This window comes from Mirounga angustirostris, unplaced genomic scaffold (genome assembly GCF_029215605.1).
Source record: "Mirounga angustirostris isolate CCGP_5_RB_7025 unplaced genomic scaffold, mMirAng1.0.hap1 SCAF_14, whole genome shotgun sequence".
NCBI classification, from domain to species: Eukaryota; Metazoa; Chordata; class Mammalia; order Carnivora; family Phocidae; genus Mirounga; species Mirounga angustirostris.
In genome coordinates, this window is record NW_026991722.1 from 77,468,140 (window position 1) to 77,754,024 (window position 285,885).

The 285,885-nt window shown below is 52.8% G+C and overlaps 1 protein-coding gene and 1 long non-coding RNA gene across 5 annotated transcripts; both read right to left on the reverse strand.

The window, feature by feature from the left end:
• Positions 1-46,310: 46,310 nt before the first annotated feature.
• On the reverse strand, positions 46,311-53,313 carry LOC135362567 (uncharacterized). The gene is made up of 2 exons (XR_010407418.1): positions 51,785-53,313; positions 46,311-50,643 (listed from the first exon to the last, which is right to left on the reverse strand). It is a non-coding gene; the product is annotated as an uncharacterized LOC135362567 (long non-coding RNA).
• A 9,433-nt stretch (positions 53,314-62,746) lies between these two features.
• On the reverse strand, positions 62,747-196,496 carry RBM19 (RNA binding motif protein 19). Of its 4 annotated transcripts, XM_064578425.1 has the most exons (26): positions 196,339-196,496; positions 192,678-192,860; positions 190,830-190,955; positions 190,638-190,676; positions 190,154-190,346; positions 188,718-188,986; positions 187,008-187,088; positions 182,038-182,116; positions 179,836-179,907; positions 178,972-179,175; positions 177,589-177,719; positions 176,681-176,802; positions 176,157-176,253; positions 174,501-174,611; positions 172,761-172,961; positions 171,320-171,449; positions 164,308-164,474; positions 161,955-162,015; positions 159,868-159,947; positions 157,043-157,098; positions 153,992-154,108; positions 110,646-110,751; positions 97,333-97,453; positions 78,370-78,482; positions 70,503-77,747; positions 62,747-63,378 (listed from the first exon to the last, which is right to left on the reverse strand). In XM_064578425.1, the coding sequence occupies exons 1-25, from the start codon at positions 196,372-196,374 to the stop codon at positions 77,739-77,741; spliced, it is 2,904 nt and encodes a 967-aa protein (XP_064434495.1). In that variant the 5' UTR covers positions 196,375-196,496; the 3' UTR covers positions 62,747-63,378; positions 70,503-77,738. The 4 variants fall into 4 exon arrangements, with proteins under 4 accessions (XP_064434495.1, XP_045743531.2, XP_064434496.1 ...); XM_045887575.3 differs by lacking the exon at positions 70,503-77,747; XM_064578426.1 differs by lacking the exons at positions 62,747-63,378; positions 70,503-77,747; positions 78,370-78,482; positions 97,333-97,453 and adding an exon at positions 102,190-102,222.
• Between the last annotated feature and the right edge of the window lie 89,389 nt (positions 196,497-285,885).

Genomic DNA, 285,885 nt, shown 5'->3' on the forward strand with positions numbered 1-285,885 from the left:
ACCCTTCTCTAACCCCCTGAATTATAATCCATCTTTAATGTGGCTGGAGGAAGGAGCTTTGAACAGGAACCAGCTCCGGCCGCTCCCGCTGTCCAACGGCCAATCCTTGCCTTTCAAAGGCGTGACGAGGCTGCCAAATCCGCCCCAGGGACCTAATGCGATTGTCTCGCTTCTGCAACTCTGCTGGGAAGCCTGAGCTTGGGGCTTCCGGCTGGGGCTTCCTGAGGCCCCCAGAGCAGGGGGAGGCCCAAGGCGGGGGGGCGATTGGGGGTAGACCAGCAGGCCAAGGATCTGAGCCTGGAAGGAGCAGAGGCTGGCTGGGGGAGGCCATGAACTGAGCAACTACTATATGCGGGCAAGACTCCATCCACGGAGAGGCCTTTTCTCCGTGTCAGTGGGTCACATGGACATAGCCACCTGTGATGACAAGAATACAGAGCAGGGGGTCCTGATACCTGAGTTCAATCCTGCACTGGGTTAGTGCCCTTAGGACTGACACACTCTAGGTCTCTGTTTTTCCCGTCTCCAAACTGTGCGTCTCTTGTATAAGGCAGTGGGGCTGGTGTTGAAGCGCTGAAGCCCTGGATCCAGACTGCCTGGATTCCAAGTCATTTAATGTCCGCGTGACCTTGGGCTGGCCGCCTAGCCTCTCTCTGCTTCAGGCTCTGAGACTATATAACACTATTATAATAATAATGCCTTGCTCTGTTGCCTACCACCTGGATGCCCCGAGGCAGGTTGACTCAGTTCTCTGAGCCTCAGTGTCCTCATTGTGAATGAGGACCGGTGAGAACGCCTACTTCATAGGGTTGTTGCAAGCCTTAAATGAGATGATCCACGCAGACTGCCTCAAACTGCACCTGGCATGGAGTAATCACGTCAGCGTTGGTGAACGCCTGCTCTTGTCCTTTCCTTCTCTCCTTCCTGGTTTCTCCCTCGCCTGCCTGCTCCTACCTGACTTCCACAATCCTCTATTGGACACCTGCCGTGAACCAGGCACTTTTCTAGGCACTGGCCACCTCCAGAACTATTTTAAGAATCGCATGTCCCAAATGGGAAAGCACTTTGGCTTTATCGGGGCTGATCTGTCATGGAGGAGGAGAGGTGATAAATTCACACTGTGGCTTGTGGTGACTCCTCTTTCAGCTTCCTCTCATCTAGGGTCATTAATTTAGAGCCTTGACTGGGATTTCTATCATCTGTGGCTGTAGTGACATTAATTTGATATTCACTAACCTCAGTTACTTGCATATGATCATCATAATGACTATTATTGGCCGTAGCCACATACCACATACAACTATGCTTTTTTTGATATTGTGCTCTGAATCACTCATTTCTTTAAATGTAGATTTAACCTTAACCTAAGCAATACTATCGTGAAACCAAAAGTTAGACTGGCACACAGTAAACACTTAGCTAGTAAGTGGAATAAAAAAATGTCCCCCCCTCCCTCGCCCCAAATCCCCCTCTTTGGTGCCATATCCCGACAATGGGCTGCTCTGCCAGGCATCATCCTCTCGCCATCCAGCTAAATAGAAACCTTTGATTCATTGGTTCATATTTATCAACTCCTATCTTCCTTTCCTGAGCTGAGGACTCGCTGTGACATGTGGTTGTAATAGCATTAATTGGGTAGCGCTAACTGCAGTTACTTGTGTATCACATCATCATCATCATCATTCCTTCTTTCCATAGCCACATGCCAAATACAAGTATTACTCAACATTTTGTTTGGGGTTCCATTTATTTTTTTAACTTAAATTTAGCTTCAACATAAGCAACGATGTCTTTGCAATCATGAGTTCAGTGGGCTGGTTACGTATTTCTTTCTAGCATACATCAAAGTGAACACTTAGCTATTAAGTAAAATAAAATATTTGGTCATCGGCCACGCAAGAGCATCTTCACGTGTGTCATATTCTGATAGGGGACTGCTGTCGCAAGCGTCACCCTATAACCATTCAGCTGGTTAGGGAAGTTTTCCAATTTAGGGCTCCATATTTACTGAGCATTAGCCCACTTTTTCCGAGTCTTGAGGTCCATAAAGGCAAAGGGAGGTCAAAGCTCTTGTTTGGAGTGACACGGTAAACCCAGAAGCCAGAAGTCCTGGTCCTTGGAGTCCTCCCTGAGGCCGTGGGATACCTAGCCTTATTCTGACCTGTCTTTTGGCTCATTAAAAACACTTATTCAGTTCCTTTGCTTTTCCATCCTTATCTGTCTCCTCCCTGGCACTCAAAGACACAAAAAGGGTTAACATCCATCTCCCACTCTTCTTGACACATCCCACCCTGGGTTCCCGTGGATAATCACCAGCTTCCCTTGAGCAATGACCTTGCCCCCCACCATGGGGGCTATCAAGAGACAGATATAAACACCTCAAAGTTCCCAGCGAGTCCCCTTAATTGGCACCTTTCTGTTCTGCTTTAAATTAATCAAAGCCAGTCCGATATTAATACTGTAGGGGGAATTAAAATCATGCAACGCATTAAAGATGTAATTTAAAATTAATAACTCATAATTATTTATCATGGCGTATCAGTGGAGCTATGAATTTTCCCTTCTAACCCAGCGCACATTCTCTTGCCTTTGCTTTTAATAGCATCTGGACCATTACCGCGCCCAACCTCGGTTCCTGCAGATACCCAACCTAAGAGACGTAATTCATTTAATTTAATTTTGGGGGGCTTAATTGTGGTAAATCACTACTTAAGAAAAGACATCTATTTGAAAGGACAAATTGGGATAATTTAATAAAAGCTGGAGTGAAGAAGCCCAAGGACTTAATGATGCGCTGTAGGTTTTGATCAGAAAAGCCCCTTATTCTTTGACTCGTTTATTGAGAGGTGCGAGGTTCAGTTTCAAAGACTTTAAAACAATGGCACCATCTAAAAGGTTTAGTGAACGAACAATGGAAAGAGCCCACAAGTCCATCAATATGGGACTGAGCAAATAAACGCTGGTCTATCCGTCCAGTGGAATATTATGCAGTCGTAGAAAAGAATAAGGATGGATTTTTATGTATTGGTGTGGAAGAGCACCAAGATAGTTTTAAAAAATGTGAGAACGTGCTCTCATGACAAAAAGAAAAATATATACATAATTATGTAGATAGTGTAGAATATCCCTGAAAAGGGAATATAAGAAACTGGTACGCAGGTTGCCTCCAGGGACAAGATCGGGTAGCTGGGGGATGGAAGGAAGAAGGAGAGTTTTCATTTTTTATACACCATTGTAGCTTTTGAATTTCGCACCATATGCAAGTATTACCGATTCAAACAGATCCAAAATTAAAATAGTAAGAGTGGGAAAGATTTGCCAACTTGGGTCTTGAATACCTCGCACACTCTCACGGTCCTTTCCAAACGCTGCCCTGTGCTCTGTGCACCATCTTTGCTTACTGTGGTGATTGTTCCTATGTGTGGTGTGTCCTCTCTGGACTGGTCACCATGCAGACTGCATCCCACTTGGTCCTTACATCAACCTTGTGAGGCAGGTCTTGTTAAGCCCTGTACCTCCAATTTTTTATCACGGAAAGTTTCAAACATAAAGGTGAAAGAATTTTTCAGTGAACTCTCTGTATATTCACCACCTAAATTCTAACTTAAAAAAAAAAAGACGTATTTATTTTTTTGAGAGAGAGAACACGAGAAGGAGGGGCAGAGAGAGAGGGAGAGAGAATCTCCAGCAGACTCCCCTCTGAGCGTGGAGCCCTATGCGGGGCTCCACTTGGGGTTCGATCTCACGACCCTGAGATCATGACTTGAGTCAAAACCAAGAGTCCGACGCTTAACCAATCGCACCATCCAGGTGTCCCTAAATTCTACCTTTAACATTTTTCTATATTTGCTTTATCACAGACTGCTTCATTTATCTGTCTTCCCATCAACCAGTGCATCTCATTTTTTAAGCACAATTCGAGTAAAACTGCAGACTTCTATATAGCCCCCCCATGTCTATAATTAAATGGAATGTAATATTTGGTTAGGTATCTTTTTAAAAAAATAAAACTGACAAACAGGGAAGAACGCTAATCTGAAATATATTATTTTCTGAGTTTTGACGAATAGCTACATTTGGGTATCACAAGCCCTGTAACTTTAGAGAACATTTTCATCCACCCAGAAAATGCCCTAATTCCCCTTCCCGATTAATTCAAAGCTTTGAGAAGCAATAATCATTCCAGGTTTTTTTTCCTACCACAGATTCGTTTGTTTACAACAGAACTTCATATAAACGCAATCCCACAGCGTGTACTCTGGCTGGTATACAGCTTCTTTCATTCAGCATAAATTTTGGAGATCTATCCATGTCGTTATGTCTATCGGTAGTTTGTCCCTTTTTATTGCTGTGCGGTATTCCATTGCTTGGACACACCACAAGGTATTTATCTGTTCACCTGTCGGCGGGCATTTGAGCTGTTTCTGGTTGGGGGCTATTATGAAGAAAGCTGCCATGAATATTTTGTACAAATACTTTTGTGGACATGTGTTTTTATTTATCTTGGATAAATACCTAAGAGTGGGATTGTTGGATCATGTAATAATTATAGGTTTAGTATTTTTGTTCTTTTTTTTTTTTTTAAAGATTTATTCACCCACTTTAGAGAGAGAGAGCACGCACGAGCTGGGGGAGGGGCAGAAAGAGATAGGGAGAGAAGCTGACTCCCCGATGAGTGCAGAGCCCCCATGCGGGTCTCAATATCACACACGACCCTGAGATCATGACCTGAGCGGAAGTGAAGAGTCAGACGTCCAAATGACTGAGCCACCCAGGCGCCCCTATAGGTTTAGTTTTATGAGAAACTGCCACACATACCTCCAAATACCACTCTACATTCCCACCAGCCTTGAGGGGTGACTAAAGAAGAATTATACATCGCTGTGTGGTCCAATCACTGAACGGCGAATCGTTTGGTTGCTCCATTTTCTTGCCCAACATTTGATAATGTCAGTCTCTATTTTAGTCAGTCTAGCACACATGAATTTTAGTCAGTCTCGTGCTATTTTAACTTGTATTTTCCCTCATGCCTAGTGTCATTTTCTAAATCCATTGTAAAGATAAAAAAAAAATATGGAGGCTCAGAGAGGTTAAATAATCTGCTCAAGCCTGCACAGTTTGAGGAGTGAGGGTTCAAACCCACTTCTCTTGACTTTAAAACGCCAGCTTCCAACTACAAAACTGTGCTGGATTGGCCTCCCAGTGGATTCCCCATGGAACCTCTAACCACAGGGCACCCTCCCGGTGCTCTTCTATCTTCCTTATGCTGATACACATTCCCAACTCATTCCAAAAAGAGTTTAAGGGCATTTGCAACATGATAGTTAGAATTAAGAAAAAAAAAAAAAAGTTAAACGGAATCAGAACCAAGGCAAAAAAAAAAAAAAAAAACCCACAAAAAACACCAAAAAGCAGAACAAAAACCACACAGGCATCCAGACCCACAGAGTAGCTTAACTAAGTGTAAATTTTAGGTTCTGAGCTCCCTGGCAGCCAGGATATCAACCACTGACAGACATTGGAAAAAAAAGAAAAAAAAAAAGAAGAAAGAAAAAAAGAAAGAATTCTGCAAGCAGCAGAAGGCTTGGATTGGATGGAGCCACTAATTCTCCATAGCATTTTTATAGCAAATATAGAAGTGGATTTTGTTATCAAAAACCAGGTTCCACGAGGACAATTGCACCTGATGTTTCTGAGCCACATCTGTCCAGGATTGATGCATGTGATTTAGGGATTGTCTTCAGCCCCACTTGGGAGGCAGGAGGATGGGTCCAAGGACCTCTTGAGCCCCTCTTGGCAGGGATGGGGTGGTATTTTGCCAGATGCTGCTGACTTTGCAGGATTCAGATCACCCTTCGCTGCTAAGCATCGCCTTGCTATTGTTTTTGGGTCATTTTCATGAGTTCAGACTTGGCAGGGGTCCAGGTGGCCTTGGGGCTGATGGCTGAGACAAACATTGGAAAGCTTTATGTTTATGGTCCAGACTTTGTTTGCAAACAACCAGAACTGTGCTTCCAAGTGTTTTTGCCCTTGACCGTGTTTTGTGAGCTCTCAGGTTCTGACTTGGGAAAAGGAGTGATTGCAGAAGCTAAGTGGGGTAGTTTGGGCTGTCCCCGTAGACTCTCCACTGGGCAGAGGTGGTCTGAAGCCCACCACTCCCGCTCCTCTCATAGCTCCCCCAGCCCATCTTCCTTTGAGGGAACTCGTGTGTCTCCGGCAGAGATGCCCCTCTACCCTCGGCTCCAGGGGTAAGCCTGGGAACAGTCCCAGCCAATCAGAGCACATCATACCTCTGCCCGGAATGCCTGGCTAACGGATGCGCACCTAACCCAAGTGGGCCAATGAGATTCCATTCTGGTAGCTTTGTGGGCAAAGAGGTGGTCTCTTCCTCTTGGGTCGCTAAGCTGGAAGGCTGTCAGCCTGAGGTGTTTGGTGGCTGTTCTCACCTGGTGGCAGGTGAGCCTGGCCGAGAGTAAGGCCACCAACTGAGCAAAGCACAGCCCAAAGGTAGAGAGAAACAGATTTCAAATGAGAGCAATCGGGCTCCTGGATCTAGTTGTGCCTGAAGCAGGAATTTTTCACTTTTGTCATGCAATCAGTTCCCTTAGGTACTTATACCCATCTGATGTGGGTTCCTGTCACTTGCAACTAAAACGGGTTCTGGCTTATCAGCCTAGGTGGTGGCGGGATGGGGTGGGGGGTGGTGGAAGGGAGGAAGGATAAGAAAGCCAGAAAACCTCAACTCTATCTTTAAAATCTCAGGGCAGGGAGGGAGCTTAGAGGTTACTGTGGGGTCATCTGGTTGGAGGACTTGCACCTTCCTGGAATATTGTCTGCTTCATCCCTCAGTGCATCAGGCTCTGTGTGGGTCCTTCCAGTGCTGGGAACTCCATCTCTCGGCAGGCAGCCTATTTCATGGTGGGACAGTTCTGATGGCTAGGAAGTAAGGCAGAATATTAAGCAATAAGGGAGTGGAATGAACCACATGTAGTCTTGCTTCCTTCTGCTCCTTTTTCAATCTGTTCTCCATACAGCAGCCACAATGCACCTGCTACAGGTCAGGTCAGATCCTGTGGCTTCCTGCTCAGAATCCTCCAGTGCCTTCCACCTCATTGTGGAGGAAAAGCCAACTTTCTCACCAAGACATGGAAGGCCCTATAGGATTTTTCCCCTGGAGCTCAGTCTTTGCACCTGCCATTTCCTGGCATGGACTGTCTTCTCTCCGATTGCCAGTGACTACCTCCCTCACCTCCTCCAGGCAGCCCCCCAGTCCCTCACCCCCTCCAACACTGTGCTCAATGCTTATCTGTGCTTCAGATGTGACCCTGATGCCCCACTTGAAATTGTAGCCCTTCCCACCTCAACATTCACTACCCCCCTCAGCCTACATTGTTTTCCCTTAGCGTTTGTCACCATCCGACATAGAGAGGTTTTTTTTCTGTTTTCTCCCCCCTTGTCTCTCGCTCTACAAGGAGAGGGAATTTTCATCCCTGTTGCTCAAAGCTGTATCCCAGCACCTAGAAGAGTGCCCGGCACATAGTAGGTGCTCACCAAATATTAGTTCAATGACTCACGCGGTGATTCCGCCTTAGGAATGGGGCCCAGCACACACGAGGCTCCCAGACACCGCTTAGGGCATAAATGACCAACCCTGGGTGGGTGCCGGTTTGTTCCTCTCCGGAACCCTAGTGGTGCCCGCGCCAGCGCGCCAGGGTCCCTGCAGCCCAATGTGGCAGCCAGAGGCTGTGCGGGCCCCTCGGGGCTGAGGATCTGAAGTAAAACCAACGTGTTCAGCCTCTCCCAACGCCCAGTGCCTGCACCTGCAGGTGGAGGTGGAGAAATCAATATATAGATTGGCTTTGGAGGACAGGAAAAGAAGAAAGGGCCTTCTCTACTTCATTGAAGAGGCAGCCACCGAGAAGACAGGTGGCAGGGCTGACTGCGTGCAATGCACACGGACCTCTGCCTCCGCGCTCCCTGAGCCTTCGGCGTAGATCTGCCTTCTGGGGCCTCGTTCACAGAGATGCTCGGCTCTGGATGCCCTGAAAGTGCCTCCCAGGCCACATGTTCTCTGCTCAGAGTTTGGGTATTTATCGTAGGCAAGAAGGGGCCATGTCATCCCATAGGATGTCAGCCAGTGGCTGACATCAGGGTGTGGGTGCTGGGGACACAGTGATGAACAAGACAAACAAAAATCCCCGCCTTCGTGGAACCGACACTCTAGGGAGGGAGATGGATAAGGAACGAGACAAATAAGTAGAATGTGTAGGGGGTTTGGTGGTTGCCAAGTGCCAAGGGGGAAAACGCTTCAGGAACAGGGTAAGAGAGGTTGGGTGTGAGATTGCAATGTTATACTTTGACACTTGGCAAAGGAGGAAGCCATGTGGTTGCCTGGAGAAGGAGGGTGGCCGGGAAGCTGGAACAGCCAGTGCAAAAGCCCTGAGGTAGAAACATGCTCAGAGAGCTGGAGCATGGCAAAGGGGCTGGCCTTGTTGGAGTGAGTGAGCCAGGGGAAATTAGCAGGAGATGGGGTCAGAGAGGTCATCTGGGGTGTGTGTGTGTGTGTGTGTGTGCGTGTAGGAACCATTATGACTGGTGACATTTTCTGATTGAGATGGGAATCACACAGTGCCTTCCATGCTGGTGGGTGAAGAACATGGCAAGGGCAGAAGCAGGGAGGCCGGTTAGGAGGTGGCTTGGACCAGGGTCACAGCGGTGCATGGTGTTGACACTCATTCATTAATTCATTCCAAACTCTCACTTAGAAATCGTTCAGTTTGCTGCAAACATCTTTTTTTTTTTTTTTTAAAGATTTTATTTATTTGAGAGAGAGAGAGCACACGATCAGAGGGGCAGAAGGAGAGGGAGAAGCAGACTCTCCACTGAGCAGGGAGCCTGACATGGGGCTCGATCCCAGGACCCCGGGATCATGACCTGAACTGAAGGCAGGCGCTTAACCGACTGAGCCCCTCCAGGTACCCCTGCTGCAAACATCTTCCAAAAAGAAACATAATAAGCTTGTGGCTGGAAAACTCCAAGGGGGACCTCCTATCCCACTTTCTTTGGCAACCTTAACTTCATCTTCTTTAGAACTTGTGACTGTTTGCACGGCTCCCCGTCCAGGCCACCCACATCTCTCCAGCCAAGCAACAATTTCTCATGCTTGGTCCTTGATTCTCAGACTTGCATCCCACCCTGTTAATGTCCAGTGATTCCACCGAGGGCCTAGAGGCCCCAGCCTGGCCCCTGGGGAGCAGGAGATTTAGAGGCTGGATGGGTTGGGAGCTTTTCTTTTCCACAGGAAGGCTGCATGATGTGGTGGCCAAGCACTCTGGGTTCGGATCCCCACCCTGCCTCTTCCAAGCTGTGTGCCCTCAGGCACCTGAAGGACCTTCTCTGGGCCCCAAAGCTCTCCTCTGTAGAAAGGGCAAAATAAGACTCATTCCTTCTTAGGTGGATCCAGGTTTGGAGGGCCTGGAACTTATATAATTTTGGAAGATGTCATTAAGAAAAAAATATGTCTAATTATGAAAAAACATTAGATACAGAAGTGAATATTTATTTAAAAGGGGCCCATGCAAACGAGAAGCCCTGAAGCCTATGCTTCCAGAAGCCTACTGGTGAACCCCCCGCCCATCTCTGCCCCCTAACCATGTGTCCTGAGGCTCAAATGAGGTGACACTCATAAATTCTTCAGCGCAGCGCTGGGTACACAGTTCTCCACAAGCAGTGGGACATGCCGAGGAGGGGAAAATCCTAGCACTGACAGCCATAATGACCATGAGCGTGGGCTTTGGGTCATTGTCTGAGACGTGGACCTCTGGCTGTGGACTCTGGGTTCCCTCACTCTCTCTGGGCTCTTCTCTGGTCCTGTCTGTAGGGGGACAGAGCCAGGACAGGAAAGACTCCCAGTCCCTCCCCTCCAGCCTTCCCAGCCCCATTCCAGTACCGGGGAGGAGGAGGGGAGAGGCAGGAGGGGAGGGGAGCGGAGCCTGGGGTTCTGTCCCCACGCTGCTGGTGGTGCCTCCTCTGGGTTACTGGAAGGAAGTGGATTAAGGGCTTTGCTGGGAAACGTTTTGCCAGGGTAATAATGAGTGCAGCTCAGAGATGCCAAGGTCTTCGGGCACATACTGCAGTGGGGGGCACCAGGCAGAGATGGAGTCAGGGCAGCGGGGGGAGACGGTGAGGAAGGAGAGGGGAAGGGGGGAGATCAGGTGGAAAGGAGAGCATTTCCCTTGGTGGAGGAAGCCTGTCAGCGGCAAATGTTGGGTTTCCAAAGTGGACCTGCGTCCAGGAAGGATGGACGATGTGCAATGCGCACACGCAGACACGATCATATTAATGTCAAGCAACAAACTTCCCGCACCATCCATGGCCCAGCAACACCGAGCTAGAAACCACAGATGTAACCCCCAGCTCCATTTTACAGATGTACAGACTGAGGACAAAGACTGGGGAAGCATTAAGTCCATATTCTTAGGATAGAATTCTGGTTATGGTCACTGAGCCCTTACGACACGCCAGGCCTTGAGCTTGATGCTTTATTTTCAGAAATAGCACCTCTTGGTGGACAGTCTTCTATCTATTTAGGTCTGGTCCTATTCACCTACATTGATTTATTTCTAGTCTCTTGCGTTTCTCGCAGGTCCAGGGCACGTGGATGTGCCCCTTTATCTGCTGGGGAAGCTCATGCTGGCATGTGCGTCCACCAGAGTAGCCCTGCAGCCTCCTACCCGTGTTATCTCAGGAAATCCAACAGATAACCTGTAATAGTAACAATGTCTGGCCCATATTTCACTCCTGCTGCCCACCTGGCATTGGGCGAGGTGCGTTCACACCAGGGACTTCGTTTAATCCTTACAGTAAGTCCCCGAGGTAGCAGGGAGCTTTGCCCTTCCTCATTTTGCAGAGGAGAACATTGAGGCTGGGGCATGAACTAACTTGCCCAAGGCTACCCACCCAGCAAGTGGCAGAGTCAGGACTGGAACCCAGGTGTGTCTGGCTCCCGTGCTCGAGGTGAGGTCTTGAATGTCAAGTGTCCTGTCCAGATTTGGTGGTGGGTGGGGGGACTGTATAGGTTCCCACCGAGAACAAGGGGCAACAACTGCAGCATGTGGGATTTAGGTCAGCTCTAGGGAAGACTTCCCAACAATCTCATGGGCCCTGAGGAGAGTTTCAGTGGTGTCCCTGAAAGAATCAGGCTGTCCTCTCTGCTCCTGCTTGGAGGTGGGGGAATGGCTCCCATGGCCTCTTGAGGTCATTTCCAGCTGGACTGAACTTTCCAGGCTCGTGTTTCTGCCTTTGCCTCTCAGAGCTTGTATGAGTTTGCAGGGCTGCTGTAACCGAGCATCACAAACAGAGGGTGGGGGGTGGGGGTGTGCTTAAAACAACAAAAATGTACTGTCTCACAGTCCGCAGGCTGCACGTCCGAGGTCAAGGTGTCGGCAGGGCTGGTCCCTTCTTCCGTGTCATCCTCTCCAAATGGAAAGTTTGTTCCTTGTTTCTCCCCTAGCCTCTGGGGGTTTGCTGGCGATCTCTGGCATTCCCGGCTCCCAGGCACATCACCTGGATCTCTGTGTTCACGTGGTGCCCCCCTCCTTGTGTGCACAGCTATGCCCTGATTTCCCCTTTTTGTAAGGATACCAGCCATATTGGACTAGGGCCCACCCTGGTGACATCATCTTGACTAGTTAACATCTACAACAACCCTATTTCCAAAGAAGATTACACTCTGAGGTTCTGGGTGTCAGGAGTCCAACAAATGAATTTTGTGGGGGACACAGTTCAGGCCAAAATAGAGCTCGGTTAGGGTCCTGCTTCCCTCCCAGCCCCAGGCTCCAAGCTGGCCTCTCCCCTCCCTGCTGCCCTTCCCTGAGACCACTACTCTTCTTTCTGTGCCCATCCAAGCCAGCACAGGTCACTCCCTTCTGTGCCCCTCTCCCACCTCCCTCTCCCAGGACCCTGCCCACCCCACGCTTCAGAACATTTCCTGATGCCCAAGCCAAGGCCTGGCTCAGAGAAGGTGCTCAAGAAAAAAATTTTTAAAGAAATGAATGAAATCAGCTTTAGATGGTCCCTTAGATATCCATTTATTTGACCAACCAATATTTACTGAGCACCTACTGTGTACCAGACTGTCCTGGGTGCTGGGATACGGCAGTGAACACACCAGACAAAAATATCCACCCTCATGGAGCTCACATGCTCATGGGGGGAATGTAGAGAGCAAATAGTGAGTAAATTCTGTAGTATGTTAGGAAATAAGAGTTTTGTAGGGGGATGGAGCAGGATAAGGGGCCAGGGAGTGCCACGAGAAGGTTGGGATGCACTTTTGTGTAAGGTGGTCGGGGCAGCCTCAGAGAGAGAATAGGATTTCAGCCTAGACCTGAAAAAGGTGAGAGAGGGTTTGCTGTGAGGATGTCCAGGGAAAGAGTATTCTGGGGAGAGGGAAACTGTCAGTGCAAAGGCCCTGAGGCAGGATCTAGGAGCAGAAGCAGCTGGGGGCTAGAGTGGAGTGAGGGAGGGAAGTTAGTGGTGGGTAGTAGGGGAGGCCAGAGTTGCCAAAGGCAGGTCACACATCCCCCTGTGGGCCATGGGGAGGACTCTGGATGCTTCTCTGAGTGAGATGAGAGCTGTGGGAGAGTTTTGAGCAGAGGAGGGACATGGTCTGACTTACTAAGTTTAAGAGGATACCTCTGGTGGCAGCAGGGAGAATGGACTGTAGGGAGGCAGGGTGGAAACTGGGAGACCAGAGAAGAGGCTACTGCACTAGTCCAAGCATGAGATGACAGTGGCTTGGACCAAGGGGGTCACCGTGGAGGGCAGTGGGCGGGACTGGATCTGTTCTGAATGTTTCCCTCCCACACTCATTCATTCCATTATCCATCCTATCAGTATTGAGAACCTCCTCTGTGCCAGACACTGGGGGTACTAAACACCAAGCAAAACAGACTCCACACCTGCCCAGATGGGAGTGGAAGTTCAGTGGAGAGACAGATTATTAATCCAATAAGCACAAAATAAACATATCGTTACACACTGAAATAAGTCACAGGAAGGAGCCGAGCAGGACCCTAGGAGGGAGACTGTCACGGCTGCATGCCCCAGCCTGGGGCCCTGCTCCTTCCAGCTCCTCATCATGTGCCGGGAGAAACTGAGGCACGCAGACAGGCTGGGACTGGTTCAAGGTCACCCAGCAAGTCCTCCCTCCCCAGTAGAGCTGGAAAGAGCCCAGTGCCCATGCCTCCCCCTGCCTGGGGGCTCCCAGAAGGTGGCCGTGGGCACCCCACCCCTGCTCCCCGAGCCCGGGCCGCCCCGGGCCGCAGCCACCCGTGGTTTATGAGTCCCGAAGCCCCTCGTTGGTGGCTGGTGAGTGCGGCCCTGGGGCGGCGGGAGGCGGCCTCGCCCCTGCTCAGCCGGCAGCCGCGGATCGATTGTGCGTGGGCCGCCCTGATACTTCATCTCATTAGGGCTTCTTTCCATCTCCTGGCTTCCTGGCAGCCTTCAAATTATCCCATAAAATTTATTTACTATTTCATGAATACATAAGCAGCAGGCAGGCACAAGCTTTTTATATATTTACACTGTATATATTTCACGGGAGACTTATAGCTGTCTCTAAGGCAGAGAGGGGGAGAGGGAGAGCGAGCGAGCAGACGGAGCCGGCAGCTGGTGGCAGAGGGAGGGAGGCAGGGGGAGGCGCGCCGAGGCTGGGCGCAGACGAGGCTCCCATAGCGCCCACGGCCACGCCGGGCGGAGGGAGCCAGGGCGCCTCCACTTTAGGACGTCGTCCTGGGGAAGTGGAGGCAGGCAGGGGTCTGAGGGGTGGGGCTGAGATCGAGGCTCAGATCAGCGGTTCGGGGTGTGGGGCTCCAGGCTTGGAACAGTCTAGCAAGTGGCTACTGAGGGGTCACAGGGGAGTTCTGACCCTGGTCAAGGGCTGGAGCCTCATCCTCGCCCCAAACTCAGCCCTGCCTCTTGCTCTAGACCGCTGCCTGACTCTGGTTGTAACCTGAGCCCGGATCCCAGTTTCAGACTGAGTCCTGATCCTAGCTGGGACCTTGATCCCAGACTCACACTGAGCCCCGACTCAGTCACAACCTGAATCCTGACCCCAGTCACAGATTGAGCCCCGACCTTAATCCCAGGCTAACCCCCAACTCTGGTCATGGATGGAGCCCTAACACTGGTTTCAGTCTGAACCCTGATCCCAACCGTGAGCCGAGCCCCAGCCCCTGCCTTGTATGGCTCCTCCCCCCCGGCCTCACGAAGTTTCTGTCGGGTACACGGGCAGCAAGTGGACAGCTCACGGTCCCAGCCACAGGCCCCTACTCCCTGCAGGTCTGTGCAGTGACCGTTTGTGGGGGTCGCTGAGATTCTGATGCACTTCCTCTGGCCACATGGCAGGACTGCCTTCCCTACCCCCTTCACGTTAGGCGTGGGCAGGTGCCTTGCTTTGGCCAGTGAAATGTGAGCAGGTCCAAGGGGATCACTGCCACGTGGGATCTCCGAAAACAGGACTGTGTGGTTCTGCACCTTCTTGTCCCCCCGCCAGAGCAACTGACGATATTCCATTTGGGGCAGTCTCCACGGCAGCCTGGGACCCGAGGGAGGGCGGCGCGGGGTCTAGCCCTCAGCAGCACGCATGGGACAGGCAGCATGTGAAAGACGAGCCTCTGACCCGTTGTTCTGAGGCACTGAGATTTGAGAGCTGCTTGTTACCGTAGCATGGACCTGAACGATACAGCCAGACGCCGCTTGTCCTCTGCAGGTCTTCCCTCTGGGTTCCGTCCCGTCCTTATCACCACCAATTTGCCCTACAAGAAGGTCTCAGGGTCCAGAAATCAGATGGAAGGTGAACAGAACATTGATCAGCAGGTCAGAACCACTCCTGCCCCCTAAAATAGGACTGGACACATAGAGGCACTCAATAATCACTTGTGGGTTTTTTTGGGGGGGGGTTGAGAGAGAGAGAGAGAGAGAGCACGAGCATGGGGAGGGGCAGAGGGAGAGAGAGAATCTCAAGCAGACTCCACACTCAGCGCAGAGCCTGACACGGGGCTTGATCTCAGACCCTGAGATCATGACCTGAGCTGAAATCAAGAGTTGGATGCTTAACTGACTGAGTCACCAGGTATCCCAATAATTGCTGAAAAATAGGAATTTTTCCCAGTACTTCTGCCTCAGCCCGCGAGAACAGTCTCGTCATGCTGATATAATCAGATGCCAGGTCAGGGCCCCAGAGGACAGAGCTGTGCCCAGGGGCTTGTCCTGGCATTGAATCCTGTCTCTGGTATCAGCAGTTTGACCCTGGAGGGTCTCTCCACTCTTGGGGCCTCACATTACCCCATCTGTGGAATGGGCAGAGGGAGAAATCTGAGTCCCTGTACACAGGTCTCACTTCCTGGCTTCTCGAGGGATCTGGCTGGTCAGGTCCTCCAAATGTGAACCCCCTGGTCCCATCCACGGGCATTGGTGTATGGACACGCTTAGCCACTCTGCCCACTCTCATCACCACCACGTCGTGGTCATCACTGCTAATGTTTATTGAGCAAGTACTGTGTGCCCAGCCTGCTGCCTGTACCCATTTTAGTCTTCATAGTCTGAGGCCAGTTCTCGCTGTGTCGTCTGTCAGTGAGCTTACTGACTCTCCATCTAATGACCCCCTTCCCTCTTCCCTCCCCTGACCTCTTCCCCCTCCGTCCCTCCTCCCTCCCCAGCTTCCCTCCTCCCCTCTCCTTTCCCTCCTCCCTCATTCATTCAAGAGACAGTCCAGTGCAGTGGTTCGGAGCAAGGGCCAGACTAGGTCTAAATTCTTGCCGGATCCCTTACCCAACTCAATGACCTCAGGCAAGTTACGTAATCTCTCTGGCCTGGCTTCCGCATCCGTTAAATGGAACAATAGCAGTCCTTCCCCCCAAGAATTGGTGCAAAGATGAACTAGTTCGTGGACGCACGTAGATGCTTGGGCCAGCCCTTGGCAAGAGTGAGCTGTTGGTAAACGCCGGCTGTGATGATTCATAGAGCCACTGATTTAACCCACACGTACCAAGTGCCTTCTCGGTGCCGGACTCCAGGCTTTCCGGGATGAGCAAGACACAGGAAGGTAAATCACAACAAAGAACATGGGGATGGCCACCGTGTGCAAGACGCTTTACACTTGTAATCTCAGAAGGCCCATGAGAGGAGCACTAGTGCTATCACATGTCACAAATGAGTGAACAGAGAGGTTAAGTGACTTGTCTGAGGACACACAGCTCACCAGTGGTGGAAGCTTAGATCAGAACCCAGACCGTCAGGCAGTTGAGCCCGGGTGCCTGGCCATCAGGCAACACCACCCCTTTGCCATCACGGGCATTCGAGGTGAGCGGCGCTCTCTGAGAGGACGTGCAGAGGACTATAGATGGGGGAATGAGCAATGAGCTCTGCCCGGGGCCAGGTGGGTGTGAAATCCACAGAGCTGGACCATCCGACAGAATCTTCTAGAGTCACCTCATCAACAGCCTTCAGGGATCTCTTCGGGCCTCCATCCCACCCCAGAAATACCTGTGTTCCTTATGGACCCCCAGCTCTCTCTCACCCACCCGGGGAGGCCTTGAACAGGCAGGCAGGGGCAGAGCCATCAGAACAGCCCCCGCCCGGCCTCCTCGGTGCAGAGAGGTGCTCTGTAATGGCGCAGGACTAAGACCGAGGCACACTGGGCCAGCTCGCCAACACACCCAGGCCTGGGCTCCGAGGCAGGTGCCTACTCCATCACGGCTTTCTTGTCCAAATCGTGTAGCATTTATTATTAATGGTCATCATAATTATAGTTGCTTATTGATCTCCCCGATGCACCCGGCACTCTACCCAGCACTGAATTCGGGTCACTGCCCAGCAGACTCACAAATCTATACCCTGTGCAATGCATCGCACGGCACTTCTGCTCAATACATAGCTAATAATGTGGCCAAGTCCACATGAACGGCCCCTGCCTGCTTCGGCCAGGAGCTTCCACATCAGCTACATGGAATCAGCCTTTGACCACTAGGCACTTGTTCCTTGCTTTATGCTCTTAGCATTTGCAACAGAGTAAGAAAATGCTCTCCTGGAACATAAGAAAAACAAAAGGAAGGCAACCTCCTGGTCCTCAACCATTATTTAGGACCTTGCTTGCAACCTTTAGCAGGCACATGGATGCCCTGGGGAGCTCCTTAAAATGCAGGTTCTGATTCTGTAGGTCTGGGGCCCCAAGACTCTGCATCTCTAACAAGCTCTAGATTCGATGCTGCTGGGCTGCACGCCATGCCCTGAGTATCGAGGATCTAGTTGAGGACTGGCGATATTCACCTGCGGAGTAAGCGAAGGTCAAGACAGGCCAGTGGGATAGGCAGGGAAGAACACGGGTTCTGGAGCCCAATGGTCGGTCACTTACTAGCCGTGTGACAGTGGGTAAGTAACTGCACCTTTCTGAGCCTTGGTTTCTTTGGCTTTACAAAATCATGGATGATGTTACCTATTGCGTGCATTCCTTGTGATGGTTTTAATGAGATAATGGATATAAAAGCATCATGTGCACGGGAGGTACTTAATAATATCTATCCCTCCCTCCCCTCCTTCCTCTGCCCCTCTCTCCCTGTGGCTTTGTTCAGCACATGTAATCTAAAGCCATCAGAAGAATTCAAATCATTGCCTCTCTTTAAAGGGAAGACGGAGAAGGCCAGGGTGGATGGAGAAGAGGCCTGTGGGCGGGGCTGGTTTTGAAGGACAGCTGGGCTCAGCTCACCTGCAGTGGTGGCCGTGGACATTCCGTGAGCTGTCAGCTGCCAGGAACACGCCCAGCACCCACGATTCCCTGCTCTGCTGCCCGTGTGCTCTCTCCTAGGCACCCAGGGCAGCTGGGACGTGCTGGAGTCTAATAGCTCCAGGGCCAACCGTCCACCGATGAAGGACGGCAGCTGGTGGAGAAAGACCCCAGCTTCTGTGTCCCTCGGTGGCTCAGTACAGAGGCGGGTGCTACCTGGCTCCTGCGAGGTCGTCCGTGGGACCCTCAGTTGCTCACAGCAGGACCCTGCTCTTGAGCACAGATGTCTCTGTTTTTCTCACTTCTCTGTCCCATTCCCCCATTTCCTCCTACTTCCAAATAAACCACCTGCATCCAAGTCTTGGTCTGCAGGCTGCTTTGGGGGGACTCCAAATTGAGGCGGGTGGCACTCTTCCTGAGGGCGGATCGTCACCCTTTCAGAGCTCAGGGAGCAGAGCATCCCCAGGCTTCTCTGGGCCTCGGCTTGGTTTCCTTGGTGCTTATTAACATGGAGGTTTTCTCTCTCTCGCTCTCTCTCTCACACACACACACACACGCACACATTGCTCTGTACCTTCCATCCTTCCATTTCTGATGTCATTTTGTGTTTAGACTTCTTACGCCCTGCTTTACCTTGTCCTCAGAAGGACGGCTGTTTGCTGAATTGCCTCAAAGGATAGCGGGTAAGGCAGGGATGATCATCCTTCCCATTTCACAGAGGAGAACACTGAGGATATAAAGGTTTCACTACATCCAACAAGCATATACTGGGTGCCTGTTCTGCTCTAGGCATTGGGTTAGGATTGCCATGGACAGAGGCCCCGGGACTAAGTGTTCCTTAGCCATCTCGGAGCATCAAGATCCTTCAGAGAGCTTGTTAAAAGGCAGATTCCTGGGCCCTGCTCCCAGAGATGGTGATTCAGTGGGTGTGGTTTGGGAGAGGGCTGGGCATCTGCATATCGAAAAAACCTGCAGGTGATTCTGGGACAAAGAGTCCTCCCTGCAAAGATTTTGAGAAACACCAATTCAGAGGAGGAGGCAGACTCGGGCCAGGACAGAGGATGCACCAGACCCAGGGATGAGGCTGAGCTGCACTCCAGTGTGAGGGCTGGAGCTTAGCAGCCCTTGGCTCCTAGGCCCTGGAGCCTTTCCCAGCCCTTCTGGGCACCCGGTCTCCCCTTGTCATTGGTCTCTGTACTCCAGCCTCTGAGTTATCCACACCACCCCAAAGGGAGGCTTTTTAGGTGACTTGGGCCAGGCAGGGACTGGAGCTAGTAGATTTAAATATGATCATGTACCTTCCAATTTGTAAAGCCCTCTACAGTTTATAAAGTACTTGCCCACGTTCTGAAGCACTTCCCAGTTTGTAGAGGACTTTCCAGAACGTTCATCACCTTTCATCCCCACAGCTGCTCTCCAAGGGGACTTCTCATCTGCATTCAGCAGTCGAGACAGAGTTTAAAGTACCCAGCCCCAGGGCCCCAGTGAGTTTGCTGAGACCAGAGCACACGTGCTCTTCAACCGAATTCCGGATTCCCAGCTCCGTCCCGTCAGGGGACAGTGGAGGATGACACACTGCCCAAAGGCGCTTCCAGCCTCAGATGACCAGCCCCGCTGCCCATGGATGGGAAAATGCCCCAGCCCCAAGGGCCCATCTGCTCATCTCACTGTGCCTCCCTCTCTCCTGGAATTCTCTGGGTCCCAGTACCTGTGGCCACACGTGTCCTGGTTACTGGATGAGGCCAGTTGCCTGCCCTCACCCCAACTAACCTCTCCCTCCACTTTTCAAAACCCTCTGGTCAGGATATCAGCCCCGGGCTTTTCCATCTCATTCTCACAGCCCTGCAACATGGCATCCTTATACCTGTTTTACAGAAGAAGAAACAGAGGTTCCAGGAGGTCATGTTGCTTGCCTGAACTCACATCTACTAAACAGATGTGGCAGATATGAATCCACATACATAACTGCTATGCCACAAACATAGCAGTTATGTTTGTGCTCCTCACTGATGGCTCGCAGGTTCTGCCCTGTCCCTGAAGGCCTGGATCCTGGTCACAGTCCTTAGAACGACCCTCAGGTGAGCAGGGATGCCCACCGGTCCTTCCACCCGCACCTGTCTCCAGTGCAGAGGGAAGGGGGCTGCATCTTATCATTCAGACTGCCACCTGGTGGAGCCCACATCACGGGGACTTTGGGGTGTTGTTATAGCAATTCATCGTGGAGGAAGACAGACTGGAGGGAGCAGCGGGGAGAGGGGAGGAGGGGCAGAGAAGCTTCTGGGCCAAGAGAGAGCCCTTTGCAAGCTTCCTCTGTTGGCAGCATGGGAGACTAAGAACAGACTCCCGCCAGCCTGCTGGGCTTATGATCTGGAAACAGCCAAAGCATTACCTAAGGAGATCAGGGACTTGTGACCCGTGACAAGGCCACAGGCCACAGAGCCTCTGAGACTGAAACAGACAAATCCTGGGGGGTCCGACACGCAGAGTTGGGCAGATTGGTCCCCATGCAAAGGGCCCAGTCGAGGAGATGCCCAGGGGTCTCGTGGCCCCAAGGCCATGCCCACCTGGAAGAAGGTCTGCCTTTTCCTCATTCTCACAAAGGTGCCATATGGGCCAGCGAGTTCAGAGGCAGAGAACCTAATGATGGTCAGCCAGGGAGCTGCCCCCAAGCCATCAAGAATCTAGAAGGAGAAGGCTCCATTTCAGCCCCACTGAATTACAGGGGAGAGAAACAAAGAACAAGGAAAGGGGAGGGGGGTGATGACCATTTTGTTTTGGCTTTCTAAATATCCTCATCTGCCTAAAGATGAGATCTATTGTTGCCAGGTAAATGCTCTCTCTCTCTTCTTTAATTTTCTTCTTTCATAAGGAACCCTAACTTCCTTCAGTTCTGATGGGCATGATGTTTTAAAGTGGAGACTTTCCTTTGACGCCTCATGCTGTAGAACAGGAAAGCAAGCCCTTTTCAAACCCTCCGGCTGTCTACAATCCACCGGGGCTATCCATCCATCTATCCATCCTTCCACCACTCGCCCACCCGTCCATCTAAGCAATGCACACACTCATTCATTCACTGACTTAACAAATGGCTAGTAGGCACCTGCCGTGTGCCAGGCCCTCTGCAGACAATGGGGATCCAGGGTTGAACTATGCAGACAGGATCCCTTATGGGGCTGACATGCCGGCAGGGAAAAAGGTCATAAACAAGTCAACAGATAAGCGAGATCATCTTAACCAATGGTAAGTGCCACACTTAGAATGAGGGCCTGTCAATGTGCTGGCAAGGGTCCAGGAAGGCCCCAGGGGGTGACACGGATAGGAGGCCCGGATGGGAAGCAGAAAGCTCTTCCGTGCAGTCACCCAATATTTGATCATTACCATACGGTGCATCGACAACCTCAACAGGAAACCCTCCGGAACTTGTTTTGAACCCCAATATATTCGCAGCCAGGCCTATAAGGGTCCACAAGGTCAGTCTCTCAAAGTGACAGGAAAAACACACCGGGGCTTTGGTAACCATCTTGAGCTGACATCAAAACCCAAGTATTGATTATCCCTGGTGACAATGACATCTGTCATTGGAGGGGTGGAGTACAGTGCAGTGCGGTGGGAGGGTGACGGGGCTGAGTCCCCATCTCTTCTTCCGTTGCAGCTGCTTCTAATCTCCTCGTTTCAAGCTGCTGACAGCAGGGCCCTCAGAGATCTGAGCTGTCATTCTGGCTCCGTCAGCGACAAGCTGTGTGACCTTGGACAAGTAACTTTGCCTCTCTGAGCCTCCATTTCCTCAGCTGAAATGGAAACCTCCCTGTGTCCTTGATTCTAAACGTTTGTTTCCACCCATATTCAAATGATCCGAAATCAAGATAGGTTTTGCAATGTGCACACATCGCCTGCGGATCCTTTTAAACCACAGATCCTGATTCAGTAGGTCTCGGTGGGACTGGCATTTCTACCAAGTTCTCTGTGGCAGTGGGTGCTGCTCACCCTCCGACCACCTTCTGAGTAGCCAGGAAGCAGTTGACTGATACATTTCATGTGCTTGTGATTACATGGAGAGGACAAAGCTACAGTTGATGGCATTTTCAATTTCAGAGGATGCATTAACCCCATGTTTCATTTTATCTGCCCCTCCCCTTGGGTCACCCCATAAAAATGTTTGTAAAGCACCCAGCCACACAGCCTGGCATGTTGAAAACACGAATAGATGTTAGTTCACTCCCTTGCACATCTCCAGTGCTGGTGTGGGATGTGAAGGTGGGTGCTGGACTTGGAGGTCCATCTATAATTGGATGTGATCCCCAGGAGGCCCCAATGCAGAAGGGGTGGGATGCTGGCAGGCTCTGTAGAGAAACGCGTGAATTCCTCTCGCCATCTCCCATCCCATCCCCCATCCTCCATCCCCCAGCCCGTCCTCCTATACCCCAGCCCATCCCCCATCCCCCAGCCCATCCCCCCAGCCCACAGCTCATCCCCCATCCCCCATCCCCCAGCCCATCCCCGAATCTTCCAGCCCATCCCCTTATCCCCCAGCCCATCCCACACCCCCCAGACCATCCCCCATCCCCCCATCCCCCAGCCCATCCCACATCCCCCAGGCCATCCCCCTGCATCCCCCAGCTCCTGGACATGTGTTTGGTCAGGCCTGCATCAAACACCGCATTTACAACAAGACAAAACCCAGCGCAGGGGACTGGAGCCTGTCTGAATCTCACTCAACACCCCCAGCAGCCCCGCATCCTGACCTCCTTCAGACACACAGGTGCAAATGCTTGTCTCAAGCCACTGTCAAGCACCTGGCCAGTTCTGTCTGCTATTAGAAACTCAGAGAGGAGGCACGGGGTGGAGCCAGAAGGGGGAAGCTGGGTTTTATTCAGGGACTGGGAACTTGGGAGCAGAGAAACGGAGAGGAAGAGGGTGAGCTGGGGAGTGGGGAACCAGGATGCTCTTTTATAATGCCCCCACTGCTCATTTAAGAATGATGCCATCTTGCAAACAGCATATTCAAGTTTGCACCTTCCAGTCCATCTCCACCCGATATGGGCAACAGCGCTAGAAAGAGGCAGTAAAGGGCTTTATTACCTTTTATTTTTCAGCTGAGGAAATTGCACCTTAGAGGTTTGGATATAATTAGCCACCAGCAAGTGGTGGACCGGATTCAGTGGATGCAGGAGGGCCAAGGCGGGGCCTGAGACTCTGCATTTCGAAGAGGCTCCCAGGGAACGTCAATGGGATTGGTCCATAGACCACACCTGGAGTAGCAAAGATATGTTGACTTATACATTGAAGAGACACAAACCAAGAGATTAATCGGCTGCCACCTCAAAACTGTGTCATTTATTCTGTGCATATGTATTGGGTATTTCTCATCTCCCAGGCATTGCACTGAGATAGAAGATTGGCCTGCTCCCTGGCCTGGTAGAATTTAGACCCAAAGCAAATAAATTAAGCATCTACAAATTGTAAAAAGTGTGGTTATGTTTATAGCACCCAGAAGAACATTCTATTTAGCGGAAGTAAGTATTGTGCAGAGCGGCACCTACAGAGCCCCCAGTCAGTGTGTCAGAGCCAGGACGCTTGCACGTGCCAGAACCTCACTCCTCCTGGGTGTCTCTGAGTGCCTCGTGCCTTGATGTACCCATAAAAATGGTGAGAAAATCAACCCAAACCACAGTGTGGCTGTTAAAACCCCAGCCCTTGGTTTACTGTGCATAAGAGTTAGTCTTCAGATTTTTCTGGTTGGAAAGGACATCATCCACCCCAGAGCTTCCCTATCTCACTAGGTAGCAGAATCCTCTGGGTATATAGTTAGGAGATTTAGCAAATAAAAATGCAAGATAATCAATTAAATTAGAATTTCAGATAGACAACAACAACAACATTTTTTTTTTTTTGGTATAAGTATGCTGAATTTACGTTTACATGTCCTTAATGACAGATAATTTAATGTGCGGTAAGAGCATGCAATGCACAGGGTCTGGAGGGTGTCTTGATTTCCAATTCCTGCCATCTGGGCCTTTAGCTTTGTCCTCTGAGTCATCCTTCCTATTTTTTTTTTTTAAATGAAAGGTGGCACACATTTTCAACTGAGTAACTTTATCAGCCTATTTCCTCCTGTAGAATTTTGAGAGTCTGACAGCTTCCTTTCATTTTGTCCTCTCTATCCTGTTCAGTCCAAGCTGGTAGGGTTTCTATTGATATAACATCTCAAAAACCATGTGGGTTTCCCATGTATGTCACAGGGATTCACTCCATTTGACAAGAGGCTTCTCTGCAGGTCCTTCCCATGCAATCTTATCTCTCTCACTGGCTTCTGCCCAAATGACCAAAGGGATCAACAAGTCACATGTCTAATCCCTTGAAACAACTCTCTGTGTGATTGCTTTCTGTGACCCTTTGTTCCTTCTAAAGCACTAGCAAAACACTGATCAGCTACACCTTTGGTTTTCTCTCTGAAGTATGCTTTCCCCACAGTGCATCTCCTGATGTTTGCATTGTTTGCAATCTGGATAGGCTGAGAATGTCCCGAATCATTACATCCTCGTTCCTTTTTGCTTAACAGTGCTGCCCGAATGTATCTCTTTCCTCTCAGACTTTACTATGACAGCAACAAGAAACGGTGTTGCATTTTCAACACCCTGAGTAGGCAGCTTCATATCCAAGTTTGTCACCGACAAGCTTTATTTTCACATGACCATAGGACACAATTCAGCTAAACTTTCTGCCACTGTATAACAAGGATCGCCTCTCCTCCACTTTCTAAAAATGTTCCTGATTTCCTTCTGAGCCCCCAGAAGCACATTTCATTTATTTCTACTGATAGTCTGTTTAAGGACATCTAGGCTTTTTCTATCATGCACCTCGAAATTCTCCCAGCCTCTATGCACCCCCCATTTTAAAGTTACTTCCACATTATTTAGGTATCTTTTTTACAGCAGTATCCCACTTCTGGTACCAAAATCTATATGAGTTCCCTATTATTGCTACAAAAAAGTACCACAAATGATATGACTGAAAACAACAGAATTTTATTCTCCTATAGTCTGGAAGTCAGAAGTCTAAAATCAGACCCATGGGGCTGAAATCAAGGTGTCAGCAAGGCTGGCCCCTCTGGAGGCTGCACAAGGGTCTATTTGTTGTCTCTTCCAGCTTTAGAGGCTGCCTCGACATTTGCTGATGCATAGCTGCATTATCCAAATCTCTCCTTATATCCTTACATTGCCTTCTCCCCTAATTCTGACCCTCCTGTTTCTCTCTCAGAATGACCCTTGTGATTACATCTGGTCAACCCAGATAATTCAAAATAATCTTCTCAAATCAAGGCCCTTAACTTCAGCACACCTGCAAGTTCCTTTTGCCATATAAGGGAATATGGGTTTCGCGAGGTTGTCTTTTGGGGACCAGTATGCAGCTTCCCATTGAAGGATACACAGCAGATTATGAACTGGGAATGGGAGGCAGGCAAAAGGCAGAAAGGAAGGGAGGAGAGAGGGAGAAAGGGAGGAAGGAAGGAAAACACCCTTCATTATAAGAAAAAAATTGCCCATGTTAAAACCTGCATGCATGATATGAGCCTATATGTTTAAAATCAGATATATGTGTGTGAGTTTACACACAAAGTGATGCGTAAAGGGATGGTCACCAAACTGATCGGCTAACACTCAGGATGATGGGATTCCAGAGCATTTTTATTGCCTTCTTTCTATTTTTAATGTACTACTAAACTTTTTTTTCAATCAGCATGTATTATTCACACAATTTTAAAATAATAATGCTATTTTATGCAACAGATTACGTTTAAAAAATTAAAAATGAAAACAATTAGATACTGTATTCCAAACTCACGTGACAGTATCTGATTGGTGCACTTTGGGTCAGGTGGTCACCTTTGGTCCAATCAGCAAGGAAGGCAGAGTCATGTGACACAAACATGGCTGCTAAGGGCTTTCCTCTTACAGGATAAGGGAATGAATGAGTGGTTCTCAGAAAAGAAGGGTGTTTACTGGGCAGACATCTCAAAAATATAGACTACTCCAGGTTAGGTATTTTATTACAGAAGAAATTATGTGTGGGTGATGATCAAAGTATTATAATCTTGCATTTGCTATTTTTATTTCGGACTGACTCTGAGTTAAGAGCCACCATCTTGGTGGAAAGCTCGGCTGTAATTCTTGGCCCTTTGCTGAGCACTGATGTGATCTCAGGCCCTCTCGACTGGTGGAAGACCATGGCTAAGATGACTGGTGGTTTCTGGCATGTTTCTGCTTCGGTACTGTCTTGCCCGGATGCCCTTCTGGTAGGTCAGAGGGAAAACGGGAATAGTGCACTTCTCCATGTGCATCTACACTCTCTCACTGAAACATTTCATGAGTCCTGGTTTCATAGGGTTACCCATTTCAGAAAGGAACTTTTAATTTCTGAACATTCTGGAATGCCTACAGGCCATTTTGGTTTCTAAGAATGAGACTTTTCTGTTTTTTTTTTTTTTTTTATGAATGTTGGTTTAGGGTGGAAGTTTCTTTGCTGATAGACATGATTGCCCATAATGGGGGTAGGGGGCATCGCCTTTCCATCTGCGGGGGGAGACGTCCCTGAAAAGACCAGGGAGGGTTGCAGACAGGCCACAGATGGAGGAGGGGCAGAAGACTGGTGATGAAGAGGAAAACAGAGAGAAGGAAGATGAAAGGGATTGGGAGGTAAGAGAGAAAACATGCAGAGAGATTTTCAGAACCAGGGAGAGAAAAGGGGAGAGATAATAGAGAAATCACACTGGGACTGACATGGCCAGGGAGGATTCTGAGGCCAGGATCCCAGGGAGAGGTGTTTCGTGGACCAGAGTCAGCTCGGAGTCTCCAGGCTCCCTCCGGTAGAAACTCAAGACAGGCAACGTTCAGAAAGACCTTGTTTCCAGCCCTGTTCCCTGTCTTACCAACTGGGTGACCTTGGCCAAGTCATGTAAGCTCCCTGAGCCTCAGTTTCCTTGTCTGCAAAGAGGGGCTAATAATATCAACTTCCCAGGGGTGCTCTGAGGACTTCTGGAGGTGATATACATAAAGCATCTAGTACAGTGGAAATGCTCAATACATTATTTTTATCACTGCCATGGTCATTACTATTAGCAGGCACGGACACGCTTGAATTCCAGGAAACCCCCACACGGGCATCCTGGGTCTAGACGGAAGCAGGCCCCGTCGGGACCCACAGGCAGTATCTGCTGTGGGAGACAGAGCTATGTAATATATGCAAATACAGCTGAAGAGCGTAGGGCAGTGTCTTGAACACCACCCATGCCTGGTAAATGCCACCCTAGTGCAAACCTGTACAGGAGGAGAGGCAGGCTGGGGGGAGGGGGGAAGAGGAAGAGGAAGAAAGGAAAAGGAAGGGAAGAGAGAGACAGACCAAGCTGAAGCAGAGACTAGAGAAGGAGGGGAAAGAGGAAGAGGCAGAGATAAGGAGGCAGAAAGAGGCAAGCAGAGACAGAGAGTAAGAGAGAAACTGTGTCCAGGGGATCTCTGGTCCTCTGCTTCCATCACTGCCCAAGCTGTTCCCACTGCTGTCTTCTTACCCACCTCCCCCCACCCATCTCTAGAAAGCCTCACCTTCCACCCATGGAGACCAGGCTGGCGGTCCCCTACCCACAGGCCCTCCATGATGAGGGCTGGCTGTCTCGGGAGGCATCTGTCTTCCACCCACCTAGATCCTATCGGCCGTAAGTACCATCAACTGCCTGGACCTGTCTCCTGCCCCCACCTCCCTCTGTCTGGCTCCCTATCTGCCCAGCAGAACTATAAATGTCCTGTTGTCACCTGTCTGCCCACCGCCCCTCCAGCTTGGGTCCGGGACAGCTGGGGCCCACGAGGAGGCTTGCACAATCAGGTCCCATCCCTAAGCAGCAGTCACCCCCCCTACCCTGCATCCACCTGTCAAGGGGGTAACCAGGGGCAGGGGGCGCCACCATAGCCCTCACCCTGGGGCAGCCGGCGGGGGGGGGGGGCGGGTGGCGGCCAGCAACGCTGATGGACGAGCAGGCACCTGCCCTCCCTGACGGCCCCTGTGTGGGTCGCCCTCCCTGTCCCAGCTTGGCCCGTCTGCCTGGAGGGGCCCTTGTGCATTTGGTTCTGCCTCTGAGTGTCCTTGGCTCGCTTGCCTTCTCTGCCAGAGGGGGCTCCCTGGGACGAGGAGAAGCTGGGACCACAGGCTTTGTGGCTTTGGACAAGACCCTTATCTTAGCTCCTTTTTATCTCTTAAGGGAGCCAGGCCACGGCTTTCCCCTGCTGGAGACTGCCAGTAGCATCCCATCAAGGTCAGAGTCACCGCCAAAGTCCTCCCTGAAGACCCCGGTCCTCACTGCTTTCCTGCTCCAGCCGCTCCAGCCGCCCCCAGCGTGTCCCCCCATTCTGGGCCTTCCTGTGTGCCGTTACCTCCGCCCGGGACGCTGTCCTCCTGCCTCCTCCAGGGGCCCATGTCTTCTCATCCTGAGGGGTCCGTCTCACTGTCGCTGCCCCCCATCACCCTGTTATTCCCCCCGTGCTCACCCCTGCCCCGCATTACCTCATAGCCCTGTTGGTTAATCTCAAGCACTCACCCTGCTGGAAACCATGTATTCACTGTCCGTTGTCCACTGCCATCCCCCCTTTCTAGAACGTACATTCTGTGCCACGTGTCTTGTCTTCCTTGTCTCCTTCACATTTCTATCCCCGTCCTGAGACCCGTGGCGGACACGGTAAAGCTCTCAGTGAGTCTGCTGGTGGCTGACAGCCTCATGCTGCAGCTGGGAAACGGGCTCAGTAAAGCCAAGCGATTTGCTCAAAGTCTGGCAGATCGGGTTTGCCGACACCAAAATTCTTATCTTTTCCTGTGGGCTCCCTTTCACCCTTATCTGGAAAATGGGGACAAGGATGGCTCCTGGCTATTCCGAATGAGAAAGTCACAGAACCTGGAGATGCATCGACCATATGGGAGCTTGAATCAGAATGATGGGAGCCGGGTTTTTTTTCCATTTTCAAGCAGAGCCTTTGTTATTATTATTTTTTAAGATTTATTTATTTATTTGAGAGAGTCAGAGAGTGAGAGAGAAAGCGAGCGGGTTGGGGGGAGGGGAGAAGCAGAGGGAGAGGGAGAATCTCAAGCAGACTCCATGCCCAGTACAGAACCTGGGGCAGGGCTCGATCCCAGGTCCCTGAGACCATGACCTGAGCCGAAATCAAGAGTCGACGCTTAACCGACTGAGCCACCCAGGCGTCCCTTCAAGCGATGCCTTTACAACCCGCTGCCAACAGGCCCAGAGGAGGCGGTGAGCCCTGCGGCCACATGGGTTAGGGCACCCATTCAAATTCACCCCCAGTCAAATCGGGTTTCTCCCAAATCATAAACCCTGGACTGTCAGAGCTGCCAGGGGCCTGGGGGCTCGTTTAGCCTGGAGGCTCCCAGAGCTGCTTGAGCAAATGGGCTGACCTGGGGAATAAGGTAGAAACTCGCATTTCTGGGCCCCACCCTGACCTCCATGCCCCTTGGCCCTTTGGGGAAACAGAGGCTGAGAGGCAGGAGGGCAGAGGTATCCCGGGGAGAAGAGGGAGCAAGCAGGACTGGGCAGCAGGTGGAGACAGACCACCGAGTCCTGAGGTGGGTGGAAATGACCTCACCCTCGTGCCACCACCGAGCTCACTGCCCCGGGGCCGCCCTAAGCAGAGCGTGCCCCCCACTTGCGCTGCCTGGCCCAGCCACTGGCCGGGGGACTAGCCTGGGAAAGCCTGACCTTCCGGGAAACAAGCAGCTAGAGGCCCCCACTGGCCACGGCCCTGGCAGCCTGCCAAGGAAGCTCTTCTTGAAGGGAGGCAGCGCACCACCCAATTCTGTGCCCCCTGGAGGATCTGAGACCCTGTGCGTTAGGAAGTTCTCTGAGTGGGTCAGCCTGGCAGCCGAGACTCTGCTGCCTCTCTTTCCAGGACTCTTGTCCCCCAGACCAGCTCGCCTGAGGGGAGCATCCGTCCCATATGGAGAGGCCATATTTCAGGAGGGCTGGGAAGACACCAGTGGCCCAGGCTGCCCTGTCAGACGGCGGCTGAAAGACATGGTTTAGGCCACTGGTTCTCAGTGCAGTCATGCCCCCCCCGCCCAGGACATTGGGCCATGCCTGGAGATAGTTTGGTTGTCCCAATTGGGGCAGGAGGTGCTCCTGGCATCTAGCGGGTAGAGGCCGGGGCTACTGCTCAACACCGTCCAATGTACAGGACTGCACCCCCAGCAAAGAATTATCTGGCCCCAGATGTCAATAGTTGACAATAATCATGGTTGAAAAACCTTGGTCCATGACCCTCCTGAAATTGGATTGAAATTAGTGAAATTGTTCATTTTTCTGATCTTGGGTCAGTCAGTCCAACTTTGGCTGGGACCCAGACAAGGCTCAGACCTGCTACCCTCTGAGCTTTCCTGCCCAAACATGCCACCCGGGTACCAGTCCCCCCAGCCCCCGCCCAGCCTCTGCCCCTGCTGTTCCCCTGCCCAGAACGCTCTTCCCTACCCACTCCCTTCCTCATCACCGACGCCCTGAGCCGTCGTTTGCTCTGTGTCAGGCACTGCGCGCAGTCCTTTCCCAATTTTCTCATCTCATCCCCTGAAGGAGGTGAAGTTTTCATCCCTGATTTAGAGATGAGGGTACGAAGCACAAAAGGGCTGAGTACGTTGCCCAGAGTCACACAGTTAGGGAGTGATAGGGCCAGGATCCCCACTCAGGCAGGCTCAGGAGCCCGGGGTGCCAGCCTCGGTCCTGTCCCGCCTCTTCACCAGCCGTGCATCCTTGTCAGGTTGGGAGTGCAGGGGCTTTGTGGCCAGCGTGGCCCCTGGTGCAGGGGTGGCGCTCTGGGTAATATTTGGTGAGGGAACGAAGCCCTGGCACTAAGGCCCCAGTTCCCAATTCCACGTTAGAAGGTTCCTGATGCCCCCATCGAGTCACGATGGAGCATTCGGGCTCCTGCTTCTCACCGGAGGGTGATGGGAGATGTGCCCATCGGAAGGTGGCTCCTGTAGGTTTGGCAGGAGCCACGGACACGTGTGCCTAGTATGTGATTCGGTGTCCTTCTGCAAAGGGTCTCAGGACAGGGCCCTGTTCCCAGAATAGAGCTGGGTTTTGAAATATCACCTCTGTAAGGCTTTTCTCCTGCAAGCCCGGTGGAAAAGCGGTGTAGCTGTGGGCCGACGCTGCAGACCTGGTCCCCCATGGAACCAGGTAAGAAGATCACCCTGGGCCACGAGGCCCCTCGGTCCTCAGCCACCAGAGAGAGGGAGGGTCCAGGGGCCACGGCCGTTCCTGAGCTCCTTCTCTCACTCACTTAGTCTCTCATCTACACAAAGCATATTTACTGAGCAGCTGCTATGAGCCAATGCCAGGCACTGTCCCAGGCGCCTCAGCAGAGCCGTAAGCGAGACGGAAAAGGCACGCCTGCCCTGGGGGAGGACATTCTATTGGAGGCGGCAGATGGCACATAGAGAAATAGATTGGCACACAGCAGAAGGTCGGCGGGGGGTGGCGGGCACGAGGTGATGTCAAACGGAGGAAGGGACGAGACACGATCAAGAAGGTCGCTATCTTCGACCTAGTGGACCAAGAAAGGTGCCCCCGCAGAGGGACATCTGAGAAAGAAGCAGAATGGACGAAGGGGCATCTGGAGGTGGGGTGTCCCAGGCTGGGGACCGGTGGCGTTGGCGGGGAGGGCCGCGCAAGGGCGGGAAGTCAGAGGGGTCACAGGGCAGGGTCTGCTAGGGACTTGGACCTGAATGTGCTGATCTCAGAGGGGCATTAAGGGGGTGACAAGAGGTGGTGTCATGGGAGCACCTAGCACAGTACCTGCCCTCAGCAGGTTTCAGTAAATGCTCACTAACCCACCGCCCCGCGGTGGATTGCAGAAATGGCCGCAACATTTAGCCGTTTTGCCCACCCGAGGGTGCAGTCTGTTCCCCGCCCCCAACACATTTGAATCTGGCCCGGCTTTGTGGCCTGTTTGTCTCCCAGGGGGTGGCGGCATTCACGTCGTGCCTGCTCTGAGTCTAAGCCCTAAGCAGCCGTGCAGCTTTGGAACGCTGATGCCCACACCTGAAGAAGCGTACGCCAGCCCGGGGCATGACGAGAGCCGCAGGCTGTCACCCCCACATCACCCAACCGCCCCCCCGGTTGGCAGGCCCAGCCAAGGTCAGCGGAGCCCCCCAAACTACAAGACTTACACGGCCAGCTCAGAGTCATGAACAAAACCAATGGCTGTGGTTGGGAGCCATCAAATTTGGGGTGGCGTGTTCTGCAGGAAAAGCTAACTGACCCCCAAACCCCCTCGTTATGTATCTTCCCTGTTATCTGGGCTCGGTATATGGGGCAAGCAGACTAATGGCTCCCCCAAAATGTCCACCTCCTCCTAATCCCGGGAACCTGTGAATTGATCATCTGACATGGTCAAAGGGGCTTCGCAGATGGGATTCAATTACAGATCTTGAGACGAGGGGACTGTCCTGGGTTATTCAGGCGGTGAGCCCAACATCATAACCTCAAGGGTCCCTGAGGAGGGAGGCAGGAGCCTCAGTTACAGAGAAGGAGGTGTGGTGGCAGAAGCAGAGAAACTGAAGACGCTATGATGTTGGTCGTGAGGCTGGAGGAAGGGCCACGCGCCAAGGACCATGTGGGGCTTCTAGAATTTAGAAGACGCAAGGAAATGCACTCTCCTCTAGAGCCCCGGGAAGGAACGCAGACCTGCCACCACCTTGCTCTTAGGAATCCTGACCTCCAGCGCTGTAAGAGAACAAATGCGTACTGTTTCAAGCCCCCGGTTTGTGGTCATTTGTTACAGCAGCAAGAAGAGACTAACACAGCATCGGAGGCCTCTACCTGCTGCCTTTCCCACCCTCTGGTTCCAGAGCAAGTCAGGAACTCATTTTCCTTGTGACAGGTGACCGTGACAGTTGACAAGTAATAATGACACTCCTAAGAATAACAGTTAATATTTCCTGAGCCCCGATCGGGTGTCAAGCACATCAGGCTAATGGCTTCGTATGTACCGTTTCATGTAATCTTCACGAAAGCCACGGGAGGAGGGACTGGTATTATCATCCCCATCTCACAGATGGGAACATTGAGCTCAGAGAGGTTATAAAACATGCCAGGGAAGTGGCAAGACCGGGATTCACATCTGGATCCATGTGGTCCGCAACCACCAGTTGAACTTACATGGACTCTGCTCACCCCTGCAGGAAAGGTCCCCCCTCCGCCTCCCTCCCTGCCCTGCTGGCCTCTTCCCTGGGGATGGGTGGTGGGGGGCTTCCCGTGCACTTCCCTTGGCCCCTCCCCATCTCTGGTCTCCCCAAGCCTCCACAAAAGGCGCGTGTTCTTTTCCACGCCGTTTCATACCCACAGACAGGCTGGCAGTTCTGAGAGGGACCTTTATTCCCTGGCTTTCCCTCAGCTCTGAAAGGAAGAAAATAGAAATTGCAAAAATATAGACACATTCTCAGACTGCAGATCTCTGATCCTGAGAATCCCCTCCAGCCAGGATGGCTTGGTACCACTGACTGGCACCATGCCTGGCTTCACCCTTCCTCCCAGCTCCAGACCCCCACCCGCTGGGCAGCATCTTGTCTCCCATCCTCGGGAGAGGTTTACCTAAAATTAACACTACGTGATGATCTTACTTGTAGAGGACATCTGTGCTCTTTTCTTTGTTCCTCATGATGTCAAAGGCACCCCAGTTTTCTTAGGGGAACCACAGCTTACAGCCTCTCAGGCCAGGTGGCCTTGATGGGGCTGACCCTACCCCCCAGGTTCAGGGATAGGCAAGTGATCCCAGGCAGGCCAAGGAGAGTACCACATCCCCTCTCCCCATAGGGATTGGTTCAGGCATAGACATATGACCCAAGATGAACCAATCAGAGCAAAGGAACAAAGATACCTGCCATTCGCTGGCCATGTCAGGTACAAGTCACTCTCATTTGTGCTGGGGTTGATGCCCAGAGCAGCTAGGGACCATCTTTGTCGGTGTTTGAGGAAAAGCTGCCTGAGGATGAAGCCAACTCAGAGGAAAGCACAACTTTCACATTGAACAAGAGAGACAAATTCTTTATGACATTATTTGAGGACCTGGATCCAGCTGTGCCTGAAGTCCAAGACGTAACTATGAACATTTCAGACAATGAGAAAATAAATCGGTTTTGCTTAAGCTGCTTTGAGCTGAGTGTGTATCACCCCCCCGGCGCAACCAATGCAATAGCTAACATTCATTGAGCAGTGTCTCAGTTTGGGTTCCCCTGAGAGCAGAGCTTGAGAGGTAGACTAGGGTGCAGGCTATTTGGCAGGTGATCTCTGGAAGCAGGAATAAGGGGAAAGGGAGAGTGATTCAGGGAAGCCGGAGAGTCAATAGAAAGTCATTGCTGAGGTTGCTCCTGTGGACAACAGGGACTCAGTTTCTCCAGGCCTCCTGAGGAATGTAGAGAAAGCCTTCCAGAATTATCTATGCATTACCAGGAGGCTGGCAGATTATCCCTTGGCTGCTGTCCTCTAATGTGAGAAGGACTGTCCCTGGGGTGAAGTGGAAGCCAGAATAGCCCCCTAAAGCTGTCCATGTCCTAATCCCCAGAACTTGTGAATAGGTTAGGTTAACTGGCAAAGAGGAATGAAGGTTGCAGATGGAATTAAGGTTGCTAATCAGATGACCGTAAAGTAGGGAGATTGTCCTGGCTCATCTGGGTGGACCTACTATAATCAAAGAATCCTTCGAAGTGGAAGAGGAGGCAAAAGAGGGACAACCAGGGAGCTGGCAGCGGGAGAAAGACTCAGCCCAAAGTTGCTGACTTTGTAGATGGAGGAAGGGGTCATGAGCCAAGGCATATGGTGGCTTCTGGAAGCTAGAGAAAGCAAGGAGGTGATTCTCCTCTAGCACCTCGAAAAGGAACACAGCCCTTGATGTCAGGTAAGACCCATGTTGGACTCCCGACCTCTGGAAAAGTGAGATAATAAATCCAAGTGGTTTCAAGCCACTAACTTGGTAGAAATTGGATCTAATAGCTGCGGGAAAGTAATGCAAGCCAGAATCCCAGGCTGTGCTGTGTACAGTTGAGTGGGTTCCCATGGCACCAGACAGGGCTCGGGCCAGAAGAAGGAATGGCACACAGCTCGTGCTTGAGGTAGGATGCCGTCACGACGACGTGCATCTCAGCTTGCTTGCACAGAACATGCATGGGGGTCCAGGTGGGCCGAAGAACCAGAGGCAGCTCCCACGAGCAGTCCCCACGTGCCAGGCACTGTGCTAAGTGTGCTACGTGCAATATCTTGTCTCTACCTCCACGCAAATCATAAGAGCTTCTCTCCTTTCCTTATACAAGCCCTCTCGGGCTCCCCACCAAGGACCCCTCACCTTATGGGAGGTCCAGTCTGAGGGACCCTGCTGGTGTGCAGCTCACTGGCATCACCAATGTGGAATATCCCACCAACTCTCACCAATGATCAAGTGACCCCCTTCTACCTCCCGCTCCCAGGCTGTCAGCTCTGCCTGCCTCTTTGGCTTTTCCAGAAGTCACCCTTCAGGTGTGGCACAGGTAGTCACAGTCCAACCTTCCACCAGAAAGGAAATGGAAGAGGATCATTCCTTCCTCTGCACCTGGAAACATCCCAACCAGGACAGCTGCCCTGCCCCTGGCAGACATTACTAATCGATCACAACATTCTTGCTCACTAAGTCCAGACATGCTCTGTTGGGAACATGTTTTTCTCAACACAGTGCTCTAGACGGCCCTACCAAATAATTGTAGTTGGAAGGGTCAAGAGCTTCTGTGGTTCCTGTTGGTTACCTCTCTTATATGAATCCGCCATCTCCTTCAATAATGAAACTTCAAACTCCTCCTAATATCGAGAGGGGAAAATGCTCTTGGGCAAACAGCTTTGTCCAAGGGAAGTGTTGCCTAAGGGGTTCTAAATTCTTCCCTATGTTCCCATCACTCCTAAGTTTTTCTTCTTTCCTTCATTCTTCTTAGCAGTAGTATCTGCAACAAGAATTGCTTCCATTTATTGAGCACCTACTATGTGTCAGATGCTTCTGTAGAACATTTCTGAGCATTCCCATGATGAAGGTATTAGCTCTACTTTGTAGGTGAGGAAATTGAAGCTGAGAGATGTTCAGTGCCTCTTACTTGCCCAGGGTCACACATCACCATCCAGCTCTTATAAGGGGAGTGCCCCCCTCCATGTGCAAATTAAGATCAAATTGCTTGGATTTCATAATACAAATACGGTATGAGGACAGGGCTCATACAGTCTCACATACCCAGTGGAAAAATAGGAGCAGGAAGGAGCATGTGAGAAAGGGGGTCTCATTCCTTCATTTACTCATCAAGAACTGTCTGAGCACCTGCCATATACAGCTGCACTGCTTGCAGAAGCTGTAGTCTCCATCCGTGTGGAATTCACAGTCTTCTGGAGGACGGCAGACCAAGCACGCATACACATAAACGGACAACAAACATACAGCATGATGAGCATGCTGAAGGGCGTGAGGAAGGGGTCGAGACGAGGAGTTGCAATGTTGCCTTTTCACAAGCCTGTTTCCCTCCCATCCACCTCCTGGGCTGTGCCTGAGGAGATCATTTTATCCGTAATGCCCACTTGCGCCAGGTCCATTTTCTCAGATACTGCCCGTGTCTACCATGCCATCCGCATCCCTGATGCAGTCTCCCTAGTCATTAGCTGAATTTCAGCTCTTCCTTCCTGCCTTCACGAAATAGTAATTGAGCTCCTACCACGTTATGTGGATGGCTGCGTAGGGTACTCTCATCCTGTGGGTGCCCCTGAGCTCTCTTGTCCTGGGTGCGAAAGCTGTAGATGCCTAGAGCCATTAGGATCCTGGAGGTTATTTGCAGCCCACAGTAGCTAGGCAGGAACCATGAACAAGTGAAATGTGGCTGGGTACAAGACAAAAGGGGGCGGGGAGGACTGTGGCAAACTAGAAACTCCAGGTCGGCCTAAAAGGGGTGACTGCCACTCCTCTCCAGCAGGTGGCCGCCATGCAGAAGCGCAGGTCCAGCATGGAGAGATTTTCCGATTTTTTTTTTTTTAAGGACCCAGAAATCCAAATATTCATATGAAGTCTTGCAATTTTTTTTTTAAAGATTTTATTTATTTATTTGAGACAGAGAGAATGAGAGAGAGCACATGAGAGGGGGGAGGGTCAGAGGGAGAAGCAGACTCCCTGCCGAGCAGGGAGCCCAATGCGGGACTCGATCCAGGGACTCCAGGATCATGACCTGAGCCGAAGGCAGTCGCTTAACCAACTGAGCCACCCAGGCGCCCCTGAAGTTTTGCAATTTTTAAATGTTGGTGACCAGTGCAACTCCAAAGAAGTGAATGGGGCAGACGGAACTCATTGCCCTCGGCTGATCTGACGTAGACTTCTCATGTTACAATTGGGGAAGCTGAGGCTCAGAATGGTTTGCCCAAAATGTCACAGGGAGGGCCATTTTCCTTAGAACCAGAAGCCCGTGCTGCCTTGTGTCCGGCCCCAGGAAATCCACATGTGGGGGAAACCAGAGTGGGAGGTGGAGGCTGAGTGTTTCCTAAGTGCAGGGCTCATCTGGGGCCTCCCTCCAGATGCATTTTTCAGAGGCTGGATGGTGACTGCAAGTGTGGGGATCCAGCATGCTCTGTTCCACTGTGGTCTCTGTCTCTGCCTCTCTGTGCATCTGCCTGTCTCTCTTTTAGCAACAGATGCTCTGGCTTTGGCCACCCTGTCTCCCTGTGTGTCTCTTATTCTTCACTTCTTGGTCTGCTTCTCTTCCTTTCCTTTCTGGCAGCCTCTCTTCCTCTCCCTCTGTACTTCCTTTCCGTGCCTCTCAGACTATTTCTTGGTTTGTATGCTTTCTCTCTCTCTCTCTCTCTCTCTCTCTCTCTCTCTCGCAATCTCCGCCCCTCTGTGTGTGTCTCTCTGTCCCTCTCTGCCTGTCTCTCTCCCCATCTCTCTCTCTCTCTGCTGTCTCCATCTCTCCCTGGCTCGGCTACTCTCCCGCACTACCCTCCACGCCCCCCGACCCCCCAGGCCTCTCTGCTCCTGCCCTCCCGGTCCCTCTGGCCACCTCCGAAAGGTTACTGTAAACGGGAATGAAGCTGAGGGCAAAAGTAATCAACCCCCTGGCTGACCTCCGATCCCGCTGGTGGAGACGGAGCCCGAGCCCAGGTCCCTGGTGGCGCCCCCTCCCCCGCCCGGCCCCGGCCCCCTCCCTCCCCACCCCCGGGTCCCCTTGCTGACAAAAGGCCTATCTTCTCTCTGCCTAAATGATTTAAATTCTAATCAAACATCATTTATAGTACATCTCAGAGCCGTCTCCTGGGAGCTGCTCCCACATGAGACGTTGCCATGGCAACCGGGGGGTCTTGTTTCAGAAATGTCAGATTGTATTATTGTCTTCACACTTCTCTGATAACCTAGTGTCTCTCTCTCTCTCTCCCTCACTCACACCACCATCCTCGGGATTTTCTTCCTCCTCTCTCTCCCTCTCTCACCGCCTCCATTCAACCCCCCAGGCTCTTCCCAGGACCCCCAGCCTTCCGCTGACCCGGGAGAAAATGGCCTGATCGATCTCATCCCCTCACCAGCCAACGCCCCCTCCCGTCTTCCTGGCCCTGGGGCCTCCCCTCTTTGGGAAAGGTGTCTCCCCACCTCACCCTTCATCTTCCGCAGACACGCTCCCCCCTCTAGGGGTTTGCTGGAGTGTTCTGGTGTCATTTTATTTTGCTAGATATGAAAATGAGACATAGATTTTTCCTGGCGATGCGTGTGTGAAGTTCTAATCTGGTTTTTCAGAAATTTTTTTTTTCTTTTGGGGGGAGGGGGTGAGTGGTGGAAGCAACCCAGCTCCCAGTAGGGTCCAAACGGATGGGTAGAGCACAGGGCAAAAGGTGCGCCGTGGCGTGTGCATGCAAGCATGTGTGTGCCTGCGTGTGTGTGCAAAGCACATGTTGTGTGTGCATGTGTGTGTTTGTGATGTAGAGGGTGCCTTCCCCAGCCCGGCCGAGGCAGCTGACAGACATCTCCAAGGGCCTGGGCACCTTCCTCTGTTTTCACCCAGTCCTTCCAGAACATAAGTGGGCACGTTTTGCCAAGACTTTCACATCCAGGTCAAATTCTTCACCCCCGTCTGCTACTGAGAGAGAGAGAGAGAGAGAGAGAGAGAGAGAGGCATTCGCCCTGCAAATGGCCCAGAGGGATGTTCTAAACCCAACGATCTCCCCATTCCACAGATGGGTAAACTGAGGCCCCAGGAAGAACAAAGGCCTGCTCAAGGGTTGAGGTCACAGTAGGGCCAGAGGTGGCGCTTGGGGCTCAATTCTCCCCCTGCCAGGCCACTGGGAAGCTGGCAAAGCGTAAGGGGGAACCGGGACTCCAGCACCCTTTGGAGAGATGGCGCTCTGCCGGGGACAAGGCTGGCAATATCTGGGGTGGCCCCACTGGTCCCGCAGCGATGGCACGATCACTGTGTCGGGCACTGCTGAGCCCTTTGCAAGAATTATGTCATTTAATCCTTGTCACAACAAGAAGGAGGTTCTGTCCTTATCCCCATTTTGCAGATGGGCAAACTGAGGCTCAGGGAGGGTCAGCAACTTGCAGGAGGTCACACAGCTTGTAAAGGGCAGAGGTGGCCCTCCGCCCAATCTCAGTGACTCTGGCCATTTCTACTGTGGGGTTAGGAGCCAGAGGACTAGGGTCAAATCCCAGCTCTGGCCCTTCACTGGCCATGTGACCCTGGGCTTATTACCTGACCTCCTGGGCCCTCCGTTTCCCCATTGTAAAATGGAGGTCCGATGATATCCACCTGACGTGATGGAGGTGGGGATCCCTTGAGCTAACGCTGGGCAGTGCTTCTTGTGATGCTGGGCACACGGTCCACGGTGTGGTTGGGGCCCTGCAGACAGGCGCAGCCCTGCTCGGACTCATGCCTTTACCCGATGCTTCCTTTCTTTGTAATGAGGACCAGCAGCCCCCGGGGAGTTCCAGAAACCGGGAGCCCCTGCCCCTGAGCTTTTGAGGGAAGTCTCCCCAGTGAAGTGGGGGCCGGGAACAGCACTGAGTGGGGGCGGCACGGGCTTTCCCCACACCCCCACACCTGGCCCCTCTGCCCCCTGGGCCCAGTCACACTGAGAGCTGTTGACAGAAACCACGGCGGGCCCCTGCGCCATCACACAGGGTGTCTCGAAATTCTTGGTGAACAAGGGACCCACATTTTCATTTCTATGTCTCTCTGGGTCTCTGGGTCCCTGGGTCCTGGGTCTCTGGCTCTCTGTCTCTCTGGGTCTCTGGGTCTCTGGCTCTCTATCTCTCTGGCTCTCTGTCTCTCTGGGCTCTGGGTCTCTGGCTCTCTAGCTCTCTGTCTCTCTGGGTCTCTGGGTCTCTGTCTCTCTGTCTCTCTGTCTCTCTGGGCTCTGGGTCTCTGGGTCTCTGTCTCTCTGGGCTCTGGGTCTCTGGCTCTCTCTCTATCTGGGTCTCTGTCTCTCTGGGTCTCTGGCTCTCTGTCTCTCTGGCTCTCTGGGTCTCTGTCTCTCTGTTTCTCTGGGTCTCTGGCTCTCTGGCTCTCTGGGTCTCAGTCTCTGTCTCTCTGGGTCTCTGGGTCTCTGTGTCTCTCTCTCTGGCTCTCTGTCTCTCTGGGCTCTGGGTCTCTGGGTCTCTGGGTCTCTGGCTCTCTGGCTCTCTGGGTCTCTGTCTCTCTGTCTCTCTGTCTCTCTGGGCTCTGGGTCTCTGGCTTTCTGGGTCTCTGGGTCTCTGTGTCTCTATCTCTCTGGCTCTCTGGCTCTCTGGGCTCTGGGTCTCTGGGTCTCTGGGTCTCTGGCTCTCTGTCTCTCTGGGTCTCTGGCTCTCTGTCTCTCTGTCTCTCTGTCTCTCTGGGCTCTGGGTCTCTGGGTCTCTGGCTCTCTGTCTCTCTGGGTCTCAGTCTCTGTCTCTCTGTCTCTCTGGGTCTCTGGGTCTCTGGGTCTCTGGCTCTCTGTCTCTCTGTCTCTCTGTCTCTCTAGCTCTCTGGCTCTCTGGCTCTCTGACTCTCTGGGTCTCTGGCTCTCTGGGCTCTGTCTCTCTGTCTCTCTGGGCTCTGTCTCTATGGGTCTCTGTCTCTCTGGCTCTCTGGTTCTCAGTCTCTGGCTCTCTGTCTCTCTGGCTCTCTGGGTCACTGGGTCTCTGGCTCTCTGGCTCTCTGTCTCTCTGGGCTCTGGGTCTCTGGGTCTCTGGCTCTCTGTCTCTCTGGGCTCTGTCTCTATGGGTCTCTGTCTCTCTGGCTCTCTGGGTCTCAGTCTCTGGCTCTCTGTCTCTCTGTCTCTCTGGGTCTCTGGCTCTCTGGTTCTCTGTCTCTCTGTCTCTCTGGCTCTCTGGGTCTCTGGCTCTCTGTCTCTCTGTCTCTCTGGCTCTCTGGCTCTCTGGCTCCCTGTCTCTCAGGGCTCTGGGTCTCTGGGTCTCTGTCTCTCTGGCTTTCTGGCTTTCTGGGTCTCTGGGTCTCTGGGTCTCTGTCTCTCTGTCTCTCTGGGTCTCTGTCTCTCTGGCTCCCTGTCTCTCTGGGCTCTGGGTCTCTGGGTCTCTGGTTCTCTGGGTCTCTGGCTCTCTGGCTCTCTGTCTCTCTGGGTCTCTGGGTCTCTGGCTCTCTGTCTCTCTCTCTGGGTCTCTGGCTCTCTGTCTCTCTCTCTGGGTCTCTGGGTCTCTGGCTCCCTGTCTCTCTGGGCTCTGGGTCTCTGGGTCTCTGGGTCTCTGGGTCTCTGGCTCTCTGTCTCTCTGTCTCTCTGTCTCTCTGGGCTCTGGGTCTCTGGGTCTCTGGCTCTCTGTCTCTCTGTTTCTCTGTCTCTCTGGGTCTCTGGCTCTCTGTCTCTCTGGGCTCTGGGTCTCTGAGTCTCTCTCTATCTGGGTCTTTGTCTCTCTAGGTCTCTGGCTCTCTGTCTCTCTGGGTCTCTGGCTCTCTGTCTCTCTGTCTCTCTGGCTCTCTGTCTCTCTGTCTCTCTGGGTCTCTGTCTCTCTGGGTCTCTGTCTCTCTGGGTCTCTGTCTCTCTGGCTCTCTGGCTCTCTGGGTCTCTGTCTCTCTGTCTCTCTGGCTCTCTGGCTCTCTGGCTCTCTGGGTCTCAGTCTCTGGCTCTCTGTCTCTCTGTCTCTCTGGCTCTCTGTCTCTCTGGCTCTCTGGCTCTCTGTCTCCCTGGGCTCTGGGTTTCTGGGTCTCTGGCTCTCTGTCTCTCTGTTTCTCTGTCTCTCTGGGTCTCTGGCTCTCTGGCTCTCTGGGTCTCTGTCTCTCTGGGCTCTGGGTCTCTGGCTCTCTCTCTATCTGGGTCTCTGTCTCTCTGGGTCTCTGGCTCTCTGTCTCTCTGGCTCTCTGGGTCTCTGTCTCTCTGTTTCTCTGGGTCTCTGGCTCTCTGGCTCTCTGGGTCTCAGTCTCTGTCTCTCTGTCTCTCTGGGTCTCTGGGTCTCTGGCTCTCTGGCTCTCTGGGCTCTGGGTCTCTGTCTCTCTGGGTCTCTGGCTCTCTGGGCTCTGGGTCTCTGGCTCTCTGTCTCTCTGGGTCTCTGGCTCTCTGTCTCTCTGGGTCTCTGGCTCTCTGTCTCTCTGGCTCTCTGTCTCTCTTTCTCTCTGGGTCTCTGGCTCTCTGTCTCTCTGGCTCTCTGTCTCTCTTTCTCTCTGGGTCTCTGGCTCTCTGTCTCTCTGTCTCTCTGTCTCTCTTTCTCTCTGGGTCTCTGGCTCTCTGGTTCTCTGGCTCTCTGGGTCTCTGGCTCTCTGGCTCTCTGGCTCTCTGGGTCTCTGGGTCTCTGGCTCTCTGGCTCTCTGGGCTCTGGGTCTCTGTCTCTCTGGGTCTCTGGGTCTCTGGCTCTCTGGGCTCTAGGTCTCTGGGTCTCTGGGTCTCTGGCTCTCTGTCTCTCTGGGTCTCTGGCTCTCTGTCTCTCTGGCTCTCTGTCTCTCTTTCTCTCTGGGTCTCTGGCTCTCTGGTTCTCTGGCTCTCTGTCTCTCTTTCTCTCTGGGTCTCTGGCTCTCTGGTTCTCTGTCTCTCTGGGTCTCTGGGTCTCTGGCTCTCTGGCTCTCTGGGTCTCTGTCTCTCTGTCTCTCTGGCTCTCTGGGTCTCTGGCTCTCTGTCTCTCTCTAGGTCTCTGGGTCTCTGGCTCCCTGCGGCCTCTCCATCTCTGATCTCTGTCCGGGGCGGAGAGAGCCTGCGCAGGTGGCAGAGAAGACACGGGGAATGGGTGGCAGGAGGAGGGTGCGAGCGTGTTTGTCCAGGGCGAGGTGCATTGATCCTCCGCCCGCGCCGCCATCGGGTAAATCCCGGCCGCGGTAATGAACCTCCCCACACAGCGCTCTCAAAGCACACACCAGCCCTGGCCCCAGCGGTTAATATTTAACTGAATAAGGGCCATAAATATGGAAAATGGGACTTTTAATTAAATAAGCAGCTTTTAAAAGGGCCCTTGGGCGGGAGAGGCTTTTGTTTAAATATGATTGATTTGACATGTCCTTTCGCTCCCACACTCTCCCGGCTCTCCTCCGACGGTAACTCTTGGCCCCAGCCCCGGAAGCAAGGAGGCCGTGGCCAGACCCTGTCCTGCTGGAAGGAGGGGAGCTCCCAGCTGGAGGAAGAGGTGGGAGGGAGGTGCCCACGGGGGCTGGGATTTGCAATCTGGGGGCCGTGGCTGCCCACATTTGGGTTAAACCACATCAGAGGCTGCCTGCATTGGGGGGAATGTGCCTTTCATCTTCCCGAAGGAGTGAGCTAGTGGGGTGAGGTGCCTCCAGATCCTGGGCTGTAGGTCCCCATCACCTGCATTTTAGCCACCACCCAGCTGCGTGCCCTTAGGTGGTCCAGCTCGGGGGCCTTCCCTCTGCGTCTCAGTATCCCCATCTGTAATATGGGGATACGAATATTACCCACTTCACAGGGCTGTGTTCAGATTACATTCATTCCAGTCCATGGCAGGGCCCACAAGGTGTCTGTTTTCTTTCCTGGTGTTCACCAGGATCATGGCTGGGGGCTGTGTGACCGCTCAAAGGGCACATTCCTTCCGCCAGGGCCGGCCTTGTGGCTGTGAGCCCTGTCCTGTGACAGTCTCTGGTGCTTGATTCCACGCTCTGCTGTTGCCATCTTAACATTCTTAATACTTTGGAACAAGGGACCTCCCCCCATTTTCATTTTGCACTGGGCCCTGCAAAGAACATAGCCCGTTCTGCCTCCACCCATTAATAGGCCCCCAGTCTTGGTGGCTTGGGAGGTAGTAACTCATTTGGGGAGCTCGGAATTCTCCAATTCCATGACTGGAAGGAGAATCCAAGTCAGGGAGCTCTGTCTCCTGCCTCCAAGCCGGTGGCCTTTGACTTTCAAAACTTCTGCAGAAAAAGAAATCAAGTCCTATTTATTACAAATTTAAGATTTATGAAGCACGTCTGACCTGCCGGATTCTGTGCATGCCTGGCCTCAGAGACCCTGTTGCTCTCCCAATTCCTGGGTCCGGGATCTGAGGCGCAGAGAGGCTAAGCAAGCAGGTGGGGCTACCTAGCTAAGGAGCGAGCAGCGCCAGAATCTGAGCCTGGGGCTCTCTGCATATGTCAATTCGGCCATCGGCCTCTCCCTCCTCGGCATTGGCATGTGCCTCCTGCGTGGGCTCTCTGGCCGGAAATCTGCCTGCACTCATCTACGTGCTATCCAGAAGCCAGAGGCCCAAGGCTTCCACCTGCTCTGCCTCGACATCTCCCTTCTCCAAGCAGCAAATGCTGGCCCAGGAAGGCTTCCCACCCCTTGGTCCAGGCTGCATCCGTGCTGTGGGCGGTGTGATGCCAGCCCCCGGGAATGCTGGGAATCAGGGAGACGGGACCAAAGGTAAGCGCGAGGCCATGTCCTTTCGGTGTCAAAGAAGATTAGGAGTCCAGCTCTCAGAGCTGAGGACTGGGGCTGAAATCAGCCTGTGATCCCAAGTGAGGTGAGTTCAGAGGTCACCAGCTGGTTCCTTTGTGTGCCAATATTAACAGGAGAGTCACCTAATTGGGGTGGGTCAGCCAGTGGACAGAGCCAGGACGCACAGCAGGGGAGGGAAAGGGACCCATGGCCCCCCAGGCACTGTGTTGGTGCTTGATACGAGGTGGCTCATTCATTATATTCATATTCTTACTAATATTACAAATACAGAAGGAGCAGAAGAAGAGCAGTGGCCCCATAGATTGAGAGCCTGTTAAATTCAGGCTTGGTTCCTGATAATTAATTAAACTGTCTCAGCCTTGCAACCTCCCCGTGAATTAGGTTCCATTCTACCTCATTCTACAACCAAGAAGACCGAGGCATGAAATGGGTGAGGCAGGGGCCCAGGGTCATAGAGCTTTAATGAAGGACAGGGACTTGGATGCTTCTGGGAGGGAGAGATGACCATCTCTATTTTCCCAAGGAAGAAAGTGAGGCTCAGAGAGGGATCACGCATGTCCAAAACCACACAGCTAGGTGGTGGCAGAGCTGAGTTATAACCCTCCAGAGGTACATCCGCTCCAGAGCCCACAATAGCACAGCATCTCCCTATTTAAAAAAAATATATATTTTATTTATTTATTTGAGAGAGAGAGAACGAGTAGGGAGAGGGACAGAGGAAGAGGGAGAAGCAGGCTCTCTGCTGAGCAGGGAGCCCGACGTGGGGCTCGATCCCAGTACCCTGAGATCATGACCTGAGCCAAAGGCAGGTGCTTCACTGACTGAGCCAGCCAGGCACCCCTCATCTCCCTATTTTTTAAACTCAAAACTTCCACGATTCTTTGAAGACCCTTTCTTCTGTTGGCCACTGTTCCTGCCTTCCTGGTCCTAAGGGGACTGTGAACTTCAACTGGTTAATGGGTGCAGATCTGCTATCTACATGGCTCACACTGACCCTAGAGAAACCAACACACCTCTCCCTTGGTTTCAGGTCAAACGAATGCATATGGACACTTGCTGGAATCATGGCAGCCTGACACCTGTCAGACACTCAATTTACGTAGGCTGAGGGCACCGAAGCACCACTTGCCTCGAATGTGCTGACTGGAAACTGGGTTGGACAGCAGTTGATACAACAGACATGTCTGGAGGGTCCGCTAATGCCGGGCGGTGGACACACAGTGGTCAACGGCACCTGACACTTCCCTGCTCACCTGCAACTTACATGCTGGCGGAGGAGGGGGACGTTAATCAGATGATCGTGCTGCAATGACACCTCGAATCTGTGCCAAGTGATGCTGAGCTGAGGACAATTTCACTGGAGCAGCCAGACTTGGCCAGCAAGGTTAGGAGAGGTAGCCCTGGCAAGAAGACCTTTGCACTGAGAATCTGAAAGACGAGCAGATGCCAAGTCAGCAAAGAGGGAAAGGAAGGGCATCCTGGCTGGAACAGCACAGGCAAAGATTTAACATCCATTTTCCCATTCAATCTGCACTGGGAGGGGAGTATTAATATCCCCATTTTATAGATAAAGTAACAGGGATGGGAGCCCTGTCTTTGTGCGGGACCTTGATCTTGATCCAAGTGTGTCTGATGCCAAATCTGATGCTCTCCCTGCACTTCCACACTGTTGCTTAGAAGTGACATCATGTGGGGATACAAGGAAATCTTCCCCTGGGAAAAAAATAATGCAAACGGGCCTGATATTTGTGTCAGACAGAGCTTTTTAGACTGCAATGGTAGAAAGCTAAACCCACTGACTTAAGCAAAAGAGGAAATTTCTTGTCTCATGGAACAAAAATCCAGGACTAGATATATGGCTTCAGGCTCAGCTAGATCCAGGGGCTCAAACAATGTCATCAGAGCCTGGTGTGTGTCTCTGTCCCTGATCCTGCTTCCTGGGTGTTGGCATCATTCATGATAGTCCCTGGAAGTCCCTTACTCACCTCCTCACTGTTAGCAGTCTAGGAATAATGAGAGACTCTAGAAAAATACCCCTGGATTAGCTCCAACTGGACCAACTTGGTCATGTGCCCATCCCTGAACCAATCAGTATGGCTAGGGGGCTGTAATGTCCTGATTGGCCAAATCTGGGCCACAGGCTCAGCCTGGGCCAATCAGTGGGACCAGGGGCCTGAAATGTCCTGATTGGCCAAATCTGGGCCACAGGCTCAGCCTGGGCCAATCAGTGGGACCAGGGGCCTGAAATGTCCTGATTGGCCAAATCTAGGCCACAGGCTCATCCTGGACCAATCAGTGGGGCCAGGGGGATGGACTACTTTGGCACTGAGTTAGGTGATCACTTTTGGACCTGAAGGTGAATCAGCCTTACCCAAGCTCTATGGACCTGGAGGGGTGGGATGTGATGCATTTACCAGAGAAGAAGGGATGTGGGAAAGGTATAAATCAGAGCTGGATCCCCAAAAAGAAAATAGAAAATAGGAAAAATAAGATAGAAAAGATCTTCATCTCCTTGGATTTTCCTTCACACAGGGCACACCCATTTCGCAGACACATAAACTGAGGCTGAGAAAGGCCACACAATGGGCTTCAGGCCACAGAGTGGGTAGTGGAACCACACACGCCCAGATGGGGTCCCCAAAGCCCATGCTTTGTCATCACACCTCTGGCGGGGGTACTGATTCTATGGCATTTGTTGTGGTCGTCCTTTTAGCTGCTTGGGCCAGTTCATGGAAGGGGGTGTGTTATGCACACCTCATTTCATCATGATTTTGATCCAAAGATCCTTGAGACATTGATTCGGCTGCCCATTGGTAAGCAGAGGGAAAGTACACATCATTAAAAACTGATCATTGATTCTACTATGCAGTACGTGGCAAGCAGAATCAACAGGTGCAGTGGAGATCTGGGAACGAGACATTCCACCTCTGGCATCTCCAAAAACTGCTCTAAGTACTTCCAAAGGTTATCACAATGGCTACTCTTTCCTGAGCATGTACTCTGTGCGAAGTACATGAACACAACCTCATCAGATCCTCCCACAGTGCTCTGAGGGAGGTATTATCATGCACATGTTAGAGCAGAGAGAACCCAGGTTCAGAGAGGTGTGGTGACTTACCCAAAGTCACAGTCAATGATGCAACAGAGTCAGGATTTGAACTCCGTCCGGGTCAAGAATCCATTTCACAACCATGACCTTCCACCCCGTTTTGGGATGTCCCGTGACCTAAATAGCTCGTTCTTGATTTGATCACTGTAACTGGTTTCCAGTTTTTTAGCGGCACTGGGCATCTGCACAACTCTAAGTGTGAGCACCTACAGTTTATGTCCTAGGCTCCTCACTTGCCCTGCCCTAGTCCTGGTCCTGTTTTTTTTTTTTTTTTTATTTTTTTAAAATAACAGACAATATATTTATTGATTCAACATGTCTGATTGAACACCTATGATCTCAAGAGACAACACCCTTTCTAGGGGATTCACAGGGAGTGTTTTCTTGCAGGAGGATAGGCAGGAGACACCATCGAGAGGGGAGGGAACCCGGGGGGACAGCAGAGGAAGAAGCTGGACAAAGGTGTGGTTTGCACTAGAGTCTGGCTGCAGCCCGATCCCCCAGGAAGCTCTGCAGCATGAAAGGTGCCACAGAGTTGCCCCCTGCTCTCGAAGCAAAGGGCTGACTTTCTTACCCTTGTATCAACCAGTAATTGGCTGTGGGCTGCCCTGGAAAAACCCCCACTCAGGGGCCAGCTCCCATTGGCAGAGGTCATGCCTCTGGAGTTGGAAGGAGCCGAGAGCCTTGAGCAGCCAGCCCAACGGTGGGGGTCAGGTGGTGGGGTTGCGCACTGGTCAAAGGTGATTTGGGTAGGGTGCTGGTCGCATCTGCTACACCTGCTGCTTTGGGGGCACTATTTGCCCTCGTGGCACCTACTTCACAGAGAGTGGCTACCCTGTGCCTGATATTCTAGACCCATGATCAAATCTAATTCCCCCTGGAGCAGATATAACCCATTTCACAGATGTCAAAGATGAGGCTCCGTCGGTACCGGAGCTGAGCAGAATGTGAAGCCCCCCCCGCGTCGCCCAGGCCTGTCTTCGGGCCTGGGCAGCCTCCTGCTGTGCTGTCTGTGGTCTTTGAGAAGGTCAGCAGTGAGGTGCAGGCCCAGCCAGTGGTGGGCGGGAGCTGGAGCAGAGGACACCTTAATGGCCCTGGCATTGCCTGACATTTGGGTTTTACTTTCTGTGGGAAGTGCGCTAATTACTCCTGTTCACTCAGAAGTCCGCCGTAACTGCCACTTGGATTTTATGGAGTTCTTTGGGGTTGTCATTTCTGCGCGACTTCTGGAGACCACGGGGGCAAAGCAGACTTGCCTCTCACCATGTGCCCGGCCGGCACCTCCTGTGGACGCGGGCCTGGTGGCTGGCCACGGGCTGGCACACACACACACACACACACACACACACACACACACAGCTCTGCCGTGGCCCCAGGCAGCCCAGGCGGTCGGCGCAACGCGTCACCCCCGTTTGGCAGATGAGCCAGGAGAAGTTGCCAGAGGGTGACCGGCTGTCCCCCTCCCCCAGCTGGGAAGCCTGATGCCACAGCCTGGGCCTTCCCACTTTGCTCACGGCCCCGGCACCCCCCTCAACTGCTCTCAGCATCCAGAGGAGCCCCACACTTCTCTCAACCCCCTGGTTGGGTCTGTAGGGAGGGTCGTGAAAGGCCCACTTGACAGGTGGAGAAACTGAGGCAAGAGGTCATTCAGCAAACAGGTTGAAAAGCACGGGCCGTTTTGTAGTTGGGCTCTCTGGGCTGGTGGCCCGGCTCCCCACGAACCCTCTGGGGGCACCTCTCTGGGCCTCGGTTTCCTCCTCTGTAAGCCGGGGGTAATCACAGGACCCGCCTCTTAGGCTGGCCAGGAGGATGAATCTGTAAGCATTCCGGACAGCGTATGGCTCACACACTGGTGATTACTCTAAAGGTGACTCCAGGGTCAGTTTGGGGCCCAGTTGTACATCCCTCTGCCCCAGGCTCTGCCTCTCCGTCCCCCGCTGCACCCCGGGGGCTCGCTCCTCTCCCCCGCGGCTACTGCTCTTAAACAACGCCCCCACCCCGGCAAGTGTCCTGGTCCTCGTGACTGGGGACTGCCAGGGCTTCTGCCTTCAGGAGGACTGTCAGGCATCAGATAAGAACATCACTTTCAGAGAAAAGGGGGGGGCTTTTCTCAGTCTCCCCCAAACCATTGCATGTAGAGCAAGAAGGAGTCATCTTGTCATCCCCCTCCAATGTCTGCTTTATGGGCGGGGAAATGTCTGCTTCTGCTCCACAAATATTTGTGCAGGAATGAATGAAGGAATGTATGCATGAATGAGTCACGGGTGAATGAGGAGGGAAACACCGGCTAGGCCCCAGGCGAGGGGCGGGGATTCAGCAGTGAGCAGAGCTGCCTGCACTCTGCACACCTCCAGGGGGCGCTAATCATGAGCCCTGAGGTGGGAGGTGCCCCTGGACCGGGCGGGGGGGGGTGGCCGTATGTCTAAGACACAGTCTTTACTCCCAAGGGGCCCATGGCTGGGCAGGGGAGGCAGAAGATAATCCCTCCTTGTGGTAAGTGTGATCATAGTCATATGAGGAAGGCTCCGTAGCAGCATTTTCCGAGATCCCGCGACTCTCGGTGTTCCACTGCATCTTCTCACCAGTCCCGGAGGATGGACACCGCCACCTCCATTGTGCAGAGGAAGAAGTGAAGCTCAGGGAAATGAAAGAAGCTGCCCCCAGCCACGCAGGAAAGGGTTGGTAACGGATCCCAGCCCACGCTGGTCTGGTCCAGAACCGTGTGTCCAGGATGAGGGGGTGCCCACCTCTTCAGAAGAGGCGGGAATGTGGGGCTGGAGGGCTCCCCTCTGGAATGCAGCACCCCGGATGGGTAGTGGCCCAAGCAAAGGCCATCTGAGCCCGAAGCTTCTTAGCCAATTCCCTCCTCCTCCTCGTCTCCTCCTGGGATGGGATTGAAACTGAGTTTAGCTCCTTTGTGTCCCATCTGGAAAGCAGAGGTCCTGCCCCCTTGGGGGCTCTGCTTCTGCCCCACCCCCTGCCTGTCCCCACATTCCAGTGGCTTTCAGCGCCCCACCAGGCCCTCCAGACAGTGGACATTTTACATTGCCCCTGTGGTCAGCTTTGGGCAGTGATAACAGGATTAGCCCCATGGAGGCAGATCACTTAATTAAACTTTGGGAGGAAGAACACCGTCTTCTCTCCTCATTGCGGCTCCAGGAAGGGGGAGTGGGGGCTCCTAATCAGTCAGGGATCTCACCGCCCATCCCTCTGCCTGTTGTTAATTCTGGCTCAGACAAAGGCGGAGAACATCCATCCATCATCCCTCCACCTATACGTCAGTTCCACAAGTATGGGCTGAGGTCCTCCCCTGTGCCCGGCAGGGAGGGATAATGGTGGATGGAACCGGCTTCCAGACTTGGTTTGGCCGATAGAAGGTTGCAGAAGTCATGCTGTGCCAAGCTCTGAGCCTAGACCTCAAGACACTTTGCAGCTTCTGCTCTCCCTTGGAGCTCTGCCTCCACCTTGAGAATGAGCCTGGGCGAGCCTGCTGGGGGATGAGTGACCGCGTGGAGGAGAGCCGGCTCCTCCCCATGGAGGCCATTCTGGACCATCCGTCAGCTGGCTGACCCGCCAACACGTGAGAGAGGCCCACTTCGACTGCAGCCACTAGCTGATCCACAGCTGACCACTGATGCATGAGAGACCTCAGATGGAGCCCAAGCTGTGACTCACCATCGCCCAGAACAAAACTTCATCTCTGAGTGTTGGGGCGGTTTGTCTCGAAGCATTATTGTAGGCATAGCTGACTGATACAGATTTCCCTTGCCTCTGTATTAAATCCAACCCCCCTCCCCCGCCCCACGCCTCCCCTAGTCCCATGTGACCCCTCCCTCACTCCTCCCTTCACTTCCTTTACCCCAGCCAGGTTTGCCTTCTGGCATGTATGTCCTTGTAAGAGTCTTGCTTTTTTCCTGCTCCTAACCATTCAGGCTGCACCTAGTAGGTCCTCGGTCAACGTCTGTAGGATGAATGAAGGGAGCAATGAACAGACACAGCCCCTCCTTGCACCTGTGGGACTTACCGTCGAGTGCAGGAGGTGATGCTTCCAAATCCCAAACTCTGCAGGCTCCGAGGGAGATCGGGGTGGGAGAAGCAGGCTGTCAAGAAAGCCTTCCCTGAGGAAGGCAGGTCTGAGCTGGGATCTGAAGGATGAGTAGCTTCTTTTTAGGTGAAGAGGGCAAGGAAGGGCATTTCAGGTGGAAGGAACACCAGACCAAGACCCTGAGACAGGAGGGAGCCTGACATGCTCCAAGAAACGAAGTGGACCCTTCATCTCACTTTCATCTCAGACCTCAGGACCTCCCTGGCTCATAAGAGAAACTAGTGCTAGACCCGGACAAGGGATCAAACCACTGTATAGACCAACGGTGGTCCGTGAGTCAAAGCTGGCCTGCAGCTGGGCTTTGTCCATCGTGTTCCAGGGGTCCAGTTACACCATTTGTGTCCACTCATCTCTGCAGGAGTGGCAGAGGTGAGGGGGTGCAGCAGAGATCATCGGGCCTCCAGAGAGGACAAGATGCACCATCGAGCCCTTTCCAGGGAGAGTTGGCCGGCCCGTGCACTGGACAAGCCGAGCGCGTCGATGCCCTTCTACAGAGAAACAGTGCTCCACACCGGCAAGCCCAGAGACTCACTCTCAGCCGTCTGGAGGCCGCTGGCCCTTCCCACAGGCCTCCTTTCTCTGCTGGGACTCCGGGGACAGAAAGCGAGACCCTGCCTTCTGGGGAGTGGCTGTGTCCAAGCAGGGGAGAGGAGTGGGGATTTGATAGAGAACTGGCGCTTCTGGAGAACCCGTGATCATCCTGAGACCAGGCATGTCCCACTCGGTGTTTCTGAGCCTCCTGGCAACCCCGTGAGGGATCACAACCCGCTTTGGCAGATGGGGAAACTGAGGCCCGTGGAAGTAAAGTGACTTGCCCAGGGCCAAGCACGGTGTGGTAGAACTACGGCTCAAACCAGTCTGTCTGACCGGGTTCTGTGTTTTTCTACAATCTGCCCCCTTGAAAGCGTATAAGATATTTCTTCTCCACATGAGAAACGGAGACTCTGAGGTGTCCCCCATTGTTGATACGGGGGACTGTTGGGTCGTTTCCATGTACTTTTCTGTTTCTATTATTATTATAATTGCAATACGCCAGACACATCATATATAATTCTCGCTTTGTCCGCACAACGATGAGATAGGTCATGTTATCATCCCCAGTTTACAGGTGGGGAAACTGAGCTCCAGACAGGGCTGCCATGTGCCCAAGCTGTGGTCAGGACAGAGCTGGGACTTGAACCCATTCCCCACCCCCACCCCCACCGCCTGCAGGTTTTCTCTGCCTTTGGCCGACCTCAGCGTTGTCACCTCCCATGCCTCGGGCTTTCATGGTCCAGAGTCTCCAGAATGCTCCCATCTGTTATCTGCTGTGTGGGGGAGGGGTGCAGGTGGTGAGCGAGGAGGGAGTGATTATCCCTGTTTGCTCAATGGGGAAACTGAGGCCTGAGGCGGGGAGTGGGCCCATCCAGCTGGGACAGCGGCTCTGCAGCCTTCCCCCTCTGCCTGGCCCCTTGATCAGAGCCCAAAGCCCCCGTCCCTCCCTCCCGCCCTCCCCAGGTCGGGCCCCCCCAGGGAGAGCCGAGGAGGACAGTGATGGATCTGGGCCAGCCTTCATTTTCATTCCCTCTCTACTTTAGCTGCTGCAGAGCGATGACAAGTGAGAACGTCTCTGACCCGGAGAAATTATCTTCCCTTCTCTTTCACGGCATAATTTTCTGCCCTCTCGTCTGGACAAGCCTGGGTGATTTTTAGCTACAAAAAAAAAAAGGGGGAAATTATCATTCAGGGAAAAAAAATAGAAGGAGGCTTCTAGCTCTCCGACAGACAGGCTGTCTCCCGGGTGAAAATGAGAATGTCCCCTCCTGTGAGCCCCAGGGACTTCGAGGGGTCGGTTCACCCTCGCAGGATGACGGCGGGCATCCCAGAAGGCAGGGCCTGTGGCCACAGAGGTGTCCAGTGGCCTGGGGCACCTGTGGTTTTCCAGGGCGCACCCCAATGCCCACCCCCGTGGGGGTGCACACCTTGAGGACTTCAGGGGGAAACAGTTTGGGTATGGGTCACCTGTGAGTGCCCCACGTCATCTGACCATCCATCCTCATGGTGCCCAGGACCCGGGCAACTGTCCGCCCAGCGTGTGGCTTTCTGGAAGTTTCTCTCCCCCCCCCCCCCCACATGCGCACACACGGCCACATACTTGGGGCCTGCTCCACATGTCAGCAAGGAAAGTACTATTTATTGACTTTTCAAAAAAAATCTCTATTTTTTCTGATTTAAAATTTCAAACAAGTAAAAGTTTAGCAAGTACAGGTCTGTTTTCTCAACCTTGAAGGTAAAAACTGCTAATGCTTTGGTGTCCGTTTTTCCAGACTTCTCCTTTCAAACCCCATGATTATAAACACGCAGACACATGCACACACACACTCACACGCACACTCACGCACCCCCAGTTGTGAAGCCACTGGCACTGGGATCTAAGAGTGCAGTTGCCAGAGTGAGCTGGTCTAATTTTGGCTCTGCTGTGTGACCCTGGGGGAGTGACTTTGCCTCTCTGAGTCCCAGTTTCATCATCTATAAAATGGGGACAGTAACAGCGTCAAGGGCTCTTTCGAGGAGAAAGCGGGGTAATGTGTGTAAAGCAGATACAGAGTCTGGCCTGGCATAAAAACTCCCCAAGATAATAGCCACCATTCTCATTATTATTATTATCATTATTATTAGCCCTGACTGGATGGGAGGGGGCTGCGTTCTTGTTCCGGGCCTGGAAGCAATCATGGGGCTTTTCAGCAAAGCAACTGTTCTGGTACCTTCTCTTCAACCTATGGCTGTGACTCTGAGGTCAGAGATGAGCCTTGTGGGTTTGGTGTGGACCCTGAAATGATGCACATGTGTGCTCCGCAGTCACTAAAATCAGTGTTCCTTTCTGGCAAAGAACTTTCCCTTTTATCAGATACTCAAAGTGGTCACTAACCCATAGGAGTTAAGGCTTAACACAAACTCTCTGCTTCTTGTGAAGACAGGCTTTTCTACTATGGGGATGCCGGGATTTGAACCCCTCTCTCAGGCAGGCAGTGTTCTGAGGACACTCGGAGTCCCAGAGACCATTTCAGGGGGTCTGCAGGGCCTTCCTTTTCCACCTTGTACTTTGTGGGCTGTGATTTTCTTCCTGCCCCTCAACCAAAACAACAGATTGCATCAGATTGAGTGAGAAGCAGGTTGGAGGATGTAAAACCAGGCATTACAGATTTGCAAAAAGGTCAAACGAGGCCACCTCTCTCACTACATTTATTACAGTTTTTGGAAAATATTATGAGCTTTCCATGACATATGTTAATATGTGATTGAGTTTATTAGTATTAAGTGAATTAAGTATTTTTAAATGTCTCACTTTTAATTTCTAAACAGTAAGTGTCAGTGGTTAGCACCCACATAAATGACATCTCTTTGAGGTCCTCACTATTTTAAGAATGGAAAGGGGTTGTGAGACTCAAAAGTTTGAGAACTGCTGCACTACAAACTTCTCTGGTTGAGAGAGAAGGGGCCAAGAGGTATCTGACTCTAACCCCGGGGATGGTGGGGGCTTCGGCTAAGGAGCATCCTAGGAGGTGTGGCAGGCAAAGCAGGACGGGGCAGGAAAAAGAGGTATAAGGATCAGGCCAGCTGGACATTAGCCAGGGACAGCCATCCTTAAGGGTCATAAAATCGGCAATAGACATGTAATGATATGGAGACAGTGGTGTTTTCTGGAACTCTTGTTGGGGGAGACTTATATAGGTCTGGACACTGATAAGGCTCTTGGAATAGGGAGTGAGACCCCCCCCCCAAGGAGATTTTTTTCATGTAAGAAAGATGTTTGCTAAACTGCCTTCCTAGGACTAGGAACTGCTTTGCTAAAGAAGATATGCAAGTTTAGGGCCGGAGCAGAATTGCTGTGGTTCATGCAGGAGAGGCTGAGCTCTTCCACCAGGGGGCGCTCATTCTTGCCATCTTGTCAGGAAGCTCTCTGGGGCTCCTTCAAACAATGCTGAGCAAGACCTTTAGTGGCTCTCAGTGTGAAGGGGCACCAAATTATTAGTGATGCTGGGCAGAAAATTTGGGCTGACTGAAAGAGAGAAGAAAGGGAGAAGCAGGTGGAGTCAAGAAAGAGGCAGTTAAGGACTCTGGGGCAGAAAACAGCTCCCATGCCTGTCAGAGTGAGCCTGTGGTACTGCAAGACTCAGGGTCCAAAGGGCAGACATGGGCTCACCCATTAGGAAAAGACGCTTGCCGAGAAGCGTCCCCAGGAGCCACAGGTTAGGAGAAAACCCCAAGCAGGCCCTTGAAGGAAGCTGGTGATAGGAAAGTCCCTTGGCCAATGAGCATGGATCATGTAATATATGAAATCTGTGTCTTAAGGGAACATATTCAGAGAGATGTATTGTTGAGACACCACTGTTTTTGCAGGTCGGAGGCTGACAATCAGGGCGCCCACCAGCCTTGTAAAGAGGCTAAGTGGCTCTGTCCCCAGTCTTCTGAGAAAGGGGAGCACTTTCTGTGCACCTGAGGAAATGCTGAATGCTCTTGGGAAGCAAGACCTGCAAGTCCTGGGGTTCTAGGGAAGTGAGCCGTGAGAGGGACAAGCCATATCACCTCCAAGAGGGAGGGGTGGAGGTCTGGGGTGAGCAGGATCTGGGGGGTGACTCTCTACTCTCATACCTTGCTTCCAGAACGTTCCAGAACATTCCTGGGGTGTGCTGTGGGCTCAGACACTGAATCTCCATCAGTCAGGGTGGTGGTAGGCTGGAGGGTTTAATAGAGGTGGGGGCAAGGTTAAGAGGCATCACTAAGGTGGGGTGGGGGTGAAGTGCCTTGGGACTGGCAACAGTGGGGAATCACTGCAAGTCTGCCTGGAGGAGGCAGGGTGCCCCGAGAGCTCATGCTTTCCCAGTGGGGTCCATATCACCCCCAAAGAGGCAAAAATGGGTGCTTGGGGCATGAAACAAGCTTACCTTTTTATGTAGGAAGCATACAGCATCAATATGCATGCCTAAACAGATACCCAGCATGTCGGTGGTATTGCAATTTAAGTAGGGGGGAGAGTGATTAGGGAAAGAATGTCTAACAACTCCCTGTGGGGGGATGGTGACAAAATAAAGAACAAAGAATCTGTAGCTGATGGAGAGAGCTGCTGGTCAGACACTGGGGCTGTTGGTGGTGGCTGGGTGGCGGGGACCAGTCAGTCCAGGGGGGCCCACCAGCAGAGGGTCTAACAAATGAATAACCCAACCCCTCCCCGCTCCTGCCTCTCATCTTCTACCAGGGCCCTTCCCCCGGCCTAACACAACTTGACCCTGAAAGGGAGTCCACTGATGCCGTCCATCTGGGCACAGAGCAGGGCAGAGAACGGTGGAAACTAGATTCGGAGGGCAGGGTGCAAACGGATGATAACCAGCGGATTAATTTCTACCCCTTACAAGCTGAGTGACTTCAGGTAAGATCTGTTTGACACCATTTTCAGCCTGACTTCCCAGCTCTCTGTTAGGAACTATATTCCTCTCTCCCTCTCTGTGCAAGAAATAAGGTCAGAAGTTGGGTGGTTCAAAAGTGAGTATGTCAATCATGGTATTTGGGGAGCTTGTGGTTTAATAGGGAGTTAGACTTGCAGATGGGGCAGTTACTCTGCAGGGATGTACAGAGGTTATGTGAGGTGAGGAGGAGGCGGTGAAGCATCCAGGAGAGGACCCTGAAGAGATGGGCAGTGCGCTTCATGCTACTGAGGCTCGTCTGTCTCTGTGCCCCCGTTTGTGCCTTTCCACCCTGGAATGCTTATCCATGCCCTCTCCATCTGCTTAAGGTTGACCTGTCCAACTTGAGGTCTGTCTTATCCACAAAGCCTTTTCTTCTCTTGACACAAGGTCTATGCCAACTTCTTTCTTGAGATTTCTCGGAGCAGAGGCAATCCCAGCTTTTAATTATTTCTGGTATCTTGTCTCCTCTAATAGACCGTGAACACCTAGAGGGAGGAAGGCTAGGGCCACCCTTGAGACAGAAGTCCCAGGGCCCAGGGTTGTTGTTACCCATCCAAATTACCTGGTGACAGCTGCAGTGTCTTTACTTAAAAAACAAAACCCAAAAAACTAGCTGGAGCTTTGAAACCCCCACCAATGTCCCAGACGAGTCATTACAGAATCTCTGGGGGTGGGGTCAAGGCCTATGTTTTTCAAAAACTCCCCCGCTGACCCTCATGTACAGCCAGGTGCAGGATCAATCACAGAACAGGCTTTACAACTGGATTACATATGCACGTGGATATCTATAGTCTTATTTGAGGTCGAGCTTAGATGAAAGGCACATTTCCCCGAATTTCTACCTCTGTAAACACTTGCATAACCTCCCCCCACCCCAACCCCGCCCATCAAGACATGGGACACCAGCAGCCCGGCAGCAGGCTCCCCCCAAGGTCGACCACTGCTCTGACCTTTAGCACCATCCAACCGCTTTGCCTCTTCTTGACCTTCAGCCCGGTGGAGTCCCGCAGCGATTCTGTGTCTGGCTTCTTTCACTCGATGAACACTCTCTGTGAGATTCGTCCATGCTGTTGTGTATACCAGTCGTTCCTTTTTATCTGCGGAGTGGTAGTCACTCGTGTGGCCACGCCACGGTTTATTTACCCGTTCTACTGCTGAGAAGACATTTGGGGTGCTCCCAGGACCTAGCTCTTGCGAACAAAGCTGCCGCGAACATTCTCATACAGATCTTTTGGTGTCTGGGTCTTATTTGAATTACACTTTCTGTCTTTCTCCTTTTCCCTTATACCCCACAGCCAATTTTTTTTTAATAGTAAACAAGTCAACAGCAAGGCTTGCCTTGAGCCGGGAAAGAGAAGTCCGACCACGGGGCCGCATCCCTGCGACTGGGGTCCAGCGCGCTGCAGACCAGCACAGAACACAGAGCCAAGTGCAAGCTGGGGGGGTTTCTGCAACGTCTCTTAGCTTCTTCCTGCAAGTCCTTGTATTTTCAGTAACACCAAGGCCTTGGGAGGCTTCCTCTGGGATGCCGTACCCTTGAAGGGTTCCAGATGCTGCTTACCACTGAAAGCAGTGTGGTCTTTAGCATTTATGCCACACGTGGTGTTTTCCAGGCCTAGAACGGCCACGTCCCGGTGGAAAGGCAGCGAAAGCACATTCTCTAGCACAGACCGTGGCAGTTGGATGTTCTTGATTCTTAGTTCTGGGGCAGCTCCCCTAACATTCATTTTTATATTTCAGCATCCACCTTTGGTCTTGGATGATTCCTGCACTCGGGACGGTATGCACACAGTAGGTCTTCAACAAATGTTCGCTGATGGGATGTCAACACGCCACAAGCTTAGGCAGAGGGCTGTGGATTCAGGATCTACAGCATTGGCACCTTCCCCTTGGGCGTGATGGTTTCTCTTGGCCCAACTGGCCCTTGACCGCAGGTCAAGGGATTCGATTAAGGGGGCAGGACTGGGACTGGCCTGCTGCCGGATGCTCGGAACCAGGGCTCACATGTTCTTCCCCTCCGGTAGAACATCACTGATGTTCTCGATGCTAGGCGATCTGGAGTTAGTGGCCGCTGTATGATTTCTATTTCAATGCATACTTCTGCTTAAGAATTTATGTGGACCTCTTGAGAGAACAAAAAACACTGAACACATTTCTTTTTTTTTCCTTCTTCTAATACGTAAAGAATTTGCACGTTCTCATAATTTCTCTCTCCTATTGCACAGAACATTTATTGTCATAATGTGCCTCAAACTCTGGAGACCTGGCGGGGAGCACAAGGGCCTTGTCAGGGGTTCTGTAGCAGCATTTTCTCCCTTCTCTCCCTCTTGTTTTCCATCATCTCTGGCTCTTTCCCCACCTACATTCAAAGAACCCATGAACTAAACCCCAGAAAGCAGTCTTTTGTACATGGGGAGGCCTGCCCCTGCCCCCAGCTTGCTTTTGGGTGAAATAAGGGTCATCGGTAAAATGAGGACCTGTGTCTATCTCGATTCACTTCCTTTTAGCCCTTCCCAGTAAAGAGGGGACTTGAAGTAGGTCAGCATTTCATACAAATCACGAACATTCCATATTCAAGTAAACGGTAGGTTCATTTTACCGTCAAGGACGGTTCTTCCACATCTGGTGCTCTGTTTCAGAATCTCAAGGCTGTTGCTTTTGAACTCAGGCACACCCACTCACTTCTCTCCAGCCCCAATTCCTTACCCGATGTACCAGCCCAGGCATGCCTTTGAAAACAAAAAACAGAAAAACCAACTAACTATGTCTTAAATGAATGGGGCCATTCCTCCCACATACTGAAAAATCTGGAGGGAGGTACCTGGTGTGGAATTTAAATGGCTTGCCTGTCTTTGTGAGTCTCTTGGCCTTTCCCTCAAGGTTGCAAAATGGCTGCTGCAGCTCCGGGCATCACATCTGAGTTAAAAGCAATAAGAAGTGGGGAAGAGTGAGGGCCTGCAGTTTCACTACCCTTTTATCAGGAAAACAAAAACTTGGGCTGGAAAGCTTCTAACAGATTTCTGCTTGGGTCTGATTGGCTAGAATGGTGTCTCAGACACTTCCAGCTGCCATGGCAGGGGGTAAGCAGGTAGAAGGCAATGCAGGCAGAGGGAGTGGGAACCAGGTGTTATCCACAGTGTCCGCCACATCCCATTTTCACCCCATCTCCTGTGCTTCACTGTTGCATCCGTGATGTCTTTCCTGTCTGAATGAATGGTGAGCCTCTGTGTAGCTGCGAATCTGTCAACTTCATCCTTCCCTCATCCGCCGCGCTGCAGGAACCGGGCCAGCTTTCAGTCCTCCACCACACGGTCTGCCTGCCTCTGGACCTTGGGACTTGCTTGTTTCTGCCCGAGATGCTGCAGCCCACCTCCAATGTCCGCGAGCATGGGGTGGCTCCCTTTCTGGATTCGATTCTTGGCTGGAAAGTTGCTTTCTAGGGCGGGCTTCCCAGATTACCCCTCGGCTGAGCCTGCCCTTTCCCTAGCCGTCACCCCTACTTGCAATTGTACATTTCTTCATTCCTGGTTTATCGTCTGTTTTCCCACAAGACTTCAGCAGGTACGTTCCCGTGCAAGGCAAGAGTACCAGGCTCTCAATGAGTATTTGTTGAATGAATAAGGGAAAGGAAAAAAACATCGATAGTCTCAGAACTGTTGGCGGGTATTGGCAAGTGGGGGCTACGGCTCAAATTAGCCCAGGACTTGAACTGCTCCTAATAGCACTGTGGTTAGGAATAAAACGTGTGTGTGCACACGCATGCTCACACACCCACACATTCCAAAGTGAAACTGAACGAGGAGAAGAGAGCAGGGGAATCTGGAGGCGTAATAAAGATGCTTTCACGTGTCCCACTGGCCTTTTTGCTTCATTCCTGGACCACGAGGCTGAGGACGGCAGCATCAGTAGACAGATGACAGAATTAATCATTTGCAGTGGCTGGCTTATTTTTAGGCCCAAATGCATTTCTTTCCATGCGGGCCCCGTGTCGCAAGCTCGTGTTCATCGGGCCACGGCATGGAGGGACCGGGCTGTGTTTCACATGCAATGCACGTACGCACCTTTGTGTGGAGCCCACCCAGCCTTGGGTTGAGGGGTCTCAGTGCACGTGTGGACACTCGTGCCCCTTCTTCACCCCGGCGACCTCCCAACTCGAAGCTGCCTTCTAAGAGTCATCTCTGTGCAAAGGCCATTTCTGCCAAACGTTAACCTTCCCAGGCCAGGGCCCTGTCTCTCATCTTTACCACCCCAGTGCCCAGCACCCAGTGGGTGCTTACTAAACCCTTGTTGCTTTCTCTAAGTATTTTATTTATTTGACAGAGAGAGAGACAGAAGGAGAGAGAGCGAGAGCAAGCACAAGCAGGGGGAGGGGTAGAGAGAGAGGAAGCAGACTCCCCGCTGAGCAGGGAGCCCCACGCAGGACTCGATCTGAAGACCCCCGGGATCATGACCTGAGCCGAAGGCAGACGCTTAACCGCCTGAGCCACCCAGGCACCCCTAAATGCTTGTTGCTTTCATGCCAAACCTCACTTTCTTCCCATCTTCCAGAAGACTCCGTGCCTTGCACGTGAAGTTTATTCAATTCAATCTGGTCTTATTAACCCCACACCAGACTGGAAGCTCTCTTCAGCAGAGGGGCGTGGCCTGGCCCCTCGTGCCCCGCCCATTGCGGAGCTCTGTGCAAGTCCATCCGCTCCCCGGAGTTGAGGCCCTCTGGAAGAGGGGGGCCCCCCGCAGAGGGGGCCTTCCCAAGGCTGGTGCACTGACCCGGCTGCCGTGAACTCAGAGCAGTGTGAGCTGCCGCATTTTGTAAAAGGAGGCTGGAAAGAAGCTTGAGGACACCTTCCTCCTCCCCTACCTTGGGCCTCCGGAATATTCTGGATCTGAGAACACCAGTGACTCCTGGAGGGAGGCATCGGACAACCGAGTGGCTGGAGAGAGAAAACAGGCACGAACGGCTTCAAGCGGCCAGGCCATCCCCTCCCCCTGCACGGTGCCCAGTCCCCCACTGCTGGGGTCTCTCCATCTAGCCAAGGTGGCTTCCCTGAGACCTCTTCCCACCCCAGCGCAGCGCTGGCCCAGCTTTCGGAGGCGCCCAGGGCGGGTGAGCTCCCGCACTGAGCATCTGCAGCTGGGCCGTCTGGGTGGAGGATGCAGGATGGGGGCCGCCTGGGCAGCCCCCACTGGGGACCTGGGTAGCATCTCCTCTGTCCAGGACAGGAGGGCAGTCGCCTGGGCCTCGGCCAGAGCCCACAGCGGACGCTCAGGCCTCTTCTCTCCAGCGATGCCATTCTCAGAACCAGGAGAGGGAATCTGAATAAAGACGAGCCGGAGAGAGCCTCCCGGCCCCCACTGCCGTTTCCAGGCGACACACGGGGGCTGTCGCGGTCGCTGTCATACAAACCCTTTTCCCGTAAGACGGCAGGTCCCACGGGGAGAAGGGGTGAAGTGGAATATTTTATCAGCCATGTACATATGTAACCAGAAATGGGGCTGAAAAGCAAAACCTCGTTTGCCTGAATAGGGGGAAGGCAGGAGGGCTGGAGAGGGCGGGCGGAGGTGGCGGGACGGGGCTTATCTCTGCAAGGTCAACAGCCAGAACACGGCTGCGGCCACAGATCTCGCCCTCCGAGTTGTCAACGGGGAAAATGCCCACACAGGGGGCTGTTCTGGGGACGCAGTTTAAACGGCATCTTGTTTTTGCGTTTGGAAATAAGAACCCAATATACATATAAAAGGTGAAGAAAGAAAAGGAAAACAAGAAAGACGTGCAGGCACAGGAGCCAGATTTCTCGCCCATGGGCCACTTGTCACTCGTGGTTTGAAGATAGTTTTGTTCCCGGGGTGGGTCAGGTCCTAAGCGCTGGTTGCCTGGGGCTGACGTTCCAGATTCATTCCACGGCATGGGCAGGTCGCTGAGATGCTCCACAGAGAGAGGCCGGCTTCCTCCTGGGGTCCGAGGAGGCTGGAGGTTGTCCAGGGATGCAGAGTGGAAGGTGCAGGCTCTCCTCTGCTCCGAAAAAGGCAGCCGTCTCTCCCCGGCCCTGGTGAGCGCCATCAGCCAAGGATCTAAAGAATGAGATTAAAATAATAATAATAATAATAATAATAATAATAATAATAATAATAATAATAATATGAAACACTTGCTTTGCCCAAGACTGAGCCTGAAAGTAACCAACCTTGCAAACGGCCACCAGCCCTCCTGCCCAGGGAAAGCCACCCCTTGCCTCGCAAGGTGCCTCGTGAAGGAGGCTGTGGTGCTGCCTGGGCTGCTGGGCGGGGAGGTCTGGGGCGGGGGGAGGGAAGAAGGCAGACCCACTTGCCGCCTGGAGCCTGGCCTGGGTGCACATTTCCAAAGAACAGACCATGCAACCGGTCAGAGGGACACCCTCCAGCGGCTCCGCCCAGACGCGCAGGGTGGGACTCCTGCCTCAGCTCATCCAAAAGTTTGCGAGGTTATTATTAAAGTTAAAGCGAAGAGGGATGGAGACGGAGAGAGAGGGAGAGGAGAGGAAAGAGAGGGCGAGCGAGGGAAATGCAAGAACCCATCTGGGCAATGCATCACATTGAAATTGCCCCGCATTAAAAATTCACCAGCCAGTGAATTTTCAAGGGATTTGTAGTAATTAGATGACAAAATGCTGGCAAATCTCAGGCTTGCCAAAGATGTTACTCAGGGGTCAAAGACTCGACACTTTCGGCTGGGTAATTTGTAAGTGTCAATCACTTGTAGCCATCAGAGAGCAGCCAGGATCTACCGGCTGCATTCTAACTAAGGCGAGACGAGCCCTCAGCCGGCCGGCTGCCAGCAAAGCCCCAGACTCCCGGACCCCCGGCCCGCCGCCCCCCGGGCACACACAGCGCCTGCCGCCCCAAGCGTCCAGGGTCCTGTTTGATTTTACTCCCCTTTTCCCTTCTCCAAAGCAGCGGGCTTGCCAGGAGTTAGCTGGATGTCCCTCCTTCAAGGAGGAGAAAGTGTCCTGCGGCCAGAGCCACGAGGGCACAATGGGGGCTTTCTGTGCTGGGGCAGGGGGGCCCTCAGCGTTCTCCTCTGTGAAGGGGGGATGAGAAGGCTCGCCTCGAAGGGTCATTCTGACCGAAGGAGGGTGCTCTCTACTGAGCCGACATTGTTACTGGCTCTGGGTCGACCTGCCCCTTGCCCCCAGAGCTGTGCCGGGCTCTGAGGCCTCAGCAGTGACCAATAACACGTCTGCGCTCGTGGAACTTTCTAGCTGGGGGCGGCAGGAGGAACAGGCGATAAACACACTGATAGCAAGTACGTCAGAGTGTGGTAAATGCTCAGAAGAAAATGAAACAAGAGTCAGGGGGATGAAGTGTGTCGGGGACACTACTGTGTACGCAGTGGGAGGGTCCTGCCGGGTGAGGTCACGTCTGAGGAGAAAACAAGGGGCAGAGGATGTGCAACAGAGGATGATTCTGTTACGGGAATCATCACGAGGCTGGAGACGGAGGGACAAAAGTGGACAGGGGTATGGGGCGGGGGGCTTAGCTCCTGCAGCCTTGGACGCTTTGAGGCCCCGTGAGGCAGGACTCAGTGCAGCCCAGCCTGGCGGGCCTCTGGTCACATCTGCCCTGGAGTCGTCGCGGAAGAGGAAGCCCACGGAAGTGCTGTGTGCGGCCCCTGGACCTGCCTGTGGGGCCGGGCCTACACTTGCCCGACGGTCTCATTCCCCCTGCCCCGGGCTGAGTGTAAGTGAGCGGCCCGGCGGCCTAGTGACTGCCTGGAGCCCAGACTGGACATGTTCCCAAGAGGATGGGCACGGAGGGAACCGCTCTCTTTCTCTCTCTCTCTCTCTCTCTCTCTCTCTCTCTCTCGATGCCCCCATCCTTCAGGGTATTTTCTGTGGAGAGCACTGTCTTTGCAGTCAGACAGACTCTGGGCCCTAAAGCCTCACTCTGCTGTTTCCAGACTGTCACGGCGGGCAAGCCACCACACCTCTCTGGGCCTCAGCTTCTGCATCTGGAAAACGGGCACATGAACCCCACTCTCACGGTTATGGACGGGCTTTAGTCTCGAGAATCTGGCCCCAGGGAGGTCCTCCACGGAAGCCTTTCTAACTCACACAGCCCCTATAAATGAAAGATGATCATGCTCCGACGGGCCATGCAAGAGTATCCCAAAGAGCAAAAGCCTTCGGAGGCGGGCCCTCCCTTTAGGGGGATGAACTGAAGGCACATCTCTGCGTTCAAAGGTAAGGAGCTGCTGGAACAAGGTGTCTTCGGACAGTTTGCTGCCCAGTGTGCAAATGTCCAAAGCGAATCTAAATGCTGGGCATCGTTATGTATTTGGTGAAGACACACACTGGGTCTGCGGAGGGGCCGGCGCTAGTATTTATAAATCACCCTCTCCCTCGAGCTTTCTGGTTATTTGTTGGTGGTGGGGGAAGGGCGTGGTGTTGGGTGTACTCAGCCCCCTCACCCGCCTCCCTCCCTGGGCCTGGGTCTCCAGCCAGCGAGCCTTCGCTGCAGGTGAAACCGCTCAAGGGGAAAATGAGAAACTTGCCGTGTTTCACGGGCAGCGGCGGGATGTGCTGGCCAACACTCACCGCGCCCCGGGCGCACAGGGAGGCCGATGCCCTGGGACTGGGGGGCCAGCACCCGCGGCCCCCACTGCACCCACGCAGGGCCCCCCTACATCTTGGAGGCACGGCGGCCCATCTATTCCCCACGGCCCCTCGAGAACGTCGCCTGGCTCTGCAGTTCAGACGGGGGCGTGTGGCACTGACCCCGCATCTGCTGGAGAATCAATGAGACCACGACTAGCTCTGCAAGTAACAGTACCCACCACCACCGTGGCTGTTATTTGCTGAGCACTTACTACGCGCTAGGCGCCTCATGGAGGCCCCTGGCGAGCGCCGTCTCAGAACCCAGTGACCAGACCTGGTCAGTGGCACCCCCGAGCCCCCGGGAAGGCGCCCCCCTCCACGTCCAGGGCCCCTCACCTGGCTCCGAGTTCCAGCCCCTCTCTCTGCCTGACAGGATGTTACATATACGGTGTGGACGGAGGCAGGCTTGTTTGCGATGGAGGCAGGTGACCTCCTCACCTCCCTGGGTCACAGAGGCCATGGCTTTTAAACTACCCGTTTGTCATCAGAAAAAGAGCCGGTGTGGTGGGGACGGTGCCTGGAGGACACTGGGGATGGGTCCTGGCCACTGAGGGTGAGCAGAGGCAGCGGCTTGTGCCGGGCACATGGCCTTCTGAAGGCTACGCCAAGCTCCCAGCAACCAGGAGCCGCATATGCCCGCGGCCTCCGCATCCTTCCACGCGCACGACCATGCAGACACGTCCCCGCGTCCCCTCAGAGCCAGGAGCCTCCTCTGCTCCCAGGACAGACACCATGTCCGTCTTCTGTCTGCTCCCCGTCCGGCCCATGGGCTCTGCAGGGCAGGGGCTGGGTCTGCGCTCCTCCCCAGGGACCCCAGGGCCCCGGGAAGGTGCTAGTCACTGTTCCTCGGAAGGAACAAAAGCATGGGGCTCTCGCATGGGCCTCGGGGATCAGAGTCAGGGAGTCTGGGCAGAACACCATGACGGCCTCTTTCTTCAGAGCTGGGCGACTCTGGGGGGGGGGATCCCCAGCACAGTCCTGAGCCTCTGTTTCCTGAACTGCCAAAGTGGGGAGGGAAATAGTGCGCATGGGCCCCTGGCCTGAAGTGAGGATTCAGTAATTGATCCTTCGACTTCATCATATCATGGAATCCCCAGGGCCTAGAACTGAACTCTCAAAGAAAGATGGCCAAGCCATTAGGACTCCGAGCCCAGCCCCGAGAACCTGGCCAAGAGGTGTCTGCAAGCCTGCCAGGGCTTCTAAAGGGGGGGCCCACTCCAGGTCGACCACGGTCCCCGAGGGAACTGCCTTTGCCTCTGGAGACAGAACGGCCGCCCCTGCTGGGAGTCGGGGGCCTGGTGTTGCTCCCGCACCCACTGTGCGGATGGGCTGGGAAGGCGGACGCCGCTCGTCCTGGCCACGAGGGGCCGTGGCACGACAGCGGTGCCCTGGGAAAGGCAAGGATGCGGGGGGCAGACCCCCACCAGCTCCCCCTGGTGCGTGAGGGAAAGGGACGGGCTCTGGCGGCCAAGTGGGCCGAGTGGTACAGCCCGGAGTGCAGACCACACACCAGCCCCGACTCCACCCCAGAGCTGTGTGGTCTTGGGCAAGGCACCCAACCTCTCGGAGTTGCCGCTTCCTCACTGCAGGTCGGGATGGGGGAAACGGCGCCCATCTCCTGGGGTGGTGGGTTAACTGAGTCATCGGTGGTTAGGGCAGTGATGACAATGGTCACGTTATCAGGACGGTGGATAAAAGCAGGATGGGGGGGCCGAGGGAGGAAGGTGACCCTCACTCTATGCCCTCGGTGCGCCAGGGGCTTCATGCGTCCCTTTCAGCCCACGGATGCCCCCTGCAGGGGGGGCCGCAGCCCAGTGAATCCTCCAAGGTGGGTGTTCTCGTCCCACCTCGAGGAGACTGAAGCACAGACAGCCCAGGGGACTCGGTCCCGAGGCCGCAGGGCTTGTAAGAGCAGAGCTGGATCTCCCCCCGAGTCTGGCCTGTTCCCAGGGGGCTGTCCTTAATCCTGATCCCCTGACCTCAGGCTGTGGGGTGGACGGAGGAGCTCAGCACCCACGGCACCCACGGCGAGTGCTCAGAACAGGCCTGGGCTCTACCCTGGCCCCCCTGGGCGCGGCTCTCCGTGGATGTGGTCAGGAGTGCCGGGAGAGGGATGCCGCCCGGTCCCAGAGGGAAGGACAGGCACCTGCCGGGGATCCCCCCCGGACCCTCGATGCCGGCCAGATGCGGGTGGGCACCAGCATCCCCGAAAGGCGGCCTCGCCTCTCCCCACCTCTCCCCCTCCTTCCACTGCAGCCTTCCCCGGAGCCTGCTCCCCACTTCCCGGGAGGGTGCCGGCTCTCGCCCATGAGCCCTGCTCCCCACGCTGTCTGTGTTGGGCTTTGCAGTTCCAGTCACATCGTGCCCGCACTTGCCTGCCGCCGCACGCCACTGCCACTCTCCTTTCCTGGACCCAGTTTGGGGTGAAAGCCTTCCTTATTAGTCAATCTGGATCCCACTTACTGTGAATTACCAGGCCTGATTGATATTCATGAGTGGATCCATCTGAAACCTCAGACAGCTGTCACATGACTCTCTGCCTTGGGGGATGTGGGGACCGAAGCAGCCCTGACACGCCGCGGTGGCCCCCAGCTGGGGACAGCGGGGGGGGGGGCTGGGAGCCGCCTCTGGCTGACACTGGTCCACCCCCAGCGGTGGCCGGGACCGGAAGGTGCCAGTGGGACCTTCCAGTCTGGATGGGCGATGACAGACGCAGGTGCCAGGGGCTCGGATGGAAAGGGACCGGCAGCCAGACTCGGCTCCCAGGCCCCGGCGCTGCAGCTTTGCACGGGCCTGTACCCCCTCTCCGCTTCCCCTCTGCTTGGCCCCCTCCCTCTCCCCCTGCAGCTGGGACGTCACTTCTCAGAGCCGCCTTCCCAGCACCCCCATCTGCACAAGACCCCTGACACTGTTCTCACGGCCACCACACTGTCCCCGCACGCACGCTGCAGGGGACCACAGTCCACGATCTCATTTCTGGCGCTGGGGGCCCGGTGCAGGGCAGCATTCTGTAAGACTCAGTGGGATGAGCAGAAGTGCTCCCCACGGACCAGGCCCTGGGCTGTGGCTCAGCACCCACCTCCTGGGGGCCTCGGAAAGCCCCCAGGAGGGACGGCCTTTTCTCCTATTTTCAGAGGAAGCAGATGCAGAGATTCGAGACCCGGGAAGCAGAATCCAGGCTGGGTGATTCTCAAGCCTGCGCTTCTGGGCCCTTGACCTCTCACCCCCAAGGGCTTGGGTTTCTGGGAAGTACTCTCATCTGGAGGGTCTGGCGGCTTTCGTTCCCGAAGCCAAGGCTCCCAGGCAAGACATGGTAAAAGTAAATACTTGACGGGCAACTTGGAGAAAGTAAAAATGCTGACAGCACTCCTCCTCCATCATTCTGCAAACCGCTTTGCAGAGTGGCGGCTGCCTGGATGGACGCGGCCAGTGCTCCATGGACATCACCGCCTGGCTGAGCAGAGGAGAGAGCCCGGAGCTGGGATGGCTTTTTGCACACGAGAAAGTCCAAGCCTGGGCTCCTCCGAGCAAGACCAAGGGGGACCTGCTTTTCAGCAGCCCCCAGAACCGCGGCTGCACCAGCTGGGTGGAGAGGCGGGGCGGTGCTGTCATCCTGATCTGGGGCTACAGAGTCAGGGTGGGAGGCCCGGGGAGGACAGAGGAGCCAGCAGAATGCAGAGAAATGAGGCTAACTCCCAAACAGTTCCCAGAGAAAATGGGGTTTGGACAGAGTCTTGAGGGCCAGAATAGACCAGATCAGGCTCCCAAGGACCCCGGGGCATCTTTTGAAGGAAGGCTGAGAGCTGTTTCCAGGCCAAGCTGAGCAGGCCGAGCCAGGGGACACAGGCCCGCCGAGGGCGGGGAGGGCATCTGTGGGTCGCCCCCAGGCAGTTCCAGGGCCCACCTAGCTGTTATGATCCAGCAGGACAGACCAGACAGTGCAGGGAAGACAAAGTGCACAGAAACTCCCCATAGGAGGGAATTAACTCGATGGTCCACTCACACCCCGGGGCTTGGCGAGTGCCCTCTAGGTCCCTTGACAGCATGAACGCTCTTGAAGCGAGAAGGCAACTGGGGAAGCCTCTCTTGCCTGGCTAGGATTTCCCTGGTTTTGGCAATGAAGACTCTCTGTCCTGTTTCTCAAGAGGCCAGACCAGGGACGACCTGGATTCCTGCGAATACTTGGTGGCTGCCTCCCCTGGTGGGTAGGGCACAAGACCCGGGCCCTGCCCTCAAAGGGCTTGCAGTCGTGGGCAGTGCCGGAGCAGTGACAAGCCGGGGGAGGACCCGAGGAAGAGCACCCGAGTCTGAGGTGGCTGGCGGGGACAGGCGAGCAGGAGGTGGCCCGAGGGATGGGCTGGGGTGGGGGCACAAGGGAGAGGGAGGCCATCCCCCTAGTCTAGACTGCAGGTGGTGCCCAAGGAGGGGTTGGCTGCAAGGCACGTTTAAGAGGTGTGTGGGGGAGGGACTGCATCCAAGCCCTGATCCCCGCCCCCCCCACTGCACCTCTGCCTCTTGGCAGTCCCCTCCCTCCACGACCGCAGGCTCTGCCACGTGGCTTACTGTGGCCATTGGGGCAGCACTGAACATGTCTTCACGTGGAAGCCAGACCCACGGGTCTCCGGGGTTTTTCACCAGGTCTAAGATAGTAGGCTTTAAACTTTTCTTGGGTTAAGAATCCAGGGAGGCACATTCTGGACCTTTGAAGGGTGCTCCTGTGGGGTCAAGAACTCAAGTCAGCTCAGAGGGTGGAAATCAGGTGGAAAATGCCCCAGGAAGAGCCCAGACATCGGTGCCAGAGGCTGCTGGCTGGCCCCACCCTCCCTCTCTTGCCTCCCGAAACTGGAGAGGGTTGAGGGCTCTGGACCCAAGCCACAGCCCCAGGTCCTGTGCGAACCACGGACGGAAGCAGGGCTGTCTGTCGGCACTCAGCAGCTTCCGTCCTTCTCCCACGGGGCCCAGGGGAAGGAGGAGATGGTCCAGTCCACCCTGCAGTGGCATATGGCACACACCCACCTTTGTCTGGCACCTTCCGGACTACGCACTGCTTCACTTCCCCAAGCCTCGGTTTCCCACTTGTGCAACGAGAGTGACAGCCTCTGCCTTGGGGCTCAGCCGACATGCCACTGAGCTTGCGACTTCAAGTGCTTTGTCAACTGCAGGGTGACACGTGGACCTATGAGGCGGCAGCGGTATGATCGCCTGGAATCTTTCTGGGGACCAGGAGAGGGGAGGGCTCCTGACAGTTCCCAAGGATGGGGCGCTGAGGCCCCAGTGGATCGTTTTCATGAAAGCTGCAATTAAGGGGAAGTGGGGTTTATTAAGGAAGCTGGAGGGGACTCAGCCCTGGCTTCTGGCGATGCTCTAATTAGATTGCAGGGCCCCTTTTATTGGGCCGCTCAGCCAGAAGGCCCTGGGCTCGGGTCTTGTGCTGGAGCACTGGGTCTCCTGGGTGGCGGGTGATGGCGCAGACCTGGGGGACACATCTTTATGTTGCTCTACCAGCAGCGATGGCTTGTACGGTGTTCACCAAGTGGCGGGGCACGGGTTTCGCCCTCATTTAATCCTTAGAACTCTGGTGAGTTGGGACTGCTGATGCTCTCAGTTCATAGATGAGGCCACCGAGGCACAGAGAGGTCAAGGAGCTGGCTCAAGGTCATGCTGCGGGTAAGGGGCAGAGTCGGGATTTGAGCCCAGAGAGCCTGGCTCGGGCTATGCTCCGAATGGGGAGTTCTGTATGGTGTGACCTTGTAGAAACCACTGGCCCCGTCTGGGGCGAGCTTTCTGAGCTGTAAAATCACAGAGGCTTGCTTTAGATTGGGACTCTGCAAACTTGATGTGAAGGGTCAGATGGTAAGTATTAGAGGCTTGGCAGGCGGTACAGTCTCTCTTGCAATTATTCAAGTCTGCTGCCGTAGCAGGAAACCAGCAGGCACCGTATGTAAACCAGTGGGCGTGGCCGTGTGCCAATAAAACTTTACACAGACAGGCAGTGGCTGGATCTGGCCCCCGGGCTGCAGTTTGCCAACCCCTGGTTTAGAACATTCATGGCTCTTCTTCACCCCTTCCATTTTACTATATTCACGGTCTAATAATTTCCTTTACACTCATACACTGTTTTTTTTTTTTTTTACCTCCTCCGTAGGAGTTTGGTGACATCGTAGGTTTGATGAGCTAGCTGTGCATTCGTATTTGCAACATGCATGTGAAAATAAACTCATACATTACAAGTTTGCCCCTGGGCTAAAATCTTCTCGTGACCCCTGAAGCCTGCACACCATGCTTTGTGAGCAGTTTACATGTTACCTTGGGTCTTCAAACCTTGGGGTGTTGAGGTGGAGGATGAATATGTGGGGGGGCCAGGCCTCACACCCTGATTTTGAACAGAGCAGTTCTGTTGTTCTCTATGTTGGGGTTCTGCATAAAGCTTTTGTTTGGAAAAGGGGGTCCTGTGGCCAAGAGAGTTTGGAACTATCTAGGGGTGGCTTAAAAATGAACTTGAAAGTTCTGAGCTTTGAGCTACGATTTACTGGCTCTGCCTACGTGGCGCTCTGAGTCCCCCACATTGCTTCTTAGATTTCTTTTTTTTTTTTTTTTTGAAGATTCTATTTATTTATTTGACAGAGACAGAGAGGGAGCTCAAGCACAAGCAGGGGGAATGGGCAGAGGGAGAGGGAGAAGCAGACTCCCCGCTGAGCAGGGAGCCCGATGTGGGGCTCGATCCCAGGACCCCAGGATCATGACCTGAGACGAAGGCAGATGCTTCATCGACTGAGCCACCCAGGCGCCCTGCTTCTTAGATTTCTTACAGAAAAGCAGATGATTTCCCATTATGCCTTTGGCCCAGCCCTCTCTGGTGAACTTGAAGCTCTTCATCTCCACCTGACGGCTTATGGTCATCTCCAACACAATGCACATTTACACCCCAACTCCTGGCGTCCCCCAGGCCAGCTCCAGCACAGGCTCACTTCTTTCTTCCCATTGCACAAGCCCCAAACCATGGGGTCAACCCTGGCTTTGCAAACCTCAGAGCTGGAACTCCGTCCGTCCCATGGGCTCCACCTTCCACACGTCTAGGACCTGGCTGTGACACTCCTGGGAGTGTCTTATGAAGCAAGTATTCCATTAATCTTTTATTAACAATATTTCCGGAAAAAAAAAAAAAGCGCTACATAGTCTTAGGGAAGCTCTGCAAAAGAGAAGCGGGGAGGGGGGACCTTCCGCAGGAGGGGAGAATGTGCTCTATTTCTGCAAGGTGCATGCACCAAAGGGTTAAAGTCATTTTCATTAAAATTTAAATTTCAGCAGGCGTTCACTCTCCCTTCCCCATCCTTTGAACGTTTGACTGGCAACCATTTCATATTTCAATCTCGGCAGAACAAATTGAATTAGATGTTGAAACCAAACTCGGCTCTGTTCACCAAAGCTTGCATGCTCGGCTTGCACTAATCCTTTCCTAGATGCTGCAGAGCACAGACAGGGGCTGCGAGCCGGCCCGGCCACAAAAGACGAAAAAAGCAAGCCGAGGAGGCAGCAAAAGAGAAGGATGGAAAACAGGCGGGCGAGGGCCACTAGAAATTGTCTTGGCCGGCCATGTGGGTCTTCAAGCCCAGGACATGGACCCACATGTGGATCTAGTTTCGGGCCTCGAATCCCCCGGCGCCCTGCTAGTGTTTGATGAATGAATACATGGGCTGAGGATGAGTGGCTGGCCTTGCGGACGCCTCTTCCTGCTCCATGTGCTGATGGTGGTTGCTGCCTGTGGCCAGGGCCCCCGGCCGCCTGGGCGCCGGCAAGAGCCCTTCCTCACACAACGAAGTCTGGGGCCTGGTCTATAAGTGCTGACCCAGGGGCTGGAGCTCGGCTCTCAGAACAGACGATTCTACCATGACAGGGGCACCCCTGCCTGTGGGTGACCCCCCTGGACTGCAGTGTTGGGAAGAGACCCAGCCATACCAGGGCCTGGGGAAGGTCTCACTTGTTTCCCAAACGCTCCCTGGCAACTGTCAGCTCATCTTCGGTCTGGCTTTGTGCACGGAATGACCAGCTGAACGATGTCCCCGCTCAGCCTGCTTTGGGGCTTGTGGGCAGAGGGCACCCTCTCCAGGCCACCTTCCTGGATGCGGGGACTCCCCATCCTGCCCCATTTCTCTGAGGTGGGCCCAGCAGGCCTGCTGTGAGCATGCCGGGCTCTGACTTCCTGGGGCATCCGCGGGTGTAATGCCCCACGCTTTCCTCTTCGTTAAATGATGGCAACGATCATGACAGCCACGATTTAGTATCGCCTAGGCTTGCCATAGTCTGCTAAATGCTTCCCACCCATGATTTTTCATTTAATTTTCAAAAAAATCCTACCAGACTAAAATTCTTCTCATACCCATTTTAAAAATATGGAAATTGAGGCAGGAGACGCTGAGACCCTGGGTGCAGGTTGCACAAGCAGTGGTGGGTGGTGCGGCCGAGATTCCCACCCCCCCCAGGTCTTCCTGGAACCAGGGCCCGTGGGTTCTGCCCACCCCTCCAGCTGCAGTACACCCCACTCTCACTGAGCTCTGTGAGACCCCCTGACTAATCCCCCGTCCTCCACCTGCAGGCAGGAGCCAGGACCCTCCTCACCCTGGGCTGTCTGTACAGGACTTTCCCCCAGCCAGGCCCAGGGGCCTCGGTGGCCTCTCCTCCTTCCCTGAGGCCGGCCCCATGTCCTTCCTACCCTTCAGGGTTCCTCGGGACTCACGCCCATGGCTGCCCCCATAGACCGCCAAGCTTCTGCAGTTCCCCGGGGTCTCCGTCTGCTCAGCCTTCTAGAGCCCCGTGTGCACAGACCAACCAAACTCCTGGCCTCCCACCTTGCTTCCGTCCGGGCCTCCTCCCTGCCTCCCTGCAGGCAGGCCCCCGCAGCTCCCCCTCTCCTCACTGTGCCTGTCAGGCAGTTCCAGAGAGGGGATTTCAGGCAGAGCCGGAGGCCAGGGGGTGACGACGCCCCCCCAACTGGAGGCTCTCGGGGAGGCAGCGGTGTTACCAGAGTCCAGGGCTGGACCCTTGGTGGGGACCCGGCACGGGACCCAGGGAGGGGGAGGAATGCCCTGGCTTCTCTCCTCCACCAGCCCCCAGATGCCCGATAGTGCCCCGAGAATCAGAGCCGGCGTTCGTGTGTGTGTGTGTGTGTGTGTGTGTATGGCCGTAGGGCACACGGCGGGGCGGGGTTCCAGCTCCGGCCTCTGCAAACGGCCAGCCCCACAGCCTTGTCAGCTCAGGTGCCCCCTCTGGCCCTGCCGTCCCACCCCGGCCATGTCCAGCCGCCAGCACCTCTTCCTAGCTCCCCCTGACCAGCCGGGGCCCACAGATCCCTGTGAGAAATGGCTGAGTCTACACGTGCATGAGGATGCTCACCTAACCCCATGGTTTATTCCTCACAGTTCTTTCCTGGATCGACTTAAGTTCTAGTGTCACTTCCTTTTTTAAAGACTTTATTTTTTGCTAGAGAGAGAGAGAGAGAGAGAGCATGTGCGCACAAGTGAGCACAGTGGCGGGGGGAGGGTCAGAGGGAGAGGCAGATTCCCTGCTGAGCAGGGAGCCCGATGTGGGGCTCGATTCCAGGACTCTGAGATCATGACCTGAGCCGAACGAACGCAGATGCTTAAGGACTGAGCCCCCCAGGTGCCCCCTATTGTCACTTCTAACTCCTCCCCGCAAGCTCCCTTCTGCAGCTTCCAGGCAGCTCCCCTTCCTCCGGGGAGGAGAGGCGGAATCCCTCCTCTGCGCCGGTGTACTTTACCTAGCTTCACCTGACCATTAACCTAGCCGTGCTTTACCTCCTTCCAGAATCATCACAACAGTGGCGGTTCCTATATAGAATTACGATTGTGTGAGTACCTCCTGGTCATTCAAGGTGGCAGTCATTTTCAAAGGGGAAGGGACAGGGCTTGGGCCACTCCCTGCACTAAATGCTGTGACTGAAAGGAACAGGGGTAGGGACGTCTGAGACAGGGGTGTGGGCGCAGGTCTGGGCATGGGAGAGGAGCAGAATGTAGCTACTTCTGATAAAGTGGTAAGGGACTGTCTCTGGGTGAGGAACAAGAATTTAAACTAAGATCTCAAAGGGGAGATTAAAAAAAAAAGAGTCAGGAAAGATGTGGGGGAAGGGGGTCCCAGGCAGAGGGAAGAGCAAGTGCAAAGGCCCTGGGGTGGGAGTGCACTGGAAAGGCCAGCACAAAGTCAGGGAGGGACGAGTGGTAGGGCCTTCTTACTGGGTGAGGAGCGTGACTTAATTCCAAGTGTGTGGGGGACCCTGAAGGGTTTTAAGCTATGACTTCCATAATCTGGTGCACAGATCCAGCTGGATCCCTCTGGCTGCTTGTGGAGAATGCAGTGCTCCTTGGTTAGGGGAAGAGAGATGAGGGTGGCATACCCCATGGACGTCCTTGGTGGAATGAAGGGGGGGTGATGGGGCACCCTAAGATCTCCAGACAGTGAGCCCCCAGGGTGGGGGGCAGAGAGGCCAGGTGGGGCAGGAAGGAGGGAAGGGGACCCGGTCTCCCAGGCTGGAGAGCTTGTGCTTGGCACCCAATACCAGGCTGCAGGAGTTGGCGGATCCTGCCCTGGGAACGTTCTAGTACTATCGTCCGAGTCAGGTAAGTGGGTGCCAATGAGGCCCCCTTGTGTGCCAGGCTCACGAGTCTGATGACCTCCAGTGGGGTGACTATACCCCCACCATCGGCCTGGCTCTGGCGGGTGTGGCAATGTGGATACGGACTGCGTGTTCAACCAGAAAGACCCACGGGCCCCTGAAGAGGACGAGTGGTGGGGAAGAATGGGGTGGGGGGCCCCAGTCACCCCCAAGACCCACGGCAACTGGGGGACCTGGTCACCTGAGGGGCTGGCCGGGGTGAGGTTTGACACTGACCCCGCCGTATAGCCCCCACCTACACGCGGTGCTCACACCTGATGTCTGTGGGCACAGCCTGCAGAAGCCGGGGAGCGAGCCACTCTGGGTTTGGCCTTTTGCCTCTGCTCCTTCCCAGGGAGGAGGCAGGACTCACCAGGAAGCGCTTGCCCCATGGGAAGTGGGGAGTGTGCTGAGCCTCACACAGCTACCGGCGCCGTGGAACTTTGCTTGGGTTCCAGGCCACTCTGCAAACTGGAGGAAGACTGGAACCTCCTTCCTCCAAAACGCACAGACCAAGTTCTATGCAAAGTCAGAAGGTTCCCGGACTCTCACCTGGAGCCCCAGCCAGAGGTGCCAAATTAAGAAGTAAACAGAAGTGCTGATGGGCATTTCCTCTGGGCTGTACTTGGATTGACTGAGGTAGACACTCATCAGGAAGGCACAATACCACCCCCACTGGACAGGAAGAGGAGCTGAGGGTCAGAGCGGACCTCACTGGTCTGAGGCTGCACAGCTGGGAACGGTGAGGCTGGGATGCAGACCCAGGTCAGAGGATCGCGCGGCTCCTTCCTCCCCACCAGCCTGCCTCCTGGCCCTCCCCCTGGGGGAGGCTGTATTTGCAGGCTGGAGTAGGTGTGTGCACTCGGGCGCCCCAAGCGTGGGATAAGCCTTTCGATGGGGCTGGGATGCATTTCTCAGAGTCCTCCACCCGTGAGTAGGGGATACCCGCCATCAGAGACGCATCTTAGGCTCAACCGGCTGGCATCTGGGCTTCGTGAGCGGCTCGGCGGCTTCCCCAGCCCTGGGGTCAGCCCCTGGTGGTCAAACCAGGGCTCAAAGCCCCCTGGGGAAGGACAGAGGCCAGGTCCCCAGCTGTGAGCACTCCCGCAGATGGCCGTAGGTGGGAACTCCAGCTAGCAGCCCTGTAGGGGAGGGCAAGAACAGAAGCTTCTGAGCCGATCTTCCGCCGCAGCTGGGGTATTTCATGGATTAACGCCGCGTGTTTTTCTCACTAAAACCGTACGCGATGGGAACAGTTTGCGACACAGACACTGGGCCCAGGGAGATTAGGTAACTGGGCCGGGGCCCCCAGCCTGTGTGGGGTGGAGAGGGGGCTTCCTGCCCCGACAGCCCAGCTGTGCAGGAGCGAGCCCCCGAGTCCCTCTGTGCCCCGACCTGCCGACCAGCAAGGTGGGGCCCTGTCTCCTGTCTGGGAGCAGCGGACGGCCAGCCTGGGGGGGGACGCAGTTTGTTCTTGCGGCTTCCAGGTCCTGGTGTGGCCATGAGAGACTTCCTAACGTGGCTGAGTCTTGCCTGTCCCCTGGCCCTTGGGTGCCGGGCACAGAGCGGATGCGTGGGGACTGCTGGAACGTGTCACCTGGGACACTGTCCCCTCTGAACTCGGGCTGGGGCAGGGTGGGGGCGCCTGCACTCCCACCTGCACCCCAAAAACGGCGCTCCCCGCCCCCCCTTCCCAGCCCACATGGCGGGAGCGCAGAAGCCGGAGCGGCTGTCCCCAGTCCCCAGGGCCCTGGAGCCACGTACCCTCTCGGTGCCAGCTCGCAGCTGAAGGGCTTGCTCCTCACTGTCGTTTTCAATGTCTTCCAGATGCTGCAGGATCTCGTCCAACACCACAGGCCGCTTTTTCTTCGGGGGCTCTGTGGGAGCCCAGATGGCAAGAGAGGAGGAGAGAACAGCCGAGAGGGGTGGAGGCGGGAAGAGAGAAATGGCAGGAAGGGAGAGGGACCGGGATGAGCAAAATGGAGGGCGGGGAGGCGAGAGAGGAAACAAGGCGCCGGGAGGGAGGAGAGCGAGCCAGAGGAGGAGGCACGAGGGACCAGAAGCCACCGCGGAAGAGAAAACACGAGAGAGGAGAGAGAAACACGGACAGTCAGTCTCCAGCTTCACCAGGGGCTGCCTCTCCGGCTCGGCCTGCCACCCCCTCCCCGGCTTCCACCCGCAGAGGAAACGGCTCCGTTTAGGAAGGGAGTGGGGAAGGCCTCTCCCGGCAGCTCAGAGGTTGATGATCTCTGCCTGCCTTGCAGGGAGCGTAACACCTTCAGAGAGGATGGGTCAAGGGAGGGCAATCACTGGGGAAACAAGTAGAAGCTTCTGCGGCTTTCCTAGAGGTTGCAGACTCTTAATGGTATAGTAGGCGGCTGATACAGCGGGTGCTCAATAAATGTTGGGTGAAATCATGCTCCGAGATTCCAGGGGAGGCACGGAGGGAAGAACAATACGAGGTGGCTCTGGAGAGGAGGGGCTATTTGCCTTGGACTTTGAAGGATGCAGAGGAGATCTCTGTGAGGAGAGGGGAAGGGGGTGCAGACGCACAGCATAACCAGAACGCACATTGGGCTCAGCACACATAGTCCCTCTGGGCCCCAAACACTACTGAGGACCTACTATGTGCTACAGCCCTATTCCTCTCACCAATCCTGCAGGTATGTATGATGATTGCCTCTTACGGGGGAGGGAGCTGAGCCGCAAACAGCGTTAAGTCTAAGGTTACTTAGCTAGAAGTGCTGGAGGCAGGATTTAAACTGAAGCAACGCCAAAGCCACAGTCTCCCGTCTCATGGGAGTCTCCGGTGCTGGCTAGGGAGTGCCAGGGAGACAGAGGGGGGCAGGAGAAGGTGAACTGGTCCCCTTGGCCTTCCCGGGAGGGATGTGGCAGGGGGAGGCTGGGCACAGGCCTGGCCGTCCCAATCCTGTCCTCAAACACCTCCTCCATGAAGTCTTCCAGGGGGACAAACAGCCCTGTGATCCTTTGTCTCAACTCCCCACTAGGCCGGGGGCTCCCGAGGGCATGTGCCTCACGTGGGTCTCTCCAGAGCCCAGCCCGGCCCCTGGCCCAGACATGCAGAATCCTGGGCCTCTTGGAGAAGGTCCTGGGCTAGTGACTTGGCCTCTCTGAACCTGTTTCTTCACCAGGTTCCTCCCAAGGTGACCGGGGCACTGACTCTGTCTCATCTTCTGCATGGCTACCTGCCTGATCCAGGCACTTTCACCCGAATCCCTGTTCCTACCACCCCCACACAGCTGGGTCCAGTCTCCACACAGCAGCCTGAGCAAACCTAGAACAGGTGCTATCGCTTGGGGTCTCAAGCTCCTATGGCTTTGCAAGGCAGGGCGAGGGAACCCTGAGTCCTCTAGTGGCATGACTTGAGCTGGCCCCTCCAACTGTGAGACCTCTGCACCTACAGGGCCGATCCCCTGTGTTTGAGCCCCAGCTCCTGCGCCCCCTCCTCAGATGCCCCCCCCCCACCTGCTATCGTGGCACTTCTTCGTTTGGGAATGGAGCTGTCCCATTCACTGCCATGTCCCCTGCCTCCGCACACGGCCTGACACCTAATGGGTGCTCACTAATGTGTGCCCGATGAGGGGAGAAGTGAATGGAGCGGGAAGGCGGGGACGCAGAGAGGCTGGGGAAGCTGTGGGAGGCTGCCCGCTCCCCCCCCCCCCCCCGGAGCCTGCAGGCCTGTATCCATCATTGTTAGTCATGGAAAGGAAGAGGGGACAGGACGGGCTGGGGGGTAGGGGTGGTAGCCCCTGGCTCAGACACATGCCTCCTCTCCCCGCTGCCTCCTCAACGCTCTTGGTTTCCTTACAATTGCCAGGCTTTGGAGGTGCACAATGGCCTCTGGAAATTGAATTTGTGGGCAGGTAATGGGAGCCGGGAAATAGAAGAGCAGCAAAATAGGGCCCACGGATGCCCCCTCCTAGTTACTAACAACGGGGGTGCGAGCTCCTGGGCCAGGCGGTGGAGCCGTGGCCTTGACCTTCAGAGCGTCTCTCGTCTTCCCCGCTGCCTGACCGCTCTGAGGCACTGGCAGGGGGGCCGGTTTCTGCCTACACCTCCTGGGGCTCAAGCTCTCAGCCAGTTCTGCCCCCGCCCACCTCCGCCTCGGACCTCCACCCCAAGTCTGGGGTATTTCTGGCCTGCAGGACGGCGGAAGCCTACTCCGCCCTCCGTCCCAGAGTCCACTCTCAAGGGGCACCCAGGGGATCAGCACCTGTGGCTCCTTTTCTCTGCCTCCGTGGTGCTGTCTCACCTGGGGAGAAGCCGAAGCCGTCAGGACGGCCACCAGGCCACGTGGGGGGGTCCGTCACCTCTGAGCTTCCGGTTACACTCACCCCTGCAGGCATGCACGCACACGGACACGCATGCACACGGACACGCATGCACACAGACATGCATGCACACAGACACGCGTGCACGCAGCAACTACCACCCAGGGTCCTTTCCTGGTTGCTGGCCCCCACCTCTCCCACCTCCGGGCCTCGCATCTGCTGTTCCCTCTGCCTGGAGTGCTCCTTCCCCGGGAGCCACGCGGGGGCCTCACCTTTTCAGGGAGGTCTCCCTGATCTCCTTGTTTAAAACCACAAGGCCCCCCAGCGCCCCTGCCCTCCTTCCCTATCCGTGCTCCTCTGCAGCATCCACCCCTGTGTTTTACTGCGCGGCTTACTGTCGGCCTCCCCCACTGGGATGCCGGCTCCAGGAGGAAGGGGCGTCTGTCTGCACGGTCAAGGCCCGCACCCCCGAGGCCTAGAACAGCGCGCGGCACAGCAGATGCTCAGAGAGTACTTGTTGGCCGAATGGACGGATGGCAGGGACAGATGAGACTGAAGAGCTCAGGTTGCTGAAGGACACACAGAAGCAGGTGCCGGACCAAAAGCAGACTTTAACCACCTCCGTTCACGTTTTCGTCCGCTCACAGCAGAGACTGGGCAGTGCCTGCTCTGGGCCGGGCCTGGCAGTGAGCGGGACAGGCCAGTGAGGGGAGATGGAGAAGGAGCCAGAACCACAACCCAGGGCAGCATTAGCTCCATGTGGGCTGTCAGGGCGGCTTCCTGGGAGGAGGTGACAATGTAAACATGGCCACGACCCAGCTGACGCCCAGCTCGGGCCCTCTCACGCCGCTGTGCTCGTCTCACTGCTCGTCTCACTACCGGCAGGCGGCTGCGCTCATGGCTTCACGGCATCTCCCACCCTCTGAACCAGCGGGCACCTCTCAACTTGGCCCCGCGGCCGCCAGCCATGCTCAGTCTGCCTTGGAGCAGGCCTCGCTGTCCTAAAGACTTGTGAACCAGTTCGTCCCTGCCTGTGCCTGGGATGCCGGCCCTGTCCTCGGCTGCCCGCCCGCCTTTCCTCTGAGTCACTGGGTCCCAGACACTCCTCCTCTGCGGCCACTTGACAATCACTTAAGAGCCAAACATCCAGCGACACAGCGTGGCAGAACGAGAGAACCCATGCCACCCAGAGCTGGGCTCCAATCCTATGCTTCCCCTCCCCGGTGGCGGTGGGACCTCCGCCCCTCCGAGCCTCAGCTCCCCCTCCCGGGACAGGCAGTGGGGCCAATCCTACAGGAGGCCCTGGGGTAACGGACAGGTGGTGGGCTATTGCAATACAACAAACAGGGGCAGGGTTGGGAGGCACCCGATGGGTCATCTGGCTGGGGAAACTGAGGCCCAGAGGGAGGAGGATGCAGCCGGCAGAGGGACACACAGGCAGCGCCTCGGCTGAGTCTCAGGAACCCCCTGCAGGAACGGGTGTCATCACCCCCACTTCACAGCTGGGGAGATGGAGGTGCAGGGCGAAGCGCAGCCCCCCAAGGCCCCCAGCTACCACAAGGCCGCCCCGGGGTTCGGCCTCAGTTGTCCTGTTTGCAGGCCGCACATGCCGTCTGGGTTGTGCCGTGCGCCGTCTCTCAGGGGCCCCGACTCGGGGCGGAGGGCACGGCCAAGGCCGCACAGGAGCCTGACACTGAGATAGGTGCGCGGTCACCACGTCTGGCCTTAGGATCACACACACTTGGCTTTGGCACTTCCCCAGCTGCGCGCCCTCGGGCGGGGGGGTGGGGAGGCAGTGGGTGCCAACAGGGCGGGGACTGTCATAGGACGGCCAGTACATAGTAGGTGGTCAACGAATAGCTATTGGGTAAATGAATGAAAACGTTTGGTTTGTAAAGGCGGAAGAAGGTACGGTACCCATTCCCCACCCCAGGTTGGAAAACAGGGGGATCCACTGACCCCTGCGGGGCGAGTGGCGTAGGAAGCAGGTCAGCGACTGGCTAACTCCATGGTCTTGCAGGTCAGACAATCTGAGGTCCCAGCTCTGCCGCCTAATGGCTCAGTGACCTTGGACAAGTCACTTCAGCTCCCTGGGTGTCGGTCTCCTCGTCTGTACCTGGGAGATGAGACCAGGACCCGTCTCCCAGGGCAGCCGTGAGCATCAGCGAGTCTGTGCACGGAGCCCGGCAAGCTAAGGGCTCGGCACTCGGGAGCCGTGACTGCTCTCGTGGGCCTGGGGCATCTGGCTCGGGTCCGGCCCCCAACCCCCGCCCCCAGGGGACGCGTCGGGCCCGAGTGCCCACCGCACGACACCCAGCACCGCCCGCCGGCCCTGCCTGTGCGCGGAGCACCCTGCTTGCGGGAAGCAGCTGCTGAAATCCCACTTCTCCGACATCAAAAGCCTCAGTGGGTTTTCACCAAACAAACATAATGCAGAACCGGAGAAAGGTGTAAAATAAATAAACGAAACAAGCTGTGCATTTTCTTTCAGCATTACAGCTGCACCCGAAGATAAACAACAAGTGAATGTCACCAAACATCAATACCCGAGAAATTAACCTGACAAAAAACCCAGCCGTCCCCCAACAACCCCCCAGTCCTGCCCCCCTCCCCACCCCCCCCCTCCTCCAACCACCATTTTGCATTTCTGGAGTTCCCATCTAATGATTTTATTTTTCAATTAATTCCTTGACAGAATGCCAGCCCGCGTCTCTCTCCCGGCCCCGCCTGGCACTGTCGCCCCGTGTGGAAGGCACAGGCAGGCGGACGGAAAGGCGCGAGCGGTGGGTGGGGGGCCGCCAGGAGGGCGAGCAGAGCGGGGTACGAGGGAATCCTGAAAGGGCCCCGAGAGGGGCAGAGTGGGCAGCCAGGGGACGCTGGCGCCAGGCTGCCAGGATCGGGGCCCGCCGCTCGGGGCTGGGCCGCCTGGGGCAAGGAGCCTCGCGTCTCTGTGCTGCACCCCTGCACTTACTGAACGGTAGCCTGCTCGGACGGCACCTGGGGCTCCGGGAGGGTAAAGGTACTCCAGTCTTTCTAGCAGCACCAGGTGCGCAGTGAGCGCTCGGTGACGGACGCTGCTGCTGGATTCTGACCTGCGGGCAGGTCACCCCCTTCTTCACACTGGGGGCAGAAATAGCAGCCCTGGGCCGGTGCTGGAGCTACTGTGGGTGCCCCATCCTGGTGGCCGCCTGCATCACTAGCACGTGGCTCTGGACACGTCAGTGGCTGTCTCTGGCCACAGGGGTTTGCGTGGCCCTGGCCCGGGGCCGGCTGGAAGTGTTGGGGACGTGAGCCCCCGCGAAACCCTCCCCCAGGGAGGTGTGTTAATGGGGAGTTGGTGGACACACGTCCCAGCCCCCTCGACTCCCGGGGGACAGCTCTGAGGTGTGTGCCACACAGAGCTTGGAGGGCCCCGGTGGGCTGAGCACCAGCTGCCTACGGTGGGGCCTGCTCCCTGCGACCCCCGGCGGACTGGTCCCCTCGTTTCCTCCCCACTCCTCATGCGCTTCCTGGGCTCACCTCCTAGGTGATCTGCTTGGTAGCCAACTCCACGTCTTAGGGTCTGCCCCTGGGGAGCCCACACCAGGACACCATGGCTACAGGTGACCGAAGGAAGCCTCGCACGTGACAGGCCCGAGATAGAGCGTTTGAATTTGCCGACATGATTTAAGATTTAAAAAGCTAGTTACTAATATGCAAACAAAGGGGAGATGCTACACAAGAGTCTCTATTTCTAGTTTCTCCGGAAACTGGCTGACCGGCCACCATGGGCCCATGAGCACCTGCTACCTGCCAGGCCCGGGGTTGGGGCCACAGCCGTGGAAAAAACTCCGAAGGACGGGGCGCCTGGGTGGCTCAGTCGTTAAGCGTCTGCCTTCGGCTCAGGTCATGATCCCAGGGTCCTGGGATCGAGCCCCTCATTGGGCTCCCTGCTCAGCAGAGAGTCTGCTTTTCCCTCTTCCTCTGCCTCTCCCCCTGCTTGCGCTTGTATGCTCTCTCTCTCTCAAATAAATAAAAATCTTAAAAAAGGGGCGCCTGGGTGGCTCAGTCATTAAGCATCTGCCTTCGGCTCAGGTCACGATCCCAGGGTCCTGGGATCGAGCCCCACGTTGGGCTCCCTGCTCAGCGGGAAGCCTGCTTCTCCCTCTCCCACTCCCCCTGCTTGTGTTCCCACTCTGTCGAATAAATAAATAAAATCTTTAAAAAAAAACTCCGAAGGATATTCTGAACGGTCAGCCACGGTGGCCGTGTCGGGGCCCCAGGGTGGGCAGGGCCCAGGCAGCTGAGGGTGAGCTGAGAAGCAGAGGGGGACCGCTGTATTCCTTGGGCCTCCGTGTCCCAGGCACCTGCTGGCTCTGAGCGGCAGGCTGGGTGTGCACTGGGAGGAACCCCACAGGCTGCGGGTGAGCAGTGGCTCTAAGGAAGTCACCTGACCACACTTACCCAGTCCCACCGGTGATGCCCAGGGTCCCGTGGCTCAGTGGCCCGCTCTGCCGTGGAGGTACTAGCATGCCCCCCCCCCCCCCAGGAAAGAGCTCTCAACAGAAAAGGCATGAACAGAGCCCCCCCCCACCTACAGCGGCGGTCTTCATGCCCAGCTGCCCGAGAGAATAATCGAGAAACTACTGAGGCCGGGACTGCCCCCCAGAGGTTCTGATGTGAATGGCCTGGGGGTGGGCGCTGGCTCCCGAGACTGAGGATCACTGCCCTTAGGAGTCACCACAGTGCTAAGGGCTCCGCCTCGCCGGGAAGCAGGAGGCGGCATGCGGCCTTGAAGGTGGCCCTCGCTCTGTGTGTTCCATGCAGCTGGCCCAGAAGCTCCCCATCCACAGGGCCTGGATTATCGTGGATTTAGCCCGTCGCAGGGCTGTGGGGCCGGACTAAGCCCCGGGGCTTTCAGGCTCCGTCCTGCATGTGTTTGCATTAGTTACAGATGCTGGAGAGGCGGGTACAGGCTGGGGAGGACGAGGAGTGGCCAGGTGAAGGTGACTCACTGCAGTGGAACAAAGAAAGGAAAAGGAGGCAGAACAGCTGGACGGCATCTCCCATTCCCCTGCCTCGGGCCTGGAGGGATCTTTCCGTTTCTAGTAGTGGCTTGATGGGCACGAGCCTCCTGTCCCCCTCCTCTTGGTACAGCCCTGGGCTGGGAGTAGAGACTGGAAGGGAGGATGTGTCCTCGGGGGCCAAGCTGGAAGGAAGTCTGCACTGGATATGGACGTGTGTGGGCCTCAAGCGGCCAGGCAGGCACGGGAGGGGAGACGATAGGGTGGGCTGCGGACTGTGGCAACTCGGCCCAGATGCCCTATGGGCCCGTAGCACCAGGGTGGTCAGAACCGATTTCTCCAGAAGCCAGAATCTTGATTTTTCAGGTCAAATCTTCTGATAGCAAAATAGTGGCCATTCATTTAAAAAAAAAAAAATTTATAGGCAAAATAAAGATCTGCGGCTGAGCTCAGTTGATAGCTCACCTGCGCAGCCTCTGATTTATGGTCTCTCTCTTCTCTGTCTACAGAACCCCGCTAGTCTCACTCGTGGCCACGAAGCGGGAATAAAAACCTCCCCGTCTGTCTTGCTTTTCGTGGGTTTCTCTGGCCTGGGCCAACCAACAACTCAGAAGCAAAATCGCCTGCCCCCTGCCACCAGCCACAACCCTGGAGGGAAGCCCACCCTCCTCCCACCCCTCTTTCCAGCACTCTGGTCCCCAGGTCCCCGAAACCCCGTCCAATCCGGGCCCGGCCCCTTCCCCTCCCAAGTCGCTCTGAAATTCTCCTTCTGTCAGTTTAATTCTGTGATCGATGAGGAAGAGCAGGAGAAATGGCCCGGCACAGCTGGTTTCCCCGTTAGCCCTAGCAGGGATTCCTGGCCTCGCTGGTGACGGCTGAGTGAAATGTTTGCGGAACGCAGAGAACACAAGTCAATAACAATTTAGCTGGATTGGGAGCAAGTACCTTCCCCGCACGGACAGCCGCTCCCGGGGGAAAGGGAAGAGAGTGCAGGATATTGCTGAAGCGCCTGGAAATATTTCCAAAACACCACTCCGAGAGGCTCGGGGCGTGGGGCAGGAAGGAGGGAAGAGGAGGAGAGGAGGTGGCCTGGAGACACCTGCTCCCGCCGGCTCTGGGCCCCTCCAGCCTCCCCGGCACCTCGGCAGGGGGAAGCATTCGGCTGTCTGAACGTGGATCCCTCCCCACTGCCAGCCATTTGCACCCTTGCCAACAGCTGCTGCCCAGGAGCTGCCTGACCAAGACCATTCCCGCTTCTCCACGCGTCTTCGCTAGACTCTGCCTCCTCCAGCTGGGATGGCTGGGGGCGCTCGAGGAAAGAGCTGGTCTCCCGGCCAATTTCAACCTCTCTCCTGGTGCCCCCCTAGAAAGGACGAAACCCAGCACTCTGGCCAGGGAAGGCAGTGCCCTTCCGAGAGGGCAGGGGTAAGACGCCCCTCAGGCCCTGCAGTCCCCGTCCCCGCGGTGGCAGGTGGGACAGTCCCCCTCAGCTGCTTCCTGCTGGGGTGCTCGATGCCTCTGGAGCAAGGGCTGCCTGCCTCCGTGAAGCCTTGAGGAGGGAACAAGAGGCACCCAAATGGAGGAATAAAAATGCGGCAAGGGGAGCTTCCAGGAAACTTCTGTCTCTAGGGAGCTGGAAAGATCCACAGCATAGGGATATTCTGAATAATAAATTCTGTGACGTCACATACTTGCTTGAACTTTCCCGACTGTGATTTTTAAAGCCCAATGATTATGTTTTCATGGCCAAGATCAAGAAGGCATATTTGCAAGGGCTGGCGTGGGGATAACAGGCTCTCCTGGTCCCCGATCTTTTGAAAATGTGCCGTCCTAGGAATGATTAAGTTAGGGAAGGGGGGGGTTGGTGAACTGTTGCAGGCTTTAAATATCATCTGTATGCTGATGACTTCCAAATTTATATCTCAGCCCAGACTTCGCCCCTGAGCTCCGAACTCATAGATCTATCTGCTTGACATCTCACGGGGAGTCCTAATAAGGTGTCTCAAACCCCACGTGCCTCCCAACCCCCACCTGCTTTTCCCAGCTTCCTGGGCTTCATCACCACGAGGCACCACCATCCTTTGAGTGGCTCTGAACAGAAATCTCCACACTGGCCTTAATTTCCCTCATGCCTCCCAGGAGCAAATTAGGCTGGCTCTACCTTCACCACATAGGCCCAATCCACCACCTGCTTCTCTCCATCCCCCGGTCTTTGTCCCCAACCAGGCCACTGCCCCTGCTCGCTGGGAGGACCACGATGGGACTCCTACCTCCACTCTTGCCCCTCTACAATGCATGCACCATAGAACAGGGAGGAAGAGGTCTGACAGTGTAAATCCTCCCTTCTTAAATCTTTGAGGGACTTCCTGATTTATGTTGAATAAAAGCCAGGCTCCCTGCCAGGCCCCACAAGGAGCCCTGCTGGCCTCTCTCCAGCTTTGTTTCCTAGCATTCTCCACCCTGGAACTGTTCTCTAGCCACGGTGGCCTGTTATGACTATGCTCCTGCCCCAGGGCCTTTGCACCTGCGGGTCCCTGTGCCTGGAATGTTGTCTCTCCCCTCCCCGCCCCCCACCGCCGCCCCGATCTTGGGCTGGCTGGCTTTTTTCCTCCCATCAAAAAAACACTGACTCCTTGGAAAGACTTTTTCCAGGCCAGGGCTGCACCAAGAGGAGGGGAAATCTCTCCACTCCTCCCCACCCCTGAGGAGCATCTTGCTATCCTTTCTAATTTCCTCCATAGGGCTTGCTATCATCCTAACTTTGTTATTTACTTTTTCTTTTTGGCCATCTGTCTCTCCCCCTGAAATATCAGCTCCACGAGGGCAGGGGCCTTCTCTTTGGTTCACTGCTTGGTCCTCAGGGCTGAGTAAGGCTTGATCATGAGGTGGTCAATGCAAAGTTGAGTACATGAATCAATGAATGAATGAACGGAGTAAACGAGGGGCAGAACAATGGGGTCTCCTTCCCAGGGAAAGCTGGAGTTCTTAAGCAGAGACTTCAGTTGGGGGGTGGGGGGGCGTGAGGGTGTGGCCGTGGTGCTTCTAGAACTGTATACTCTCTGAGAAAGGAGAGGTCATGGTAGGGGGAATTAGCCATCCCCATGGCTTTTAGATAAAATAAGGGCAGCCATTTCTCGAGCCCCAGGGGCTGCATACTTTTTCTGTAAGTGGGGAGGCAGTAAATAGTTTCGGCTCTGCAGCCCACAGGATCTCTGCGGCAGCCCCTCTGCTCTTCCCTCACAGTAAGAGCACGCGGCCCGACTGACCACGGGAACAAACGGGCACGGCCATATGCCAAAAAAAACTTTTATTTATGAAAACAGGCTGCAGGCTGGATCTGGCTGTGGGCTCTGGTTTGCTCTACCTGCTCTACCTGGATTGGGAGGCCAGGTCCAATAAAGGGGGAGCGATTTGGGATTTGGGGGCTACTGCGGAATAGGGCGTGGTGAGATAGGGTTAGCTGTTCTGCAGTGTGCAAAGCTGTGTGCCCTCTGGCAACTGAGACCTCTCTGGGTCTCAGTGTGCAGCTCAGAAAGACGGGAACAGCACTTCTTTCCAGTGAGCTGGGAGGCTAAAATGGGATGCCGTCCCCAAACCCTTCGGCCGTGCACCCCGCGCAGAGCGGGTCCTCCACTCAGCCCTCTCCCCTCCTCTTCTCCTGCACCTGACTTGGTCTTTAATAAGAAGTCACGTGGCTGCCTCTTTCAGACTGGTGGTGTGTCCAGGCTCAAGGTGGGGGAACAGCTGGCTTCAGGCCGAGCAGGGCTCCAGGGCTGGCTGCACAGCTGACGGTCCAGCGTCCCTGCACCCCGGCTTCCCTCCAGTGAGCTGACAGTGAGGAGGGACCGAGCCGACTCCCGCACCGTGGCTGCTAGAGATGAGATGCTCGGTCAGAATGGGCCCTTCCGATGATCGTGTGTCCGGCCCAGACAGTTAAGGAGTGCCCACTCTGTCCTAGATGCGGGGCCACGCAGGGGATGCGGAGATGGGCCCTGTGCCCTGGAGGGCAGAGCCTCGTGGGGAGAAGAGACATCAGACAATCACACATGGGAACACAAAGTGGCAGGAGGACGGGGCGAGGGGCATGATGGGGGAACTGAGCAGACAAGGAGTACCAGGGAGAGGGCCAATCTCTGACACTCTGGCTGAGAGCTGCGGGCGAGGGGGGCCGGGGTCGGGCTGCCAGGACGAGGGCACCGGCAAGTCAGGCCCCTTCGCCAGCTGGTCCCCGACTGGGGGGTGGGCAGCGTGTGCTGGAGGCTGGTGACCCACCGGGACGGGCACCCGTCCACGCCTGGAGAGCGCAGATCTCCCGGCCCGGCCCGGGGCCGGCTCGGGCGGGTGGGGGAGGTGCCACTGCCATCTGCTTGCCATGCCGGTCATGTCTGCGCTCCCGGCTCCGGGGGTGAAAGGTGCAACCGCTAACCACAGCCCATCAGTCCTCCCAGCTGGAATAAGACAACGGCGGGAAGCAGAGCCGCGCTCCCGGCCCAATAAAAGCCTGTTTGCCCGGGCCTCCCTGGCTGTGCGGGCTCTGAAACAGAGGGTTCTGCGGGTGGATTGCTTCTCTACCATTATATTCTCTCGGTGCCACTCGCGGGTACCGCGGCCTGCCGAGGCCCTGAAAGCTTCTCGATGCCTCGACCCTGCTGGTTCGTAACACGCTCGGGAAGAAAAGGACACAGCCAGTGGCCGACTTTCCTCTTTCTTCCCTCCTTGCTCTCTCTTTTCACCCTCCCACACGCGAAACGCTGAAGAATAGCACTTCACCTAGCGGGGGCCGCGAGGTGCAGAGGGGAAAGCTGGTTCTGGGCCGGGAGGGGAGGCGGGGGTGGGACAGGGGCGAGGGGAGGACGACTCTGTGCAGGACGGCCCTCTTGCTATTCCCTCTCAAAGCGCCTCTGTCTGGTGTCAAGACCCAGGGCAACTTTGCCAATGTCATTCAGAGACCTGCTCTTTGCTGTTCAATGTGACGGGCGTATCGTAGGAAAACGTAATACCCTGCCATCTTATGGGGACAAGGGATAGGATGAAGGCTTCCAGAGGGTGGGGATGCCAGGGGGGTTTCAAACAAGCTTCTTTGGCTGCCACTACAGGAGCCTCGGTGAGCGGCGAGCACCAGGCTGGGCACGGAGCACATCTAGATCCCACACCTGCGTCGGAAGGCAGGGCATTACGAACGCCGTCTCCCCAGCGAGGAATCCTCCTCCCCCTCCTCCTCCTCACTGCTGTGTACTAAGCGTCTACTGTGTGCCAGGCACGGGGCTACAGGCTCAAGACACGGGAGACGAGCTGGCATCCAGAGTCAGATGCAAATGCACCGTCCTGGGTGCTGCCCACGCGCTGGGCACCTCCATTCCCTCACACACGCGGACACACACACACACACACACACACACACTCGGTTATCGCCCAGCCTTATAAAAACCAGGGCTCCTCTTTTGTCTCTCTTCCTTGTCCTGAGCACATCCTCCCTCAGCCTGGCTTGACCGGGCAGCCCCGAGAAGGAACAACTGGGGCAGGGACATGTGCCGCACGCTCACTCATGCCAGGAGCATTAGAAGCATCGTCTCCTTGAGCCCCATGGTTCCCCAGAGGAGGTGGGCACCCTCGTCCCGCCGTACAGATGACAGAGCTGAGGCCGAGTGCCACGCCCGAGGACAAAGAGAAGGTATGGGGACACACCCCCAGGGGTAAGCGGAAGGGGCATCGGTGCGCACCCTCTGATACAAAGACTCAGTCCAGCAGGATGGCCAAAAGCCCAGGTCTGACACCTGACTCAGCCGCTAGTAATCGGGTGCTCCTTTGGGCAGGGTATCTGTCCTCTCTGTGCCTCAGTTTACTCATCTGTGAAGCAGAAGCTCATGACGGTGTTTACGTCCTAGGACTCTGCAGGATTGGTACCTGCAACCTCGCCGATAACACCTGGCACGGAGTAAGGCTTAACAGATGAGAGTCGTTACAGCAGTACTGATGATAATTAGTCTTATCGAGCCTGACGTACACGGAGCCGTCCACCTTCACCTAGGCTCATCAGGGACCCATGGTTGGAGAGAGGTGCTGGCTGCAGGGGTGTGGAGCTCTGGGTTCGCCAGCTAGCTTCATGCCTGGGCCTGCTGATTGGTGGAGACGCCTGCCTGTCATTCCCCAGCCCACATTCCACGGGGAGCCCGGGGAGCCCTTTGTCGTGGCCTCGGGGCTTGGGCTGGGCAAACAGGGCTGGGGCCTCCACCTGAGATCTGAGTGCCTTCCTGGCAGAGCCTGGCGTGGAGGGAGGAAACTGGGCATGGGTCCCACCTGCCCTTGGAGTCTGCCAGGGCCCTGGAAACGCTGAACAATGCAGATTTCGACACAAATGAGCTGGGTATTTTTCGCCACGGGGAAGGGGCAGAGCGGGGAAAAGGGTCCAGCTAGGAGAGCAGGAGGCCAGCAGCCCTATTCTGAACATTCAGGGCTGCGGAGGCGCCCACCATTCCCCCCGAAGAGCTCAGACAATGGGGTGGGTGGGTAGGAGGGACTGCGGGCTCCAGAGCACCTGTTCTGGGCCGACTTGTCTACCCGCCCCCCACCCCCCAGGGTCCAGCTAATGTGGGAAGGACGGATGGAGCCATTGCCCTGAGTACAGGGTGCTTAAGCCGGACTGTAAAAGCTCAAACCTGGCTTCCACCATTCACGGCCTGCGTGACCCCAGGCAAGTGACTTCATAGCCTCCTTCCTTCATCTGTAAAATGGGAAGACACACATCTCTACCTCGGGAGTGCCCTGCGGTGGGGGGGGCGGGGGGGAGTGCCCTGTGGGCGAAAAAAACCAAAAAGGCAGCTCCTGATGATTTTGTTACTCACAGATCATCTTCAGGACAATTCTATAAGGCGGTGAGTGCCTTGGTTAGCCTCCCTGGTTGGTGAAACGGGAAACGGAAGCCCAGAGGGCGCACTGACGTCTCCCTGGACACTCAGCCAGGGAGCAACAGAAACCGGGTGTCCTTGATTACAAGGTCAACGCTCTTTCTCCTACAGCCAACCTCTTGGGGACCAGGAGCTTATGGGAAATCTGATGACAACAGATTCTCTTGCCAGAGACATACACACGCGCACACACACGTGCATGTGCATGTACACACGCACACCTCCCCCCCCCATGACATTTCTGGGTGTTCACAGCTCCTCTGAGGCCAGCCCTAGACTAGGATCCACAAAGACCAAGTTTCACAGATTCTAGGGTACAAATCCCTGTGTCTTATCTTGCTGTGTTCTGGAGAGAGCTTTCTTTTGTTTTCCGAGGATTATCACGTGTTTCTTTGAGAAATAGTGCTGGGAAACACGACCGGGAATGACTTTACTTTCAGGCTGTCGCCTCTTCCGGACCCAGACAGGTGAGGCCAGTGTGGAGGTTCGACACGCGGGCGGGCGCGCGTCTGAGAGACCCTTCCAGATGGGAGGCCTCCCCTCAGCAAAGCCGGCCGGCCCCCACCCCAGCCACACCCCTGCTGTTCGTGGGCACCACATGGGCTGGATATTCTCCGGTGCCCCCCGATCCATCCTCTGCCCTGCTGTCCCCTGGCAGGTGTCCCTAGGGGACCTGGCCCTCCGGCTTACAGATGCAATGGGCCAAGGGGAGACCCAGAGGGGAGCAGAGGTGGGAGGGGAGGGAGCTGCAGGCATTTTCCCCCAGCTCCCCCCCTGCTTTGGGGAGTTCTCCGGCACTGGCTGTGGCCCTCTATACTAGGGGACTGAGTAGGTGTCTGCAGGCCCTGCTCTCGATGGACCCCAGGGGCATCATTTCCTCCCCGTCTGTCCCTATAGGCCCTGGGGATGGGAGGACTGCTACTTGCTACTGCTCACCTCTGGCCCCTGCCCTCACCTTGGCATTACAGGCTCTTCCTGCCAACCCCTGGGGTAAATTCTGTTCCCTGGTGGGACCCTGCCCATCTTCCCTTGATGCGGGGAGGGTCTGTCTGGTAGCACTTACTTCTGCACACTCGGTTAGCTCAGAGCTCATGACCCCTTCCAGAACCTGAGAGGGCAATATTCCTCCAGGGGGACTCAAAGGGGGTCCAAACACAGAGCTGGGCTGACCCTCAAAACTGACCTCGGGGCTCTCCTCTCACCTTGCACTTGAGCTTTCCCGCCTATAAGCGGGGACACGGTAACGCGCACCCCACAGGGCCTTCTATGAGGACATGCTGAGTCAATTCCAGAGGGCCGCCTGACATTTTCCATCATGATCTGTTATTCATCCCCTCCATTTCTGGAAGGGACCCAGGAGAGTCTGGAAGGGACCCTGGATGAGTCAGGATGAGGGAAGCCATGCAGGAAATACTCATACACCCCAGATCAAATAAAGGCCCCAAATTTCCGGAAAATGGCATTTGCTAGTACCATGCAGAACAGGGCGGCGGGGTGGGGTGGGAGGCTCTAGAGCTGGCCTGGAGTTCACATCTGCCCCTTTCCAGCTGCGTGACCGTGGGCGTGCCTCAGTTTCTTTGTCTATAAAACGGAGACAGCAGCGCCTACAGCTGCTACTGATGTCGCGAGGCTAAGTGAGATGGGGCAGGTCATGTACTGGGGACGGGCCCTGGCGCAGAGTGAGTCCTTAATAAACAGTAGCTGTCACGTGTCACTCCAATGCTTGCTTGGCCTCAGTTTTCCCATCCGTAAAATGGGGCCAATCAAGGGCGCCTGGGTGGCTCAGGTCATGATCCCAGGGTCCCGATCCCTGGTGCTCCCTGCTCAGTGAGGAGTCTGCTTCTCCCTCTGCCCCTTCCCCTGCTCCTGCTCTCTTTCAAATACATCAGTAAAATCTTAAAATTAAAAAAAACAAAACAAAACACCGGGGCTCATCATGCCCATCTCGCAGGGCTGCTGGGGAATGCAGGGGCAGACGTGTGGAAGGAAGCTCCTGCCTCTATTCCTGCCGTGGCTGTACCTGGCCTGTCTGGGCCGTGGCCTTCAGCGGATACTCGGAGACAGCCGATCCCGCGGAAATGCTCCCGACCGAGTCTTTCCGCTGGGGTGAGGCAATAATGCTGTCTTTGGAACTCAATTTATTGAAGGGGGCTTCTCTCCGACGCAGGGCAGAACTGCTGAGCCTGCAGGCCGCCAGCCCCGGGGGTGGGAGGTGCAGAGGAGCAGGCGAGTCCCTTACACAAACATTTGCCGACGGGTGCATTTGGGCCTGTCAATGGCTGTCGATACGGATAGGTTCGTTCCCTTTCGGCACGTCAGGATTTGGGGACTTATTGAGTTGTAAGCTTGGGACTGTGTACTCAGTCCTGATTTCTCTGGTTGTTCGTGCGCCTTTGCTGGGATCTTCCCCAGCCTCAGATGGAGGGCAGGGCCTGGCCTATGCCGGACGCTGTGCCAGGCACGGGGGGCGCCCAGAGAGGAACCCGAGGACACAGTCTCCATGTGGGGAAAGGCATTAGTCCCGTGAGGATAAACCATAACGAAATAAATTATGACACGGCACGGAAGTATAGTAATGGAGCTGGGAGAGCAGAGGATGGAGCTGTTACTGATACGTAAGGAGGCGGGCAGAGAAAGGGAGGGCTTCTTGGGGGAGGTGTCATTTGAGCTGGGCCTTAATGGCTGCACAGGCACTGCCTGCTTAGTAAAAACTCGAGGGCCAAGCATTCTGAGCAGAGGGAAGAACATATGGGAAGACACAGAGCACCGCAGGGCGTTCGGGGAGGCTTGGTGGGACTGGGCTGGAAGAGGCCCCTGGAGTGGGTAGGGCAAGGGCGTATTCTGAAGGGTCTGGCAGGCTGAACTACAGCCAGAGGCTTTTGTCCCTGTCTCTGTGGTGTTCATAGCACACCTGAGGGGGATGCAGTCTTACATCCCTGAGACACTGCTGGGAAGCCCTGCTTGCTAGCCCGGAGCAAGACCGGCGAGGCCCAACTGGGGAACTGCCACCCCATACGGGCCGCCTCCTCTGCGGGTTCCCCTGAGCCGCTGCCCGACTGGGGAAACAGAGTGTCGCTGACTGGGACAGTAAATGATCACGTCCTGGCTCCAGGCTCCATCCCCACACGGGCTTTGTAGCCAACACCCCCAGGCTGCCCCAGGTGACACTGTTGGCTCCCCGCTGCCCAGTGGGGATGGGTGTGGGGAGCAATGGCAGGCGCCTGGGGTGACTGGCCCACCCAGGAAAGCCCCCGAGAGCCGTGAACCCTCCAGTTGTCCCTGGGACTCCTGGGTGGAGGAAGGCAGCCTGCCACCTAAGACCTCAGAGCAGCCGTGGCCGATGCCGTGGCTGAAACTACGGAGCCCCGTCACCAAGCCCGGCTTTCCCAGGCAGGTGGGAGGAAGAGACGCATTCCCGGCCGGGTGAGGCCACTTCCTGGGCAGCCGTCACTAAAGCCAATTGGATCCTAAGTGGGTGGGAGGCTAGCAGCTGCCCTTTACTGCCTGGCCGTGAACGCACTTCTGCGATGCGTGGGAGAGGTGTGGAGATGGGATTCAAGTTCAAAGGTCCCTTGATATCCCGAGTGTGGGGGTGCACCTGCCATGCCTTCCACATGCCCACTGTGGCCTGGTGTTCTCAGGACTTTCCCTCATTCCCTCCTGCTGATTCCCCAGCAACTTGCTGGATAGGACGAGGCCCCTTGTGAGCCAGCCCCCACTCTCTCCACTTTCTCTGTTTCAGCCACGCCGGCCTCCCTGCTTCTCCAGGTGCCAAGCTCAAGGTCCCCACTGCTCAGACAGCCCTTTCGTGGGCACAAATGTCACCTCTGCAGGGAGGCCTTTCTAGACCACCCACTCAAGTAATGTATCCGGCCTCTTCCATTCGAACCCGCCGCCCAGCTAGGTCACAGCCTCACCGCTGTGCCAGAGGAGAGCAGGTGCTGAGTATTTTCTGGGGATGGATTGAATAATCACCGAGGCCACGTGATGCCACCAAAGTGTGTAAGAGGTGGAGTCAGGTCCTGGGACCATCAGGCCCCCAGCAGCGAGTGGACGGTCCTCAAACGGAGTAACCGAGGAGGGTCCACCAAAGAGGTGGCAGAGGGCAGGGGTTTCAGTATGAGTGACCCCCTAGGCTGGCCACGGGGCCCTAGAGAGAAAGTGCCGGGTAGAGAGGGCAACCGGATGTGAGCTGTGGCCTTGGGTGTCAGCCAGCCAGCTGGCAGGATGGAAGGCGGGGGCCAGGAGGGTGGGATGGGGAAGGGATAAACCTCCTGACCCCAGTCTCCGCCTCTCCCCAATTTCCTGCCAGGCCTCCCAATGACCCGACCCAGCCGGAAGCTAAAGGGCATGGAGGCTACGGGGGCCGTCCACACAGATCAGCCTCTTGGTGTGAAGCAGGGAAAGAGGGGTGGGAGCAGATCTGGGGGGCACAGGGAGGACACGCAGCACGCGCAGGGAAGGAGACAGGGCATCTCGCCCGATGCAGCCCAAGGGCAGTCCTCTCGGGAGCCCCGGCGCACTTACCGTGGAAGTGCTCGGCCGTCTTCCGCCGCAGGGCCTGCAGGCTCACCTCCGAGTCAGCCCACTCCAGGACCAGTCTCCGGCCGTACAGGTGGGTGCTGTGACACAGCGCGTGGAAGGCTTTCTGGGGGAGCAAGGACAGGAAATGAAACTGCGAGTTAGCGGAGACCGACTGCAGACGCTGCATCCTGTCCCCCTCCCGCCTGCTGGCGCCTCCAGCTCAAAGGCCAGGTTCTAGCCCTTGTGACACCTGCTCTCTGGTGAGGGTGTGGGAGCTGTTGGGCACTTTATTCAATTAGCGGGTTACACTCCCAGGGAGACAGCTGCAAGTGACCATGCCATCAATATAACTGCCTATAACTGGTGCCCGGGCCCGCGGCCGGCTCCTTTCCCATGCTGTGTCCTGTCTGGGGAGGGCCACCCCATGAGCTGGTTCGCCTCCCACTGGGCCACCAGGGGCCACAGGCCCCTTGCTTTTGCCTGGTGGCTCTGTCCTTCGCTAGCCTCGAGGAGTCTGTCCCCCATCTCTCTCCACTGCCACAGGCCAGGCTGCCTTCAGCCTCTGGAAGGCCCTCACCCTCCCAGGCGCTGGCTCCTTCCCCTGGCTCAGCAGCTCCGTCCTCCTGCTCTTCACTTCTCCTGGCGTTCGAGTTCTGCCTACTCCCCTCTCTGGTGTTTGGGGCTGCTTTACTGAGATGTAACCCACACACCGTGCAAGTCACCCATCTGAAGTACGCAGTTCACTGGTTTTCAGGATATTCAGAGTTGTGCGGCCATCACCACGTGAAGTTCAGAACACTTCATCATCATCCTCCCGGAAGAAACCCCACACTCAGGAGTGGACACTCCACACCCTCCCCCTGGCCCCCGGCCAACACTAGTCTGCTTTCTGTCTCTTTGGATTTGCCTGTTCTGGACAATTCCAACGAATGGAACCATGCGGTCCTGGCGAGCTCCCTTGTAAACGTTGCTAGAGCCCAAGCTAAGTGGTACTGCCCAGGGGCTCGTCTTGCTGCTCTCCCGTGGTTCAGAGAGGCCACGCACCTAGACTCCGGAGCCACCGCGTCTGGGCAGGGCAGGTCCTGTACCTCCTCGCTTCGAGACCTTGGGCAAGTTAATGAATCTCTCTGGCCTCAGTTTCCTGGTCTATGGAATGGGAATGTTAATGGCACTCCAGTCTAAGGGTTCCGTGGGAGATGAGAAAGAGTTAACATGGAAGGCGCCTACAACAGCGTGGGGGCACACAGTAAGTGCTCAATAGATGCTAGCTCTCGTCCTGGTTGTGCTGTTACTACCAACTTATCACATCTGCAATTTCCTTCTCTTAGCAGAGAGGCCTCGGGTCAATGGTGGGTGTGGACAAGGCCAGCCCCGGGTGCCCGTCAGCACGGGAAGCAACAGTGGCTAAGGGTGGTGTCTTTGTCTGTGCTTCTGGGCTGCAGTCAGCACCCTGTGGTATGAGAAGAGGGGCCGTGGGGCTCATCCCTCTTGCTTCCTCCACGCTGCAAGGAGGCAGTGCGTGCCCAGGAGAGCTCCACACCGGAACCGATCCACCTCTGGCCCTCACCTTCAGCATGACTGTTACGGGCTGGACCGTGTTCCCCCCAAGAACGGATGCTGGAATCCAAGCCCCTGGTACCTCGGGTTCTGACCCGATTTGGAAATAGGTCCTTGCAAATGTAGTCCAGCGAAGGTGAGGGCATCCTAGAGAAGGCAGGCCCCCTAATCCACTACGACTGTGGCCATGTGAAGACAGATGCAGGGTGGGTGCCCCGTGGAGACGGGCTGAGGAATGCCGCTGTCACCAGAAGCTGGGGAAGAGGCGGGGAAAAGACTTCCCTTGAAAGGAACCCAACAACTCCTGCCCCTTTGATCTTGGACTCCTAGCCTTGAGAACTGTGACATAGTCAATTTCTGTTGGTTTCAGCCACCCAGCCTGTGGTACTTTGTTACGGTGGTCGAGGTGACCCTCGGTAAGGCCAGTACCCCACTGGGAGCCTCGGTCTCCTCATCTGTAAAATGGGCTAATTATGGGATGAACACGCAACAAGCCCAGGGGTTCGCCCGCAGCGGATATTCCACCAACAACCGAACCTGAAAAGCACTGGTGGGAGGCTGGGTGGGACACGCATCTTTTTAAAATGAGACATGTGGGGCGCGTGGGTGGCTCAGTTGGTTAAGCGACTGCCTTCGGCTCAGGTCACGATCCTGGAGTCCCGGGATCGAGTCCCGCGTCGGGCTCCCTGCTTGGCGGGGAGTCTGCTTCTCTCTCTGACTCTCCTCCCTCCCTCTCATGCTCTCTGTCTCTCATTCTCTCTCTCACAAATAAATAAAATCTTAAAAAATAATAAAAAAATAAAATAAAATGAGACGTGGTCAAAGCACAGAAACGCTTTGTTCTCAGCTGCGCTTTTCTGAGAAGGGCCAGGTGCAGGAAACTTTTTTTTTTTCCCCTTTCTTTTTGACTTTAATTTAAAAAACTCTTTCTGACTGCCAGCGGAGCCTCTGCATTTTTTCCATGCGGGTATAAAAATGCATCTGGACTCCGAGCCGAAATGGCCCATTCAGAGCTTTAAAACACACACGTTCTCAGCTGGCATGGCAGAGAAACAGCCTGACTGCGGGAGCTGGGGTTTTAAGATGGGGAGAGAAGTCAGTCGGGAGTCTGGCGTGGTGGGTATTCTTCCTGGCGCCCGGGTCCCCGAGGAGCTGCGGTCCCGGGGATGCAGGCGGGCGGGCGCGGCCACCAGGCTGCATCTGGTGGGAGCTCAGCCGCAGAGAGAAGCGAGGGAAGGGGGGTCTGGGAGGTGGGCTCGGGTGAAGCACCCCCACCCCGGCCTCCCTCTGCGTGCAGCCTTCAGACTGGTGTTTCCTTCCCACCCCTGGAGACCCGTTCTCCATTGCTGTGCCCCACCAAGGCTGCAGAGGGCTCGGCTCACTGTAGCAGTTGCTAGACACTCCCTTCTCCTCTCTTGCCTCTGATGGAAAGCCTTCCAAATTCTCATCCCCTCTTTGGAAGGGCTTTGCAAACTCCAGAGGTGAGGCAGCACAGCCATTAAGACTGGGGGCTCTGGGCCTGGGCTACTTTGGTTCAAATCCCCACTGCACCACTTACGAGCCGTGTGAGCTTGGGCAGGCTGCTTAACCTCTCTGGGACCTGTTTCTTTGAGTGGCGGCGCAGCAAATGGATAGGAGGAGCCCGTGAACTGTGAAGTCTAACATTTAGAGCACCATTGTTGTTATTATTATTATGGATGCCCCCTGCCCCCCTTACGCCACCAAAGAGCAGGAGCAATGTTCGGTGGGACACAAAAGCTCTCGTGCATTTGGCGTTGGAGCATAGCACGTGGTTCTCCCAAAACGGCAGGACTAAGCTTCCCTCGTCCCAGTCCCCTCCAGCTCACAGGAGGCCAGGCCGCTTTCCTGAGTGCCCGCGGCCTGGCTAGTTGCAACCCAGGGGCCTCAGACTGTTGCACGCTGCAGGGACGGCGACTCGAGGCTAAAAGCGGCCTTGGGCGATCCAGAGTAGTCGTATTTCATTAAAAGAGCCTAAGGGGAGCTTGTTGTATTTTGGGGATCCTAGAAGGCAGGGGGTGGGTGAGGAGGAGGACACAGCCCAGGCCTCAAGGGGCTTTCAGGCTAGTGCAGAAGACACGGAAGGTTGCAGGCACAGCACAGGGGAACGTGCAACCCTGGCCTCTCTGGCCTGGGGCCCACCAGCAGCTTCCTCCCCGGCCTCTGTGCCTACTGAGACCCACGCCACCTTCCTCCCGGGAGTTCTGAACCTCAGCTGCGGGCAGAGGACCCCTCTGCCAAATCAGCTCTCAGGGCCTCGTTCATCTGGGGGTGCCCAGGAGTCGGTGCAATGAGGGTGTCTCAGAAAAGGCGGGGAGTTAGACATTCCTGGCCTGGTGCTTCTCTCCAAATCCTGCTTCTGCTGCCTGTTTTCTTCCCTTGGAATGAAAGGGCCTTCTTCTTCCCCTGGCTTATGGATCTCCTGGGTTGGAACTCTAAGCTTATGATCCCAACCTACTCATGAGAACAGACATTATTCTCCCATTTCAATGAAAGGAAAACAGGCGCCGGCCAAGGTCCCTATGCACGTCAACTTCCTTCTCGCTTCTTTCAGACCCTGTACCTTCCATCCCTGGGCCTCTGTAACCCGCTCTGGCCGCGGAAGGGCTCCCTCGTCACAGCCAAACTGCTGGTGGCCCAGGGCACACCCTGTTCTCCTCACAGAGATGAAAGCCGGCTGCCCTGCCTGTGCCCTGCCCACGTGGCCTCCAGCCCAGCACCGGCCCCATGAACACCTGCCTGTGGGCCGGCCTCCTCGGCTCAGCCTTGAACCTGGGAGGGAAGGCCTCTCTCCTTGCTGCCCCTAGGAGTGCTCAGGACAGAGTGTGCCCAGGGAACATGGTCGCTCCCCTTATCTGTGGGGGATACGTTCAAGGACCCCAGTGGATGCCCAAACCCACAGGCGGTATGGAACCCACACATACTATATTTTCCCTATACGGACGTACCTATAGTAAAGTTTCGTTTATAAATTAACCACAGTAAGAGATTCGACAAAAATAACCACTAATAAACTAGAACAATTATAACAATAAACTGTGATAAAAGCTACGTGAATGTGGTCTCTCTCAAAATATGCTACTGTACTGAACTCCCCCTTCTTCGTGTGACAGTGTGAGAGGGTAACGTGCCTGGGTGATGAGATGGAGCGAGCGAGGTGCATGACATGGGCGTCTGATGTCGTGTGAGGCTACACCGACCTTCTCCGGAGGAGGGCCACCTGCTTCTCGACCATGGCTGACCGTGGGTAACAAACTGGTGGGAGGCTACCGTATTCACGGAGCCAACCGTGGAGCTCTTTCACCGAAGGTCTGCAGCCTGGAAGGGACGCTCAAATTGGTCCTGGCCAGAGACGGAGGGCTGGCTTAAACATCCTGCTGTGGTCCCTCCACACCCCTACGATACAGACCAAGAAAGACAGAGGAGCAAGGAGCTCGTGTCTTCAGCTGCCCATATGCATGGGATGCTCTGCCTTCCGATTAGGACATGACCTGGTGCATACACGGTCTTGTGTCTGGCAACGGAGAGGGGAAGATCTGCTCCCAACGGGTATGACTTTGGGACCTCAGGGGACAGGAACAGCCCATGCCACCAGGACTCGGGTACACACCACCTGCTCGGGTCACTGCAGAAGCCCGAAGATACAGAGTGGAACTCTAAGGGTGCATTATTTTGCCCAGGAGGAGACTGCCACGGAAAGGGAGAGCCTCTGCTCTCTGCAGCCACTTCCTCTCATCATCCGATGGCCAGTGCGGGCTATTCCTGCTTTCTGGAACATTCTCCTGGCTTTTGCAGCTGACTCCCATGGGCCATATAACTGGGCTCTCACACTCTGGTTTCTGTTTCGGGTGAGCAATCGGGAGGTGCCAGTAGTCCTGGAGGGAGGGAGGAAAGGAGGTGGGGGCATTTCTTTCCCTGCTCCCTCCCTCCCTCCAGGACCGGAGCACCTACCAGGCCCCTCTCAGACAGCTCCCACTGTCACTGGCCCCTGGGGGCGTCAGCATCCCTGGCAAGTCCCCGAGCCCTACTTACTCCTCCATAAATCCCTCTCGGATCATCAGGGAGGAGGCTGTTTGCTGACCCAGATGGCTGCCCCAAGTCCATCTTGCTGACCCGGGGCAGATGGACTTCTCCCTTCGGACAGCAGGTCTCGGGGCCTGGCCCCGCTCAGAGAATTGAGGCGTCCTGAGGCCAGCGTGGGCAGGTCTGGCTGGAGTGCAGGCTAGCTACCGCTGTCGTCTGCTTCCCTGGCTTGGCTGTCCCAGAATCACACCCCTTGGATCCCCTCTGACCTGAGCCACCAACTGTGGGCTCCGAGAGCCCTACCCCCCAGCTGCCTCTTCTGCAACACCCCCCTCCCCCACCCCGCAAGGAGATCTACCAGGGCTAGACGGTGACTGGGGCTGGCAGCCATCTTTCCGGAACAGGGAAGGCGCTGGAAGGCTGCCAGCACAGCACTTGCCTGACCTTTCTGCAGCGCTCCCTGGAGACAGACCTCCTCCTCCCGGCAACAAAAGTCCACTCGGTGCCCTTGGCCGGACTCCCGGCCCATGCGCCCGTGGCTCCTGGCCCGGGCCCGAGGACAGGACTCCTGTCTTTGCAAGTCCAGGCCCTTCTCGGCCCCTTCTGCTCTGTGTCTTGCAGAGTGGGAGGGCTGCCTCTCTCCGCAGACGTCAAATCCACCTGAGCATGGACAACGGCAACCTGAGCCCAGCCATCTGCCATCTGCGCCCCCGATGCCTGGAGCAAGTGTGACCTAAGACGGCCAAGAGCGACCCCCTGTGCCCAGGAGCCCGGGACTGAGTGACGGGAGCGGGAGCTCCGGGCCCTGGCAGGGACCGCTGGGGGCTTGGCTCCTTCTCTCTGCGGAGGTGGCTGAAGAACGTGGGGTTTGTGTTGCTGGGAGGAGGGTCTGCCAGGCCGGCATGCTCGGTGTCTCTCTGGGCAGTATCCTGAGCTCTGAGGGGCAGAACCTTCTCGTCCCTGCTTCTTGGTGCCCATAATCCCCAAAGCAAGCTCTTGGCACGTCCTGCCAGCAGGCGGGAGCTGGTCCCCGGGATGAGTGGAGCTCCTGGCATGGGACTGGGGGACCGGGGGACCCCACCCGGCACCTCGGTCCACTGCAAGTGAGGATACCGGGGAGCTGAGGACAAGTTTCTCAGAGAGACAGCCGGGGGGCCTTGGTTCCAGGCTTCGGCGACTCCGTCTCTCAAACAAATAGATGTGCCTCTTCCCCTTCCTGCGTTCATCTGCGCAGCTCTGTCCAATTCCACTCGACATCCCTGGAGCACCCACTGTGAGCCAACGCTATGGTGGGGGACACAAAGGTGAGCACCACCTCTGACCTCTGGAGAGATAAAGGAGCCCCCGGGAGAAGAGAACCAATGTCAGGTCACCAACGGTCAGAAGCGGCCAGGCAGAGGCAGTGCCGCCTGCTAACGGCCTTGGGCTCCAAGTGGGGCCCACAGTGTGGCCCAGCTGCCTTCCGGCTTGGTGACCTGAGGTGGCACCACTTTCTCTGCTGCCAAGTGGGGGCACTCTGACCTCCTGCAGCTGCAGGAAGAATAAATAAGATGGCAGCGATTCATTTACCCCAGTGCCTGGCACACGGTAAGGGCCTGAGTCCTGGTCCCCGCTGCTGCCCTTGGTAGTACCGCTTTTCCAGTTATGAGTAATGCTCCTGGAGGGGAGGAAGTCATCCAACTCCGCTGGGCTGGTCAGCTCTCCTGGGTAACGTAGACTGACTGCTTGATAAATCTGAATGAAAACTCTGGAAGCTGACCTTCCCCTGGGGGCAGAGGCCTGGAGGGAGGGACGGGGTGAGCAGAGGGGTACCTCACGGCACTGCTTATCCCCTGGAAATGAAGGATGCACCCCTGCTAGGCTGAGGAGAGGGGCTTGTCCTGACCTTGGCTTCTCAGCCCGTAAATGTGTTGGCTGAGCCTGAATCCCTGCCTTGAAATGCAAGGCTCAGGATTCCAACATGCTTTTACCCCTGAGCTCTAACGATGGGAATGAGGTAAAAACCCTGCGAATGAGCCACGGGCATGAGGGTCCGCACCTCACACACCTGCCTGAACAGGAAAGTGGGGACCAAACCCCCATCCCCAAGTGGGCTTGCAGTTAACGTGTCTGGAGACAGTATCTGAGAGCCAGGCAGCAGCCCCGACCCCGGGGGCCCGGCCCACTCCGCTGCTGCCCTTTCTGTGGTGCCCTGTCCCATGGCCTGGGCCTGGCCTTTCATCTTCACAGTTGCCTCGGGGGGCGGTATTATTCCCGACGTGCAGATGGATGAGTAACCTGGAGTGCGGGGATATGACGCCCCTTGTCTGCATCCATGGCCTCCTCATTTCCACGGGGTGATGTTCCCTTCGGACCCCGCCGCGCTCCCACAGGCCCCACGGAGACTGCGCTCTACTCCCTCCTTACACTCAATTAAGCAAACATGTGTTGAGCACACATCACTGATAACCTGATGGCGACCATCGCTTATAGGGCAGGCAAGACGGCGCAGGCCTGCGCGGGCCGCACCGGGCACCCGGTGCCGAGGCGGCCGTCCTGGCCTTGAGAGGCCCCGTCTGGCTCCCTCACGGTTGGCCCTGGGCACCACGGGGCTGGTTACCGACCGGGGCCTAATTCTCTCCTCTGCCAGCCGATGAATGGGCTGGTTGATGCTGGGGAAGGAGCACTGTGCTAGGAGCCGACATACCTGGGTTCGGGCCCCGGCCCCACCCAGAAACTCCCTCCTCATCGGCTGAGTCTGCAAGGTGACAGCATGGGTGCGGCCGGGCCCGATGGGGGCCCCCTACAAAACACTCAGCAGCACCCCAGCCCTGGGGCACGGGGGGGGGCATGTGTCCACTCCCCACCCCCCGCCCCCTCCCCCAGCAGGGTGCCGAAGCAAGAAACGGGCAGGGACACATTAACTGGTGCGACCCCACAATTAAAGCCACCGTTGTTGACCACGGCGAGAGCAGCTCTGCCTGCCAACACCAGCCGCCATCACGTCTCCCCGCTGCCGGCTCCCCCCAAGTGTTTATTTAAGCCAACACATTGCTCTGCTAATTGGATAACATTCCATGTGAAAATAGACCTTTTAAAACAACAGCAGTGGCGGCAAATAAAACCAGCTGCAACTGCAAAAGTACAAAGGCACGGCGGGCTCGGGAAGGGACAAATTAAAGGCGCATGCATGGGAAAAAAATTAATATTCTGGTTTCCGGGCCGCGAGTCTGTTCCTCGCATCCTTTCCCTTCCGGGCCGCCCTTCCCTTCCTCCTCCGGGACCAGCCTGCTCTGGGCAAAGAGAGGAGGTGGCGGCTGAGGAAAGAACCCCAGTAGTACTGGGGGCTCCTCCGAGGCCAGGCTGCTGTTGGGCCCGGGGGGCTGAAAGCTGACACGTGTGCTGGTGGGGCTGATCCTGGGGTGCTCACTCCTTCTCTGGGTGCGGGGGGCTCATTTCAGCCTGGGCGGGCTCCCAAGAGATGCTCTGCCCCCCCACCCCCACCGAAACGTCTCTAATTGGCAAGCCCCTCTCTCTGCTGGGTGCTGGAGAGAGGAGGGGCTGACGCTCGGTGTAGGTGAGCAAGTGACCGTGAGGGAGGGCCCTGGTCGCATGGCTTCGGCATCTGGTCGGCACGAGGGCCGGCTCTGCCCAGTCCTGGCTGCATGACCCCAGGGCCAGTGACTTCACCTCCTTGGAGCCTCAGTGTCCTCAGGTGTCCAATGTCACCCACCACTTACCTCCTGGAGTCCTGGGAGGAAGAAGAGTGACGAATGCAAATGCTTAGCACCCTCCCTGACAAAGACAGGCTTTGAGAAGTTGACAGTTTTCATCAATGCCCAGACACTGCCCTTCTAGAAACATCAGGGTCCAGAGAGCTATGTGGCGCCTGAGACAGGGAGAGAGCTGTGCACGTGAGCGCAGACCCAGGCCACCCAGGGAAGACCACTGCATCTGGGACGGTTCGAGTCCTTGACTTCCAGGCTTCCCTTGTCAGCCTCTGTCCTGCCCCCCTCCACCTCGAGGGGGGAGGTTCTTCGAGAAACATCAGCTCATCACCCCTGGAGTTTTAGGGAACTCTGGCACTTTCAGAGGGACTGGCACTTCCTGGCCTGGACATCAAGGGCCAACAAGCATCCTAGGATGGGGGAATGTGCCGGCTCACTGAGCCCGTGAGCCCGTGATGAGGGGAGACGGGTCTCCTCCAGCATAGCGCCTCGGCCCCGGAGCCAGGGCTGGGCTTTCTGCTGGTGCATGGGGATCAGTCCACAGGGATCGGTCCACGGGGCTCCGCAGTGGCTGCACAGACGGATGGAGCCTGGCGGCCGTGGGGAGCCACGGGGAGGGAGTGATGCAAATCTCCTGCCCAATTCCCGGGGCTGCTGCAGGTTGGGGTGAGACAATGCGCACATGATGTACATGTCACATACAAAGCCGGTGCGATCGGTCGCGGGAGCCTCTGGCTATTGTCATCAGTTGCCTGGTTACTCCGAGCTCTGCCACGACAGCCTCTGTGGAGCCTCGTGCCAGGAATCTCTTTCCAGTTTGGGGGTGTGTGCTTGACCCAGAGGAGCCTGACAGTTAACAAAGTCCCTGATCACGTGCGAGGTGGGACACGGTGTTGCGGAGAAGGGTCGGAGGACTCAGTGCATGGCGCAGGGGCAGTGCATGGGCACGTGTCGGGGCCCCAGCAGATGGCAGTGCCGAGGGGCTGCCTCTAGGGACTGACCGGGGCCTAATTCTCTCCTCTGCCAGCCGATGAATGGGCTGGTTGATGCTGGGGAAGGAGCACTGTGCTGGGAGCCGACATACCCGGGTTCAGGCCCCGGCCCCACCCAGAAACCGTTAGTTCTCCATTGCTTTCCAGACTCATCGCTGTGTAGTGCGCTGTTCATGACCCCCTCCCGCCTCTCTCCTCTCTCCTCTCCCTCACATCTGAGCACTGCCCAGGTCCCCGGGAATGGGGGGGAGGCTCCAACGCCAGGTTCAAGGGTTGCCGATGCCGAGAGTGACGACCTCCATCTCCATGAGGGCGTCCTGCCAGGCAACAGGAGTGAAGCCCCCGGTGAGGGATTCGCGTGGGTCAGGGAATCAGTCAAGCCCCAAAAAGGCTTCTAGAGGAGGTCTCCCTCCTCAAGGGCTTCCGAAGGGGGAGAGCCACACAGGGGAAGCCCGCCGTGGGAATGGGGATCAGGCACATTCCTCTAGCATTCCCACAAATTCCTCCTGTGGAAGTAAGCCGCGATCTTGGGGTGTTCTACTCGTGTCTCCCCACGGCCTTGCGCTCCCTCCTCAGACTCCCAGCCACCCTCGTGCTGGTTCGGCACGTACAGGAGTCAGAATTCTGTTCACCAGCATGCAGCGTGCATGGCTCTGGGTCAGCGGCGGGCGCTGCATGTGCCACTCGGAAGACAATAAAGTTCTTCAGACAGACACCGAGAAGGACAGGGAGAAGCAGCTTCCCCGGGAGGCGAAAAGAGCAAAGGGCTATGTGCAGGGAAGACACGCTCCCGGTGGGTTCACACTTTGGCGAGGGCCGGCTCATAGGGTGGAGGCACAGGGGAGAGCTGCTGCAGGGGTGCGGGGATGCCAGGGCCAGAAGTGGCCCCAGAGCCCGGCCGGCCGCCTGTCAGAGCTGAGGGGCAGGAGGGGCCAATCCCGGAGGGGCTGTGCGTTGAGTCCTCCCTGTCCTCGGCTGCCCTTTCTCCTCCCGGAGCCCAGAATGGAAGGCGGGGAAGGGGTGAAGCGAGAGGAGTGACCTGCATTAATCACCAGAGGGCTGTGCTGGCGGGCCTTCGGAAACATCCTCTGCAGCCTGGCTCTGGTGCCATGAGCTGCCCAGCCGGGCACTTGCTCCGCCCTGCCTACCCGAGGGGCCCCTTCCGTCCCAGGGATCCCGGAATACAACCGCCCCGACCGCGTCCCCACGATGTGGCACCTGGAGCTGGAGGCTGGGAGCCCATGACCTGGTCTGACCCTCCGGCACCAAGAGCCACGTCCGTTCGGACAGCAACCTCTGCCCCAGAGAGAGGCCGCCGTGTGGAAGACGGATGCCTTCCAGCTGCGGGGCTTGGGCGCCTCTTGGCTCTGCTCGGTCCCATCCCTCCTCCTCCTTAGATCAGCGCCCTTGGACCAGCGTCACCACCTTCTTCCTCATCACAGCGAACAGACGGAGCCCCAGGGCCAGCGCCATCCTAAGAACACCACCCCATCCCAACCCCACGACAGCCCGATGAGGAAAACCCTATCTCCGTCTCATAAAGGGGGAAACCGAGGCACACAGAAAGTAAGGCGCTTGCCCAAGGTCACACAGCAGGTAGTGGCAGGGCCAGGATTCCGACTCAGGCAGTCTAAGGAGCCCCTTCGGAAGAGGCAGCTCTTGGGGGCGGGGAGTGGCTCCCCGCTCCTGTTCTCCCCTGCTCACAATCTGGCGCAGGACCCCGATATCAAACAACGGCTCTGTACCCCTTGCTGTCTTACAGCTGAGGAACCTGAGGTGCAGGGCAGGGCTCGGGAGGCCAAGCGGCCGGCGGGAGGGCGGCTTCCCTCCGAGCCAACGCGGGTCCCCCAGAGGTGCCTGCCCCGCGGACGGGAACCGGGGCCAGGCAGGGCCTGTTGCGCGCAGGGGGTGCCGTCCCCTGCTGCCACGCACAGGAGGCAAAGGGAAAGACTGCCAGCCGAGAAGAAAGGGGAGCAGATGTCCGGACAAACGCGGCCACGTGTCAACAAAATAGGCACTTGAGTTCAAGACGCCGAGACAAAGGTGGCTGGCAAGGCTCCCCGAGGTCCCAGGAGTGCCCTCTGTGCCTGCGCGTGTTCCCAGGGCCCACAAAGGCTGCAGCTGTGTCCCTGAGATGTCACCTTCGGCTCCACCCACTGGGCCTCTGGCAACGGCAGCTCGCTAAAGGCCAACGGGTGTGATTCTAACAAACACCCCCTGCTCTGCCGAAGGCCGCCTCGTGCGACGTGGAGGGGATCCCGCCCGTCGCTTCACCGTACCCTTGAGGAAAGATGAGGCCAGCAGAGGGGAAACGCACAGGCTCATGATGGAGCCCCCAGACACAGCCGAACCCCCGACCACACCGCCTCAGCTCCCACATCTGCTGCCGGGCTGGGCCCTGCACCCACTGGACTGCCCCCCTTCCCCCTTATGCTGCACCGAGCCCAAATCCTGAGAGGCTTCCTTGCTTCCAAAATGAAAGGTGCTCTGTCTCCAAGGATCCTGGAAAATTCTGTAGCTGTGCTTATACACCTGCCTGGGCTGACCTCACCTATAACCAGCACAACTGAAAGGCCCCGGCCACGAGTGGGAAGATGAGGGGAAAGACGTGTGTGTCCCGGTGGCCATGTCTCCTTCCCGAAGTGCTGGCCCCCAGCCCCTGCCATGCTGCACAGCGTCTCCCATGCTGCCCGCCTCAGGGTGCTCATGACCGGGGAGCTCTGTCTGAGCTGGGGAGGCCTGGGAAACCCACTGGCCTCCCTACCTTGTAGCCCAGGTTCCTGCAGATGTCACATCGGGGTCGGGGGAGGAGGGCAGGGGACATGGAACTTCCCCTCCTCTAAACACAAAACCCAGGGCCTTTTCTTCCGAGGGAGTTGCACAAATTAGCAGGGTCAGGGAAAAAGCAGGAGAACCTCACAGGGCAGCGACATGCCCTCATCCATTAAGAGGTTTAGCTGCTTCTCCTACTAAGGGCCCAGAGGACAGATAGGGTAGGCGGGGGAGAGCTCGGTCTTACCTTTGCGTCCTGCTTCGTGAGGAAGTCCACGAAGCCGAACCCTCTGTGTGTGCCCGTCCCGGTCATCTTCTTCGGCAAGCGGACAGTCTTCAGCTCCCCGAAGGTGCTAGAAACAAAAGGCAAAACACGGCAGTTTAAAAAGAGAGGCCTGAAAAGGGGCTGGGGTACGTGTGTGGGAGGGCAGGACCAACTCTCACACATGAATCCTTTCTGGTTAGAAAAGAGAAGTACTTGCGGGGGCACGTGTTCGTGTAGACACACACACACACACAAGCACGCACACACCATACAATAGTGTCGCCTCCCCACCGGCTATCACATGCTCTGGGGCATGACTGGCCTTCTCTCCTTTCAGATCCCGGCCATCACGGTGGGTGGGGAGGGATGACCGGGGTTGGAGATGCTGATGGAGAGTTTTTGGTTCCTCTCTGACAGGCTGGCACACTCAGCCTCCCCTTGCCTGTGGGGCTATCTGGCAGGGGACACGCAGCCCTGCACACAAGTGGCCAGGGCACAGGGCTGCACATGTGCACAGGCCAGGGCTCCGGACTTGGAGTCAGCAGGGTCTCCTGACCTGAATCCGCCTGCACGGCTGAGCTGAGCACACAGCGAGTCTGCATGGAGCGAGCAGGATGAGCCTCTGCCCCCGGCCCCGGGCCCCGGGCTGTTTCTTCAGCGCTCAGTGCCAGAATGACACAAAACTACTCCCTCTAAACCCCACGTCCCCTACCTCCGGGCTTTAGTTTTGATACCTGCTAAGCCAAAGTCAGGCAAAGCTCTGGAGAAGAAAATGGCTTGGCTCCCCGTGACAGGGATCAAACAGGTAAACACAGCTTGGACCATCCCCTGCTCCCCCAACCCTCTCCTCCCAGATAAACGTTCGAGAAATTCCTGGACAAAAGGATCAGGCCTCTCTGGCTCTCCTGTCTCATTCCCCAACCCCAACTCTATCCCGATGGCCATTTATCAAATATATATGCACAAATTGCCACCGATAAATATTTAACGTGTACGGCATCTGAAGAGGTGTTATTTTATTTGAAAATCTACACACACTTGTGGTTGGCTGGGCACACGGCACATACACTCAACGGCCTAGGATGCTTCAGGGCCAAAGACCGATTGGGTAAAAACACAGTAAAGGCCATAAGCTCTCGTGAAATGATATAAGCTAAATCCGAGGCGTTAACCCGCAGCCCTGCCAGCATGACCAGGCATCTGCCAGCCCAATTTCTGAAGGCAGGATGGTGTGTAAATGCGGCATTATGAATCCTCAAAATGAATCCGCACGTCTCCTCTGAGCTCCCCTAGCAGCTCCCCCCAAGGCTGGCGACAAGGCCGGCCTCCCGGGGAGGGGAGGGGGTGGAGGGGGTAGGCCTCGAGCCCTGTCAGTCTTCCAGGCCTGGCTGAAGCTCTGGCTCATCCGGAGGGGGCTCGAGGGGGTGTGGTTGGGGCCCAGAGGCTGGGCAGGTGGGGACAAGCAGGAAGGTGAGGTGGGAGGGCCTGAGGAGTGGGGCCTGCAAACCCTGCTTTATTCTGCCACCTAAAGGCCGAAGCATCCCATGACAGGCATTGCCTCTCTTCCTGCGTGGGAGTCCCAGAGCCTCGGCCAGGGAGAGCAGTGGCCAGATGAGTTTTCTCGTAGGCTCATTCAGATAAACGGTCCTTTGGCTCCAAGTTCTTCAGAGAAATGTGGGGACTGCAGGGATGGCGCATCTGATGGCCATGAGGACCCGAGAGTGACAGAGGTCAGCCTCAGACTGGTAAAAGCAGGCCTTAGCCAGCACCTCCCACGTGCCCAGGCCATGCTGGGTGCTGTACGGACAAGGGTGCGGACGACCCTGCCCCAGGCTCCAGGCTCTTGCAGGCCTTGGCTTCACCACTGCTTCAACTCCAAGCAGCCTTTGCTCATCCCCCCCGGGCTGGGCTGAACGGCCCCCCGGCAGTCAGGGCTTCTCAACCAGGGCACTGTGATGTGGACACCTGGGCGCTCTCTGCCTTCCCCTGAGGCTGAAGCTCAGCTCTGCAACAGCAGAAACCACATCTATCTTGCTCGTCAGGGGATCTGCAGCAAGGAGCCCAGTGCCTGGCCCAGAGGGGACGTCTGGTGGCATTTTGGGAACAAGCACACGGTAGCCCCAGGCTGTAGACGTGACCACTGGCACCTTACCACTAACACCCAGAGGGCTGTGTGAGGAGGACGCGACACAGGCCGTGGGGTATGTACCAACAGCACAAATGTTCGTTAGTAGCCTTGCCACCCCCATTTCATGGATGGGGAGACTCAGCTCAGGGAGGCAGCGGTTCCGGATGTGAGTCTGGGCGGGTCTGATGCTAAGCGGGAGCTCTCTTTCCATGGCAATGTTTAATTGGTCCTTCAATTACCAGCATGGGGACTGGCCACTTTCGGGACTGGGGGTCTCTTTCGGAGGCAGGGCCCCATTGGGCGTGAAGCCAGAGCAGGGCGGCTGGGAATGGCCTGCTCGGACTCTGAGGGATCCAGTGACTTACCCAAGACCGCAGGGCAAGAGAGGGCGACTGAGTCCCAGTTCCCTGTGCTCCCGCCATGTATAAACTGCCCCCACCTCTGCTGGCACGGATTCCAGTCCTGTCCCTTGATGGTCCCACTGGCCTCTGCCCAGATTTCTTCATAGCCTTGTCTAATTTCTGGTGAGTTAGCCTATGTGAGTGTGTGCATGACAGAGAGAGGGGGAGAGAAATGGCTGAGGTTAATTCTTCCCTCTGCAGTGCACTGCAAGCTGCAGATGCCCTATGCATGGCAAGCAGCTAAGGGTCCGGAGAAAGGCAAGGAAAATAATTAAAAGGTGGAGAAAAAAGCTGATGAGGAGAGGCTGAAGGCGGTGTGCTGATGTGGCCCGGAGAAGTGGCATCTCCGAGCTCGGCAGGGGGGCCACGGCAGAGGGGTGTCCTGGACCCACGAGGGAATGCGTGCATGGATCAGGGGCTCCAGTCCCAGGCAGCTGGGGGGCCTTAGGGAGGTCGCAGCCCCCATCTATAAGGCACAGAACACTGGGTCCGAAGACTCTAGTGGCTTCAGAAATCCTGTTAGTCTTCAAGGGGACCAGGGAAATGGTACTGATGAGCATGTTTCCCCCTTTCTTCTGAGAACAGCACGAGAGAGAGCTGGGACTTAAGGAGCAGCTGCAAGATTAGGGTTAGATCTTAGAAGGAACTTCCCGATGTCTGGGAAGCCCTGAAATGAACAGTGAGGCTTCAGACACCGTGATTATTGCCGTGACCCCAGCCACCAAAGACTGGTTGCCTGTGAGGTGCTAGGCCTTTTTTAAATACAGTTTCCGGGTATAACAACTGTGGTGACAGGAGTGTGACTGCCTCTATTCTCCCAGGTGAGAAAACCGGAGGCCAGAGTGGCCAGGGGACCCAGCCATGTCCCCCGGCCACCACTTCTCCGGCCCAAGAACAATGCTGGGAAGGCAGCCGACCCCGGCTTGTGTGACTGTGCGGGATAATATAAGGCTGGTACTAATGATCTCAGAGCGATATCGAAAGAGAATTAAAAAGCAAAAAAAAAAAAGGCTGGGGGGGGAATCGATGAAGTACCTTTAGCTCCTTAGAGATAAGCGATATATAAATACCAGCCATTATTAAGGTTCTTATTGGACAGGAAGGTCCATGGAGCCATTTTTAAGAGTGGCTTTTGAAGGAAGTTCTGCATGTATCCTTGTCTCTGGGGGAGGCCCGGCAGGGCCGCCAGGGACCAGAGAGGGAAGGAAATCACGGGGCGCCCAGGCGCTCCCCCCACCCCCTCCCAGCCCAGACCCTGCTGCTCGGGGAAGGAGCCGCGTGCGCTCCCCACTGTGTAGATAATAGAAACCACAAAATAGCAATTACTGTATCAGAAGCTGTGAATAAAGAGGACATACCGGGCTTTTAAACATGGCCCTCCTTCCCTCCCCCACCACGCTCACACTTCATAACAAACTCACACCTCACTTTTCCAATTACTTCATTCACCTTGGGTTCACCAATTACTGCCCCACGCCACAGCCCCACCCCCTCGGCCGCACCCAGAGCACGTGACTGCCGGCAGACCGGTGGCTTTTCCACGCCTGGAGTTTGTGGTCACGTTTCTAATTCCTTCTGAGGTGTGTAGGGGTGGGAGGGAGAGAGGGGAGGGAGAGGTGGGGGCGGTGTGAGGTGTTGAGAGAGGCGAACCAATTATACCCAGCCCTCATAAACAGGTCTGGGCATGCAAATCATGTCTGCACACAGGCCTGAACGCAGACACAATGTGTGTGTGTGTGGTGTGCACGTGCACACACCGGGTGTACATGTGGGGATCTCCTCCCTCCGCACACGCTGCGTGCCCCCCAACCGGACTCCAGCCCTGGCTGGCGGCTGCTGGGGTTTGGGCTCTGCTCCTGAAAAGGGATGAATTCTCCTCTCTCTCCCTTCCTTGTTTGAAGCGATGGGATCAGGAGAAAGGAGTGAGAGGAGAGGTGAGGGCGAGGCACAGAGAACCCTCCAGAGATGCAGAACTTGACAGTTGTGCATCTCCTCTGATGCCTGGCTTCTGGGGCTTAATGAGCTGACTGGGAGGCTGGCCTGCCCCTCGGACCTGTACGCTGACACCAAGTGGGGGTCAGGCACACCTTGAAGAGCCTCAGCCCCTCTGCTCCCAGGACGTAAGTCCTTATCACTCTCCTATTTGGGTCTGCTGGAGAAGCCAGCGGCCCAGCAGAAGTGCCGAGTCACGTGGGGAAGTTTGTTGGCACGCCTTCTCTTCCACCTGCGCTCAATGCACTGCTGAGGGGGGAAAAAATCTCAGCTGTCACCCAAGGGACCCAGAGTCAGACAACAGTGTGGTCTCAACAAGATGAAGGGGTGGTCTGTGATAAGAATAAACCCCAGGCTTCTTTCTCTTCCTTCTGGAGGTAAGAAGAAAGGGCTAAATCTCTTGCCAAAAAAAAGCCTTTCAAATACACCCCCACCACCAGCACCAATTTTCCGACACAGCATATCCATCCGTCCCCCCGGGACTTCCAGGCTACGGGCCCCCCAGCATGTGGAGCATCTGCTGTACATGATCTCACAACAGTCTTAGGAGCTAGGCACTGCCATTCCCGTTTTGTCAGTGCGGAGAATGAGTCTCAGGGAAGTCATGTGATTTCTCCAAGGTTACTCAGCAAGTCCTTACTACCACGGGGGTGGGGTGTCCTGTCCGAGGTCCCACAGGTGGCAGTGAGCTGAGCGGGGCTCCAAGTGGGCAGCTTGTCCCCTTGTGCCTCTGATCACTCAGCATTTACAAGCCCTGTCTTGCGCAGCACCAACCAACCCAAGGTTCCCTGTGTACTAGGTGCTGGGAGGGAGGCAACGGTGGGTCAGATGGCGACACTCGCCTGGCGGGCAGGCATGGGGGCCCCCTCTGCCCTGCAGACACAAGAGGACTCTGCAATCAAACCTCTTAACTCAGCCGATCAGGGGCCACAGCTCAGGGCTCCTGATCTCTCCCCTCTGTGCCCACCGTCCTAAAGAAGGGTCTACCCGTGAACTCACGGACCCACCAGTCATTCCCACTGGGGAATGAACGTGGCAGGTGGGCAGCTGCTTTGCCTGGTGTCCCGTCTTGAGGCCTCCCTAACAGTCCCCATGTGGAGAAGGGCCCCAACTGAGGCAAGGAGAGACAGACGGGCCGACGAGACAAACCCATCCCACCATCTATGATAGGTGATTTCTGCAGTACAGAGAGGCCTGGGCGCAGGCCCCAACACCCCACTTCTGCAATGCGGTCAAACCAAAGCCTTCGATCAAGGCAGCCTTGTCCAAGCCTTCAACCTCACACAGGGAGAAGGAGGCTAATCCAACAACATTGGCTTTTCTCCTGCTCCCGAAACCACCAAACTTATGCCTGCCTCAGGGCCTTTGACCCTACTCTTCTCATGACCTGGACCTCTCCTTACCTAGATGTGCCCACAATCAACTCCTTCCTGTCATTTGATCTCGGCTCAGACGCCACCTTTCCGAAGAGGCCACTGTATTTAATGTGGTTCCCTACCGCACCAGCCACTCTGTCACATCTGAGCACTGTCGGAAATGGCTTGTTTACTTGTCTCTCCCCTCCCTGTTCTAGAAACAGAAAGAACACTCCACGACGGCCGGGTCCTTAGCCCCTGCTGCGTCCGCAGAGTGCAGGCCTATACCTAGCATGTACTCTCAATTCAGTCACGCGTTCGGCCTTCAGAGTCCTGCCTGAGTGCCAGGTCCCTATCCTGACCACCCATATGCTACTGGGGCCGCACGGTCACGTTTGGGGGGCAGAACACCCGGTTCTTCTGTCCTGAGGATGCGTCTTCATGTACCACAGGTGGTTACAGGAGTGTGTGGCCCCCGGGGAAGCTGCTCCCTCCGAGGCACCCACATCCATCCCTTCAACTGCAGTGCATACGTTGCAGCAAACAAACATGGGGCCCAGGATTTAGCAGGGGTCTAGGACCCAGACAATGAAGTTCAGAATTGAGCCCTGCTGGGTAAGAGAAGACGTGGTTCCCTCCAGACAGCCTCGGCCGAGGTGCGGACGCGGGCGGGGAGCCTGGCTCTGGTTGGCCTGCTGCAGCCAGTATGTGCTCCCCCAGAGGGAGTGCGTGTAGACTGCGGACTGGAGTCTATTCGGGCAGTGGCTCTCGGAGACGTTTAACTGAGACCAATTTGGGCATGCGATTTCTTCCTCTTTTGTTCTCTCTCGCTCTCTTTTTAAAGGGTGGCTTTTAGACTGAACTTTTCCAATTACTCACCACTCATCGCGGTGAGAGCCGGATGTAGAAAGGTTACCTTGTCTCCATCAGAGCAATCCTTCCTTTCACTTTGGCCTCTTGGAGGCTGAAAAATCGCCTGGTTTCCAAGAAAGTGAGAAAGGAAGCACAGAGGACAGCATTTAGCTTTTCTCAATAGCCTTTCTTGGGGTCCTTTCCAGGCAAGCGTGACCCTCTCGTTTTCTAGATGAGGACTCCTGGGGATGAGCAGTTACATGGTATCTCTGAATCAGAGTCAGGGGCCCGTGTTCCAGGCGGGGCCCACACTCTCTCTCCAGAGGCTTCCGCAAGGAGGGCACATGGCCCCAAGGGATGGGATCTTCTGGCCTGACTCTGCCCTCACCAGCTGGGTGACCCTGGCAGAGTCGTTTCCAGGCTGGACTGATGGGGGAGAGCAAGTGAGTGAGTGAGCACATGTGGGAACACGTGAGAGGAGTGGGAATCTGCTCTAGGTTCAGGACCCCGGCTCCACCAAAAGGGGTCATGGACGACTCAGCTCCATTCTGGATCGCCAGTGGGACGCCTGGGCCAAGGACTGGCACATCTTCTCTTTCTTCTAAACCGTCCCGCACTCCAGATGCTTTTGAGAAATGCAATTTCCAAATATCGGTAACACAGTCAAACATTCTGGACCCTGTGTCGCCAAATACAACAGACACAGCCTGTGGGCCGCCTGTCCATCACCTCCACATCCGAGTTCCCGTTCTGGTTTGGTTCCAAGAGATCAGAAGGGCTGCCCTACTTCCAAAGTGATGAAATTTCCTCACCTCCTTGTTAGCCAGGACTGGGTCTCTCCTGGCCGCCTGCAGCCCAGCGGGCCCCAGCGGGCTTGGGTTCACACAATGTGGCCTCTGTGGAATTCTAAGCTCCGTGAGACACAGAGGGTCTCGCCAGTGCATTTTGCTCTATGGCATCTACTCCAGGGGTGGACCACTTATGGCTACACATCCACCGAAGGAATCACTGCTCATCATCCTCCAGGACCCGGACCCGGATTTGAGGCAAGGAAGGAATCCAAACGTGCCTCGTCCTTCAGATACTACAAGTCCTTCATTCACTGGGCAACTATTTCCTGAATGTGTCCTGAGTGTAGACATTGGGCTCTGTGCTGGGAAAGAACAGCGGGCCAGGCGTGCTCTGCCCTCCACAGGGCACAGCCTTTTTCTCAATGACTGATAAGCCTGTGGTTTTCAATTTTTTTAATCCTGGGCTTGATGCACATTCTCAATAAAATAGTTATGAGCATTCATCCTGAATATACGTACACTTCTAATTTGTAAATGTACTTATTGACTACTGTTTCACTCTATACGTACGCCATAAAATATTTAAAAATTAGGCCATCTGAAAGGATAAGATAAAACAGAAACAGAAACAGGGGCGCCTGGGTGGCTCAGTTGGTTAAGCGACTACCTTCGGCTCAGGTCATGATCCTGGAGTCCCGGGATCGAGTCCCGCATCGGGCTCCCTGCTCGGCGGGGAGTCTGCTTCTCCTTCTGACCCTCCCCGCTCTCATGTGCTCTCTCTCTCTCATTCTCTCTCTCAAATAAATAAAATCTTTTAAAAAAATAAAAATAAAAATAAAATAAAATAAAATCTGGATCTCTTAAGAGATCAGGGCCGCCTGGGTGGCTCAGTCGGTTAAGCGACTGCCTTCGGCTCGGGTCATGATCCTGGAGTCCCGGGATCGAGTCCCGCGTTGGGCTCCCTGCTCAGCAGGGGGTCTGCTTCTCCCTCTGATTCTCTTCCCTCTCGTGCTGTCTCTCATTCTCTCTCTCTCAAATAAATAAATAAAATCTTTAAAAAAAATAAATAAATAAGACCCAGATCCTTGTCCGTAAAGTGGGGAATAAAACCGTCATCGTGGGCGCCTGGGTGGCTCAGGCGTTAAGCGTCTGCCTTCGGCTCAGGTCACGATCCTGGAGTCCCGGGATCGAGTCCCGCATCGGGCTCCCTGCTCGGCGGGGGGTCTGCTTCGTCCTCTGACCCTATCCCCTCTCATGTGTTCTCTCTCTCTCAAATAAATAAATAAAATCTTAAAAAAAAAAAAAAAAACCAACAGAAACAGAAATTCTAAGGTTTTTCTCCTGCTCCCCCAAATGACTGTCACAGGTCTGTTTTGGAGTCACATCCTTTGAAGGCACACAATGGGCCGGGCATTGAATGTAAGTATATCCCACGTACAACTTCATGCCATCCTCAGCAATCCTGTGAGGCAGGGGTTAAGGCTCAGGCTGCTTAAGGGACTTAACAGAAAACTCACAAGGCTGTATTAAATGGTAGAGCCAGGACCCAACCCTAGGCCTAAGGAAATTGTAAAGCCTGTGCCCTTAACTAGTGGGGGTCCATCTGTGCATGGCTGAAGGATTCAAGAAGCGACTGAAGGTTGAATACTGTCTGCTGAACCTGAACATAGTCCTTAGGCAGAAGATGCCATAAAAGTAGTTTTAAGGTCAAAGGTAACCCTTTAAAAACAGTAGTTTTCAAGTTTGTCCTGAAAGATGTTAATAGGTATTTTTGTATAAAAAGGCTTCTGGAATTAAATAAATTTGAGAGCTAGCTGGTTAAACAGAGTTCAGCAAGCTTCTCTGCTGCAGACCTTGTCAGTGCTTTTAAGGTCTTAGGTGCATGGAAGGTGGATCTGGAAGAGTGACAGAGAAGACATGGTATTTCTCAAACTCATCTGGCCACCGAACCCCTCCTACCCCCAAATAAGAAAACCTATTAGCATCTCTCAGGACACAGTTGCGGAATACAATTTGGGAGATGGAAAGGCAGGTGGTCATCAGGGAAGTCCGAAGCGCACACAGTGAGGTGAAGCCTCTAACTCGCAAGGGGCTCTGAAAGTGGGGAGCTGCTGCAGGGGTCTAGTTTTGAATGTGAGGGGCCAAGTCCCAGCATCACTGAAAGAACGGAAGTGTGGAGTCAGACGTGGGTTCAGATCCCAGCTCTACACATGACGTCACCTTTCTAAGGCTCAGCTCTGTCACCTGAAAAATGATCACCCCACCCTACAAGGCTGCTGGATCCAGGGTTCCTGGCATATGACGGGAATGAAGAAATGGAAGCTCTAGACAAGGATGCTCTCAACCATTAAAAGGATCTGCGCTGGTGCCAAGGAAGGGACAGCTTCCAAGCCCTTACGGGGTTTCAGGTTGAAGCGGAGAAGGAGAAGGCTGGGCCAGGCAGGCAGGCCCCTCCTGGTGGACCCCAGGGGCTTTCAGCCACGAGCTGAGAGCGTCAGATGTGATCTTGTGACTCTTGGTGCCCTGAAAAAAAGCAGCAGTTCTCCATCTTACCCACATGACCTACCAGTTTTATAAGATAATTGGAAGAAACTGTCCCCGGGGAGGCATCCTTCAGCCAGACCCAGGCACCCCTGTTTTCCCTCGGGCCGAGCTAGCCCATTCAAACAGCTTGTGTTCCTTCCTCCTTTCAGAAGGAGAGGATCAAGACACCACCCCTGGCCTGGGGCGCACATTCTGGTCAGTTCCACGCCTCTGCCGGGGTGAGTTAATGAAATCCACAGCAGACGCTCTCCCCCACTTTCTCCCCCTCTGGTCTTCAGCTGCCTCAAGTACAGCTAATCCCATTACAAGAAAATAAAGTGGATAATTCAGGCTAATGAAATCGTTACAAGAATGTGGCCAGCCAGAGGTGGACATTCAGAACCAATTTAACACCCTTTGGTGTCATTATCCTCAGAACAGGCAATGTTGGTGAGGAGGAGGAAAAAAAATTAAAAAGGAAAAAAAGAAAACCCAGCCTCTTTCTTGTTGGCTTAAATCTGGTTAAAAAATGGATCTGCCTCATCTCTCGCTCACTGTTATCACCTCTGCCAAGTCCGCTATATCCACGGTAACCCCAGGAAATATCAAAGTGGGTGGAGAAACTCGGGAAGCCACCTGCTGGGTTGAAACCCATGGACCCCTCCACACCTCTCGCTCTGCCCAAATCTGCTGCTGCCCCGGCGAGGACCACTGAGGGATGAACCCCCGGGTCCCAAGCCATCACCAAACTCAGAAGCCTCTGACACTGGATTAAACTGTCTGTCCCTGGGGTCTGAGTGAGGCAAGGAGAAGCCGGGGTGACCTCCCGTGCAAAACAGGGCGGGCAGCAGGACTCCCTGGATCAGGGAGGGCCTGGGGGGTGCTGAGCAGGGGGCTCCCCTTACCACTGGCCCACACCCCCTCATGCCACCTGCTGCCAGGTCATGGCCAGGCCTCCCGAGAAGGCTGAATTAAGGGTGGCCACTCAACTTCTGAACACCTGCTGCCCGCACTCAGTGCCCACCCCCGCCCCTGCCACGTCTCCACCACACTCAGAAAGGGCCCTGGCAATTGTATCTCTTCGGGATCTACCGCAGTGCTCAGAACCTTAAGGAGGACGGCCTCATATCCCGAATTCCCATTATGTCTGGTTGGTTCTCATCAGCCTGGAGGCGGCTTACCCCCACACGCGTCTTGGACTGTTCTAACCCCTCCAGCTAAGAGCAGGCTCTAGGTGCTCCTAACTGGGCAATGTGCATGGCAGGTGCACGAGGAGAAGAACACGAAGGGAAGAGAAGAGAGGACCCCACAAATGCGTGGAGAACTTTGGCCGAGCTTGGCGGGTCGGACTCATAGTCACTGGGGGGTTAGAAAACTGCCAGGGATGGTCCCCCCGTCAAGAGTGCCCAACAGCAGCCCTCAGGCACTGACACCCCCCCCCACTTACTCATCAAGAGTAAGGCATCTGGGGAGACTGAAGCCTGACAACCTAGCAGCTGCAGCTGTTGGGGTACACCAACGCATACGCCCCGTTCTTGACCCCCGGGCATCTCTTCTGACCCCACTGGGGGAGCAGCATCCACACACGCCTACGTGATGTCCCGACAGCATCTCCAGAACGCGGTGGGACGGTGGCAGGAGCCCCTGCAGGGGTTCAGTGAACCCATTCAGTTCCGTCTTGGGAGCATACACGGGATGGGAACCGAAGCCACTACTTAGGGGCCCAAGACAGAGACTCGGGGAGCCAGGGGCTCAGAGCGAAGCAGGCTGTGTGCTGTCGATGCCACGAAGCTCCTGCTGCCTGCACAGGAGATGCTCTCGCTCATCTAGAACCCAGAGAACCCGGGAGGAAGGTAAGAGCCCGCCATCCGACGACGAGGCCACAACACCCACACCTTACGCTACCGCCTGTCACCTATGGGAAAGCCCTTGACCCTGGCCCCTGCCCACCGAAATCTATCTTTTACTTTACAAACTTGTTTATCTAATTTCGCATCCCAGAGCAGCTGGGGAGGGCAAAGGGGTTAATAGTGGCAGGTGCCTAACAGGCCTCAACAAGTGATAACTGACAGCCATGGGTTAGGCCAGGGGCGGGCACGCTTCCTCTGCAGAGGGTCACACAGCAAATATTTTTGGCTTTGCAACGACTCAACTCTAGCGTGAGAGCAGCCACAGGCAATATGTAAATGAATGGATGCGGCTGTGTGCCAATAAAACTTTATTTACAAAAAAAGGGGGGAGCTGGCACCACTTGAACCTTATTTTGCCAACCCCCGAATTAGGCCCCCCCAAACCAAAATATGATATTTAAACGAAGTGGCACAACACAGCAGCCTGGGAATGTTAGCTGCAGGAGCAAACAGTGGGCACGCCGGGACGGCTCTGATCGCACCCGCGTGGCAGCTGGGCGCAGCGTCCCGCGTCCAGGTAGGGAAAGGCACTGTGTATTTTAGAAAGACGTCCACTGAGTGATCGACATTTTCAGAGAGGACTGATGGTCAAAGGCATTTACTGGGGAGCCCTCATTGCTGGCGGTGAGTGTCCGGCCCCCCTGCCTAGAGACCTGCTCAGCAGAGAAGCAAGTAGACAGACCTGTAAAGGTCATCTATTCCTCACTTTCCTGTCTCTGGTCACCCAGATCTTCGACGCCAGGCCCAACGGCCAGAGTGGGGAGCGGACCAGCGCTGGCTGATGCGTATCATGTTCTGACACCATGCCGGATGCTCTATGTTCAGGGGCCAGAGCTCCCAGGGCGCATGTGACACAGTGAGGGGACAGCTGTCTGAGAGCCGGTGCCCTCGTCTGTGGAGCTCCCTGACTTCCGGCTTTGCCACACTTTGCCCTTCTGGGCAGAGTAGCCCACTTCTGCCCTGGAGCTAAGTCCTCCGGGTCTAGCTGAAGCCCGCCAGCCACCGGGAAGCCATGTCAGGCAAATGATGGAGGAAGCACAAAAGAGGCCGAAAAGATGATGACAGATACAGAGGGCAGCTTCTAAAGAGCTCGGCATTCTAGAGGCTTCTGACACCTGCCATTAGGAGGAACACTCCAGACGACCAGCACATTAGAAAACCTGCTATGGACGCCCTCTACCACCTCCCTGAGAGTTCCAAGCATCCACCTGCTCTGGGAAGAGGCAGAGAATGTGGTCACCGTGTCTCCCCAGGAGGCCCCAGATGGACAAGTCCACGCTGGGAGGTGACCACTTCTCTGGTCCACTGCGGTTCGGACTGGGGTGTGCCTCCAATAACTGAGTCACCTCAGCACCTGATCTTCCGAGAAAGCCAGGCCGACAGCCGCAGGGGATTACGGCAAGGCAGCTCTGCAAGAAGGCCCAAGAGGCAAATCCACAGCGCCGGCCAATCGATGCAAGGTGCTGGAGGCCATCCCGGGGGCACGGCAGGAGACAGGGAGTGAGGACAGTGATTCATGCCCCTGAGCCTGCCAGTGCGGAGGGGGAGGAGAGGCACTCACCCTGGCTGGGACAAATATTATTTTTAAAAGTCTGGGAAAGGAAACAACAATAAAACACCCCAGGCTCAGGGTGGCTGGCGAGTTTTGAAATGCAGGGAGAGGAAGAAACGGATTTGTGAGCGGGCTCATTTGTTCGGGCCAAGCAAACCAATGCAGAAGTCCATTCAATCACAGAAGGGGAAGGGGAGGTTGGGAGTCGGGTGGTCACCAGAAGCTGAGAGTCACAGGGGTCTAACCGGGGCCATGCCCAGCCTGGAGTTGGGGACAGAGCCATGGGCTCTGGAGGGCAGGTTCACGTATGTGAACACGGGTCATGCCGCCAAGCATCCGAGTGTGTGGGGTGGGGAGGCTCTCCCCTGACACGATACCCTTTTAGGGCCAGACAAGAGTTGGGGTGTGGGACGACCAAAGAGCCGTAGGCACATGTGCAGGGAGAGGAGAACCAGAAGCCAGAGGGAAGGAGGCCCCCTCTGCAGCAACCACTGATCATCTCAGGACCCAGTTAAGGAGCATCATTTGCGAAGTTCATGAGGAGGGAGAGGTAAGTTAACGTGTCTCTGGCGACATACAAAGCCCCCCACGTGCTTTATTCCTGCTCCCTCGCAGCACTCAGGGGAGGGGCTGTCTGTGCGAATCTGGGCTGTGCCTCCCCGTCCTCGCCTCCCCTCCTCCGTCCATTGGATGATGAGGAAGTGTGGCTACAGCTTTTTCTGAGGCAGCAGGTAGGCAGTGACCTGGGTCTTGGGGTGGGCATGGGCTGGGCTGGGGAAGTGTAGGCGGAGAAAAACAATCAAAGGTTTTCGGCTCTTGTGGGGCAGAGTGGGAGGTAATTTAAACCAGACTCGGTTTCTCTGGTTGCACTCAGGCCCCCAGTAAAACAGAAATTCTGTCTGCATCAGATGTGATGTTTCCGACCCCCTGGCAGGGAGCTGTGCTTCCAACAGCAAGGATGAGTTTGCGCCCCCTGTTTGAGTGGCCCCCCTTCAAGCTGGGAGCTGTCAGGAATCCAGAAGCACAGACGGGGTGGAGGGCTGAATTGCACAGGCTGGGGGTCAAGCTGGCTCCTCTACTCTCTGCCTCTGCTTGCTCGTCTGTAAAATGGGGATAATTGCTCTGTTGAGTGGTGGTAAGGATTCAATGAGATAGTATGTCTGAGGCATTTCACATGGAGCTGGGCCTCTAGTGAGCACTCACTAAGAAGCAAAACGAACCAATGAAGGAGTGAATGACAGAATGAATGGGGGAAATCATGTGAGGTAGGTAAAGCTAACTGTGTTTTCTCCTGCCCTCCCAGCCAGTGGCGGGGGGGCTTCTGGGCCTAGACCAGAAACCCATCTTACAGATGAGGAAAGGGGAAGGCGCCCGCCCCGCCTACCTTCAAAAAGCCAAGCTGCAGAGGTGGGACCGGAAGCCCACAGACCAATGCCCCTCTCCCCCAGTGGGCTGTCCTTGTGGCCACAGGGATGCTCTGTCTGTCTCACCCTCCCCAGCTGGAAACAGGGAAGTGTGGTTTGCAAGCTGGGATTCTGGGGGACGATTTCACTTGAAACAAGGTTCCCCTTGTGGGGAGAAACCCCACACCCCACAAGGCATCACCCCGACTCCCCTGTGAGCAGAGAGGGGTTGGGGTACTTCTTCCCAGCGTCCTTCTCCTTTGGGGCCCCCTCTCCAACAGCAGCTCTGCACGCCGCGACACCGGTTCCCCTAGGCAGCCCCTCCTCCGTTCTCGACTGCTCTCTGGCTCCCCGCCTTGTCACTCTGGCCCCCAGGGCTGGGGGCTGCCAGATGAAACACAGGACACTCAGTTAAAATAAGATTTTCAGACCAAGAACAAGTAACTGTTTCGGATGACTATGTCCCAAATATCGCATGTAACATACTTACACTATAAAACAACAAAACCCAAACCAAATCTCCTCACCCCACTGTAGTTACAGCATTTTTAAAATCTGAAATTCACATTAAACTGGCATTTCGTATTTTTATTTGCTACATCTGACCCCCCGGTGGTGACAGATTTCTGCCGTTGGTCTCTGGGCGTCCGGGGTGCCGCCTCTCCCATCCTCCACTGGTCCCCTGTGGGCTCCACAGCCCTGCCCGCAGCTATCAGGCACCCATTCACCCAAGTATTTAAAGCAGTGGCATGAATTCTGCTTCCATTTGGCACCATGGCAGATACGAAGGCCCTTACTCTGCGAGCCTCGTCCTGACGAGGGTCCTCTTTCGATGAGCTTCAGGGCCTGAGCAGCTGGGGCGCCTGGAGCTCCGCCTGCCTCAGTCCCCGCACAGTCTGCTCAACAGCTCAGTCTCAGATCAGAGTCGTCCCTTTTAGGAAGCCTTCCCTGACCATCTGCCCCGAACGGCCAGGTACCGCAGAGCCCATCGCGCCATGACAAGTCGGCACCACGAGCATCACTCTCTGACATCACCTGTTCACGGGCCACCTCCCCACATGCACATCGGCTCTGCCAGGGCCCAGGGTAAAAATCAGGGCCACAGAAAGAGAGGGGCCTTCTCTGCCTGTCAACAAAAGCTCCTACGTCACATACTAAGCGCCCCCATGTCCCTAATTGGCTTCATTACGCGTGCAAAGCTTGCCCCAACGGGGGGCGGGGGGCGCTGCCCTGTGGGTCCGCAGAGACAGGCAGGTTCCGGGACACTTAGTGTCTTGGATTCTCTGCCCAGGCCTGATAATGACTTTTCTCGACCAAGTTTCTCGGTGGCTGCAGCTGCGGAAGAAAGTGCTAGAACGGGAGACAGGTTCAGTTGCCATGATACGGCCGTTGCAGTAATTTAGCCTCAGAGCTCCGGCTCCCCTGGAATAATTTAACGATCTGTCATGGGAAGGGAAGGAGGACAGTGGCGTGCGGCTTGATGTCCCTACCTCCAAAAAATAATCTAAGTTTCCGTAGCCAGAGAAGGCCCCCAGTTGGAGAGATGGAAGAGGGAGAACATTTTCTACCAGGACCCAGGTGGGAATGCCTTACCTATCTGCCTTCGTCGGAGGGGGAAACCGACAAGCGCATTAGAAAAACCATAGGGACATCTATTCCAGACTGTGTCTTCCTCTGGCCACCGCTTACTTCCTTTTATATCCAGAGCCCGGAGTGTCTTTCCTTAAAGCAGCCGCTCGTCAAAGCCTCTGACTGGCTTCCTCCCTCCTGCAGGGGCTCCCAGCATGGAGGAAGAGGGGAAGCTAGGAACAGGACAGGGTGTGGAGGAGAAATGGAGCCACTGCCCTGGCCCTGTGACCTCCTGTCTCCCTGACCCGGAGAGGAGGTGGCTCCCACAGACTGGAGGGAACCCTTCGTCCTACAAGCCACTGGTTACTGCCTGGCGCCACCAACTCTTGACATACCCAGAGGCAGGGAGCAGCTCCTTAGGAAGCCAGCCGCACCGTTGGTGTGCACCCACACTCCGCCCCCAAGGGGCGAGCCCACCTGCACGTTGCTGACTGTGCACCTGACCAGCACCCCGGACTGCCGAAGCCCAGGCCTCTCGGACTGGAATTTTCACCCCTGAGTCCCCACCCCAGCCCGGGGCCCTGCTGGTCGGGCAGAGTCCTGGGGGCTTCTGTTCTCCGGGCAGCAGGGCACGGACCTGTCTGCAGAAGCTGCGTGGACGAGACAGTGAATGGCAGTGGTACAGGAGGCGGCTGGGTACTGGGGTCTCCCGCTCGAGGTGAAAAGACGGAAGACCGCGTTCCTTCTGGAGCGGACAGATTCACAGCTGCCTCTAGCAGGGCATGGTTCTCTCTGTTTTAACCAGTCCTTTAGGGACAGCAGAGACCTGGCTCTTGGGGCTCTGCCACATTAAGCGAGTCACTGACCCGCGTGTGAACCAGCCTGAGCGGCCTGGGCACGGCCACGGGGGCTCTGGGAAGGGGTCCACGATCAGCAAAGCCTCATCCTGATTCACCCCAATTCCGCGTCCTGGCAACACTCTCCCTCAGATATAAGGAACGGGCACGTTTTATTTTAAAGGAGCTCTAAGGTCATGCTAAAAAGCGTCGCCAGACAAAACCTGCTTGGCACCAGAAGGAAGAGAGAAGGCACTGGAGCCTGGTGAGTTTCAAATGACAGCTCGGGGCAGCGGGAGACGTGGGTGCTGGGATGGCTGTAAGGCCGGGGGGACTGCAGCAAGACCAGGGCTGGCTCCTGGGGGGGGGGGGGACGGGGGCTCCTAGGACTTCCGTCGGTCCCCACGCCACCCACAGTCTAAGCAAAGGCACCTGCTTCGCTACTGTGCACGTGTGGCTGGGCCAGTCCCTGCAGAAAGCCCCAGCTCCCCCACTGGGGAGGTTCTGGAGCCGCCACAAAGACTCCGGAGACATGGGTTCACGACTCAGCTCTGAGCCTCGGCCTATGCTCCCTGGGTGGATGTGCGGTGATACCAAACCGCCCTCTTCCTCCCGGGACAGGGAGTCAGGTGTAATGTGGGGTCCTTGCGGTGCCCTGAAAGAAACAGAGAGCCTAAACATCTTTTTGAAAAAGGTAAAAGGAGAGACAGAGACATATGCTTTTGAGGAACAGGAAAGGCAAAAGGTAGACCATCTTCCCTAAGAACATTCTTCCCAGAGTTTTCAAGAAGGGGCCTGTGGCTGCCAAAGTGACCGTGCCAGTGGCAAGGTGGTGACAGACTGTAGGTCTGGACAGTCTGGGCCTAAGCTGCGGGAGGCTGGTCCCGGCAGGACAGCAGGCCAGGGGTTACTGTCCAGTGCAGACGGAGCCCCCTTTGATGGTGAGCCAGACGCGGGTCAAGGTCTCTGCTGAGATTAACCAGCTCAGCCGTCAGGAGAAGCAACAGAAAAGAAGGAGCTTATCCCACATTGGGAAAGAAATGGTCCCTCCCACGCAGTCCGTCTGCTCTGCTGCAGGAAGTTCCAATGGCACATTGCAAGCTAACAGGCTAGAGTGACTGACCAGCCCACACAGCCAGCCCAAGGCAGAGAGGGACAAGGCCTGGGGCCCAAAGAAGGAAAACCAAGCTACCAAGCCTCCTGCTTGGTTTTGCCCAAGGAAACTCTAGGATGAAAGGGCCAACGTTTCTAAGGGTTTGTGTGACCATCTGGGAGCTGCCTGACCTTGGGCAAGTGATGTGTCGATGCTGAGTCCATGTCCTTATCTGTAAAATGGGGATGAGGACTGGACTTTTTTGGGGGTCCCGTGGAAACAGCTCGGTCTGACGACAGGTCAGCAGAATTTTACCATTCAACTTTCGCAGCATACGTAGGGTGGTCAAGGAAGACATCTTGGGGGAGGTGACATCTGGGTGGATCGTGACCACTGTGAAGGGGCAGGGCGTGTGTTTATCTGGAACAGAGGGTTCCAAGCACAGGGAAGAGCAAAGTCAAAGGCACTGAGTGGGCTGGGAGGCCATTGTGGCTGGAGATGACGCTAATAATATGGGCAGGGAGGCCCACCACCATGTCCAAGGACAGAGGTGTCTGGCCGGGTGAATCGGTATGATTTGGAGAGGAAAGCCTGTTTCCTTAGAGACTTCTAGAAAATCTGCATTGGAAGAGAGTTCAGTGTTCCTCTAGACCCGTCACCAGTTTTTGGACAGCCTATGCACTCAGAATGTTTTGTGGGTTTTTTTTCCATTTTTTAAATGGTTGGTGAGAAAAAAATCAAAAGGATAATATTTCATGGCATAAGAAATTGATGTGACATTCCAACTTCAGTGTCCACAATAAAGATTTATTGGACCAGCCCTGCCCCCTTGTTTACTTATTGTCTCTAGCTGCTTTCCAACGCCAAGGGCAGGGTGGTTGGAGTCACAGAGACAGAGACCCTCTGACCACAAAGCTGAAAATGTTTCCTATTCTGGCCCTTTACGGAAAAAGGTTGCCAACCTCTAATCTAGGCAAGCCATTCTCACCCCTGGCTGCAGATCTGGACCAGTGTGGGGTGGGAGGGGGTTTAAACAAATGCACCCAGAGGTTCTGATTTAATTGGCTGGGGTTTGGTCCAGTCTTTCTGACTTTCTGAAAGCCCCCCAAGGTGAACTGGATATGACCTGGGGGCTGGTTCCCTTGACTTGCTGCCCAACACCCTGTCATCCGCCACCAAGCTGGGGTTGCTTTAGTGAGATTCTGAGTCAGGGGCGTTTGCCACGACACCCGGGATGCTTTTTGTAAGACCCAAAGCTTTCAAGACATTCCCTTTGGAGTGCTGTTATATAACCCATCTGCTTAATGACGTAACGCCTAACAAGAAGCCAACTAGTCACATCACTCAAAGGGTATTTGACATTGCTTTGCGACTACTACGTACATTTCGGCCCAAACCTAGTCTGGCTTTAAACCTGATCTTCTAAGTGCAGAATCCAGCAGCCACTGACTCAGCGGATGGTGCTGGTTCATGAGGAATGCTGTTCACTGTTCACGTGGTTTTAGCCTCCTGGCAGCTACAATAATTACTGCAATTTCCTCACAGTTGTGCTCTGTATTTTTTCAAAGCCACTTTATGTGCCTCCTCTCTGAAAAGTCTCAAGAAAAACATGAGCTGAGGTGCAAGGATGGGTATTGTTTTCCCCCCCATTTAGCAGATGAGCGAACTGAGGCTCTGAGAGGCTCAGGGATGAACAGAGGGGTTAAGACTTTGGCCTCTGACAGGTCTGGGCTTCCATCCCGCCTCCCCCTGCTTCTTGGCTGCCGGCAAGGGACGGCACCTCTCTCAGCGTCATCTCCCTTCCCTACGTCCGACCTGGAGGTACACACACATCTCCTGGGATGAGGAACAGAAGGGATGCTTGAGACCTTAGCTTGGCACTGAGCACACGGTCATTACTAAAGGCAAACATTAAAGGCAGTGGTTCTTCAGGGGCATGGGCACCCAGAGGGCCTTTGGGAATGTGTAGGAGCTGTTTCTGGTTGTCACAATGATGGGGAGCATGACTAGCATTTCCTGGGTGGTGGCCACACATGTGAAATACCCCACAGGCACGGGACAGTGCCCCCCCATGCCAGAGCACCCCATTTAGAAACACTGGGGCCCTCTCAGCTCCTCTGCTGTTTGCTCTGCAAACAGGTCCCTCTCCCCACAGTCTAGGGTTCTCCAGCCTCAGCACTGCTGACACCTGAGGGGTGCAGGGGGGGTGTGATTCCCCATGGTGAGGGCTGTTCTGTGCCGTCTAGGATGCTGACCAGCAGCCCTGCCCCTACACACCAGACGCCAGCAGCACCCTCCATGTTGTGACAACCAAAAACTAACTCCAGACATTGCCATATGTCCCCCGACAGGCAGAAGTGCCCTGGATTGAACACCAATGCTGTAGGTAAATAGATATAGCCCAAGAATGTGGCTCATTTTGGCTCCCTGGCACCAAAGGGCAAGGAAAACCAGTAGGAACGCGGTGGGTACGCATCTGGAACAATGAAGTCATTTTAGCCCCACGTCTGATTGCAGGATTCGGCAACCCCGAAGTGAGAGACCCCATCGTGAAGTCTGTGTTGACTTGGGAATTCTTTGCATAGGAAGTAAGGATGACAAACAGTCTCACTTGTCTGGTACACAAAGATTACTTTCTCTTGCAGTCTCTATGCATTTGAGACGACCCCCACAGGTCCTCAATTTAAGGCAGAAGTGTGCTTGCTTCCTGATCACAAAACATCTGCTTTCTGGTGTTGCTTTTATATATATATATATATACTTAAAAAAAGAGAGAGAGAGAGAGAGAGAAGAAAAGAAAAGAATGAATTTTAAACTGCTTAGGTAAAACGCAGTGAATACAAAGCATATTTATTCCCCTGCCTGGATGCACAGTGCTTGCAAAGACACACACGTGGAGCAATTTATATTATGGAGAGAGAAGGCTCTTCAAGGAAGGAGGGAAATCACAGGCATCCCTCTGCACTTCAGTCAAGCAGGGCGGGGGCGGGGGGGGGGGGGAAGACCCGTAATTGATCAGAGCACCCCGTTCTCCGATGGGCACCGCCCTCCCCAGCTCCTGCTCCCAGGCTGCATCCACCCTGGCTCTGCTGCCTGGCAGCTGGGAGCCCGGGAGTGCTAACCTCACTAATTGAATAAATGAACTCTGACAAGCCTAAATGGTTGTTTGGATGGATCCTCTCTCATCCCCCCGCCCCCTTTCGCTGCCCAAAATAAAATAAATTAAATAAAGCACGAGACACAATCTGAGTCTTTTACGGTGGCGTTCTCCAGGAGGAGTCAGAACGATGCTAATGATCCCGGGGCCCGCCGGGGGCTGAGCCGGGCTGAGCCGGGGGCCTGGAGTGGCCGGGGTGTTCTCCCCGTCCTCAGCTGCTGCGTTTGCTTTGCCTCCCGTGGCTCCCACTCTGGCAGGGGTGGGAGGGCCTGAAGAGGATTCAGGCGCTGCCATAGGTGTCTTTAGCCAATGGGAGGTGATGGCAGGTGCTTGCACCTGGCCGACAGTTGCTGTCCTAACAGCCTCACAACCGGCAGCTCGATAATAACTTGAAAATGAGATACAAATGAGTGGCTCTTCGTGAGTGGGGATGCGCTGCACGCCACTCTCTCCCCGATGCCGGCGTGGCGGGCAGCGCTCGGGGATGCTGCAGCTAAGCTCCGGCCACGGTGCGGGGACGGGTTAAAACAATCCACCAAACCTGCTGGATGTGGACAACTGCTCCCGTTCCGTTCCCCATACGGGCGGTCCCGCAGGACTTCCGAAATCCACCCCCCTCCCCTGCTCCCTCCTACCGCGAAGGGATGCTGCACAGTGCGAAATGCAGCTGGACATGCTGATGGGAGTCACGGAGCAGAAACACCCAGGGGGGTGAGTCTGTCCACCACTCCGGGGAGGCTGCCCTGTGAGCCCCAGCTGGAGAGAGAGAACCATGGACTCCTGCCCAGGATACATGGCACCCATCCCTGGCCCGGCCCTGGCGCTGTTTTTCTGTTTTTATTCATCAAGCCAACACTTTCCCTAAAACTTGGGCTGTTTCTCCCATGGGGAAGTCAACATTAGCACAACTTGTTTAGAAAAGCACAAATAAACCCCAGGGAGTATGGAGTGTGTGGTCAGCACTTCTCTGTGTTTCCCAGGATTGGAGGGGCTCAGAGGGGCTCAGAGGCAGGCAGATCTGAAACTTCCTTCCCTGTCGCCAGGGTCTCGGCGCTTGCCTGGGCTCTCTTCCAGCTTGTCAAGGCATGGTCTGAGAACACCAAGCAGGGCTGGGGCTGTCCAGGCGGGAGGGGAGAGAGGGGTTGTGACATCCATTTACTTGAGGATGCGGTATGCCTCCGAAAATTCCAGGGCACATACTGTACTCCAGGAGGTTTAGAGGCCCTTAAAAACTCACCGATTTTTCTTTTCTAAACTGTTCTGGGTTGAGCTTGGCTACATTAAGAGAAGCTGAGGTGATGGCTCAGGCAGGGGTGGAAAAAAAGCTCTTTTGCGAACAAGCCGTTAAAGGGACTTTATTTAAATTCAAGGTAGGCAGAGTAGAATTGTCCCAGGGAAGTGCAATCATGCTGCCAGGATTAAAACCTCTTCCACATGCCTCTCTCTTTCTTCGCACTCATTTCCCTGCAGAAAGCCTTTATTCGTCCGTCCATGTGTCGGGTAAACACTTAGCTTATTCCGTTTGTGTGTGACAATGCACATCCTGAATAACCCCGTCTGTGGCGCCCATGCCTACTTTAAATTGTAAACTCCCATAAAGAAAGGATCAGCCCGGTGTAACTTACTCTGTGAGCTGAGCCATTATAGAAGGCTTTTAAGTGTTACACTCGGAAGGACAAGAGGCTCTCAGCATCCCATGAATAGGTGAGAAGCCTATCTGGGGGTTACGTCCAACCTCACCTACGGAGCCAGGGAGAGAACACAGACTGGAACTCAGGCTCAGGTCTCGGTTCTGCCACTTAACCAGCTACGAGACCTCAGGCGAGGCACTTAACCTCTCTGACCTGCTGTCTCCTCATCTGTGAAATGGTGATATTCATACCGGCCTGTCTGCATAGACAGCTGAGAAGAGGATGTGGGGAGGCGCCCATCACGGGCACGGTGGCGCGTCGTGGGGACATGGGGCATCGTGCACCTGCCTCTGCTCCATTTCCCAGAGTCTCTGCACAACGAGGTTCTTCTTTTGAATAGGAAGAATTTTAAAAGAATAAAACTTCGACTTGCTAAGAGCAGAAAGATTCAAAGGACTTCTGTCTACGAAAGAGTTTCGAGGTCCCAGCAAGTGCTGGGCGAAACCACCACGAGAGCCATACCGTCCTGGCTTTGTTTAGTGCAATCAGATTTTCAGAGGGGCTGGCTTCGGGGTCCATCCTGAACAGAGATGAGGGAAGAGAATGCTGAGCCGCTCGGGAGGTGAGCTGGGCCTTGAGTCAGACCCCGAATATTTCATGAAGCCCCCTCCACGCCCTCCTTCCCTGGCACCTCTGGTAGAGCAATGGGCGGCTGTCTTACTTTGGAGAAATACTTTTCCTTCTGAATCCACAGCAATCTCCGTTCTCAGTGTAGACAACAGGCCAGATGCACAGTAATGCAAAGGAGGAAATAATAAGTACCAGTGAGCTCACCAACAATGGACTGTTACTCTGGTGCATTTCCTTCTAGTCTTTTGTTTTTCTACGTGTTTACTCTGAAGTCATATGCTAGACTATTTCGACTCTTCCTTCCCTGAATTGCTGGATCAAAAGCAACTCCGCCCTCAGTGACGTTCTTTCTAAGCACTGTTGGTGTCTTTCTGGTAGTCCACCCATAATTTACTGAACTTGGCACCTTCCCCTTCGTGTCCCTCTCTGTTGGTTTTTAACAGTGTTTCCAATTTTTTGCTGTCATAAGCGACCCTTCGTGGACAATCCCCTACATGTGGAAAGTTTGTTGAAATTTCCAATTATTTCTTGAGGATGAAAATCTAGAAACGGAGTGACTGGATGGAAGGACAGGACCATTTTCCTACTGGGCTGCCCAACATGGCGGCTGCTGCCACGTGCGACTACTTAAAATGAAAAGGAAAGATGCTTATTTGGCTATTTAAGGTTAAATTACATAAAACCGAAATTTGGTCCCTCTGTCGGGCAGACTGCATTTCGAGAGCTCAGTGGCTACCACCCTGGGCATAGTTCCGTTGTTGCAGAAAGTTCTCGAGGAACACGCTACACCCTTGTAGCATGGGCTTGTGCATGGAGCGGGGCCTGGCACTGCCGGCTGGCACCTTCCCCTTCGCCCAAGCCGGCATCATCTTCCCCCCCGCCCAACCCCACGGCCGCATCCTTCTCTCCACTTTGTACTCAAGTCAAAATTTCTCGAAACTTCCCAGCAGTGCACCTTACCCCACACGGCAGATGAGAATAAACACCCACTTCTAAAGACTCAGTGAGTGTACCTCGTGGTCATCCTGTGCTTCTTCTAACATTTCATGTAAACTTTGCATTCTAATGCATGACCAGGCCATATCTGTGCAAAAACTTAAAAAGATATGTTTTTTTTTTTTTCTTCTGTATTACTGAGTACAGCATGCTGCAGGAGGATGCTCCCTGTTAATCTTGTGGTTTTAGGCTGTAGAATGCAGCCAGAGTATGCTATCTGAAGCTTGAGAACCAGAGGCTTAAATTCAGCCTGCCAGACTGTGGGAACCCTATCTCTTTAGGGGGCTGGGTGGTAGACTGAGAATTAGCAGGCACTCCTGCTTTTTCCCCTTCCTGCTCTGGTTGCTAGGGAGCTCCGACTTAAGTTTAGTGCCCCTTTACTGAAGTACTCCTCAGTCTGGGAGTCATAATATAATTTTCTTCCAACTGACATCTTTCTGAAATTTCTGCACTGATTGAACTGAGGTCTCGATCCTTCTGGAAGTAGATGAGGAATCTACTTGCAAATCGAGAAAAACAAATACAAGGCAACTTTACAGATTCCTAGATAAGGTGCTGAGACCCGGAAGTCCCTTTGGCAATCAGGGCACCCTCTTCCTGAGAAGGGAAGATACTGTGCACCTGCTCCCTCTGACGAAGGAAGATCCGGGCTGGCACTCAAAGCTGGTGCTGTCTGACCACGGAGCCCAGGCTCTGGCTGAAAGTGCGTCACAGAGGCTCACGAGGGACAGCCACCCACCCACAGATGGTCCCAGGCTTTCTGCTCCCGGGCGAGAGCTGTTCCCTTCCCCAAGCCTGCTCTTCTGGCCAGAGGACAAGGCCCGTCACAGGGGACACCGTGCACAATGAGAGCCATTTAGGCCCACAGCCAGGAAGCCCCATTAACTGAGGCTCCTGCCCAGCGCACACAGTGATGACTGATAATCGTAATGATGACCCGAGGCCCTGCAGGCCCTGAATCGCCTTCTGGATCGTCAAAGATTCAATTACACTCCACCGAGTTCCAATGTTAAGTATATTTTATTCTATTCTAATTCCTTGGAAATTGGCCATCCATGGTATCGATGGTAACTCTCCATTAACCCGAATGGTGGGTCTGCCAGAAAGCCCCATCCCTCAGCTCTGGTTGGGTTAGAAGGAGCGACACATGAGTTTGAAAAGAAGGACACGGCAGGCTGCTGGGGCTTCGGGAATGGGGGAAGGCTGGCTGGTGAGAGAAAATCCAGCCTGGGCTGCGGGTCAGAAGCAGCCTTGCCATTTGCCCGCTGTGTGACTTTTTCCCTGCTCTGCACTCCATTTTCCTCATCTGTAAAATGGGCTGCAACATTCCCTTGGAGGGAAGAGATAACGTGGGGCATTAAGAAGAGCCCAGTAGAGCTATATGTACTAAACCGGAAAGATCACCAAGATACCTTCCAGACAAGGGGAAAAAAAGCCTAGTGATACGTAAAACATGGCACCATTTTTGTCTAAATGCACATGACTCAATTGCCTATGTTGACCACAGGTTCACTGATGTGTGAAATGCAGAGGAAGGCTCTGGAAGGAGAATTCTCAAATGGGTAACAGGAATGTCTTTGGGGAGGAGGGTGGCCCTGACCAGGGGTGGCCGTCGATGAAAGGGTCTCTCAACAAGGACAACACATTCTTGTGTCAACTGTGTAAGTAAACTTTAATAACTTTTTAATACAGAAAAACCATATGTATGTTTAAACCATACATAAATGAAATAAGCCACACGTGTATATACATACATATACATATATATATAGAGAGAGAGAGAGAGAGCGCACGAGGGAGCATGCGCGTGTTGTGTGGTAGGGTCCAATAATGGGTGAATAATTACTATGAGGCTGAACGAAGTAAAAGCGTTCTTTCTGCCAGTCAAAGATGGCTCCATGTTGGCATTCTTACAACGTCTAACTTAATACCTGCAGGCTAAAGAGCACCCTAATTCACCTGCTGGCCAGAGGGGGCTGGAAGGAGGAGGGAAATTAAAACGAACCCAACCTACCGCCACAGAAAACCCCTGGGCCCTGGGTGGGCATATGTGCTCTGTGGTTCGCCCTGGTGCAAAGGTTTGCGGGGCGAGCCTGCTTCTCTAGATGCGGCAGCCCGAGCACACAGGATGCTACTGAGAGCTCAGGGGGATTTCTCAGCTGGAGGCCGTGTATACTTCAAAGACTTAGGGCAGTCAAGGCCAGGGGCATCCTCTGCAGAAATCAGGCTGCGCAGCCAGGGTCTGCCCCCTGCCTGGGAGGAGCCACTTCCGCCCTCTCCGTCCTCCTCCCCCCGCCCCCCACTCCCGACTCCTGGGTCTAGACCGCGGCCACTGGACCTTGCCAGGAACACTGCGAAGCATGGACATGCAAGTGAATTAATTTTCTTCTAAGACTTTTATGTTTTGGACGCTTCGCGACACCCCTTTGAGATGACTGCGGGCAGCCTGGGGTTTTTCCAAAATCGGAGCTGGGAAATCAATGTTCTGAATTGCATTTTACGAGCAAGCAGAGGTGAAGAAGGTGGGGGGAGGCAAGAGGAACAGCCTACTAACCCTGGATACCAATCCCGGGCCCCACAGTGAAATGCAGGAAGAGCCGAAACAAAATGGAATCTTGAGGCCCTGAGGCCCGCACAGCCGTTCTGGTTTTAACAAAATAACCTCCGCTGCATACGCAGTGCTGGTTTGCACCGAATGCTAGGCCACAGGTCCCCAAACTCTCTTGGTTCCTGCAGAGTGCTCTTGGCCTCTCAGTTCTCTTAGCATGGCATTTCTAGGTCAAAAGGCATACCTAGCAGTCTGGTTGTGACAACTCCACAGTCTAACCTTACGGCGACAGCAGTATTAGCTGGTACCATCTCTGATAGCTGTCCCTATATTCGTCCCAAAAATCTGAAATAGCCCACAGTGCACCTGTGAGTTCATGGGGGGCACCCTCAAGGTGCCTCGGTGCACAGTTCGGGAACCAGGTACTGGGCTCACTGCATTATTTTCATTATCTCAATCTTTCCAATGACCCTGACACGTATATACTATGGTCCCCATCTTACAGATGCAGATAGTGAGATTCAGGGTACTTGAGTGACTCATCCAAGTCTGATAGCCAGTAATGGAGGAGCCAAAACTTGAACACTGATCTGGATCTGACAGACAACCAGGGCTGCCGTGTTCAGTGGCACAGGTTGAACACTACACAATTCTAGAGAGAGTCACTCCCACAGACTACAATGCTGATGCTCTAAATCATTAAGCTAACAGCTGGTGTTAGACTTAGCACAAAGCCTCCAGCTGTAACAGCCCCTTCACTGAGCAGCCTCTTCGTGACTTGACTTCTATGATCACCTTAAAGGGCCTCCGCCCGCATTGTTTCCCCAGCAAATTCAGACTGGCAGGACATGCTAAAGAACTCCAAAAGCTTCATTTAACCTTGGTAACCAAGCAGCAAAAAGGTCAACTTCAACAGTGTAAACTGCATGAAAACTGGTGGTAGGTATTTCAACCACAAGCAGGCTCGGCAGAGAAAAAGATCTAGAGGTCTAAGTGGACCCAACAAGGATTGTGGACCGAAAATTTGTGCTCTTGTCAGAGCCTACTTAATAGAACAGAGTTGCTCAAAATAAGGTCTGCTGCCTCTCTGATAGATTTGGGCATATGTGCGTGTATACGTATGTGACGATAGAGGCAGGGCTGTGGGGAGGCTTAGCGACTTTGCAGGCTAATTTAAAAATGTTTGGTTTAGGGGCGCCTGGGTGGCTCAGTCGTTAAGCGTCTGCCTTTGGCTCAGGTCATGATCTCAGGGTCCTGAGATCGAGCCCCGCATTGGGCTCCCTGCTCGGCGGGAGGCCTGCTTCTCCCTCTCCACTCCCCCTGCTTGTGTTCCCTCTCTCGCTGTGTCTCTCTCTGTCAAATAAATAAAAATCTTTAAAAAAAAAAAAAGTTTGGTTTGTATTCAGACAATCTGTTAATATACATATATGCATATTAGAACGGTGCTTAAAGAGACGTGGCACCCAGCGGTGTGGGCACAGTGATTTCCAAAGACCTGGGATGGAGGAGCCAGGACCTGTCTCAGGATGATGGTGGACTCTGTATCGTGTGGAACCTGTCTGCCCATGTTCCAATTTGCAACAAGAGATTGATTAGCCAGAGTGAACAATGAAACGCTCTCCTGTTCTCAATTTTGAAAGTAATTGGTTATCCACTCATTGATAATTTCAATAACACTACGATGCTAACTTTTATTTTTAAGTGATCAGGACGGCTTTGCAGAACCGCTAAGCAACACTGCGCTAAGAGGGGTGTTCGATGACTGGCTGAGTTTACATATGCCAGAGGTCTGATTCTGCTGAACTGGCAAGTAGAACCTTCGAGTCAGTATTCCTGTTCTGCATGCATTTACTTATGTACACAGGCATTCTTTGCATTAGTATTTGCTGACCTCAAGGCACCAAAGCAGATTATAGATCTGGACCCCGGGCTACATCTTTCTAATATCAAAACCCCCATTCTGACTTTAGCTCCCACAAAACAACATCATCCATCACACTAAAATAATGTTGTTAATTTGAATTTTATTGATTTTAAATTTTGTTTGTATTTAATTTGAAAACATGTTTTGGTTTTATAGTCCTAAGAGAACCATAAGCGTAAGTTGTCAGTTTATTCTCCGTGGTACGTTTGTACGTGGTTAAGTAACATAATGATAAAAACATGCCCATCACCCCTGTGGGGGGAAGGGCCCCAGGAATTTTATTTTTCTTCAAAAGGGCTCTTTGAACATTGCTCAAGAAATGAGACAGTGTTAAGAAAATACTGCCGCGGCCTGTGATTTTATGGACCGTTCCTTTAGGTAGAAAACCCTTTCAGAGACCAACCCCCTCACTTCAGAGTGGCCTTGGGGGGGACCAGGAAGGCAAGAGCTCCACACTAGGTGGCAAGGCCATGGCTCTCAGCCGGCGGACTCGGGTGCTCTGGGAGCCCTCGGCACCACACAGAACCACTGTGTCTGGGCCAGAGAAAGGCCAGGTGCCTTCCCAAGACCCTTGACCTTGTCCTCACAGCAAACCACACACCGCTGTTAACCTCACCCTTCTCTAGAGATAGACCCGGAGTCCTAGGACGCCACCATACCAGTGGCGTGGAAGACCTCGTCGTTTTTAGTGGTGCGTCAAGCATCGACTTCCCCCTAAACGAAGACAGTCCCTTTCCCTCCTGGAGTTCACGTTTGTTTCTGTAACCCAGCACCTGGCACAGTCCCTGGCTCATTAGAGATGCTCAGTAAATATTTGCTAAACCGGCGAGTTATTTCTTAACTAAAAAGCAGTGTGTCGAGACCTCCCTTTTCCATGGAAGGCTCCGAGTCACGTGAGCAGGCAGAAGCTGCTCCTGCTCAGAAGCCTCCCAAGATATCCTGGGGCTCCCACTGCCTTTCAGCACCCAGGATGCTGGAGACACAGAGCACAATTATCAGCTGCAACAAAGAGCCCACTGACTGCCGCTCTCCCGGCAAGCCCAGACAAAGCACGGAGACCTTGTAACTGAAAAGGCCCTGAATGGAACGGGGAGAGAGGAGGTGTGAAAGCAAGGCTAGAGCAGGCTGCAGGGAAGGAATCAGGGCGCACAATGCCCCCCTCTCCCCCACCCCCGGGACCTGCGCGCTCTCCCCAGGGTGCCTCGTCCCACCGTCTGGGCCTTTGTCACCTCCTCTGGAATCAGGCGAGGTGCGGAGGGAAAGAAAATGTCAGCTGTGACTCAGGACCACATCTGTGGAATTGCAAAGGAAGAAAACAACAAGAAGAGAAAAAAACCCTTCTTGACTCTCAGAATTTATTACTCTTTTTTGAAAGAGGAAAACGACGCGGGCTTCCACATGGGCCCCGATCTGGGCCCGCCTCTAGCAGCCAGTGTGGCAGACGGAAACATAAAAGCTCCAGCGATATGCGATTAATGCCACATTCTTAGGTGAATCCCTGCAGCTGCTTACCTATCAAAGAGGCTGCTCCCGCGTCCGCGGCAGACATCACTAATCAATTGCAATGCCATTTCCTGCGGAGCCCAGACAGCTTCGCCATCCTCCAACACAGGACTCTAGGCAGCCATGACCAACCGGTTCGTGTCGGCTTGCAAGGAGGAAGCTGTCGGCCTGGGCTGGCCTTGCCCGACCCCTTCACTGATTCATTCAACAAACGGAGACTCTGAGAAGTCACGCCACTGCCCAAGGTGACCTCAAGGGCTCAAGGCAGAGCTGGGCCAGAATTCAGGTCTCCTGACTCCCTGGCCGGTGTTCTGATCACTTGGAAAATCACACTGGCTCCTTTCCAAGCAGACAGCTGACTTCTGATGGCCACGGCACAAGGACAACACGAGAAAGAAGTCGGGTAACCAAAGTATCTCATCCGAGCAAGTGCTGCTTTGTCCTGGTTTGAGCAGCAGTAACTTTGACAGCCTCTGACCATCCCCTGGTGGACATACTGGTGGGCAGAGAGCAGGATAATTAAAAAAGAGGAAGCAAAGGGTCTGCAACAGATTTTCTGCAAAGCGGGCCTCTCGAATGTAGAGAGTCTCACCCAGCGCACATCCCCATCAAATGCCTCGGGGCTGTGCTCCTGGGGATCTTAAATGGCGAAGGGCATGCTCTGAGAAACGTGGCTTTGTGCCCAGCCCGCCAGGCCCAGTGTCTGGAGGGACAGAGATCGACAGGAGCCTGAGGAAGTTATGAGCTGGTTTCTGAGCTCTCTGAGAAGGGGGTAGTGACACAGGACTGCCGTTTTCTTGCACTGCAAACAACTGACGCTTAATATTTTTCTATGTTCCCTACAGCACCAGGTTCATGCACGAACCTACTAAATAAAAGTAGATTCCAGGAGATCAAATACACGTATGAGCCAGTCTCTTCATTTCCCTGGGTTCCGTTAGCCTACATTTAAGTGATAAAGTATATATACTGTTTATATAGTATATACAAGTTGGGATAATTTCTCTTCCTCATTCCCACCCCCTCCTCACCTATTAACTGTGTGTCTGCTGAATGCTGATATCCTTCTGACCAAAGGCTCAGACCACCTGCAGCTGACCCAAAGGCCAGAGGATTCTCCATTCTCTGACCCCCCAGGGACACTAAAGCTGACAATATTTCGGGTGCAACTGTCTTGAAGGGAGGGAGCCTGGCCTCTTACTCCAACAGAAATCCCTTTTATAGCACCCTTAACAGATAGTTGCCTTAGTCTTCACTTGCTTGCCCCTGATGACGGGCAACTCACTACTGTAGGGTGTGGCCTTTTGTAATCCTTTATGGATTTGGATATTTGTTTTTTTAAAAAACTTTTTATTCTAAGATAATTATAGACTCACAGACAGTTGTAAGGAGTAATCAGGGAGATCCTCTATAGCCTTCACCCAGTCTCCCCCAGTGGTAACATCTTGTAATAGTATGACATCACAACCAGAAAATTGACATTAATGCAATCACTGACCTTACCCAGATCTCACCAGTTTTACATGCACGCATTTGAGTGTATGTATTTAGTTCTATGCAATTTTACCACTTGTAGATTCGTGACCAGTCAAGATACAGAACGTACACTGCAGGGATCCCCTGTGCTTTCTTTTCACACACACCACCACCCTCTTTCTCTCTGCCTGCCTGACCCCCAATTAATGCTCCCCATCTCTCTAATCTTATCATTTTAAGAATGTTATAGGAATGGAATCACGCAGTGTCTACCTTTTGGAGATTTGCTTTTCCCACTCGGCATAATGCTCCAGAGATTTCACAAATGGGTTGCTAGGTGTACCAACAGTTTGTCCCTTTTTATTGCTTTGTAGTATTCCATGGCATGGAGGAACCATGGCTCATTTAACCACTCGCCCGTTGAAGGACATTTGGGTGGTTTCTGGGTTTTGGCTAAAATGAATAAAGCTGCTATGTGCATCTGTATAGAGGTTCCTTCCTCCGTCCCTCTTTTCCTTCCTTCTTTGTAGCTTTAGTGAGATACAATTCACACACCGTGCAATCCAACTATTTAGAGTGTATGATTCAACAGTTTCTAGCATATTCACAGAGTTGAGAATCATCACCATGACTGTAGAAAATTTTCATCAGCTTAGAAAGAAACCCCAAGTCCTTCAGTGCTCGCCTCCCCAACCCTGTTCCCGATCTGCAAGTAACCATTAATCCACTTTCTCTATTTGTCCATTCTGGACATTTTATGTAAATGGAATCATGTAGTATGTTCTCTTTGGGGACTGGCTTCTTTTCTCTAGCATAATGTTTTCAAGGTCCATCCGTGGTATGGGACGTGTCAGCATTCATTCCTACCGATGGCAGGATACCATTCCACAGACCTCATCTGGTTTATCCACTCATCGGCTGATGGGCACGTGTACAGATTTTTACATGAACTTCACTTTCCATTTCTCTGGCATCAATGCACAAAAGTCGAACTGCTGGGTCGCACAGTAAGTGCGTTGTTTAGTTTGGAAGAAAGTGCCTATTCTCTCTTCCTGAGTAGCTGTACGATTTCACATTCCCACCGGCAACGTGTGAATGGGACCAGTTTCTCTGCATCCTCGTCAGCATTCTGTGTTCCTCCTGTTTTTTTTTTTATTCTAGCCATTCCAAAGGGTGCGTATTTTCACTTGTTTTCGCTCTGAGCAGAGGTCCGACTCTCGGTAACATCTGCTGCGAGGATCAGCAGTCTCCTCTTGAGATCGCCTGTGAAGGCTAGCCAGCTTTGGGTTCTCTAACCTGATAGAGCCTAGTCCATGCCCCCCTCCCCCAAACCAAGCAGGCCCATATTAAGAGCTGGAGTCAAGATGTGGCCATGCCATGGGGGGGGGGGAGGGAAATACCTGGGATTTGTACCAGGTGATTGTGTTGAGCTGCATCCCACAGCTGGCTAATGTGAACCCTGGGGTTCATTCGTAATGCCAGATCTTTTTTCCAAATAAAAAGATGCTCGGCAAGGACTGCTCCCTTCTGTCTTTGGGACATTCCCTTTGAGGAAGAACTGATTCCTTGGCAAATTTTAGTTATGGCCTTGTAACTGTCATCATCTTTCTGGAGGTAGCGATCCTGAGGGCAGGGCCGGCTCTTTGAAGTTGGCACGGTGCTCAGATCATGGGAGGCACGTGTCAAGTTTGCAGACTGGCCTTCATAAGCATCACGGACATAGAAAATCGCATAGTGATGACTGCTGAGGACAGGCATATGGAAAGAACTTAATACACGTGCCGGATGGGTCCAGGAAAGGGTTCAAAAGGCACATCTCTATCCCTGGAATGTGCAGTGGGAGAGGCTGCACAGGAAGGGAGTGATGGGGAGTGTGAATCGACTTTGCAACTTGCTTGGGGTTTTATGGCCGGGCGGCCATCTGCCTTGTGTGCTCAGCTTCGGCTCCCGAGGCTGGTCGCGGGAGGAACGAGTGAAATCATTAGCAGCGGAGCACTTCAGGCCCTGGCAGGGCCCTCCGGCAAGGAGCCGTGCAAATGTCTGGGGGTATCGTCAACAGTGCCTCCCTCATGCAGCAGAGAATGTGCCGAGAAGGAATGTGGGTATGGCAATGCTGATGCTGTGGCCAACATCTGCAGATGAGCCGGAGCTGTTCCCAGAAGGAAGGCTCATTGGTGTACCCCCAAACACGCGTGTGGGCATGCGCAGATCGGCTGAGAAGCTCAACTGTGGCACCACCATGGTGGCTGGCGGTTATGTGTGACGCATCCCGGGCGAGGAAACGGGGGGCATGTGGAGCGGGGCCAACACCTCCCTTGCTACCCCACCCCCGAACGTGGCGCATCATCCAGCTAGTTGCCGAGGGCCCTAAACGTAGGAGCTATCCTCCATTGCTGTCTCCATAGCAGGAGACTCAGTAAAGCCATCAATCAGCAGGAGTCTGCAACTGCACCCCCAGACCGACCCAGCACCCACTTCCACCACCCACACCTGGTCCAAACCACAATCGCCTTGGGCCCAGGTGGCTGCTAAAACCTCCTTGCGGGTCTCCTCACACCCGCTCTGACCCTCTTCTCTCAAGATCTTTTACAAATGTTAAGTCACCCACCACTCCCTCCGCTCAGCACCTCTCGTGGCTGTGTAATAAAACACAAAGGCCTGGAGAGCAAAGGGCCAGGAACGGTCAAGGCGGTCTTTGGGAAGAACAAAGACACCAGATATCAAGCTCTTACAAAGCCACAGCAATTAAGACGGTGTGTATTGGCACAGGGATAGACAAATAGACCCAAGGAACAGATTACAGAGTCCAGAAGCAGACCCTCACATACACAGTCACCTGATTTATGACAAAATCAATACTGTGGAGTAGAGGGGAAAGAATGGCCTTCGCAATAAATGATGTCGGGCTAACTGACTATCCATGGGGGTGGGGTAGGGAAGTATCTCGATCTCTACCTCACGCCATATACAAAAATCGATTCCAGAGGGACTGCCCACCTAAATGTGAAAGGTCAAAGCTTTTACAGGAAAATAGACTATCTTCATGAGCTTGGAGGAGGCAGGGATTGCTTAAATAGGACACAAAACACATGAAGGGAACTATTTAGGGAAATATGAAGGGAAAAAAGTGACAAACATTAAGATTAAGAGCTCTCTGTTAATCAAAGGATACCATTGGGAGGACGCCATTAAGATACTCACAGGATGGGAGAGGGAGGGGCTGCAACCATATATCCACCACAGGACTTGAATCCAGAACATGTAAACTTATATAGAAAGTAATTGGAAAAATAATGAAGAAAAAATAAGACAACCCAATTTTTAAAAGAATGGGCAGAAGACTTGAACAGGCATTCCACAAGAGTCTAAACACATGCTCATAAGCATATGAAAAAACATTTGATTTCCTTAAGCTACCAGGGAAGCACAAAAATTAAAACCACAATATGATGATGCTGTTATATACATACCAGAATGGCTAAAAAAGACAGATCATACCAAGTGTTGACGAGGACCAGGGGCAACCAGAATGCTCGGGCCCAGAGGGAGGTACAAATTGACACAGCTTCTTTGGAAACCTGATAGAGATATTTACTAAAGTTGAAATATGCACATCCCATGACCTAGCAATCCCAGTCCTACAGGGACACCTACAGAGACACATGCACGTGGTCCCCAAAAGACACACACAAGAATATTCACAGGAGCATTATATATTCGAAATAGCCAAAACCCTGAAAAGTACCCAAGTGCTCATCGGTAAAATGGATAAATGTATTTCAACATACTCACACGATGGAATACTACACAGCACCGAGGATGAACAAATCACAATGACAACACAACAACCCAGAAGAATCTCACAACAAAAAATGCTGAGCAGAGAGACCAGAAGCCAAAAAGTGTATACAGTATGATGCCACTGACATAAAGAACATAAAGAACCTGGCCGTGCAAATACACATGTTTAGAAGTCAGGGAAGTGGTGGGCAGGGAGCAGGTGGGGGGGCAGTGATGGGAACAGGGCACCGGACATAGGGCAGGCTGGGAATATTCTGTTTCTTGAGCTGAGTGCTAGTCACACCTGACTAACAAGTTTGAAAACCATCCAAAGCCCTCCTCGTGGCCCACAAGACTGTGCCCCTGTCCACTCGTCTCATCTCAGTGCTGTCCTTCAGCTCCTGCTCCCCCCACCCATTCCCCTGAGGGGCCAAGGTCATTCCCACCTCAGGGCGTGGCACCTGCTGCAGGACCCCCCCTTATCTGTAGGCAGCTCACTCCTTCATACTCTCAGGTCCCCACTATAATCTCTCCCTCAGAGAAGCCTCCCCTGACCGCCCCCTCTAAGACACCCAGTCCTGGGTAAGACGTGTCCCCCAAATTCATGTCCGCCAAAGCTTATGCATGGGATCTTACTGGAAATCAGGTCTTTGCAGATGTGATCGAGGTAAGGTGAGCTCATACTGCATTTGGGTGGGCCCTAAATTCACTGACTGCTGCCTCCAGCTCAGCTGAGAATGAATGAATGCATTCATACCATCCTTTAAAACCTCAGCAAAGGGGAAGGGAGGGATGCATGGGCAGAGCTCAGAGGACTTTTAGGGCAGCAAAAACACTTTACAGGATACTATCACAATGGGTACATGTCATTACCTTTTTGTCCAAACGTGAATAGACACCAGCAAGAATGCACCCTCACGCACACTACAGACTCTGGGTGACAGTGACCAATCAGTGTGGGTGCACTGAATGTAACCAACGTCCCACTCTGGTGGGGATGTGGATAATGGGGAGGCTGTGTTTGGGGAGGCAGGGGGTGTACGGACACTACGTACCTTCCTCCCAATTGTGCCATCACCCTAAAACTGCTCTAAAAAAACAACAAAGACCTTAGCAAAGCAGGAGGAGCAGGGACGTCCCCAATGAGAAAACAGGTGGGAGTGGGGGAAGGGGCCTGCCAAGGTGAACACAGCAACTCTGAGTGGGGCCTCACATCTCACAGCTCAATGGGGGTCAACGGGGCGACAGCTTTGCCTGTAAGGTCTGTATGTTTTATAAAAAGGGAAAGAAAGCATCACCATATCTGGGTAATGCATCTAGAAGACAATTCCAAAAACCCCTAGGACGTGCCCTGGCTCCATTCGAGCCCGACGTTTAACTCAGTCCAGGGATCAGCAAATGTACCCCATAAAGGGCCAGACCGTCCATATTTTATGGGCTTACAGGTCAGCTGGTCTCAGACGCAGCTACTCGACTCTGCTGTGGTGGGAGAGCAGCTGGCTGGCACAGCACCGAATGAGTGTGGCGGCCTCCATCTAGGGGCTCCCTGTAGGGGCGCATGTAGGGGGATGACCTATGCGGGGAGGGACAGCCTCCTTACCCCATCCCTTGTAGAACGTGGCTGAGGGGTTTCTCTCCCCCACTCCCACACCCTTTCTCGAATGGTCTTTCGGGGCTGCCCAAGGCGGCTTTTTGCAGAGCTTCTTCCCTGTGGAGCCTGGCGAGCAGGAAGTGGCCCCATCAGCCCTGGGCCTCCGCAGAGAGCAGATATACCAGGGCTCCTAGCTTTTGGAAAAGTACTGCTGACAACCAGGAGTTAACCAGGCAGTGACCCCACACCTGGGCGAGGCGAAAAAGGCGGGGGGTGTGTGAGGGGAACTTGGCGGGCAGGCTATCCTCGGCCCTCCCTCCACAGTCACAGTCACCGTGAGAGGAAATGAGGAGGAGAGAGGCCAGGACAACGGACGTTGTCCACAAAGCAGGCACAACAGGGGCACTGGGGACAGGAGACGCAAGCCGTGTAATTAAGGCCTCTAGACACCTATCGGGAGCTCACCCATTCACACCCCTGGCAGGTGGTTCACACCTCTGAGGAATAGAATAACCAAAAAAAAAAAAAAAAAAAAAAGAGAGAGAGGATGGGAGGACCAGATGAAAAAGCTGAAAAGCTCTCCCCATCTGCAGCCTGCAGCCGCTGCCCTAGCCCACCTGAAGCACCTTCCACCTAACGCCCCGGACCCTTGCGGACAGTCCCACGGAGGTGGGGGGTCTCCAGAGTGAGAGAGAACGGGTGGTGCCCCTGCAGAGCTGTGTGGCCCCGGGCAAACTCCCTAGCCTCTCTGTGCCTCACACCTCCTGTCATTTTTTTTTTTTATTCTTATAACACCTCCTGTTTTTATTAGGATTCCATAAGCAAGGGTGCACAGTGTATCTATGTGCTTAGCAACCATTTATCGAGCACCCTCTGCATACCAGGGGCCTGTGGACAGAGCAGCGACCTAAGTGTCCGAGATTATAGTCTGGGGGTGGGGGGGTGGGGGGGGAAGGGACACTAAACCACCACAGGGACAGCTCTCCAAGGGTGGCTGTGAGGTGGGCTGGGAGTTTTGAGAGACTAGGACAGGCCAAGCCACGTTGGCTGGGGGTGAGCTGAAGGCCTATTTTAAAATCGCTAATTCCAGCGGGCACGAAGCGTCTTCCTGTGTGCCAGGCACCATTCCAGGGGCTTGCAGGCAGGACTGGCTACATCATTTGCAGGGCCCAGTGTGAAAGGAAAACTTAGGGCCTCTCGTCCAAACAGTAAGAATTTCAGGATGGTGACAACAGAGTACTGAAGCAAGCATGGGGCCTCAGGGGGCCACACGGTCACACGCTCACAAAGCCAGCCCTGTTGGCAGAACCTCCTTCCCGGAGGCTCACTGCCTTTCAGGAACTGAGCAGCCCAAACCAAGGCGCCCATGGGGTACAAGAGAAACAGGTAAAGCCGAGGGTCCTTCTAGGAACGGACCCTGTACCTCTCGGGGCCCCAGGTTCCTCCTCTAGGAGGTGGGCAAGCAGCTCTCGCACGTGGGATGTGGTGAGCCTGCTGCCCGACACCGCCTGAGTGCCGAGAGCATTAGCCATCCCGATCCCAAGGCGTCTGTGCCATCTCGGGCCCAGCCCCTGAAACTTGGGTGGGAACAAGACCTGTCCATCAAATGCCTTGGCTCTGCACTCGCGCTTGTACGTAAGGATGCGGGGTGGGGGGGTGGGGGGGCAGGGGGGGGGCGGGGGTGTGAATGCACAAGCTTCAGGTGGGGTACAGATTTAGGCCCCATCTGTGGGGCTGTTCTCTACACCACCTTCTGTCCCAGGGACCTTCAAATCCAGGCTTTCCAATGGAGGTGGGCAAAGCATCCCCCAGACGCAGAGGTCCACACACACGCCTACTTTCCCCAGAGCAAACCCAGATAGGAGGGGAAGCTGGTCCCCCCTTCTTCTGGAACGGATGCTGGCTTAAGGCTGTGCACACAGCAGGGTGAGCCGGGGGGCCATTTCCAGCCCTGCTCTGGCTGTGGGGTGAGGCGTCTGCTCCCTGCATGCATGCACACACTCGCACACTCCAGAGAATCCCCGTTTGTCTTCCGTGTTTCCTTTTTGGGGTGGAGAGGCCTGTGTCCCCCAGTACTGACTCTCTCCAGCCTGGAACTAGCTGGAGGGGGAGACGATCACAGGGCAGGAGGGACATAGCAAAGGAGGAGAAACACTGAGAAAATGCCCCAGAGGACCGCCGAGGCTCTGCAATGCTGTCAGATAGGCTCTGTTGAGTCAGCCCTGCCCTGGTTCCAAGCCTGGTGCCACCTCTTTCGTGCCGTTCGATAATCATAGCTAGTGTTTATCAACTACTGACCCCACACCAGGCCCTGTATTAAATGCCCCGCATGCAAAATCCCCAGGGGCAGTCACATGGCGTGGGAGCTGCACTCCGGGCGAGCCGGCAGCTGCCCAGGGGTGGGAATCTGGGCTGGGGAGCGGATTTTCTCCCTGGGAAAGGGAGGCAACCCTCCGCCTCAGGGCTGTTGTGGGAAACAGACCTGTACTAACGCAAAGCAGTGCCCGGCACAGGATGGGCTGGAAAACTTGACTTGATGATGATAAACAATAACGTTTTCACCGCATCCTCGTCGTACGTTGCAGGATACGCTAGCAGTAGTATTCCTACTGTTATTTTGTGCCAGGGGAAACTGAGGCCCAGAAGGGAGGTGGCAGAGAAGTGCCGCCTCCCAATCCACTGCCGTGTCTACTCTGACTTTTCTAAAGGGCGGGCCTCGAACTGTCCCCGACGACGACGACGACGACGACCCTGCAGGGACGTGAATCCGCAGCGCCCCCTTGGGCCCCGTCGCGGCTGGGTTCAAGGGGCTGCGGTGTGGTGTGGCTGGGCCCGACCTTAAGGCTGCTGGCCTCCAGGGAAGGCGCAGGCAAATGCTGCCTTGGCTGGGAAGCTGCTGCCCCAGTCCACGGGCAGGGCCCCCGGAGGCTGGGGAGGGCGGGTGAGCTGCCACCTCCCGGCGGGTGCTCTTGAGGACCTGACCATGCTTTCCCACGGCCCTACACTCACTCCTGCACACCACGAGTGTCACTGTCCGACTGTCACTGTCGCTTTGCTCCCTGGTCCCTCACAGACACTGAAGCCCTCGAGGGAGGAGCCCATCTCTCCTGAAACGGCTGTATGCCCAACACCTAGCACAATGGCCGGTACGAACCATATGTTCACGGGATAGTGTTTCCGCTGACATGATCTCGGGGGCAGTGTCCTTCCAGACCCGGGAGAAGGAGAGCAGGCTGCAGAGAGGAGTGGTTCCGAGCCACGGCTCTGGGGCAGACCACTGAATTCCCAGCCCTGGCTCAGCTGTGGGTCCCGGGCAGGATGCTTCACGTGCCCGGGTCTCCAGCATCCTTCCGGGTGCAAAACGGGGAACAGCATCCCTCCACCGCAGCACGGCTGCGCAGCTTAAAGGAGAAGACATGGGACCGGCAGACCCACAGCTGGGGCCCAACACACAGTGAGCGCTCCATCGGAAGGAGCTGGGATTCTGATTACACCTGGAAGGACAAACGCGCAAAACCTGCCTGCGAGAAATGGACCAGACTGGTTCCCCTCAATCCTGAAATCCTCCCCTGGCTCTGACCTTTGCCGGCCACTGGCTTTGTCTGGAAATCGGGTCTGTGGTTTCGCGGACCAGCTTAGCCCCGAGAAGGCTCACAGCGACCCCTGCTGCCCGCCGCTCGGAACTGCCTCCACCCCCAGCCCGAGTGCACAACAAAGCAAGGTGAGCCCTCCAAGACTGGCTTTCCGATCATTTCCAAGGGCTGGCGGAAACCATCATCACAACAATGGCAGGGAGAAGAGACGCCGCGCATAATTACGTTCGGTGGACACTAATTCCCTGTCTTCTCAAAATAAATATAAAACAAGAGATCAAACGAAGCGTTTTCCCTTTCTGTCTGGGTCTTTTGTTTCCCTGGATAAATGTCATCCTAAATACACTGTGGAAACAAGCGGAACTGTCATTTCGGCGGGATACTATTTCCTGATCAACACGTGCTGTTTGCAGCAATCCCGTTTTGATCTGGCAGTTCTTAAATTGGACTCTCTTTAAAAAGCACAAGCATGTGAAAACAAGCAGGCGCGTGGGGCTGAGGATAGGGACTCTTGCAACGGCCTCACTCACGTATTCCTCTCGTCTCCCTGGGTGTGGGGAAATGGAAAACGTCCCCCCCAGGTTGTGACCCCAGCTCACCAGGCTGCTGCTGTGACGCGGGGGACCCGGGATCACAGCTAAGGCTCAGCTACTAGAAGCCAGCAGGGTAGGCGTCTGCATCAGCTCCCGCTAACCATGCCTGTTAATGAACTGCACACTAGTGGACGATGGGGCACAGAGACGAGAGGGATGGCGACTTTTGAAGCAAATCCCATAAATGGCTCCCTATCCTTTAAACCAAATGAGTGCAGAGAGGCAGACTGCATACAAAGATACTTCTTTCTGGTCCCCAAAATACAGGATTTGCATTTTGCATCCACAGTTGACATCGGTAAGTTGACCTAATGAGTAAGATGCTAAGTGATCATTCTAACGGGGACCTAGCTCTCTCGATCCCGCAGGCCAGGGTGCTGTACGTTTTGGGGGCCCCCCCCAAATTATCTGTTCGGTTGGGGCTAATTCCATCTGCCGTTACATTCTGAGGGCTAGATGGTCTCTCTCTGCACCACCCAGCATTCGCCTGGGGAGGGCCTGGGCTTTAAACATCTTCCTGTGACGTCCTCCAGAGACGTTTGATCCAGGGCTTGGTTCTAGGCAGGACCTCATTCACCTCAAAAGCTCAACAGTGTAATGTATCAGCACAGGGGTTGCAAAGTGGTGGCTCTTGGGCTGTATGTGGCCACAGGCAGAGACTCTGTCCTGTACCATGTTTATTTTCAGAAAAGTAAATTAGTTGCCAACTTATGCCCCCCCAAAAATCCGATTGCTGGTTTCTCTTTCAAAATGGGGGAAAACTGGTCTGATTACCTGCCTTTCTGCATGGGCTCACCGGGCCTTCCAGCTGCGCCCCCCGCCCCCCAGCCTGCTCTTCCAGGTCCCAGAACCCGAAATTTTTGACCCCATGCTAGCATCTGCGGCTGGACGGCATGATCTATGCAGGTGATTCATCCTTATTTCGAAATGGCTTCTCCGTAAGTAGCAATGTAGACAGCGGCGCCCAACTCCAGCTGGTCAGTAGAGCCCGAACCCCCTGAGGAGCTCTGATCAAAATATCAGTGTCTGGGCCCCGCCCCTGACCAACAAAATCCAGCTACCTGGGGGTGAGGCCTGAGCAAAGGTACGTTTATAAAAGTCACCAAGTGACTCGAAAATACCAAGGAGGAGGAGAACCATTGGCTTAGACCAGAGGAGTGCCTCGGGTGGAAGAATTTCAGGCAGATGGTGGGTAGAGCTAAGCTTCAGCCACGTGGGCTCCCGCCCCATCCTGCTGTGGGTGGGGATGGAGATCAGCTTCCCTTTCTTTTTGTCTCACCTCTGGAGGAGGAGGAGGCCCGGCTGCTTCGAGATTTTTCTGCACACTGCTCTGGAAAGCAGTGCGCGAGTGCAAGGGAGATAAAGGCAGCTGAAAGATGACCTCTGAAAGACCACTGGGCCTCTGGCGGAGCCATCAAAGGACCCCAAGGCTACCTTCTCCAAGGCTCCGGCAGGCTCCCCACCCACACACTGCCCCTTGGACCGAACCAGCGCCTCTCACCTGAAGAGCTCACGGATCTCCCGGCTGTCAGCCTGGAACGGGATGTTGCGCACCAGAATCTTTGACGTTGTCTGCTTTCTGGGAACTTGTTTCTTCCGAGCGGATGTCAGAGCTGGCCTGGATGGTCGGGGGAAAGGGTTCATGTTATTCAGGGTGTAGGCAGCTGCTGCCCTCCACGGACTCCCCTGCCCTCCCTCCAAGAGCCAACACTCTGGTCTTCTGTGCAGGTGAGGGATTCAAGGAGTTGCTGTGGATGAGGCAGAGATGAAATGGGAGGGAGGTAGTCTCCTGTGGGTGACACGGAGCCTAACCGTCTTCTCAAAACAGCTATGGACACCCAGTCAGCCCACCTGCCCACCTTTGGGTCCCTCCTGCCCATCATCTGAGAGACCCAGGGGCCAGCAGGACTGGAGAGAGGAACCCTAACGAGGGTGAGGCCAGTTCCTCCCCATATCCAGTCTCCACGGTCCCTTTCTGGATGCAGCAAGACTCCAGATGGTCCAAAGGGCTTATCTGAGACTTTCCACTGTTCACCCGAGGACCAACGTCCCGAGGCCCTGGAGCAGCTTCTAGCCATGGAAACGGGATGGGGTTAGGAAACTGATCCGGGGCTCAGGGCCCTCTCCAACGTGGCCCCACCTCACCTGCGCACCTGCATCAAAGCAGGGCAGGACTGTGAGCAGGGAGCTGATGATCGGGGTGTGGAAGCCAAGTTGGCCACACAGGATCTGAGTGATCTTGGGCAAGTAACTTGGCCTCTCTGGGCCTCCGTTTCCTCAACTGCAGAATGGCCTTAATAATATTGCCGGCCTTGTCATACGGTTTGAGGACCTGTCGAACACTCTGTATGGTGCCCGCCATGAGCTAAACGTTCCATAAATCGTGGCAGTTGTCGTGAAGACGATTGTTACAACTCGCTTCCTTCAGACCTGCTCCACATCACCTCCTCAAAGGCCCTCCCTAAGTATCGCCCCTAAAACAGCAACTCACCCCCACTCCCGGCTTTGTTCTCCTTCCTGGCACTCGCCACCACCTAACCGCACAGTATATATTTGCTCATGTTTCCCTTTACGGTCTGTCCTCTAGGGCTGTGCTGTCCAATACAGTGGCCAAAAGCCACACATGGCCAGTTAAATTTAAATGAAAGCAAAATTCAAAATTTGACTCCTCAGTTGCCGGGAGAGCCAGCCTCCAAGATGGTCCCCCATGATCCCTGCCTCATGGTATTCAGGCCCTCATGGAGTCCCCTCCCGTGCTCTCTGACCAATGGAAGACAGACACAACAGTGACTCCTGAGACTAGGTCGTAAAAGAAACTGTCGCTTCCTTCCTGCTGCCCCTTGGATCACTGGCTCTGTGAGAAATGGGCTGTAAAGACCCTCATGCAATCCAGGGAGAGGCCAATGTGGTGAGGATCTGAGGCCTTCTGCCAACAGCCCTGTGAGGGCGCCATCTTGGAAGTGGATCCTTTAGTCCCTGGGGAGCCTTCAGATGAGACTGCAACCCTAGCCAGCATCATCATGGTAACCTCAAGAGACGCGGAGACAGACGTACCCTGCTAAGCTGCTCCCAAGTTCTGGACCCACAGAGACCATGGGATAATAAATGTTTACTGTGTTAAGCTGGGTTTGGGATACTCTGTTACGCAGCCAATAGATAACAAGCTGCACTCCCCCCATTTCAAGTGTTCAAATGCCACATGCAGCAAGTGGCTGCCATATTGGACAGCACAGATGTAGAACATCAGAGAAGAATCCCACCACTGTAGAAGGTTCTACCAAATACGCTGCCCCAGAATGTGAGCACCACATGGAAACTCCATTGCTGGCAACTGGGCAGAGGATCTGGAACACAGTGGGCTCTGATTTTTTGTTGAATAAAAGAACGACTCAATCAACACTGGCTGGGCACTGAAAGCTCGCAAGGTGACTTTAGCTTGACTCCCTGTAGATAGGGTATGGAAAAGGAAGATCGCCGGCTGAGCGCTCATGGGCACCGCATATGCCAGGCGTTTCATGCACAACCTCCGGTGGGCACATTTTACTTCTCAGGCCAAGTCAGCCACCCAAGGTCACACGGCTCTGGGACTAGAACCCAAAGCTGTGGGGCCCAATGTCTGGAAACCCACTGTTCCATCACAGCTCAGGAACCCGTCCCGTACCAGGCCGCCTTCATCCCAATGATGCGCACACGGCACAGACCGGGATGGGCGAACAATACCAGAGGTAGCCTGGGGCTGCATCCACGAGTAGTCTGAAAACAGAGAGAGAAGGAAGGAAAAGCAGCGGCCACAGGCCGGCCACTGGCGGATCATCTGCTCAACGACCACAACAAATGACCAACCTGCTGACAACTACCAAACAACTATCTTAAACCAGCCCTAGGACTGTTAGAGGCAGTCACTTCATCACCTGAGGTAGGTAGATGATCACGACGAGACAGCAACGCCTTACGCTGGGCACGTTGTGTGCCGGGCACTGTTAGAAGCTGCACAGCGGCATCAGCTCATTTAGCCGTACGAGCGGGTAGAAGGATAGGAACAAAACCAAACTCTTAGAGAAAACCCCACCACTTCAGGAAACTGGTCACTGGGTAGACTGGTCTGTCTCCATCTTTAACACCTACTGAATCTCTTTCGAATTGACTGGAGGCTGTCTCTGGGCTCTGTCGTCCAGCTCTGAGAAAGAAAGCCCTATAAAGGTGGACGTCTAAGTTTTTATTGCTTCTCTCATTCGTCCAAAGCCCCAGCAACTTGCAACTCTTTGTTGGGTTATTTATACCACCAAGATGAGCAGGACGTGCTTGTTTTTCCCATTCTTGCTCCTTCGATGATAATAAATGTGCGTTAAGCATTTACTCAAAGGACTGGAGCGGTCCCAGTTCCTCACAGAAACGGGCCTCAGAGTTGGCAAATGGGACACGAGCTTCATTAGGAAGAGTCCCAGATGGTGAGGGGTTCGGGCGGGGGGTCATGTCAAGGGGCTGGGGAACCAGCACCAGAGCAGAAGGGACTGCCCCAGGTCAAAGCAAAGACGGGGCACCGAAGACTCACTTGGTGGCTCGTTCGGAGATCCTCACTTCCAGCTTGTGGCTGTCCACGACGTGACCCTAAGAGAGAAGACAACACAGCTTGTCACTCTGTCCTCCCCGAAATACTCACCCGTACCCCTGCCCTTCACCAGAGAGGGCTTCCGCAGAGGGGAAAGGAAATTTCAGAGGGAGGATGTTTCCAGGCAGAGGGGCCAGCTGGAATCAAGGACAGAGAACAGCTTCTCCTGGAAATGGCTCATGCTGAGCCCAGGCAGCAGCTGGTGGTCACAGAGACCCAGCCTTCCAATGTCCTCTCGAGCCATGCGTGGGCCTTGACCTTTATGCCACTGGAGGGACACAAAATTTTCCATCGTTTATGAGCATCTGCAGGCAAAGGAAGCCCCTTCGGTCTGGCTTGCAGAGCGGGAGTTCAGGTTAGATTGTATGCTTAAAAAAATAATTTCTAAACCACAGAGGAGTTGCAAGGAAAGCTAGGTTCTCACGTGGGTCCCTTAAGGCAAAACTGGCGTATTAACAAAATTATCCTCTAAAATCCCTTAAATCTCCCATAAAATACACCACGCGTAGTTTCGTGTAAACAATTCTTTGTGGCAATGTGCACGTATGTGTGCACACGGGGAGGTAACACTGGACCAGTGCGGGGTGTTTTACAGAATCTTGCATTATGTGGCAGAGAACGGAGCACTGAATGTGCAGAGCTCAAGCCCAGTGACGGGCCCACATGGCATCTGGTAACAAAGCTGGACTTCCGGTGTCTCTTTAAAAAAACAACAAACAGGGGCGCCTGGGTGGCTCAGTTGGTTAAGCAACTGCCTTCGGCTCAGGTCATGATCCCGGAGTCCCGGGATCGAGTCCCGCATCGGGCTCCCTGCTCAGCAGGGAGTCTGCTTCTCCCTCTGACCCTCCTCCCTCTCATGTTCTCTGTCTCTCATTCTCTCTCTCGCAAATAAATAAAATCTTAAAAAAAAATAAAATAAAAAAACAACAAACAAATCAAAGCCCAGAGATCTGGTATGGTTGCGACCCGCCCCACCACGAGGCAGTAACTGGCTGAAGCCAAGAAGCGGCTGTCCCTTTGGATGCCCCCCCCCCCCCACCAAGTCCCCGGCCCTTATGGGCATCTGAGTCTGTGAGCCCTGGTGGAGAGCAAGAGAGCCTTTCAAAGAGAGCAGAGGCCCCGAGGGCTCACCTCCCCATCATCCTACCCAAAACCAACTCAGCCCTTCGGGAAGTGGCCTCGAGCCAAGGTCATCAAAATTCTACAGAAACAATCCTATTGGCTACGTGCCCTGCTGCATTTCCGACAGCCCTGGGGCCTTTCCCCTGCACGGGAAGCTCTGCTGGGACTGGGAGGGGGCCCTGTATGCATGCGTGTCCTTTCCACACTGAGAACCGCCCAACTGGGCCCGGCCCAGGTGCAGCTCTCAGAGGAAGAACAAGAGCTGGGGAAAGGTGTGCCGCCGGCCACGCCCTGGCTTGTAAACTGGGCCGGATTCAACTCTATTTTACCTTCCCACTGCCTAGCCTCATGCCAGGCAGGCCACGTCCTCCTTTGTACAGTGCACACGGGCACGTGACATTCTGAAAATGGCTTAAAAGGGTCCCTGGACCCCTTGAAGCCCTTCTACGGACTTGGGTCTAGAAGCCTGATCTAGAGGCATGATCATGAGCGCTCTGGCTGCAGAACGAGGGAAAGGCAAGAGACAGTGGGAGCAAGGAGGTCTGCAGAAAGAAAAAGGTGCGTGGGGGGGAGGGGGGCACTGCTCCTTGCCCCTGCCACCAAAGGCCTTGGGGATGGGGGGCATCAGGGAAGAGTGTTGAGGACACTGTTCCGAGCAGAGGCCTGTCTCATTTTGGGGAGGCACAAATCCCAGACTGTCCTGCTCCCTGGGGCCCCAGTTCAGCTCCCCTCCTGCTCCCGAGGGCCCTGGGCTGACTCTGCACGTCAGACCCAGCAGGAAGGCACTGTTCTTTTCTCTGAAAAGGATGCGAAGTCTCTGCCAAACACCTTGGAGTTCAGCTCCCTTGTCCCCACTGCCTCCATCCCCGCCCAGGCCAACACCTTTTCCTGCCTGGATGATGCCACCTGCTTCCCTATGATCCACTCTCTGCACAGCAGCTGGAGAGGCTGTCTGGAAGCATAAAAGAGTCCCTTCGCTGGTGTGCTCAAAGCCCTCTGATCAAATCTCACTGCCTTACAACTGGACTCCAAGGTCGTTAAAAGGCCTGCAAGATCCCGGTCCAGGCACCACCCACCCCACACCTCCTCTGCCACACTGGCCTCTTTGTATCTCTCAAACACACTAAGCTCACTCCTACCTTAGAGTCCCTGCCTCAGGCCCTTTGCACATGCTGTTCCCCCCCTCCTAGACTGCTTTCCCCCCAGATCTTTATGTAGTTGACTCCTTCTTATCATTAGGTATTAGCTCAACTGTCACCTCAAGAGAGGCCTCCCCTGACCATACATCGTAAAGTAGCCCTCCCTGCCCATCAAAGTGCCTGCTTCATTTCCATCCAAGTGCTCATGACCTGGTTCTGTGTATTTATTCAGAGGTCCGCTCTGCCATCTTCCCCAGACCTGGCACAGAGCTGTGGATTAGTGAACACACTACAGTGACGACAGAGTGCTGAGGAGGGGGTCTTCATTTTTCTTGGGCCACAGTTCTCTCCTCCCTAGAGAACTGGAGGAAGTGAGGGGCCCAGAAAAATGTGGACTTGTCTGCATTCCCGCTCAATTTCAGGAGCGCTGACAGGTGGGAGCCCCCCTCCCCACCCCCACTACCTAGCAAGTGCCTCCGAGGACCTCGGCTGAAATCCCCACCTTACCTGGAGCTGCTTGAGAGCCTTCTTGGCTTGCTCTGGCTTCCTGTATTCCACGAATCCAAATCCCATGGAGAGCATCGCTCCTGAAGGAGAGAGGCAGAAATCACAGGGGTGACGTGGGTGGGCAAGAAAGCGAAGAAAGCATGAGCCCAAGTGCAACGGCTCCAGAGGGCCCCTGGATGTCCACTCTTTTCTCTCCTCCTCATACCCCTCCTTCGTTCCCAAAAAGGTTTCCGCTCCTGGCTCGCCATGTATTACCAGTCATCTTGAAGAACCAGCCAACAAAGTTGTATAGCCGTCACCTGAGGCCCAGTTGACTATTAATTAATAGATGATTGACATGATAATTAACTTCATAATAGAATTCCGCCTTTGGGAGGGAGAAGGAATGAACAGGGATGACCATCACTATGACAAGCGGCTCAACATCTACCTAGGCCATCCCCCTGCTTCCACACACAACGCAGAAGATGAATATGTGCGTGAAAAGCAAAAGGCACCAAAGACTTCCCCTTTACAGATCTTTTTTTTTTATCTTATTATGTTATGTTAGTCACCATGTATCATTAGCTTTTGATGTAGTGATCCATGATTCATTGTTTTCGTATAACACCCAGTGCTCCATGCAGTACGTGCCCTCCTTAATACCCATCACCGGGCTAACCCATCCCCCCACCCCCTCCCCTTTACAGGTATTTCTGACCATCCGATTACAGCTGCTCCTGGGTTTCAGATACCAAGTTCAGACGGGGAGGGCGGCTGCATTATGCAAACCTCTCTGGTCCCCTACTTCTAAGGCAGTGAGTAGCAAGGGTTCAGAGAACAAGGGAGATCGCAAAAGTTTATCGGAAACACTTGCTTCCCGACTTGAGATCTATGCGCTTTACATACATACATATAATTGGGGGGGGGGGGCAGCCGGTATTTTACAGGGCATTTGTCTAACTACACCTTGCCCTATGGCACAGAATGTGACGCGTGCCTCCTTCCCCCCATCCCCTGCAATGTTATACAGATATATTAATTTTATTCTTTCGTTTTTTTCACAGTTGAACTCAGAGGGCTTGCTCAAGTCTGATGGGTCCAAATGAGGATCGAGATTCACCACCTTCAACTTGCTCACTGGTCCCATCTTTGCCTCTACTGTACTGTTCGTAAGACCCGAGCCCCTATGGCGTGGACCGCTTGCTTGCGTTTCCATTCGCAACTCCATGCTATCAAATGAGGCACCGACGCCGTAAGAAAGTCCATGAAACTGTCCACACGTGGCTCTGTGGGCCACAGAAGGGAGCCTCAGACAGATCTGTTGGCTGCCAGGCGGCACCACCCTGTGACAGCTGTGAACACTGGTTTCTTCGGCGGATACTGGAAAGCGCTGAAAGATCAGGTAACTCTTTCTAAAGTACGCTGAGGGGTGCTCCCGAGGGCCGAAAGGTAGGCTCCGCAGCATCTGATGGCGGAGAGGGACGCAGTGACCCTACAACCCACAGGGGCAGCCCCAGGCAGAGCTGGCGGCCCCTCTACCAGCCCAACTCGCTGCCTGGACGTCAGGGGTCACCTCCTTTCCTGAAGCCCCTGCGACAGAGCCTTCACATTGCTCACGTGGTACTTAGCTGCCTGTCTTATGTCCCAAACCAGCTCTGTAGCTCCCGGAGAATGGCTCAGTGGAATGTTCCAGAGGTTCTACGTCTGGGTTGTTTCTCTTGGAAGGGAAATGGGAAAGCCCAAGATCAGTCTCTCCCTGCTCTTCTTTAGGGCATTTCCAGAGCCCAGAGGTGCTGGGAGGAGGGAGAGGCTTCTGCTACGGTACAGTGTTAACACCGGTGGACCATCAAACGCTCTGAGACCAGGGGACAGTCCAAGGCCCAAGGCAGAGTCTAAATTCAGAAGACCCTGATGTGCACGGCCGCATCCACGGAACACTGGGAGTCTCCGGGGACAGACAAAGAGGGACTGTTTTAGGTGGGCCACGTGAGAATGTGAGGACCTTCCAAATGAGCAAGTGAGAGTTACCCTCACTGCCCCCCCCCGCCCAGAGCCACAGGTTCTTCTGGAATCGTCCTTTCTGACTGTGCTTTTGTAGGGAATACCTGCTTTGTTCTTCTTCTTGGAAATAGAGCAGCTCTTCACCGTCCCCACTTTGGAAAACACCTGGAAAGGAATGTCAACGTGTATCAGCACTATTTTCAGGCTAATCCTGCACCTAGTGCAGGCACAGCTCAAAATACAGAGGCTTCATACGGGGCCACGGGCCCCAAGAGGGCGGGACTAACAGCAGCGCTAACACCCAGATCGTGCATAAGGTGTGGACACTTATGGACTCTCTTAATTCAAGTCTCATTCGTCCTACTCAGATCTTTAAAACCGCTCCACCAGGGGTGCCTGGGGGTGCTCAGTCAGTTAAGCATCTGCCTTTGGCTAAGGTCATGATCCCGGAGTCCCTGGATTGAGCCCCATGTCGGGCTCCCTGCTTAGGGGGAAGTCTGCTTCCTCCTCTCCCTCTGCTTCGCTCGCTCTCACTCACTCTCTCAAATAAATAAATAAATAAAATCTTAAAATAAACAAACAAAAAAACCACTCCACGGGAAGATTCTCCTAACATCCCCACTGTACAGACGGGGAGACTGAGGCGCAGACAGGATAAAGGACTCACCCAGGCTTGCACTGTTAGCCGAGAGTGAGGCTGGGATCCACGTCCAGGCAGTCTGACCCCTAACCTGGGGCAACACGAGGGCTGGACGCCGTTCCCTGCAGAGCCCCTGATGGGCTTGTGGCCCTGGGACAGTGACCTGACCCCCTGAAGCTCAGGCCTCACAGCTATGTGTGTGGAACCTGGACATCACCCTAGCGGCGACTCCCAGCTCCCGAGTCTGAAGCTTGGGTGCATCTTCCAGGAAGCAACGATTCCCGATGACGTTCCCTTACCAGACCCGGAAGAGCCGGCACAGCGGGAACGAACACAAACTACACGCTGCCTTCAGCTCTTCGAAGCAATCCGGCACTACTGGGGGCCTGCCTCTTTACAAATGCAAATCCAAACCGAACCAAAATGGATTCAGGAAGCAGCCAACGAGAAGTCCCAGGGCGGGTTTCCAGTTGCTCCATACAGTAAATCTCTGCCCTGAAGATGCTACTGCTTTGGCCGATGTGCCCCTCTGCCGTGGCCACTCTCCCAACTGGCAAGAGGACAGTCACATCACAGACTTAGCCAGATGGCCTCATGGTGCACGCTCTGACCTCTTGCCTCCCCAAAAAGGAGACGCCTCAATCTCTCCCTCTGGATGCAGGCTGGCCTCCCTTCCACCCACCCACCACCATCCTGCCTCTGGGACTCAGTGGACCCCGTCCCCCCTCTTGAGTCCATTTGTGGGATTTTGGAACTCAAAAGAGTTTTTATTTTTATTTATTTTTATTTTTTTAAGATTTTATTTATTTATTTGACAGAGAGAGACACAGCGAAAGAAGAAACACAAGCAGAGGGAGTGGGAGAGGGAGAAGCAGGGCTTCCCATGAGCAGGGAGCCCAATGCGGGGCTCGATCCCAGGACTCTGGGATCATGACCTGAGCCGAAGGCAGACGCTTAACGACTAAGCCACCCAGGCGCCCCTCAAAAGAGTTTTTAGAAGTCCGTGAGTTCAATCCTTATGGCCGTCTTGTTTTTTTTTTTTCAGAACCAATCCATGGCTGTCAGCCTGCTAATAATCACTGATTTATGCATAAAAAAAAATGTGTCAAACCCAGTTCATAGAAATGAGGAGTCTCCCCATAGCAGGTCTCAGCCCAGCGGGGGAGCTTGCAGACCCTAATAATCCTTTGGAACCGGAGGCTCCATTTCCCTATCTCTAGCCAATTCCTTCACAAGGCCCCCCCAACCCTACTCAATGTAGGACCCACTTGACATTTCCCAAACACCTACTTGGAGATGCCCATCTTTGTACCCTCCGCCCCACCCCCCAAGAATGCAAAACCCACATCCCGTCCAGGGATTTCAGGCAGGGCTGCCCCGCACTCATTCCTGGGTCTTCTGCCTGCTCCCATCAGGCCAGGAGGTGGTGCTAACATTTGCTTTTGGGTAGTTAACACCACAGAAACAATTGGCGGGGCGCAGAGGTGGGGGGTGGCTTTGTTTTCTGAATGGGCAACACTAACACACACAGACGACAGCTTTCACACTGCACACGCCTCCCTAGCCGCCCTGACACGTCCCCTTCCATGTCTGTGGGTGCCCCTCCCAGCCCCAAGGCGGGTCTGCCCGTGACTCAAGTCCCTGGGGGAGATGCCTACGGGACAGCCCAGCAGGGACATGGAGGGGCCGGTGGCTGGCTGTGAAGCCCCATATCAGCGTGAACCAGATTTACAGGCCAAATAAACCAGGCAGCGCATCAGCAGACGGGCTTCCCCGCCCCACGATACCCTTCCCCGTTGTTCTCAAACATCACTCACTCCCTTCAGGGTCTCCTCCGTCGTGCTGAAGTTGAGGTTTTTAATAAACAGAGTACATCCGGGGAGGCTCTCCTCCTCCTCCTCCTCCTCCTCTTCCACCTTCTCTGGACAGTCCGCAGCTCCTCCCTCTGCTGGCTTTTCACCTCCTGGGGTCTCGTTGTCTGGCACTGCGTCCCCCCCCAAACACAAATCCATTAGATGGCAGATCCACGAAAAGTCTGAGCCCCAGGGCCTATAGCACAGAACCTGCTAGACCAGAGGGGTTCCGCCTCTGTGCGGGCAGCGTCGGGAAGGGGCATGGATTCCCAGCTGGCACGGGGTTCTAGCCGCTCTTTGGGGGAACCTGGGGCGGGGGGAGACCGGGAAGGGGGGCGAGGCTGTCCTGCCTCCGGCCTCTCTTTTAAAGGAATATGAAACCCAGACCAGAAGTCTGAGCCTTGGACTAACCCACACCAACGTGAACCTTGATATAAATTACTGTGTGAACTGTTTTACTGAACCACAAACTTAAGTGACGGGTTACTTTTCCACAAAAGCGATACAGAGCGAACTTTCAAATTAAAATGCGACTCAAAACTTTTGAAAAATTACAGAATGGCAGCAAAACTTAGAACCCTCTAAATACCTCATGAACCTCAGGGATGTTACGTTCGATTAGAATCCCCAGTGTATGTAACTTTGGAGAGCCCCACACGTCAGAGTGCCTGATCTGTGCTAACAACATAAACTCAGAGCTGCACATGACAAAAACTGAAAACAAACAAACGAACCGCTAAATACTCATAAGTGGGACACTAGGAATGTTACAGTGTCACCAGAGGTCGGGATGATAGGTGTTCATTAAAAATACTTCCAAAAGGATGTGTGAGGACAAAGAATTATGCTTATGATATAAAAATTACAAGAAAAATTAAGATCTGAACCGATAAACAGCATAAGGCCAATCTCATTCCATACACGCAGTTCTGGAGAGACACATGCAGGGAGTGAAGCTGGAAGGGGGCGCAGAACATGCTCCTGGGTGCTTCTGGAGAACAGGGTTACAGAGGGCTGTTGTTTCTGCGACCCCAGCCCTCTTGTCCCACCTACTCGGAAGGAAGAGCATTTCAGGAATGGGGAAGAGCAAATAGGAGGCCGTGCATCCGCAGGCTGAGGGTCAGGGTCAGCCGTGGTGATGCGTGCGGACGTCACCTCGGGGTGACAGAAGGCTCAGAAGAAGGAGACCAGCACCGTGACCTCTTAGAAGTCCTGCTATGAGGAAATGTGCACAGTTCAACCTCCCCGATTTCCCCATGTCACATGGTCAGGGCCCGGGGTCACATCCCACCTCCGCACACAAGCTTCTGAGGTTCCTCCCGCACCCTGTGGAAATCGAAGCCCATCTTGGAGGTTCTTCAAAGCGGTCACGAGACAACACCCTCACACCCGTGTGGTTTGGAGCAGGGGGCCCCGGCTCCTGGGTGACAGATACAGCCCTCTCCTCCCCCACACCTGCACTCAAACACTTCAAGCTTCTTGGGGTTCAAATCCGCGCCCCCCACTCTCACGCCAAGTACCCACACCGCCTCATGTCTGCCTCCCCTGCCCCTCGTGAGGCAAGCTGAACGCTTGCGAGGCCTAATTAAGCTTCAACCGATTTGTCATAAAACAACCCTTTCAAGCCCCGATGGCCACGGGCGGCCGTGATAATGTTGTCTGCCTCACATCAGTTGAACAGACAGCCTTGGCCCCTCCTGCTCCCCCGGAGGTGAACCCAGAACCCAGACCCTCACTCCAGGACAAAAAAGAAGAAATCAACACAAAAGACTCCTCCCCCACCCAAGACACTAAGACAATTTACCCAACCAGGGACTCCATGGTGTGGCTATTGTACTCAATGCTCAAAGCAAAGCAGGGTGGACAAAGTATTGCTAATGACGGGGAGGCAGAGCTATGCAAAGTAGCTAAGACTTCGGGGTCTGAATGAGAGCTTTATTCGAGCTGAAAACCACGACCTTCAGCTGGGAATGACACTTCCACCCCACTGGCTCTCCTTGTATTTGCCATCCCGGAGATGAAGGGGGGGGGGGAGGAAGGATGGCTGATTAGACAGCCCCCCACCCCGGCCCCACGCGCCAGGCACTGGGCTCGATGCCCCAGGTGGACTTTCTCATTAATGACCACGGGAGCCACATCACAAAAAGTGGGCCGCCCGTGACCAATGCTGGAGGTTGCTGCCGCCTCTGAACCCTAAATCTGAGCGATCTTCAGGTCGGGAGAGAGGTTCACGGAAGACCAAAGAAATTGTTTTGAAAGAGAAGACAGAGGTGGGGATGATGGTGACCAAGAAGGCTCGTGGTTAGCTTAAGGGGGCAGCCCCTGCTTGATACCAGCCAACTGCTGCCATGGGAGGTCAACTCAGGGTGGTCCCACGTACAGGTCTTCTAAGAGAAGCTGAAAATCCATCTTTTGACAGAAAAACCCGTGGTTTTTAAATCTCGGCAACTACCTCAACGGCCTGTGGCTTCTGTACTAGGCAGTGGTCAACCAATACACCAACCAGCTCATCGGCCTTTGTGTACTACTGCCCACACGCAGCCTGGGCACAGGCCGCCAGCAGAGACCGCCAGCCCTCCCAAGGGCCCAGCATTCAGCCAGTTCCCAGTGTCCCAGGGGTTCCAAGCCTCCCGGGACAGCAGCTCAGGGGAGCCCAGCTCCATCCTGCTTCCTTGCCCAGCTTCAAAGAGCTGTGTGAAAGGTCGGAGGCACCTGCCCTGGAGATGGGATGTTTGGGTCTAGCAAGAGCTGAGCTGAGCTTACAGTTAGGGCTGGCACCCCAGGAACAGAAGACTGATCCTTTCCACGGCGAGTGAGGTGCCCTTGGCCCCTGCCTGGGAAGAACAAGGGGACTGTGAGGGCAGCCAGGACCTATGTCCGCCCCAGGTGTGTGTCTGGCCTGGCTCACCAGCTCCTCCAACTGCTAATCAGTCGGCCAACAGCCCTGACCCCCAACATCCGGAAGGGATATGCAGCTTGAAATAAAAGACATGATTAAATGTGGCCTGGCCATCCTCCAACAGCACAGAGACGTCTGTGGTTTCTCTAAACCTCTGTGTCCCCAGCAACCACCTGCCTGTACCTGTAACTGCCCCTGGGATGCTGGGAGAACGAACAAGACAAGGGGGCTGGTCTTGAGATCTGCTGAAAATGGGGGGCCTGGAAAAATTGAGAAGGGGCCCACGGACCAGCCAGGACCAGCACAGAGCTGTGAAAAGCACACAGGCCTTAGGAAGGGGTGATCTGGGTCAGAGTCCCGGTGATGCCACTCAGTAGTGGTGTGGCCCACACCTCAGAGTCTGGGGGGCTGTGTCCCTACCAGCCACACCCCTGGGAAGGGCTTCTGCTCCCTGAGTGGCCAGGCCAGGCCCTGCTGCGGCCCACACACCCGCGTCCCTGTCCAGAGAGGTGTGACGTGGAGGCCAAGTGCCACGGCAGCGAAGGCAAAGGTCATTTTTAAACGCACTTCTGCTCCTGGCCCGAGTGGGGAGACAAAGACGAGAAAGGAAAATGAGATACTGTGAAACTCAAACAGATGTTTGCCAACAAAATCACCAGGAACCAGAGAAAGAGGGAAGAAGTAAGGAAGGCAAGCGGGGCTGGGCCAGAGGGTGGGAGTGCGAGTGGGGGGAAGGATTTCAAAGTCAGGTGGGCTGGAGGGGGCTGGGGCAGGCAGGGGAGAATGTGCTTCCATCTGTAGTTAGCACAATAAAACCCAGTCACGCATCGCCACATGGGGCTTTATTATAATCAGGCCGCAGAATTTACCGCAGCTTCCCCCCCCTTCCCAGCTCTGGGCGCTGAAGGCTGACAGCAGAGACTGTTATCAGTTGCAAGCAGCTTTTCAGGACCTCCCCCGACTCTGAGCCCTTTATCTGGAGGTGAGGGTCTTGGTTGTGGGGAGATAAAACACACTGTCCCCCTCCCTCGAGACTGGTACAGGGAACGGGGAGCTTTCCAGAAAGGAAGGAGGGGGGGCTGGAAAAATAAAAGCTCCGTCCACTCCCCTCCCCGCTCCCCTCTTTCGGGGCCTGAGAAAATCTAGGGCTTGGGGGCTGGCTGAGTGCGATGGGCATCGAGGAAGCTTCAGGAACGAGGTGGAGCCCCGGTGTGGGGGAGGAGCACGTGAAAAGGAATGGCACAGGAGGCTGGGGAGGGGGCTGTGTATGCGATTCGTGTAAGAAAAGGTACAGAAAGGGCAAAAAGAGGCCCAGGAGGGGAGCTCTGTAGGAATGTACCTGGTGATGCGGACCTCAGCAGGGCTTGAAATCAGTCCAGACACGCACAGCGCCCCATCTGAAATCAGGCCTGTAGCCGGGCCCCTCGGCCGGGCTCCGCGGCCTCCTTTGTGTGAGTCTCGTCAGCCCCGAGAGGCAGGACCTGTCAGGGGAAGTCTGTCTGGGAGGCTCTCAACAGGGCAGTCCAGGCCCCGGGAAGCAGGGCTCAGTGGGGCAGGGCAGACTCGGGTACATGGTCTCTGCCAAGCCTCTCCGTGAGCTCCAGAACGTTTCTGTCCACACGGCCTGCCCCTGCTCCTAGTGGGACTCTCAGCTGCCCTCCACCAGGCCTCTTCTAGGGAAGAGGGTCTGTGTGGCACCCACTGGGGTCACCCCAGCTCAGCAGAAGCTGGTGCTCATGGCTGAATGATGAGCCATCCGCTCCGGCTTGCACCAGAGGGGCAGAGTATTGATGCCTTCCCTGCGGTGTCTCACCATACTCTCACCTACGCCCCGAGAGGTCAGCATGGTCATCATGCCCATTTTACGGACGCCGAAACCGAGCCTCAGAGAAGGATGGTGGCTCGCCCGGCCGCAGAGCTAGGAGAGGACAAGGAGGACAGTAATTTCCCCAGGAGCTCTGAGCTATACACGGAGGAACCGGAAGTGTTCAGTGCAGGGCCGGGCACGGCGTAAGCGCCCTGGGGTTCACTCAGCGCCCAGCCTGCCCTCCTTCCAGGTGCTGAGGTTCAGCAGGGAGCAAGCGGACAAGGTACCTGCCTCGTGGAATGGACTTTCTAACAGGGAAGTCAGACACCAAGGAAATGAGCCTGTCCACGATTCCAGGAAGTGGGAAAGGGTTAGAACAAAGCGAAGGGTAGCTCGTGGGGTAGGCATCAATTGGTACACCCAGCAGGAGCTGTGACTGTCCCTGGAATCGGTGCTGGCACCATCTCCACTCTGCTTCGACGCGGGACAATGGTTGGAGGACGAACCCTCCATCACCAAGCTCCTACTGTGTGCCTGAGGCTTGGGGCACAAAGGCCAGGATGACCCAGCCTTCCAGGCACAGAGAGAGGGGCAGAAACCCTTCTTCCTGCATCTGTTTACTCCGTCCACACATATTCATGGAGCTATGCCTGGGGCCTTGTGGGGGAAAGGGCACCCAGCAGTGAGCAAGGCGGCCGCTCCTTGCCCTCATGGTTCTCCCGTCGGCCACAGACGGATATTGAGCAAGAAAAACAAATGAATACATAGAATACAAACTCTAGAACACTTGTTCTAGAAGGCCAGGGCAAGGGGCCACACCAGGACATGTGCAGAGTGTGGCCACATGGCACCAGGATTAGTGGTCCTAAGCAGGTAGGAAATGAGCCCTCGCTCCTGGCAAGTCTGTCTGCCTAAAAGGAAGACTTGCTTTGGTCAAAAAATATTATTCAGGTTCAGGATGAGCAAGTGAAGTGAATGCTAAGGTGGCTGATGATTTTGGGGTGATGGCTCGTTAAGAAAGTCACAGAACTGCGTCAAGAGAAGTCTTCTTATGGTGGCAAAAGCGGGTTTTGAAGGGAACCCTAATCCAATCTGTGGACAAAACTAACTCAACAACACGGGCTAGTGAAGGTTCATACCAGTAATCAGTAAGTCTGAGGACGAGGGAGGCTCCTGGAGCCTCGAGATGCAGAGACCAAAGAACTGTCCTTCCTGATTGGAACAAAGATACCAGACCAGGGGCTCCCGAGTGCCTGGTGCTGACTGGGCTGGTCCTGAAGGTTTTACGGACTCACGACAACGTGACAAATGCAGACAGCCCCGCGAGGTTTATGGACAGTGAGGTCTATTCAATTAAAGACCTGTTCTTTAATCTGAGAATTCTGCTCGCCCCGTTTTTGCTCTGAGTCACGCTTTCTGGGAATGACGGAGATGGTAGATGGGAGACTTATTTTCTCAATTCTTATTTTAATACACTGGGTAACCCTATGGGGGGAGGTGAGTAGGAAAGCAGGGGACACTGCTGATGAGCAAGGTCCTAACATCTGGATAACAGGACCGCCAGCCCTTTTCAAAACTTTTCTGAAAGTCTTCCATTCCGGGATGTGTCGTGGCCCCCACCCTGAGCGCTTCTCGCCCCCTAGGGGACATCTGGGGAACACCGAGGGAACACGGGCAGTGTTTCAGGTTGTCATGAGCACTGAGCACTCTGGACATTCAGTGGGCAGAGAGGCTGGGGGTGCAAAATGCCTTGCTATTTGCACGACCATCCTGGCAAGGGGGGGATGGTGCTCCCCCCGCGCCAGTGGCACCCCTTGCGCCCCCAAGTGTGAAGCATTAGTGGGGGTGGGCCACCCCCGACCTTGCCCAGCATTCCTACCCTGCCCTTGTGCTATGCCACTCCAAGGACGGAGGTGAGACTTCTCACTGGAGGCCCTCACTGGCCAGGCATGCTGGCAGGTGTATAAAACAAGAAGGTTCTCACCTGCTCGGTTCTAAATCCCTAGTGGTAGATTCCAGGGGTCTTTTTCAACCTTTAACTGGCAAACTGAAAAGCTGGCTACTTTATGTTGCCCCTATAATTTCTATGCTCTGACCTTAAGGACATCTTACATGCCTATGAAATCCGAGAACCTGAGATGCGCTGGTCTCCAGGACGAATAAAGAATTTGAACCCAAGTATCTTACAGACTTCAGCATTGCGCCCAGCCCTCCCACCCTCCCTCCTCCACTTGCCCCCTGCCCTGGGACACCCTGATCTCAGCTCTTACAGGTTTCTGGTTCCGCCCTGTCCTCTTCTGCAGGTCCTGCTGGGGGATCTTGGGGTTCCTTCGTCTGCGGGGCTGAGCTGGAGAAGATGCCCACTGGAGCCCACTCCAGGTACAGGGGGGCGTGGTGAAACTGCAGAGACGGGGCAGGGTAGGGGCTCAGTTCCTTCTGCAGATGAAGAGCCTGAGGCTCAGAGAGTATGGGCAACTCACCTGGGGGAACGGAGCCAAAAGGAGAAGCACAGCCTGGAACCTTCTGTGCTGCCTGATCCCTGAGAACATCACAGCCCCCCACCTCCCCTTGCTGCAGCTTGGGGCTCAGGGAACAGGCCCGAGCATCTGTTGTCACTGGACACATTGGTGTCTCCTTGGGTTTTCTGTGATCAGGGAATGAAGGGGAGTAGGATGGGGAAGCAGGATCACTGATGAAATGCAGCTCTCTGGGAGGAAGTGGGGCAGGGCTGTCAGAAACCCACATTCTCTCCCGCCCCCCACCCCGCTACACCACAGGCAATGCATGTGCACGCAGATTCTTTCTTTTTACAACAAGGATAAACCTGACACTGACAAATAGTCTGCGGAGGGCTAAAGTGCCTGATAAAGAGAAGCTACTCATTGTGGGTGAACAGTGCTCCCCCCCATAAAGATATGTCCACATCCCAAAACCCCAGAAACCTGTGGATGGGACTTATTTGGAAAAAAGATCTTTGCAACTATCATTAAGTGAAGGATCCTGAGATGAGAGCATCTGGGTTATCTGGGTGGGCCCTAAATCCAATGACAAGTGTCTGCACACGAGAAAGGCAGAGTTAGATCTGGGGATGGAGGAAGAAGGCCACATGAAGACAGAGGCAGAGACCGGACAGACGTGGCCACGAGTCAAGGGACACGTGGTGCCACCAGAAGCTGGCAGAGGCAGGAAGGGTCTCTGAGAGCCTTGAGAGCGGGCAGGGCCCTGTGACAGCTGGATTTCAGCCTTCGGGACTCCAGAGCTGTGAGACAATACAGCTCTGCTGTTTTAAGCTCCTGCTTTGTGGCCATCACAAGAAACTACCGTACTACTCTAGATGTGTATATATACACATGACTTCTTTCTCTCTTTACTGAGAAGCAAGAGACTGCCCTCTTACAGAAGTGACTTTCAACTTACTGGAAACGTAAGATACCACACGTGCCCAGAATGGCGGCTCTAATTCACACAGGAGTGGAGAGCCAAGGGAAGCCAGAGGGCGGCGCGGAGCCACGGCGTGCTCTCTGGGGGATCTCTAGAGCGACCCTCTCACACGCTCCCGTCCCGAGGAGGTGCTCTCAGGGGTCGGGTCGTAGATCACATCAGAGAAGGCTGGTTTGCAGCCAGCGCCGCACCAGCCAGGTCTGTGCTAAGGCTGCCTGCCGGTCCGTCGGCCCCCTCGGCCCTCTCCCGAGCAGGCCCCGGCAGCCCTACCTTGGAGTAGGCCAGATGTCTGAAGGCCTTCCGGGCCTCCAGGGCCTCCACGAACTCCACAATGGCGGTGACGCCGCCCTCGGGCAACAGCACGCGGCCCAGGCTGCCGAAGCGGCCGAAGGTCTCTTGCAGCTCGGTTGCCACGGTGCCCGCCGGGAGGTTCTTAACCAGGATCACGGTCTTGCTACGCTCGGCCGCCGCCTGCAGGGAGGGAATCAGCACACGTGGGGCAATGGGAGGGAGGATCCCCGGCCCGACCCCAGCTCCGATCTGTGGCTATCTCTGCACCAGGCAGCCCTTCGGGACCTCAAGTACCAGGCGCTTGGGGAGCGGGCCCCCGAGACCCCACCCCTCGGGCGTGGCACTCCAGGGAGAGAGGCAGCTCCTCCGAGTGGGTAGGGGTGAGGGCCCCAGTCCTAGAGCCCAGGTCACACGTCAGCCCCTCCACTTCTGAGCCATGGCAGATCCTGCCAGTGTCCGCCCACAGCCCTCGCTGGGCCTTCCGGAGTGTCCAACAAGACAGCAGATACACGGCCCTGAGAGACGTACTTAACTCGGCCTCAGCCCCTCATGTAACGCCAGGACACAGCGCCTATTTCACAGGAGCACCTCAGGGAACGATTTAATTACGTGCGTTAACACGAGCCAAGCACACACAGTATATGCACTCTGTAAATGTCAGTGATTAGTTTATTGAAAAACCATGTAGCGGGGGCACCAAAGAGCCAAGATATAATGGCCAAGCTCCAGGCACATGGGGTATCTGAGCAGGAGTCTCAGCTTGGCTACGAATCTAACCTGAAACCTTGGGTCAGTTGCTTTCCCTCTGGCCTCAGTTTTCTCGCCAGCAAAACGGGCAGTAACACCCATCCTCTAGGCCTCACTGTTGCTGTGAGGACTGAGTGAGGTGCGTGAGGTGGAAGGCATGTGCAGGTGGGAAGGGCTGGCCCCCAGTGGGCTTCAGGTGCCACTGAGGCCGTAGAGGACAACAGTTAGGGGCGTGGGCTCTGGGGCTGCATTCCGATCCACGACCAGCTGTGTGACCCGGAGCATGTGACTTAGGCTCTATGAATCACTATGCGAACACAGCAGGGCTGCTTTCCCGGGTTGTCACATGAGAGAAATGAATAATAAAACACAAATCTAGGGGAACACTTTGGTGAGTCCCAGTAAGTGTTAGCTGTCAGCATCTGTACTTCATGCATCCACCAGCCCTTTCCATTCCACTCGCCCTGGAGGTTGGCCTGGACAGCCGGGAGGGCTATTTGGGAGTCAGAAGTCGAGATTTAGTCCAGGCTCTTGCCACAGGCTCAGTGTTTGACCTCTAAGTCACCACCCCAACCCCTCTCTGGTCCTCAGTTTCCTAGCCTGTGAAAGGGAGGGGAGGTCTTAACTCCTACCTGGTGGAGAATAAGCATGTAGGAGTCCTGACCTCTATCCTACCTGGTCCAAGGAAGGTCTGTACTCCCAGTTAGACAACAGGTGCTCCTAGTAAGGTACTGGGTGGGGCCCCTCTCATCTGTGTGGGGAAGCCCCAGCACACAGCCCCCAAGAGACACCATCCAAGTCAGATGGGCCCCTTGTCTGAGCCCAGGTGATATTTTCTTCTTTAGCGACAACTTAGAGATTAATAATAATCATCCTTGAAAGGTCGGATCCTCAAACCCGCCAGCACGTCCCGGATCTGAAACCCCACCCTCGGCTCTCCAGCCATTGGTGGCTCGCTGAGCCGGTACCCACCTGGCTGAAGGAGTCCAGACTGACCCCATTGTCGAGGAGGAAGCGCCGCACTTCCTGGACAAGCTGGGTCTCCCCCAGGGCCACGCGCACGGCCACGCTGCCCTTGGTCTCCTGTGGGGGGGGGGAGGGAAAAGGCCCTGTCAGCTGGCAGGCTGGTGACAGGTCAGTCGTTCCATCTCCCAATAGCCTGAGGAGACAGCTAGACAGGGCCGCCGGTGCCCCTCACGGACCCATAGTAATTTCATGACTCGGGCTTCCATGTCTCACACAGTAAATCCAGAACCCCCATGCCTACCTCTCCAGCTTCACTCCCCACCCTCCATTCCAGCCAAGCAGGCCAACCTCATCCCCACCTCGGGCCTCTGCACTCGCTGACCTCCGCCTGCATGGTGCTTACCCCATGATGCCTCCTTCCATCCAATTTCTGCTTAGATGTCACTCTGCTGACTGGTGACCCTCACTCTCACACTCTCTCCCCTACTCAGCTTCACCTTCCTAGCTATTATGCGTATGCTGCACCTGTTTACGTATGTCTTCCTTCTCTGGAAGGTTCTAGAAGAGCAAGACTTTCTGTGTCGGGTGCTGTGGGATCTGAACTGGCTGCATGCTTCCTAGCCAGCTAAGGCCTGGAGCTGAGCTGCCCGACATGGTGGCCATGAGCCACATCTGGCCACTGAACACTTGAAACGTGGTGCATGCACATCAAAAAGTGCTAGGAGTATAGAACATGCACTGGATTTTGAATACTTAGCGAGAAAACAAAAGGCAAAGTTATCTTGTCATCTTTCATATTGTGTATTATGTTAAAATGATATCTTGGCCGTGCTTTGGCTATACTGAATTAAATAAAACAGATTTTGAAAACGAATCTTGCCTGTTTCTTTTTGCTTTTTAAGAAACGTGGCCACTATGGGGTCTGCTGCTACACACAGGGCACACATTCTAGTTCTAATGGGCAGTGCTGACTTTGAGTGTTGGGCAGGAGGAAATGACAACGGGTGTACGGTTTATGGGGCAAAACCATGGATATCCTTTCTGACTAGCTGGAAAACATATTCCAACGTTTTGCCAAAGATGGACTTAGCCACGGTGTAAGTAGAGACACGTGCACTTTAAGGAAGGTGTATGATCTGAGGGGGCTGGAGAGATGGATGGGAAAAGTCAGCAGGAATCAGGTTTGACTTTGACGGGAAGAGGGGCAGAGGCCGATGACTCCCCTTTCCTCATCTCAAAGACTGGGGCCAGCCCAGCTGAGGGAACGCATGTGACAGCCCTTGGAGAGGTGTGTGATGGGGTTCAGAGCATGGGCACCAGAGTCAGACAGACCTGTCATCCCATCTCTGCCTTTTCCAGGTGTGTCACCCTGGGAAGGTTACTTTGTGTCCCTAGGCCTCAGTTTCTTCAGCTGGAAAGTGGGACAGCAGGAACACCTAGCTCATCGGGCTGTGGTGAGGAGCACCGCATAGCTGAGTCTCTCTGGCTTGGCTCCACACAAGCCCGGGAGAAGCAGGCCTGGAGCATGGAGAGGATACTTCCAGAGAAGGCCCCAAGGATGCCCACAACTTCAGCCTGAGGCCAGGGCTTGTAGACGACCCTGCTCCTTCTCCCCTTGTGATCGGCCTAGAGCCGGGCATGTCAGACGGGACGCCCACTCACGTGGTCAAACACTTGACTCTTGGTGGCGCTGTACTTCTGTGCAATGGCGTCCGCCACGGCATTTGGGCCCATGAACAGCGTGTTCCAGTTGTGAGAGCTGAGAGGCAGAGGCAGAACAAAGAAGTCAGACCAAGACTGAATGAGCGGAATATTTTCTCAGATGCAAAACCTCTAAGAAGTAAGCTCATCGCCTGCCCTTCTAAGACCCCAAAGCTGCCTCCTCCTGCCAACTTACCGGGCGCGGGCCAAGCACCCAGGGCCTGGAGACGTGAGCAATGAGGATACGATCCCCGACATTTGACGTGCACTTACTTTGTGCCAGGGACTAAGCACTTTGCTTATATGAGTTCATTTAATTCTTACAACACTGAGAAAGTAAGGCACCACTGTGATCCCCCCCATTAAGCAGATGACAAAAGCGGGGCTCAGGAAGGTCATGGACGAGAGGCTGAACCCATCCCAAGGAGCCAGAGCATGTAGGCGGCTGGAGGAGCAGGGCCTAGAGGCTGGTAGCGGGTAGGGACCTGGAGCTGTTGGCTTTGTCTTTAGACTCTTTCTTCTTCTTATAAGACGATGATCCTGGGGTGTCCGCATCCTCGCTGGCTTCCTTCTTGATGGTGGATGGTAACACGTGGAGCATTCTGCCCTGGAGGGGGATGACGAAAAGAGGGTAAAGAGAGGAAGGGGATAGGTGGGTCCACATCCTGCCCCAGGACATCAGCCCCTCCACTGGCAGGATGGACCCAGTGCTGATAACCCTAGTCAGGAGACATGGCCACCCTCACACCAGAATGGGGACCTGGCCACATGAATCAGGGTCCCGACGCTGGTGGGGGACTTTTGATACAGCCTCACGACAGAAACTGAGCATTTTATAAAACCCCTGCAGCAGCCCCCACCCCCTCAAGCCTGGGCCCTGTTCTGTCCCCGCGCACTGAAGCGAGGGCTCCACGCGGGTGGGAGCCGGTCTGGCTGGGGGGTCCCAGGAGATCAACAAATCATGAATGAACAAATGAGTGGGGAGAAAAAGGACAGAGGGAGCTTGAGGTGGCCTGGGCTTGAGCAGGCGGGCAAAGCACACTGCTCGGTAACACTAGAAAAAAAGAAGAGCTTCTTACATCCTATGGGCCCATTTAACACGACCAGTCCAAACTCTCCTTCCTTATTTCTCTCCCAAACAGTATTTCTGGGGACACAAAGCATATGTGTTCACTTGACAGATAGTTTTCGAGCCTCCATGGTGTGCCAGGTGCTGTCCTAGGTGCTGAAGGGCCCTGCCCCCAGGGAGCTCCCCTCTACAGGCTCCTGCGAGGCAGAGGCTTCCCACACCGTCTGCGTTTTCTTAGAAATGTAGGTGCTCGTGCGTGTGGGCCCACAGATCCTTTCCCCATCACCTGAGCCCAGCCGCCACCCGCCAGCCTGGAGCAGTCACCTGGAACACCTGCCCGTCCACTTCCGCGTAGGCCCTCACGGCGTGCTCAGGGAACATGAAGGTGACAAAGGCAAAGCCCTTGGGTTTCTTGGTCAGGCTGTCGATGGGGTAATGAAGCTCAGACAGAGGACCTGAGGACAGGACAGGTGTCAGCATCCTGGGGGCTGGGGCTGGGCCTGAGTGCTGGGCACCCAGCTCTTCTGGGTGGGTCACAGCCGCGGTTGCCATGAGACCACCTCAGAGGTCAAGAGTGGCCTTTCACAATCCTTTACGTGTCTACCCTAGAAGTACAAGTGCCTGGCCTGGATCCTGCCTCCAACACCTACCACATGCATGGCCGGGGGCAAACCATTAGCCTCCACGTGTCTCAGTCTCTCATCTGTCAAGTGGCATCCTAAGAATGCCAAGCTCATAGGGCGGCTGTCAGCAGGCCCATAAATGCATCAATACTCGTGTAGCGTACTGAACCGCGCCTGCTCCAAAGTTAGTGCCCCAGAGGGGTGTGCTGGGTCCAAGTACAGCCCTTCTAAAGCGGCTTCCGCTCTCAACACCAGGGGGTGCCCACGCCCCCCTTGGTCTTTGTCTTCCCCCACGGAAACCTGGAGGCCACGGCTCATCCCCCAGCCTGGGCAGCCCGGCCCTGTTGTGCAAACCAGTGGCCGCGGGCTGGGAGGTCACATGAATGTGCCTGCTGGCAGAGTCCTACCCAGGGCCTCCCTGCCCGCACGACCCGCAGCTGGCCTCCAAACAGCAGTGAGGGATCCCAAAGCATCCAGACCTTGCCCTCCATCTCAAACCCTAACTTCCTTCCCTTCAACAGCCATGCCCTTACAAACACACAGCCCTGCGGGCCAAGTTGAACCTCAGGCCTTCCTATTTTCGCCTGAGAAATAGCAGCAGAAGCAGTGACCATGACAAACGTGACCCTACCACATCCACTTGGGACACTCGGTTTGGAGAGCAAGGCCTCAGAGAGTGGAGCTCAGACTGAGAAGCCCTGTCACGTTCCTGCCCCCAGTGACTGGACTTCACACTCTGAGCAGCAAGAGTTCGGACAGCAAGGGCTGGCTCAGCAGAATGTTTCCAAATCTCGACAGCTCTGAGTTTAGACAGTGAGAGCAAGGAGACAATGGGTTCAGACAGCACGCGACGCCTGTCACACGACCTTTGGCTGGGAGCCCTGCTAACCCCCTACGTCCATGACGTGTGAGCGCTCGCAGCAGCTCAGGGGTCATCAGCCCCGTCTACAGATGACAGAAGGGAGACAAGAGTGGGAAGCCATTTGCCCGTGGTCAGGAGCTGACAGGAGGCGGGCCGTGCTCAAACCCAGGCCGTCTGCTCGCGCACCACGTGCTACGGGGCAGTGGGAGGTGGCGCCCGTACCGAACTTGGAGAAGAGCTGCTCCAGGTCCTCCTCGGTGCTGGTGTAGGGCAGGTTTCGTATGAAGAGCCTCCCGGAGTCGGCCACATCCTCCTCCTCCTCGTTCTCCCCGAGGGTCCGGCCTTGCCAGGACTTGGCACTGCTCTTCAGGGGCCCCTTGGCCGCAGGGATGTTTTTTTCCCTGAATACCTCAATGTAGCGCCCGCCTGCAGGACGAGAGGAGTCAGGGCTCCGGGGCAGGCCCGGAACTAGCCGGCGACTCCTGCGTGGTGATCCGGACTCTCCCTGTGGCCTCCCAGACGCCACAGCCAAGGCGAGAGTGTTGGCACCGGCTGTTACCGGGGTGGCGGTCTGGGCCAGGGAAGGGCCCTCTCCCTGAATCTCCCTCATCCTACACATCCGGCTTCAACCCCTGGCCACCCCAGGCCACCATGCTGCATCCTCTACCAGGGCACACTCCCTGGCTCTGCCTGGGCAAAGGTGTCACAGGACAGAAAACCCTGGAGGACTGCCCCGTACTGTTGATGAACAGCCCCTGCCCCATCCCACAAAGCCAGAGTTTGCCCCCCACCCCTTCCCTCCCCAGGTTTTGCTCCAATGTCACCTTCTCAGTGAGGCCCAAGTGAAGGCAATCCTGTTTAAAATGCACCTGCTCCAATCCCGGCCCATCTGATGACTGTCTCTCCCTGCTCTACGTCCGCTTACTCTTACCTCCAGGAGGGCAGAGGTTTTGGTGTATTCTGCTCACTGCTGTATCCACAGTGACTAGACCAGTGTCGGGCACACAGCAGACCCTCCATCAAAACGTATGGAGTAAACGAATGAGCGAACAAAGCTCTGCAACCAGGCAGAGGCTGGTTCCTTACCCATGTATTCCCTGTTGCATTTCAGAGCTTGCTTGACTTCCTCTTCGCTGCTGAAGTCCACAAAGATGTACCCTGAGAAGGGACAGTGACAAAGGGAGACTCTGCAGATGCGGGTGGGAATCACAGAGAAACACCCACACTGTGCTGGCTGTTTGGGGGAATCTGAGCAGAAAGTGGGGGAAAACCCCTATGTTTGTCAAGTCTCCAAAATACAGGCGGACTCTCACCGAACCCCTGGCCAAACCTCTCCTTGCGGGCAGTGCTGAGACCCTGCGGGCTGGTTTCCAGACGAAGGTGCCAGACCACAGGAGGCAGGAACACAGGAGGCCTTCAGCTCCCTTCCGGCCTCACCCCATCTGAACCAGGGCCCACTCTGTAGCCTCCTCTGGAGGAGACGTGCCAAGGCGGAAGTGTTGTGACCAGCTTAGCACCCGAGTGGCTACCTCCACAAGGACTCTGTCGCTTGCCCCGTGCACACAAACAAGCATGCGGGACTATTTCCTGGAGCACGGGAGGCGTCACATCCTCCACCTCACAGGGCCTCAACCCCATGAACAGCAGAGCATCACGACTAAGAGGTAGCAGTGCTGTAACCTGGTCCGAAGCCCACAGGTCCGGGGCTCTATCACAAGGCTCTTTATTCCCTCCTAGGATTCCTCCTTCCTCTCTGTTCCCAAAGGCAGGCACCTCATCTATCCCCATAAACGTCCTCCATCCCCTTCCTTCCCCCTCTGCCACACCCCAGTCCAGCCCACTGCCGATCCTTCCTTGGATGACTGCAAACGCCCCACCCAGCCCACCTGTACCTCGTGGGCCCGGCCCCAGGACCCTTCTGTCACCAGCCAGGGACTGTTCTATATTCAATTGTGGCCTCCCCATGCTTTAGCCCCTGCTGCGCTCCTGCACCCAGGCTGGAGTCCATGGTCATTAGTGAGCTCCCCGGCCTAGGGGCCAGGTCCTGCCTCCTCACCAGCTCTTCTGAGGGGACATTCTATCTCTCCTCAAAAGCATTATGCTCATACGCCAGTTGCCTCCAGCTCCCGGGCCCCCAGTACACTTTTCTCTCAGCCCTGACAGCTCCGATATGCTCCTTCCTGCTCCCTCTGGCCAACCCCTGCTCGCCCTGTGGTCTCCAAAGTGCCCTGAAAGCAGGGGTGCCCCCTCCACCACCACTATTAATAGCAGCTCTCAGGGAGTGTGCAGTTGACATTCAGCATAGTTTAAACGCCGTGTGTGTTAACTCACTGAATCCTCACAACATCACGAGCTAGGACCGCCCCACTGCGCAGGTGAGGAGAGAGAGGCTAAGTCTCTCATCCAGGGTCACAGGGCCTGTAAGCGGCTGAGCTGGGATCTGAGCCCAGAAAGGCGCTCGTCACCCCCTCCTTTACTGCACTCGGTAAGTGTGCAAGGAGACAAAGCTGGCTGGCCGAACAGAGCTGCCTGGTAAGCAGGGCTTCACGCTCAGAGAGCTGGGGAGGAAATGCCGACAATCAAAGGCGACAAGACCACCCCTAAAGCAGGAGCCCTTTCTTCCCCAGATGCCAGCCCCCCACAGTTCCCAACCCCTCTGCCCCTGAGGGAGTCTTCTTGCCAAGGACACCCCGCCTGCCCAGTGCTGCCTGGCCTGCCCCAGCCGGAGGCCCTCAGGGTGGCTCTCCGAGGGGCACCGATTCTGCTGCTCTGAGTCCTGCAGCCTCCGAGCCTGGCCAGCAAGTAGGCAGAGGCAGGCTTCCAGCTCTCCACGCTCGGACCCTTCCTACCAGCATGTCCCCCACCCCTCTGAAGCCTGGGGAGGGGGCTGGCCACCCAGAGCGGGGAAGGCGGGGGAGAGGGCAGCGCCGGGGCAACACCACACATCCTCGGCAACTCAGAGTGCTGCCCGTCAGCAGAGCTGCTCGTGGACTTGGCCGAGCAAAGCCCCGGGACCAGGGACATGTGTTTAAACGGAACAGGTGAGCCCGCAAGCACAAGCGTAGGCTGAGGGTGGGGTGGGGGGTGGGGCTGGCAGGGGCAGGCTACATACTAGGCCACCACCCGACGCAGACCCTTGTCCCGAGCGCCTCAACCCTTCCACTGAACGGGGGACACTAAGAGCGAACACAACAGCTACCCTGAAAACATCCCCCCGAGGCAGCTGCCCCAACCTTCCATCTCTGCCCTCTGTCTCCCCAAACCCACCCCGCACAGCCCAGGCCTTACCTGTTTTGTTCCCGTGAGCATTTCTCACTATCCGAATGGCCACTGGTCTCAGGGGCGCCAGGAATTCCATAACGTTCTTCTGCAAGAAGAAAAGTTTTCCCTCCTTTATCAACCCGATAATAGAAGTGCAACCCAATAAAGAAACGTGGGCCAAATTTCTGAATTCAGAAAGGTCCCCACAACGTTTCACCTTTCAGTTTCTCCCTCACCACTAAACACAGAGCTTCTCTCCATCATGAAATACAACTACCTTAGATAAGCTTCGAACAAAAAATCAGAGGAGTGAAAAATATAGAGCTATATATAAAATAGTAACATCCCAAATGGCATCTTCCAGCATTGTTTCTGATCTCTTTTTCCTAAGGACCTTTTTATATATATTTGGGCTTAACTCTGGTTTTTGTCATTTCTCATGAATGCATGAATATTTGTCCATGTCACTTCACAAAGGTGAGACACAGCAATTTAAAGTGCTGTTGTAGATGGTCCCTGATTTTCTGAACTCCTTCTCTCTTTTGGACATAAGGGTGACTTAAGCACATTATTTTTTAAAAATGCACAAGCATGCAGATATATATGATGTTAGGGAATGCTGAAAAGCACAAAGAAGAAAACAAAAAAGGCCCCTAATTCCAATGCCCAGCTCACTCTTGTTGGCTTTTTATTAAAAATGAAAGTAGGGGATGCCTTCTCATCTGCGTCCGGGTGTGAGGCCTTTAGGGAAGCTTAGAATGTCCAGGCAACTGTAGAAATGAAAGCACTACACAATGAATGGAAGAAGTCCAATAAAGCTGTGGATTTTTCCTGTTCCTACCTCCACTAAAAAAAAAAAAAAAGTCAAAAATATCAAATTCTCCCAAAATCACTTTTTCCTCATTTTTATGTGCCTACTGAGAAGTGTACGACATAGACTGTGTCTTCTTCTGGAAAAAAGAAATTCGCCTATCCACACTCTTCCCTACGTTGCGTTTTTTACTTGATGGTACAGCCTGGGGATTCCGTATCAGGACATTCTTTCTCATGGTGCCTTATACTGTCCTGTTCCAATGCACTATACTTGACTTAACCGGAGTTAACCTCGAGTTTTTCAGTCTAGGTACTATGGGAATTCCGGGCCTGATAACTCTCTGTTGTGAGCGGCTGTCCTATGCATTGTAGGATGTCTGACAGCATCTCTACCCTCTACCCCCTGGACGCCAGGGGCACCTCTCCCCAGCTGCAACCATCAAAAACATCTCCAGATATTACCAAGTGTCCCCTAGAGGGGGCAAACCATCCCCAGCTGAGACCCACCAACTTAACCACTTCTCTAACTAAGTTGTAAAGGTTGTTTAGTGCTTTTTGCCTTTATAAATGACATGACATAAATTGATACATTAAGTTATAAATAAAACAGTAATACAAGAGCAGTGAACATTCTTGCACTGAAATCTTGGTATATTTGGTTCACTCGCCTACAGAGCAAATTCCTAGCATTATAATTACTCGGTCAAATGTATGGATATTCTTAATTTTAACTGACACTTCCAAATTGTCCTCTAAAAGGCTTCCCTGCACACTTCTACCAACCGTGGCTGAGAGCATTATTGAACTTTAAAAATTTTTGCGAAACGTAATCTTCCAGTTTTGAGCTGTATTTAACTATGAGTGAACTCAAGCATCCTTACTGGCCATATGCATTCTTTTCCTTAGAAGACCTCCTACCCTTTGTCGATTTTCCTATCAGGTCACAGGTCCCAATATCGAATGATCTTTGTAAATTAAAGAAACCAGATTCTGCCTGTTGTTTGCTTACAAACGTCTGCTGTCTTTTGACTTTATGACATTTGTTGTCTTATAGAAGTTTTAACTGCTGTGTCATCAATTAATCCATCTTTTTCCTTACAGCCACTGAGTTCTGCAAACAGCTCAGAGAGGCCTGTTTCATGCTAATATTATAAGTAAATTCACCAATGCTTTCTCCTGTAATTTTTATAGTTTTTTTTAAAGCTTTTGATACATCTGAAACTTACCTTGCTATAAGGAGTAAGGCAAGGATCCATCTTTTTTTCTCTCTTCAAAAAGGTTAACTGGTTGTTCCATTATTACTTATGGAAAAATCTCTCTTCTCTTCATTGATGAGATACCCCCCAAGACCCTCAGTTAAATATGATACAAACTGGAGTTATTTCTGGATTCTATTCTATTCCATCAACCTGTCCACAGCTTTGCCTGAACCAGACTGTCTTAGTTGCTATTGCTTCAAACATGTTTCAGTATCTTGTAGGGAAAGGGTCTATTCTTGCAGGATATTCCCCAATGTTCTCTGACACTGCCCCCTAAGCTATAACTGAGCTTATTCATTTATTCATGATTAAGGAAAAATTAGCATCTTTACAGGCTAAAAATGCATGGCTTTCCATTTATGTAAGTATTCTTTTTTTTTTTTTTTAATTTTATTTATTTATTTGAGAGAGAGAATGAGATAGAGAGAGCATGAGAGGGGGAAGGGTCAGAGGGAGAAGGAGACTCCCCGCTGAGCAGGGAGCCCGATGCGGGACTCGATCCCGGGACTCCAGGATCATGACCTGAGCCGAAGGCAGTCGCTCAACCAACTGAGCCACCCAGATGCCCCTATGTAAGTATTCTTTTAAATCCCTCACTGGAGTTTAATGTTTTCTCTATAAAACTTTTATGAGAGTATCTATAAAGTCTCCACACACACACACACACAATATTCACCAGACTATCTAGAGATAGGTTTTCTTTCTGTTTTATATACAAACCTTTTCTTCTATTACATTTTGTTTTTGTTCATGGAGAAGAAAAAAGTGACCATTTTTTATGAATTAATTTTGCAAAAAGCCATCTAGTGTTTCCTTATTTATTTATTTTTTAATTAAAGCATGATTTTCTGCATGTTTGGTATTGAAACTAAAGTGTGGCACATTGAAACAGTAGAATATAATGCATCATGAAAAAGAATGTCCTGATATGGAAGATCCCCAGGATGTACCATCAAGTAAAAAATGCAATGTACGGAAGAGTGTGGATAGATGAATTTTTTTTTTCCACAAGGACTCTACCAGCTAACTCAGATAATCTAGTGTGACCCACATGCGGATTGCATAGATGAACTTTGATAAGCTTAATTTTTAAAAATTAGTAAATATACAGACTATCAAGAAAGATGAACACTTCAAGAGAAAAAAAAGGGCAAAGATGGGGCTGGGCACTTTGTAAAGGAGATGTACATTGATTTACAAATGTGAAAGAGTGATCGACCCCACCAATAATTTAAAATATAAATTAAAATGAGATGTCATTTTTGCCTGTCATCTTGATACAGATGAACACCCAGCGTCCACAGAAGTGGGCACGTTCATACTCCGCTGAAGGGAGTATAAATCAGCAATGCTTCCAGAGGGCAACTGACATTCTGTATCAAAGCCTTGAAAATGTCCATGCGTGTGCTTGCATGAAATATTTATCTGGAGTAAGGGTTGGCAAACCGTGGCCCACAGGTCATATTGCCCACGGCCTGCTTTTGTTTGATCTGCGAGCTAAGGATGGTTTCTACATTTTTAAAGGGTTATTTTAAAAAAGAGAAGAAATGTGCTCCAGACACCATATGGCCCCCAAAGCCTAAAATCTGTGCTATCTGACCTTTACAGAAAAAAAAAAAATCTGCTTACCTCTGGTCTCAAGGAATGCTGACTGCATTATTATTAACAGCAAAAGATTGGAAACAACCCCCAGGCTCCACCTTAGGGGACTGGGTGAGTGTATCACAATGTGTCCAGAGTAAGAAAAACATACAACGTGAACAATGATGTTGTAGCAGAAGATTCAATATTCAAAGATATTTTTCACATATTGTGGTAATGGAGAAAAAAAGTTTCAAAACAGTTCTTACTGTAGGAATGCTTTATAAAACTGGAAGGCAGAGGTCAATGTTTACATACATTGACCTGTATATATAAAAGTATCTAAGAAGATATGCTCAGAATTCATTAGTGGTTGTCACTGAGTGGGATATAGGGTGTGTGTGTGTGTGTGTGTGTGTGTGTTTAAGGTTGCCCCACCCTGTCTGGGACAGTCAGTAATTACACCTGTAGGAAGGAGACCTATGTCCTGGCACCCTATCTGGTTAGCACTCTTCCCACTCTCAACTCAGCTGGAGGACATTTAATATGGTCATCTTAGTTACAGGTAACATCACTTCTCTTTACTTAGCTACTTTAAAAAAATTTCCTATGCTGAACTTCTATTACCTTCACAAGGAAGTAAATTAAAAATTTCTCTGCTGTGTAAACCCAGAGTCAGCAAACTACAGTATGTGGGCCAAATGTGGCCCGTGGTCTGTTTTTGTCAATAAAGTTTTATTGGCACACAACCGTGCCTATCTGTGTACCTACTGTCTAGGGCTGCCACAGTGCTACAACCAGGGTTGAGTAGTCACAACAGAGTCCATATTGATCACAAAGCCCTACGTATTTACCAGCTCATCCTTTAAAAAAATTTTTCTTGTTTTTGAGAGAGAAAGAGAAAGAGCATGGCGGGTAAGGGGCTGGGAAGGGCAGGGAAGGAGAGAGAGAATCTCAAGCGGATTCCATGCTGAGCGTGGAGCCCAACACAGGGCTTGATCTCACGACTCAGATCACGACCAGAGCTGATACCAAGAGTTGGGACGCCTAACCAACTGAGCCACACAGGCACCCCTAAAAATTTTTAACAGAGAGTGTTTGCCACTCCTAACGTACAGGACCAGGGAGTGAAACCAGTCTTTCTTGGTCTCTGTAGAGCCATCTCTGTTTCCTGACCCTGACGTTGCCTGAGATCTTACTTTGCCTTTCTGATCCCAATTCCTTCCAGATCAAGTCCTCAACGATCCTAAAGTCCCCATGCAGCAGAGCCTCCCGGCATCCTCATCCCTGCCTCCTCTTCTCCCGGGGTCTCTCTCCTTGCCCTTGTTGCATTGTTGGTCATACCTCCGTGACACTGAATGGGGCTCCCCGCAGCTTCACAGTGTAGGGGGTGGTGGGTTCCTTCTGGTTTGCCGGTTTGTCTGCCTGCATGATGGTGAAGAAACAGAAGTGGCCCCAGTGAGTTCCTTGGTACAGCTGCAGGAGGAGGCAGGGCCAGACATCTCAGTGAGGCACCTGCGGCCAGGGGAAGCCGGGGAATGCTGAGCAGCATCATGCCTGCCATGGTGTGCAGTCTGGCTGGAGGCGGAGGTAAGGGTGTGCTAACAGGGGCTTCAGGCTACAAGGAGGGGCAGGGAGCCCTGGATGCAGCCTTGAGATATCCTGACATTCGCTACCGTGGATTTAGGGCTTAATTCTGGGCCAGACACTCGTCCAAAGCACTTTGTAAATGCTGCTATCCTACTGAATCTTCAAAACAACCTTAGAGGATTATGGGTTCAGGATCTTCTTTGTAATTCTGAATCTAAATAGGCCTGGAAAGAAACATCTAAATTTTCTAGAATTCCTTTGGCAACAAAAGTTGCTCTGACTTGAAGTCACTGGCCATCAAAATCTGCTCTGAGCTGATGTGAGGCAATATACCGTCTGCCTTTACCCCTTGTAGGCTGAGTGGTCGTTCCTGGTTTCACTGCAGAAACAGACATGAACAGACATGTGCCTGATTATGCGGTGCTGCCCCAGAGCCCACAGGGGGTGCCACAGCGCACGAGGCATCGAGGTATCTTCCTGAACTCGGAAACTGTGAGCGCCAGCGTGTGCTTAGGCACAGGGGTTTCGGAAACCGGCCACAGAGGCCACTGCCATGCTGAGCGTCATCTTAGATGGGGGGCAGCACCTCACCCCAGGCCCCATGGCTCCTCTGTGTCAGAGCTGGGATTTGAACCCAGAGCTCTCTGACTTCGCCATACTCGACTACCTCTCTGGAATATACACTTTTAGGAGAAAAGGACAGGGTATGGGCATGAGAAGGGGCCGTAAGTCAAGGAGTGAGGAGGACGAGGAAAGAGCAAAGAGGGCGATGATGTTTGGAGCCTTGAAGAGGGCCGGGTGGGAAAGAGGGAGGTGAGGGAATAGGGACCCAAACACGACCTGCCCTGTCTCCAAGCAGAGGATGCCCGGGCGGGAGACAGCGTGCCTGTCCCCGAAGGGAGCACACACATCTCTAATGGAGACTTCAGAGCCCAGCGGGTCCGGGTCGAGTCCTGACCTCAGCACTTCCCAGCCGTGACCTTGGGCAAGTCACTTCCCTTCACGGGGCCTCAGGTTCCTCCCCTGTAAAATGGGACAAGAATCCCTGCACACCCCCACTCCCTGGAAGGCTGTCCTAAGATTTAATGACAAATAACAAAGCAGCCATTCTACCCAGCACGAGGAAGCACTCAGTTAATTCCCTCTACTACCGTCCATCGTGGCTCACACCTGCCTACCCTGTTACTAACACAAAGCAGCACACGCTCCTGCCCCTCGTGCAGCTCGGTCACCCCCCCGTGGCTCTGCAAGGCAGACTCAGAGGGGAGAGGTGCTTGCCCAAGGTCACACAGCACGCACATGGCAGGGCTGAGAGCTGAAGGCAGGTCGCTGGGCTGCAGAGCTCTGTCTTTCCCTTCTGACACACTCTTGCTAGCAAAGCGGCCGCAGGGACCGTGGGTGAGGATAAGGGCAGCTGCTCCCCCCATGCCCCCCAAGCACCAGCACGCACCCCCATGCACACACCTCAGCTTTGGCCGCCCCCGGTGTCTCGTTCCCGGACGGGGCGCCCTGCTCCGGGCCGGCCCCCGGCCTCCCTCTGTCCTGATGGGCGGGCGCAGGGCCGGGGGCCTCCTCCTCGGCCCCACTCCCGTCCCCACAGCTCACAGCTTCATCTTCACTCTCCTCCTCTTCCGAGGACAATGGCGCCTCGGACTTCACCATCTTGGATTTCAGGTAATCCATGTCCGACAGCTCCCTCTGCACGGCTGCCCTGGGTTCGAGGCCCTCCTCCTCTGCAAAAACGGGAGGCTAAGAGTCAGGGATGGTCGTGGGCAAAGCAGAGGCCTGGAATGGCAGAGGGCACAGCAGGGCAGAGCCACCGAGCAGCCCCGGTGGGTCGTCTGATATGTAACGTTCAACAGGGTGTACCTGTGGGGAGTTGTGGCATTTCACACACCACAAGTCCAGAGAGCTACGTGGCTCCCTGCGTGGCTCCCCGCACCGGCCTTGCCCTTGTCAATCTGCTCTTTCAACTGCGGCCTGTGTGATCATGTTGAGAGTACAGACAGGATGGTCACTCCTTGCCTATGACCTTCCGGTGGTTTCCAGATGCTTGTAGGACACCCACGCTCCTCGTCAGGCTGGCATGAGCTGACTGGCTTCTCCCCCAGCTCTACCTCCTCCTCTGCAGCCACCCCGAACCACGTAGGCCCCCTCAAACACCTATGCTTCCCTTTCCCCCGTGCCCCCGCCACGCTCTTCCCTCTGCCTGCGACGCCCCCTTCCTATCCCCTTCTCTGCTGTATCCCACCCACTCCCGAGGAGTCCTCCAGACCCCAGTTTTGCCCAGAAACTTTACCAGGCATAAAATTCACATTCAATCTATTCTCTCGCCTTTGAGCAAAATCGATGCCTGACCCACAACCAGCACAGTGACCTCTCTGGACTGCAAACACTCCCGTTCCCATCTGCCCCCACGCTATGCTGTGAGCCCCTTCTGAGGACAGAGGCCCCCTCCCTCCCCGCCTGCAGGCCTCTACTCGAGGGCCCCCTCCCTGGAGGCCTTCCCCGGGAGCTCTCCTACTCCCCTTCCCTGCTTTCTCACTGTGGCGCTCCTCTTTAGATATCGTCCTTAACTGGGGACTTAATTTTGCATTGTTTCTTTCCCCCGACTAGAATGACAGCTCCACGCGAGCGGGATTCTTCTATCTTTTGCTGCTATATCCTCAATGCCCAAAGAAGTGCCTGGCATTCAGCAGGTGCTCAATAAACATTTGACTGACTGTAACCAGGATGGGTCAGGGCAGATCTTGGGTGGAATAATCACCCCCAGAGAGGACAGTGTCTCTCACGTCGCCTCCCGTGCCTGGCACCGAGGGGCCCCAGGTGACGGCCGCCCAGGCCGGGACACACAAAGGGCTGTGCACTCTGGCAGGGAGGGTGCGCATGGATGCCCTCACCTTCTGGGTCCTCACCAGCACCCTCCTCGTCGCTCTCCTGCCCGGAGTCGGAGTCGAAGTTCAGGTAGTCACTGGCGGCCCTGCTCTTCCCTTTCGAGGGCTCGGCGTCCAGGGCGTCATTGGCCCATGTGGCTGTCTGCGTCCGCTTCTGGTGCACGGACAGGAACTCCTGGAACTCGGTGTCCTCCTTCAGCTGGTGGCCCCAGGGAGGCGGGGAGAGAAGGCTCAGCCAGGGCACACCATCCTGACAAACCCACCCCCCCGTGAGAGTATCCCTGAGCTCATGTCTCCTGGTCTCTAGAGGACCCCTGGGATCAGCTGGTTGCACTCATCATCAGCCAAGGAGACTAAGAAGCCACAGAGGCGCGGCAGGGGGACAAGAGGCCCAGCTCTGCCTGCCGGCGCTGCAAGCCCTCAGAGCCTGCCACAGCCCTTCCAGCGCCGTCCTGGGTACCCTCCCTCTTGGCCCACAGGACACACTCACCTTCTCCAGTTCACTTGATACCTTTTTCGTCTTGTCATCCTGCGAACAGAAGGCACAGATGGTGAGAGGAGACAGACACGTTGCCTAGGGAGGGTCCGCCTTCTGGAACCATCTGCCCTGCCCGCCCCCCCCTCCCCGGGGTGACCACCTTGCTGACACGTGGGGTGCAGGTGGGAGTGACCTTCTACGCACTTTCTTGGGTTCTGTGGGGACGGAGTCTTTGTCTTTTGAAGGATTCTTAGCCTGGTTTATTTGCTGAGCGTGTCTGCTCCAGGCTCGGGGCTTTGTTGGGTCCCCAAACGACTTGCAGAACTCCACCTGCATGGGAGAGAGAGGGTGATGGGGGCACTTGCCGCCAGCCCAGCCCGGGTGCTACCCCTCAGCACCTGGGAGCCAGGCTTTCTAAAAAGGCAGCTGCCACTTACGAGCTGAGCCAGTTAAAGCAAATTACAATTGACCCTTGAACAACACAGAGTTAGGGGCACTGACCCTTGTGTAATGGAAAGTCTGTGTGTAACTCTCCACTGCCCCCCAAACCTAACTATTAATAGCCTCCTGCTGACCAGAAGCCCTACCGAGAGCAGTTGATTAACACGTATTTTGTACGTCATATGTATGATGCACTGTATTCTTACAATAAAATGAACTAGGGAAAAAGAACGTATTAAGAAAATCGTAAGAAACAATACATTTAGGATACTGTACTGTGTTCACGGAAAAAATCTGTGTATAGGCGGGCCTGCGCAGTTCAAATTCCTACTGTCCAGGGGTCAGGCCTCTGCTTTCTCCTCCCTGAAGTCATTCCAGTTGCTACACTTAGCAACCAATTCCACCCACCAGACAGTCTGAGTGCTCTGCGAGCAGGACGACCCTGAGCCTCCAAAACAGTGGGGTTGGGGGGGACCACCACCCTTCCCACTTCCCGGATTGGCAAAGTGAAGCTGCTTGTCCCAATCCAGGGAGAAGGTAACAGAGTGGGGACAGGAACTCGGGGGGTCTGGCTCTACAGCCCTAGTTCTTAGCCACCCAGCCCCCAGGCTGGCCGACATGGGGTCTGGCATGAGGCAAGATGAAGCTAACGGCTCCCGAAATCACTGTTACTATTGCGGAGCGAGCTCGCTGGCCCCAGAACGGCTCCGGGGTGATGAGAGAGGCGGGTGGCCACTCGGAAGCCCAGATGTGCTCAGTGTCAGGCCTGAGCTGACACGTCTCCCACCAACACACTCCTGAGATGGGCTGCACTTCCTGCCACACTTGGGGGCGCCTGAGCCGTCTCTACCCCTGGGGGGAGGGGGGGCTGTCCCCCTGCCACACCCCTTTCTACGGACTTTGAAAATAATTCTGCTGTTTCTGTAGCAATGATATGCGCTCAGTGTATAAAACTCAAATCAACAACTTACAAGGAAAGTGAAAAAAAAAAATGTTTTTACCCCAATTCCTATCACCCAGAGAGAGAAACTAATGTTTTGGTAAAATAGCTCTATGTTTCACATACACAGAGACTAAGAAATATGGTTCTGTATGAATGGAGTCATGTGATAAATACTTGTCTAACATCTGGTTTTCTCTTCTCAACCAAGCGTTAAGGATGTTTGACTGAGTCATTAAATGTACACGAGTGACACAAACAGGACCTCGTCCTTCGGGAAGCTCTCCCGACACCTCCGGGGCCAGGACGTGGGCCTCCTCTGTTCTCCAGCAGTCCCTGGAGCTTCCCCATCACAGTCCTGACAACACCCGGTGACAGCAGCCTAGTCACCTGCCGGCCCCAGGAGGACAGGGCCAGGGGCACCACGTTTCTCTAAATCCCCAGCACGTCGTGGGTGCTCCCCTGGTGTCTGAACGAGTGCTTGTCCAAGTGTGTTGAGGGCCCAGTACTGACTTGACCTGTGAGCTTTCCGACATGCGTATCCTTGGGTCCCACCCCAGCCCCACACTGAGTCAGAAACTGAACAAGCTCTCCAGGGGATTCGGATACAGACTGGCTCCGGACTGGATCAAGGTGTGTCTGTTTCCACAGGCGGGCAGAAACCAACTCACCGTGATCCGGGATGTGTCGATAAAACTCTTGTTGAAATGGTTCAGGGCCACCCGGGCCTCTTCCTCCGACTTGAAGCCAATGAAGCCAAACTTACGGAACTTGCCATCTTTGGTGAACTTCAGGCTGCAGTCCGTCAGGGTGCCAAAGGAGGCAAAGAGCTGCCTGAAACGCTCCTCCTTCATCTACGACAGAAGGGGCGCAGTGAGGGAGGAGCAGGGGAGCCCTCAGAGCCAAGGGGACAGAAACGGGCTGGAAACCCCAGGCCCCGGGATTCCCCAAGCGCAAACTCAGACAAGGCGAGGGCAGAGTGTGCTCTGCAGTGGGACCTGGCCCCAGCTCTGGCTCAGACACGGACTAGCTTGCTTCGTGGACGGGGAAATCAAGACTCAGGATGGCTGCAATGAAATCGTCCTACTCTATGGGCTGTTCGAAGGATAAGGAGACCTACTATGTAAGGAGGCCAGCACCGTGGCTCCTCCACAGTGAATACCTGATAATGTCAGAATAAACACATGAACGAATGAATGTGGTAAGTTACACGTGTTTGCTCACTGTGGTAGAGAGAATACTGAAGTACCCCAAAAGACGACCACATTTGAATCCCTGGGACCTGTGAGCCTGTGACTGTACGTGGCCAAAGGCATTTCACAGATGTGATTACATGAAGGATCTTGAGATGGGGAAGTTATCCTGGATCGTCTGGGCAGATCCAATGTCCAGTCCCACTATATAAGCGAAACAGAAGGGTCAGGGCCAGAAAAAGGCAATGTGATGGTGGAGACAGAAAAGAGACTGCAAGATGCCATGCTGCTGGCTCTGATCCTTCAGGACGTGGCCAAAAGCCAAGAAGCACAGGCAGCCTCGAGAAACTTACAAAAGGCAAGGAAACAGATTCTCTCCTAGAGTCTCCAAAAGGCAGGCAGCCCTGCCAACACCTTGATTTTAGGATTTCTGCCCTCCAAAACTGTAAGATAATAATGTGTATTGTTTAAGCCCCTAAGTTTGAGGTAATTTCTTACAGTGTGGAAACTGGCTCCTGGCATCCCCCCATCCTCATTCCAGCCAGACTACGTGCACACCTCAGTGAGTATTCGAAGCTGTTACTGGGAGATGTGTGTGTGGGTAGTAGTTGGGACATCAAGAATGCCACAAATAGCCAAAACAAGGTCTGAAATTCAAGACACTAGAGACCCTGGCAGCCCCATAGGAAGGAAAAACATGCTTTCTGCGGCAGGTTTTTAATAACTCTGATCATTAAAATCTCGTATCACCCTATGAGTTAGGAATTATTATCCACATTTTATGGAGAAGAAAATGAAGCTCATCCAGGATAAATGATCTACAGAATCAAGATCTGTAACTCAGCTCAGATACATAAAAGGCAGTGACTTCATCTTCCCCATTACATGGGAGCAACCACATTCAAGTCTGACCCCATCATTCCTCTGTTAAGAACCTCTTGGTGACTTTCTAATGCCAGAGGCTCAAGAATAAGCAGCTAGGGTAAAATGCAAGATTCTCCATGATCTGGCTTGACCCACCCCTTCAGCACCATCTCTTGTCAAAGTCCTTGCAGCCTTCCCTGCTTCTCACCTCTGAGGTTTTACTAGTTGTCTCCTTTGGGTGAAATCTTTCCAGCAGGCCCGGGCTAACGCCTCCTCATTCTCAGTTCAATCAACTCCCCCAGGAAGCCTCTCCTGGACTCCTCAGGTGGGTCAGGTAACCGAGCCCTCTGTGCTCACACAGCACTGGGTCATGCTTCAATCCCTGCCCCTTACATCACAGTGATCTGGTGTCCAAGTCCTCTGCTAGACTGTAAATGCTGTAAAGGTGGGAGCTCAGTCTTATCCCCCACTGTCTACAAGGTCAGCAACATAATGAGTACTCACTACTAAATACATGTTGGAAAAGAGTTAAGAAAAGTGCATGCTAGCATGCAAAGAGAGACAGTAGGCTGTAGGGGTCAGGAATGCAAATTCTAGAAGCAGACTGTTCAATTCAGTCCCTGCTCTATGAATTACCAGTTGTGCGTGACCTCAGGCAAGTCACTTCCCCCTTGCTGCAGTTCAGTTTCTTCACCTTTAAAATGGACACAATAATGGAACCTACCTTGTAGGGTTCTGCTGCGGATTAAATGAGTTACTTTACCAAAAGCAACGGGTACAGTGCCTGATACATAGTAAGCTCTCAAAATGTTAGCTGCTACTACTATTGTTTTTTTCATCAATTCTTTCATTCACCAGAGAAGACAAGCAATGGTAAGAGAGTCAGTCCAATGAGGAAAGAAGCCCAATGAGATGGAAGTGGGAGGGGAAGACAGGGTAGCCACGCTAAAATCCTCATCCATCAAAGTGAGGCCTCAAAAGACACTGCCTAAAGCAGGTGGATGGATCAATATGTATTTTGAAAGTTTACTCTTTGGGGTAAATAATGGAAGAATTAAAAATAATAATATAACAGATAGGAAGGGAAGAACAGATGATCGGGGTTCCTCATCTTTCATGGGGGAGGGTCAGCACAGTCACTGGGGTAAATAGACCAAGAAATGGAGGAGAAAGCACACCATTTAGACATGGAGTAATACCTATGAGGAGTCCTAAAAACAAACCACTGAAGATGATTACTCCTGGAGAGAGACAGAGGGTAGGATGGAGCAAACGACTTTGCTTCTCATTTCATACACCACCGTACTGTTTGAATTCTTTTTTTTTTTTTTTTTTTTGGTAGTGCCTGAATTCTTAAAATCCTGTCATAGCTCTCCCACAACCCACTGAAGGGAGAGAAAAGTTAAAAAACCACTATAAAGCAGAAAGAGCTTTGTGTTATCACTCCTTCTAAAGAGAAGCTCCTGAGGAGTTAAGAGTCAAGAGTACAGAAGATCTCTCATCCCATCCAAAGGGCACGTTTTGTATTTTGGGAATGAGCTTACTGGCCACACCAATGGTGTGGGAGCTCTCCACCCAAACCAAAGCTCTAGTAAAACCGGTAAGGATGAACCACGCCGGCACACTGCCTCCAGTCATCTGACACCACACACATCCAGCTACTTCTTCATTCATTCATTCCACATGTTTTTACTGAATGCCTACCACGTGCCAGGTTCTGTGCTGGTCTCTTGGGAAACAGAGACAAGTATGACTGGGTCACCCTCCCCACTTACTGGATAAATGATTTAAAGCCCTTCACACGCACTCGGTTTTCTTATATTATGGCCACGGGCCCTAAAGGCGGGAGTGGGGATCGAAACGCAGGTCCTCAACCTAATACTCCCCATTTGCCTCTCCAAAAGGCTCCCGAGCGGTAGAGGAATGTAAGTGCAGGGTCTGATCCAGTGACGAGTCAACAACAACAACAAACGTGCTCGTATGAGAGGGGCTGTGGGAAAGAGCATTCAGCACACGTGTGGGGTGTTGGAAGAGACTTGTCGGGATGAAGTCAGGTACCCTCGGGCCGGCTGTGAACCCTTGATCGATCACCAGCTCCCTCTCCCAACTGTCAAATGGGGATCTGCCGAGGATCCTGACCCTTTAGGGTTTCGAATGCGCCCTGAGTCCTGCCCCAGGGCCAAAGCCCCTCAATTCTCTCCAGCCATCTCCTTCCTAGCCCCCAGCTCCTGGCTGGTCCCAATTTCAGATTCCCAAGTCCAGGCCCTGCACTCACCCCATTCGGGAGGTTTTTCACGATCAGTCGCGACATGGCGCACAGTCCCCACAGTTTCAATTCCAGCGCGGGTGGGCAGCGTCTTTCACCAACTTCCACGCTCCCGCTCTGGGGGCCGCCATCTTTGGCGAGCCGGAACAAGATCACGTGCTCCAGACGTCAGCCCGCCCCCTCCGGAAGCAGGCGTGGCCGAACCAAAGCGACCCAAGGAAATCACACCACACCCCTCAAGGGGTGGGCCTGAGCGCTTGCCTTCTGCGCAAGCGCAGGCTGCTTGGCCCTGCCCGGAGAAACCAATGCAGCGGCGCAGGCGGCAGGGGGCGCTGGTTCCTACTGTTGGGGAGGGTTTGCATGTGCCGGGCGGGGTGTTTGAATCCTGCAAACGCTTGGAAGCCGTTTTAGCCTCCTTCTCTATTTTATTTTATTTTTTTAAAGATTTTATTTATTTGACAGAGAGAGACACAGCGAGAGAGGGAACACAAGCAGGGGGAGTGGGAGAGGGAGAAGCAGGCTTCCCGCCGAGCAGGGAGCCCGATGTGGGGCTCGATCCCAGGACCCCGGGATCATGACCTGAGCCGAAGGCAGACGCTTAACGACTGAGCCACCCAGGCGCCCCTCTATTTTATTTTATTATTGAGTTCTAAAACAGCCCTAAGAGGGGAGGAAGGACTAGGGATGCTTGCTTCCCTTTCAGAGATGGGGAGATGTCTCTGTTTTGCCCGCGAGTCGACTGGAACCAGAGCAAGGCAACTTGCTCAAAGGCACAGAACGGTTACCTATTAAGTAATATTATGCAGTTCTAGGTTTCCTACAGCTGCTGTGACAAATTACCAGAAATTCAGTGACTTTAAACAACAGAAATGCATTCTTTCACAGTACTGGAGGCAAGAAGCCCCAAATCAATGTGTCATCAGGGTTGCACTCTCCTGGTAGTCTCTAGTCCTTCCTTGCCTCATCCAGCTCCTGATGGCCCCAGGTTTCCCTTGACTCGTGACTGCATCCCTCCAGTCTCTGCCTCCTGTTAATATGCCTTCTTCCCTAGGTGTGAATCCAATCGACTTCCCTTTCCTTTCTCTTGCTGGATTTAGAGTCCATCTCAAATCATCTCAAGATCCTTAACTTTCTATCTGCAAGAACCTTTCCAACTAAGGTCACATTCTTAGGTTCCAGTGGTTAGGGCATGGGGTATATCTCTTTGGGGGACACTATTCGACCCCCCCCATGAGGATTTACTTGCTTTATAGTAGGTTACCTGGAAGATCGAATTGCACCCTCTCCACCTCTTGCAGAAAGTCCATTGGAGGAAAGCACACATACACATGTAAAATGTACCCTCACACCTAGAGTAGATGATTGAAGGGGTCACTGTGTTTCGATGTCATTCGTTTATTCAACAGATATTTATTGATATTCATGAAAGTGCTGTTTAATTAAATGACAATTAGGGGGTTGTTTTCTGCACACAGAGACCCTGGTCAGGACGGGATGGAGCAGGCTTTATAAGGCAGCTCCGGGATATTAGCCTTTTATGAGGGGGCAAGTGCAGGTTGCCCGGCCGGTCCTGGTTTCATGTACTTTTATTATTTTCATGAACTGCCTTTATTAAAATGTGCAACTAAACGTAGCCTTCCCTAAAGAAATTCACAAATCAGAAGGTCTTTCAAAGGTATTAAAAGAAATGGAATGCTCTCTGCCAGTCTGCACGTCCCAGCGCTGGGCCAGGAAAATATGGTTGCCACATGTCAGGGACGGAGGGACGGCTCCTGGGCTATGTATCCCCATGCATTTAATAAACAGCCACGTTGTAACATTATTATTAGTCTTCCTGCTCCCCTGCCTGGGCAGTTTGTCTCCTGCCTACTTTTCTCTCCCAGCAAATATAATCTGGGGGCACCTGGACACCACCAGACTGGCCTGATTACACCCAAGGATTAACAAACAATCAAGCAGGTCGGAGCCGGCTCCACCCAGGGCTGCCCTCGTGAGTATACTGGGGACCGTGCGAAGTTGAGTGTAGATCCTGGGGGAGTTCCCTTTCCAGGAGGAAAAGGCACTCTGACCCACCATGATCAGACCAAGCTTTGAAAAACGCTTCTACACAGGAAAATAACGGATACCTAAAATGCCTTCGGGCATCATCCTTTCTACTTAAAATGTCTCAACCCCCATCCCATGAACCCTGAGAAGCCCACCTTCCTTCCCAAAATTTCTTTTGGTGAATAATTAGATTTTTAAGCATAAATCAAACACACATCCAGCAACCGCTCCTCCCGCCTCCCCATCCAATCTGTTCTCCATCCTACAGGAAACCACTGTTAGGGATTTCTCATCTCGCTCTCCAGGGATGGCCAAGCTTATGGTTGTTGCCCCAGGAAAGCAGCCACAGATAAGACATACATGAATGTGTGTGGCCGTGTTCCAATAAAACTTTATTGGCGGACACAGCAATTTGAATTTCATATCATGTTCATGAGTCCCAAAATGGTATTCATCTTTTCATATTTTTTTCAGCCATTTGAAAATGTGAAAACCATTCTTAGCTCTGAGGTCACACAGAAACGGGTGGCTGGCCAAATTTGGCCCCCCCAAAATATGACAAACAAACAAACCAAATTTGGCCCAGAACATACTTTGCTGACTTGCAAGTGGAAGCGAGCATGCATAAAGAGCCTTTCCTTTTCTGCACCATGCTTTTTGCCCCTTAGAATAGACCTGAGCGATTATTTCACGTCTACAAATACTGACCTCCCAAATCCTTTTAATTTTCAAAATATCTTTTAAAAATATTTAATACACTATTTAAAATCATCTCAGGTTTATAGAAAAGTTGTGACATATTAGAGAGTCCCCGTATACCCCACGCCCAGTTTCCCCCGCGGTTAGCATGGCTGGGGTCCATTTGTCACAACTGAACCTATATTGATACATTGTTATTAACTAAAGTCCGTGCTTTCTTTGGATTTCCTCAGTTTTTCCCCTGATGTCCTTTTTTCTGTTCTGATCATTCCTGTTTCCTCCAGTGGCAGCTTTTCTAGGGATCCTGACACCTTTTAATTTAATGCAGTCCAGCAAATACTTGAGTGACTCTTGTGCTCATCATTGGGGCTACAGCAGTTAACAAAACAGGCCCTGTCCCCGTGCTCAGGGGGAAGCTGACATTGGACAACTAATTACAAGTGCAGTGAGCACTCTGAGAAGTGGGGTACAGTGCCCAGGGGATCTGATTGAGGCTGGGGAATCTAAGAAGAGCTCCTGGAAGTAACCTGAAGGGTGCGAGAGAGGGCGGGAAGGAGAGAGGACTTTCCTGCAGAGAGAACAGCCTGGAATAGCAAGTGCAAAGTCTGCAAGCAAGGAACAGCATGGCCTGGCCCTGGGGGCTGAGCATGGCAGGAGCTACAGGGAAGGTGGCGAAACCCCACGCCTCAGCCAGAGGGTGGCCCTGGGCTCCAATCCTGGCTGGCCACATACTGGTTAAGTGGTCCCCAGCAAACTGCTGATCCCTGAGCTTGTTTCCTTTCCTATAAAGTCGGGAATGGTAGTACCCAGGGTGTGGTGAAAATATGGGATGTGTATATAAAGTGTATATAATGTGAACATTGAGCAGCAGTCCAGAGCACCTGAATGTATCTTTCCACTATAATTTAAAATACGTTTTATTGAAATAAGAGCAATCGGGCGCCTGGGTGGCTCAGTTGGTTAAGCGACTGCCTTCGGCTCGGGTCATGATCCTGGAGTCCCGGGATCGAGTCCCGCATCGGGCTCCCTGCTCGGCAGGGAGTCTGCTTCTCCCTCTGACCCTCCCGACCCTCCCCCATCTCATGCTCTCTCTCAGTCTCTCTCTCAAATAAATAAATAAAAATCTTTAAAAAAAAAAAAAAAAGAAAGAAAGAAGAGCAATCAACACCCACGTAGCCTCAGCAGGCTCACTGGGTATTAACATTCACCTCATTTGACATTCACCTCTCTCTCTGTATTCTTATTATAAAACCATTTGTAATCATCATGGCTCTTCAACCCTGAAACACTTCACATACATTTGATACATAACCACAGTGCAATCATTGAATTCAGGATGTTTAATATTGATACAATACTTTTTTTAAAGATTTTATTTATTTATTTGACAGAGAGAGCACAAGCAGGAAGAGGGAGAGGGAGAAGCAGGCTCCCCGCTGAGCAAGGAGCCGGACATGGGACTCCATCCCAGGACCCTGGGATCATGACCTGAGCTGAAATCAAGAGTCGGAGGCTCAACCACTGAGCACCCCCCAGGCGCCCCAATATTAATACAATACTTTTTTATCTAATGATGCGTATTCAAATTTCAACAAGTATCACAATCACCATTGTTTTCCTGGTCCATAATTCAGCCCAAGATTATGTGTTGCAATCCCTTGTCTTGTCACTTCAGACTCTTTTAATAGGCAAGGTTTCATCAGCCTCTCTTCATCTTTTGTGCCCCTGCCGGTTTTGAATACTGCAGGCCAGTCACCTTACCGACTGTCCCTCAGGGTAGGTTAGAATGCCATTTCCCCACAGCTGGATTCAGGCAGGTGATGGGAACACTTATCAGCAGGGGAGAGGCTGTCTGCCAGGTTTCTCCTCTGTAAAGGTTCTCCTTAAGTAGATTAAGAAATCATCCATGGGTTTTTAGAAAATTTGCCAGTATTTAGAAAGGCTTAGAGGCAGTCAATTTTAGTTTATATAGCGGTACACAAGTCCCGGGCAACCGCCTTCCTAACCACTGACACTCAGGGAAACTGAGGCCCCCCAAAAAGGAAACACTTGCTCAAGATCACTTAGTAGAGACCAAGGCCAGGTTCGAGCTGGGCTCTCTTGCTTCTCCCTTACCTGTGGCCTTTCCTGGGGGTCAGGCAGTAGGGGCAGCGAGGAAGGTGCTGGAGACTATTACCCCGTGTGTTTCTGCCCAACACTTCCAGTTCACTGTCCATCACCCCAGGAACCCCCCCAGGAGAGTATCCCTCCTACTCCCAGGCGCCTGCAGAGGAACCCCGAGGGACACGGGTGGCCAGCGTAACTTGAGACAGGAGACCACACCTGCGTGGACATCAGGTAGCTCACCTGTGACAGGTGGCAACAAGCCTTGCCCCTGCCCCTGCCTCTTGGCCCTGCTGGGGGTCCAGCATTGGAGATGTGGGGGCCCTTCCTGCTCTTGGCAGTGAACCATAAAGATTCACCTGGAAAGACAATGGAAATCACAAATCATTCATCAAACAGACTGTGGCTGGGCGCCTGGGTGGCTCAGATGGTTAAGCGTCTGCCTTCGGCTCGGGTCATGATCCCAGGGTCCTGGGATCGAGTCCCACATCAGGCTCCCTGCTCCTTGGGAGCCTGCTTCTCCCTCTGCCCTCTCTCTCTCTCTCTCTCTCTCTCTCATGAATAAATAAATAAAAATCTTAAAAAAAAACAAAAAAAAACCCAAAAAAAACCAGACTGTGGCTGGGGACAAACGGAACCCATTCTAAGAAGACAAGCCCTTTGGGGTCTTATCCTGGGGTCTGGTGCCTCCAAATTCCAGTGCCCGTGTAACCTGGCCTGGGGGCCCGAGACAGGATGATGTGGGGGTAAGACCAGAATCCTTGTCCTTTCTTATTTTTCAGCTGTGCTGAGGCCAGATGCCTCTGTCTCATATACAGAGGATCAAAAGGCTGGTGTGAACAGGGAGTTCGTTTCCTGACCGGCCTCAAGGTCCCACGAGGTCCAACCACTGACCACTGCTCCCACCCACTTGGCTGCAGCCACGCTGGCCACTTTCTGCTTCTCAGGTGTGCAGGCCTTGTTCTCACCTGTTGTGGGTTGAATTGTGTCTCTCCCAAAAATATACACAAGTCCTTGGGACCTGTGAGTGCGATCTTATTTGGAAATTAAGTCCTTACAGATGTACTTAGGTCAAGGATCTGGAGATGAGGCCATCCTGGATTTAGGGTGGGCCCTAACCCCAGTGACTGGTGTCCTTACAAGAAGGCCACGTGAAGACAGACACACACAGGGAGAACTCTTTGATGCCGGGAGGCAGAGGTTGGGGCGGCGGTGGGGCGGGGGGTGGGGGGTGGGGGGATGTGGCCACCAGCTGAGAATTACCAGCAACCACCAGAAGTTGGAAGACTTGAGGAAGGATCCTCCCCTACAGCCTTCAGAGGGAGCATGGCCCTGCCAACACCTTCATTTAGGATTTCTAGTCTCCAGAACTGTGAGAGGACAAATTTCTGTTGTTCTAAGCAGCGCCACCCCCACCCCCCCACCCCCTGCCACCACCGATTGTGGTAATTTATTGCAGCAGCCCAGGGACACTAACCCATCACCCCAGGGCCTTTGCACATCCTGAGCTCTCCCTTCAACTCTTCATCTGACCAGTCAGCTCATCCCTTGGGCCCCAGCTTACACATCTCAGCCCAAGAGAACGCCTCCATCTATGTTAGGTGCCCACTAATTTTGACTCTGAGCAGACCCTCCACCTTTCCCAGCTGCTTATAATTACATAAGTGTTGGCTTGCCTCCAGGTTTAACAGTTTCACCCCCTACAAGGTAAGCCTCACTGGGCAGGGGCTGGGTCTGCCTTTGCTCAAGATGGTGGATGGTGGGAAACCCCCTGGCATGAAGGACTGTTTCCAGAGCCTCTTCCCAGTTGCAGAGAGCGGCCTTGCCCCAGGTCTTGCCTCAACCTGACTGCGTGGCCTCAATCCACTGACTGCTCGATGTGGGGGGTTATAAAGGCTCAGTCTACTTTGTTCTAATTAGGGGCAACCCTGAAGTTTCAGCCCATCTTCAAAATTCTCTGCAAAGTTGGCTGAGGCCTCTTTTGGCAGTTCAGCCGGACTCACCCTTCTGCTCCTTCCCTGTCTTATCCCAGGTTCCCCCACCCCAAGAGCACTCCCTAGTGAACGTGCTGTGTGCTAAACTCTATCTGTGAGTTGGCTTCCTGAGAACCCCAGGTGGGGCTTGCACAAGGACGTCTCAACACCAGGCGCATGCAGGAGAGCGGTATTAACAGCCGAAAACAGGTGTCCATGGCAACTAAGTGAACTTGAATTGCTGTGGTCCCCCCCACCCCCTGCCCATAGCATCCCAGGGCAGTCACCCTCTGCCTTCAAAAATCATGAGAATGTGTGCCTATTGGTTTTTTCGGTTATTTTGGTTTTCTTGGTAAGGATCTCCCAAATCCACAGTTGGCACACTTTTTCTGTAAAAAGCCAAATGGTAAATATGTTGGGTTTTGCGAGGCTTTCAAGTCTGTCACAACCACTCAGCTCCACCACTGTGAGCAGCCATGCACAAGATGAAAATGAACGCGTGTGCCCGTATTCCAATAAAACATCACTTTTTTTTTTTTCTCAGCAAGACACATGATTCTAAGGCAGGTGTCATTCTGTTCCCTCTGCTTAGGTGTCAACCCTTGGAAAATATGAAAAGCATTTTGAGCCTGCGGGCGCTGCAGAAGCAGGCTGTGGGCAATGTTTGGCCTGGGGGCCACAGTTCGCCAACTCTTGCCCCTGATAAATATTTTATGCGAGCGCGTGCAGGGACATTTTCAAGGTTTTGACACAGGATGTCACTTGCCCTCTGGAAGCATTGCTCATTTATACTCCCTTCTGCAGAGTCCATCTGATTTCTGTACTTGTAGATGAGCAGGGAGGCCCCCACCCAACCAAATGCTGTGCCCACCTGCCCCTCCTGCCTCTTTCTTGGGAGTAAACAGTGCCCCCGTCTACCCAGCTGTCCTCTTCTCTTCCGGTTTTGAGGAGACTTCTGGAAAATAACAGCAAGAAGTAATCCATCCAGAGACGATGACGTGGAGCTCCAGAAAAAGCATCTTTCAATTGTAAACTGGGGTGGGGAATGGCCACTTCCAGGGAGGTGGTGAGGGTTGGAGACAAGAGAACCATGTTGCCTGTAATGCAACAAAATCACATTTCAGTGTGCAAGAGCTTTATCGATGAGCTGGCTCATTGAAACCTCACAATAACCCAGTGATGTATTTTTACTAACCCCATTTTACAGATGAGGGAACTAAAGCATAGAGAGGGCAAGTGACTCAGTCAAGCTCACTCAGTCAGGATGTAGGAGGCAAGAAATCAGAGCCTACCTTCTATCCATTATGGCAAATATGGTGTAGAAGCTGCTCCCAGAGTCAAGCTTGATGCTTCCTCTTTGCTGGTGTTCAGTTTTTGTCTCCTAGAGCTCTTGCTAAATGCTGGTGGTGTCTCCCAACCCTCCACGCCCTTTGCCCTTTTCCTTACTGCGGGGAAAGGCATCCCCACTCAGGGAGGGGGTCTTTGTGCTAAGTTGGGCGGGGGCTCCTGCAATTCTGCAGACTGACCAGCAGAGGGCGCAAGAGGATCACGTATAAACCCGTGCAGAACAAGACAAGGGGGAAATCTGGAGCTGGAAGTTTCCAGGACGAGGACACTGTCCACATGCCTGCAGGACCACCAGAGATACGGGCCTCACCTGGCCTGGTCACAATGGATAGGACTTATTCCTGATTTTGCTCCATTAGGAAGACAGACCCTACCTCCTTGCCCTGGAACCCTGCTAAATTTAGTGCCTGGCTGTAGTTTGTCCTTAAATATTTCTCGATAAATAAATGGATTTGAACCCAGAGGAGATTAAAGACAGCCAGAGGTGTCTAAACGCAGACAGCAAGAGAGAGAGAGTTCTGTCTGGGAAGGAAGGCAAGGACACTGTGCTGATCATGTTAGCAAGCAGGGAAAAAAGGTCACTGTGGTCTCGGAGACACTTCGAGGGAGGGGCTATCTCCAGAGTCCTGGGCAGGGTAAGGAGGTGCCAAGGACACCAGGACCCATGACAGTGGGAGCCCCTGGCAGGCTGGGAAGTGCCCCCCTCCCCACTAGACAGGCACACCATCATCCCTGCAACCTGAAGTTACTTTATGTGGCAAAAAAGGTAAGTGTCTTTGTAGGTGCGATTAAAGATTTTGAGATGAGATTACCCAGGATTTTCCAGGTGGATCCTATGCCCTTATAAGAGGGAGGTAGATCTGACACTAAGGGAGGAGAAGGTGATGTGAAATGGAGCAGAGATTTTTAAGACATCTGCTGTGAAGACTGGAGTGAGCAGCCACAAGCCAAGGGCTGCTGGGCAGCCACCCCAGCCTGGAAGACAGAAGGCACAGATCTGCCCCCAGAGCCTCTGGAGGCAACGTGGCCCTACGGACACCCCAATTTCCACCCAGCGATCCTGATTTCTGACTTCTGGCCTCCATCATCAAATTTGTGGCCATTTGTTACAGCAGCCAAAGGAAAGTCTAAGGGGGTAGAAGTTAGGGGGGCTACTTAGAGGGGCACTGAGGGCACAGGAGACACAGGCCACTGTCACGCTGGGCGTGGGGGGGGATCTAACTGCATAGTCTCCTGCCTCCCATTGCCTGACGGTGCCTCCCACGGGCTGCCCCCACTGGCAGGGGAAGGATCGATGCAGGAATCCTGTGTGATGGGGTCTGCGCAGGTCAGCCTCAGGTGGGCAGGGGTGGGGCGACAATAGATCGCAACCAGCACACCCTCTCTGTGCCCACTGTGGGCATGTAATTGGCCAGGATCTCCCATTTTCCAGGACAGCCTCATATTTTGGTGGATTTTCCTGTCTTCTACAAAGACAACATCCGTACCTCACACTGTGGTGCTTTAGGAACAATTTCCTGGGGCGCCTGGGTGGCTCAGTCATTAAGCGTCTGCCTTCGGCTCAAGTCGTGGTCCCAGGGTCCTGGGATCGAGCCCCGCATCGGGCTCCCTGCTCGGCGGGAAGCCTGCTTCTCCCTCTCCCCCTCCCCGCTTGTGTTCCCTCTCTCGCTGTGTCCCTCTCTGTCAAATAAATAAATCAAATATTTAAAAAACAGTTTAAAAAAAAAACAACACTTTCCCGAAGATATCTTTACTGCTTATAGTTTCCCACTTGGCAAAAATTAAAAAAGAATATAATAATCAGTGTTAGCGAAGGTGTTGGGAAATGGACATTTTGTAACATTCTGGAAAAGGTTGGGCAAAATTGTACAATTTTCTGGAAAGATTACTTGGAAACCACATCAGGAGACTTTTTTGTGTGTGGTTTTTTGTTTTGTTTGTTTGTTTGTTTTTTACAGCAGTTGCATTTCTTGGAGCTTATTTTAAGGCAATAATTTTAACACATGTATGAATGTTCTGAGTATGTGTTGTTTATAATAGTGAAAAGTCAAAGCTATAGAAATGTCCAACAGTCAAGAATTGTTTAAAACTTTTAAAAAGATTTTTTTAAAACTATGGTTTGTCGACACAATTGAATTCACTGAACTCATAAAAATAATGCCATGAGAAGATCTTCAACATCTATTAGCTGGAGAGAAAGAGCAGTCTTCAAAATATTATGCAGAGTAGGATTCCATTTTGGTTTAAAACCCATTCTGCACGTTTCTATTTTTACTCTAACAAGTATCTTGGTGATGGCTTCATGCATGTGTACATTATTCTGGTTACCACTTGTGTAAAGATGTATCAAATACACACACACATGCCCGTATATGCATAGACTACTTCTGGAAAAGCATCTAAGGAACTAGCAGCCGTGATGTTTATAAGAGAGGCTGTCAGTGCCCAACGCCATTCCCTGGGCACTCACGTCCTGCCCACTCCTGAGGCCCTGCATCTCCCCCGCAAGGGCTTCCTACCAATACCCTTGCACCAGGCAGGCTCTTGGGATCACAATGAACTAGATGGATAAATAGCCCATATTCTTCATCCCTGGGTGAAAAGGGACAACTCAGGTGTGTTCTACAGTCTCCCAGACTGTTCCAGCTAGATTGTTTTAACTGCATTGGGGAGAGACATCAGTAGTAGGACCCATGACTCCTGCAGGACTGGGACACACTTGTCTTTGAGGAGTTTTTCCCCATTTAAAAAAAAAAAAAAATATATATATATGCACGTGGGTATATATATGTACATATGTCCTGTGCATAAAGGATGCATATATTTTATGTATATACGTATAACTCTGTTATACATAAGTATAAATTGCCAAGTCCTTACTGTAATTATAGATACAACTGCATATATGTATGTGTAGTTATATTTATATATATACATATTGTATGTATAACAGTGTATAACATATATGTATACATAGTATATAGCATATAGTTATGTTATATTATGTGTCACAGGATAGTCATATAATTATAATATACCTATTTTATGACTATGTTGGCATAAAGATAAATATAATGCAGGCTGGCTTCACTACTTTATACTCATTACTCTGATCATTTTTTTTTTCTCCTGATCTAAAAAAATTAACACACTGGGCGCCTGGGTGGCTCAGTTGTTAAGCGTCTGCCTTCGGCTCAGGTCAGGATCCCGGGGTCCTGGGATCGAGTCCCGCATCGGGCTGCCTGCTCCGCGGGAAGCCTGCTTCTCCCTCTCCCACTCCCCCTGCTTGTGTTCCCTCTCTCGCTGTGTCTCTCTCTGTCAAATAAATAAATAAAATCTTAAAAAAATAATAATAAAATAAAAAAAATAAAAAAATTAACACTAAAACCTTTCCGTGAGCCCCTAGTGTTGCCGCGGGCCCCAGGCACTGTACCTACCATGCCAAGTGACAAAGTCATTTCCAGCAGCGATCAGCTCATTCCCATCTGCCTGTTTGTTCACTTTCTCGCTTTTGTCTTCCTGCCCCTCCCCCCCCCCACCAGGGCTTCTGGGGATCAACTACCAGACAGAGGACTTTCATTCCAATCATTGTCCTGGAATCTGTGTCTAGGAGTTGAAGTCACAGTTCTTTCTCCGGGAAGGGAACTGCAATGGGGAGAGACATTTTTTTTTCTTTTTCGAACCTTTTTGGAGTCATAGAATTGTATAGTCTTTGCAAATATCACATATTTAAGCATAAATGCTTATTAATTTTCTAAAGCGTGTGTTTGTGTGTGTGTGATATTAAAAGCTGTAATTCTACATATTTCCAGCATATAAAAGTGGTCCACCCCCCCCCCCACACACACACTTATTTGCACGCTGATCTGTGCGAGGGCTGAGGTGGTTGGTTTCACGGGCATAAATGGGTCATGCAGTGGGGGCATCTCCTGCCCGGCTCCTGCAGGTGTGGGCATGTGGACGTGCAGCCCCAATACTGAAAGATCTGATTTTTCAAGAAAAGCCAGTAATTTAAAATTTTCACATGACCTGTCCTCGCCTTTCGATGTTGGGACTAATAAAGTAAGAAAAAAAATCCTGTGAACCAAATCAATCAATCAACCAATCAATCAGTCAAGTCCCTGGGTCACTTTTGGATTGTAGGCAGCCTGTTTGTGGTCCCTGACTCCCCTTATCCCCTCCCATCTGGTTGGACCGGAGACAACCCAAAGGCAGGTGCTGGGAAGCCATTATGGACCATGAGGTGGAGGCCACGTCTGTTGAGAATGGAGGAACAGTTAGAAAGAAGTTGTTATGCAGCTTTGGCTAATGTGTCTCCATTCCAGACAGGGAGGAGGGGGAAAGAGGGAAGAGCAAAAGTCCTTGCCAAAGAATCAGGTGCCTTTATTTATTTATTTTTTTAAAGATTTTATTTATTTGAGAGAGAGAGTGAGAGAGAGAGCACAAGAGGAGGGAGCAGGAGAGGGAGAAGCAAACTCCTCGCCGAGCAGGGAGCCTGATGCGGGACTCGATCCCGGGACTCCAGGATCATGACCTGAGCCGAAGGCAGTCGCTTAACCAACTGAGCCACCCAGGCGCCCGAATCAGGTGCCTTTAAAGGTCTTCCCAGAAGTCCCCCCCACCAACAGCTTCCACCCACCCACCATCTGTCAGAACTCAGGCCCTCCCCAACTCTGAGCTCTTCTTCATTGTTACCGTCACCCTTTCCGGATAGGAGTCTGCTCAGAGATGGGGGCAATGTGGGCAGCTACGCAGCATCACATGATGCTGGTCCACAGATCATGGTGGTGATGAAGGTGATGTTTATGGAGTATGTGCAATGTACTGAGAACAGTTCTAAGCACCTGAAGGTACGGCCTTAGTTTCCATAGTAACCTCGCTACAAGGCAGGTACTATCTGACGTCCATTTTATAGACGAGGAGCCTGAGGCGCTAAAGGGGGAAGTGACTTGCTCAAAACACACAGCTAGACAGTAGCGGCCCCATCTGGTAGCCCATCCTGGGCTTTTAATTACACTGTTGTGCTGCCTTTTTCTCAAACACAACCACAATATTTGCTCAAACATTTAAGTTCCTACTTACCCCCAGTGCTTTTCACAGCATGACCTTATTTATTCGACACAAACTCTTGGCTTCAAGAGCTATTACTACACCCATTGAACAGATGAGGAAAGTGATAGCCAGGGAGGTCGAGTGACTTGCCCAAGGTCACACAGTCGGAAAGTGCAGTTTCTTTTGAACCCAGGATGTTCTGACTTTGGAGTTTGAACTTTTGCCCTTGTTTCTGACTCCACGGGCAGTGTGCTGGGTGGCTGGGGCTTGGCTAGGGTGCCAAGCTCAGAGGGCATGAGAGAGGCAAGCCCAGCCCGTCCTCTTTCCAGGCTCTCTCTGCCCCTGGGACTCTGCCTCACTCACACGTACACAGCTGCCAGGGATCAAAGTCCTCTCCGAGATGTATTTGCTGTGAGTTCTAAACAAACGGGTGTTAGCATGTAGCTAAGAGAAACATCGGAGGACACGGGGTATGGAAGCCGACTGCCTTTAAAGTCCTGGTGATTGATCAGCCTCTCTTTGGCCTCATGAGCTTAGTGGGCCAGGACCGAGGGGTGGGGAGACTCCAGCTCCGGGATCATTGAGGCAGAGGGGTGGGCTACCTGCTGGCACCTCCACACTGCCCATGTTTTTCTCATCCGTCCTTGAGAGAATGCCCCTTTCAGCTGACAAGCCCGTAAAACCAACACACACACACACACACACACACACACAAATACACAACTACATTTATTGAATGATCATGTTAATCATGCTAAGTACTTTACATGCATTGTCTCTTTTAAGCCAAACCACAACACCTGTATCCTTATTGACCCATTTTACAGATAAGGCTATGAGTGCAGAGCTCATAATCGGTGAAGCTGGACTCCATTTGGCACTCGGCAAATATTGGCCGATCAAGATGGTGGCACGCAGTTCCTACCTTCCAGTTGCGCACATTCTTAAGGGGAAGACCGAGAAGGGGATTCGTGTGATCTGGCGTGATGAGGGGTGAGGCAGGGCTGAGCAGAGACGATGCTCTATGAGAACCCGAAGGCCATGGGGGCGGGTTGGTCAGTGGAGATAAACCAAGAGGAAGTGAATAGGGGACCCCAGAGTCAAGGCTGGATGGAGGAGAAGGAGGGAGCTGGGGAAGTGACCCGACAACCCCAGGGAAGAAGCACAACATGGGTGTGCAGGGCAGAGGCATGGTGGGCTTGACACTTGAGGACCTGAGGTGTTTGGTCTGCTGGGGCCACAAAGGACAACAGAAGGAACCACGAGAGTTTCAGCTAGAGACACGGACATGAATCCAACCATGTCAGACCTTGACCTTGAGATTCAGTTGGACATCCACTAGAGAGCTTTGGGTTGCCACAGCGAGATCTGGGGCAGAGGAGTAATGTGGCAGGTCTAACTGCAAATCCTTTGACCGTGCACAGTTCCCAGGACCGTGGGAAGTCGTCCGCTCGCGCAGCTGGGGATGTGGTTCTAAACTACCACCAGTGACCTCTTGCTGTCGCTGCTCTTGGGTCTTAAAAAAAACCAGCACATTTAGGGACTGAGGGCAGATACTGCATCTAGTGAGCAAGAACAATTGGGCCCTTCTGCTCTCAAGGCAAATGCTTCGGGGAATGTTTGGGCCTTGCCTGGAGGAAATAGAAAAATAACGTGGATGTGTTTTCCTAAGCAGCTCTGAATGCCCAAACACCTGTTGTGGGAGAATACACCAGATCCTACACCGTGGCATATAGTAAGTGCTCAGTAAAGAGAGCCATGATTCTCATCAGCATTGAGTGGCTCTCAGCTATGTGCCCGATGAAGCCACCACCATCCCTCCCCCCACTGGCAGGGCCGGAGGCAGGGCTCGGACCGTTGTTCAAAGCCTGTGCCATCAATAGAATAGAATTCCGTTCATGTGCTTTTCATTCTCAATAGAATGCCGCCTCGGTGCTTACATGAAACTTGCATCTTATCTCCTCATGTAGCCGGGAGACTCGAACCTGGTGGCTCTGGGGCCAGGCTTAAGTAACAGCATGGAAACCTCAGTGGGAGCATTATGAGAATAGGTTCTCTTCTCATATATTTCAAGTCCTGACTTGACCACTAAGGATGGTGTGTGCTGATAAATGTTTAACCTGGATCCCTAGGAAAAAAATGCCAATATGTGGCATTTGCCACTTTCCATGGCATGCATGCTCCCCACCCCCCCGGGGCTGATTTCTGTAGATTTGACGTCCCTGAATGTGGATTTGTGAAGACATCATGCAGGAGCATCCCATTATGCCATATTTCCACCAGCCAGAAGCTCCCCAAGAGCACAGATAATAGTAAAACATCATGAGACTATTCAGAAGGGGTGTGTTTTGAGCATCTCCTTTGTTTTTAAATATACTTTAATTGTATGTTTACACAATTTAATTTTTAATAATGGCATGTTTAGCAGATTCACTGAATTCCTGAAAATGTAACCATCAGCTCACACCTCTGTCTCTGGGTCTTCTGTGTCTTGGTAAAGCCAGGATGATACCATTTGCTATGGCATTTGTTGAGGGTCAGAGAAAATGTCTGCAAAGTGCTTGGCACAGATTACACTCTCCAAAAAAAAAAAAAAAAAAAAAGCCGGGGAAGGGGGAGAATCTGCCATTATCCCTCTCCCGTTAGAGTTTGTGGCCTTGGGGTTTCTGAGGGTGGGAACACAAGCCCTTCTGGCTCACTGTTCATTTCTATTTTGCTCCTGGGGAAATGGGAATTGGGACAAGACAGGGAGATGGGGTTTGCCACCTGCCAGTCAAGGGGCCGCTTCTGGGGGCTCCTTGTGTATATCTGTTCATTTTTTTCCAGCCTTATATCTTGTTAATTTCCCCCATCTATCGTGTATATGGTTACATCACATCTTTCAGAAAATTAATATCCAAATATATGCATCATTTTCTATTTTGCTCAAATCTTAATATTCCTATCACAAAAATAGCATATACTAACGATGCAAAATAGAGATAAGCCAGTTTCTGGAATCCAGCAAACATTTAATAAATCTTAGGTACTATCATTGGAGAAGAAGCCCACAGATTTTGTCGAATCGATGAATGAAAGTAAAAAAGTGAAACGAGATGTTTTCTCCCAGCCCACTCACGGCAGCCCCTGTCAATTTTCTGGTGTGTGTTCTTCCAGATTTTTCCTCTGTTCCTATAACTACATTTAAAAAAAAAAAAAAATCAAAACTCAGAGGATTATCCTGTACATGCCGTTTCATGCTCTGTCTTTTATTTAATGAATTGTAAACATAAAATTCAGCTCTTGACGACCTGCGCGGAAAGATGGAGTCAATGGGGCGAGTCATGTAACAGAAGGGAATTACTGTCATTATCAAAGCTACCGGCAACCTCTGCATGAATCTGCGAGGTTGGGCCTCTGATCCCCTGTTGAGGCCAGGGCCCCTGCAGCGAGCCCCAGAACTTTCAAAAGTAAGCCCATCGCCTCTGGGTCCCGGCATCAGCTTCTCTGGCCCCGGGTCCTCCCCAGACCCCGCGGTGACAGAGGTGAGGACGCTGGCCAGGGGGGGCCAGGCTGGGGGACCCCACGCCCAGCCTGCCCCGCCCCCCCCCCCCCCCCGCGGAGCGGCTCCATCCGTCACGTGTCTGTCCCTCCCACCCTCTGGCCTTTCCTACGTGCGTCTACAATCGTGTGCTCTGGGGAGGGTCCGGGCAACAGCTGCCTTTGATCAGGCCAACATCTGGGAGGCTCGGCACTTCAAGAACGCTGACTGGTGATCAAAGGTGGGAACGCTGTGACAGCCCAGGCTTGGCAAGGACCCAGCCCGGCTAAATGCACGGGTGGGGGAAGGGAAGGGCTGGGGGATGGGGTACGGGGTGGGTGGGGAGCGGGGAGCAACACCTACCCCCCAACCGCAGGGGCCCCGCGCTGAGGGCCGCGGCGAGGAGCATCAGCTCTACCTCTGTGACCTTCACTCTCTCTGCCTCAGTTTCCTTCTCTGCAAAATGGGGATGATAAGAACTCTAAAGCACTTAGAACACTGCCTGGTGGCCGGCGAGAGGTGTTGCTGTGTGGTCAAGGCTATTCTTATTCCCAGAGCCAGGTCGGGGAGAGAGTGACAGAGTCTGTCTCTTTCCAGAAGCTTTAGTGCTTGCCAATTTGTGATGAACAATTTTGGGCCCATCCCCATCAGTAAAATGGAGAACCATAACCAGGCTTCGAAATCAGGCAAGAATCCTTTCATTCCATTTGACCTGCGGAGAAACTGAGGTCTGAAGGTGGGAAGTCACGCAGCCGGGAATCAGCCGGGTTTTTACGCACCTGGGAGGTTGCCCAAATTGGGAGGGTTGGGCTCCTGCTCAGTAGGCCCAATGCAAAAGATCACTGGGTTTTTCAAGCCAGGCCTTCTCCCACTTTCTCCTACTGATGGGATTCAAACACACCACCAGCAGGTCATTTAACCTTTATTCGGTTTTAAATTTCTTAGCAAAGTATAACGTCCGGACAGGAGAATGAACGCTTCCGCACCCTGAATTGTCACAAACCCAACACATCTGTGGAACCAGCAGCCAGGTAGAGAAGCAGAACATTTCCGGCCCCTCAGAAATTCCCTCGTCTTCCCTACTAGTTACTAGCCACTCCACAGAAACCGCTTAGCTTTGTTTTTATTTATCGTATGCTCACTAGGAACCAGGCAAGGCAGGAAAGCACCTTGCAGGTATGACCTCATGTAAACTTTGCAACAATACGATGAGGCCAGCACTATGATGGTCCCCATTTTCCAGACGAGAAAACTGAGGCACGAAGAGTCTAAGTTGCTGGCCCAAGGGCCGCACACTGGTAGGTCAAGTTTCAAAGCTTCAGGTTCTGCCCACAGGACTGTGTACTCTTGTTGTTATAGGGATGATGCTCTTGGGAGTGGATCGAGGGGGAGAGCATTTAGGGAATCAAGCTTTCAAACAACAGTGTGTAAGGCCACAGGATTTTTAGGGAAATAGAGCTGTTCAGGGGCCCAGGGGGCTTCTGCTGATGCCCATGAGCTCCTGATAAGCAGTGGCCTCTGGCTTGCCCTCAGGGACCAGATACCACAACCCCTATACCTCTCTCCTCTTATCTCCTAATTCTCTTTCCCAGGAGCTTCATCAGGCCACACAGGGGATGTGCTGATGGCACCAGGGAGAAGGTCACTCCCCTTTCCCTGAAGTCTTAGCCTACAATATATCTTAGCTGGGTCTAAAAGCAGAGCTTGAGGCAAGGATTCATGTGCAGGCAGTAGACCAGGGAAGTGATCCCAGAGGGTGGGAATGAGGGACAGGGAAGGAGGAAAAGCCAACGTGGGCCCGTGTTACTGACTTGACCACGGCTGCAGGTGGCTGGTGTATATCCTGCAGGACCCAGAAAGCCTCCCAAAATGCCTCTCAGGAACCTCTGCTCAGGGCATAAAGGAGAGATGCATTCTTAATTGGCCCGCATCCTCCTTTGATCAAGGTGACCCCATGACTGTTAACTCCCATTCACTTCTAGGTTGTGGGTTGGGGAACTGGATCTCCACATCAGTGGTGGGGGTGAAAGGTGGGCTTGAGTAGGGTGCACAAAAGAGTCTGAGACACTGGACGCTACTGGGAAGGCTTCTCTGAGTCTATGGGCTGGGGGGTGGCTCATTCTCTCCACAGCTAACTGGTCACCCTCCCATCAGTCCTTTCTCCCTCCCTACCCCCTACACCCTGGTGATCATTGTCCTTCCACCTTTTGCTCTGACAACATCCCCCAAACCACGAGATGGGTCCTGCCTTACTGTAAGACATCCTGAAATTGTGTTTCCCAAATATTCTTATGGCGAAGTCCTAGCCTTGGTACCTCAGAATGTGACCTTATTTGGAAACGAGGTCATTGCAGATGTGATTAGTTAAGACAAGGTCATATTGGAGTTGGGTGGGCCCCCAATCCAGTATGCCTGGTGTCCTTATAAAATGGGGAAATGTGGACACAGACATGCAGACGGGGTGACTACCACATGAAGATGAAGGCAGAGATCGAGGTGAATAATCAACTGAAACAGCAGGTCCTCTCTCTCCAGAGAGCGCATATCCACATAGAATTTTTGGAAGCAACTTTCAGAAGTTCTCAAATAACCCCGAAACCATCCATGGCCTAAGAGACATTCTGGAGATGGTTAACTGCCCAAAGACCCAGAGCCATCTCACGTGGGAGGGAAGAAGCACCTCTGAGCTGATTAACTCAAGCGGGTGGATATACAGATGTTCTTTTTATGAGAAACCTTTGTAGAAACATAAATTGTGGGAAGGGAGAGAAGCCTGTAACCTTTCATGATGGGGGAAGCACAAGTAGCAAAACCCGGAGGATCGGGGATGAATGATGCGCACGGCTGCCGGCTCGCAGGAGGTGCTCACCAACACTTGGCCCTTTCTGCCGGCCCCTGGGAAACAGGGACCTGTAAACAGGATCCGGGGCATGCAGACCCAAAAAAGGGACCCGGGCTATTCATTTGAACCCCATCACCCAGGTTTCTGGCAGATTTGAACTATCAGCACCCCACCCAGCCTCTATCTCTTTTGTGTATCTGTGAGCATCCTCTGGCTTCCGGGGGTTTTTGCTCCTCGTGGCTGCACCTGTCTTCGGAGCCTGCCCCACAGGGCAGAGGTGCCAGCAGACAAGCTACATCCCGGGGCACCACGCTGCGGCGACCCTTAGCCAGCTAACTGGCTGCTACGGGAGTGTGAGGGCTCAGCTCCCGTGTCTCGAGTGATTGGGACAAGCTCAGAGGTATAACTTACACTCCCAAGCTCCCCATAGGATCAGGCTAAGCCGAGGCTTTGCTGAAACCTCATCCTGGCTTGGCTTCTTCTCTGTCCCCCTTCTGCTTCCCTCACATCACCTACTGACTTCTCCCAAGCACTTCCTTAATAAATCACGTGCCTAAGACCCTGTGTCAGTTCCTGCTTCTGCGAATCTGACAGAAGTGGGGCTGTTCAGTCTGTTCTGAGCATCCCGAATACCTCTCCAAATATCCTGGGATGTCTGCTGTGGGTCTGGTCCAAATTGTGTCAAGTCATCCGAGAAAAGAGACTAGCAGGGGATATTATGAGAGAGAATAACAGGAAAAGGGTCCGTTAATAAGGTGATCAGTGCAGATGCTTTGACATTAAGCCAGAGTTTCTCCATCTTGGCATTGTTGACATTTGGGGCTGGATGATTCTTTGTTGTGGGGGCTGTCCTGGGCATTGGAAGATATTGAGTAGAATCCTTGACCACCCAACATGTCTCCAGACACTGGCAAATGCCCCCCCAAGTTGAGAACCACTGCTTTGAACCAAGGCCTGAGCAGTGAGTAAGAACCGAGCAAAAGCAGCATGCTGGGAGAGGAAGCAGCATGTGCAAAGGCCCTGAGGTGGGAAGAACTTGGGACAGTGGAGGAACTAGAAAGAAGGGTGATGTGGCCAAGTGCAGTGAGCAAGAGGGGAAATGGTACCAGATGAAGCTGGGAAGATGGGCAGAAGCCAGATCACGCAGGGCCTTGCGGGTCACAGAGAAGATTTTCAATTTTAACTTAGGACCAGAAAGTCACAGAGGTGTTTTTGTTTCTTTGTTTTGCCGCCCCCCCGCCCCACCGTTTTTAAAAAGATTTTATTCATTCACCCGGACACAGAGAGAGAGAGAGAGAGAGAGAGAGAGAGAGCATGAGCAGGGGGAGAGGGAGGAGCAGGCTCCCCGCTGAGTCAGGAGCCTGATGTGGGGCTTGATCCCAGGACCCTGGGATCGTGACCCGAGCCGAAGGCAGACACTTAACGACTGAGCCACCCAGGTGCCCCTTGCCCTTTCAATATATATTAAATGTCTCCTCTGCTCTAGATACAGTGTGGTTGGAAGTTAAGAGAAGGGCTTTCAGGGAAGAATCTTAATCAGTGGGGAGTCTCTCTGTATACTCATTCCTAATTCCTAGGGCTGCTGCTGTGCATTTCTTTCCAGCTCTATGTCCAGGGCATCATCCGGATGTTTTGAGTTGCTACAGAAACTGGCATTGCTACAGATCAGGACCTCACCTTCCATGTGCCCCAGGAGGTCATTTTATCTCCCAGGAGAGGCAGTTCACCTCTTCCTTTCCTTCCTTCCTGCCCGCCCTCCTTCCTTCCTTCTTCTCCTTCCCCTTCCCAAGTCCCTGGCTTCAGCTTCCAGGACGACGTGAACAGATGTGGCAAGAGTAGTCACCTTGGTCTTGCTCCTCATCTTCTGGGGGACCTTTTCGGTCTCTGGTCCTTAAGTCTGATGCTTGCCATGGGCTTCTTGTAATCCAGTTGAGGAAGTTCCCTTCTATCCCTAATTTCTTGGGTGTTTTTGTGTGTTTCATGAAAGGGTATTTGGTTCCCAGAAGCACTGGTGGAGGAGTAAGTACCTTGAGCAGACTTTTTCTCTCACCTTCCAAGGCTCACTCTGACTGTTCAGAGGAGAGTGGCCTGCAGGGGGCAGGGTGGAGGCAGAGAGGCCAGGGAGCGGGCGGCGAGTCGTCCGTGTCATCCGGGTGAGGGACTCTGGTGCTGGCAACAGAAAGAGCATAGCTGCAAGATGACACCCGAGACGGTGTACCCAAAACATGTGCCTCCCCCCAGGTCGAGATTTTTAGCAGCAGAGTCAGGAACGCTTGATTTATTGCAGGAGGCACTGGGGTAGGGGGGTGGGAGATGGAGGGGGGTGAGGGAAGCAGGATTGGGCAGGGGAGGGGGCTGAGCCAGGGTGGGGGTCTCAGGTGAAGTCTGGCTTTGGCCCGGCCCTGGGAGGGGGGGCTCAGGAGCATAACCTGCAGCAGAGTTGCCCCCCATATCAGTTATTGGCTGCTCTGGGTGAGGGGTGGTGTAGCCCCCTGGGGTCTCCATCTCTGGGTGAAGTGGTTTGACTCGGTCAAGGCCAGTTCTCTGGGATGGTTGTGGTAAGCCAGCTGCTGGACTTAGAGCAGCTCAGGGGTGGGCGCATCAGGCATAAGGGGGGTATGAGTGGGGCCACGTGGACATATATGGCACATTTATGGCACACAGGGCTCAGCACGGTGCCAAGTTGATCAAAGGAGTGTGGGACAAAGTTTTGCAGTTGAATCACCAAATATCCTTGAAAAGATCAGGGATGGGCAGGTGTGTGTATGTATGTATGTGCGTGTGTGTGGTTGGGATGACTAACCACCGAATCGCTTTTCCCAGAACTGAGGGGTTTCCTAGGATGTGGGACTTTCAGTGCTAAAACCAGGACAGTCTCAGCTTGGGACTGTTGGTCACCCTGCGTTGGAAGGTGGCTCGAGCCACCAAAGATGTAAGGATCCTAATAAAATAAGCTTTCCCTACAGACTGCAGGTGACGTGCCTTTACAGAGTCCATTTCTACTATTTATGCAGTGATAAACTGACCAGCAGGAAGCATTTTCCAGGCATGACCTAAACTGAGTCCCGCTCCTAATGTATCAGAAGATGGTAGCTTGGCTGTGGTTGATCCAAGTCCTAGCTTGGAGGAGGGGGAGATGTTTCCCCAGGGCTTACCTCTTCTGTGTCCCTGTCACGTGGGCTGTGAGGGGAAGGCCTGTCATCCGGATTTGCCTTCTGACTGCTGTAAGCAAGTCAGAGGGACCCTGGCATCCAGCTTTCCCGCATTGGCCATCTTTTTGCCCCGTAATGTTTCCCTCTCCAGAAAGAGGGGTGGAACAACTTAGATCCTGAAGGTGTTTCAAGTTTCCCACTCCTCAAAGCTTGCCCTGAATCAGCTCCTTCTACCAGGATGGGACGTGCAGATGACCTTCTTCTGAAAGGACCATCTCCCAGACCCTTCTCTCTGCTTTGCCAAGATACACAGTCTCCACCTTTCCTCCCAAGCCCAGTGCCCAGCTGTCTCAGAGAGAATGAGCCCCTTGTGAGCCCTGCAGGGCAGTTCTGCGCGGGGTGGTCCCCTGGCATCTCCGTGAGCAAGACCTCCTCTGCCCTGGGATCCGCCGGCCCCAACCAGAGCTGGCCAGACTGCCCCCACCCCCCTCCCAACCCCGGCTCCCGGGCAGCTCATGCCCAGGCAAGGCCACACCGCCTCCCACTCTGGTTAGAGGTCTGAGTTTTCTTGGAAGCATCTGATGACGATTTTCAAAAACCTTCTTTTACTTCTTTTCTAAAAACAGCCCATAAAACAATCTTACGGCCAAAGGCAATGTATCTTGGTTGGGGCCTGCCCATGCATGGGCAAGCTGATGAAGAGAGATTTTTTTCCCTCCCACTTTCTGCCTAGTACTTTGAGAAAGTTGACAGCAACTTGGTTTTCTATTCTCAACTTTTAGGGAAGATTTTTTTTTTTTTTTGAAATGGGTCACCTTCATAATCTCCATGTGTCTAGATGTTGGGGATATCCCAGCTTACTCCCTCTCCTCTGTAAGACTTGACAGGCTAATGGTCACTCTCTTTTGAATGGAATTTGCATAGGAATTGGTCACACAAAATGTAGCAAGTTGAGGATGGGTGTCAAGGAGGCAGCGAGCCTGTGCCGACCTCCTACCTGGGCACGAGTCCCGGGATGCCAAGAACTATAGGCACATTGTCTGTTTGACAGGGGACAGGAACCAGGGAGGTGGCCTTCTGCTGCGAAGGAAACTTACCACACTGGGCATGGGGCAGCTCAGGATGTGACCTAGACAACTGTCCTCTCCTAATGGCTGAGGCGAGCCCAGCCAAGCACATCACACACATGAAAACCACCTCAGCTCCAGCTCGGGACAGATCAAAGACTCAGACCCCTAGGTGGGGAGGTGTCTTGGGCTAGACTCCCCCCAGAAGCTGACCCTGAGGCTCGGAATCGAGTGAAAGCAGTTTGTTTGGGAGGGGATGCCCAAGAGTGCTGGGCAGAGGGTGGGGGTATCGAGCCAGGGAAGATGCAGCCTGTCAGAGATGGAACCACGCCCGAGGCTGCCTTTTATTCTCCTTTCCCAGTGTCACAAGCCTTGACTTGGTGATCGGGCAGCCCTGTGTTAAAAAAGGCCAAGTTGTGGGGCGCCTGGGTGGCTCCATCAGTTAAACGTCCGACTCTTGATTTCAGCTCAGGTCATGATCTCAGGGTCGTGAGATCGACCCCCGCGTTGGGCTCCATGCTAGGCATAGAGCCTGCTTAAGATTGTCTTTCTCCCTCTGGTCCTCCTCCTCCTGCTCACTCACTCACTCACTCTTTCAAAAAAAAAAAAAAAAAGGAAAAAAAAGAATTAAACAAAAGCCAAGTTGTCTGAAATGCAGCGGATTTTGAAGAGGTGAATGATATTGTATACATTTGCTGGGACTGCTGTAACAAAGTCTACAGCCCAGGGGGCTTACACACTTATTTTCTCATTGTTTTGGAGCGTGGAGGCCCCTCTCCTGGGCCTGTGGACGGCCTCCTTCTGCTTGTGTCCTCACGTGATCTTCCCTCTGTGGGAGCCTGTTCCAAATCTCCTCTTCCAGGAGGACACCAGTCAGAATTAGGGCCCATCCGAATGGCCTCATTTTAACATTACCACCTCTGTGAAGATTCTAGCTCTAAATACAGTCACATTCTGAGGTGTGTGTGGGGCAAGGGGAGACACGATTCGGCCCATAACAGATACTGACCCTGGAGATTGTACTGCAAACCACAGGAAACGTTTGCCCAGTATTGGGATGGTTGAGATTTTAGTTTGATTGCATTGGAGAGAATGAACATACCGCCCCCACCCCCAGAGATATTTACCGTATTTCATTAAGTGATTTTGAAGAAGCTTCTGGACTGTGACATCCAGCACATGCCATAGTGAGACCATCCCTCTAGGAATAGTTACTAAATCCCTGATGGGATCAGGGATTTAGGTAAATAAGCAGGTTCGAGCACCATTTGCTTCCAGGAGCATCATACACAGGGATGCAGACTGTTATCAACCTACCACCCTCAAATCCGGATGCACATTAGACTCACTGGGACAGCTCTGAAAAATCCTGACCAATCACATCGCATTCCCTGGGGGTGGGGCCTGGGGAATCAGGAGTTTTCAAAGCTCCCCAGGTGATTCCAATGTACAGCCAACATGGGAGAAACACTTTTTTTAGGTTCATGGGTTGCCCAAATAATACTTTTTGTGGTTCAAAGAAAAATAACACACCAGCACCCAGGCGAGACTTTATTCTCATCCAGGCTTTGGGGTTACCTGCAGGATAAACAATGAACGAGGGAGTGTGGAGTTGACTTTTCCAGCATCACTGAATGCTGCGTCCACACATTCTTGTCCTGAATCACCAGTGGGAGCTGACACACCCTATTTCAGCATGTAGCTGGGGTCTGTTTTAATCGGGTGCTAAGACACACATACACAGAGGGGACTATCACAAAGGAGGATGTCTATATGGACGGATTCCTGGAAGCAGGAAGACTGGTGTGGCACAGGGGCCCACACGGGGATGCACCAGGGTGGGTCAGGACACAGGGGCAGTGAGGGGTGAGAGTCTTCATGGTGGATTCTCCAGGAAAGGCAAGGCAAGGCAGGCTAAGCAGGCTTAAGATGGGCTCATTTGGATAGTTTGAGGGGGCTCTAGAGCATCGTGGCTGTCCCTAGCTCTCTGCTACCTGGCCCTGGGGTGATGAGGACACTAGGGGGACAGTGGCCCAGAGTGTGAGAGCCCATGGAGGGGGTGGGTGAGGATGAGCTCTGGATTGGTTGCCTTACAAGTCTTTTACTTTGTCTAGGAATCCGTGGAGGCCCCAGGGGCAGTCTCTCCGGGATCAGTGAGAGCCCGATGCCAAAACATCAGAAAACACAGAAAATAAAAAGGCATAATTAATACATCTACCTGTGGCAAGCTTCGGGAGAAAGGGGAAGGCAGGTGACTTCCGCCAGGCCAGGCGGAGCTCTGCTTAAATGCTGCCTGTTTGAAAAGTGGTCATGAGGTTGCCAACATCCCTGCAAGTTCCCCAGGTGGCTCTCATTATGCAGAGATCAGCACCGGGCAAGGGCTGGGGGTGAGGTAAGGAGGGAAATCAAGTGAGAGGAGACAGAGATGACAGGTCCAAAGAGCACCAAATCCCACTGGACAGACGGCAGTGAACAACTAGACAGCCAGGTGACAATCACTGGAAAAATGATCCTGCCAGTCCCAAGGCTCCCGGTGTACAAGACCCCCCAGGATCAGATGAGCATCCAGGGAGGAAGGAGAGATGGACGGGGGTAAGAGAGAGGAAAACTGATCCTGGAGTGTCTGGCTGGGAGATCCTTCGGCTGTTCCGCAGTCTGTATTGTCTTACTATTTGGATGGGCACTCTGGACAAGAGAGGGAAGGGGACTCATCCAAGGTCACACAGCAAGGGTGGGACAGAGCAGTGACCGGGACTTTGGCCCTCCAGGGATAGAAGCCTCCTTGTGTGCCCCCACATCTCCTCTGGTATACACAGCCAGATCCCTGCTGTAGGTAATGCTTGGGTTCCCAGCTCTGCTTAAATGCTGCAATCCCTGGGGATGTGAGGTTCTGTACTTGCCTCCCTGACACATGTCCCCATCACCTCAGGGTCTGGGGCAGAGCCCTTCCCTGATTTGGGCTCATTCTGGGCTCACACACAAAATCGGGCCCTAGTCCCTCAGCTCTCCGAAGCAAACCCTTCATTTTTCAACAGTGTTACTTCTAATTGTGCTGAGACTTGGCACTTGGTATGTGCTGGGTACCCGTTTGCATGGGCACATGCTTCCCTCACTTAGTCCTCCTATGCCTTGTGAGCTAGGTTTTATTATTAGTTCCATTTTTTCGGGTGAGGACACTTTGGGCAAGGGGAGCAGAGATACTTTCCAAACAGTGGGGTTCGATGAGTATGTTAGGAACTTCTTTTTGTTAAACTCTTCCTTCTAAGGCACTTTACCTATGTGATTTCGTCTCATCCTTGAGACAACCCCATGAAATTGGTGCCATTGGCATCCCCATCTCACAGAGGAGGATGCTGGGGCAGAAAGAGGTGATGTGTCTTATTCCAAGTTACAAGGCTCACCAGAGGTGAAGATGTAATCGGGACCCAGGCTTCCATATGGTCTAGGCTAACCCCCTAACCTGTGCAAGAAGAACTGCGACTTCTTAGCCCTGTTTCCCTTTCTGGCTCACTTTCTGCCCCAGCATCCTGTTGCCATGGAAACCAGCCACTCAGAACCTCACCTTCCCCGTATTTCACATCCGTGGGTTTCTGCTCTGAGCTTCTCTGCTCACGTCAAGACAGCCTTTGGCCATCTGGACATCTACACATGGTGGGAAGAGTTCAGGAGTTAACATTCTCCAGGCAACCCTTGACTTACCAGGTCCAGAGCTGGTGGATGAATGCTCTCCGTGCCCTTCCATGTCTCGGGTAGAAACATGTGAGGTGCATCCTATGTGGTTGCTCATCGGGTGCCCGCGTAGGACTGAGCCTGTGTCCCTAGCCGCTCCCAGATCAATAACGCACCTTTGAGTTGGCTTTCCTTGGTCCTCTTTTCCCCCATCGGTCCCTCCCCATGCCGCTCACTGCTCCAGCTCCCTGGGATCACTTCCCAAAGTCACCTTTGTCTTGGGCTCAAATGTGGGGGACCCGGAGATAGCACAGTTCCTAGTATCTGTCTATTTGAGACAGTCTTCCTCAGCATCTAATACTCGAGCATCAGTCTTCCCCAGTCATGTGTGGGGAGCCTTTTCCATAGATTTTCTGCTTTAATCTCCACAACCCCAGACGTAGTTCCGGCACAGATGGGGAACTGGAAGTTTCACGGGTCACGTCGCTTGCCCATGTGGTGTCATTGGCCTCACAGGGGTGTCGTGAAGGTTCTGGGGGTCGATACTCAGTATTTGCTGGACACATGCTTCTCCCCCCAGACTCTGTGCCATTCTAATGGACTCACTAGAGAGCATGACTGTCAGAAGCAGATCTTTAAGATGCTCAAGAAGCCTCTAGATCAGTGGTTCTCAACCTAGGTGATTTCCCCCTAACCCCCGAGACATTTGCCAGTGTCTGGAGCCATGTTGGGCTGTCACAATTTGGGGGGTACCCACTAGTGTGGTAGGCAGAATAGTGGTCCCCTCAAAAACGTCTGTGTCCTAATCCCTGTAAACTTGCAACTATGTTATGTGACGTGGCAAAGGGGGATGGGGGTTGCAGATGGAATTAAGGTTGCTAATCGGTTTACATTAAAATGGGGGAATTATCCTGGATTATCTGGGTGGAGAAATGGAATCGAAAGGCTCCTTAAATGGGGAAGAGAGAGGCATGCAGAAGAGAGTCAGAGATGGGACTTCGGGCCAACATTCTGAGAGACGCCATGTTGCTGGCTCTGGAGGTGGAGGAAGAGGCCATGAACCAAGGAACGTGAGTGACCTCTAACAGCAGGAAGAAGGAAGGCAATGGACTCTGTCCTCAAGCTTCCAGAAAGGAGCATAGCCCTGCTGACATACTCATTTTCGCCCAGGGAGAGCCGGGCCAGGCTTCTGACCTATGGACCTGGGAGATAATAAAGTGTGATGTTGAAGCTGAGTCTGTGGTAATTAGTGACAGCATCCCTCGGAAACAGAGCAATACAGCCCACTGGCATCTGGAGGGTGGCAGCCCCCGGGGACAGTGCTCAGCACTGTCCACTGCACAGGACAGCCCCATCACAGAGACCTGTCCAGCTCCAAGTGCCCATAGTTCCAAGCTTGAGAAGGTCCAGCAGTTCCAAACATTTGTTGGCAGCGGAGGGAGTCACGAGTCCCTTTAGGTGGGGAATATAAGTCAGGTGCCTCTTGGCAGAGAAGCATCTAGTGGGCAGATGTACACAAACCTTTGCATGCAGTTTCAGGGGGGTCAGGGAAGGCCCTCGGGGTCTACAGGTGTAGCTTAAGAACTTCTGTCCTAGTAGAGAGGCAGGATCCAGCTCTTCCCAGGCCCCGGAATAGAGAGGACACCTGGAGGCCTCTGAGGAACCCTGGGTAGTGTTTTGGAAGCGATGGGGAAGGGTGAGATTCAGTAGGTCCCATTTTTCTTCTCTTTTTTTAAAAAGATTTTAATATTTATTTGACAGAGAGAGAGAACACAAGAGAGGGAACACAAGCAGGGGGAGTGGGAGAAGGAGAAGCAGGCTTCCCGTGGAGCAGGGAGCCTGATGCGGGGCTCGATCCCAGGACCCTGGGATCCTGACCTGAGCCAAAGGCAGATGCTTAACGACGGAGCCACCCAGGCACCCTGAGACTCCCATTTTTCAATAAGCACTAACTCAGGCCACATACTCTCCTTGAAGCCAAAACCAGAGAGGAAGCACCGCTCTCCCTTCCTTCCTCCCACAAGGCCCTCCCCTCTGGTTGGCACACAGAGGTAAACCAAGCCAGCCCAGGCCCCCTGAGGAGTGAGAGATTTGAGCCCTTGTGAACTTTCACAGGAGGATGCTGGGACCACCACGCTCCCTCCCCCCTCCCTCCTTGGGGAGCCAGCTGCTGGGGGAGATATGCTGGGTTCTAGCTGGTGGGCCCATCAGGGTATCCTGGGGCAGATCCGGGGCTTGGGATTCAGCCAGGAGGCTGGTAGGGTTTCTCAGAAGTGTGGAGTTTAAGGCCCAAGCCTCTGGCTGGCTCTGCAGAGAGCGATCTGGGCTCTCCTTCCTCTGTGAGCCTTGGGTGAACAGAGCAGGGGCTGGGCATGGTCTCTGTTAGAAGCCTCCCCTTTTCCTCTTTCCTCTTCCTATTTCAGAAGAACCCTCTCCGCCAAGTCCTCCTCCTATGGGCTCACATGGCCAGGAATGTGCATTTAAAGATCTGGGCTGCTCAGGACACTGGGCCTGGAGTCAGGGCAGTAGAAATCTTAAGCGGCCCAGAAAGCCCTGGGGGGCCAGCTCTCCAGCAGGTGGAGGGCATGGAGGGCTGGGCTAGGGGGTGCTTCAGAGGCTTCTGGGAAGCTCTCCCTGCCCCTCCCTCCCAAATCCTTCCGGCCTGCGGCCCATCTCTGTGCTGATGCCCCTCCTGCCAAAAACCATGTCATGAAGAATCATGGAGTCCAGGGCAGATCGGCATGCTTGGGGGCAGAAGATGATGGGGGTCTGAGGCCCAGCTCTGGCCAAGGTGGCCAGCATCACTGTTGAGTGTTTGGGGGCAGTAGTGATGGTGACGGGGGCCAGTAGGTGCTCATGACGACGGACCTTCTAAGCTCGTCACATGCTCCTTTAATCCTCAGACACACCTGGGAGGGAGGGAGGGTTAGCCCCCCCACTGCACAGATGTGTGTGTGGGGGGGGCGATGGGGAGAGAGAGATGGTTGGATGACAGAGGGGAAGGGGGATGGGGAAAGGAGGGGCGAGATGGAGGGATGGGAGGGAGAGAGGAGATATATATGACATATATATATGTAATATGATATATATTATATGTGTAATATGATATATATTATATATACATATATTATATGTATGTATATATACATCCACTGATATATGTAATTATATTTGGGTTCAGGAGGGCTGGGTGGCCCCGTGGTCACCACACCACCCTTTGCATACCCAGGGCTTACACAACATCTCAAATCCAGGACTAGCTACCGGTTGGCAGAGACTGGGGAGGGACTGGACTGCCCTGAACCTCTCAAATCATGCCAGGGCCCTGCAGCTCAGGTGACCTAATGTAACCTGGGATGCCTGCTTTTTGCATGTAAGATGCAGTCCCGTGTTAAGACGCAGAGCAGAAAGGGAGGAAACCCAGGGTGCACATTTAAAGACCTGGGCTGCTCCAGACCAAGCTGGGTTCAAAGCCTTCCTCTGCCACTTAGCAGCTGTGTGACCTTGGGTGAATTACTGCCCCTCCTGAGCCTCAGCGTCTTCCCAGGTACGAGGGGGGAAAGGCAGTGCCTGGGGTCACACAAACAGCAAATGGCAGAGCCAGGGTTAGGACCCGGCTTCTAACACCCATGCACAACCTTTACCGCAGCTCCTGTGTGTCCTCACGTGAATCGCCGAATTGATTTAAAACGCTCCTGCAGAAGGGGGCGGCAGGCTAGATAGCCCAAACCCCATCTATGGATCTAGAAAGGCTGATCCTCCAGGAGGTAGGAAGATGCCAGAGCCATGTGGTTCACTGGCTAGAGCAATGGGCTGATGGCTAGCCTTGAGGATGGGGCTGGTGACAACCGTGACCTCGGTCAGCTGAGTGTCAGGCAGTGGGTGTGACACCACCCCATGTGGGGGACATTCTAAAATGCATATGAGGTGCTTTCAAACCTCTCACCCTTCCCAAGATTTCATCCTGACCACATTCTGCATGGACACCCTCGTCTATCCTGTGTTCTGTGGGGGCTGTGCCCCCCCCCCCCCACTTTCAGGGATTTGTAGCTACAGCTCACGGATGGACTCTGGGGAACCAGAAGCACACGTGGCCAGTGACTGGTCCTTCTGACAAAGGCGGGGCAGAAGCAGACATCCCTCCTTCCTCAGGAGGGAGGGAGGTTGAAAGGACCCCCAGACAGTGCGACCCTCCACCCCCAAGGGAAGGCCTTTTTGGGTGTACCTCAACTTCTAGGATATTCCAAAACGGGCAGTATGTCAAGCGATGGGACATGATTGAGTCATCAAAAATGCATCTGGTCATCTCATTTTATAGGTGGGTAGACTGAGGCCCCAAAGCAGCGCTTTCTTCCATAATAGTATGGTAAAAAGAGGGCTCCTGGGTGGCTCAGTCAGTTAAGTGTCTGCCTTTGGCTGAGGTCATGATCCCAGGGTCCTGGGATGGAGTCCTGTGTCAGTCTCTTGCTCTCTCAAATACATACAAAAAAATCTTTATAATAAAACAGCATGGTACAAAGAATTTATCTTTTTCATAGGACAGTATTTTCCTCCAGAAGAAAAAAAATAAAACACTTAGGCTTATCAAATTTGGAAAATGCAAATAAGAACAAAACATAATAAAATTTAAAAAAACAAAGAATCGCCTATAATTAATATTACCATCCAGGTGTGACCATGGGACACTCATTTAATGTATGAAGGGAAGAGTGTACAATGTTGCATATCTGTGTTGTTTTAAATCTCTCTCCTTCTTACTGATGCCGAGATGGAATAATTCAGTTGCTTTCATGGGAGCCTCCCTTTTCCACCCCACAGAGGGAATGCAATCCCTCCCGCCAACCTCCCCTCCCCTTTCCAGGCAACCGGTCCCCCTTTGGTGGAACTGTTTTTCAAGCGCGGCGAAAGTTAGCCACAAGGGGTCCCCCACACCCTTCAAGCGCAAGCGGCCCTCCGCTAGTGGAGAAAGGGGTTTGGAGCCTGAGAAACTCTGGTTTGCAACCCATCTCTACCACTTGCTCTCCTGGAAGCGCTGGGCAGGTGACTCGACCTCGCTGCACCTCAGTGTTCCCATCCGAGCACAGGGGACGACCATCCTTTGACCCCGTTATCAAATTATCATAACATGGTGCCTGATGCCCACAGGCACCCAGTAAGTGGCCACTCTTCAGAACGTGCTCGGCTCTGCTGCCCTCCTCCTTCCTGAAAGATGCGGATTAAAAGGGTCCCCAGCTCATGAGGGTCATGGGCGGGATCAAATACATGCATAACTACCTAGCCAAGAGTTTTGGTGGATTGAATTTTAACTTTCTAACCATTAATGAATAATTCTGTTGTCTTTATTACTCTATGGTCCTGGCCAGCTAATGTCCCCATTTTACAGGGGAAAAAAAGGAGATAAATTAGGCTAAGCCTTTCCAGGAGGTCAGAAGGGACCGTGAGCTTCCCCGAGGCCCCATCCCCACCCCGTTGCCAGCACACTTTCTGCAGGACCTCCTGATGGGGCCACGGGGGTGGGGGGTGGGCAGGGGAGGCCCCCCGGCCCCCCCACCCCCAGCAGCTGCTCACACAGACTATGCGGAATGCAGCACAAACGTGCCCCGAGGGTCGTGCAACGACACAAGCCGGTTCCCTGTCCGTCCCCTCGGAAGACTGAGTCCAGACCCCGTGGTTACAGAAACCCCCTCCGCAGCCCTGCGTGCGCCTCTTCTCTCCTTGGAGAAATCCATTCAAGTGGCCCCGAATTTTGCAGGGACACACGCCCTCTGACACTGCTGACTCCCAGAAGGGGTAGTGATAGAGGACACTTTCCCAGCCTCCCCCTGGCAATCATCTTGGGAGACCATCATTATCTATGGAGCTGGGGTTTGAAGCTAGGGGCGGACCGAGTCCAAGGTCAGAGCGTGTATCCACCGCGAGGACAGCTTCCCGGAAGAGCGCGTTCTTCATAAATACTGGCCCTGCTCTAATCTACGTATCTTTGCATGCATTTATCTATCCATCCAATATATATATATATACACAATTAATGTACATAAAAATGGACAAGGGAATATTTATAGAAAAGAGAATATATATAAATGTGTGTATATAGGAAGATAGACAGGTAATGCATGAACACATACACGCAGGGGGAGTCTCACACACGTACACATAAATTGTTGGGCGGATTAAAACATCGAGGAAGGTACTGTTATCACTCTCATTTCACAGATGAGCAAACTAAGTCCCAGAGATACCAGGTACCTTGTTTCAGAGCCCATGCTCTTAATGGAAGCATTCATGAGCCCGGCTCCACGCCTGGCACATAGGAAGCGCTCAGCACCTGGGGAGGCTCTGAAGAGAGCCCGGATAGGCAGCCAAGGGGGTTCCTCCACATCCATGCTTTTTAACTGACCTTCTGTAGGGTGGGGGTGCAGAGCTGGGTTATCTCACTGTGGCCTTTCAACCTCTCGGGGGAGCTGGGGTCAGGGCCGGGGCAGCAGGCCTGCCGAGAGCTGGTGGGGCAACATGGACCCTGTCAACGTGAGACATCCCAGGAGGGCTGCTGGGGAGGGCCCCAGGGGTAGCAGGGAGGGGGCGATGCTCTGCCATGCACCATCTAGCCCGGGAGAACAGCCTGAGGGCGGAGGGGCAAACAAGAGGCCAGAGCTGCCCCTCCCCACTCGGCTTCCTTAACCAGCAGCAATTCCTGGCTTCAGTTATAATACCTAATTTTGTAGTTTTGAGTCGTGGTGATGATAGGTCTTTAAGGAAAATGGAGACGTGCAGAAGGGGGTACCCTGCAAGTACTGACAGCTAACCAACAGCAACCATCGGACGTGAGACGTCCCCACTCTCGCCATACTCCGGATAATACACATACGTACACATAGGATCGCTCCCTTTCTGCAAAAATTGGGTCGCGCCAGATTGTTATGCTGCGATACGCATTTTTCACAGCTGTGTCCTGGACATGTTTCAAGGTGAAATTCACGGACTGACCTCATCCTTTTTAAGAGTTGTGTAATACTCCACACCGTGGACACATCATCCCTTAGCCATTTCCCTGATAGACGCGCAGGTCACGCCAGTTTGGGGCTTTTTTCCCTTTGATGTTATGAAGTGTGCTACGATAAAAAACCCTTCCCATGTTGAGTACTTACTGCTCCTTCTGTTTAGCTAGGATAAAGTTCCACAAGAGGGTCAGAGGCCATGTAATTTTGGAATTTTAGATTTTATTAGCTAGCTGGCAATTCACCCAACCTCCAACAGCCCACGTGGCCTGAGTGTTATCTGTGTGTGTGAGGGAAGGAGGGAGAATATCAAGGATCAATGAGTCTGTATGTGAAAACGGTCAGCTCTCCCCTTCTATGTATATAATTAAGGCCTCTCTGTAATAGGCAGTTGGGAGGAAATGTTCTTCTGCCGTGCTTAAAGGGAGAAGTAAATAAAAATCCTGTTTTCTAGTTTAACTAGCACCCATTTCATAAAGGAGGAGACTGGGGATCTGGAGGGGAGGTGCTTGTCCCGGAGACCAGGACAGCGGCGGCCAGAAGAAGGGAAGCAGCCTGGGAAGAGGGGTGGGCTCTGGTCAACTTATGATCAAATGGAAGGATGGGGTGCCCAGGATGGGAGGAAGGAGAATCACCATGTGGAGCTGACCCCACTGGCCCTCCACCCAGGTCCCCTTGAGGCCCTTTATCCTGCCTGTGTCCCCATCGGCACAAGAAGGTGATTTCAGGCAAAGTCTCATCCCGGTCCTGCGGGGCGCTCAGCACGGTGAATTATGGCCCTGAATGTGTCCGCCTCTCTTTGCCTCTCCTGCCTCCCCCCTCCCTTCCAGGCTTCTCCTGGGGACAATCCATTAATAAATCCCTTGCACACGAGTCTGGTCTCAAGGTCTGCAGACGTGAGACCTCGCAATGATGGCAACGCCTCAAAGCGCTCTGTTGAGGGTGATTGGTCCGTTTCACAACTATCCGACAGAAGGGCCAGAGGCACCTCAAACTCCCCCACACGCTGCTGAGGAGAAGCTAGAGTCAGCTTGTAAGGGGGGGGAATTTGGCAGCGTAAATCAGGAAGCTCAGAGTCTGTATGCTTCTGGCTCTTGTCATCCTCCATCTCTGAAAGCAGCCCGAGAAAACAGCCCTTACTCACTACTCACTGCGTAATCTTGTACAATTCGCTCAGTCTCTGTAACCCTCAGTTTTCCTCATCTGTGAAATGGAACAATCAGAGCAGCTGGGTCATAAAGTTGTGTGACTTAATGCATTTCATTGCTTAAAGCCCGGGGCCTGAGTAACGAGTAAATGCCAAATAAATGCTGTTGCTTATCCCACTTAAAGCCCCTCGAGCACTTGCATTTCCAAAACGTGGGAAATAGTAAATGATCACAGTTATAGGAGGGTCTATTAGTAACTTGATTTTTTTTTCCTGGAAGAATATAAAGGACTCTTAACATTGGTTATTGTGGGGAAATGGGATCAGTAGTAGTTAGGGAGAACTTTTACTTTGAATTTCCTTCCCTATCGTACCGATATTCTTAACAATAAAAAGAGCATCAAGAAGTACAAACACAGAGTGGCAGCAAGGGTTACCGAGGTGACGATATGGGTCTGGCCCCTGGTAAGTGTTCCGAGGACTTTAGAGATACTTGCTCATTTCCTAACAACTGTTTATGATCCAGCTACTGTCATCATCCCCATTCCAAAGTTGGGGCGGAGGCACTGAGAGCCTCAGGAACTTGCTCGTGGTCGCACACCCGGCAGGTGGTGGGTCTGGGGTTTGAACCCTGGCCGCCTGGCTCTAGATTCTATGCTCTTGACTACTGAAGATGCTGATGGGTTAAAAACACTTATTTTGGGGTCACACACTCTGGAAGGTGCTGGTCTTCCAATCCACGAAGCCTCCCTCATCACATGATAAACTGAAGACACCTGAGCTGACAATTCCAGAGCTCGGGACGCATCTTTGATTCTGAGGCTGATGAACTATGTGATCTGAGTGTGGGGGGGAAGTGATGATCTAGCCCAGCCCATCGGAAGGGCCTTTGGCTCTGGGCTGAAGCTCCAAGCCTGTGCCAGGAGCAGTTCCTGAATTAAGCCCACAAGGGCTTTGGGGCTTGGGGCCAGGTTCCTTTGCTTTGTAGACTGCTCAGCCGAAGCACGGGGCAGCTGTGGTGCACCCTTGGGGGCCAGGTACTAGACTCAGCCGTCCTTCCCCAGACCTGGCCATTCAAGAATCTACTGAGTTTCAGGTCATCTCGGCTGGCTCACCACCCAGATGCCCCTAGGCTCCCTTTTCAGGTACTGCTGTTCTCAGAAAGTGGTCCGGGAACAGGGTGTGCTGTCCTAGGGCCCTGGTTGGGAACTCTGTCCCATAGTGCACCAGAATTCGGCAGCCTCCTTACCCGGCCCTGAGCTACTATAATGTCAGAGGCTGAGCTAGACCCTCAGCTGGGCCTCAGGGGACATTAAATTGCATTTCTAACAAGGCTGCAAGACACTGGAGCCATAATTGGCCAGACAGGACTCTTTGTGGGGGTGGCTGGGTGGGGGAGGTGACAGGGCTAACCTGGGAATGACCTTGGGGATTTCTCAGGCTGGAGCTCAGCCATGGTCTGAGCTGGGGGTTCACACTTGTCTCTATGGTGCTTGTTTTGGCAGAAAAAAAATGATAGTGTGACCTTCACAAAATTCAAGCTCAAAGTTTCAGTTTTTCCCCCTTTCAAGTAGGGACAGCTACTTCTCTCATCAGGACCCTCACGAAGGTTCAGTGGAAGGCCATGTTCATGGTCATGCTCAAGGTAGGTGTCCAGCCAGGTCATAACTCACACCTGGGGTCACCTGGGAGAGGAGGACAAGCTAGGGACACACCAGATGTCAGACCAGGAGAGAAAAATAATCTGCCAAAAAAAAAAAAAAATAACCAACAAGAATATTTTCATTATTATTGTATAATTAAAGAGAAAGCCATATAAATTAATATAATAAAAGTCTCCCTTGACCCTCCCCAGAGGTCCCCAAGCAATGAGCTGGAGTTAACTCTCCAGCCTTTCTTTCAATGCATTTTTATATTTCAAATATAAATGCACATCTCTGTAGTCTGGGAGGTAGGGTTTTTTGAAAGGAAGATCATATTCTATGTATTTTTTACATAGCATGTTGACAGTGATTTTTATGTAGCGCATCTCTGAATGGAGCAAAAACGTTTTCAGCTTCAATATGTGTGGCTCGGTTAGCATTTCGTCCTGTGACAGATCCCTGAGTAGTTATTTACTCGCTCCTTCCATACTGGGAACTTAGGTACTAACTTTCCCCATTGCTAGTCATTCTGCACATAAACAGCACTGTGCTTGTTCAACTCTGTGCATGTGTAGTATTCTTTCCATAGGATACCTCTGTTGACTTCCCAAAAAGACCCCCAGAGAAAGCTGTCAGTCAAGAAAATTGAGTTGCTAGACTCACTGCGGTAAGAGAGCGCCCCTCCCTGACCATATCGGTGGTGTCTCAGAATGGGAAGCGGGGCAGAGTCCTTATAGGGCTTTAAAGGTTGGGATGGATGGTTTTAAGGTGGGTCTTGCAGGGCAGGGAATGGCTGGGATCAGGCAAAGTCTATGACGTAATGGCTCTGGGCAGGGACACACAGTGGGGTGAGGATTTGGGGCAACCCTTGGCGAGCAAACGGTCATGACGTCAGGTGCCCGGCCTCATTGTCTAAGGGCAAGTATGTCCTGAAATCAGCAGCTAGGTTTTTTTGTTTGTTTGTTTTCACTTGGCCTTGGTATTGTTTAACACAGGGACAGAAATTGATGTCAGCTTCAATTTTCAGTGTCTACAAGGTGAATTTTTGGATCCAAGTAGGACTGTTTATAGCTCCTACAGCTCCACACACACACACACACACACACACACACACACACACACACACACACACCCGACTAAAAAAATGGGCAGAGGACCTGAATGGATATTTTTCCAGAGAAGACACACAGATGGCCACAGACACATGAAGAGATGCTCAACGTCACTCATCATCGGGGAAACACAAATCAAAACCACAGTGAGAGATCACTTCACACCTGTCAGAATGGCGATCACCAAAAAGACAAGAAATAAGTGCTGGCAAAGATGTAGGAAAAAAAAAAAGGAAACCACCTGCATCGTTGGTGAGAATGCAAACTGGTGTAGCCACCATGGTAAACAGTGTGGAGGTTCCTCAAAAAATTAAAAATAGAACCAGCAATTCTACTTCTGTGGGTGTTTATTCAAAGAAAATGAAAACCCTGGCTTGAAAAGATACACGTACCCCTAGGCTTATTGTGCCATTACTCACAATAGCCAAATTACGGAAGCAAGCTAAGTGTCCATGGAGAGATGGGTGGATAAAGAAGATGTGGTGTAGATACACAATGGAATATTACTCAGCTGTAAGAAGAATGAGTTCTTGCCATTTGCGACGACATGGTTGGACCCAGAGGATACTATGCTATAGTGGAGTAAGTCAGACCGAGAAAAATAATTCCTGTAGGATTTCACTTATGTGTGGAATATAAAAAAACGAAAGACTCATAGATACAGAGAACAAACTGGTGGTTGCCAGAGGGGAGGGGGCTAGGCGAAATAGGTGAGGGAGATTAAAAGGAACAAACTTCCAATTATAAAATAAATAAGTCACGGGGACGTAATGTACAGAGCAGGGAATACAGTCAACAATATCGTAATAACTTTGTATGGTGACAGAGGGTAACTAGACCTATCAAGAGGATCATTCCAGAATGTATGAAAATGCCGAATCACGATGCTATACACCTGAAACTAGTAAAATGTTGTAGGTCAATTATAATTCAACTAAAAAATTTAAACAAATGTCTAAGAACACATTGAATAAAGATTTCCCTAACAAGCTAATAAAAACAAGCATGACTGCTTAGAATGGTCAGCGCACAGCTATAATGAAGAGCAGAGCACCTGCTAGTCAACTTCATTGTTGCTTTTCCATTCTTTACAGACAATACACCTTGCAATTGCTTGTACTTGGGGCAGCCACGCCCACTGCAAACCTTTTCTCTGCTCCCCACTGTGTGCCAATGATTGGCACAGAAGGATTTTGGAGAAAAACCTGGCAGGAGAAGGCAAAGTTAAAATCAATGTCAGCTATAAAATGATTCCTTTCCACCGTGTGCCTAAGCCCATTGCGCCTCCTTGGCCCAACACAGCTTCCAAGCTATACTTGCTGCCATCCATATCCAAGGCTAATTCCCTTCTGGGAAAAAAAAAAATCACTTCTCCAATGTTGGCATAATTTTAGATGGATAAAAACAGTTGCAAAGATAACCCAGGGAGATCCACACCCCCCCCCACACACACATACCGATGTTAACATCTTCCACTACCGGGGAACATTCATCAAGGCTAAGAAACGAACGATGGTTTGGAACCATGAGGCTGAACTTTATTCTGACTTTATTCCAATTTCACCACTTTGTACACAATTGTATCTTATTTTTGTGCCAACGTCTTGTCCAAGACTCCACACTGCATTTTCTCATCCTGTCTTCCTCCCATCGATGGCTGTTCCTCACTCTTTCCTTGTTATGTCATGACCTTGACCAATTTCAGGGATACTGATCGGGCATTCTGTTGAATGTCCCTAGAGTTAGTCTGATGTTTTTCTCATGATGCCACTGGGGTTATGGGTTACTGGGAAGACCACCACAGAGGTGAGGTACCTTTCACATCATGTCAGTCACCTGCCCTCGTGGGTGGCGTTAACCTTGATCATGTGGTCTAGCTGATGTTTGCCAGGTTTTTCTGCTCCTTCCCACGTTCTCTTATTTGTGCAGAGTCGGGGAGAGGGAGGAGGAGGAGATTAAGCCCCACCTCCTGGATGGGGAGGTATTTGCTTATATCATTTGGATTTTTTTCTATAATGAAGGCTTGTTCCGTTCCTTTGTCAATTACCTTTGTAAAAAGAGAATTTCTCAAATTCCACTAAAATACTCATCTTTCTCCAAGATGGATAACAGATTTGATGGACTGAAGATCACTGCCCCACACTCCAATTTCATTTAAGTTGTGTTGATTGGGGTTTCCCCCAAAAGTTCTCAAGCAAGATCCTCAATACCAACCGAGTTCCTTCTCAAGAGCCCTTGGACAACCACCTGGGGCCAGGCATCAGGAGGCAACTGGGTGGCGCCTCAGATGTGGCTTCTCAAATGGTGGCCCCTCGGCCAGCGGCATCAGCCGGGAGCTGGTGAGAGATGCAGAATGCCAGGCCCCACCTGGACCTCCTGATTCAGACTCTGCATTTGAACAAGACCCCCCAGGGGACTGGCATACACATCCATCATTTGCAAAGTGCTGCCTTAGAATCCCAGAGTCTCCAGAAGCAGGATGGGGGGATCCGCTCCAAGCAGGGTGGTCCCATGTCTGTTGCTGTGGCACCTGATGGAATTCGCTCTCCAGCATCTTGCTCAGTTGGAGGACAATTAGGAAGGGCAGGAGTGAGGGTCACAGAGGTATGAGAGGAGAGTATATGCGGATGGTATCGGCGTAGCTGACAGATGAGTGTGGTCCCTGGGATGGCCCTGGGGAGACGGAGGAGAGCCGGGACCGAATGATGGATGGGCCGGGGTGGGGAGGCTGCCTGACAGCTGTGAGGAGCAAAGGGCTCAGGGTTCAAGAGTCCGCTGTGGGTGGCAGCAAAGCCCGGCAGCCACGAGCGAGGAGCAGCCCCCTCTTTGTGCAGCATCATTCACAAAAGCTTTCCAATTCATTCTCAGTCTTAAAAATTTTTTTTAAGTGTACATGAAATACATTCACATTGTTGCACAGTCATTACAGAATTCATCTCCAGGACTTTTTCCATCTTGCAAAATGGAAGCTTTGTACCCATTCAACCACAGCTCCCCATTTCCCCCTCCCCCCTCAGCCCCTGGCAACCACACTTCTCCTTTCTGCCTCTGAAGTTGACCACCCTGGGGACCTCCTATGAGTTTCCTGACTGCCTTCTGAAGCGAAGGGAGTGGGAAATGGGGTTCCCCTTGCGGAAGACAAGGAAAGCGAGGGTTGATAGTGAAGTGACTTGCCCTGGGTCTCACACCTAGTAAGTAACTGGCACTCAGCTGAGTCGGGAGACCGGGAAGATAGTCCTGGCCCACCTGCTGTGAAGTGGGTCACCTCTGAGATCAAGGTCCAAACTCTGAGAGGAATGAATGATTGTAGCTTCCAAATAACCCCAGCACCTAACCTTGGTACCCGTCCTGGAATAGATGCTCGGGCCCTTGCTGAGTGAATAAATAATGCATGATCATCTTCCTCATCTGAACTACGGATAAGAATGAGTTTGCTAAGGCAAGAAGGAGAATTCACTAAATAAAGCTTTGGAATTCAGAAGGCATTCTTGGATTTTGGTGGGCCTCCCGTTCTTGCTGTTGCACCAAGTAGAGGGTAGGATTAAATGTACCTTGCATGTTTATCTTCTAAAACAAATGCAAGTGGGGCACCTGGGTGACTCGGTTGGGCATCCGATTCTTGGTTTCAACTTAGGTCAGGAGCTCAGGGCCGTGAGATCGAGCCCCCCGTCAGGCTCGGGGCTGAGTGGGGAGTCTGCTTGGGATTCATTCTCTCCCTTTCCCTAAAATAAATCTTTAAAAATAAATAAAACAGAATGCAAGTGCACTTCAGAGATTCTCTCTCAAAAGACAGTGTCACCTGGTGTCTTTCATGCTGTGCTCTAATCAAGACATCGGACATTTATTAATCACCAATCACATACTTTAAAAAAAAAGGGATGTTTAATTTCTTCCTACCCATCCTCTGAAAAGCTTATTTTACTAATCGTAACAGATTTTCTCCATCAGACCAGGAGTGGACAATTTTTTTTTTTTCCTGTGCAGCGTCAGTTAGTAAATATTTGAGGATCTGAGGGCCATGCAGCCTCTATCGAAACTGCATAAGTGTACATGAAACACATTCTTACTTCATTCTCGGGCTTAAAAAGTTTTTTTAAGTGTACATGAAATACACGAAACTGCTGGACTCTGCCCCTGCAGTGCGGAAGCAATCATAGACCAGATGCTAATGGAGGAGCATGGCTGTGTTCCAATAAAACTTTATTTGCAGAAACAAGTGGTGGGCCAGGTTTGGGCCCTGAACTGTAGTTGGCTAGCTCTAGTTGCACTAGACCATGAACTATGCTGCAGTGGCCTCTGGGTCTCTCGGGCCAAGAAGCAAGTGGGTGCTCCAGTCTTTGGAAGCAGGAAGCATATATTCTACTTCAGCAACCAGTTGCCTTGGAAGCTGCCTGGTATGAGGAACTGTAGGATATGCTCTGTCAGCCCCCAAAGCCATGACCCTCCAGCTCTTTGGAGGCTGACTGGGGGCGGGGGCAATGAACCAGCCTTCCCGCTCTCTGACTTCCAGGGGAGCTCAGCTATTGGGAGGAACAGCAGAACATTAGGAGAGAGGTCAGAGCACTTCCCCCCCGCCCCAGTCCCCCCACCGCCGGGCCACCTGCTGGCCAGCAGCATCTCCTCCACCAAAGGCTACAGCCGCTCAGGCGGCCCTCTCAGGCCGCTCCCTGCTCTGGGTTCTGGGAACCACTCCCTCCCTCTATAATCTGCTGGAGCTGCTCTAGCAAGCACCACAGACTAGGGGCTGTAAACACCACACATTTAGCTCTGGCAGCTCTGGAGGCTGGGAAGTCCAAGATCAAGGGGCCAGCAGATCTGGTGTCAGCTGCGAGCCTGCTTCCTAATTCACACAAGGCCGTTGTCTGTGTCCTCACACGGCAGAAGAAACAAGGGGGCACTCTGGAATCTTCTGTAAGAGCGCCAATCCCATCCATGAGGACTGCAGCCTCATGACCTAATCACTTCCCAAAGGCCCCACCTCCTAACACCTTGGGAACTAGGTTTCAGTATAGGAATTTTGGGGTGGGGGGCACAACGTAGTCCATAGCACTCTCCTTGCCTCTTCAGGCATAGGGGTGTTGATGGGGTCTGTGCTGCTAGCCCCATGGGACTTCTCCCCCACTCCCACCAAAAGGTGTGGGAGGGAGCATGAAAACGCAAAAGGGGGCTGGTGGTGGAGTTTAATGAAGGGATCTCATCTGAATGTGCTGTCTGCATCCTGCTGGGATGCTGAATGCCAGGAGCACTAACCAGACAATCCGGGCCCCACACTACATGCTTTATGCACATCAGCTCCTTCATCCCACCTAAGTTAGAGCCTGTCTGCCAGGCTTACCTAAGACGGTCCCCAGTGAGCCCCCTCCTGGTGTTCATGCCCTTGTAAAACTGCTCCCCCCTCCCCTCACCGAGTGTGATGGGACCTGTGACCTGCTCCTGACCAGTAGCACAAGGCATGGGGGATAGGAAGCTGCATCTGGGATATGTTACAGGAGATTGTAAACTCCCTCTATGCACCTCCTTGCTGGCTTCGATGAAGCGAGTGGCCATGCGGCGGGAGACCCACGTGACAAAGAACCAAGGGCAGCTTCCTGCCTGCAAGTCCTCCAACCTGCAAGAAATGGATCATGCACCTGAGGAGCCTTAGGATGGGACCACAGTCCTGGCCACCACCTTGACTGAAGCCTTTTGAGAAACCTTGTTCCAGCGGACTCAGTTTAGCCATATCCTGACGGCTGACCCACAGAAACAGAATAAACGTTGGCCATTTGAAGCTAGGTTTATGGTAATCTGTTAAGCAAGAAGTTAATTGCACAGCAAGATAATTGCCTTTTTCAGGTGAGGGCTATGAGGTTCAGCGAAGTGTGCTACCTTGCCTCGGGACCCAGGCAGGACTCAGGCAGGATGAGGACTGCCAGGTCTTGGAGCTAACTGCCCCCTCCTCTGTGTGTACATCTTCCCAGCAAGTGTTGCTGTCCTTGGTGAATGACTTGCTTCCTCCCTACTCTACCCAGCACCACCTGGGGAGCCGCAGGAGGCCAGGGTTTGTAAAACAGCATCTAGCTGTCAGCACTGACATTTGTCAAAGGAAGTGGCTGCTCTTGGGCTCCAACACCGTTCCCAAAGTGGACAGTGCTTTTGAGAGGTGCTAGCGTACAAGCTTGTCAGGTGCAGCCGGAGGGGGCTGGTACAGGGATCCGAGGCTGGGGACAGATAAAGGGGAGGCAACTGCTGGGGGAAGCCTGGCATCTCCTTCCTCACCCACGTCTTACAGCCAGAAGCAGCCTCTTTCTCCAAAGCACTCATGGGGTGGGAGATGGGCTGGGTGCAGGGAGAGGAAACCACGTCTCTTCAGATCTTCCTATTAGGACCCAGAGCTGATGAGCCAGTAACACGGAAACCCCCCTCCAGGAAACCAGTGCTGGATGGACAGATGGACAGCATATCTGTGCAGCACTGACTGGAAGCTGAGAGGCCCCCTTCTGTTCCAGAGTAAGGGGTGATTGGGGGTGCGGTCCACCAACGGAGAGAATTGGGTCCTGAATTTGAGAGGTACGCCCTTTGGAAAGGGGGCATGTGAGCATCCCGCTTTTGTGGGAACATCCCTAAATCACCCTGCCTTGTGGTCCTGCTTTGTGCCACTATCTTCTATCTGCCCTTATTAAGCAAGACCAGGTAACTCCAGATAAAGAAGGTACACAAGTCATTGCTAGGCAATAAGAGGGCAGGGTTTTTTGTTTGTTTTTTTTTGCCTAGGCACTGGAGATACAGTGGCAAACAAGACACCGTGCCTACTCGAGTGTTCAATTATCTTAATAGATGGTTGAAGCCAACTACCAAGTGCCAGGTACGATGCTAGACCCAGGGATACAGTGGGAGCAAAACAAGATCCTAGCATTTGAGCTTACAGCCTGGCGATGGGGAACCAGTGACCTCTGGAGAACAAACATTCCTGAACTCTGTGCCTTCAACCAGCACTGATGTCTCATACTGTGGAGCTGGCATTTGGGCAGGGCTCAGCTGGGTGGTCCTTCTGGTCCCCCCACCCCCCGTGATGGCAGCGGGAGTCACTCATGCACTTGCATTTTTCCTGGAGGTTCAGGTGGAACGCCCACATGGCCTCTCATCACCCAGTCTTCACAACATGACGGCTGGGCTTCCAGAAGGGAAGGCAGCAGTCCAGTCCTCTGAAGGGCGCAGAAGTCCCAGAACAGCACCTCCACGCTCTATTGGTTAAAGAGGGTCCCAGGGTCGGTCCACACTCCAGAGGAGGGGAAAAGAGCTCCATCTCTCACCATGAGGAATGCACGTGCACACAGCGAGGGGAGGAATTGTGTGAGGGATTTTTGAGACCATCTTTCCTGACACAATTTTGGACAGTAATACCCTCAGATTATTATTTTTTTTTAAAGATTTTATTTATTTATTTGACAGAGCGCGCAAGAGAGGGAACACAAGCAGGGGGAGTGGGAGAAGGAGAAGCAGGCTTCCTGCGGAGCAGGGAGCCCGATGCGGGGCTCGATCCCAGAACCCTGGGATCATGACCTGAGCCGAAGGCAGACGCTTAACGACTGAGCCACCCAGGCGCCCCTATTAATTAAAAATTTTTTCATTTATTTACTTATTTTAGAGAAAGAGTAGGGGAGGGGCAAAGAGAGAGGGAGAGAGAGAGAGAAGCAGACTCTGCTGAGTGTGGAGTCCCACTCCCGGCTCAATCCCATGTCTCTGAGATCATGACCTGAGCCAAAATCAAGAGTCAGGCGCTGAACCAACTGAGCCCCACTGTATGCTCCTTAATTAAAACTAATTTTTTAATGTGCATTAAACTATAGTGCTTGAAAGACTATGATGTTCCAGTTCTAAGTACGTGCTATTTATTTAATTTATTTGAGAGGGAGGGGGAGAATCTTTTTTTTTTTAAGATTTTATTTATTTGACAGAGCGCGAGAGAGGGAACACAAGCAGGGGGAGTGGGAGAGGGAGAAGCAGGCTTCCCACGGAGCAGGGAGCCTGATGCAGGGCTCGATCCCAGGACCCTGGGATCAGGACCTGAGCCGAAGGCAGACGCTTAACAACTGAGCCACCCAGGTGCCCCACCCTCAGATTATTTTTGTCTTTGCTGTTAATACTCACTACGATGAGTATTAACTCACTGCTGAGGGTGAGCAGCAGGGAGCATGCGGCTCACAGTTGAGGCACGGGGACACTTTCGTGCTCTAATGGGAAAGGATACTTTGAGATGATACATATTAACATTTACAGGATTATGTAATCCTTGAGTAGGAAGTAAAGAAAGTGTTATCTCCATTACACACATGAGGAACTAGAGACCGAAAGGTGAAATCAGGGTGTCCTGGCTAATTAGTGGGGGGCTGGTGTTTGGAACCAGGGCAGGACTTCACAGCCTATGCTATTTTGTAGAATGCCATCACACTGAGCCAGGAACCACTGGGCAATGCAAAGATTCATGGCATCCCTTTTGATTAAAACAATCCATATCATCCATTCATCTGTTCGTGTGTATGTATTCATATGCACCCATGAGTGAATGTATGTGTTACGGTTGGAACGCATTCACATATGTTGTCTGATGTGCATGCATGGAGAAAACCGCACACGTAACACACAGAACATGTAACATACATATGGTCTGTGCTTATGGAGAAAGGGGGTTGACTTTGGCCATTTCTATTTCCGGTTCTTTCCAGAGGGCCTTCGGGAGGATGGATCCCCTGTGGCTCTCTGACCCAGTGGACTGGAGGCTGGTGCACAGGACAGGTTTATGCATCCTTCCCATGAGACACCAACAGCTCCCAAAGCCATGGCTGGGGTGGGAAGAGCTGCCTGGATGTTAAGGTTTCTCTAAGTATCTAGTCCACAACAGCAGCAGACTCTCTTCCTTCCAGATGCTCGGGTAGGTGGTGGTGGTGGAGGAAGGGAGACCCTCAACCCCTGAATTTAAGGGAAAGGCCTGAGAGATGGGGAGGCAGTAATGTGTTGCAGAAAGAAGACAGGTACGTTTCTTTGTGCGTCCAGTCCCATAATCATGGATTTCGTGGGACATTTTCAATACATTGTATCCTAGAGTTGGGCTCCCACCTGTCTCCCTCCCCGTGTGGCCCCTGTCCTGCTTCTCACCTGCTGGGCACCACAGGGCCCATAGACTGGATCCTCTATTCTCCCATCCCCAGAGACAAAGCTTCTAGAACAGGCAGCACAGGCCCCAATAGCCTTGTCCAACCCCAGGGAGCAATGGATGCAGTGTCTCATGCAGACCCTGGCAAGGTCAGGGGCACCCCCAGCAGCCCCCTCCTGTTGCTGTTGAGGGATCAGAAGTCCACCTCTGGACATAGCAGCAGACAAGAGTGCTAACCTTCCACTAGAAAGTGAAGTCTTAACAGTTAACGATGCCTCGATGCTTGGTGCTTGCACCTAGTAGGTTCTCCGAGGTACCTGCGAATGACCAGCTTCAGAGACGACACCCGCCGTCTCCTGGGCCGCTTACCTGCAACCAGCCCAGACACAGGTTTCCTGTTCCCAAGGCTCCCTTCTTCCGGCTGGCTGGCCCTGTAGTCTGTCACCGACAGGACAGCCAACCTCAGAGCCGGGTGACCTTTCAAAGACACTGGGATTTGTTTAATTTTCAGAATTCACCTCTCTTCATCCTTCTTATCAGAGGCAGCTAGGCCCCAGCTGGGGAGGCTGTTTGGCATCTTTCCCTGAATTTTGAAACAGATGGGCTGGGACCTTCGAAGCCAGAGTCCTTTCTTCCCCATGGAGAGCGAAGAGAGAGAGGATAGAATGGGAGGGGATGTAAAGCCCTAGAGGAAAGGGGGAAACGCCGAATGCACAAAGGTGGTAATGCCCAACTCGTTTTCATGAAAACCTTGTTCTTTACCACCACACGTTCCAGCTCGATGAGGGAGAATGCACATCACTGTGGCTCATGCTTCTCGGGTCCTTCTCACATGCCAAGCTTCGTGTCATCGATCCCTCAACAGCAGCGCCTTGGGGTCCTAGGATCTCTATCTTACAGCCAAGGAAACTGAGGCACAGCCTGGGAAGTCCTGGCCCAAAGCCGTACGGCAAGTGGAGGGCCAGGGTTTAAATGCAGCTCTGTGGATAGCGAGGTCTATGCACACCTCCCCTGCTCCGCACAATGGTCTCAGGGGAGACCCACATTCTCCCCATTTTATAGGATTCTGAGTATTTCCCCTTTAATTTTCAACTCACAGCAGAAGACATCCAGCACAGGAGGAGTGATAGAATACTGTAATTCCAAAACCGGGGTCTGGGCACACGGGGATCAGAGCTCACTTCCACCTATGAATTTATGTAACCCTGACAACCTCAGGAAACTCTAGTTTGGTTCTATTATTGCCATTTTGCAGAAGAGAAAAAAGGAGGCCCAGGGATATAGAGTATGTGCAAGAAACTGTTGGGAACTGGTGGAGACAGCTTTAAATGGGCTCTCCGACCCCACAGACTACTATGCAGCCCCTTCCCACACAGACCAGGGTCAGTGGGACCCCAGCGGTGAGGTCTTTCTCCAGTGGGGTTACCCGGTGCCCACAGAGGAAGGATTCTGGAAGCTCGAATGCTGCAGACCTGGAGCCGCATGCCAACGTGACTTCCTCCCTTTGCCCCTCAGCCGGCCCTGACAGGTCCAGACACCCCACATGTTTCCCTGGGAGCCGCAGGGGCATTCACCAGTTCTAGCAGAAGACCATCCTTAAATTGGGCATGCCTAGAGCAGGTACACCATCTCAGCCAGGAGGGAAGAGATTTTCGAGGAGGCAAGCTGCAACAAGGAAACTGCTTAGGGGCAGACCCCTGTATTTGTTTACTTTTGATGGAGGGAGATTTGCCCAAGAGGCTGGTACCAGGCTCACTCTGGGGACCTGAGGAGACCCTGGTGGATGGTCCTGCTCAGCTGGGAGTTAGGAGAAAGGCTCTCTTTGCAGCCTCTTGCTGACAACTCTAACCTTGGGACAGCAGATGAGCGAAAATATTTTCCTTCTGGAGTCAAGTTACCTTCGCCTGAAGATGTCTAGGGGCTCTGAGCCCCAAGGGTCAATCACATGGGAGCTTAAGAACACAAAGGAAGGGGAGACCCAGGCCGATACCACGTATCACTTCAGCTGATGGAGTGTTTCGTTTCTGACTGGACTTTATGATGGTCTCACTCATTTTCTCCTTCTATCACGAGCTCATCGCTGACCCCCTTAGCTAATGCCTCATGTCAGTTTCTAAGCGCTCTTTTATCTGTTCCTGAAGATTTTTGGTTTTAGGAGACTCACTAAATAAAACTGTAAGTAGGAGAAAGGAAAAATGCACAGTGAGGACACGCTATGCCCTGGGGATGCAACCCTGAGGAAGGGGACATGGTCTCCCGTGCACCCAGGGAGGGTTTCCCACGTCGCTTTGCAGCGTGGGAAGCTCTCGTGAGGGGGGGCACTGGCACTTCCAGAAGGCACAGCTAGGGTCTTAACCTAGCCAAGGGAGTCGTTCTACACTAATTCTGTTATTTTAACCTCTTCTACTTTTATCCAGCTCTTTAATTGGGTTTGTTTTAGCCTTTGGAATATTATCCATTTAGAATTTTATTCCTTGCTGATGGGCTAGCGGGAAGTGGGGACATCAGGGTGACTGCAGCAAGGTGAGGCCCCACTCTAATCAAGGTGGCCTTTTCGCTGCCCCTTCCAGCAACTGTAACTCCCCCAAATGCATGCATGCACCACCCCCAACTCCCTCCCTCCCCTCAAAAATCTGGGCGGGTAAGCTCTGAGTTATAAAGAATAAACATTCCTCAACATTTACACCTTAACCACTGGGGCTAGGTTACTTTCTCCAGCATGTCCTTTTTTTTTTTTTTTTTAAGTGGTGGTGGTATAAACTACATGTTCCGAAGGTCCTGATAAAAGGGTCTGACATTTGCCTGCTTACCATGGACCATGATCTTATCTAATGTCCGCTAGGACTCCAGCGGCAAGATGCTATTTCTGCTTTCAGATGGAGGAAATAATGTGATTCTGAAGTGTGAGCTCTTCACAGCTCCTGTGTGGTCCCTCTACATACCTAAGCATGGGACCCTCCTTGTAATGGTCTGGAATTACCAAAGCCACAAAGCCACCCCACTGTGAACTTCTAGAATGCAGTCAAATACCCACAAGAAAAGTTACTCCTCCCTGGGGAAGAGGCCACTGTGTTATACACTCTAGGGGACACGGGGGACACTCCTACACTCAGGGGAACTGGGATCCTTGCAGGTAATGACTGGAACTGAGTGCAAGGTGCAGATGAGATCTGGATCTGCCTGTTCCTATCAGTGTGATGTGGGTGAACCTCAGTTTGCTTATCCGTGAAATGGGAGGATCCTACTGCCTCTTCCCTTGGAAAATCAGTTTGAGGGTAAAATGAAGCCCAAGGAAGAAGGAAGGTACAGGGGTACAAGAGAGAGAGGCTCTGGAAGTGTAGGACATCCTGGAAGGTGGAAACTGCCACTTGCAGGTAGACAAGCGTTGGCAGAGGTGAGGGTCAGCGGGAGCTCGCGTGAACTGCTGGTGGGAGGGCCCAGACCACTTTGGGAATTTTATAATATTCTAGGAATAGGTCGTAATGATCCGTTCTGCTTTGGACATTTGTTGGTTTCCAGTTTGGGACCATGATAATGCCACTATGAACATCCTTGGATGTATCTCCTGATGCTAGAGGGGGGAATTTCTGGGCACAGCGACCTTCACCTTGATTTAGTGAGTGATGCCAACCTGCTCTCCAATTAGAAAAATTACACCACATAGTTCTTGTAGATTCTAAAAGCAGGCAGGCCACAACACGGCCAATATTCAAAGGCCAGCCCAGCAAAAGTATGGGGACCAAGACAGAGAGGGAATTCTGTGGTAGCACAAAGTCTGGTCTGTGACCTCCCTAATACCGAACCAAGGAATTAAAGTGTTAAAGATTTAGAGGTCACTTAGGTAGAATCCACACCAGGGGCATGACCTCCTTTGATGGTGTTCCCGACAAGTAGTGCTTGAATCCAGCATCTCTCCTTGGATGCCACCAACCAAGTGTTTCTTGCCACGCACCCAGGACGGCTGCAGGAGACTGAATGAGAAACAGACTTTGTACCAGATCTAATGGTGAAGATCCCCTTTGGGTACCTCATTTCCATGCCCCCCACCCCCTTAGTCCTGCCTCCTTGGAACCTCATGAGGAGCCCTGGAGGAATTTCCAAGATGGCGGTCTCCAAACACTCCGTGAGCTTTTTACCACCGCTCCCCCTTCCTTGCTCAAAGTGGAGAGGCAGTGGGACATAATGGTTATAAGCCCCACCATCTGGAGTCAGATGGCTCAAGTTCAGATATAACCTACATATTAGCGTGTCATTTTGGGCAAATTATTTAACCTTACAGAAGAGTTACTCCCATCCCCCCCGTACAGGTGACAAACTAAACCTTTAGAGAGATCATGGAGATTAAAGTTAGGGTATACAAGGGGCGCCTGGGTGGCTCAGTCGTTAAGCGTCTGCCTTCGGCTCAGGTCCTGGTCCCAGGACCCTGGGATCGAGCCCCACATTGGGGTCCCTGCTCTGCGGGGAGGCCTGCTTCTCCCTCTCCTACTCCCCCTGCTTGTGTTCCCTCTCTCTCGCTAGGTCTCTGTCAAATAAATAAAATCTTTAAAAAAAAAAAAAGTTAGGGTATACAATCTATTCAGCACAATGCCTGGTCCAGACACAACATGTGAATTCTTACTACAGTAATTCCCATTTTGCTCCACATTAGAATCGCCTGGGAGCTCTTAAAAACAAAAACTCAATAGCCAGGTCACATCTCATACAAATCAAACCAATGTCTAAGAGTAAGAGCCAAGTATTAGTGCGTTTTAAAAGTCCCAATGCACAGCAAAGTTTGGTAAATCAAAACACACCGTCAGCCTTCTCTTGCTGCAATCTGCGGCATCCCTCAATGCCCAGTTTGCTCCCAAACTCAGGAGGCTGCCTTGACCTTTCCTTCTGCTACATTGTCAAGTCTGCCTGGGCTCCATCAACAATCCCTCACTGCTATTGGTCAAGGAGAGTGAGAGAAGCAGCCATTCTCATGGGAGAGGAGGGTGAGGAAACAGACTTCCATCTGGGCAACTCCAGTAAACCATCTGCCTTCCCAGCCTTCACGGGAGTCCCCATTCCCGGACACCAGCCACATGGGGCTCTTAAACACACATCTCATCACTCCACTCCCCAACAGCTATTGGATCAAGAAACTCCTCATCTTGTCCTGTAAGACGGTGCTACTAGCACCTCTAATCTCATGGTTCTTCCTACTTCTTGAATTTCTAGGCTCTAATGGTACTGGCTTTTAACTCCTCAAGCGCTTCAGCCACAGGGCCTTTGCACATGCACTTTTACCCTCTACCACCTCTGAGGCATCCAACTAGCATATGTGCCTGTTAGCTCTTCCTTGGGCTCCTTATTTTCTGCCTTACCCCCCACTGATAGGGGTGCCAAGCACACCTATCACCTATCCCTGTTAAACACTTTCAGTAGCATGCTGTGGACTCTTACCTATTTTATAGGCGAGAGAACTAGGGCAGAGAGGTAGTTTTCTTAAACTGTCACACAGCTAGGGAAGTACAGAGCAAGAATCTGAACCAAGAGCCTGAGATCGTGGCACCACCACCCTGATTGAGACAGAGCCACCGCCACCTTATGCCCGTACTCACCTCTTGCTTCCCAGAGCCTTGCATGCAGTAAACACTTAATGGCTTTTGAGTGAATGACCTCTGTGTGAGGAAGGAAAGGCAGAAAAGCATCCTTGTCCCTACTGCTAGGTTGGCTCAAACACAGAACGCTGGGGCAGCCCCTGTCCCACTTGTCCCAGGACCCGGGTCTGCCTGCACGTGTCTACACGCAGCCCCCCTCACCGGAGGCAGGCCATTTCCCTGCTCTGAGGGAGCCATCCAGCCACTCCCCTGCCCCCTTCTCAGCCGCCTGCTAGGGCTCTGAGCAGAACAACTCCACCAATCCATCAGGGGACGTCAGCCTCACCGAGCGGTTTGGGGCATAAATCAAAGTACGAGGAGGAAAGGTTTAAAAAAAAAAAAAAGTGGGGAGAGAAAAATCGGGTAAGGGGGTGGGGAGAAAGCAATGGAAGGAGGGAGAAAATGAGATCAAAGGCAAAAATTCATCAGAGATAACGGAATTATTTATTTTTCCTGCTCTCGGTCTCTGGGCCTTTGAGGCCTCCACACTGATGTATTTGGACATCTTGGGGCCGTCTGTTACCGGAGGCCACCCCAGCCCCCCAAAGGCACGTCGCTTCCATCAGCAGCGGCTGCCCAAGGAGCCTTTTGAAGTGGGTCCCGGTGGTGTTTACCCGCCTTCGCGTAAGAAACGTGTGCAGGGTGGCGGCAGCTGGCCCGGGTGGGGCTCGGGAGGAAGGGGTCCCCTCATCACTCACCAGCCTGTTTATTTGGGAGCCAGAGTGGTCCTTTCTCCAGTTATTACTCAACGTCCTCACAGGCCAACCCACCCTCATTCCAGAAGGTGGGGCAGGAATAACAAGGCTGCTGCCGAGGGCGCCCCTCTTGCCTGGGTCCCACAGTGCACTTGGCTTTCACAGAAGAGCTGGTGATGAAGGGCCAGGAGGATGCTCGGCTGGCCCCAGGAAGGCTGGTCAGGAGCATGCACCCAGAAACCAGGACCCCCAGCTTCAAATTCTAGCTCTTACCCCGTCACATGCACAGGCAAGTGAACGCGATCCTCAGAACAGCCCCAGAGAGATCATACGCAGAGCTGAGTCGAGTTCTTCACACAAAGCCCAGTCTCGATGGTATTCAAAGCCGGCCAGGTGGCAAAAGGCTACGCGGGGTTAACAGGGTTCCTCCGCCTAAAGTATTCGTTTTCTCCACACCCCATTCTTTAGTTCACCGGGAGACAGCTTGAGGACAGGATTTCATGATGTTTTAAGAGGACAATCAATCGGCTAAGAAGTTATGGGCTAAAACGTCAGTGGTCTGAAAGGATAGTGTTAAGGCTGGTGATCGCGTTCAAAGAGGAAACCATCTCGCCTCAAGCCACCAGGTCGGTTAACTACAATATTCAACGGGGTGTGTGGTCCAGGAAGGATGGCAGTCAGCTGGAGGGGACTCAGAGCTGCCACCTGCTAGCCGTGTGATCTGTGAGGCACAGAGACCCCAGCTTGGTTTCCTCACCAGTACGGGGGAAGAGGAGAGCTCCTTCCTCGCAGAGGTTTTTGTGAAGAATCAGCGGATTTGTTAAATAACATTTATACAACAGGACATGCCATGCACGGTGCTCAGTGCTTGATAAAATACTTGCTGATTGCAGTCTCAGAGCAGGCCTAGGAGGTGGGCACTATTGCCCCCACTGTACAGATGGAGAAACTGAGGCTCCGAGGTGAATAAGAGGACACAGAATAACATGTGTGGCGTACACAAAGGTCGAACGCAAATTCTCCTGTTCAGGTCTGCAAAAACCGTGCCTAATTGCCATACGGGCCTGCCGTGCTCTCTAACCCCTGGTGCAGGGCACTTCAGAGCAGACAGACAGACAGAGGACTCTTCTGGTAGAGATCAAGGAGAACGTAAAGGTGCTAGGGCTGGGCATTGGAGGCGGGGAGGTGGGATCTCTCGAGTCAGAGAGGAGGTAAGCCAGCCTGCGCACCTCCTTCTCCGGCAGAGAAAGGGACCAGCGTCCTGCTGGAGAGGCCACGTACCAGCCAGACCTTGGCTATTGGACCTCAGGCACCAAGGGCAGCCAGGAGAAAGCAGGGCTCTCCAGGGAATGTGCAGGTGGGCCCAGGCTGCTCATGGCATGGGGGTGGGGAGGGGAGAAGGTCGCTTGGTGGCTTCTTGTCTTTTGGAAGGAACCCAGGAAGTGATACAGCCAACCCCAGGGACTGTGCAGGCCCTTCTGGGGCGGGTGAGGGGTCGCTGGAATTTCTGGTTTGAGTGACTGATTTGGATCCTGCTTCACGCCCTCTTGGTTGTCCTTACAAGCTTTGCCACCAATCCCAGGACAACAGGACCAGCTGGCTTTAGGCCAGCCGGGTTTAGCATTCAGTCGATTGTAATTTTTTTTTTTAAAGATTTTATTTATTTATTTGAGAGAGAGAATGAGATAGAGTGAGCATGAGAGGGGGGAGGGTCAGAGGGAGAAGCAGACTCCCTGCTGAGCAGGAAGCCCGATGCGGGACTCGATCCCGGGACTCCAGGATCATGACCTGAGCCGAAGGCAGTCGCTTAACCAACTGAGCCACCCAGGCGCCCTGTAATGTTTTTCAACAGAACCTTGCGTCTTCATTCTCCTCTGCCGATAAGGTTATTCCAGAAAGTGTGGAAACAAATGCTTCTCAAACCTCTCCCCCTCACACAGTGTGTTGAATCCGACCTTGGAATGATCCTGCCCGGGGAAGCCAGCCCGGAGCTGCCGAGGAGCCCACTTGTGAAATGGGAGCGGACAGGTGATCCTCTTGGGAGAGGGAAACTCAGGAACACACCCTCTAAAGGAGCCGCTTTTAGACGGTGTAGACAAAGACCCCCGGGGCCTACACCACAAGAGCTCGAAGGCAGAGGTGGGGGTGAAGGCTGGTGCCGGCGAGGTGCTGGCTGGGCCAGGGCGGCGCAGCCTGGTTTTGATTAAACAGCCATCATTTACTCCCATCAGGAACAATACTGGGGAAGGGGGACGTGGTCACGTGACCCCGGGGCTGGTGTGGGAGCCGGCCGTCCTGCCAGCCCAGAGAGTCACGATGCACTGATGCTGCCTCCACTTTGTGTGATGGGCCTGGCAAGGCAGGAGGACCTCATTAAATCCCCGTGATGCTCCCAGTGAGACAGACCTATCTATCACAGGATTTCCTCATTTCCCTCAGGAAAATACCGGTCTCTGGCCTTTCAGACTGGGCGGGCTAGTCAGGATACTCATGAACCCTTTACCAGCGACAACTCTAGGACCTGAAACAGATTCCAGACTTTTCCCAGGTTTGGGTTGACTAACACTACATGATTTCTGGCTTGAGCCTCAAAATAAAGTCATCAAGAGTTACAACCTTTTGTCCCCCGCCTTTTCCTCAGCTCCACCAGGAAACCTAGAAGAATAGGTGGTTCAAGATGCTTTTCCACTTAGAATGACCACTATCATCAAGTATAAGGCCTTAAGAACTGGTGCTTTGAGGATTCTCACAGCAGTGGGATAGGACATGGGTGCTTGAAATCCTATTGTGTAGGTGAGAAGACAGAGGCTCAAAGCAGCTAATGAGGCAGGTTTTCCTCAAATCCTCATGGACAGGCTGTGGTAGAATTGGGATGCGGAATCAAGGATTGCTGGACCCTAGAATGGGTCCTGAAGCTCACAGGGGAGGGAAGGTCCAAGTTCTTCATCATCAAGATGAAATAGGGAACCGTCTTTACTGTCTGTCAATAGGCGGCGCTCTGGAGAACACAGATGGTGAAACCCGGGGTTCCTTGGTCCGTGGCTTTTCATAATTCGAGGTACATTCAGAATGAGCTGAAAAGGATCTCAAAGCCCTTTGCTTTGGTACCACCTTTTTAAGGAGATGTGGCCATCCAGACCGATGTGTCATCGGTTTTCAGCCTCACCTCTGGGGGGTTACCAGGTCCCTAGACGTACCTGAGGGCACGGGGTGTGGGGGGAGAGAGGGGGCAGAAGACCAGCCACCAAACAGAGGCAGGGCTTCTCACCGTGCTGAGTAGCTGAACAGCCCCCTCCTCTCAGCCAAGGTTACTGAACATATTGAGCCCAGAACCAACGAGGATTCAAGTGTGGGTTCTTATCCTTAATCAGAGAAGCTACAAGGGTCTAACTTTCCAAATTAATGCTCATAAGCTTGGTGCTAGGTTTTTTCATTAATTTTAAAAATACACTTTAGTTTGGAATAGTTTCAGGTTTATAGAAATGTTGAGATAATACAGAGAATCCTCCCCATATAATTTTCACACCCAGCCCCCCATGATGCTTTAGGTTTCCATGGGACATTTGTCAGAACTAAAATGAACACTGGTATTACTGGTAACACACTGATGAAATTCAAACAAAGCCTGGCGTGTTTCCACTATTGTCTTTCTGTCCCAGGACACAATCCAAGGTACCAAGCTGCATTTAGAAGAGTATGACTTGATGTAACACAGGACTAGATTTCCTAAATAAGCCAAGTCACTCACACATACACATCCTACCCGCCCTGGGATCTGGTCTGTAACCTTCCAAATCCATGCCATCCAATAGGATACCTACTCAATGAGGCAATTTCAATTAAGGAAAATTAAGGGGTGCCTGGGTGGCTCAGGCAGTTAAGCATCTGCCTTCAGCTCAGGTCATGATCCCAGGGTCCTGGGATCGAGCCTCCTGTTGGGCTCCCCACTCAGCGGGGAGCCTGCTTCTCCTCCTTCCTCCTGCTCATGTTCTCTCTTGCTATCTCTCGTAATTTTTTTAAAGAAAATTAAAGTTAACAGTCGTCAGTCACACACACCACATTCCAGCGCTCAATAGTATGTGTTACCAGGGATTGTAGCTCTGGGCAGCCGAGATCTGGTACGCTGCCATTATTAGATCATGTTCTAGTGAACATTTTTACAGGAAGACTGTAGACTATTGTGTATCACATAGCATTTTTACCTAATTTGTTCTGGAGATCATTCCACATTGCAGCAGCCATTGGAAGTGAGGCAGATTAATATGTACCGGAGAGGTCCATTGTGTATGTTGTCATTATATAAGCCATCCCCTTCCCCCTTGATGGACACTTAGGTTGTTCCCAATTTCCCCCTGGTACCATGAAGGCTGCAAAGAACATCCTTGCTCCTTCTGAAAGTGCACTGCATTGACTTGAGGGTAGAGTGACTTAGGCTACTAGGAGAAATGCTCCCGCTGAAAAGCTCTTGCCACCCCAGCAGGCCTGTGTCTCAGGCCGACGGCCATGCTCAGCGAGGCTGGAGGCCAAAAGGAGAGCCCGAGGCCAGGGTCTCCCAGAGGTCAGAGGTGTTTCAGGCCCCTGTTGAGAGCTGCGACCCAGAGACCCCCTCCAGCCATTCGCAGATCATAACCACATGATGACCAGACTAGAAATTGTACAGTAGAAAATTACCAGTAGCTGGTTCTAAAAAAAAAAAAAAAAAAAAAAAAAAGGCAGCTGCGTCCCAGCAGGGTACACCCACTTTCACACTATTTAATTCAGCCCAACTCCAGGAGGTAGGTTCCATTTTCACCATTTTACAGATGGGGAAGTGGAGGTGAAGGCTTGGGGGTGTCACCATTCTGTTTCACGAAGAATTCCAGCTGGGGAGTTGCAAAGCCAGGACATGAACCCAACATCAAGCCTGCAGTCCAAACACACATCAGCAGTCTGTGCCTCCGTGGGCTGGCATGCAGAGAGCACAGAAAGTGCCCCGGGTGCCCTTCATCCAGCCTCCCCGAACAGTAACATCTTAGGTCATGCACTTATTAAAACTAAGAAATTAGCTTTGCTATATTACTGTTAACTAAGTTCCAGACTTCATTGAGACTTTACCAGTTTCTCCTCCCGCCCTCATCCCTGCCGGCCGCAGAAAGCCAGACTCTCCTCTGTAGGTGTTAGTCCCCTGAGCCTCTGGCCCCTCCTTCTTGGAGTGGAGCTCTGCTCTCCAGCCCAGGCCTGTCCAAGGTCAGACTGTGAGCAGACCTTGACCCAGAGTCCGTTCACTTGGGCAGGTTGCGCTTGAGCTTTTAGTCTCATCTGTGAACATGTTTGAGTATGTGCTTGAAAGCAAGGGCTGACTCTGGAAAACAGTATGGAGGTTCCTCAAAAAGTTGAAAATAGAGCTACCATATGAGCCAGCAATTGCACTACTGGGTATTTACCCCAAAGATACAAAAGTAGGGATCCGAAAGGGTACGTGCACCCCGATGTTTATAGCAGCAATGTCCACAATAGCCAAACTGTGGAAAGAGCCAAGATGTCCATCGACAGATGAATGGATAAAGAAGATGTGGTATATATATACAATGGAATATTATGCAGCCATCAAAAGGAATGAGATCTTGCCATTTGCAATGACGTGGATGGAACTGGAGGGTATTATGTTGAGCAAAATAAGTCAAACAGAGAAAGACATGTATCATATGATCTCACTGATAGGAGGAATTCTTAATCGCAGGAAACAAACGGAGGGTTGCTGGAGTGGGGGGGGCAGGGATGGGGTGACTGGGTGATAGACACTGGGGAGGGTATGTGCTCTGGTAAGCACTGTGAATTGTGCAAGACTGTTGAATCTCAGATCTGTACCTCTGAAACAAATAATGCAATATATGTTAAGAAAAAAAAAAGAAGAAGAAGAAGGTAGCAGGAGGGGAAGAATGAAGGGGGGGAAATCGGAGGGGTAGACGAACCATGAGAGACGATGGGACTCTGAAAAACAAACTGAGGGCTCTAGAGGGGAGGGGGGTGGGAGGATGGGTTAGCCTGGTGATGGGTATTGAGGAGGGCACATTCTGCATGGAGCACTGGGTGTTATGCACAAACAATGAATCATGGAACACTTCATCTAAAACTAATGATGTAATGTATGGGGATTAACATAAGAATAAAAAAAAAAAAGCAAGCAAGGGCTGCAGGAACGAAGCAAGGCTTCTTGGTAGGAATATTAGAATCAGGCCTTAAGGAATGGGTGGCATTTGGGGGGCGGGGCTTGGGGACCCCCAGCTTTGAGCAGAGACCTCCTGCGTGCCCGGGGCTCAGCCCTCCCTCCTCTAAACAGCACAGTTTTGGGCACAGAGAAACTGAATGCTTGCTTAATGATTGAGAAATCCCAGGCCTGAAGGCTTTGGACCCCCAGATCTCAGTCATCCTGATCAAATTCAGCTGGCAATCCATCCATGTGGCTCAGATCTGGGGTCTGCAAACCCTCCGGAGCACGTTTGCTGTTGCTGGCTGCAGAGCACGTGTGGGAGGGCCCCTCCACATCCAAGCCACAGAGGCTCTAAGCCTAGATGGATCTGCGAGATAGCCTGGAGCCGTGGGGCCCACCTGTTAAGCTTCCAGCCCAGGCTCCTCACGGTGGTTTGTCAGAGCAGACGACCATTTTACTGTGGTTTCAGTTCCACCTGTCATTTACCACAGAGGACCTCTGGCAGAAGATGGCCCGCAAGAAACGGGGTAAGCTTACATTAGAATCCCCCCGGAAGCTTCCAGAGCATCCAGAGGCCTGGGCCCTGCCACTGACCCACTGAAATCAGGCCCCCGGAATGGGGCTCTGGCCCCTGGATTTTTACACTCTCCTAAATGACTGGGTCAAAGCAAGTTTGAGCCCTGATCTTGAATGGATTTCCTGAAATTTAGAGGAATCATTCCAAGGAGTAGTCTGGAGAGGTGTCCTTAAGGTCTTAGGGACTTCACTCAGATGCCACAGTAATCTTACTTTTGGCAGAGGCCCACTTTGCCCATCATACCTGAGGGTGTTACTCTGGAGGCAAAGCCCATCACTTTCCTTACCACACCGATGGAAAACCGCATCCCATTTATTGAACAAACAAGGACGATCAAATACTTTGCAAAAGCAAGCGTTTGCCAAGTGCATAGCAACTAACTAGAGACATGCACACTTAGCTTCCTGAGGACACCTAGTATACAAGTGTATATGTGGCCTTCCTTCCAGAACATGGTGTACGTGCTGGGAACCTAGGCACAGAGCCCTTTGCTTTGTGTCCCGAACACTTACGCCCTGAACACTACGTTCATGAGTTTTCTGGATTTTGAAAACTCGACCTTTAGTTGATAAATTCTATTTGCTTATTAAACCAAGGTGCCTAAAGTTTATTTCACATTCAAGTATTTGTCCCCTCCCCCTGCCAAAGCAACGCACATTTTAAAAACAATTAGTAAAATACCCTCTTGATTACTCCTCCCCAATTTTGCTCCCCAGAAGAATTCACTCCTTGCAGATTGGCATGTACCCTTTGCAGAACACCAGTTCTTAACTGGGGTGACTTTGCTTTGGGGGACATTTGGCAATACCTGAGGACATTTTTAGTTGTCACACCTGGAGGGTGCTGCTGGCATGGGTGGGTAGGGGTCAAGGATGCTGCTAAACATCCTAGAACACACAGGACAGCCTCCCACAATGAATTATCCAGCGCCAAGTATCACTAATGAAGTGGAGAAACCTAGATCTATTCTCTGCACGCACACATACATTCACGGACATGTTATAACGGTCGTGACTTTTTTTTTGCGATTTTGTACTTAGAGGACATTTATTGTTCTGTTGTGTGCATGTACCATAAAGCATTTAGAAAAAAAAAAAACTGGAAACAATCTCATGCCTATTACCTACATCTTTGCACATTTATCTGATGATTTCTCAACTCGTTATCTGAGCGATTGCAGATGTGTGTCTTGCATCACAGAGAGAAGACTCGAATGACCAAGCTCAGGTTGGCGGAACTGTCCTGGGTGGTGTTGTCAATGCACATTTACCAAGTTTTGGGAATCATTTAGCCACCAGTGGCCTTGGAGGACCTTCTCTCTCAAAGAGCCAGAGAGCCAGCCTGTGCAGAGAGCTCATTGTGGAGGGTTTGCTCTCCAGGTCCTAAGTCTGGAAGCACAGATGAGTCATGGCTTTAAAATCCACCTCAGATGCCAGCTGAGAACAGAGGCTTTGCATAATCAAGTTGACAGATGAAGCTGGGCCTGCCCTGCTAGGGACAGGCTCATCCATATCCTGGGTTAAAAGAAATATTGCGTTTTTTAAGAGGAAAGAAACATATTTAAGAGATAAAGGGGAGAAAAAAAAAGAGAAGAGTTTTTTGGCCATTAATTATAATAAAATGCAGGGGGGAAAATTCACTTTAAAGGCATGCTAAAGCCCTGTAATCTTCAAAGAGATAGGGGAGGCTCAGATGCCCGGGAGTAGAGAAACCTCACTAGGAGACCGCCATTTCCAGCCAGTGCGAACAGCCAACGTGAGCACCGCATTTGCAGCAGGGACGCGTTGGGCTGGGAACCTGTTCTATTCCTGCCCAGCTAAGGGCAACTCTTGCCCCGGAGGTGCTGCTCCAGTCAGACCACAAGCCGTGGGGGCAGCGCTGGTTTCCAAATCTACTCCGGGACCATAATGCCCAGATGTCCACCACCATTCTTTGGGGGGTCTTGCTACCTGTCGGGACCCTGTGTGTTCAGGACGGAGGTTCTGGTTTTACTCCATCAGGTCACTGCTGTGTGAGACTGCACTCCAGTTCTGGGGGCCTTTGGTCACAAGAAGCCCCAGCTCTGGGGCTGAATATCCGAGTTTCCTGTTGGCACAAGCCAAATGGCGTGCCTGCCACGGATTCAAACCTTGCTGTAGTCCATTGGTCCAAGGCTCTCAGGGACTTCCTGTTGGCCATCTTGAGGGAAGTGACATGATCTAATGCCAGGATATTAACAGCTGAATACAGTTTGTTTATCCAATGAATGCCTGGCTTGACTATATAGTCCATGGTGTCAGAAGAACCCACCAGCTTTATTTGGATGGGGCGGGGAGGGGGAGGGTGGTAGGAGCACTGGATTAGGGAAGGACTTGGCTTTTCTTGGTATAAACCCTACTAGAAAACGTGTTCCTATTGAACCGCCTAGTTCCCCTCCCCCCCCCCAAAAAAACTTGCAAACACTTCTCAGGACATGAGAAAGGCGAGAGGATGTGGAGAAAGGGAAACCCTCGGGCACTGCTGATGGGAATGAAGACTGGTGCAGCCACTGGGGAGAACAGTATGGGCGGAAGTCCTCAAAAAAATACAAATACCATATGATCCAATAATTCTATACTGGCTATTTACTGGAAGAAAACAAAAATACAAATTCAAAAAGATATGCACCCCTAGGTTTATTGCAGCATTATTTACAAGCAACCTAAATATCCACTGATAAACCAATAAGATGTGGTATATAGATCATGGGATAGTACACAGCCACGAAAAGGATGAGATCGTGCCACTTTCATCAACATGGATGGACCTAGAGGGTATTATGCTGAGTGAACTAAGAGTAAGACAATTCACTCTTGTAGAATCTAAAAAAAAAAAAACCCAATGAACAAAAAGTAGAATCAGACCCATAAATAGAGAACTGATGGTTGCCAGAGGGGAGGGTGTGGGAGGATGGAAGAAATGGGTGAAGGGCAGTGGGAGGTACAGGCTTCCTGCTCTGGAATGAATAAGTCACAGGAAGAAAAGGCACAGCATAGGGAATATAGTCAATGGTACTGTAACAGCGTTCTATGGTGACAGATGGTGGGGACACTTGTGAGCACAATGTAATAAATTTGTCAGATCACTATGTTGAAATGGTGTGTCAACTATACTCCAGTCAAAAATTTAAAATTTTAAAGACTTAGAGCCTTTTGGGGGAACTGAATACAAAAAGAGAAATTTTGCAAGCCTTTCAATGTTTATGTAATTTTAAGTAGGCTGGAGCCCAATGTGGGGCCTGAACTCAGGACCCTGAGATGCTTAAGCCTTCTTTTTTAAAGATTTTATTTATTTATTTGACAGAGAGAAAGCACAAGTAAGCAGAGAGGCAGGCAGAGAGAGAGGGAGAAGCAGGCTCTCCACTGAGCAGGGAGCCGGACGTGGGGCTCAATCCCAGGACCCTGGGATCATGACCTGAGCCGAAGGCAGACGCTTAACCGACTGAGCCACCCAGGCGCCCCGATGCTTAAGCCTTCTATGTACCCCTTTTATCCCCACCTCCTGAATTAAGAGGTCACCCTCCTTCAGCTGCTGCTTTCTCTACCAAGCAGGACTCCGTTTGAAATGTATGCATTAGGGGTAAGTCGTAAACCCATTGGCAGCTTTAAAAAGAGTAGAATAGCAGCAAATCCAGATCCACTGTATGTGGTGAGGGCAGGCATGGCTTCAGGATGCTTCTGTTTTTGCCTACTCATGCACACATATGTGGGAACACTGGCATGGGGCCCGTGGGCTCCTGGAGCTGGCTCCTCGTGACCTGTGAGCCCGTTTTGCACATCTCTTCCCAATTCCACATTCAAGGACTTCAGAACACTCCTTTGCAATTGGTCATGGTGGGAACATTTACACCATGGAAGCTAGCAAACCAAACTTACACTTTCCCCCCCGAGAGCTGGTGGTGTGTAACCAGTGGCATATGGGTAAGTGCGAGGACGTGTGTCAAACTCTTCAACTGATCGTAGGAAAGTCCCGTGTTGTCCGTGGGATTTCCTGGGATTTGTTACAGGTGGGTTTACTGGGGAGAATCCGCAGGAACAGCACCTGGCAACGGGGAAGGAGGCTGGGCTTCTTCTGGGAGAAATTGAGCCGTAATGCAGCTGCAACGCAGACTCAGGGGACCCCATGGAGAGCCTTGCAACAACTCAAAGGCCACCCCAGGTTCAAGTGGAGTGAGGAGAGAGGAGCTTTATACCCTTCACAGACTTGCCAGTGAATGCAGGTTGCTAAGGGAGCTGCTTCATCCAGCGTTATGCTTCCTTCTCAGGGGCAGAGGGCAGTTCCCAGAGAACCACTGATCTGTGAACCATCAGCAGCCAAAATCCACAGCACCTGGGGGAATGAGGTCAGTCCAGAAAGGATATCTGGGTGGCACACCATGGCATCTACTACTTTGGACTCTAGCTAAAAGGGAAGAGCAGAGAAAACATACTATCATTTAAATGAACCCAAGCTAGCCTACTGGAGGATGACATGCCATGTGGCCCAGCTGTCCCAGCCAAGGCCATTCTAGATCAGTCTATAGCCAGTTGATCCCCCAAATACTGCATGAGAAGGCCCAGGGCTGCCCACCCAACCCCAGCTGACCAGGGATGAGTGAGCCCCGCTGAGATCAAAATACCCACCCAGCTGAGTCCTAGACTCAATAGCAATAACACACTTGGCTTTTTAGGCCACAAAATCTTGGACTAAGTTAGACACAGCGATAGCTAACTGATACAAGGTCTAAGCAGATCATCCTGGCTGGAGCCACACAGAGCAGAAGTGAAAGAAGAACGTAAGCATCTAGTTGAACCTCTCTAGCCTTTATTTGAGGCCCATCAGCAAAAGGACGGACTTGATTCTGAAGGCAACGGGGAGCCACAGGTTACTGAGCAAGAGAGTATCCCCTCCTCCCAAGTACTACCTTCTGGAATCAGACTGTTCTAATCATGATTCTTTTAGCCACTAGAAACAGATCCACTCAAGCATGAAACCTATGGTAGAGAATTGAATGTCTGGGCCTAGTAGAAGTCAGAAGATGGTCAGCAACTGGGGCAATGGTCCATCTTCCTGTGCCCACATTGGCCTTTCCTACATCCCTTCAGGTCTGCTCCATTCTGTTTCTCCTTGAATGAGAAATGGAAGATGCCAGTCTTCAAATACTTGAATACCTGCTGTGTGCAAGGCCAAGACCACCTTGCTGGTCATTACCTACTTGCCCTTCTATCCCATTCTCGCCCTTCTATCCCATTCTCGCCCTTCCTTCTGTTCAGCTCTGCGTACAAAGACTACTGCAGACCATTTCCTAGACTCCTTGCCTGCAGTTCTGGTTTGGGTTCATCCAACAGGAGCAGAGAGAAGGGAGAACCAGGCTGTTTCTTCTCCCCCTTGTCCTCAGATTTTTGTCTCCTCGGTTCTATCTAGGTCCTGTTGCCAGCTCTGTACCTCCCTGGTCACCAGCTACTGCTGGGGGAAGTCCAAAGCCTTTCCAGATTCAACCCGATAGCTTAGCAAAGGAAGAGGTGATTCCACTTCTTCCTATCCCCGCCCCCTCTTCCCCAGTAGTGGCTTCTAGCTGTTGCTCATCTCCGGGTGGCCTCGCCTTACCCTGTTTGCTCTAACACTTCAATGCACGGAACTCATTGCAAAGCCCTTAAATTCCCTTGCATCCCCCATCCCAGCCCAGGACCTTACTGATTGAGCTACCATATTGGGCCATACAGATGTACACAGCACAAATCCAGGGTGCCTTTCACACAGGGTCCCTTTTGAACAGCACAGTGCAACAGTTCCGCACCAGGTATTGTTCTAGGTGCTGGGATATAGCCATCAACGCACATAATGCAACCCCAGTCCTCACGGAGCGCATAGTCCAAGCTCGACTTCCCAGCGTGGACTACAATGTCAGTTGGTGATCAACGTGAAGAAAAATAGAGCAGGAACATGGGTGGAGGTTGGGGGAAGGGCAAGATGTCCAACTTTAAAATACGCTAGAAAAGGTCTCATAGCATGGGGAAGCTATGGGAGGTAGCATGGGAGAGACTGGAGGCAGTAAGCCAAGTTAATATCTGGGACAAACCTCTCCCTAGAGGGAATTGCAGGTACAAAGACTCTGTTCAAGGAGGAAGACTGGGTTATCTACTGATTCTACCATCCTCATCTTCTGCCCCCCACTGGCTCAACTCCATTGGAGGCCACAAAGCAAAATTAAAGAGCTGCAATGGGCCAGAAGTGAAACACGGCTGGTCTAGGTAGACGTGGAGATACGGAAATGGGGTTTGCTACTCATCTGCATAGAGCAGGACCTACTAGGTCTGTGGGGGGTCTCACTTGGAGAAAACGGACACCCCCTCCCACATGTGCACAGGGAACCGGGATGCCTGTGCCCTTCTCAGACCTCCTCTCAAGAGCTCTTAATTCAGCTGCGGGAAGGTGGGTAGCCAACAGATTTAGGATCAGCCTCCCCGCAGTAACTGAGCAGGGCAGGGACCCAGGGTCTAGCCATTTCTCCCCAGTGCAGGACTCTTCCCGAAGCTGGTCAATCTTTGTTCTTGAGCACCCCCCATTGGATTAGCTGATACTTTGTCAGATCCACTTCTCAGGCAGAGGCTAAACCTGCCAAATTTCGCTTCTTCCCTGCTTATCTTTCCCAGGTGTTGTCAGTGGTGGGCTGGTAAATGGTAACCCCCGGCTCTGATTTATGGCCAATTTGTGTGGTATAAATACTTCCAACTCAACCAATTTCAACCTACTCATGTGGCACCTCTGGACACAGCCGGGAAGTGAAGCTATCTCCAGCCTATCACTAGGACTTGCCTTAAATAAATGACTTTCCCTTTTATCTGCATCTCTGCATCTACTTTGAGAGACCAAATGAACACGGGGATTGGAGAATTCTACCCTACAAAATTTCTCTTCTCATATCCCACCGCGCACAAACTCTCAATATATCCTGAATCTGCCTACTTCCTTTCTATGCTGATTGTTCTAGAGGGAATGGAAGAAAGGAGACCAGTGAGCTTCATCCATGGTGATAGAGTAATATTTCAAAGTCTCCTGTCTTAACATTTCTATTTTCTATTGGCCTAAGAATAAAAGCTAAATTCCCTTCTCTGACCTATAAAGTCAGTCCTAGTCCAGCCCCTCTGGTCCCTTCCCAGGGCACAGCCACATTTGACCTTCCTGAAGCTTCTTGACAGCAAATTCTGTGGCATCTTGCCCCCCTCCCTATTGTTCCCGACTTGGGATGCTCTTGGCTCCTGTTGCAGACTTAGCGGGCTTCCTGTTCTTCAGATCAGGAGAGTATCTTGAGTATCTATGCAGGCCAAGTAGGATAATCAGTGTGATGAAGGACTATACACTAGTGGGTTAGGGAAGTTATGGCTATTTTTCAAAGTCTAGAGATCTAGATCCTTCAGAGCTACATGCTCAGTACCTAAGAATGCCAGGACATTGCTTCAATACTTGCTGGCTGGGTTAACCAAGACTGCTAAGCTGGTCCAAGCACAAGTTGGCATGGGTAGAACTGGAACCCTACATAAGCCCCCCTAATACAGTTTCCAAATGCAGTACATGTGGCTTACATGTTGCCTTCTAGCCCACCCTGAAGTTCACTTGCAAGTTCAGGGGACAGATCCTGTCACATGGCCTTCATGCTGACGTCCGTCCCCGCCCCAACCTCAAAAGCACCTTCATCTCTGCCTGATCACTTTCTCCAGCCACGGGAGCATGCTATAATCACACGCAACAATTCAGAAGTGCTGAGAAGTTAACACCCAGAGCGATCCTGGCGGTCGATGAAAGACAGGCCTTGGTGGTTAAATACCCCAGCTTCCTCCCTCCTCAGAACAATCCTGGGATTTATTCAAAGCCCTAGTTCAAGAGGTTCCAGGTAGGGTAAGTCCTAGTTGCTCGGGGTGGTCCTCTCATTAACCACCCCTTTAGTTTAGAGGTCATCCCAGAAAGGATGGAGCAGGGAAATGTGACAATAAGCAGGAAGATTAACAAACTTGTACCCAGATCACGGTTTCACTTTGGGGTCCCTGGACCAATAAAGTCAGCCAAGCTGACCTAGAAGGAGCTGGTATGTGTAGAGTCCACTCTGAAGCCTCCTAAGTTCAGCCTCCAAGGACACTAGGTCCTAGAATTGGTCACTGCTGGGCAGAGCAGCAGGCAACTGCATGCACCAACCAGCCAAAGCAGGTGCACTCAGGAGCCCTGGGACGGGGGGGCCACCTTGATTCACTTAGCCCTGGCATTCTGGGCCAGAGATTGCAGGGCCTACCCCTGCCCCACACGTGGAAGCCTTCAGAGGCAAGCCTGGTCCCTGCAGATTTATAGATTGTAATCTCCTGCCTTGATCCTGGGCCATTCGCTCCAGCACCCTCCCCGCTCTGCATTCTCTACCTGCTCTGAAGTTATTGGGGCCTGGTGTGAATTTAGGGACAATAAAACCATCAAAGGGCTGGGTCCTGAGAACAATCAGCTGGGGGGTGGTTTGCAATAAAGGAACATCCTGCCCAGGAAGGTGTGAGACTTCAAGGCAGGCTGTGGTGAGAGAGACCTCTAAAAAGGCCTTCTCTGGGGAGTCTGGCCCGATCCACACCTGGGATGGCTTAAGGTGCCATGTGGCCTGGAGACAGGCGGATGGGCCTCATCTGCTGAGGTGTAGATTCCTATCTCTCCAGGGCTCTGGGAAGAGGGCCACTCTGCCCACTCCAGGATGTCCATGCCATTGGTCAGTGCACCCAACAAGGCACCAGGAGGTATCGTGTCTTCTAAACAAGCTCCTCCACCCCAGGACCCTTGCACAGGAGGTCCGCATACATTTTCCCTGGCTCTTGTTTCTCCCCAATCTCTTCACGCACTCGGGCCAGAGCCCTTGAACGCAGCCAAGCGTGTGCGCGGCTCTGAGGGCTACGGAGGATCCAAAGTAGGTGCTCACAGTTGCTGCCCTCGGGGAGTTTTCTGTTCTCAGGGGAAGGGCAGGGAGAGATGGCAAGCAAAGCAGGGTATGGGATGGAGTGCAGCAGGGGCTGCCATTTTAGAGAGAAGAGTCATTGGCTCAAAGGCCCCTCCCTCAGGAAGGCTTTCTGGGTCTGGAATGCAGAGAGGAGATGAGCCATGCAGGTGTCTAGGGGAAGAGTATTCCCAGAGTAGCAGAGACACTTGGTTTGTCCAAGGACAGCAATGGGACCAGTGCCTGTTTCTGTCTCCTCCCTTCCCCATCCTTCACCTGTTACATTTCCTTTGTCTACACATTCCTTTCCCCCTAGTATCTTTCACCCGGCAAGTCTTTCTCATAGGACCTTTAGAACTCAGCCCAGATGCCACCTCTTCCGGGAAGGCCTCCCTGCCTCCCCCCAGTTCCGTGTATTTCCTCGGGACGCACCGCTTGGGTCCCTCAGCTGTAGGAAGCGGCCTGTCTGAAGGTCCTGCTCTGCCCTGTGTAGCCCACAGTCAGGGATAACCCCAGGCAGGGGTATGAAGGCCTGGCCAGACCATCCCCGGCATGCACCTGAGGGCTCATTCCAGCTTCGGCGATTCCCATAGGGTCAGCCAACACTGTTGCACTGGGTTCACGCTGCACCTAAATTTTTCTCCCCTTCCATAAGGGATGATCCCAAAGGCACCCACTCAATAAACTTCACCTCAGTCGGTTTCCCAGGAAATACGACCTGTGACCCCCCCACCCCCAGTGGCACCTCTCCCAGTCCATGTGGGCAGCAATGGTCTCGATAAGACCATTTTCTGAGTGTCCAGTGTGCTGGACACTAACACGGGCTTGACGTGATCGGTTTCCCATGGAGCGCTCTGAGTAAGCTCATCTCGGAGCCCTTTTTCCTGATCTGTAAAATGGAGATAAGTGGCTCACCTAAGGGTTCCTAGCAGAAAAGAGGCACGGCCAGGGACTGGCACCAAAGCTCTGCCTTCAGGCAATAATCACAGCTCCTGATTTCCTGGCTTGCCTAGCCCCATCTCATTCCTGATCCTAGGACAGAGCGTTGACCTGGCCTCTCACTTCCATGTCCCTAAGAGTAACATCTGCATCTCTCAAAGGTAAGTGTGGGCCTGGGGTGGACATCACCAGCCCCTTATCACCTAGTTCTCTCTGGGCCATCTCCTTGCCCATTCTTATCAAGTTTCCTGGACCGTGGATAGAGCCCTTTTCTGTGCTTTTCAATGCAGAGCCCACTCACCATCATCCGTCACCGACAAAGAAGCCGCCCCAATAAGCCAGCACGTAACGCTTTACAGACAGGACCACAAAAATCCTAGAGCGGGGAGAGGGGTGTGGCTTGTTCATACTCACAGCATTGGGATGGGCTAACTTCATCTCAAAGACAGTGAGTTCCCTGTGCTTGCAGGAACAGGGGAGATCATGATCTCGAGGTCCTGGGATCGAGCCCCACATGGGGCTCTCCCTCTGCTCTGGGGTCTGAGCTGGCCCGAAGTTCCCTAGGCTTTGCTAGCAGGCTGTAGAGCTGAGAACACTTGAGGCCAAGGGTGGAAAGAAATTTCCTATCGGCACATCCCTTCCACTTGGCATTGGGGGACAGCTCTGGTTGGGGAAGGGGGAGACCAACTGATTAGGGGTCACAATTTGAATCACCAGTCCTTCCAGGATACACAGACTTGGGCAAGCTCCTTATCCCCATTTTACAGCCGAGGAAACGAACTTAGAAACTAAGCAATTCCTGACCATCTCTTGGCATCATGAGGGGTAAGTGCCTCTGATTTACAATACATCAGCAATGCTCTGTAACGGAGGCTGAGCCACTATATAGAAAGTGACACCTCCTCCCAGCGGCATGGGGTGTGCATGGAAGGAGCTCTGAAAGAGCTCCTCTAGGTCTTCGGAATCCTGGCTCCAGACATCTTCTGAGTGCTTTCTGTGTGAATATGCAATCGCCAGGCCTTGGTTTTGGGGATGCTCACGAAGACAGCTGATAATCTTTAGCAGCATGGAAAAGTACAGGGCTTAGGGTTGGGCAGATGTGGGCTTGAGTCTGCTTTCCCCTATTAGCCGTGTGACTTCACCTCTCTGAACCTCTATCCACCTGTAAAAGGAAGCATTCTTTCCCCAGACCTCATAGTTGTGATTTCAGAGTTGGGATGCTCCTTTGTCCAGACTAAGTATGTTAAATGAACAGTCCTTTTGTCCATGGACCAAGACGGCATGGGGAACGGGGGCAGACAGTGCCACAGGGTGTGAGTTGGAACATGAGCACTCATGGATGTGGATTCTTTCCCCCTACACACATGGCTGGCAGGCTGGTGCTGGTTCTTGGTTCCTTTCCAATTGGGCCCCTCCTCGGGAATGCTTGGACTTCCTCAGAACATGGTGTGGTTTCCAAGAACAAGTGTCCCAAAAGATAGAAGGCCAGGTGGAAGCCATTGCCCCTTATGATCTGGGTCTTGGAAGACACAGCATTGTTTTGGCCAAATTTTGTCAGTCCAAGCAAACACAAAGCCCAGTCCAAGTTCCAGGGGTGAGTATGTAGACCCCACCTCTTGACTGGGTTGGGCAAAAATGGAGACGTATTATGATGATCATTTTTGGAAAATGCAGTCTGCCTCTCCACTGCTGTCCCAAGTTCAGTTGCCCACACCAACCATTTAAGAGTCTTCCTCTTCGCCTGGCCCTTCCTCTGCCTGGCTTGGCTTTGGGCTGAGCACCAGCCTGGAAGCCCTCGGGATGTGACAGGCAATCCTCAGGCACCCTGCGTGGCTCCTTCCCATTCCCCGTCTTGGGTTTTTTGGGTCTTCAACAAAGCAGAACTCTTGGAGAGCTTAAGACTTTACTGAATACCTAGCTCCAGGCCCTTTGACTTTTGGCTTCTAGAAGAGCTACAAAGGGGGACACAGCTGTTTGAGTAGGGGATTGAGGTACCTCTCAAATTATCTGTACTCCATAATGGCAGGCAGAGAGTTCTAGAAGAGCTACCGAGACGTATTCTGCAAGGGTGGGGTTAAAATGGGGGCATCATCCAGATGTATCAGCTAGATTCTCCAAAGGACTGGAGGTCTCGAAAGGGGAGGATGGGCAGGAAAAGCCCCATGCGGCAGCCCTAGAGGTACGCTGCTTGGATCCCCTTCAAGAAAGGAGGTGTTGTTCGGGCGTAGGAAAGCACGAAGATGTAGCACCTTGGGATGCATCACAGTACCCATGCTGTTTGTCCCCGTCTTCCCTGGCAGAGCAGGGGTCCCGGGGCCTGGCCATTTCTGCCCCGTGTGGCACTTCTCTAACGGGCGGTCTTTACTCTGGAGCTCCCATTGGGTTTGTTGAGATCTTACCGGATCTGCATCATGATAGGAGACTCTCTATCCCATACTGGCATCACCCACACTTCCCTATGAACTGCTTTCATGCCTAACTCCTGGGTCTTCCAATAAACAGTTGCTAACCCAAACTGATCCACTCCGAGGGGACCAGCAGGGCAGGGGTGGGGGGTGTGGAGTAGAGAAGTGATCGCAGTGGGTCTATTTCCAGCAAACACCAGCAACAGCATTGTGCCCAGTTTTCGCGCCAGCTCCTGGTCAGCCCAGCCATGCTCTATCAGGGGCATGCCTCACGAACTGCCCACACCAAGGCTGTTCTGCTCGGGTGGCCACACTTGCCCAGGGAGGTTCCACCCCAGCTGCTCCCAAGGAGTCTTAGAAACGTAATTGCTGACCCGGGATGTGTTGGTGCTGAGTTTATCACGATGCTAAATGCCAGCATTCTTCTTTCAACTCAAGAGCCAAAACTAATATAAACACCCCACTCTCCATTTGTTAGCCTAATGCCATCAGCAATCTGACAGGGCCTGACCCCATTTGAGCCTGATTTATGGCCTCACCAACCAATGCAATGGCTGAGAAAAGAGCCAGGCATCTGGCTACCTGGGAAGAAAATGGTTCAAGAGAAATGGCAGCCTCCCCTCCTCACCTGAGGTGGTGGTGGGGGATCTTTCCCATCTACTCGGCAAGGTCCCCAACTTCTTGATCTCCTCCTTGAAGAACAGAGGCTATCTATATGGGGCAGAAAAACACTTAGGGGAGAGAAGTAAGGGGATGCCTAAGTCTGCTGACCTGGGAAGGAAAAGCAATTGCAAAGCATGGGTCAGCGGCATGAGGAAGAGGTAGGCAAGTTCTTACTCCCTTCTCCATGATTAGGAGTCCTGGATCCTATTTCAGCAATAATGTCATGATGGGACTGTGGGCCATACTCCCACCAAGTCAGGATGTGTATATACAGCTAAGTATCGTTTCTTTACTATAAGTTTTCACATACATATAGAGAAGTGCACACATAGGGAGAGAGCTCAATGAAGTTTCATAGCGTGAATGTACTTGGGTACAGCCACAGTCATAGAAGTCACCATTAGGTTAAGACTGGCATTCTGTTTAACCCAGGCTTTCCTTCCTAGATGCAGAAAAGTCTCACCTGCTTCCTTAAGGGTGATTTTGCAGGTTTTTAACTAGCTGATAGGGGAGGCTTTCAGCATAAGGAGTCAGAGCTGGTGCTAGAATGGGGCCATCCACAACAGACTATCGGCCCTCTGTCCTCCCTTCCAGTTCCATCTCAGCCCTATCACAGTGTGCCGTTCAATGCCGGACTGTGCTCTTGAACTGTGGATCTAGATCAATCCAGGTTCCAATCTCATCTCTGCCTTGGTCTTAAAAGTGCTCGGCCCGTTTTAAAGCTCAGGAAGCGGAGTCCAATAGTTACATCTACCCCCAACTTAATTTCCACAGGGCTGGACACCAAGCAAGACGACCGCGTGAGCAACGTGGGTTGCCTCCTGTCATAGGGTCCACCCTGAAGTTTAGGTGAAAGCTCTTAGGAAGTGGTCTCAGGATCCACCAGCTGGGGAGCAAGGAAGGGGGGAGGTGGGGATGGGAAGGCAAGGCTGCGTGCAAGGTCTTAGTTTCAAGCCAAGCCCACATGGTATAACTAACTTGGTTCTACAGGCCAGCTCTGGAGATGGCGCAAACCATCACAAGTTGGCCTCATGGCAGGGAGGGACTATTTATACCCCTGCGGCCATGAGTCCTGTGTTAAGGCACTTCTAGTCCTCCCCGTGTGCACCCCAAGCCACCTGAGGTCCAGCCTCAGAAGATGCGGTGCTGGCTGTTAGCAGTAGAACTGCTCCAGGAGCCAGCAGGTCTGAACATGGCAGAGACCCAGCAGGGGACGCGGACCCAGTGTGAACATCTGCCTCAGCCATGCTAGCGCATACTACAGGGACTGAACTTATTTCCAAGATGCAGAGAATTCCCGCTATAGCTCATGAAGAGACCCCTGCAGGGCTGAGAGACAGAACCCTGCACCCTCGCCAGCCTCTGCGCCACAGATCACTTGCACCCCTCCTTATCTGCAGCTTTCATCGCATGGAGAGCCACAACCAGAGAACTACGTTCCAATGAAAAGAACCAAAACTTACTACACACTGACATTTTAAAAATCAGCACTGCTGGCAGGGACGGCAGGTGTGGAGGGATGGTGATCATCCCTGCTCGTGCTGCTGAGAAACAGAGGCAGAGAGGAGTAAACCACAGACCACGTGGTGGCAGGATCAGAAAAGACAGCGGTGGTGACCTCTGCGTGGAGACCTCCTCCTTAGGACCAGGTCCAGCAGGAGAAAACTGAAAAAGACCCCAAAGAGGCAGTGGCCACCCAGGAGCAGAGAGCTCCAAAGGTAGGGAAGTGCACACAGCTCTGGCTACAGAAGCTGTCAATCCTTGACATAGCTGAACGTAGGCCAAGGAACAGGCTGACAGCAGGGTAGGACAGGGTGTGATTATTTGATTTACCTCCAAGGATCCTCACACCCTGTTCTAGGCTCTGAGAGGATCACCCGTTTGTATTTACCTGGAGGAGAGAAGGGCAAGAGAAGCAGCGGATGTCTTTCCATCAGCTGTTGGCACCTCTCCTTGGTTGTAGGAGGAGAATGGTTGGGGTATTTAGTCCCTTTCCACTACGCCAGCCGTTTAGGATGTCAGCTCCCCATCAGGCCCCAGGAGCACTGGTTACTTCCCCCACCCTCTGGCTTCTGAGAGGAGGGAGAGTGCAAGGAAGCCCTGAGACTGCCAGAGGGAGGCCAACATTTGTTATTGGTTCCCTCAACCCCGCCCATGTCCGAGACTGGTCATCCAATGTAGATTACTTCTCCAGTCAGGACCCTAAGGGGGAGAGAGGCCATTTGATTGGCAGGATCCAATGCCCATCATGTGCAGGCTGGGAAGAGGAGAAAATATGAGCCAGTCTCCTACAACAACTAGGGCAGCTCAAGGTCAGCCTTCCTGACCAAGGACAGGACATCACACCCTAAAGAAACTGGGACTCAAAGGGTCCTTTCAGATTAGCCAGGATGAAAGCTTTGGGACACAGGAGCAGGGTTCAGAAATCTGAGAGCCAAGGACAGAAAGGCAATTCCACCCATTAAAGTAGTACAGGTGTCCCTTCAAGAAACTTAACCTCTTTGGGAGAAGGTGGTGTCAAGGAAGAGTTGAGCCTCCGGTGAGAAGTTCCTGTCCAGGCCCCTTTGGGATCAGTAGGGTCAGTCTGCCTTTGCAGTGATCCACTCGTGGAAGGGCTCTGGGCAGAGAGCCAAAGCAGTTTACTTCTAGCACAGTCTATTCCTGGGCCCACTTAAGACCATTTCTGGACTCTGCATGACAGGAGGAGATCCCCGAGGTTCTGCATAAGTGCCTGATCTCACTTCTGAAGTCAAGGGTAGCCCTAGCAAGGCTCCACTCCTGGGAACTTGGTTCTGTGGCCTCGGGGAATATTCCAGCAGAGCTTGCTCCACTCTATTCATGCAGAGCTGGCCAGAATCTGAAGTCCTTGTATCTTTCTAAGATTATCTTTCTTCTGTCTCCTCCCATTAACAGACAGATCAAAGCCTATCATTCTTTAAGTGAGGTCTATCTACCCCCCCCTTCTAGAAAATTCTACCATCCCTACAAGACTTCCTGATATTGAAGAATTCCAGATGGTGCAGACCATTTTCACTGTCGACTAAATCCAATCTCCTCAGAAACATCCAAGAAATTGCAAATGAGGAACACATTCAACTTGACTCATTAGGAGGCCAGATTCTCAACACCCAGTCCTTAAAAGATGCTTAAACTGCCAAGTGATTGCAGGTTGAAGTAATGTTTCTGCTCTTGTCATTGTCACTCACTTGCGAGGGCACATCTTGTTCAGCCTTCCCCCAAGATGAGCAAAATGCTTCTTGACTAACCATAATACCATGGAATTAACTTGAATTACCAAGTGGCTGATGATTCCAAGCTAGTTTCATGCTCATTTACTGGCTCCACCCACCCTGACCTGATCCATGCAGGCTCTGCTGCCCACACAATGCTTTGCTAGAACTAGAGAGTTCTGCTCAAGATATTTTATGTCACTTCAAGTCACGTAGCACAGCTTGGAGGAGCCGTTTTGTTCATTACCCCTGGCAGGACTTCATGGTGAAGCTGACCATGACCTAGAGAAGGGATCTGGGAGGCACCTCCTTGACAGCTTTGTAGTTTAAGTTAAATGCCAACCATAATTCTGATCCTGGAAATGAACTATGGGGTCCTGTGAGATTTCTACCATTTGTCAAGTCTCGAATCTCAAATGGAGCAAGGTTATTATCCCCAGAACTTTCACAGTGGATGGATTCTCTCAGCAGCAGGGAGCGGGTTTACCTTCCCACCAGGAACAACTAGTCATCAGCTAGTCATCAGCTGCTCTGACCACAGAGTTCCAACTTATTGCGAAACTTCTGTACTGATGGACCAGTCTGGAAACATGAGAGGGAAGTAGATCTATCTCAGCCATCCAAATTTGGGAGTAAGAATTCAAAAATCACTAACTCAGAATTTCTGAGCATAGAATTACTGTCAGTCATAGGCATGAGGTTTATGTACAGTGATATCCTTAGGGTTTCCCCCCTAAGGCAGCTCAAAGCTTTTCCTCCTTGGGACAACATCAGGGGGAGGAACAAGGTATGGAAGTCTTATGAATTGGTTAAGGTAAAAATTACCTATTGTGTCACATTTTCTAAGAGGTAAAACCTTTAGGAAAAAGCCCCAGACACATCTTTGCTTGGATTTTTCTGTGCACCGTGTCCTACTGAATGATGGCCTTGGCTATTGCAATGGTGAGACCCAAGGATTTGTAGAGTCCTGTGACTGTAGACCATCAAGCTCACCCCAATTTATATATGAGTTGCACTGGATTTAAGGCCAAAGACTCCAGGAACTCTAGAGCCTGAACCTCTCCTTGCTCCACACCTCCCACACAACTTAAAATCATGCTGCAAATGGGCCATCCCATTGCTCCATTAATTCAAAAGTCTTAATTTAGGAGACTACCATCTGGCTGCAACTACAGGGTACTCAATAGCACCTAGCATGGTCCTTTCCAGAGCAAGGGTCACTCCAAAGAATTTTACCATCCTCAGATGGGGCCTCGTGGGCAAGGGCACTTCTATTCCAGGCTTGAGCTAGACAGAGCATCGCCACAAGATTGTAAGTGGCTAAGCAGGGACTGAGAAGTGTCTATACCTTTTAATTCCCTTTCTATGAGGCTGGAAACCAATCCCATCAAGTGGTCCTTAAGTCTAGGACTGAAGACCAGCACAAATGAGACAGGAATGACCTTCGGGAATCTTGAGCAAATCACTAATTAGTGATTGTTAGTTTAAATGGTGTGTTGTTATTTTGCTTGGAGAGTTCTTTATACAGTCTTGATACCAGTCCTTTACCAGATAGGACTGACAAGTGTTTTCCCCTAGTATTGTAGCTTTTCATTTTCCGATTGTCTTTCAAAGAGCAGAAGTTTTGATAAAATACAATTTGTTGCTTGATGTTTTCTTCTAGAAGTTGTAATGGTTTTATGCTGAGGTCTACGATCCAGGCTGAAATTATTTCTGTATATGCCGTGAGGTATAAATCAGGTTTTTCTCTTGCATATGGGCCTTCCATTGTCCCAGCAACATCTGTTGCAAAAACTATCCTTCTCCATTGAATTGCCTTTGTAACTTTAAAAAAATTCGATTTATGTCTAATGTGAGTCTATTTCTGAACTGTTCTATTGATCTAGTTCTCTTGATGCCTATACTAGACTTTTGATTACAGTAGATTTAAACTTAGGTACATGAACATTTAGGACTATTATATCCTCTTGAAAAAATAATCCATATGGAAGGAAGGACTTTTATACCCGGTGATATTCCTTGCTCTAAAATCTGCTTTGACAGGAATATTGCCACTCCAGAGTAAGCTGGGAAGTTAGAGGGAAAATAAGGTGAACCCCACCTTTAGGGGGTCACATTCTTGGGATCTTGTTATCAAGTGTCTGAAAATTCTTGTTTTATACAGTTAGTGGTTCCAGGTGAGAAGGTAAAACCTGGTCCCTGTTACTCCATTCTGGCCAGGAGAAATCCAAACTTGTCTCCTATAGGAATATGTATATATATATGTATATATATATGTATATATAATATACATATATTTAAGCCTTCGTGGAGGTAGCCCCTGGTCATTAGTATTTCTAGTCTGTTAACAGTTACAATGCCTTTCACTAGGTCTTCTGGATTTATTTCTCTGGAATAACAAACTTTGTACTCTTTGACCAACATCTTACCAGTGTTAACTCTCTACCATCACTTCTGTGTTACATAATTGCTTAAATGAGGAATGGCGGTGAGATTGGTCAGCTTTATCTTAGACACCCAGACTATAAAGGATGAAATTAAGAACTCCTAGGAGGTATTCAGGTCCTAGAGACATTTTAGGTCTGCAGCATCATAAGCAGTCTTTGGTGCTTTTAGTTAAAAAAGCAAACTCAGACTTCCAAATCCCACAGATCCAACCCCTGTGACCCCCAAATCCAGCTTCCATATTGCCAAGTTTCCTCCCCAGGTTCTTGGGGGAGGGGGAAGAACCCAGACCTCAAATAAGGTCCTGATGACACCCCTCAAAACCTCAGACTACAAAATCCCCTGGCCTGGAAGATCCTACCACCTGAGCAAGCCCAATCAGCTGTGGCTCAGAACGGTTGAAAGAGGGAAAAAAAAATGACTTAAGTAAGGCTGTTAGTAAGAGGAGGGCTGTCATTTTACCTTCTCTATTAGACATTGGTTACTAGACGTTTTCCTTCCTTTAAACTCTTTCAGATCTAAAGTCAGTGGCATAGAACGCCCAGACAACGGAGTCGCTACCATGTGACCTCAAATTGTACCACTGGTCAGCAGTTACCAGTGGCTTTGTCTCAAGGTTACCACCTGTTTCACGGTGCATATGTTGAAATAGCTTCTTTAGGCTTCTACCCAGGTCTTTGCTGGCTGATCATGAGCTAATAAGAGCCATACCTTTTGCTCCAAGGAAATAGCAATATGGAAACGATCAGCGGAGGGATCAACAAGAAACAATCTCGATATCAGCTATAGGTTGCTACTCTTTCAGACTTGAGCCAGTCTAGAATTTCAGGAAAAAGTAGACAACGGGAACCATGGAAACAAGTGGAACAAAAGCAAATGGCAAACCAAAGTCTGTAGGGATAGCAGCCGGGCTCAGATAGGAGGCAATCTGGGGAAGGCTCTAGATTGGAGAATATACAGTGACTGAATCCAAGATAGGAGCCCCAGGGCTCCCCTACAGAGAACATAGATCTGCTTTTGAATCTGCGAGCTTGTCACTAAAATGATCATTTCTGTTAAGAATTCACTCAACTAAATATTGTTAGTAGTGCCCCCAAACGGTGACAACCTGAATTTCTGGTTGAGAGCAGGATACCCCTCTCCACTAGATACAGGCAGTATTAAGGAGGCCTACCTTGAAACAAGGTTCATTAAGAGACCTTGGGCAGAGGGACCCACAGCTACATTCAGGCATTAGGAAGTGGCAATACTGTATCTCACAGGGCCCCATTGAGAATGGAACCCTTTTCACTCCAATGAAGGATTTCCTTGGGAAGATACCATTCTGTGCCAGGGAACAGAGCTTGTGTTCCTCAAAGTCTTAGCCATCCACAGCCTGGCCTTGTTCACACATGTCCAGTCTCGGTATCCCACACACTTATTGCTGGAGGCAAAGGCCTCTTCTGTTCCAGACTTGGGCCACAGACACACCATGAGATTTTTTCCAATCCCAGCTTACCTATTCCTTCCTCAGAGTATATCAGGAAGTATGTCAGGAAGTACATCACAGATCTCTTTAGGTAAGGCTATAGAGCATTCTAGCAAACTCTAAGCCTGGGGCTAAAGAGACTAAATGCTTTTACCGTAATACCACCTTGAGAAATCCCAGTGGCTTGTCATGAAAACCACCATACTGAACCCCACATTCTATTCAGTTAGTTCAGGAGGAGCTAGAGACAGTCACAAAATAACACGCCTTCCATCTCCTTGAATGACTTAGCTTCTTTGAGAAGCCATGTAACTAGCAAGACTACGTTTCTAGCAGCCTTACCAAAATAAGTTCAGTTCCTGACTAGAAGATACCATCAATATTGCAAAGACAAGATTACAACACATGCTAATATCCTTTCTCCAAAGGGCTTGATTCCCACAGCTTCCTACTGGTTTCAGACTCGCAGCGGGGGTTAGTAAGTCAAAGGCTAATGGCAAACCACAATTTAAAGTTGAGGATTAAAGTTCTGCTGTAATGTGAAGGGTCTCAGAACCATGTGTGGGGAGAGATGGGAAATCAAAGAACATCTGTAGTGAGCCAACAGGTCACAGTCTAGGATTAGAGAGGACTTCACAGAGCTATTCCAAAGATCTAGATTCTGGCCCTGCATTAACAAAACCATATTTGGCTGAGTGACTACATGAGTTGAGGTTGGGTATTTGTCCAAAAAAAAAAAAAAAGTCTGCACAAGTCAAGGGACCCTGATTATATTTGAGAAACAACCCATGAAAATGCCATGCCCTGTTGGGACTCTAACCGCGAGGAAAATCAAACCATTTTTTTCAGGGGAATCGGATCCACAAAGCTACCACAGAAAAGGAAATGTAGCAGGTTAAGGTCAGACCTTGGGTTTTCCAAAGTACACATCTTCAACCTCGCAGAGTTATAAAATATTAAGATGACCAACCCAGATAAGATGCCCAACAGGCCCCCAACAGGGTGGGGACTGTGGACTGTCTGGGCAGCCTCCATACTGAATGGACACCATGTGAGCAGAGTAAGGCCTTTAGAGTACAGGATACGTAGGCGAGCACTTGCACAAACTCACAGGCCTGCTGGGGACCAACACTGCCCATACGGCTTTGTGACCAGGCTCTGGGGCAGCAGGTCACTCAGTGTCGGGGCCTTTTGGTCAACCTAGATGGCCAGGCCAACATGCTGGAGGCTGCAGGGCACCTGGGGGCCTCTAGGCCCATATGTATACCATCCACAATTAACTGCAGACCCGGAGATGCATTTGCAGTCATGGGACTGTCTGGGATACAGCAGGCACCAGGGATATCACCCCTGTCCCTGACTCCTCTTCCTTCTGGGAACGCCACTGACAGCCAAGGCCCTTCAGAGGGGAGCATGAGCAAAAAGGCAAGATTGGGTCCCTTCCTTCCACTGGTGAAGGCCAGGCTCTGGTTACACCTTGACTGTCTGTCTGCTCTTGGCACAGGAATAAGCCCAGCTAGGCCAGGAGACTGGAGACAAGCACTCCCTTGAAGTAAAGGGGCAAAGACTAGAAAGCCAGACTTTAAAACAGCCTAAATCCAAAGTTTTCCTCTAGATAGGGATTTACTTTCAAAAATCAGCTATTTGTATTTTGGCTTTTTAGGCCGGGGGGTGTGGGGCGGGCACTTAAACTCACAGCTTGTTTCCTAAACTCACAGGGGCTTAACTATTCCTGCCTATTCTTGCATCATTTCTGCTTGTGTATTTTCAAACACAAGGCAATCATCTCATGAACTCAGATGTATTTAGGTTTGGCAAAAAGGTGCTTGGGGACCCTTGATGTGATAGTCACAACTTAGCCTTCGGAGAAGTTGTCCGTATATTGATTAACAGGGAACCTCTGAGAGGCTTGTCGTCCAAGACACCGTGATCATATAACTCCTTATGCCCACTTCAGTTAGGGTTTCAGAAAGTTCCATGGAGGCCATGGAATACGGAAATGAAACAGGCAATTGGGTAGATCACAGCCAGTTCAACCCGATTAGGACCAAAGGTCTGAGGCTCTAGACCCACAAAAGCAGGAGGTTCACAGATCCACAGTGAGGTAATCAGATGCCCAAGGCTCCAGAATAAAGACCGTGAACATGAATTTCGAATCAATGTGAATTTGACCCTAGAGTCTCCAAACTTGTCTTTAACACCTATCCCAGAATAACTAGCCTTAACACCATGTGGCTCTTCCCAAATAGTTCTAACACATTACTTTAGGGGGAATAACATGACCTAATTGGAAAGGAGGTGTCATTTCAAAGTGTTTTCCCCACGTCTGATTCTAGGATCATCCTACACACTTAAGTGCGATTGGTCTTTGTAGCCCCGTTTTTGATGCAATTACAAATACATCATAGACCGTGACCAGAACAAGGTGATCACTACCTCCTGCCTAGGTTTCCCCATTTGACATTAACCATGACTCGGATTAGTGGAGGCAGCAGACCAGGCCATTTTAGGTACTTCTTGAGCCTGGAGTAAGAACAAACAGGTGCAGATCTCTCCCCAGACATTGCCTTACAACATTATAAAATCTGGTTGGTTATACCACAGGTTCTCATGCAGAATGTTTTAAGGGACTTATAAAAAACCATACAACACAGGAAAACTGGGACTTCTTCCTTGAACAGATTTTCTGCAACACGACTATATTAGGTTCTTAATACAACTCAATAAAAGCCACCCATGCTATTGGATGAAGTTTCTAGCTATGAGTCTACAGCTCTATTCCTGGTTGCTATGGGCACCAAAACATGATCTAGGAACCAAGGAGTGTGTGTGATGGGGGGAAAAGGCGGGGGGTGGCCCATCATATTCTCTCCTACCCCTAAATGCTGAGATTTTGCTAGATTAGAGGTCTTGGTTCCAGGGCAGGGATAGGGGATACTTCCGCCGTCATACATAGTAAGGGTACTTGACGACAGAGTCATGGTAACCAGGTGGCAATGACGAGGCCCCTCCTGCCCGTAAATTAGCGGGAAGAAACAGTATTTCTACCTGCAGGGACAGCTGGACCTGGCTGTCACGAGGAGAGAGAGTTCTTGTTATACAATAGGAACATGGACGAGGAGATCTGGAACTCATTGGGGAGTCACTGGGACACCAGCAACAGCAGCAACCCAGTCTGACAAAGGCAAGGCCACCAAGAGCTCAGATTCCTCACAAAGAGGAGGGTCTAGGTCACTCTACTACGCAAGTACAGGCTGGGAGGGGGCGGTGGGGCACGGGTGAGAAAATGAAGATCTATCATGGTCTCCGCTTCAGCAGCATAGACAATAGCTGGTTGGTTTTACTAGCTTTCTGATTTATACCTTTTTCAATAATTAAGTGCACGCTGCCCCTGCACCTCCAAGTGAAGGCTGGTCACAATGCAGAACATAGGAACATGAACAGTCCAAGGGGCACACTGTAGGTTCAGGGGACCCATGCTGTCACGCCTGGGCTCCCCTGTTGGTGGATATGGGAACTATCGATAACAGCTGACCTGGAATCAAGGTGCTAAATCAAGACCCCTCAGATTCTTTCTTGCAAAGCTGTGAGAAGTTACTTGGTACGCAGGGTAGCCTGGAAAGTCAAGTCGTTAACCTCTTCAGAAAGCTTTCAGCCAATGGGAAGAGTGGATAGATGAATGCCCCAGTCTCCTGTCCTCAGAGGGTCCATCTGAGGTCAATTCTATATGGCAACGTGGAGCACCCATTCAGGATGCGCTCCAGTTACCAGTAAAAATGTGACCATTGAGTTGGTCACAATTGTCGGCTTTTCTCCTTCCTGGTCCTGCTCTTCACCCTTTCTCCTGCTCCCTGGAATCTGATTCCAAATAAACCTCCTGCCCCCCAGATTTTACTTTGGGAGAAATAAAAATCAAGGCAGGGAAGGAAGAGAAAAGGTGGCCAAAGGTTTCCCAGATATTTCCTCACACTACAGGTAATTATAAAATATGGGTATGGATACCACATTCCTAGTACATAAGCAATTGGAAGAAACCACAACACTGGAGTTGCCATAACCCCACATGGGAAAGTATGGGGGCTGTTCATCACTAACCCAGTTCCCTTCTTCCAAAAGAGATCCTGCCTTCCAAGGCCAGCAAGAGGTCCAAAGGTATGGAGATGACCAATGTGGAAGTTCTCTCTGAAAGCAGAAACTCCTCGTCCCCACCACTTTTGTAGCAGCTTGAGGAATACACAGGAAGCTTTCTCTAAAGAAATTCCTTCAATCCCTTCCAAGTCAAGGCTAGTTCAGAACATGGAGGATGCAGAGGTTGTTAGGATCTATTCATCAGAGTCTGAAGTCCAATAGCCTCATAAGATGGAAGGGGATTGGCTTGCACACCTACTATAGCAAGGAGGGACTGGTGTTGACCTGCATCCAATGACTGAGGTGAGTACAGAGGCCCCGCCATCTTGATCTGGCATAGGACACCTGCCCGAGCTCTGCTCTGGAATTCCATGCCAAGTTAGCCAAGGCTTCATCAGGCCTGCACTATGGTTTCACATTCCTCCCTCAACCCAATTCTGCTTCCTTGCCCATTTCACAGGTGTTGAAGCTAATAAATATCATGGGAGGGTCCTGCCCCTCACAGATCTCAGCCTCTCCATCATGGACTTGCCTTGAATGGCAAGTAGACCAATGGCATCGAGAGGACTCAGGTGGGGCCCCTCCTGAGAACAGGTGTCCCTGGGCTTACCACCTCTTGAAGTACCTGGAGTTTGGGTTTGCTTTCTCCTAACAGGTTGTCTCAGGTCCCTGCAAAGGCTGGGACTGCTCTGCATAGGGAGACTTGACAGGGGGTGTCAAAGATCCAACCAAGGCCCTGTTCTCCAATGCTCTTGTGGAAGACAGGAATTAAGAACTCTGGGTCCCTCTTTCATAAGCTGGTGCTTGCTTGCCTGCTCTGGACATAGACATAAGCCCAGCTGGGCTTTGGGTTTTGAGGAGAGGGGCACTCCTTTGATGTGAAACAAAGAAACAAGAGTGAAAACACTATTTGGAGCTATCGCCCCTTTTGCCATCTAGATGACATTTTAAAATTTTATTCTTTAAAATGTTTTGGGGATAATTTCAATTTCAGAGAATTTTTAACCTCATATGAAGGAGTCATTCTAGCACATGTTCACCTTCTCTGGATTCAGACACCACTCTTGCTCCACTCCCTTCCAACACATGGACTCAGTCTAGCTGAACTATTAAGGGTCTCATCTATTTAGTCTTGCCTTGCTGGTCTATCAAGTTGGGGCTCTACCAGTCCTATGAAAAGTTTTTATCAATAACTCAATGTTGGGTCTACTGTTGTTTAGAGCTGCACCACAAGGGTATTCTTCGATGGCTGAGAAGTTATCAGAAGAGTCTTCCCAAGCCTCAACAGCTTCAATGTTGTGGCTCTGGGATTTTTGTCAGATGGGACAAGAATCACCAATTTTAAAAATTTCATTCTGTTTTGGTTTCTGTGGCTTCCAAGACAAGTAGAGCAGAACTATAGCCACCAGAGAGTACAGATTTTCAATATAAAAGCTTTGCTTGCTATCTTAAAGGTTTCTATTAACTAAGGGAATCATCCCATTGGGTACAAGGAACCTTGAAGACCAAACTCCGATACAAAGTCTGGTTTCCTCACATGTGTCAGGTGGCATTTGTACAGGTTCTGAGCCCTAGCCTAAATTCCTGATATGGAAAATGGAATTTTTCCTTGACGGGCATCTTCTAGCTTACAAAACACGAAGTCATCGAAAAATGAACCTAAAGTATCTAATATATCAACTGAATGGAAGAATTCTTCCATTCAATTGATTTTACTGAAGGATTTGAAGTGAACACAACTGGATTTTAGATCATGGTCTAGCTCCAGGGACAGCACAAACAGGATGTCTAGTTTTTCAAGACAGCTTTTATATTATGGAGACCAGATAACTCAGTCCACATCATCATTACCAAAAGTGATTTTCCACTCTTGGGAAGCAGCAGTACCAGCTTAGAGCCCAGATTCGTTTGGACCAATTCAGAGCTATGCAGCCTTGTCAAATTCCTACCTCAGCTAGGGAGTGCATATAGGGTCAGATTGATTCTGCCTGTTACCAGCCACCATGCATTTCCTCAAGTGCCAGAAAGTCATCCAGAGGAAAGATAATGCCATGAAAGCAGAATCCATCTACTACCTCATGGAAGTCTATTTTAGAGCCCAGCTATTTGGCAAACCCTCTTCTGACACCAGCCTGAGGCCCCAACTACTTGCCAAGTCTCATCTATAAGAGACTGTTAAGAGCAGAAGTGTCTAGTGTATAGTCTTTGAATAAACCCATAGGAGTTCTCATCTGGACAACTGAGCTATCATTAACTCTCATTAGTCTGAGATTTCCAATAGCAGACAAGTCCCTGGTCCTCAGTAGCTTCCAAAAGAACCTCCTATAACATCCTGATGAGGGCTGGTTCAAGCCTCCACATGATCAACAGACTGCTGTCTATGTGACCAGGAATTTCCTTATTAGGTATGGTCTTCTATGATTCAAGAATAGTTTCTAGGATTATAATTTTGAATGGCTGGTGGGTATTTAAATTTGTTATTTAGTATAAAACATTTAGACGCAGAAAAACATAAAAGGCAAAAATTTAAAGGCCACAGCACAGGACAAATGTAATAACTTCAGAATGGGTCTTACATCAAGTTTGCCCAAAAGTTATTGGTTACCGTGTCTCCAAAAGGTTACACCGTAGACCTCGGAGAAGATTCTAGTATGGATAGAAGAAATATATGGAACCATGAAGTGGAGACTCTACACTCATCTCCTCCAAAGCAATTCCTCCATATCAACAGAGGTGGGCCAGAAACAGTCACATACAGGGAGATCCTTAATGGTGGACAGTTGGGCATTTCCCCTGGAAAGGCTTAGAACAGCAAAAACTTCCCCCCACTTCCAAGCTTCTGAAGTTGAAATGAAACCTTCAACGCACAGACCTTGAAGACGTTACCTTCAAGAAGAGATTACAAAACCTTACAGCAGTGGCCACAGTCAACTTTGTGACCCTTCTGAATCTAACTCAAATATTTGGATCTAGACAGTACATGTTACATGATCAAGACCTCCCTGGAAACAGCTGGGTTTAACTCAAACTGGATTATCAGGTAACTAGACCAAATCCAGCATCAAGAGAGATCAGTTTCTCTAGAAGAGGTTACCCACACGCAATCCCTCATCCTCAGACTAAGGACAGTATATTGTGCTTTGTGTTCAGAAACCAGATTTAGTGGTAAGACTACAACATGGAGGGGAGAAAAGAAGGAACCAGATACAGATAGCCAGAGGGACACTCAGTGAGGCTGTGACAAGATTCACAGTTGCCACTGCAGAGTTAGCCCCCCATGTTTGATGGGCTCTTATCCTATCCCTAAGTCCTTGGTGCTGCAGATATGGGAGAATTGACAACTTTACCATCTCTGGGTTCTGGCCTAAGATACTCTCTGCCCCTCCAATAGGGGCTCTTGCTCCATGGCCTGGGATAGAGAAGTAACACTCAGAAGGAAAAATGGTGGAAGAAATACCTGCTTATTCTGAAAGTATAGACCAGAGAATATTTTAAACAGAGGAATACATTAAATGACAATATGAACATGTAGGAAAAAGAAAAAAAAAAAAGTGAGACTGTCCATAGGACAATCAACCATCTTTTTTCAAGAGTATATGGTAATTATTCAGTGCTAGAGAAAGGAGTTAAGCCAGAAGACCTGGAGAGAACTTACACATTACTAAATGAATGAGGTCCACTTGAAAAGGCTAAATGCTAGGATTCCAAATAGGACACTCTGGAAAAGACAAACCTAGCGAGACAGGAAGATGATTGATCAGTGGTTGCCAGGAGTTGGGGGGAGGGATGAACAGGTGGAGCACAGGACTTTTAGGGCAATAAGGCTACTCTGTATTACTAGGAGTACATGTCATGCATTTGCCCAAACCCATGAAATGTACATCAAGAGTGACCCGCAATAGGAAGTATGGGCTTTGGGTGATAATGTGTCCATGTAGCTTCAATTGGATCAAATATACCACTCCTGGTGAGGGATGCTGATAATGGGGGGCTATGAATGTGTGGGGCAGGTGGTATATGGGGACTATGTACCTTCCCTTTAATTTTGCTATGAACCTACAGCTGTTCTTAAAGGATGGTGAGGAGAAAAAACCTACAGCCTTTAAAAATGCTTAAGACACAGCAACCAACTACACCGGGTTAACCTTTTCTTGGATCCTGATTAAAAGAGTCTGGTAAAACATGTATGATCCTTAGAATTAAGAAGTTTAAAAACTGATGGGCTATTTAATAATGGAATTGTGGTTGGATTTTTTTGTATGAAAAAGGTATGGTGATGGTTTAAAAGGCCTTCATCTTTTGAGAGATACATACTGCAACATTGGATTAAGTTAATTGGGGTCTGAAGGTGACATCAAAAGAACTCCAAGGATGGGAAGTAGGTTAGGGCGTATATGAAACAAGATTCTCAATGAGCAAAAATCAGTAGAGGTGGGCACATAAGCGGGAGAGCAATCATTCTGTCTGGTTTTGGTACATCAGAAGTTTTCTATAACAAGTTTAAAAACAAAAAATAACCCCCCACCTTTCCAGGCCACCTAAAAGGCCAGAGCATTGCATATCTCACATAGGTTCAAAGATTCTAGGAAAGAAGGTTTCTGGAGACTATTTCATTGCGACTCCCAAGACATTCTTTCCTTGAACGAAGCAGTTTTTTTTTTTTTTATTTTTGAACTAAGCAGAATTTGAAAAATTCCATCCTACCTGAAAATTCACCTTGGAAAGATATGAATGCT

Bases quoted from the DNA above. Each gene is read 5' to 3' on its own strand.
- RBM19 (XM_045887575.3), bottom strand. From the start codon at position 196,374: ATGTCGCGACTGATCGTGAAAAACCTCCCGAATGGG. The intron at 172,962-174,500 runs GTGGGTACCGGC...CCCTCCCTGCAG, and splicing joins GTCTGGACTCCTTCAGCCAG to GCGGCGGCCGAGCGTAGCAA. The intron at 171,450-172,760 runs GTAGGGCTGCCG...CCGTCTCTGCAG, and splicing joins GACATCTGGCCTACTCCAAG to TTTCACCACGCCCCCCTGTA.